A 218,236-nucleotide genomic window follows, 5' to 3' on the forward strand; every position below is an offset into this window, starting at 1 on the left:
AGTTCTAATACTGGATGCCTTCTGGCCAAAGAAAAAATGCAGCGTCACTTGCGTTCTTTTTTTGATCCTCATTACTCTGCAGGGTGGGTCTTATTTGTACTTGACAGAGGAAGAAACTGAGGTGCAGAGGTTCAGGGTACTTGGCAAAGCTCACACAGGAAAAGTGGAGAATGATGAACCATGCGTCAGGCTCCAAATTGGTGCTTACCTTGTCAAGAGCTTGGTTATGTTGCCAGGATATGTGGAGGTGGGTTAAGCACTTTACATCAAAAAATAAACCAATTACCTCTCAGAATTAATTTTCTGTACAAGAGGAGATTACTGTGTATTCACAGAACAGCAGCTACACAGGAAATGATTAAAATTCTAAGAAATGTCTCCCTCAGTCTCTAGCTTCAGACCTTTTACAATGCTTCCATCTTATGGTTAGGTGTGAAAATAGAAAATTAAGTCCTGGATTGCCTCCCGTTTGTAAACCCTCCGTCAGCGGCCCAAGGACATCCTGGCCTGGGTGAGGGGCATTGCAGGAACTGTCTCCCAACAGGATCACAAAAGTGATCTTCACAAATGTAAGGCTGGAACTTTCAAAGCTGATGTTTGTGGTGCTGATGGTTTTGCAGTTTTGATGGTCTGTTTGGACTCCATAACAAAACACCATATCATTTAGTTGCTGGTGAGCGATTCCTTTCTGGTTCACAGATGGCTATATTTTTCAGTCTTCACAGAAGAGAGAATTCTCTGTCCCTTCTTCTTATAAAGCCATTGATCTTACTGGATTAGGGCCCCACCCTTATGACCTTATCAGCTTTATCTCCTGAAAGCTCTATGTCCACCTTGAGTTTAGGGATTCAAAATATGAATTTTGCGAGGGATACAGTTCATAGCAGATGGATTCAGTAATTTCTAGGAAAGCAGCTTTGGAAAGATGCAAATAGACAGCTTCTCCTAATTGAAGACAGAAAGTTCTGTCTGAGAAGGTACCCTGCCAACCCTTAGGTGAAGGAATGGATGGTATACAGGGGCTTCCCCCATGGCTCAGCAAGTGAAGAAGCCGCCTGTAACACAAGAAACACAGGTTCGATCTCTGGGTTGGAAACATCCCCTGGAGGAGGAAATGGCTACCCACTCCAGTGTTCTTGCCTGGGAAATCCCATGGACACAGGAGCCTGGAGGGCTACAGTCTGAAGGGTCACAAAGGGTCAAACATGACTGAGTGACTAAGCATGCATGCTCGGATGGTGTATCAGGAAGTCAACTTGTGGGGCTACCAGCCCTCAGGCAGGAATCCTGAAAGATGCCTTGGCTACTGAATCCAGTTCCATAGTCTCCGAGGCAGAATTGTACGCAAATGTGTTTGAATATGTACATTCCTCCCGGAGGTGTGCTCTAGCCCCAATGGCTTCCCTGCTGGTTTTTGGACATTTGAGACAAGCTCTGGTCTTAGGGTTGTCTTAGGCCGGACTCCTTAGAAGCAGAGCGTGAGACTGGGCTTCTTGTGCCTGGCAATTTATTGACAAAATACTCTCACTCCAGGCAGCAGGACAGGCATTGAGGGAAGGGATAGATCAGGGGAAGAAGTTAGGCAGAACTTAGAGAAGTCTATCTTCAGTCTGTCCGTAGGGTGCTCCGGAACACACACTGCATCTCAGAGGCAAGGACACCGGGCACCTGTGCCCCCTCCCATAGGGCAGTCACTGACCACCTCTCAGGCATCTCATGGAGGGGAGACGGCTCTGGTCAGCCAAGGGCAGTCCTCCAGGGAAGGGGACAGCCTTCAGCTTAACACTCACTTCAGCACAGGGCAGAGTGCACTGGCTGTGGAGGGCCAGGTGGGCTCCTGATGCACCTGCTCCCGAGCCTGCTCTAGCTGAGCCCTCTGGCTGGCTGCTCTTCCCCCAGATGACCTCTTAACTGACTCCCTCTCCTCCTTCAGGTCTTTACTAAAACCTCACCTTCTCAATGAAGTCCGCCACGCTGGCCATCCTGGCCACGCCACTGATAGGCAAACTGCGCCCCTACCCCTCACCATCGCCCGCACTCTGCTCCACCCTCTCTTTTTGTCCATAGCTCTCATCACCCTCAGACATACATAACTTACTCCATTAGTATCTTCAGTTTTCACATCTCCCGTTAGAAAGGAAGCTCTTTAAGGGCAAAAATTACTGCTCTAGCCTTAGTCCCGAGAGTAGTGTTTCACACACACGAGGAACTTAATAAATGTTTGTTGAGTTCATTATTTAAGTCACAAAGGGATCCAGACCCAAAGAAGGAAAGAGGTCAAGACTCTAAAGAAAAGATAGTCTAAAAACCACACCAGCCAATCCAGTAGGTCCTACAGGAGAGGTACCACCACCTCCATCTTTGGGTCCAAATGAATGCAAAAGCAGCCACCACTGTGTCTTCTGTGGACCACTCAGAGCTGTCTGCCCAACACGGCTGCCACGGTGGAGGACTTAATAGACTACCGCATGTCCTTCTTAAATAGATGTGTCTAATTCTCCCTCAGAAGACCCCCCTGATAATAATATCTAGCAGAAATTTTCATGCAAAGATCCAGAAATGCTGTGCTGTGCTTAGTCGCTCAGTCTTGTCCAACTCTTTGCAACCTCCTCTGTCCATGGGGATTCTCCAGGCAAGAATACTGGAGTGGATTGCCATGCCCTCCTCCAGGGGATCTTCCCAACCCAGGGATCGAACCCGGGTCTTTTGCATTGCAGGAAGATTCTTTACCATCTGAGCCACCAGGGAAGCCCAAGAATACTGGAGTGGGTAGCCTATCCCTTCTCCGGGGAATCTTCCTGACTCAGGAATAGAACTGGGATCTCCTGCATTGCAGGTGGATTCTCTACCAGCTGAGCAACCAGGAAGCCCACAGAAATGCTAAGCTACGGAAACACTCAGATATGACAACACTTCCAGATAAAAACCAAAAACTCCAAGTGAGGAACTTTCACAACTTCCTTAGAAGATGCTTGCTAATGTGCACACTCTCATTAGTTCAGCAGCCAGTTTGACCACACTCTATCTGCCTTATAAAGAGGGGATCTTGGACAAATTGTGAAAAAAAATCTTTTTAATCATCTCTTCCTGTCCTTCCCCCCAAGTAATTCAGAGGAAATTGTCTATTTCTTGCCTAGACAAAATGAGCAGAAGATTTAGATAGAGATTACCCCAAAGAGAATGAATCTTAAATAAATAGATGGGAAAAGGTTCAATTTTACCAAATTAAAACAGTAGTCAGGTACAATTGTCATCTATCACATAGCAAAGATTTTTTTTTTTAATTGTACTACCAAAACTGGCAAAGAAGTGATTCTACACATGGATGGAAGTATAAAGTAAAAATGTATGGAAAGTTACATGGCCAGATGTATTTAGACTTCTCTGTTTTTATGATCTACTAGAGTCAGAACTTTGGTGGAACCCAATCCTACCAAAATGATCAGATATTCAAGGAGAGAAGAGCCTTTTAAAACCAGCCTTAGAGGGACTTCCCTGGTGGTCCAGTGGTTAAGACTTTGCCTTCTAATGCAGGGGGTGGGAGTTCGACCCCTGGTCAGGGAGCTAAAAACCTACACACATGGAGGCCAAAAAACCAAAACATAAAGCAGAAGCATATTGTAACAAATTCAATAGAAACTTTAAAGATGGTTCACATCAAAAATAAATAAATAAGTAAATGAAACCAGCCGTAAGTGTTTTCATCAGAACTAAAATACCAGCAAGAGAGAAGGAGAGAAGTCGACTACTTGGGTAAAGTGCTGATAGATTCCTTCAAAATTTCTCTTGGTTTAACCTTCCATCACTAGGACATATTTTTTAAAAAACAGATCTGTCAATAAAAGGTGCTGATCGCAAGTGTGTTTTCAGTTCCCTAAGACATTTTATAAATCCCCAGATAATTGTGCGATGAAAGGTCATTTGCTCTGTCAAAAATAAATTCTATTAACTCAGGCTGAAATGTCACTTGTTTGCATTTTCTACATTTAACTTGACTCTGCCCATGAGTTGGATAATGGATCTGAACCCAGCATGAGAATATGCAAATCACTCCCCTTGGGATACAGATGCCAAATACACAGAGACAGACTCCAGAAAACATCTTGTGTATGTGTGTGCGCGCTCAAGGACAGCTTTTGTCACATTTACCCTGTGGCCCAACAAATACACCACTGATACTTAGTTTCATAGTTGGATTTGCTGCTTTCATGTGCTCTTGACAGTTGCAGCACATTTCCAACAGTCCCCAAAACTTCCCCTGCATGTGACTCTTATTAACCTGGCGCCATGTTGATAAATTTTTGCAAAATTCAAAAATTCAGAATTCAAAACAGCCACTTAAAAAATTCTGAATTTTCTTGATATTTTCTCTTTGAACCTCACTCACTAAATATCAGCCAAAATTATAGAGTTTTTTTTTTTTTTTTAATCTCAACCAGAATAGGCTCAACAACAATGGATATTTTATCTTTCAGTAAAGGCACTTGTTTTTTGTTTGGTTGGTTTTTTTTTAAGTAGCATTAGCCCATAAAACAAGCACTCACCTACAATGTGATTTAAGTTTTTGTTTCTTAATTTTTAGCAGAAAAGCTGCTTGAAAGGTTGCTAACAGGTCCCGGTTTCTGGAGGTAGAACCTCTGTAGCAGAGGCATTCCCTGATTTGTTTCCTTTAAAAGATCTACCCAGACTGCATTTACTTTGGAAGAACTCAGAGAAATGGGCTATTTAGTTACCCAAAGGTAAAGCAGATTCACATCCATGGATCTTAGAGATGCTGTGACTCATGACAGATCGGAAGTGCAGGATTGCTGGGGAGGAGTAGAGAAGATCCCATTTGCCCCCTCCTTGCCCTGCAGGAGACCTGCCTTCTGAGCCCTGACATGAGAAGTCACCCTGGGGCCTGGCAGACAGGGTGGCAGGACCCCCCACAAGTGGCAGCATGAGGAGCTGTCACCTCCCCAATTATGAACCCGGACCTGAGAAAGGACACAGTGAGGCCATCCTCTCCTGGCTAGGAGCCCCCTATTCCAGACACAGGAGCTAAAGCTACACTTGGTTCATTTCCTCTGATCCTGGCAAAGGAAGGCAGGACAGGGAGGGAACTCCTTGCTTTGAGTCTCTGCCATAAAGCTATGTTTAAGGGGTTTTCCAGCTGTGAGGTTCTAAATTTCCATTTTAGTCAAGGCTCTCTGCTTATAAGGAAGAGAAATGAGCCACGGGTGGAGACGGGGCAGCGAGAGGCGAGGAAGTGCTGATGACTCGCAGGCTCCAGCATATGGCATGGAGCGCAGGGCTCCTCCCTGACCCCGGTCTTCCCTGGATTTTTCTTCTGCCTGTGTTCCTTGCTCCTGTTCACAGTCAGCTCCCCTCTCATTCCTGGTCTCTCTGGCTTTGCCCTGGCTCTGCCTAGCTGCTCCAACCCTAAAGTCCAGCTCCCCACGCCTGGACCCCTGGAGGAGGAATCTGGCCCATCTTGGGTCGAGTGTCCATGGCTGCTCCAAAGAGCAACGGGTCAGAAAGGTCTAGTCCTGCCTGTGATGGAAACATAGGCCCCTAGACCCATGATGTTGTTAGAGGGAAAGAGAATAGGCTTGCGGGGGCAGGACCCCCAAAATGTCTGTAGCAGGGCTGGCAGCTTCTTCCTCCCCCATCCTCCTGGTACTTGGGTTTCATCACCACCTCCTCTGCTTCCCTGAGAAGCACATGCCAAGGCAGGATTAGATGCAACAGATTTACACAGGGAGGGGGGATGGGAGTCACCGGATGAGGCTGGGGTAGCTGTCAGACCACACGCAGGCCAGATCCCAGGAGGGAGAGGGGGAGGAATGGAAGCTACAAAGGAAGGCTCTCAGCCTGCAACGAGTTCTAGTGATGTTTCAGAAACATGGCTGGGGCATCTGTCTTCATCGGCTCTGGCTGCTTTAAGAAGACACCACAGCCCGAGGGGTTAAATAAAGATATTTATTTTTCACAGTCTGGAAGCCAGGAAGTCCAAGATCTAGGTGTCAGAAGTTTCTATATCCAATGAGAGCCCTCTTTCTTGATCTGTCAGATGTCTCTTCCTATGGGGGCACTAATCCCATTCAGAGCACTAATCCCATTCAGTGGGGCTCCACCCTCACTTCCCAAAGGCCCCGACTCCTTGGTTTCCTGGCCATGCTCCGTCATGGTTGAACTTCCATCAGAAGCATATGTATGTATGTTAGTTGCTCAGTCATGTCCGATTCTTTGCAACCCCATGGACTATAGCCTGCCAGGCTCCTCTGTTCATGGAATTCTCTAGGCAAGAATATTGGAGTGGGTTGCCATTTCCTCCCCCAGGGGATCTTCCTGACCTAGGGATCGAACCAGGTCTCTCGCATTGCAGGCAGATTCTTTACCATCTGAGCCACCAGGGAAGCCCAAGGGAGGGAAGCCTAGGGAAGGCTTATTGCCCATGGTGGATTCAGAGAGAAGCATCAAGGGCTGTCGGTTAATTTGATTGCCTAGTAGGAGACCTGAGGGACATAAGCTCAAGGCCAACACTCAAGCCCTTCTTTATTTTAAAAATGCAAAAACTCTCCTTACTCTGAAGGCCACACAAAAGCAAACAGACTGACTTTGAGCTACTGGCTGTATTTTGCTAACCCCTGGTTTAAATTGCAAGTTAAAGATTTCTGTTTGCAGCTGAAATCCTCCTAACTTCCACAAGGGGTGAGTACTGCTGACATTAGGAATGCTGACTTCAGTCTGCTTGTCATTCTAATTCCCCTAGTAAATTAGTCCACCCACACTCAGACTCAGCGCATCTTACTTAAGTTCTTGCTTGAGTGAGATGATGAGTGATTTTTCTTTTTCTCCCGTCCACTCCTCACACCTCCTGAAGCAGGAAACGTTTGAGGTTTTGGTAACAGGTGTGGGGTAGGTGCAGGGTTTCCGTAACAGAAGTCAAGACCTGAGAGGAGAAAGATGATCTTAAGCTTTTTTTTTTTTTTTTTTTCATTTTGGCCATGATGCCTGACACATGGAATCTTAGTTCTCTGACCAGGGATCAAACCTGTGCCCCTTGCAGGGGTCCTAACCACTGGATTCCTAACCACTGGACTGCCAGGGAAGTCCCAATAAGCTTACAGTTTAATAAGGCACCAGAGAGCCACCAGCAGGAATCCAAGATCTGACTGTCTTCTAGATACATCCCTACCACCCTGCTTCCCAACCAGAGCAGAAAGGTCATTCACCCTTGCCTCCCTGGCTGGCCAGCTCCACTTCCCTTTCTCCTCATCTTCTGTGCAGGTTTTTAAAAATAGCTACACACTAACATTCTGGGAATGAGAGCAACATTTGGTAACTAAAAGAAGTTATCGGTTCTATATTGTTAGTATTTCTTGAGGCATATATTTAATTTTCCTAAACTCCCTTTAAACTTAATTTTATGTTTTGATTTCAGGTTGCAAACTTTAATATCTGCAGCAGCAAGTTCTCAGTTTTGCCAGTTCTTTTACTGTCATGTAATCAACTAACTTTGTCTATGGGTTTCAATGTGAAGTATGCATTTTACTTTATGTATATTTAATCATGAAATTTAATTTTGCACACTTATTTGTAATTTTTTTTTTAAACAAAAGGGACTAATTTTGTTGGAAACAAACACACATACAAATACACATACACACATACACACATATCCCTAACTGAGATGCATCAGAGAATAGCTGACAAACATAGGACTTCCCAGGTGGCACTAGTGATAAAGAACATACCTGCCAATGCAGGAGATGCAAAAGACGCAGGTTCCATCCCTGGGTAAGGAAGATCACCTGGAGGAAGGCATGGCTACCTACTCCAGCATTCTTGCCTGGAGAATTCCACGGACACAGGTGCCTGGCGGGCTGCAGTCAATAGGGTTGCAAAGAGTCAAACATGACTGAGGTGACTGAGCACATTCATGTGCGCTCCGGAAGGCGAAGTGTCTGGGCATCTGGATTTGTAGAGAGAGTCCAACACATTGCTGCCTCAGTTGTTGGCCTTTTAAAAGACAAAATGTCAACTTGTCACCTCGACAAAGAACCCCATCTCCTGATAGGCAATATTTATTTAGTTTGTTGTTTAATCAAAATCCTACTCCAAGGTTGTGTGCTTTACATATGGTTCTGCCACTGCGTGAGGACACAGTGGTGCTTAGACGCTCCGCGGAGCTATGAACATCCGGAGTCACGGAAACAGTGTGCCTTCACTTTCTGTTGAGATGGAAATGGCAACACAGTTCTAACATATAGCAACATTGTTTGCTAATACCTCCAGGCAGACTGGAATCACTTTGAGGTTATTAAAATTTTCTCTCACCAGCAAACACTATTATTCAGAGTTTCACTTGGAAGTTCATGAGACCTCAGATCCAGAAACTTTTCCCAAGAAATTTGGAAATGGGTTGCTGGTGAATAAAAAACACGCGTGGTGAGAAGAGTCGGTTGACCTTCTTGCTTTTGTCGAGATTTTAAAGTAGAAAACCCACCTGTGGGGGCACTACCGTTCTGTTTTCCCAGTCCTAGTATTTTCTTGAGGCTTCCCTGATAGTTCAGCTGGTAAAGAATCCGCCTGCCATGCAGGAGACCCCAGTTCGATTCCTGGCTCGGGAAGATGCACTGGAGAGGGATAGGCTTGAGCTTACCTGCTGTATTAATCAGGATTCTTGGGTGGCAAGAGAAAAGAAAAGCCTGGAGTAAAGCAGCCTTAGCGAAACACAGGGACATACCAGCTCGGGTAGTCGGACTGGGAAGATGGGCTGGGCTGCCCTCAGGAATGGTGGAACCCGGGACTCTAATGCCGTCAGATTCTTGGTTTCTCGTCTCCTCTTCTCCGCATGTGCTTGCTCCATTTTTTTCAGGTTAACCTTTCCATGAGATCTGGGAAGGGACATGGCCGCTAGCAGGTCCCCAAGCATAGCCTCACTTCCTAACCAAAGGAGAAAAAGGGCTCTCTCCCAGATCCAGTTTAAAACTTCCTGTGGAGGACAGTGATAAGCAAGGGATCCTGTGCTTACCCCTGGGACCAGTTTGTTGCAAGAAAGGGCAGGGGGAAAACAGGACTGTAGCCAGGAGCCTGTGTGCATGCTCAGTCGTGTCCAACTCTTTGTGGCCCCATGAACTGTATCTCGCCCGGCTTCTCTGTCCATGGGATTTTCCAGGTGTCATGGGAGTGTGTAATTTTCTCGGTTCTGTCTCATCTCAACAAAAATTTGAAGTGAAGAACCAACGTTAAAGCCCTTGGTCAGACCGTGTCACAGCTCTCGGACAGATCAGGGTCACAGCTCCGTGTTACAGCTCAGTTTTATTTAGAAAATAAAGGAAAATACACCCTTGAGGTGTGACGGCATGCCGACCCAAAAGGAAAATACACCCTTGAGGTGTGACGGCATGCCAACCCAAAAGATTACATGTTTTTTCTCCCCCTGGGCCTGCCCTATGTAAATTAGACTGGCCAGGAGTGCTGTTTGTTCTACCTGAGGTCCTCACTTCTGTCCTCAGACCTTCCTTTGTTCTATTTTTGCGGGCTTTTCCCTTCTTTGTCTTTTAGCTACTGCCATTCTGGACTCCTTTTTCCTGTTCTAAGTACCCAGCACAGGCAAGAATACTGGAGTGGGTTGCCATTTCTTCCTTCAGGGGATCTTCCCGACCCAGGCATCGAAACTGCATCTCCTGCATTGGCACATGGATTCTTTCACCACTGAGCCCCCTGGGATGCCCGTAGCCAGGAGGGTGGATTGTTAATAAAAGAATGGGGGTGAGGAGCTGGGCAGTCTGAACAGTTGTGTCCTATACTTCCCTTCTCCTGGGAAATGTCCCTTCCCTGCCATCCAGGGGGAAAACTGATCCTTCCTCTTTGCCACATGGATCATTGGGCACAGGCACCTTCAAGTCCAGCAGCCTCCTCTCCCAGGAATTTAGACCTGGGACTCGCAGATGCCAACTTGGTCTACTGCTTGCTTGTACTGTGGAGATGCTGGAGGAGCATTACCCCACTACCAGGGAAACAAAAAGAGCTGGACCACAAGATGAAGGATGCAGCAATTGACAGAGGGAGACAGAGGCAGGATCTGCAGCTGGGTTCCAGTCCCGACGCATCCTCCTGCCAGCCTGATGCTACACCCACACTTTCCCTTAAGGGAGCATGAATTGCATGGCTGTTGCCTGCAATCTAAAACATTCTCACTGATTCTCTATCTCATCCTGAAAAAACCCAGCCGGAACCCTGACACCCTGACACACAGCGCAGACACGTATGGTTAAACAGCTGGGTTCTGGCAGACAGCTTCCTCCACTGAATCCAAGCTCTGCCTCTTACGATGTGACATCTGTGTGTCAATTCCCTCACCTGTAAGAGGAAATAATGACAGTACCTACATGGTAGTGTTGTAAGAATTAAATAAGCTAATCCATGCACAACAAAGTGCCTGGCATGAAAAATCACTCAATTAGGTATTATTTACCTAATTTGCCAAACAATACTCAAGTCGGTATTATTTATATTGGGCTTCCCAGGTGGCTCAGATGTTACAGAATCTGTCTGCAACACGGGAGACCCAGGTTCAATCCAGTAGGAGAGGGCAGTAGTGTCTGGGAGAAATCTTATAATGTCTTCAAAGAGTAAAGAGGCAAACCAAGGGGGAAAATTCCCAGAGTCACACACCCTCTCTAGCCATTGTTCCAGCTGGGTAGATGTGCCATCTTGAATCCTCCAGCCATCATTCCAGACACTTGACTGTTAATTTATGGAAGAGATAACAAACATTTTCTCTTAAAAAGTTAAACTTTACTAGAATGCTTGTATTGGGCTATAGGGATAACACCCATGTCATTCATTTTTAAGATATGAAATCTACGTGCCAATATATATATATGGAGTGGATGAGGAGAACGGCATGGGGTTTAGTCCATGGGCACAGAGAGTCTTTATAATGAAAATGTCCTGTAGTATTTACTTGTATGTATGCAAACACAGTAACACTAAGAAAAGGGAAACCAGAAAAAGCCAAGGGGTAAAAATGTTGAGCGACACATGCCTGAAAGTGAACATCACTATCATTCAAAAAGCGACATTTGGAGGAATCATCAGCATGTCTGAAAACCCATGTCAGTCGGATTCTTGGCTATCCTCGGTTCATTCTAGCAATCACTAGGTTTACTAGGCTACAATAAACAGTTAACACAGGAACATGGTTAACTTATCTTGTGTTCGAGTATGCTAAGTTGCTTCAGCTGTGTCTGACTCTTTGCAACCCCATGGATGGTAGCCCACCAGGCTCCTCTGTCCATGGGATTCTCCAGGCAGGAATCCTGGAGTGGGATGCCATTTCCTTCTCCATTATTTGGCTTACTTTCAGTTTAAGTGATCTACTTTTGAGAAGACCTAAAAAGGAGTGGAAATAAAGAACAAAGATCAAGAGCCATATTTTTTTAAACCAGGAAATTATATTTTTAAAAAAGAATAAAAGAGAAAAAAAGAACAGAAGAGAATCAAAACCCCCCTGGGCACTGCCTTCCAGCTGGCTCTTTTTCACTTTGTAAGTCCTTACATTCATAAATAATCACATTCAGATCCTCCTTCTTGCACAGTGAGCTTCTTAAGGTCAGGATCCAAGCCTGGACCGTCTTTGTTTCCAGGCAGAGCTAACCCTATGCCTGATCCACACTAGGACTTGATTGTTTGACCATGTGCTGATTGAAAGTTAAAGGAAAGCAAGAGGACCAAACGGGAAAGGACTGGAGTCAATAGGACTATCCTTGGAAGGTTGGACTTTGAGTTCCTCAGAACCAGAGCATCATTTCACATTTATCTTACATCCATTCCAGACCATCAGAATCCATTTCATAGATACTGCTCTCCAGAGAAGCATGCTGAATCCTTTACACACTATTTACCAGAACAACAACACCACAAACCGCTCTTAAGATCCATAATTTGTCTCTGGAATATTCAGACAAGCCACTTCCTACTCTTTCCTATTACTCATCCCCCTCCAGCCATTCCCTCGGAGCCCTGGGAACACACCTGCTCCTCGCCAGGATACCCTCATTTTTGGGCACTGATTTCAAATCATTTCAAATTATTCTTGGTTTTAAGTATTCTGGAGCCAAACTGCAATGTCAGCAGACTCAGAGACTGCATAATGGAGTGCAGTAGTTTGGGCACAGAGGCTAGGGTAAAACTGCCTGCATTTGAACCCAGGCTTGCTCAGGCCAGTGACTTAACCCCTGCATGCCTCAGATTCTTCATATGTAAATGAGGCTAGAGATGCTAACAGTAGCCATGAACAACCTTACTGAGCATGATTGTTCAGAGGGTTAAAAGAATTACAATACATGACATTTTCAGAAGAGTGCAAGGCCGATAATACCTTCGTAGAAGGGTTCCTGCTTATTAGTCATCTCCAACAGAGCTGAAGAAATGACTTTACTAATAAATCTATATTCACTTCTGATGCTAGGAAAGACTGATGCTGGGAAAGATTGAGGGCAACAGAAGGGGGCGACAGAGGGTGAGCTGGTTGGATGGTATCACCGACTCAATGAACATGAGTTTGAGCAAACTCTGGGAGATAGTGAAGGACAGGGAAGCCTGGCGTGCCACAGTCCATGGGGTCGCAAAGAGTTGGACATGACTTGGCGACTGAACAACCACAATGTTTATTTCTAGAACTTTTTCTTGCATATTTAGTACATGTATGTTGTTCAGTCAATAAGTCATGTCCAACTCTCTGCAACCCCATGCAAAGGACAGGCTTCCCTGTCCTTCACTATCTCCCGGAGTTTGCTCAAGCTCATGTCCATTGAGTCAGTGATGCCATCCATCCAACCATCTCATCCTCTGCCACCCCTCTGTACATGTATAATAAACAACAATTAGGAAATGCATATAAAATATAGAAAATACATACAACAAAACAACACCAGCAATGCTACTGCCCAAATTTTTTTTATATTCCACTCATTGGTTTTGTTTTTTTTTTAACATTTTATTTATTTACTTGGCTGCACCAGTCTTAGTTGCAGCATGTGGAATCTTTCGTTGCAGCATGTGGGACCTAGTTCCCTGACCAGGGATCAAACCCAGGCTCTCTGCATTGCAAGCACAGAGTCTTAACCACTGGACTACTAGGGAAGTCCCCCACTCATTGTTTAAACATTTACTGAGCACTTAATCTATGAAAGGCTTCAAGGGAATTCCCTGGCAGTCCAACGGTTAGGACTCTGTTTTCACTGCCAAGGGTCCCAGTTTGATCCTTGGTGGGGGAGCTAAGATGCCATAAGCCATGCCGCAAGGCCAAGGTGGGAAAAAAAAAAGGCTTCACACTCTTACCGGAGATAAAGTGATGAACAAAGACAGACACGGCTCTGCCATGGAGGTTACAGTCTCGTGGGTGTGTGGGGGAGACATTAACCAATTAATGAATGATAAAATACATGTGAAGCTGCACTTGTGTTAAGTGCTAGAATGAAGAGGCACACATGTCATGGGGAGATCTGACCTAGCTGTGAAGGTCTGTTATTTGAAGGTTGTGAGGAAGAGAATACGGAGCTGAGAATTAACTCATAGGAATCAACTCAGAGAAGTCAGAAGGGAAGAGTTTGCCCAACAGAGGCACAGTAAATCCAAAGGTGATGCAGCAACAGGGAGCAGAAGAGGGAAGGCGCCGCCACGGAGGCTGCAGTGCGCACTAGACACAGCTGGCTGGTTAGGGAGAGGGCAGACCTGCAGAGCTTTATAACCTTAACTTAATCATTATATTCTCTATTCATTCAACAAACATTGCCTATGAGGATCCAGGGACATTTACCTCAATTAGATTTATACCACATACCATAAGTCCCCTATGTACAAACGAGTTCCATTCCAAGAGTGGGTTCGTGAGTCCAATTTGGTCGTAAGTCCAACAAAGTTATAATAACACTATAGGCTATATAGTACTGTACTGTAATAGGCTTATAATACATTTCACACAAATGGTACTTAAAAAACAAACACAAAAATAAAGAAAATATTTTTAATCTTACAGTATAGTAACATAAAAAGTACGGTAGTACAGTACAACAGCTGACATACAGGGGCTGGCATCGAGTGACCAGGCAAGAAGAGTTACTGACTGGAGGAGGGAAGATGGTAGAACTGAAGGATCACCAGCAGCAGGAGATGGAGGGCAGGCTGCAATGTCACTCACGCATGACGTTAATGGAACGCACATTTGCATCTTTGAAAGTTCTAAATGTGAAGGTTTGTATGTAGGGAACTTATTAATGCTTTTATTATAAACTTTTTTTGAACAATAAATATACACTAATTTAACTCTCATTGGTGGAAATTAGGACTTCCCTGGTGGCTCAGGTGGTAAAGCATCTGCTTACAATGCAGGAGACCTGGGTACAATCCCTGGGTTGGGAAGATTGCCTGGAGAAGGAAATGGCAACCCACTCCAGTACTCCTGCCTGAAAAATCCCATGGACTGAGGAGTGTGGTAGGCTACAGTCCATGGGGTTGCAAAGAGTTGGACACAACTGAGCGACTTCACTTTCTTTCTTTCTTTCTTTCTGGTAGAAATACAGGTTTTTTTCCCCCCAACTTTCCATTCTTATTAACAATGCTGATGGCTTCCTCTTTGTGGTCATTTGTCCAAGTATATGGTGGATATATTCCTGTAAGGGGAATTGCTGTTCCTGCAAATTCGTTAACTTGTTTTAATCAACACACAATCTTGTGTGTTGCGGGGGGAGGAGGGGTTGGAAATCAGCATACTCAGCTGTCTAGAGCTGAGGCTAGGCTCGGAGATTGGTACCACTATTACACATAGAGGCATTTTTGGTGACTTTCAGAACCTGCTTCTTCATTTGCTTCAGTGTTAGGAAGTCCCTGCTATTTCTGATCCCCATGGGTTTTTCCCACACATCCAGATAACTCAATACTGGCTGCCAACGAAATATCTTTGTGGCTCTAGAAGCTTAACTGCCCTACTCCTGAGCGTGACAGGAGATCAACGACTTTCTTATCTGCTTGTGAAGGATCTTACTCTGAACTTTAGACAGAGAAAGAGAAAGCAGTTTCTGACATTCCTTTCCTCTCCTCTGCCTCCTACTTCATCCAGTTCCAGTTCCAGGTAATAAATTCACTGACTTGTTAAAGGCAGATGGAGCTTAGATGATTCTACTACAGACTAGGTTTTCCATTCTACTTAGTTGACACATACTATTTTCTCCTGAGTCTTTCATCTCCCATTTTCGTCTACCTGCAAACTCCTTTTTTTTTTTCTTTCAAAATCCTGTTTGTATCCCCACCCTTATAATACCTTCTAAGGACCCACTTACTTTTAGGTGGTAGACAATTTCTAGGCTTCTAACGATTCACATAGCTAATATATTCACATTTTCTTTACCTGTTCTTTGTAATTCATTTCTTCATTGCAAAAAAAAAAAGTCTTTTCCAAGACTAATGGGATGCTCTTGCTAAGGCAACCAAACTTTGATTAGGACTCAGAAGCAAACGGAGTATCTAGGTAAAGTTAAGCTTACCATGCACAGATACAGTGTGAATTGCATTATATAGGCATTACTTTTAACCCTCATGGCAATCCTGTGAGGTAGGTATCGTTCCTTCCCTGTTTAGGGGCCCTCCCCATTTCACCTGGGCTTCCCCTGTGGCGCTAGTGGTAAAGAACCCGCCTGCCAATGAAGCAGATGTAAGAGATGCAGGTTTGATCCCCGGGTTGGAAGATGCTCTGGAGGTGGAAATGGCAACCCACTCCAGTATTCTTGCCTGGAGAATCCCACGGACAGAGGAGCCTGGCGGGCCATAGTCCATGCGGTCGCAGAGACTGGAACACAACTGAAGCGATTTAGAGCGCGTGCAATTTTACAGATTAGGAAGCTGAGGCTTAGCAAGGTTGTCACTTATCCTTGATCACACAGTTACCATGTGGGGAGTTTACTTCTGCTCAGTAAACTGATCTGAAGTAAACGGAGGTAGGCTAGGAAAGCAAAGGGGACAGCAGGTGGGCGAAAACCGCCCTTTCACCGTTTCCTTCCTCAACCCCCGGATCGAGGCTCCAACGTGGCCCGCACGCCTCCCAGCGGCCACATCGCTCCCAGGGCACTTCCGGTCTCGGGACGATGTCATCAGCCAGCGCCGCGAGTCGGCGCCGGACGCCGGCGTGCGCGTGGCGCGAGACGTCGGATGAGAAGGCGGGCTTTCCGGCTCGGTTCAAAGCCATTTCCTTCAGGAGCCGGAAGTCCGTCCTGGATGGCTTCGGGGGCGGCCTCTGCGTGGAGCTGATCGCAGGAGCCGCTGGCCTTCCCGCGCCCTCTGGTTCCCTCATGGTGCGGGCTGCGGCCGCCAGTCTGCGCTCGGATCGGTGGCGCTGAGGCGCCGGGGCAGCACGCGACATGTCGTCGGGCCTCCGCGCCGCCGTCTTCCCGCGTTGGAAGCGCCACATCTCGGAGGAGCTGAGGCGCCGGGACCGGCTGCAGAGGCAGGCGTTCGAGGAGATCATCCTGCAGTGTGAGCCGCGGGCTGGCCCTGGGGGCGGGCGGGCGGACCCAGCCGAGGCACGCGGAGCCGCCGGCAGGAAACCCCAGGCCGAGCCCCGGCGCCTCGCGCGCCTCGCTGCCGCCCCGGGTTCCTAACACCTGGCACAGCCCCATGCCTTTTTGTATCTTTCCCTCTTTTCCGTTTATCCTTGGGTGTGACTGTGGAAGGTTTCCCTGCGAGCCTTGGATTTCCTTCATGGGCAGGCGCCTTGCACGTTTGTATGTGTAAATCCCAGCTGCTCCGCGCACAATGCTTGTGTAATTAAATAGGCAGCTTCCAGAAACGGGCTGTTTCGGGCATCCTGTTACTGAAACGGGCACTGACTTGAAGCATTAACTCGCGGCATTAGCGTAGTGCTCTGAGTATCACGAAGTGTTTGCCTTTCATTTTTCAAGACCTGTCCTTACACTCCGCCTTGGTGTTCTTTGTGACACATCTTGAGTCTTAACTCACTTTTCAGTCGGGACATCGTAGGCTTTACTGTTATCGAAAACTTGGATGTGAAAGGGGTGGCCCACACCCACCGCCGCCGCAGCAATTTGAGTACAAAAATGTTTGTGCCCTTCAGTTCAGTCGCTCAGTCATGTCCGATTCTTTGTGACCCCATGGACTGCAGCAGGCCAGGCTTCTCTGTCCATCACCATCTCCTGGAGCTTGTTCAAACTCATGTCCATTGAGTGGGTGATGCCATCCAACCATCTCATCCTCTGTCGTCCCCCTCTCCTCCCGCCTTCAATCTTGCCCAGCATCAGGGTCTTTTCCAGTGAGTCAGTTCTTCACATCAGGTGGCCAGAGTATTGGAGTTTCAGCTTCAGCATCAGTACTTCCAATGAATATTCAGGACTGATTTCCTTTAGGATGAACTGGTTGGATTTGTGCCCTTACATGCCTTCTAATGAGCATTTCCTTACCTCGCCCCCATTTTACCTAACTGATGACACATTTAGGGGGAAGAAACGGACACTTTTGGAACCTCTGGTTCCAGGTCTGCCCCTTGAAGTATGCCTTTAGGTGTCAAATTCTGTTGATGATGAGATTCAATGTAATAGTAGTTAATACCCTTCATTGAATTCTGATCATGCTGAATTTGTGGTTCCTACACAAACCTGCAGGTTAGAATTAGGTGGGGATCTTTTAAAAAATTACAAAGTCCAGGCCATACCCCAGACCAACTAAATCACAGGAATGGGATGGGACACAGGGGTCAGTATTTCTTGGTGCTCCCCAAGTAATTCTAATGTATAGACAAGCTTGAGTGCTTCAGTATTTGGCATGTATTATTTCACTTTCTTTCTGAAAATTCCCTGAAACAGGTCCTGTTGCCCTTTATACAAATGAGGAATTTGAGACCGAGAGAGGTTAGGTAATTTCTCCAGGAAGCACAGCAGAGTAGATAGGGTCTGGATTTGGACCCAGACTTGATGGCTCCTTACTTTTTTGCATTTTTGCTTTCTCCCTGGGTTCCCTAAGAAATGGTCCTAGCTGAGCTCATCCTCTTAACTAAATGGAAGGAAAGGGAGATGATGGGTGTGCCACTGTTGCACTAATTCCTTACACTCTTAAGAGACTGGCAGCCCGGTGCTATTTCAGAAAGCCAGAAGCACAGGAAACTCCTTAGTCAAACATGACTCCTCGTGGGTTACATAAATTCAAGTCATCAGGTATTTCATCACATGCTTATTCTTTAAAAGCTGATACACACTGAAAGTCACATCGGGTTGGCGGTCTGACCACAGTCGCCTTACCAGCCTCACTTACCTGCATCTATAAAATCGGGATGAAGCTTGCCTTGCTTGCTTCATAAATACGGTGTTGGGCATATAAGTGCTTTGAAAGCCATCTACGTAATTGTCTATAAATGGAAGGTGCTTGCTTGTCATCGCGTTGACACAATTGAATGTTTTTCTGCACTTTGAAAATGGATATCTTGAATGGGGTGGAGGATGTCTAAGGCTAGTCAGAAAGACAGGTCAGTCCTGTCTTAAGAAGAGGGAACATGTCTTAAAACAGCCTAGTGAGGAGTACAAGCCCGGGGTGGGGGAGCGGCTGGAGAGGAGACCCGGGTGAGGAACAACAGGATGCAGCAACCCCGGCCTGTGCAGATCTTCAGTGTAGGCAGGGGTTGACATTTGGGAGATCACTTCTGCTTTGACTGTGGAACGGTCCCACTCTTCATTCCCCTGCTTCTCAAAGTAGTCAGCCAGAGTTTGCTGTCAGTCCTGCCTCTGGGCCTGAAGAGGAAGATGAGAAGAGGCTGTGGGGACTGCGGGTGGCTCCCCTCCCTCTCCATCTCTCTTGAGTGATAGGAGCTCTTAGGAAGGATCCCTCCTGTCTTTTGAAAGACCCAGGCATCCATGTGTAACATTTTTGAAGATCTTTATCAGGGCCCTTTGACATGGGTGAACATTCAAGGTTGAGCTAGTTTATTAAATTAATATAGATGGAGACAGTGTTTCTGTTTCTGCCCAGGCTTTTCATCTTCAGAGATCAAAAAAGTGGGGCTCAACTCTCTAAGAGGAAAGACAAGCCCTTCTGACAGGAATGGTCACTAGTGTAAACCCTGTTGTGTTTTTGTCATGAAGCAGCTGTCATCTCAGATGTGTGGGGTTAGTGAAAGCCCACATCAGATGTGTGTTTTCTATAAGTTTCCCAGGGTCATTTTCTTGTTCTGCTTAGTGCACCCCCTTCCATTTCTGATCTCACTGGCCCCCTGCATGCATGTCATTTCTAGCCCTGACTTGACTTTTGACTTCTTTTATTGTGTTCCCTGTCGCATTTATTATGGTTCGAGAACTCCTTTTTTTGAACTCTCTGCTCCTGTATCCTTCAGCATGTTAGGATCTTGCATCTAGTTGGTCAAGCAGGGAACCTCAGGATAACCTTTGACTTCTTACTGATTACTATCTGTTAATGTCACTTGTTGAGTCGCTAAGTCATGTCCGACTCTTTGCGACCCACCGACTACAGCACACCAGACTTTCCTGTCCTTCACTATCTCCTGGAGTTTGCTCAAGTTCATGTCCATTGAGTCAGTGATGCTATCCAACCATCTCATCCTCTGCCGCCCCTTTCTCCTTTTGCCGTCAATCTTTGCCAGCATCAGAGTCTTTTCCAATGAGTTGGCTCTTCACATCGGGTGGCCAAAGGATTGGAGTTTCAGCATCAGCATCAGTCCTTCCAGTGACTGCTTGCTTTTAAAGTCTGTTGTTTCACCGTTGCCAGTAAGAAGAGGTCTGAATTTTCTCATCCTGCCCTCTCATGTGTTGGAGTGACTTTTATTTCTAGCCACTTACTAGGCAGCTCTAGACCTTCTGCTTGGGCTGTGTCATCTTCACCTGTGAAACCATCTGAAAAAATGAGTAAAAACTCACTTTTTCTCTTCCTTTTTATACTTGACCTCCACCCCTCCCCACCCATATATGTTCTAGCTCCTTGTGGCCAGGGACTCTGGTTTGTATTTGTATCCCTAGTGCCCTGATCTGAATTTAAGGTAGAGTTTTCCTCTATTACTTAGTGGTGCATAGTACTTCATTTACCCGTTGTGTTTTGGTATGTTTGTTTCTTCTTCCCCAGGTAGGAAGCTGTGGGAGTGGAAAGAATGGAGAGGGGAATGTTTTTGGAGTGAATTTTCAGATTCCTTTGTCTGGCTGCCTGTGCTTAGGCCGGGAAGCATCTAAGGAGTGTACGCTCCTGGAGTTTGGACGACTGCTACAGTTGGTGACGGAGTGCAGGACCTAGTACTTTGACACCTCATAAAAGTGAAACCAGCCCCGTCATCTTCTGATTATTTTTTTTGGTCCAGATCTTTATAAGACATTAAGTAGTAATTAAGTGTATATAGGTTATATTAACTTTTTTTTTCTTCGATAGATAACAAGTTGCTGGAAAAGTCAGATCTTCATTCAGTGCTGGCCCATAAGCTACAAGCCGAAAAGCATGACATACCAAACAGGCATGAAATAAGGTATTTGGAAACTGTCCTCTGTTATTTATGTCCCCCTTTTAATTGAAATTTGTCTCAGTTCAGTTGTCACTTCTCTAATTGCGAAGCAAACCAAGTACTGTGTTTGTGCTCCAGTTTTGCTTGTGCCTCCCTTGTGGCTCACCCGGTAAAGAATCCGCCTGTAATGCGGGGGACCTGGGTTAGATCCCTGGGTTGAGAAGATTCCCTGGAGAAGGGAAGGGCTACCCACTCCAGTATTCTGGCCTGGACAATTCCATGGACTGTATAATCCATGGGGTCGGAAAGAGTCGGACACAACTGAGCAACTTTCAGTTTACAGTTTTTACAGTTTTTGTCAGTTCCTTTCAAATCAAAACTTCTGAAGCCACGTAGCTAAAATCTTTTTGAAGGTATGTAGGTACTTCCCCACCTAGAAGACTCATCATCAGTACAATGTGAGCTTGAGAAACTGCTTCAGACGAGGGGCCAGGCCAGCTTCTCTTTTAGCCTGCAAAGCCTCACTGTTTCTAAATAATAGGGTATAAGCGCTCTTGAACAGATTTACATAGATCTTGCTGGTACGGGATTGAAAGCCCTGTAAACATAAGCAATACAGGTCTGTTTAATCTTTTTTAGTTCAGTGTGTTGCAGCATATTTTAGTATGTGGTGATACCAGTGAGTTTCAAAAAGCCTTTTTTTTTAAAGAAAGACTAGGGGGAAATCTGCATTTTAATAGGAAGGGTAAGTATTGCTTCATTAAATGTGTGAGTGTATGTTCATGTTAGGGAGTTTGGTATGTTTACTTGGGTCATTCACTGTCTCTTTCTGAGGGTCCTAAGCAGCTTAAATGGAATCATTCTAGAGTCTTACTGTCTTCCTTTTCCATTTGTTCATCATGTTTGCCTGATAGCTCAGTGGGTGAAGACTCCAACTGCAGTGTGGGAGACACAGGTTCAGTCCCTGGATTGGGAAGATCCCCTGGAGGAAGTAATGGCACCCACTTCTTGCCTAAAAAATCCCATGTTCAGAGTAGCTTGGCGGGCTACAGTCCAAAGGGTTGCAAAGGGTCAGACATGCCTATGCATGCATACAACTTATGTGGTAACCGTACCCATTCTTGCTTTAAAATCTACATGTTTTTTGGTATGTCAGTTACATTTTACCCATTGTAAAAGCAAAGTTGATGGTAATTTGGGGTTTTAGAAGAAAAACAGAAATGCTTGGTGTAGCTTATTTCACTTATTCCTCTCGCCATATCTGCTCAGTACCTGCCATCCATGTTTCCTCATTGGCGAGATGGTCTCCAAAGAGACTGGAGTGGAGAAGGGACAGGTGGCCCAGCCTATGCTCCGTTTCTGCCTAAGCACAATTCAGGAGAGCGTGCCTAAGCTGTGGCCCTGGGAGGCCTTCTCAGTATTTAAAATAGTAGTTGCTGTTGTTCTGGTCAACTTAGGTGTAGAGAAGCCATGTGACCGTTTTTTCACCTACATTCAGTCAACTGAAATCCTGAAACATTTTATTTCTACTTGGTTAGACTCTTGGCTTCCCTGGTGGCTCAGATGGTAAAGCGTCTGCCTGCAATGTGGGAGACCTGGGTTTGATCCCTGGGTCGGGAAGATCCCCTGGAGAAGGAAATGGCAACCCACTCCAGTACTCTTGCCTGGAAAATCCCACGGACAGAGGAGCCTGGTAGGCTACAGTCCACGGGGTGACAAAGAGTTGGACACGACTGAGCAACTAAGCACAGCACTGGGGTGGTAATGTAAATGGAGGTCCTTGCTTTCCTGCAAACTTGTGTTCCTAACCAGGCCTCCTCCTGACTGCCTCTTTCCTATCCTTATTTTCCACAAGTCAGCTATGGTTCCTTTTTCCCTCAGTGTCCTGACCCCACCCCCCCCGCAGTCACCGGGCCAGTTGATTCTTTGCCTGCAGCGTCCTCTGCATCTGTCCCTTGGTTTGCACTTGTGTGCCGCCCCCTTCGTTGCTTACCTGTGCTTCCGTTCCTGGACTGTGGCAGGGGTCTCGTTCACTGAGACACCGTGTGACTACAATATGGGCCAGGCGCTGGGATACGAAGACGAACAAGCCAGAGTCCTTGTTCTCAAGGACCTGAGCCACATGGGGAAACCAACTCGAGGTATGTCCCAGCAGATGGGGTCTAATTGGTTGCTTTCTCTCTCTTCCCGGCTGTCCTTAAGTCCTGGCCTGCCCATCCCGTTCTAATTAATTCTAAAACACACTGTGCTTAAAAAGCTTTCTCTCATCGATTATCTGGCTCCCCTCTTCAGTGTTTTAATCCCTTTGCTAACAGAAGAGATTAAAGTGAAACTCTGTTCTGGGAAATAGTTGACTCCAACAGTTTTCTAAGTATGCTCACCAGACTGCAGCCTCAGAAATTTGTTAGAAATGCAGAATGTTGGACCTCACTCCAGACCTCCTGTTTCAGAAGCTCTCGGGGTGGGGCCCAGTAGTCTTGTTTCAGGAAGCCTTTCGGGTGACTCTGTGACCCTAACATTTAGGAACCACCACCTTGGTGGCTGCTCAGTCCTTGTGAGCCATCTGAAGGTCCCGAGAGCGTGTTGGAGACGCAGACTATCAACGCAGGTTATCAGCCCTTTTCTTGGACCTGATGAGTCTGTCTGGGATGAGGCCCAGGAATCTCTTAAAACCTGCTGTCTGGGTGATTTCTTTTTCTCTGCCTGGTGGAGCACTGGGCTTTCATAAGAAGTTTGACTCTTTTTGGTGAGTAAAATTGGAAGCAGTAAAAAGGCTCTGAGCGGAGGAATGAGTGCCCTGGGCCCTTGCCTTTGTCTCAGGGATCTTTTCTCTACAATGCCAGGTTCTTGGAAGAAGGGACTAGTTTGATGTTTTGCATATTTTGCTTTGCTTCGCATTAAAATGAGAATTTGATAGCAGTTATTTCTTATCTTCCTAATTCTCATAGAGAGTCAGCTATCCAGGCCTGTTGCTTTTATTGCCTCATTTAGGGTGGTTTCTTATAAGGCATGTACGGCTTTCTAGTCTCCAGACTTTGACCTCTTGGGCCAAGATTGAGGAAGCCCTGTGTTGCCTCAGAGAACGCAGCATTAGGGTGTCTTAGCACCTGTGATAAAAACGCTTTCAGAGATGGAGGGAGCATCAGTCTGCTCCCCTTTCCCTCTTTACCTCTTACTAGTCACTGGGAGGAGATGGTCCCCCCATCCCCACTTCAGGTGGTGGTACCCTAGGTTGCCAGCCGTCTTTCCCCAGGTGGTGGTTTCAGCTACTCACTACGGTCTGATGGTTTACATCTGTAACTCCAGCCAAGACCGGTCTCCTGAATCACCCATCCACAGTCTGTACACCTACGGCGGGTTCTGAGGTAGTGTGCACGCACCTGCAGACTTTCCCAAACCCCATCGACTCGCAGGGTGGCCTGAACTCAGTCCGTGGCTTCAGATGCGTTTGTCTGCTGACAGCGTCTCTGTGTCAGCCTCCAGCTTGGACCTCTTTACTTGAAGTCAGGCTCTAATAAATGTGCCGTTTCCACTCGGCGTGCCCCCATAGATGTCTGAGGTGACCTTGTTCTTCAGCCACCGCCCCCCCCACCTCCTTTCACAGTCCTCCTCCTGAGGTGGTAACGTCTGCCTTTGATCAGCCTCTCAGGCCAAAAGCCTTGCAGTCATCTCCGACTCCTGTCTTTCTGTCGTTCCCCACGTCCACTTCAGAGGCACGTCCTGTGGTCTCTCTCTGCAGTGGACCTGGCTCGGATCTGAATCATGTCTCACCACCTCCCCTGCCGCTGCCCTGCCCTGGTCTGCCCTTCCTCGAGTCTGGACTGTAAAATAACTTGCTAACTGATCTCCCTGTTTCTGCCCTTGCCCCCCTGCAGTCCGCTCTGCACCCAGCAGCTATAGTGATCCTTTGAAACGTAAGTCATTCCTCTGCTCAACACCCTCAGTGGCTTCCAGTCACGCAGAGGAAAAGCCACAGTCCTCAGGGGTCTGGGAGACTCTGCATGGCCTCCTTGCTCCTCCCTGACCCCCTGCACCCCTGCCCTGGGGGTGCAGGCACACTTGCCCCAGAGAACCCCGCCTCCAGCCTCTGCAGCACTTGCTGTTCCCTCCGCTCACACGGCCCCGGCCCCAGGCCCGCACGGCTAGTTCTTCACTTCCGTTGCGTCTCCAGTCTTGTGTTGCCTCTCGGGCTGCCGTTGGTCACTGCACGTGGAACAGGAGCCCTGTCGTTCTGGTCCCTTCTTTACTGACACTGCTGAGTTTCTCTTCACAGCACATCTGACCACCAGACTCCGTCCATCCTCTCGCCTGTGGTCTGTGCTCTTGGCCAGTCGCAGCGTCACGCGGGCAGAGCTTTGTGTCCCTGCCTTCTGCCCACTCCCAGAACAGCCCCGGCTCAGAGCTGGCTCTCAGATACTTGTTGACTGAGGGAACTGCGTTATCTCCTCCCTTTCACCTGAACTTCATTCCAGAAGCCATCCTTTATTCCTGACACGGCTGGTGGTTTGGATTATGTCTGGTTGGTTTTACCCGTGTCTCATGGCTCCTAATATCTACTTTGGGTTTGCAGTGACTTTTGACTCCACTGGCCTGGAGAACTGAACTGCTTGATTGGCTGTGTTGTACTAATGTACAGGCTTCAGATTCCAAAGTTACTGTTCCAGTGTCTGATTGAAGGGGTCTAGGGTCTGATTTTTTCTTTTTTTTTTCTCCCTCTTTTTTGCATGTTCTCTTCATCTGCCTGGGTGGGCCGTTTAGTCCCGGACATGATGGTTCATGGAATGATAGTCAGCTACAAGAAATGGCCCAGCTGAGAATTAAACACCAAGAAGAACTGACTGAATTGCACAAGAAACGTGGCGAGGTAAAGAAAGATAGCCCTTCTCATCTCTCTGTGAGGGTAGGGGCATGGGGGGCAGGCGCTTCCACTGGCATTTGCTGCCATCTGTGCTGCATACAGCATTGCCAGCTTTATCTGTGGGAATGAAACAACAGGAAAAGTGAGGACCCCCCCCCATCAGCAACCCTCGCGATAACTCCCGGGTAGCCAGGCTCTAGATGGCATGAAAGGTACAAGTGGAGAAAACGTAAAAAGAACCCTCCTCCTCAGCTGACTGAACGTTTTACTGATAACCATCATGAAGTGTGAACCCTGCAGTTTCAGAAAAATTCATTAGAACGAAGCACCTTATGGGCTCTGTTTACCCTGGATGGTGGTCTAATGGCAAGTTATAAAGATCTTCAGCTGAGTTGATGGTTTCATCAGCTAAGGTAGCCGGGGTGGAGGGGTAGACGGACGTTCTCAGCAGGAGCCCGGCAGTCAACCTAGAGCATCACAGGTCTGTCCCAGGCTGCCTGCAGCAGGGGAGGCAGACGCTGAGCTCACGAGCCTCCCTGTCGGCCCTTCTCTCTTCCACCCAGCTCGTTTCTTCTTCCGGCCTTGGCCCAAGCCCACAGGCACCTGTTTTTTTCTTTAAAATAAGTCACTGTTACTAATTTCCAACTGAGGTCCTAAACTCTCCTGTTAGTGATGAACGTGTTCTCTACCCCCCAGTTAGCTCAGTTGGTGATTGACCTGAATAACCAAATGCAGCAGAAGGACAAGGAGATGCAGATGAATGAAGCCAAGTGAGTATAGACACCGCCCTCCCTCATGACCGGGCCGGGGGTCACACTTGCTGTTCTGCCGCCCTCTTGGGCATGGGGGCCTCTTGGGCGTGGGGCCAGCAGCCCCCACACTGGACTCAGCACCAGTTTCATTGCTGTACATGCGTAGTACGGGGTTCTTTTCTGCCCTCTGAGGGTGTGAAAGGCAAGAACAGTGCCCTCAGGCCTCCAGGATCCCAGCACAGACACACACCCCCGAGAAGTAAGCTTGGCTCTGGGGAGCGAATGCGAGGCAGCCCGAGTTCTCCCCACGGCCACTGCCGCCTGTAGGAGCGGCGTCTCCTGTGGTGGGCACAGGACCGAGATGGGGCTCGGGAACAGGGATGAGCTTATGAGCAGGTTATTCTTTATCTGGGAGAAGCCTGCCAGACGAGATAAACAGAGCCTCCAGATCTGGGACCTTCGAGCTGGAGGGGAGCCTGGGTTTCCTCGGGGCCTGTTCTCTGAGTCTGCCACGAGGGCTCTCTGGAGGTTTAGAAAGAAAGGTGCGGTGCTTGCTCAGTCTCAGTGAGGGAGAGATTGGTCAGAATGCATGGATCCCTGGCCTCCTGCTAAGCTGCCATCACCACTCTTGTTCAGTATCAGAAGCTCTCTCTTCCTTCCCACCCTGCTTCTCTGAATGGTACCTTAGTTCGTCATTCACAGTCTGGTGAACTTTGCCTGAGGTGTTGCCTCTGCTAACGGGATTGTCCCTAAACCACCAGGGCTGGGCTTGGCCAGGTGAGGTGCCTGCGCTGGTGGCTGAGGTCACTGCAGGGCCCAGGCTCACGCAGCTCTTCTGTGGTGTCGTTCCTCTCCTTGTGCTTTCAGAATTGCAGAATACCTACAGACCATCTCTGACCTGGAGACCGAGTGCCAGGAGCTACGCACTAAGCTTCAGGACCTTGAAAGAGCCAACCAGACCCTGAAGGATGAATATGACGCCCTGCAGATCACGTTCACCGCCCTAGAGGAGAAGCTGCGGAAAACTTCCGAGGAGAACCAGGAGCTGGTCACCCGATGGATGGCCGAGAAAGCCCAGGAGGCCAACCGCCTAAATGCTGAGAATGAAAAGGACTCAAGGTGGGAGATGAACCCGCAGTCAGTGAGTCTCATCGCTGGTACAGTAGAAGCTAGAAAAGTGAGACACACTCCTGGCAGCTCTAACCACAGGGTGGGGGCATCAGGAAACACTGGCAGAAGGAGAAGGGGCAGTAGTGGGTATAAAAGAGACTTGCATTTATGAGAACACTTTTATAGCTGAGCAAAGGATTACCTCCCTGAAGGGCTTTGGTCCATTACTGTTTTTGCCAGTGAATTCTTTCCATGTTTCAAAAAGAAAAGCTAATTCTTGAACATTATAAATTAAACCAGAATTAGAAAAAGATTAAAATCCTCCCCCTCATTTTAAAAAATTGCTCCAACCAAAAATTCTGACCTTGCCAGTGTACAGAATGACTGTGGGCCAACGACACTAGTAATAAGAGTCTAAAAGATTTAGAACATTTGATTTTAAATCCCCACGTCAGTAGTTTAGAATTTGAAAAGATTATCGTAGTTAAAATCTAAAAGAACGAATACATGGAATAGGAAAGAACATTAATAGCGAAGAGCCCTAGTCCTACCAAATACTTTAGGCAGAAAGATTTTGAAATCTGTGTGAAAACAGAAAGCAAAAGGTAGAAGGAAAAAATGTTACTCTGTTGTTTTGTGAAAAGTTCCTAAATAGGAGTATTGGAAGACTTTATAAACATGAAAGGTAATGGTAATAAAAAATGGACTGTATAAAAATCGTAGGTTTCTTAACATTGAAGAACGCTGTAAGACAACCAACGAGGGTATGCAGCTATAAAATGCATGTCCTTAGTATAGAGTCTATTAAGAAACAGGTGAGCATTTAGACGGATGTAAAGCGTAGGTCGTAAAAGAAGTGGACGGGCTCAGTGAATTTGGTTAAAAGGGTTGTTGGCAGGAATGAAGGTGGGACATTTCTGATGGTGGGGCGGGCTGTTTCTCCAACCCCCTGGAGGGCTCTGGGGATGGCGGGCGCCTGCACAGCGTTCCTCTTGTTGGAATTCATCCTAAGTGAGTCAGGAGACTGGCTCAGAAATACAATTCCGTGATCGTCCATTATTCACAGAAGTGAAAAGTCAGACGGAGTATCTACCTTGGGAGGAAAAGGAACTGATATTTTCGTACAGTGGGATTTTAAGAAGTCATTTAAAAACAGACGTTGAAGTTAATAAGAAAAAGTGAGCTATCCTTTTCATATTCTTTCTGTCTCACATTTAAGTTAAATTGTGTGGCTTATAAGGGCTTCCCTGGTAGCTCAGCTGGTAAAGAATCCGCCTGCAATGCAGGAGATCCCGGTGTGATTCCTGGGTCAGGAAGATCTGCTGGAGAAGGGATAGGCTACCCACTCCAGTGTTCTTGGGCTTCCCTGTGTGGCTTATATGTGGAGCTCTTAGGCAGCTGGGGGTGGTGAGGACAGGGGGGTTTCCCTGGAAGTCGCTGAGGGTGGGAACCTGCCTGAAGGAGAAGCCGGCGTGCAGTTACACAGAGGAAGAGTGCTGGGATGTCACCATGGACAAGAACAGCCCAGGCTTTCTGGTGACAGCGGGGGCATGAGGCACGTGACACATCTGCCCTAGTTCCGTCCCATGAAATATTTTCCTGGGAATGTGCCCTTGCACGATTTACCCTCTGACTGCGCCTGTGGGGCCTGGGTGTTCTTTTCATCACGTGACTCAGCTAGTTCCTCCTTCTCAGAGGCCTCCCCCCCGCCCCCAGTTTCCCAGATTAGGTATCCTTCCTCTTCTGGCAGCTTCTGTTTACCTGTGTCACAGTGGAGCGCTGTTTTGAAATAGCTGCTGTGTGCTGTCTCCCTTGCTCGTCTGGGTGTGTCCCCGCACGCCGGCATAGTGGCCGCTGTATGGGACGCTCTGGGGGAAGCCGTCCGCCCTCAGAGGTTTCCTGTCGGCCTTTCTGATGAAAGCCGGGCTGTGGCCGTTTTCTTCTCCCTGTGCCTCAAGCTGTGTGCCTTACCTGCCCCTGCCAGGCAGCTGCCTTTCCTGTAGGGGAGTGTTACACACCCAACAGGAAGCCGAGACTCTGCTCTTCCCTGAGATAGTTTAAAGGTCACCTCTGGATTCCACCTACGAAAAATCTGTTAATTTGTGTTTTTTGTCACTTATCCTGTAAACTAAATTTGGCTTTTCATCTTCCAGGTCAGGCATGAGATTAGAGTGTAAAGGGTTTCTTTAAGCTACAGCCTTGTCCTGTCCCAGATTCTGCTGTGTCACGTGCAGGACCTGGCCGTTTTTGAAAGTTCTCACTATGGTAGAAGCTTTTTTTCCGGTAGAATTCTTGACCTGAGCTCAGGAGCAGGGCGGAGTAGTAGGTTGGGGGGGTCCCTCCACCTCAAAGGCAAAACCACAGATAGAAGTGAAATCGCCATGGAAAAGAGAGGGAGGCCAAGGCTTAAGAAGCTCCTGAATTTAGGACTTGGGAAGGAAAGCCAAAAATGGTTCTGAGAGGGAGAGAGTGGAAGCAACTGCGGACCATGTGAAACTTCTGCCACACCCAAGACTTGGGTGTTCAGCCCTAGTAAATTGAAGCTGCATACATTTTGACAGCTGAAGAATCTCACTATACCTCAGTTTCTGCGTCTGTAAAATGGGAATTGTAGTGTTCACCCTCAAAGCCTGCTGTAAGTGTTAAACGAGGTCAAACCTGTAAAGTAATGAAACCGCGTGAGTAATAGGTACATTTTTATAGTTATTCATGCTCTTGATATGTTAGTGTGAGACTGTTTACTGCAGAAAACTAAGTCTCCATCATGACTAACCCTGGATAAACCTGATGCACGTTTCTGTCCTGAGAGGCCCTGCGTCCCGATGGACAGGCTTCTCTGCTGGTTCATTGCTTTCTCTAATAACATAATCCTTCCTAGGGCTTTGTTCTGAAATCCACTATAATGGGACCCTTTCTGATGCTACAAGTGTGGGTTTGGGCCTCTGCGTATGTTTGCCCAGGGCAATAGTTACTTGAATATTCAGTGCACTTAAAATATGCAGTTAAAATATATTATTAGAGCTAGTAGTTTTTTGAGAGCCAAAACCCCTTGTTTGCTTTAAGTAGACATAAATAGTGGGCTTTTTTTTTTTTTAATTAGCCAAAACCCCTTGTTTGCTTTAAGTAGACATAAATAGTGGGCTTTTTTTTTTTTTAATTAGGAGGCGGCAAGCACGGCTGCAGAAGGAGCTCGCAGAAGCAGCGAAGGAGCCTCTGCCAGTTGAGCAGTGAGTAGAGAAATGCACATTAAAACTGTGCTGTTAGTCATTTGGTTTGCTCTTCTGAAATAGCTTTATAATGTTTTTTTTCTGTAAAACCGTGTTATAGATTGTAGAAAAAAAAGTGAAAGACTTAGGAGAGAAAATAAAAAACACTCATTACTTTCCAGGAAGTTGTTCGCTTCCGGGAAGGGTGAGTTCTGACTTCCTTCACCCTTAGCCAGCAGTAGCCTCGCTGTCTTCCTGTTGACACCCTGACCCATTTTCTCCCCCTAGTTGGAGTTGTTGCAGTGTGATGCTGGGCTCAGGTTCTGTCTCTTGCTCTCTGCTTGATTTGTGATTTCATGTGGAGTTTGGGCAAACCTTTGAAGCCTGAGTGAAAACTGGGATCTCCTGGAACACAAGGAATTGAATCAAGATGGAGTTTTTCCTAATCTGGAGTCAGGTGTAGGGTCTTCCCTGAGATTTGAGGCTTTGTTTTGAGAATGGTGGGTATTTCAGTGACTAAATTCCCTCTGCTTTGGTTCAAGATTTGTCCCCCCCCCCCGGAAATAGATGGTGAAATACAGAATTATAGTTATGATCCTCTCTTTTAAAATGTTGGTTGCTTCCTTATAAATGGAGGGGAGTGATTTCATCTCATCTAGGAGTCTTCGGCCAAAAGTCTTGATTTATAAGATAACAAATCTCATACCAAGCCTTTGCTTTGGATGTAGCGTGTATGTATTTTCTATCTTCCCCCATGGGGAAAGTGAATGTCAGGTATTTTTTCCCAGAGCTGCAAAGTAAATAAATAGTTGATCTAGAAATGAGATTTGGTTCTTCTTAAAAGTAACAGCTCATGAAAGCATCATTTGTCTGCCTGCTATTGGCCAGTGTGAACAAGTGAGTAGGTGTAGAAAAGTCAAGTGCCCTGCCCCAAACACACAGCAAGTGGCAGGGGCAGGCTGGAAACCTCAGGGTGTCTGACTGGAAAGTCCTGTGCTTCCCTAAGAGTAGGGTTTCCGGGTCAGAGAACGCTTTCATCTTTGAAGGGTTTTGATAAGTTACCAGATGCTTGTATTTTCTCATGGTCCTAGGTCTCTGTGCAGTTTCAAGTACCTGTAACTATACAGTTCTGTCTTAAACAAACCATTTACATAGGCTCAGCTCATGTTTGTCACTCTTGCCATCTCTGCTATTCTGTTGTTACCCTTGTATGAACACAAATGACTCTTCCCAAACCACCAGCGAGAGGAGAAGAAAGCCCAGCCTGTTCTCCGTCTTCAGGCCTGCCTTTGTTCTCTTCTCAGTCCTGGCCAAGATGGGGGTCAGTTACACGGGATCCTGGAATCAGTAGCCAAGGAAAATAAATTTACTTAACCTTGGTTTGACTTGCTTGGTAACAGGTTCTGAAGTATAGATTATAGTTATATAACCCAGATAATTAATCATGGGAAAATCTCTTCCAAGTTCCTGTGAATCCAAACATTTGGTAATAAAGTCTTGGGTTATTAGTTATTATCTGTTTACTTCTCCATGAAGATTGCAACTTGGTAGGAGGTCGTTAAGACCAAACTAATTACTTGCCTTTCCTCCAACCAGGAAGATGGGGAGGAAAGGGAATTCCAGAGGGGCTTTGCATCCAGTGGGATAAACAGCAGCAGAGGAGCACATTCTTGTAACTTATTTCACATGCAATGTGATGAACTCACCAAATGTCAGAAACACCAAGTACTTAAACATAAGTGTCAAACAGCCCGAGTCAAAGATGTAATGTGTTTAGATTCTGCTTTCCTGTCTTTTATTCTTAAAGTAATACTTAGACTCGGGTTGTTTACGTGCCCGTTGATCTCATTGCCCTTTTAGCAGTCCATTTTCGTATTGCCTTGGAGCGGCTCCTTGTCCTGGCGTTTTCTTATACACCATAGCTGCGCCTAGCTGTCCTCCGTGTGTTGCTCAGCCCGCCTCCTGGGAACAGTTCTTGCTGAGTGCTGTAGTCCGGTGGTTGGCATGCAGGAGACTTCTGATGAGGAAAATCTTCCTTGCTCCTGGTTATGTGGTTATAGACTTAATAAGCCATTATTTCGTTGCTTTTCAAGTGGGAGCTGTGTTTAGACCTGAAGAGATCCAAAGCTTCCTTCTCAGGGTATTTTCAGCTGGAGTTCTGGATCCGAGTTAGATTGTTTCTTTTCGCATTGCTCCAATGGCAGTTCCTTTTTCTCCAGAGAAGCTGAAACCGGCTCTGTCCCAGCCAAGTCTCCTGGCCGTGTGTGATTAGGAAGTGGTGTTGCCTGTTGACCTTAGCAGAGCAGGCTCATCACAGAGCTTCTGTTCAGCAGAAGCAAAGACTCGGCCTCTTGCCCTTCTTTCCAGGGATGATGACATTGAAGTCCTCGTGGATGAAACCTCTGAGCACCCTGAGGAGACCTCTCCCGTGCGAGCCATCAGCAGAGCGGCCACGTAAGTAGACGGGTTGTGCCAGGAATGGGGCGCTCGGGGGCACCCTAGCAGCCGCCGTGGGCAGGATCAGAGAGCAACGAGGGGCCCCTGGCTGGAGCGTGCAGATCCCCTCACTCGACTGTGGAGGGTATGGGCTCCATAGCATCCCCATCTTTCTCGGGTTGCCCCTCCTTAACTAGGAGGGAGCCATCCCTCAGTGGTGCCACCAGCCGTGAAGAGAAGCAGAAAGAAGTGTAGTGGCTTCCTGAAAGAAGGACCTTGTTAGGCTGGGGGATTGTTTAGAACGTACTGTTTATTTCTTACCAGGGCTCCAGGATTTTTTTTTTTTTTTAATTTGCCAAAGCAGGACCAAAAGAATGGGGTTTGTCCTTAACCATACTAGAAGTTCTTAGGTCAGTTAGACAGTTTATTGTCCACAGCATCATTTCCAGGGAAGTTAATTTAAGGCTAGGGAATCTTACTCCTTTTGAGATTTCGAGGCTGGGTGTTCCCTTTTACCTTCCCTCTGTTTTCTGGTGGTTCAGTCCTGGGAGGGTTTTCTCTGTTGGAGTTTGGGCACTTGGTGGGAATATACTCCCAGGAACTTATTTTTGTGGACTGTTTTTGATTGATTGTTTGGGCAGAATGTTTCTAAGGTTTAAACCTATCCTCCCCTCCTCTTTAGTAAGCGACTCTCGCAGCCTGCTGGAGGCCTTCTGGATTCTATCACTAATATCTTTGGGTAGGTTAGAAAACCTTCGCCTTTCCTTGTGTATATATATGTGTATAAATATACCTAAGTACATGTACATGATTTGTTAGTGTTTTTTAAACGTGCACCAGAATCTCAGTGCAGAGTATATGCAGATGCCTTAATTTCAGCTTTTCATTTAGCTTCTTCCTTTTTTCCCTCGACTTCCTTTCTCTTAATCCCGCTGCGTGCTGACCTCTGGCCTTACCCTTTAGTCTGTCCGAGTCTCCCCTTTTGGGACATCACTCTTCTGATGCTGCCAGGTGAAAACATTATCCTCTCCTAGCCCAGCATGCGAGTGTGGGTCGTTGATAACCACGTTCATCACCGCTTCACTGCCCCAGTCATCACGTGTCCGTGTGCCAATAACCAGGACGCTTTGCATGCGCCTAGGCACGCCGTCCGCCCTCTGAGCGGGGCAGATAGGTTGAGCTCTTTGTACAGTACCCAAGCTCTGGCCGCTCTTCCTTTTGGCATGTGTTCAGCTCCACCCTGACCACAAGTGTACCCCGAGGATGACGGTAACCAGGCATAGGAATCATCTTGAAATAGTTTTGTGAAAATACCCATGAGCCCCCTCGGAGCTCGCGTTCGCATTAAGTTGAGGACGTGTCTAGCGGTTTATTTGATGGGGGCGGCGGTTGTTCAGGCTTGCTTTTCAGTGTTGTGTTTTGGAGTCCGTGGGTTAGCGAGGAGAGCGAAGGTAAGTTCTGTCTTTGAGTTGTCACTGCGTCAGGGGGCTTCCGATTCGGGGGGCTTGTTCTGTGGTTTGGAGGGTCTCGAAGGGAAAGGAAGCTACTGATAAAAGGCGTCTTTGAGTCCCTGCTGAGAGGTGGGTGGACCGTAAGCCCGCGCAGTCCTAATACTGTCCTTTATGTTACTTCTTAGGAGGCGCTCTGTCTCTTCCTTTCCAGTTCCCCAGGATAACGTGGATCCTCATCCCGGTGCTAGTAAAGAAGTGAGGGTGCCGACGACTGCAGTGTCTGTCTTTGTAAGTGTGGTTTATCATCCCCAAGCTTCACGCGGAAACTCAGCCTGAGCATTAAAGGATCCTTTCTCCTGCTGCAGCTAAGCTTTCTATTCCTATTTCATTTATATGGAGCTTTTACACCTGTTGGCTCTCTGATAGAAAGGATTGATTATATTTTGATAAGCAAAGCAACATTGCTTTGATAAAATAAGCAAAATACATTAGTTTTGTTTGTCTTCAGAGAGCAGAATTGATTTCCAGCCACCCTCTGTGGTATATAGGACTGGCTGAGAGAGAGGATGGGAGGGGTGAGAGAGGGGAACACTAACTTGGGACAGTGAAACGTGAGAGAAGAACTCGCTCATTTGTTGTCACCGGTTGGCTCCAGTTTAGAGTTTCTAGTCAGCGATCTGTTCTGCAAAGTCGATTGGGCAGCTCTTGGCTTCATTAATTATGCCCATGCCCGTATGACTTCCAACCATCAGGAGCACCTGGTTAGAAGCAGGAGACAGGCCTGGGCAGAAGCTGCTGTGATGCCATGGCCAACACTGATGTGAGAAGCTGGGTCCTAGAACTAAAGGTTGATCCAGGTCCCTGCTGGTGTGATTGAGCAGACATGAGACCCGCCCGGGGAAGCATAGAGTCCCTGGCTCGGCTAGAAGAGGGGGTCGGGGGGTCAGTGGGGAGAGCAGAGCCCAGTTAGTTGGGCTGATGCTTGGGTTGCACAGGGAGAGCCAGCTTTGGGGGAGAGAAAGACTTGCTGTTAAAATGGGATGGAGTTTACATGGCAGGAGCTTTCAGTTCCAGGCATAAAGGGGAACTTTTAATAGTTACTTCTGTACAATGAACTGGCTGAGTGAGTGGCCACCTTGGTCATCGTAAAGAGAGCCCTTCTCTGGAGGAGGAGGTGGATGGGGAACCGTTACAGCCCATTTCCACTGTGCTCCTGTGATTCTCTAACGGGCCGGGCCCCTTGGAGGTCAATGATGATTGGTAAAAGGTCTGATTGCACGTAAGGTCACAGTCCCTGCCCTGCCCTCAGCTCCCAGCAGCGCATTCTTTTCCCTCCCCTCACATTGAAGTCATGTGTCTGGGGTAATGGCGCAGCTGATAACGTGGGATTCTGTCAGTGCGTGTTCCTGAGAGTCGACAGTGCACAGCTGACCAGTATCCAACAAAACCAGCTACACAGGAGCCTGAAGAGCGGCAGCCATGGGTGTGATGGTGCATGATCTCAAGTTTTCAATCTGAGACCTCCAAGGTAGAAAGGGAGCGCTGGAAAGGAAACGGAATTGTGTGGAGGTGGAAAGTTGGATCACCTGTCAGATGGCTTTTCAGACTGGGACTCGAGAGGATGGCGAGAATGCAAAGCAATCATGAGTGCTGTTTATATTCCAGTCAGCTCCTTTTTCAGTCCCAAGCAAAGGCGAAGATGAGATTTTTCTATTCCTAAAGTGACCTTTATAGGCAAGTGATTGACCTGTTTAATGATTTAATATTTATAATCCACATGTTACAGCCTTTCCCTCCCCCTGCCTTGTTATTATGAAAATTTTCAAATATAAGCAGAAATAGGATTAAAAACTGCTGTTGAGCAGCTTCAGTTAGTCATATTAGCCAATCGTACGACCACACACATACACAAACTTGCTGAAGCAATTTAAAGCAGATCTCATAGTGTTTTTACTCATGAATATTTTGAAATCCATGGTCTTTTCAGAGAGATGATAGTGATCTCCACTATTCTCTTACCCCATTTAGGCTGGGGAGCTTCCTGTCTGGTTTCCCTTCTCAGCTTGAACACAAATGCCATCTTTTCAGATGTGTCCAGTGTGGATGCCAGTCTCAAGACATTTCTCTGTGAAGAATTAAGTTCTCCCAAAATAACACCTGTTACTTTTATTGAAGGCCTAGTCATGGTCAGATGCAGTCTGAGCTTACAGGACGTGCAGAAGTTCTTATTTTATAGATGAGCAAACTGAGGCTTCAGGAAGTTAAGAAACTTGGTAGAGGTCCCACTGCTGATAATAGTACATATTAGTGCCGTATTGTTTTCCAAAATGAACTCCTGGAGGCCCCGCTAACACTGACTTGTGGCGGTAGGACTGGCATCTACATTTGTTAGGACTCTCTGTATTAGGGTGTACCCTCACTGGGACAACCAAAATGAAAGGCTTTTTTGAAAAGAAAAGAATTTTTTTCACTAATTTGATACATGGTTTAATATGTGTTATTAATGCAGTCTGGACCATAAGAGAGGCAGTTAATCACAGACTTACTTTTAAGCTGTGAAGATGATAGTAGAGATTGACATTACATTATTCTTAGAAGAAATAAAATTAACTCAGAGACAAACTTTAGGCAGTTAGTCTCTACAGGTTTTGAATGCTTTTTAAGAAGATTGCACAGTATTTAAATAAATGGAACAAAACTATAAGAGTTTAATGATAATAGAATCTTTGGTGACTCTGGGCTAGGAACCCAAGATTATGACCTTAATGACCAGTGTTTAATGTTTGGTTGAGCGTCCAGAGTGTTCATCTGTATTAGCCCCCTTCTTGGGAGTGACAGTTAACCCAGTTTGAAACTGGGCGTTTGTCTTGCAGGACGCGCATGATGGGGAGGTTAATGCTGTGCAGTTCAGCCCGGGTTCCCGGCTCCTGGCTACAGGAGGCATGGATCGGAGGGTGAAGCTCTGGGAAGTGTTTGGAGGTAAGGTCTCGCCGGAGTGGGGAACAGAAGGAAGCGTGTTGGTGATGTCTGGTTGGCAGTCTGACTTGTTCATCTTCTTGAAACGTGCGCTACTTTGTGTAAGGAATCATCTGACCAAAGCATTCTTATTCTCAGTTACCCTTTACAGCTGACACAGCCGAGTCTGTGTTTGCTCTGGGTTTCCGAGTAGTGACGAGAGAATGCTACTAAATCCCAGATACTTTAGCGTTTGTGTTTTCTCAAGTGTATACCAGTCAGAGCATCTTCTAAGATAGGGCAGGTTTTAGATTTGGAATTAAAAAGTCTTAGTCGTGGACTAGTAAAAACACATAAAAATTGGTAATAAGATTACACATCAAGCTGTGGTTTGTGCATTTAATAATGCCAATGGCCATCGCCTAGGGAAAAAATGACATTGTATCTAAGCTTGAGACTAAAGAGACGAGTATGGGACTTCCCTGGTTGTCCAGTGATTAAAGATCTTGCCAGTGCAGGTGACATAGGTTCGATCCTTGGTCCAGGAAGATCCCACAGGCCGAGGAGCAACTAAGCCCGTGCACTGCAACTACTGAAGCCTGCTCACCCTCGCGCCCGTGCTCCACAGCTAGGGAAAGCCCGAGCGCTGCACCGAAGACCCGGCACAACCGTGAATTAATTTAAAAGGAGGGGGTATCATCTTGTTGTTCAGTGGCTAAGTCTTGTCCGACTCTTTGCAACCCCATGGATTGCAGCACACCAGGCTCCTCTGTCCTTCACTGTCTCCCAGATTTTCCTCAAATTCATGTCTGTTGGAGTTGGTGATGCCGTCCAACCATCTCATCCTCTGCCGCCCTTTCTCCTTTTGCCTCCATCGGTGGTGGTGGTTTAGTCGCTAAGTCATGTCCAACTCTTGGGTCCCCATGGACTGTAGTCTGCCAGACTCCTCTCTCCATGGGATTCTCCAGGCAAGAAAACTGGAGTGGGTTGCCATTTCCTTCTCCAGCCTTCATCAGGGACTTTTCCAAATGAGCAGGCTCTTTGCATCAAGTGGCCAAAGTATTGAAGCTTCAGCATCAGTCCTCCCAGTGAATATTCAGAATTAATTTCCTTTAGGATGGACTGATTTGGTCTCTTTGCAGTCCAAGGGACTCTCAGGAGTCTTTTCCAGCACCACAATCAGAAAGCATCAATTCTTCAGTGCTCAGCCTTCTTTCTGGTCCAGCTTTCACATCTATACATGACTACTGGAAAAACCATAGTTTAGACCAGACAGACCTTTGTCAGCAAAGTGATGTCTCTGCTTTTAAATGTGCTGTCTAGGTTTGTCATAGTTTTCCTTCCAAGGAGTAAGTGTCTTAATTTCATGACTTCAGTCGCCATCCACAGTGATTTTGGAACCCAAGAAAATAAAATCTGTCACTGTTTCCACTTTTTCCCCCTTCTGTTTGCCAGGAAGTAATGGACTAGATGCCATGATCTTGGTTTTCTGAATGTTGATTTTTAAGCCAGGTTTTTCACTCTCCTCTTTCACCCTCATCAAGAGGCCCTTGTTCCTCTTCACCTTCTGCCATTAGAGTGGTGTCATCTGCATATTTGCGGTTGTTTATATTTCTCCCGGCCATCTTGATTTCAGCTTGTGATTCATCCAGCCTGGCATTTTGCACGATGCGCTTACTCTGCATAGAAGTTAAATAAACAAAGTGACAATATACAGGCTTGTATTACTCCTTTCCCAGTTTTGAACCAGTCAGTTGTTCCATGTCTGGTTCTAACTATTGCTTCTTGGCCTGCATTAAGATTTCTCAGGAGGCAGGTAAGGTGGCCTGGTATTCCCATCTCTTTAGAATTTTCCACAGTTTTTTGTGATCCACACAAAGGCTTTCACATAGTCGATGAAGCAGAAGTAGATGTTTCTCTGGAATTCCTTTGCTTTCTCTAGGATCCAGTGAATGTTGTCAGTTTGTTCTCTGGTTCCTCTGCCTTTTCTAAATCCACCTTGTACATCTGGAAATTCTTGGTTCACATACTGCTAAAACCAAATAGTTTGAAGGATTTTGAGCATTACCTTGCTAACATGTGAGATAAGTGCAAATGTTTGGTAGTTTGAGCATTCTTTAGCATTGTCCTTCTTTGGGATTGGAATGAAAACTGATCTTTTCCAATCCTGTGGCCACTGCTGAGTTTTCCATGTTTCCTGACATATTGAGTGCAGCACTTTAGTAGCATCAACTTTTAGGATTTGAAATAGCTCAGCTGGAATTCTATTACCTCCACTAGCTTTGTTTGTAAGGAATGCTTCCTAAGGCCCACTTGACTTCATGCTCCAGGATGTCTGCCTCTAGGTGAGTGACCACACCATCATGGTGTGGTCATTAAGACCTTTTTTGTATAGTGCTTTTGTGTATTCTTGCCATCTCCTCTTAATCTCTTCTGCTTCTGTTAGGTCCTTACTGTTTTTGTCCTTTATCATGCCCGTCTTCACACGAAATGTTCTCTCGATGTCTCCAGTTTTCTTGAAGAGATCTCTAGTCTTTCTCATTCTGTGATTTTCCTTTATTTCTTTGTGGTGTTCACTTAAGAAGGCCTTATGTCGCCTTGCTATTCTCTGGAACTTTGCATTCATTTGGGTATATCTTGCCTTTTCTCCCTTGCCTTTTGCTTCTCTTTCTTCATCTATTTATAAGGCCTTCTCAGACAACCACTGTGCCTTCTTGCATTTCTTTTTCTTTGAGATGATTTTGGTCACTGCCTTCTGTACAGTGTTACTAACCTCTGTCCATAGTTCTTCAGGCACTCTGTCTACCAGATGTAATCCCTTGAATCTATTCATCACCTCCACTGTAAATGCATAAGGAACTTGATTTAGGTCATATCTGAACATCCTAGTGGTTTTCTGTACTTTCTTCAGTTTAAGCCTGAGTTTTGCAATGAGGAGTTCATGATCTGAGCCACAGTCAGTCCAGGTCTTGCTTTGTTGACTGTATAGAGATTCTCTATCTTTGGCTGCAAAGAATATAGTCAGTCTGATTTTGGTGTTGACCATCTGGTAATGTCCATGTGTAGAATGTTCTCTTGTGTTGGAAGAGGATGTTTGCTATGACCAGTGCGTTCTCTTGGCAAAACTTGGGTAGTCTTTGACCTGCTTCATTCTGTACTCCAAGGCCAAACTTGCCTGTTACTCCAGGTATCTCTTGACTTCCTTCTTTTGCATTCCAGTCCCCTATGGTGGAAAGAACATCTTTTTTGGTGTTAGTTCTAGAAGATCTTGTAGGTCTTTGTAGAACCATTCAACTTCAGCTTCTTTGGCATTACGGTTGGGAGATAGACTTGGATTACTGTGATACTGAATGGTTTGCCTTGGAAATGAACTGAGTTCATTCTATTATTTTTGAGATTGCACCCAAGTACTGCATTTTGGACTCTTGTTGACTATCAGAGCTATAGCATTTCTTCTAAGGGATTCTTGCCCACAGTAGTAGATATAACAGTCATCTGAATTAAATTCTCCCATTCCCATCCATTTTAGTTCACTGTTTCATAAGATGTTGATGTTCACTCTTGCCATCTCCTGCTTGACCACTTCCAATTCACCTTGATGCATTGACTTGACATTCCAGGTTCCTATGCAATAATGTTCTTTAGAATGTCGGACTTTACTTTCACCACCAGACCCATCCAAAACTGAGCGTCATTACCACTTTGGCCCAGCCCTTTCCTTGTTTCTGGAGCTGTTGGTAATTGCTCTCTACCTCTTCACTTTTCCCTTTTATGCACTGGAGAAGGAAACGGCAACCCACTCCAGTATTCTTGCCTGGAGAATCCCAGGAACGGCGAAGCCTGGTGGGCTGCCGTCTGTGGGGTCGCACAGAGTCGGACACGACTGAAGCAACTTAGCAGCTTCCGCAGTAGCGTATTGGACACCTTCCTACCTGAGAGGCTCATTCCTCTAAGATCAAGACTGAGTCTCTTTGGTTATGGTTTATTTTAGGAATGACCTCAGAGTACTCAAAATGGGATGGCATTGAAACAGGAAAGGGGAGTTAGTGAAACCCTCTCCCAGATGTCTGAACTTAGGCATCGCCCACTTTCCACATTTTGATACTCAGTTAAATATACATGTATTTTTAACAAGACATGGTCAAAGAAGAGGCTGCAGGATTCTGTAGGAACCACTTTGTCAGGCTTCCTTAGTGGAGCACATGTGTGCTCACTGTCTAACAAGAGGTGGCACTGTCACGCCTTTGTCTGTTTTATTCCCTCTGAGCCTCACCGTAGCCCTGTGCTGTTAGACAGGTGGGTATCACCCCTGTTTGAGAGGTGAAAACTCAAAGACACTTCTTGATCTATGTGGGTGATTTATGTGGACAGAGGGGTGAAGTAGCACCTGAGCTTGGGTGAATTGCTGAAACTTAATAATAAAATGATAAGAATAGAAATTTGGTGATTAACAAAAATATCTACACAGATAGTCTGTTTCGATTGTACCTTGCAAATAAATACAAATAGCCCTAGAAATACTTTTGTTTTACTCCTTGGTCAGTAAAGATACCTATAAGAAAATTAGAGATACCAGCCACTAGTAGAAGGATTACCTTTATGCTGCCGAAGAGGAAGTGAACACTAATCAGAATTAATACTGACATGATTTGTGCCAGAGCATAAATTGTGTTAGTAAAATGAAGAGTTTCTGCTAAATCTACAGAAATAACATAGAGCATCTGGCAGGATTTTTTTTATAGTTTTCAGGAACAAGTATCAGTCATGTCCTAACTACTTATAGGACCTTTCCTTCACTGATGGCTTACTTGGTGTATAATTTCCCCCCCTTGCCTAATATTTACTGAATCTTGGAAGAGACCAAGTCCAAAAGGCCTTTCATGGAGTAAGAGGATCTTTGGTCTTCTGAACTCAGTCTCTTGTGTAGACTAGCGCTTGGTAGTCATTTCTGAGGTTTTGGCGCTTTGTCACCTTCCAGACAGAGCAGTGTTTTAGGCATGAGCCACAGAGATATTTTTTAGAATTTGCAGTGGTATTTTTGTATGTAAAGATCTACTCTAAATAAAGTCCTTAATTAGTAAGTGTTTACCTTTTTTTAGACTTGTGAAAATCTAATGAAAGCTAGGATCCAGGAAAAGGCATTAAATGTGGTATATTTTGCAAATTAATTCAGGGATTTACTCACCAGCTTAATAGTCCTGGCCATAAATGTATTTGACAGCTCCAAATCCATATTTATGTCATTTTTATTAGCATTCAGAAGTCCTGAAGGAAAAGGCTGTCCATTGAAATGTATACTATTCTGTGCTGCTGTCTTATGAATTTGATTTGAATGGTTCCCTAACTAGTTTCCTAGCTTGTCTGTCTAGGTTATCCTTAAGATACCCTTTAAAGAAGGAATTTAATCATAGCATCATTGAGATTTATACTTTTATCTGTAAAGTTGCCCTCAAGGTGGCCAGAGTCTGAAAGCAGAGTCCAGGGGTGAATGGTTGGGCCTGTCGATGACAGATTGGGGGTGAGGTGGGCTTCAGGGGAGCCCTGGCAGGCGATTGGTTCACCAGAACCTTAGGTTCACATAGGTACGGTGAATAGATAAATTTCAAAAACTCCAAACTAGCTTTACTGGAAATCTAATGACTAGCCAGTTTATGTAACTACAAGTAAAACTTTCTTTTTGTACTTGGGTTCTGAAATTTTCATGATCAGTTTCTATGAAAGTGATAATTAAGTTGACAAAAATGTGTTTATGTTAATTAAATAGCTAAATAAACTCTAGGTCAATGACATGTTTTAAAATTCCTGCACTTCTGTAAAGGGAATTGATGACACTAAATTTCTTAAAAACAGCAGTGTAAGAGCCAACAGGAAAGTGCTGGGCTCTGCACCCTCTGAGCATTCATTGCTTTGGGAACTGGTCAGCTGAAAATTTTGGTCTCATTATGCTGTTTGTCCTGCTACTTGATTCTGTAAAGATGCGGGAAAGTTGGTTTTGACCATGTAATTAGCTTCCATTGTGTTTCAGGTGCCTCATTTTAATTGGTATTTTGGCATCTTTGTTTTTATGCAGACAAATGTGAGTTCAAGGGCTCCCTGTCTGGCAGTAATGCAGGAATTACAAGCATTGAATTTGATAGTGCTGTAAGTACCTAATAGCCATGGAAATGGGGTGAGTTGAGAGGTGTTTAGAAACCATTTTTGACATCTGGTTCTTGAAATTGAAAAATAACCTACCTGGTTTCTCTGCCGTTTTCTATCTTAATGTTAGAGAAAAATGCCAATAGGTTAAAAATTCAGTGCTGATCGTGAGTAGGTTGAAGATGGGTAGGGGAGACAGGTCTGTGGTAACCCAGTCAGTCAGCATCTCGCCAGACTTGGTAAAGGCTCTGGTGTGGGCCGAGTCGGTGCAGGTGGAAAGGAGAGGGTCTACAGCCGGGGGACAGTTGGGAGGTGAGGCTGGGGAGTCGGCGCCTCTGGGCTCGTGGACTTGGGGGAGCTTAGAGAATTAGTACTTGCCCTTACCGAAGTGGGGTGGAAGTGAGCACAGGGGAGTGAGTTCCATTTTGAGCTGGAGGTGTAATATCTACAGCCTGCAGGCGAGGTTGAGCAGGCTCAGAAAAGAGGTCTGAAGTTAACGGGGATTGAGACGTTGACAGCATTCTGGTTAGAATGGTATTCAGATCAGGTATATAGCTTTAGTCATCTAAACATTCTTAAGTTTGATAGGAGGAATTTTGTATCATGTGAACTGAAGTTCTCTGTCTTGTCTTCTCCCCTTCTTTCCTGTAGGGATCTTACCTCTTAGCAGCTTCAAATGATTTTGCAAGCCGCATCTGGACCGTGGATGACTACCGGTTACGGGTAAGACCCAGTTGAGAAAGAAAGTACAGCCTCCAGACTTCTGTGGTTGGGTATCAGTCACAAAATGTAGGAAATGGCAGGGTGATGCGTTAGGAGAATTGTGTGTTGTCCTGACCATCAGACTTGAGTCCCCCTGCCCTTTCCTCCTTAGGAAAATTGATGTTTCTACTTCACGTTCTTTGTCCAATATTCAGCTCTGAAATATTCGCGATAGGAAACCATCACATTTCCATGAAGGACTTTGGATACTCCTGTTCATAAGAGCTAAGGTTTTTAGGTAGGTGTCAGTTTTAGCTTAACTTCAGCTATTTTAGCACCAGCGTGTTAAGCTGTGTTCCTTAAGGACCCCCAAGACTTAATCACCTCACAAAGTAGAGCTGGAAAGTAGGCTATGGAGGCGTTCTTGTGGGTGCAGTTATGATAGAGATGAAATAACTCACACGAAGCCAGGAGACAGGTGTACAGGAAAGCAAGAACTGTGGGCTCGGATGTTGAAGAAATCTGCAGTCTGAACCCACACTCGCCAAGCTTATTAAATAAAGGCTACTGAAAGATGAGGTGGAGGATTTACTTGACACTGATAAGCATTTTACCCCCCCAAAAAAACTTAGACACAAACCTGTGCGTCAACTCACATGAAAAACAGAGCATGTGATGTGAAGATGAACTTCCTAGAGATAATCTACAGGGATGTGGGGAGCTGCGATACAGTAGTCTGTGGGGTGATTCCCGGTGGCCTGAGGCTGGTGCAGGGACAGAAGAATGGCTAGAAACCCACCGCTCACTCACCACCGGGCTTTCCATTTCCTTCAAGGAACTGTGTGGGAAATAGCCAGTGTTAGGTGCTAGCTGGGAAGATCCCCTGGAAGAGGGCACGGCAGCCCACTCTGGTACTCTTGCCTGGAGGATCCCTATGGACAGAGGAGCCTGGTGGGCTACAGTCCATGGGGTCACAAAGAGTCGGACATGACCAAGCAACTAAAGCATGGCACAGCACAGGTGCTAGCTCATACATAAAGGGTTGTAATTCCTGATTCTTAGTTGAAAGACTATCCATGCGCAAAGCATGAGATGTCAAAGCATGAGATGTGAGGATGACACCTGAAGGGCCCGTTGCATGTTCTTCTTGGAGGAACAGGGAGGTGGACTGCTGGATGCCCATGGGCAGGGCTGGACACCTCTCAAGTCCCAGTTCACGTCTGTTCAGATGCTCGGATGAGTTTTCAATTGAGGCCCTATGGTCCTGCAGCCTCAGCCTGAAAGGTGGTCTAGCCTGTTCTGGCAGTGTGACAGTCTGCCCTGGGGCATGCCTTCTCTAGGTAACCATCAGTTACTCGTGGAAATTTGTGGTGGGATTGGATTACTTCTGCAGGCATTAACTTGCCTAAAGGAGAGGGGATTTACCTGGGTGCCTTCTGTGTGTTAGACCCAGTAGTCGAGTGTGTTATGTACACTGTTGTTATTGTTCAGTCGCCTAGTTGTGTCTGACTCTTTGCAACCCCCTGGACTGTAGCACACCAGGCCTCCCTGTCGCTCACCACCTCCCAGAGTCTGCCCAAGTTCATGTTCATTTCATCGGTTTTGCTGTCCAGCCATCTCATCCTCTGACACCCTCTTCTCCTTCTGCCCTCAGTCTTTCCCAGCATCGGGGACTTTTCCAGTGAGTCACTGTTCGCATCAGATGACCAAAATACTGGCGCTTCAGCTTCAGCATCAGTCCTTCCAGTGAATATTCAGGGTTGATTTCCCTTGAGATTGACTGGTTTGATCTCCTTGCTGTCCAAGGTACTCTCAAGGGTATGCTCCAGCAACACCGTTTGAAGGCATCAATTCTTTGGCATTCTGCCTTCTTTACGGTCCAGTTCTCACAACCATACGTGACCCCTGGGAAGACCATAGCCTTGACTATACAGACCTTTATCAACAGAGTAGTGTCTCTGCTTTTCAGCACATTGTCTAGGTCTGTCATCACTTTCCTGCCAAGAGGCAGTCTTCTGATTTCATGGCTGCAGTCACCGTCCTCGGTGATTTTGGGGCCTAAGAAGAGGAAATCTGTCACTACCTTTTCCCCTTCTATTTACCATGCAGTAATGGGACTGGATGCCATGATCTTAGTTTTTTTAATATTTAGTCTTAAGCCGGCTCTTCACTTTCCTCCTTCACCCTCATCAAGAGGCTCTTTAGTTCCTGTTCACTTCTGCCATTAGAGTGCTATCGTATGCATATCTGAGGTTGGTGTTTTTCCCGCCTGTCTTGATTCCAGCTTGTAACTCATCCAGCCCGGCGTTTCTCATGATGTGCTTAGCATATAGGTTAAACAAACAGGGTGGCAGCAGACAACCCTGTCCTACTCCTTTCTCGATCTTGAACCAGTCAGTTGTTCCATACAGGGTTCTAACGGTTGCTTCTTGACCCACATATGGGTTTCTCAGGAGACAGGTAAGATGGTCTGGTATTCCCATCTCTTTGAGAGCTTTCTATAGTTTGTCATGATCTACACAGTCAAAGGCTTTAGCGTAGTCAATGAAACAGATAGATGTTTTTCTGAAATTTCCTTGCTTTCTGTATAATCCAGCGAATGTTGACAATTTGATCTCTAGTTCCTGTTCCTTTTCTGAACCCAGCTTGGAGGTCTGGCTGAAGCCTAGCATGTAAGATTTTAAGTATGACCTTACTAGCATGGGAGGTGAGTGCAGTTGTCCAATGGTTAGCACATTCTTTGGGACTACCCTTCTTGGGAATTGGGTTGAGGATTGACCTTCTCCAGTCCTGTGGCCCCTGCTGGGTCTTCCAGATTTGCTGACATAATGAGTGCAAAACCTTGATGGCATCATCCTTTAGGGATTTGAATAATTCTGCTGGAATTTCATTGCATCCACTGGCTGTATTATGTTATGTACATTACTGCTTTTAATTCTCAGGAATCCAGGGGAGGTAGGTAGATGAGAAAACCAAGGCTCAGCTAAGCCCACAGAATTGCCTGGGGTCAGGCAGTGACCAGATGAAAAGATGGGACTGAGGCCTGGGCTGTTTCCTGTGTCCATTGGCCTGAATCATTTTCAACTGAGATACAGCAAAACTGTCCAAAGAGTGCAAAGGGACATACAGCCTTCCTTATGTTTTAGGCCCTTAGACGAATGAAGCAAGGAGTTGGGTGCGGGATGGTATTTGTAGCTGGTAGAAGAGTTCTGAACCAGGTAGGTGTCAGCTTTTGGGTCTGAAATTAGGAGGAGACCTGGAGGTAGAGTGAGCTGGTTTGCAGAGGTGGGTGAAGTCTTACTGGGGGAGCTGCTGGAGCCCTAAGCTGGGTGCTGATGAGCTGGGGGCTGGTGCCAGGGCTTGTAGCCTCCTGTGTTGGACCAGTGCCCTCTCACTTGGTAAACATGTGAAGGAGGTCAGAAGGCCTTTTTAGCAGGTTCCCATGCCCACAGAAACCACATGAAACCCTTACCAGGGCCCAGGAAGTGAGTAGGCTCCCTGTCCAGGAGGCTCTGGCTTCTTTAGTTTACAGAGGACGTTAGCAGGCTTGAATGGGCATCCATGTTCTGAAACACGAGATCCAAGCCCTGGTCAGTGTCTTCCTCAGCTCGTATGCTGAGGGGGCGGTGTCTGGCGAGACCAGAAGGCCGGAGCGGCTGGTCGAGTGCTTGCTTTAAGATCCTTTCAGGAAAGGTGTCCTAACAGCCTGGTGCTGAAAGGGGTCCCTTCCAGAGGACGCCTTTCAAGGTGGGGTGTTTTCAACTGCCTAAGAAATCTTAAAGTGAAGTCGCTCAGTCGTGTCCAACTCTTTGCCACCCCATGGACTGTAGCCTGGCAGGCTCCTCCGTCCATGGAATTTTCCAGGCAAGAATACTGAAGTGGGTTGCTATTTCCTACTCCAGGGGATCTTCCTAACCCAGGGATCAAACCCGGGTCTCCTGCATTGCAGGCAAATGCTTTACCATTTGAGCCACCAGGGAAGCCAAAAAAAACCCCAAAAAACAAAAACTCAAAGGTTAGTGTAAAACTGAGGAACCGGGTTGAAGAAGCTGCCCTGCCGACTTCTCTAACGCTGATGTGGAGAAGGGGCCTCAGTGTGGACTGGCTCTCAGATGATGGTTTTTATTTCAGAAACCTGAAGGTCTGTGTTTCTCTGAGGTCACCTGTCTTGGTTGCGGTTGATGGTTACTGCCTGCGTAGTGGGTGGCCCTGCAGCACGGGGAAGGCCCGTGCAGAGCCTGAGGGAAGAGAGCGCTCCGCTGGGAGACTCGGGCTGCCCTGACTTCAGGGCCCATGTAGACTCTGAAAGAGGAAGATAAAAACTTAAAGTAGTGTTAGAAGTTAAATGTTAACTTTTTTTTTGGCTGCTCCGGGTCTTCATTGCTTTGCTCGAGCTTTCTCCAGTTGCAGCGAGCAAAGGCTCCTCTTCCTTGGGGTGTGTGGGCTTCTCTTTGTGGTGGCTTCTCTTGTTGTGGAGCACAAGCTATAGGGTGTGTGGGCTCAGTAGTTGGGGCACACAGACTTAGCTGCTCTGCAGTATGCGGAATCTTCCCGAACCGAGGATCGAACCCACGTCCCCTGCATTGGCAGGTGGAGTCTTATCCAGTGTGCTACCAGGGAAGTTCCAGAAGTTAAATGTTAGATATTAATAAATATCAAAAATACTGAATGGGTAAAAGAATTTGAAATAAATCTGATCCACTTAAAATCACTTAAAAATCAATTTTTAAGTGAACCACTTCAGTTCAGTTCAGTTGCTCAGTTCTGTCCGACTCTTTGTGACCCCATGGACTTCAGCATGCCAGGCCTCCCTGTCCATCACCAACTCCCAGAGTTTACTCAGACTCATGTCCACTGAGTCGGTGATGCCATCCAACCATCTCATCCTCTGTCGTCCCCTTCTCCTCCCGCCTTCACTCTTTCCCAGCATCAAGGCCTTTTCAAAGGAGTCAGCTCTTCACATCAGGTGGCCAAAGTATTGGAGTTTCAGCTTCAACATCTAGTCCTTCCAATGAATATTCAGGACTTATTTCGTTTAGGATGGACTGGTTGGATCTCCTTGTAGGAGCTAAATTCCATACCATTGAGAGCATGGAGATGGAACTAGCTAGCTTCATTCACGTTTTGTATGACTGGCCAAGAACAAGATAAGCAGAAATCCAGAGTTTAGAAGTAACACATGTGAAGAGCTAGGAAATAAGTCACAAAGAAGCCTTACACTCATAGATGTCCATTGCAGTATCATTTCTGATTGTGAAGCTTTTAAAGGGATCTAGGTGTCTGCTGGCCAAGAAAGTTTCAATTAGATTATAATTTGATTACTTGAAGACTGTTTACCTATTATAGACTGTTTGCCTATATTAATTACATGACAAAAACTCTAGAGGGTCAGCTGTGTGCCATGTGCGTGGGTCACCCTTCTAAGCAGCATGAGGAAGAGATTAGTCTTTCACAGATTTAGAGACCCAGGGTATTCTGGCCAAACAGCGGGACCCCCAAACCATATATTTTCAGCTGTCACATGGAAAATTGCTTGTGCCGTGAAGTTAAAAGTGGATTCCCAAGCTATGCAGTTTTGAATGCAGTGGGTTACAAAACTAACACAACATTGTAAAGCAGTTATACTACAATTGGGTGAAAAAAATGTACAAAAACAAAAATGTAGTGGATAAATATGTAGGGATATTTCCGTATTAACACGCAGTCAGGGTCAGCACAATGAGTGCACTGGCGATGCCCACTTAATGAGCAGTGTCTTTTCCTCCCTGTGTGTGTGAAATGCGATTTTAATTTTTTGGTGAAATTCTTTTTTACTAACAGCTTACATAGCATAAGAAGTACCTGCATGAGTTTTTGTTCTCTCCCCAGGGTTTTTGCAGACTAGATGACTTCTACTGAGCATTGTTCAGTAGAACACGTTAAATAAACTGTATTTAACATAAGCTTTGTTGCTAGAGCTTTCTTGATCTTTTCAGAAGGATCAGTAGGGAGTTGTCACACAGCCTCAGCACGGCTGCCACCTGGCTGGCCACGATTGTAGGATGCTGTTCCAGCTTCAGAGAGGTTTAAACGTGAGAGGAAGGAGTCATGGAGTCCGCTGGGCAGACTTCCCTTTCTAAAAGGGGAAGTACATGCGGCCCTGAGCTTTCTGTTCCTGTGATAATGTGGAGTTGTTCTACTGGGCAGAGAGGGAAGATTGGTTTCTAAAATGTTAACTCTCAACTTTGAGGTCTCAGCTTAGGGATTTGGAGTGAAACCCAGGAAGTTAGCAGTTATAGTAAGTATATTAGGGTCTTTTAGAAGCTGCCTTTTAGGGTGGTGAGGATGGTATTCCCTGGCGAACCAGTGGCTACTATGCCACACTTTCACTGCCAAGGGCCCAGGTTCAGTTTCTGGTTGGGGAACTAAGATCCATCATCCCACAAGCCTCGAAATACAACCAAAAAAAAGCCCTTTTGGAAAAAAAAAAGTTATAAAAAACACTGGTGACTACCTGAATGCCCTCTGAGCCTCTGAGATTTCCACACGTAAATATGTTAATCCATATTGAAAAATAGGAAAGGGGCTGACTCCCCAAGTCCTTTCCTGGCATCCCTGCCACCCCCAGCCGCCTCTCCCCTTGGGCTCCAATAGTACAGTGATGGGCAGAGGGCAGCGACCCTCAGTTACGACCCAGTGTTGCCTTCCTTGGCCACCCAGGAGAGACACCATGGCTGGCATCCCACAGCTGGTCACAAAAAGATGTGATTGTTGGAAATGCTGGACTCTGTGGCTGTGGTCTGACGTTTCAAGCTGAGACCTCTGATTGAAAAACCCCTGGAAGTCTTAATTGTTTATTTAAAGAGTCCTGATGTTCCCTTTTATAAATTATGCATCCAGTGATCCTGCCTGTTCTGACTTTAAATAGGAAACTGACTTTTTATAATTCAGACTTCCAGAAAGTGGCAAGAATAATACAGACAGGTATCTGTAATAGCGCTTATTTCAAGAAGGTGATCATCCCCTTCCCCCTTTTTTAAGTTGTGTAATTAGCCTTGATAGAGGATGCAGATTCAGCAAGTTTCTACATGTGTTTTTTTTTTAACTCTTGGGAGAAGACAAACATCTTATTTTTCTGTAACACACAAGATTAAAGAGGCAGCATAAATCTAATAATATTAAATACCATTAGTATACGCATTGTTCTTTTCCATTTTGTTGGCTAATAAGACTAGATGCAGATATCCTATTTTTATTTGCTTTCAGTATGCTGTCTTTAGTAGAGCCTTTACTGAGTACTTCATTACACTTTTTTTATGCGTCCTTTTTTTTTTTAAATTGACCTACCACACTGTTAGTCCCAGATGCACAAAATAGTGGTTCATTATTCCTATACATTGCCAAATGATCATCACGATACATCCAGCTATCATCTGTCAGCGAAGTCATTGCAGTATTATTAACCGTACTCCCTGGCTGCAGATCCCATCCCTGTGAATCCTTTTGTAACTGGAAGTCTGTACTTCTTTCTCATCTTTTTTCTCATACCCCCCACTCTTCCCACAACCATCAGTATGTTCTCTATATCTGAGTCTGTTTCTGTTTTGTATGGTGTTAAATTTGGTTTTTAGATCCCACATATAAGTAAAATTGTATGGTATTCGTTTCCATCTGACTCATTTCACTTAGCATAATACCATCTAGGTTCCTCCATGTTGTCACAGATGGCAAAATTTCATTCTTTTTTTATGACTTGATACTCCATTGTATGTATTTACCATGTCTTTATCCATTTGTCTACCATCAGGCCCTTAGCTTGCTTCCATATCTTAACTGTTGGGATTAATGCTGCAGTGAAAATAGAGGTGCATATATCTTTTCAAATTAGTGGTTTTGTTTTCTTTGGAAAAAGTACCCAGAAGTAGAATTGGTGGATCATACGGGGGTTTCGGGTTTTTTTAATTTTTGGAGGGCTTTTTCATACAGTGTTCTTAGTCGCTACACCAGCTTACATTTCTCATGTATCTGTTAATGTGTGTTTTTTTGAAAAATGTGTGTTTGGCTCCTCTGCCTGCTCTTCACTTATTCTGAGGATGTGGTCATGTGAAGTTTTAGTGGATTTTTTATTTTTCTATTACCTTTTTTTTTTTTGTTTATGATGGGAGATTTACCCTCTTCCTCTTGATGCCTCACCCGTGGGAAGTGCCCAGAGACAGGCTCTCTGGGTGTTTCCCTGAGCCGCTCACTCTTTTGCCTCTGAGTTCTCCTGACTGGACCTCAGGGTGTTCGGAGGCACTGGCTTCCAGGCAGTTGGCCCCTGACTCCCAGCGTTGCACCCAGAGGCTCACCCTGGCTATGTTCTGTCTCCTAGCACACGCTCACGGGACACAGCGGCAAAGTGCTGTCTGCCAAGTTCCTGCTGGACAACGCGCGTATCGTTTCTGGAAGTCACGACCGGACCCTCAAACTCTGGGATCTACGCAGCAAAGTCTGTGAGGAAATTCAGTCTCTGTGTCTGTGAATGATTCAGTACTAACCGCGGAGCTGTTTGTTTCTGTGTTAAAGCCTGCATTAATGTGATACACTTTGAATTTCAAGTCTGGTCTCATGTTGGGTGGCGATGATGTAGGAACTGTTTTTCAAGTTTGAAGCTTCATTTAAATAAATAGTTCCAATGACTTAAGTGAGGGTGAGAGGGCAGCGGTGTTAGGTGCCCAGCCACGGAGGGGCCTCTGCTTGACTGCTCGTGTTTGGTTTTCTTTCAGGCATAAAGACGGTATTTGCGGGATCCAGCTGCAATGACATTGTCTGCACAGAGCAGTGTGTGATGAGTGGGCATTTTGACAAGAAAATTCGTTTCTGGGACATCCGGTAAAACACCCAGGAGCTTGGTGGGGAGGCAGATGAGAGGGCAGTAGAACTGTGATGGTGTCTTGTGTGTGGGTTGTGCTTCTGCCCTGGAAATGGCGGAAATGGGCTCCAGTTGACATTATCTTCCCTGTTGGGTACTCTTTACCCTGCAGTAGAATGTCACAGTTGTCACCTCTGAGCATGCCCTGTGTCCTCACTAGTCACTTTACCAGCTGCTAGGTAAAACAGTTGAACAACTAGGTTGTCAGGTAGATTCAAGTGTAACTGGGGAAACCGACATACAGGTCTGTGGGGTGTGCTGACCGACATACAGGTCTGCGGGGTGAGCCGACCGACATACAGGTCAGCGGGGTGTGCTGACCGACATACAGGTCTGCGGGGTGTGCTGAAGCAGGGCTAGGCACCGCTGTTCAAGGATGTTAAAGACTGTCTCTCAAGATGAGTCTGGACAAGAGCCAGCTTCATGTTGCAGAAGAGCCCCAGAGGGCAGCTGGCAGGGTGAGTCAGGCGAGGGCAGACGAGACTAACAGGGTGGGTGGGATCGGATTGCCGCAGGCTTTGGACACCATTGATGAATGACTTGATCTTATAAGCTGTCAGGTGTTTAGCAAGAGATTCCTTCACAAGAGTCTGGTAGATTACATTGGCAGTTTTAGAGGGTGTCTGAGGAGCAGGGAAGTCACTGAAGCCTTGAGGAGCTGAACTCAGGGCAGTAGAGGGCGATGTGGGGCTGGAGTTGGCTCCTGGGAGAGTTTGGACGGAGCTCGTTACAGGTTAGATGTGGAGGGTGAGGAAGGGGAGAAAGAAGTAAAGCAAGATGGAGAATAAATGACAGATTGAGGGAAAGGATGCAGTGAACATATTTAGAAAAGGGCATTAATTGGCAGCTTCTAACAGTATTTGGGAAAACAGCAGAATTTTTGAGAAGTTGGATGGGAGAAAAATTGAGACATCCTCACAGGAGGTCTTGGAAAACACGAGAGTGGATTCGTCACAGCTGATGTGTGAAGCGACAGGCGGGCAGCACTCAGGGAGCATCCGAGGAGGGCTGAGTGGCTGGACATGGAAAGAGAGCTGGGGGTCTCGGTGATGGGCCAGGTATGGGGAGTAAAGGGGGAGGCGTCTAGTCAGGATGAGCTTGGGTTGGTTAGAGGCAGGTAATTGGTGATGAGTTTCAGGTGTACTGGTGGCTGACAGTTGAAGTATGGAATTGTAGAGCTAAGCTGGATGTTAGAAGGCTCCTGGTCCATCCCCTATTTTAACAGATGAAGGCCCCGAGTCCCAGGAGGTGGAGTGACAGCAATAAACTCTCTTACTTCATTATGGTTTAGGATAGGAAATCTTTTCATTGAAAGTTTACAACAAAATGACCACAGAAGGGTTTGCAGCTTCTTTGGCTGTATCACCAGCAGGACCCAGTCCAGGATTGCTGTTCACAGACCTGGCGTGGACCGCGGCCCAGAGGAGAACTGGGGGAAGAAAAGGAAGAAGATGTGGCCAGGGTGTCTGGGCTCCATGTCTAGAGTTGCCAGGATGGGTTGGAGGGCCTGGGAGCTGAACTTTGTGTGGCAGGATCCCTGGGGGAGTCCACACTTGTCCGTAGAAGGCAGCCCAGAGCCGCTAAAGCAGATTTACATATCTTTGGACAAGCTGAAATGATAAAATTAAAGTAATACAAATTAAACATTAAACAGTAGCCCTGCTTAGTTAATACTGATCAGAAGCTCTGATTGGCAATTACTGTATTTCAGAAATGAGCAAGGAAATTAATTCTTACCAATTGTAGAGTTCTGATACTCAAAACTACTTAATAAAAGCCGAGGCTGAGGTTGTTTGTGGTGTGGGAGCGCTTTCGCTGTCCTTGAAGAGTAGTGCATTCTCGTTGAATTAACTACCCTTCCCGCTCCATGGCATGCCATCCTGCGTGGCATGGGGAAGTTCTGACCTTTCTGTTACATTTTCTCAGATTTTCCATCTTTTTCGTAGATCAGAGAGTATCGTCCGAGAGATGGAGCTCTTGGGAAAGATCACTGCCCTGGACCTAAACCCAGAAAGAACTGAACTCCTCAGCTGCTCTCGAGATGACCTGCTGAAGATTATTGACCTACGAATAAACGCTGTCAGGCAGACATTCAGGTAACTGAAGACACTCTGGTTGGGTTTCCAGGGGCCTGCCTGCGCTCTCACCCTGAGTGGCGTGGGCTCTAGGGTAATGGTGCCTTGTCGTCTTGTTTCAGTGCACCGGGCTTCAAGTGCGGCTCCGACTGGACGAGAGCTGTGTTCAGGTTAGTGGGGAGGGGCGCCTCCTGCCCCAGGCCGCCCACCCCAACACGGCTCATCTCAGGTTAGAGCAGGGGCCTTCTCCCACTGGAAAATGAGCCAAATCTGTACAGTGTCTCCACGCAAGCAAGTATCCAGGAGCGGACCTGCAAGTTCAGTCCTGGACGTTGCTGTCACTCCCTCTTTCTAAAGTGTCCCTTCTGTGACTGAGAATGTGTGCCATCCCGGAAGCTGCGGTGATTGACTGGTTTGTTCACCTCTGTGTACTCATTACAGAAGAGCTCTGAGAGCTTTTTGGGAAGGGTGGGGAGTCTCCTGGAACACAGTGGAATGGGCTCCCTCCCTTCCCTGTTCTCCCATCTTGAGTGTGGCCATTCTCGCAGACACACTGCCACGGTCAGGGCCAGTACTGTGGAGAAGGACCTCCACACGTCCTTCCTTTTCTTCTTTCACTGAACCGTGTGACCAGGCAGTCCACCAGCTGAGGGAAGCCCTTCACCGCTTGGGGTTGCCTTTGACCCCCCGTGTGCTAGAGATGACTGGGGACTTGCGTCCCCAGAAGTACTGCGGTGGCACCATTTCTCATTAGCTGGTGAGGCCAGATAACAGTCTATCAGCTTTCAGCCGAAATGGCTGTGGATAGCATCTTGGGGTTCCTGGGTACTCAGGAGTGGTCATGAGTTTGACTCATAAGCGAAGAGCAACTCTGACTTCCTGGGGAGAGGTCCATGAGGACGCTGACTTGAGAGTGGGTGACGGACACCGTTTCTCTTGTGTGTCCTCCAGCCCTGACGGCAGTTACGTGGCAGCAGGCTCGGCCGAGGGCTCGCTGTACATCTGGAACGTGCTGTCCGGGAAAGTGGAGAAGGTCCTCTCAAAGCATCACAGGTAAGACGGCAGCCCCTGTGAGGTGCTGAGCAGGCCTGTGGCTCCATCCCAGGGGCCGGTGCTCTCCCGGCGTGGACCCGGGTCGACCCCACGAGGGGTCTCTGCCACGAGCAAGGTCAGTGGAGAGAAGCTGAGGCCGTTCTCAGCGGACCGCAGACAGCCGGGTCCTGCTCATTTACGTTACAAAATGTCCCAGTAGGACGGCCACTGGGGAAAGGCTTGGAGCCCTGCATTCTGCCTCTTTGTCGTGTGCGCGCCCCTGCTTCCTCCCGCCCTTTCACTGCTCTCCTCTGCGGCCCCGTCTCCCTTCTAGTCCCTTTCCTCAGGGGGTTGACTGCTTGTGACCACTGGTTTTCGCATACTTGACACCAGGCGCCTTTCTCTCTCAGCTTCATCCTGTCCCCACAAGCTCAGCTGCTGCTGAGAACGCGGGCCCGGGGCCGCCGCTCACCGCCCCCACCGTGGTGGCACGTCTCCCGCCCCCCAGCCAGGCGCCCTGAGGTGCTCCTCAGAGGCTGCAGTGTGGCTCTTAATTCACTCAGAGCTACTCCCTGAGGGTAAATGTGTTAAGGCCTGGCTCCCTTCCTTCCTAAACTGCCTCCTAGAATCACGGCGGGCTTCCTCCCAAGTTCTTTGGCTCTGTAAGCGCCTGTCTGTGCATGGGGGGCCACACTGGCAAGTAAACTGGCTGTTGGGACAGGCCTGACTGACTCCCTGATGGCCAGAGAGCCTTGGAGGGAGCCTGGCGCTCGGCTCCCTGAGGTCTCACCTGTGTCCCCACCTCTCCCTTTGAAGCTCCTCCATCAACGCGGTGGCCTGGTCCCCTGCTGGCTCCCACGTGGTCACTGTGGACAAAGGAAGTAAGGCTGTGCTGTGGTCGGAGTATTGACAGCCCCTCGTCGGGAGAGAGCAGATCTGGAGCTGGAGAAGCAGGCGGGCCTCACAGCTCTGTCCTGGCAGTTGGCGTGTTGGGTGTGGCTTTGACCTCCCGAGAAGAGCTTGAGCCAGGGGCCCCGTGGCCTGCCTGCGAGCAGGGTTCCTGAGGGTCACGGCTGAGGCCCCTCCCAGCCTGAAAGAGTTAACACTGAAAACACTGACGCTGCGGTCCCTCAGCCAGGGGTTCGGGGTCTTGCCCTGATTCGAGGGGGAAAAAACAACACTACTGGCGCCTGCCTCGCATACCTCAGTGCGCTCCTCCTGGGCGGCAGTGCCAAAGACGCCCCCACACCGGGGCGTTGGTTCTCCCCCGTGCTTCCTCCCGTCCTCCGAGGTCGGTCCTGGCCTGATGCATGTCCTGTCACCTTGGGTCGTTTTCCCAGGGAACCTGCTTTAATCATTGGATCAACAGAAACCCAAACAGGACCCCCAGCCCTGCCCTCAGGTAGCCCGTGGGGGCTTCCCCGATCTCTGAGGAGACGTGGGCCTGGGGTTCTCCCTGCTGCTCTGGGTCTGTATTAGAGACTCTTAATTCTGGTCTCATCTGATCACTGTTGGAATTTCCCTAGCTCTCCCGAAGTGTTCTTGGAAAGCAACTGTTCTTCAAAACTGCCTCTCCCCACCCCTGCCGCCAACAGTTCTACATATCTATTTCTTGACTAAGAAATAAATCTGTTTCATTTAAAAAAAAAAATTGGGGGCGGGGGTAGGAGAGGAAGCACAAAACACTTTTTCCAGAAGAGCGGGTGTGCTGTCAGTCAGTGAAGACTGATTTCCCGAATCACCTGGAACTTCCAGCTGCCGGCCCGCCACCTTCTTCCCGCCGTGCTGGGGTGAGGGTGGCTGGTGGCTGGGATCCGAGGCCTCGGGTGTATTGTCCCTGAGCCAGCAGTTCCGGGTCGTGCCCCTTTGCCAGGCCTACGTGCAATACCCCCTCGGTGCTTTAGTGCAGGAAGCCCATTCCAGGAAGCATGGGAATGCCATCTTTAGATTTCGGGACGTGTGACTAGGCCAGGGAAAAACTGGCCTGTGCAGTTGAAAAAAAAAAAACATGTATCTTTACCATCTTACTTGTTTATAAAATTTTAGTTTCTTGAGTGGCTGAAACACCATTATTTTTTATCACTTACTCATTTGCACTTTATTTTTTTTCCTTCCATACTCGTTCTCCAGACAGTTGTTGGGGGTGAGTGCTAGGGCAGGGCGAGGGGGTGAGGTTCACATGCCCCGTTTCCCCTGCCCTTGCCTCCCTCATTTGCTGTCCAGAGGACTTGCATTGAGAGGAGTTGAAGTTCACAGGCCAGGGCACATCTTTTATTTATTTAATTATGTTGCCCAACAGAACTTGATTGTAAATAAAAGAAGAAATCTGTTGTATACTTTTCAAAACTTCATGCCTCTTGGTGGTTATTATTTTCTTCTTCATCCTAAGGGCAAAAAGTTGTGTCTTTCATTTACTTTCCGGGTACTCATTCATTTGTAAATAATGGTTAATACTTTGCCAAGTGCCTTTCCTCATTTTTCATTGTTACTGCTGTGTATAAACGTCAGTGTTCCAGTTTCACGTTATTCACAGATCTTAACTGAATCTAGAGAAGGCCCTCTTCGGGATTTTGGTAGCTGCGTGGTGTGCTCCATGCTGTGGCCGTAGGAGTCCTGGTCCCCACAGTGGAGACGCTATCCATAGGACAGATCATGAACTGTACCAGTCTCCCAGCCTCCAGGCCTCTTCTGTGCTGAAGGGGCATAAATTTCCTCACTGAGGAGTGATTTATTAAAAGCAACTCAAGATATCTAGAATCAGCCTTGTACCATAACAAATTAGGGTCTCCCTGGAGTGTTCCCCAGCTCCTGAGGACCTCTGTCTAGCCCATCACCACACAGTCGCCCAGCAACTCGAGTTGGGGTTCCATCATGATCTAAAGTCTCGGGGGTGGCCAGACAGTGGAAGGAGGGGAGCCCATGGCAGTCACCTTCAAGGAGATAAGTCATTCTTCAGAAAAGCTGAAAGCAAGCAAGCCAGTAGCCTGACTGCCCTGTTTTCCTTGACTTTGCAGGGGAGCACATCTGCTCTCTGCTTCTGGCAAGCTCTCTTCAGCTCACCCGACCGTCAAGGCTGGGGTACGGGGCGGGCTCCCACCGTGGTGGAACATGCTTCCATCCACCTCATGGTCTGTTCTCTGTCTCTCAGGTTCTCCGGGCCCCTCCCCCAGTGCTCCTGGTTCCATTGGTCAGGGTGGGAGTGGGCATGGGAGTTTTTAAAATTTGCCTGAGCGAATCCTGGCTGGTTGGAACTGGGATGGGCTTTGATCCAGACATTAGCCTGTCTCTGGTTGACAGTTCAAGACTTAAAATTTATATTCCCAGGAATTCCCTAGCAGTCCGGTAGTTAAGACTCAGCACTTCCTCTGCAAGGGGCATGGGTTCAATCCGCAGTCAGGGAACTAAGATCCTGTATGCCACCTGACACAGGCAAAAATAAAGTTTATATTCCCTCAGTCATTTCCCAGAATCATGTGATGTATGAAGTTCTGTATCTGTCTTGTAAAGCACACACTGTGCACACATTCACCTTTATCTGACAAACCTAATAAAGCCCTAATGTGTCTTCACATCATGGCACACAGGAAATTTCATGTGGACCCTGGGCAACGGAGTGGCCTGCCCCGACCCCGGGAGCATGTGTGCTGGGAAAGGCCACGTTTTGCAGGTGTGCCAAGCTCCTTGTGTGCCTTCACACCTGTGGCACGACCTCGGTCAACCGTGACTTTGGGGAACGAGACCACGGTTTGAAGCTCACGGCCTGGGCAGAGCCCTGGGAGAGGAAGGGGGCAGTGAGGAAACCTGCAAGTCATGCCTGTTTTCATAAGGAGTCTTGGATGGTAAGACGGAAGCTGTGGCTCTCGAATTCTGTCAGAGCTGAAGGGTCTCCTGTCACAATTGGGGGAGAGCTTCCTGGCTAAGCAAGAATCTGTTCCGGAGTCCTGGCCCCCAGGCGGGCACTGGTGCCCTGGGACATCCACCTCGCCCACCCACAGTGTAAGGCGGCAGAGGTGCCTCTTCAGGGGGCAAGCTGCCTAGGTTTGTCTGTACTACGTCCTTGTGTGTCTTACTAAAACCCCATTCACTAGAAATCCCCAGTTTCAAAGCCAGTAAACTTTGGAAATCTTGAGTAAAGTGAAGCATACCTTTATTCACATAGATTCTGTGGAAACACGTCGGACGTGTGGTGCGTGTCGGTGAGAGTGGACTTGGATCCAGAAGACGATTCTTGCCTCCCGGAGCTCTGGTTTCCACCTGTGCCTCTGAACTTCCCTGCGTCCCTTCCAGACGCTCCTCCGTCCTCTCAATGGTCTGGCCACGGTGGGGCCTTCAGCTGCTCCCAGCTCTCCTTCATGGATCCTGCTGGGGGCCAAGCTGCCCTCTTCCAACCCTGAGGGGAGGGCGTGATGGGAGCGTCCACGTCTGGAGGACCCAGAACCCACAGGGGTGGAGGAAACGCCAGTGTCCGAGCCCCCTTCCTGCCTCTCAGTAATTTTGCCAGAGTATTTTACAGCAAACCTCAAGTATGCCATTTCTCCCATAGATCAGCATGCAACCTAATAAGGACACCATGCCATAATTACACCTCAGAATTAACAGAGACCCAGTGTCGTCCACCACTGTGTCAGGAAGATCCCCTGGAGAAGGAAATGGCAACCCACTCCAGTATTATTGTTTGGAAAGTCCCATGGACAGAGGAGCCTGGCAGGCCACAGTCCATGAGGTCGCAAGAGTCGGACACGACTGAGCGACTTAACGACAACAACAGTGTCATCCACGATCCAGTCCATGTTCGAATTCTCCTGATGGTGCCAATGTTTCTTACCATCAGCTTGCTTAAGTCAAGATCCAGTTCGTTTTTGCTGCATAACAAAGTGCCATGACATGTAATGGTTTCAAACGAGCATCGTTTCTGGGAGCGGGCATAGACAGCTGGGTTCAGGGAGACTGGTAGAGGGCGGCCCCCTTCTTATCTGACCGTTAATTTGCCATCAGCAAGGGAAACAAGGATGGTGCAATAAGAAGGCAGGTATCTGGCACCATTTGTAGGTCTGCCTGGTCACCTTTGTTACCCACTGGTTGGAGCAGACGGCATGGGCAGCCCTGCCTGCCTCTGCGGGGCACTGCCCAGCAGCGTGGGGACACAGAGGACAATCTCCACAGCGGTTCTGGCACCTGAGGTCCCAGCTGGATTTGGTTGACTTTCCTCACATAAGTGATGTCTGTATCCCACATGGGAACATTGTAGGCTTCCCTGGTGGCTCAGTGGTAAAGAATCTGCCTGCAATGCAGGGGACCCAGGTTCAATCCCTGGGGCAGGTATATCCCCTGGAGAAGGAAATGGCAACCCACTCCAGTCTTCTTAGCTGGAAAATCTCATGGACAGAGGAGAGCCTCGTTGGCTACATAGTCCATGAAGTCACAAAGAGTGAGACACGATTGAGGCCCTAAACCACCACCACCGCCGCCGCTAGAAACATTCGCCCTGGAGGTTGCTGTGTGCCAGGCCCTGTGGATTTGCTCCCACCCTAGAAGCAGGGAAGAGAGCAGGGGAAGTCAGGCTTTGGGCTTTGTTTCTCCAGAGAAACGGACTTAAACAGTAGATAGGTATGCTTGTGAGCCAGGCCCGTAAGAAGATAGGCTGTACGCAGTCCAGTTTCTAAATAACCATACGAAGGACTTATATAGTGGTCCAGTGGCCAAGAGTCTGAGCTACCAATGCAAGGAGCCGAAGTTTGGTCCCTGACAGGGAACTAGATCCTGCAACTCAGTTCTCAAGCCACAACTCAAGATCCTACAGACTGCAGCTAAGACCCAGCACAGCCAAATTAAATGAAAACCACACGTTCTCTGCTCCCTGAAGGGGCAGCAGAGGTTCTAAGCGGTCGTAAGCCAGAAGTCTCAGAATCAACCATATCTTTGACTTTCAAGTAATGCTAAGCACATAGTGGGTACTCTATTAAATAAAGTTTCTATTTAATAGAATTGAATCAGCAAAAAAGAGACAGGCTTCCCTGGAGGTCCAGTGGTTAAGTCCGCCTTGAAATGCAGGAGATGGGATCGATCCCTGGTCTGTGAAGATCCCACATGCCACGGAGCAGCTAAGCATGCACGCCTAGAGCCTGTGCTCCATAACAGGAGAGTCCACTGCAATGAGAAGCCCATACACCGCAACTAGAGAAACCCCGAGTGTGGCAATGAAGACCCAGCACAGCCAAAATAAATCATTTCCTTCTCTAGGGGAGAAGGAAATGGCGACCCACTCCAGTATTCTTGCCTGGAAGATCCCGTAGACGGGAGCCTGGCGGGCTACAGTCCATAGGCTCGCAAAGAGTCGGACATCCCTGAAGTGACTTAGCATGCACACACGCACTGGGTCACAAGGTAAAAAATGAGTTTCTTTTTCTACTCTTCTTGATTGTATTGAGTTGAAATTAACATAAAATTAGTCATTTTAAACTGAACATTGGCATTTAGTGTATTCACAGTGTTGCACGAGCACCACATCAGTTGCAACAAGAAAGGCTATTTCTTAAGCTAGATGAGTGTCATTTTTTCTTGTTTCCTAAACTTCTGATCTCTCCATAGAGAAGCGTGGGCCCTTGTCTTTCTCAGCTTGGGCTGCAAGGGTGAAGTTCTGCACCCTGCGTGGCTTAAACAACAGAAGCGTCTCACACCCGGAGACCGGAGTCCTGGCCGAAGACACTGGCGGGTGTCCATCCTGAGGCCTCGCTGCCGCTGAGCTGTGTGCTCACAGAACTGTTTATGCAGGCAGAGTGGTGATCCTGTCAGATCAGGACCACGCTGATGACCTCGCTCAAAGGCCCACTTGTGAATACCATCACACGGGGGGTAAACGGGCCACAACACGGTGGTCTGGGGAGACGCGCCCTAACAGACCTCCCCAGAAGGCTCTACCTAGTTTAGCTCAGCTACAGGAGTAAGCATCTCAGTGTGTTGTTGTTGTTGTTCAATTGCTAAGTTGTGTCCAATTCTTTTGCAACCCCATGGACTGCAGCACGCCAGGCTTTCCTGTCCTTTGCCATCTCCCAGTGTTTGCTCGAATTCATGTCCATTGAGTCAGTGATGTCATCCAATCATCTCATCCTCTGCTGCCCCCTTCTTCTCTTGCCCTCTATCTTTTCCAATGAGTCAGCTCTTTGCATATCAGGTGGCCAAAATATTGGAGCTTCAGCTTCAGCTCAACTTCAAGAGGAAGCACCTCAATGGTGTCAACTCCAAACTCGTTACCACTGAAGCCCTCTCCAGCGTTGGGACCCATGTGGTAGGACCAGAAAGGAAGAAGCGCTCACCTCAGGGCTAAGGAAAGTGGATCAGGACCTTTTCAAGGTCTTCTCTGTACATTTGATGCCTTTCCTTGACTCCTAATGCAGATGGAGAGAAGAACACAGTGAGGCAGATCTAGTTTCTCAGGATCAGAGTGGACTCATCAGTGAGCCACGACAATCCAGGACTCTAGTCTGGGGCTGTTTGCACAACTTGCTTCCCACACACAGAAACCTTGAGTGTTAGGCACCCTTGTCAACGTGATGCCTCAGGATGGATATTTGACATCTGGCGGGAGGATCCCAGTGGTGAGAGAGTTTCAGTGCCCATGAGGATTGAGTGCCTGTATTCTGACAACAACAAACAACATTCTAATCAGGAAAGACTGACATGTGGAAGAGACTTGATTAACTTAGACCCATGCAGAGAGGTAGAAGGGAGGCTGATTTCCATCCTCAAAAAATTTCCTCACACCCCCCATTATTTCAAAGAAAACTGGTAGTGATCCCCCCGTCCCTGGAAGCATTCAACAACTTCCTATGGATATTGTAGAGGAGCTCAACACAAGGGAGGGCATGTAGACTAGATGTTTTTCAAGGATCTCTGCCCACGGGGTTCCACTTAGGATTTCAGACAGTAGCCAGCCCAATCCATAACAACAGCCCTCTATTCTTACGTCCAGTTGACTAAGAGGTACATGTTGGAATTAGGGTAGTTCTGGTTCCCTGGCACTCTTCATAAGTAACAGTAACCTCAAATTTGTCCAGTGCTCTCTGCTTCAGTAAAACTAAGGCAGTGAGGACACAGGTTTTCATTTTGTGGTTGATGGGTTAGCAGACTGAACCAGTCTCTCTCATGCATGTGCCCTAATCAGCCCCTAAGACGGTCACCCAGCCCCAAAGCCTCTAAGCTTCTTAGCTGCACATCCCACCCGCCACCCCCTCGAGCTGGCACTGCGTTTGATGTTGGGAAATTAAACGTGGGGCTTGTAGATGCTTCTCACTGGATCTGATGCAAGAAACAAGTAATGCACAGCCAGGGAGTGGTTCCTAGACTGAGAATTAATAGACCAGTAAATTTCCAGAAGAACTGTAGCAAGAGTTGGAAAACTTTTCATTTTGGCCAAGTAAGGATTTTTTTTTCTAAACTGCCATCTATGCTCATCTCTGTTTTATAAAAGGAAGAACACTTTGTCCCTATGCTTAGCAGCTGCATTCTGAAATATTTATGGGTAAAGTATGTGTCTGCAGCTTACTCTCAAATGATTCAAAAGGAAAAAAGCAATAGAGAGATGAACACATGTGGTGAAATGTTGAATCTCCGTGTTGACTTTGGAGGTGTTTATTATTATACTATTCCAGCTTTTATCTGTTTGTTTAAATTCATAATCAATTCTAGAAAATGCAAAGCAAATGACCGAAGGCAAATCAGTGGTTACCTGGGTTGAGGAGTTGACTGAAATGTATGCCAGGGAACCTTTAGGGGCAACGGAAATGTTGTGTCTTCATCAAACTGCACTTAAGAGGGGTAGATTTGGTTGCATGTGGAGTATGTATCTGTAAAGATTGGGAGGAAGAAGAAGGACGTTTATATTTAAAAATTTTAAAGTTCAAATAAGAAAAAAGAAAAATTTAGAACTACATAACCTTAGAATAAAGAACCATTCTTTATAATGAAAACATGAGTCTATGAAAAAACTGACAACAGTGCCCTTATTTTCCTCGATTCTTCACCAAGCGGAGAAAAATGCATTACAGACCAGGGACTGGGAATGACTACCAGAGCCTACGATTTCCAAAAAGAGTGAGGTCTGGTGTGCAGTGCACCCCAGATTCTCCTACCTGTCCCAGTGCTGACGGGTCAGTGACTGAGACCTCCACCCTGGGGACCTGGGGCTAACACAGCTGCAGGAGAACAGGGGTCGCAGGGGCACCCACGGCTCAGGGCAGCCCATCTGATGGAGACACTAGAAGGGCCCTGGTCATTTTTCTTCCTTTTATTTATTTATTGTTTAATCCTTTTTTTTTTTTTTAAACTGTACCTCACAGTTTGTGGGATCTTAGTTTCCCAACCAGGGATCATCCCAGGCCCTCGGCAGTGAGAGCTTGGAGCCTTAACCACTGGACCACCAGGAAATTCCCTTTTTTTCTTTTAAGGGAAAAGAGAAGATTTCTTAAAAATTAAAACCTAACATTCCCTTCACACAGATCACCAATGTCAGTTCCTTGGTTTCTATCCCTGAAGACTGCATATAATGTGTATGAAAACACACGTGTGCACATATATCCACACATAGACTTGTGCATTTGCAAAATGTGATCATACTACACATACCATCCTGTGACCTTTGTTCAGTCACAATCTCTACCTTCCCTGTCCAGTAATTTCCATGCTGCCTGTCAGAGGTCAAATAACAAACATATTCCAGGGGCTCTTCCCAACCCAGGAATTGAACCCAGGTCTCCTGTATTGCAGGCAGATTCTTTACCGTCTGCACCACTAGGGAAGCCCCAACAAACATATTACTGACACATTATTAGATTATATTCAGATTTTCCCAATGAGCCCAAAATGTCTATATATCCTGTTTATTCAATGGGGACCACACAATACATCTGGATGTTGAGTCCCTTAACTGTCTTTTAATCCAGTGCATCTCTTTTCTATGACATTGACTTATGAAAGATACCAGCCACTTTCTACAGTCATCTGGTAGCTTTCTTGTGGTCTCATATAGCTATTCTTTATATGTCCTACAAATGAGAAGTGATGTCTAAAGGCCTGATGGATTCCAGCTGTCTCAAGATGATACATCACAGTGGTAGACACTTTGAAGATGCTAAGATTGACTTCGGACCACGCCTGGTCCCCTGTTATGTGGTTGCAAAAGGCTTGCACCTGGTGAAGTCTTGATCCATATGGCATCACTTTGGTGTCACAGGAACTGACATTTCCCCTTCAAGTCTTCACATAATGGTTTTGACACAAGAAAAGAATCCTCATCTGAGTCAATAATGTCATCAGTGTTTTACAATGTTAAGTTTTACTGTTACTCAGCTCTGGTGAGATCAGTGGATCAGAAGACATTGTCATTGAAAAGATAGTTTATTACTTACAGTTCTTCAAAGTGGGGCAGGCCACCCATGGGAGCACCAGGGGCCGGTCAGGCAGTAGAAGGATCAAGGAGAAAACATGGGCAAGAGTTTTTTTGTGGTTTCCTTGAGAAAGAACTGGTGAGACAAGCAGACTTAAGATGGGTTCTTTACTTCAGCAGGCTCTGGAGTGCAGGGGCTGTCTCCAGTTGTCTGACACCTGGCCCCAGGATGACTGGCAGAGGCAGGGCAGTAATGGTTCAGAGTGTGAGACCCGCAGCAAAGCGGGAAAGACCTTTGGTGTGTTTACATCCTGGGTTGGCTGATGCGAATGTGAAAAACAGTCACTCTAGGAAAAAACTAGCCCTGGGATGGCAGTCTCTCCAGGGTCAGCAAAGCCGCAGATGTCAAAGCATCAAAATTACAGAAAATAAAAAGGCACAATTAATACAGTCAGAGTTTGTCAAGTGATGTTTTTCTAATTCTATCACTCTCTTTACACTTGTTAGCTGACATTTCTCCGTTAAAATTTCTAAAAGTTGAGACTTCCCTGGTGGTCCAAGGGCTAAGACTCCCTGCTCCCAGGGAATCCTGGTTCGATCTAAGAAAGTAGATCTATTTATAGATCTAGATATATTTTTAAATTTTATTCTCATAGAAATGAAATTTTTTCCTAACTTCAGCTGTTGCCAGCCAGCATACTGTTGCAATCCAGTGACTCATTGATTTTCTCCAAGCTTATTGAGGCCCCTATTTAGATACTGGAGATGGGAGAGGAACTAAACAGTCAAGAATCTCTTCAGTCCTGGAACCTACAATCTAACAGTGGTGGGGTGGGGGACAGACAATAAACAAGAAATTAATCAGTTCTCCTCTATGTCAGATGGTAGTAGGTGCTACAGAGGAAGGTAATGCTGAGGAGGAGGACAGAAGTGTTGGATGGAGGGGTACCCAGGTTACAGCTGGGTAGGGTGACAGTGACGTAAAGACTCAAAGGAATAAATGGAATGAGCCGAGTGACTATCTGGGAAAAGTGTTCCAGAAGCAGAAACAGTAAGTACAAAGGCCCTGAGGCAGGTTTGAAGAAAAGCAAAGAGGCCAGTTGACTGGAGCAAAGTGAACAAAGTTATGAAAAGGGGACCCAGATCATGCAGGGTTTAGGTAGGAAGACTTTGAGGTGTTTCAGTAGATACTAACACCCCAAACATCAGAACTGGCTTTCTGCTTAGACTGGCTTCACTTCCAGACACCAGGTCAAGTCCAAAACACACGCATGTTAGTGGCCACACCATCCCCTGCATTCATTCCCTGAATATTCTATTCCAGACACTGAAATATAAACATAAGGGAAACAAAACAGCATGGGCCCCTGACCTCATGGAGCCTGGGGTCAAGTATGAGACGAGAGGCCATAAAATCATCTTGCAGACAAGCATCAAATGCAGAAGAGCCTCCAACGTAGTCCGGACGTTAGGGAAGGCTCCCCCGAGGAAGTGACTCTTGAGCCGGAGTCTGAAGGGTGGAAAGAATCCAGGAGTGTGGGAAAAGAGGGTGGTTCCAGGCAGAAGCAATGATGGGTGTGCAGTGCAGGGAGATGGGGAAGGGTGGGCAGATGCTGGAGTGTGTGACTTTAAAGTTCTGTGCCTAGGACTCCCGTGGGGGTCCAGTGGCTAAGACTCTACCTCCCAATGCAGGGGGCCCAGGTTCGATCCCTGGTCAGGGAACTAGATCCCACATACCGCAATTAAGACTGAAATCCTCGCAACTAAGACCCAGTGCAGCCAAATAAATATTTTTCCAAAATAAAGTTCTGTGCCTGTAGCTGAGAGCAAGGTGAGATGCTGAGCGGGAGGGTGGCTGCTCAGGGCTTGGAAGTATGTAGTCAGACAGCAGGAGACATTATAGTCCGGGAAAGCCAAGGGGCTGGTGTGGACCCTGCAGGGGTGGGAGGACTAGACCTATTCGGAGGACACTGGGGGCAAAATTGACAGGACTCATGACCTAACGGATAGGACGCGGGGTAGAGGAGAAGGACAGCACCCGTTTGGCTTGCGTAACACCAGGATTCATCTTGAGGTTGACATTTCTCCTTGACCTTTTTGTCTCTATCCCCACCCCCAAGGTTGCATTAGCTGCCTGCTGAGTTTAATCAAGTTGGTTGAGCTCTGGAAAATCCTTTCTCCTGGTGATAGCGGGAGGAAGGGATAATCAGTCTATTTCCAGAACCCAAAGTGGGTTAAGATAGAAAGTAGCTTTGGTCTAGCTGTCATCCCTCCCCCCGCCACACTTTCCCGCTCAAGCCGGTTGGCTCCTGCGAGCCCACTGTGAGCCCCTCTGGAGGGAGACCAAGAGGCCCTTGCCTAATGCTGAGAACTGCTGAAGCTACCATTTCGCCCGCCTCAGCACTAATCCAGTTACCACTCTGCTCCTTCAGTGGGATTTGGCTTCTAGACACTGAGACGTGGGTGTGGGGCACCCTCTCCTAGTTCCCTACAAATCCCCCTGAGCGGTCAGCCAGGGCCCGTGTGGACTTGTCTGGGTAGACGGAGCAGGGGCTGGCTGCTCACCCCAGAGGGCACACACACACTCTCCCCACCTCTTGGACCCTCCCAGCTGGTCGCACGAGGTACGTGACCACCCTCCAGCAAAGCCTTTTCAGAATCTTGGGGCAGGCCAGGAAAGCCAGAACCGGGGAGACTGGCATCTTCGTGCAGTCAGTCTGACCCAGTTACTTTCCATGAACATTGCTTGTTAAGAAAACTCAGAAGGCGTTGAATTTCAGACAGCTCGGACGGCCTCTTTGTTGTGGGTAGAGCTGGGGATGGTGAGAGAGAACTCGGCTTAGTGTGAATTGCTGAGCAAAACTTTTAGGGGATTTAACGGATTTTTTAAATGATATTCATGAAGTGGTTAGGTTGTGGTTTGCAGGAACTTTCTCTACCTTAATTGCCATGATACATCGTCAAGATAGAATTTTAAAATCAATCTGGTTTACTGTGACCATACCAAGACTTAGTCTCAAAGTAAAACCTTCTCGTGGGAATCTATCTGAAGTGAGGTTTACTAAGAAATGAGGTTTGCTGGTGAGGCGTACTAAGAAGTGTTTGAGGCTTATCAAGAAAAAATAAATATCTTAAAAAAAAAAAAAAGCAGCTCACTGTAGTGAAATACAAACCAGACAAAGGCCTTGTTGAGTCAAACGTGGATATCGAGGTAGAAGGAAATGTCTAATGGATGCACAGCATCTCATGAGTAGGTTTTATTCTGAGAATGTTCTAGACATTATATTTAGGATGGCTTTACCTTTCCACAGCCCTCTAACACCTGGCATACACCCTAAAGTGGAAGAAACTGCCAGGGACAGTTAACACGGCAGCCAACATGCAGGCCAAGAAGCCCGCACCAAACCACGTTATCTTCAAGAAGATCTCCCGTGATAAATCGGTAAGTGGGGCAGATGTGAGGGGCTTGAGTGATGATTTTTTTTAAGGAGCTTTTTTGAATAGATGAGATCAGTATCAAAACCGTGTGAGGTCAATGGAAGCGATGTGTGTGTCATCCATCTCTGTCTGCTGGATGATAAATGAGATGTAAAGGGATGACTTACAGAAATAGTACTTCTCTTCAATCTCAACAAGACTTCAGCCCCAGGACCCTTCATTTTCGCCTGATCTCTCAGTGCCCAACCCCTCTCCTCCAATTTTACTTCTTTTTCTAGAAAGCCTTGAACCCTTGACTTACATTTCAGACATTGTTTTGGTAACGCCTATAATTTACTTGGGCATTTTTCTATCATATTGCCTACCTGCCTGGGGAGAACGCTGACGCTGGGTCACGCAATTCTCTACCTTCTGTCACCCACCCCAGGCGCCAAGCTCTCAAGCCCTAATGGGCCTCCAGGACCACTGGATAAGGGCACGTCTCCCAGTGCTCCACAGTGCTCATTGTGGCTGCATGGCCACCAATACCCTGGCACCTTGCGTACCTGGCAGAGGTGATGCCACTGTTGGCTCCATCAGGGGGACGGTAGGTGGTCTAGATGTGCCTGCGAACTTCCTGGCCTGAGAGACCCAACCGATGGCCCGCCCACAGCCTCTGTGGATGGTGTCTCCTTGCACAGCTCGATAGATTCTCAGGGGTTGACAGTCTAGTTCTGTGCCATCCGATGCAAGCTGCACTTCTAATTTTAAAAGTTTCTATTAGCCATGTTAAAATGGTAAGAAGAAACAGGGAATTCATTTTAATGCTACATTTTATTTAACCCAACATAACCAAAAAACTGTCATCTCAACATGTAAATGGTGTAAAAAGTATTGATACACTTGTTTGTTGTTTGTTCAGTCACCAAGTCATGTCTGACTCTTTGCAACCCCATGGACCGCAGCACGCCAGGCTTCCCTGTCCTCCACTATCTCCTGGAGTTTGCCCAATCTCATGTCCATTGAGTCAATGATGCCATCCAGTCATCTCATCCTCTGTCAACCCCTTTTCCTTTTGCCTTCAATCTTGCCCAGCATCAGGGTCTTTTCCAATGAGCTGGCTCTTTGCATCAGGTGGCCGAAGTAATGGAGCTTCAGCTTCAGCATTACTCCTTCCAATGAAGATTGATGACATTTGTTAAATTTATTTTCTAAGTTGCTGAGACATGATGTGTGTTCTACATTTACAGCACTTGGCGGTTTGGAGCGGCCATATTTCCAGTGTTGGTGGCTACCAGTAGATAAGTACTGGAGGATGTGGACCTAGGTCATCCTTCTAGTTGACTCTTGAAGCCTACACTGGGCCTGAAAGAAACTCTCCGAAGCTTCTCGGGCCTCATGGGCTCTGCACAGACACTCTCCCCTTCCCCTCTCCTCTCCTCCCTGTGGATCTCCATCACTTCCATCCAGTCCTCTGATTCTTGAGGGTGACAAGTCAGGTACCCCACAATCTTTCATCCTCCCAGCTCTCTTCCAGCTTGCGTCTTTCCAGTGAACTTTATCTTGACTTCTGGCAAAAGAAGAAAGAAACCACTCCTGCTGGGCATTATCACTTTCTCACTTTTTCCTTACTCCCACCTAGCTAGACCTCCTTTGACCTGGGAAACTTAGAATTTTTGTATTTAGGAGGAAAAAATAATTCATCCATGACTTTCTCTGTATTAGGATCATTCCCACGACAAATCTTTGTCTGGCGTCGGGCGTGGTGTGCCAGGGCCCTGAGTCAGTTTCTCTCCGAATCTCTCCACTCCTCCCGCTTCTGCAATCTTCATCCTCTGGCTGCTGGCAAGACGGCTGCCCCAGCTTCAGGGGACTCACCTTCACTTCCTTCCAGAAGAAGGATAAGGCTGTTAATTCCTGGGGTCTCTTAAGGGTGAGGAGGTATTTCTCCAGCAGACTTCTCTTTATCTCGTTGGTCAAAACTGATTACATGCCCACCTTCAGCCCATCCTGAGCCAAAAGAATGGGAGCAGGCCATTCAAGAATCATCCTTCATGATGGATGTTAGCTAAATTTATTGTGGCTATAGCTTTGTGATTTACACATACATCGTTATATTGTACACCTTAAACTTAAACAATATGTCAATTATATCTCAGTAAAATTGGGGGGAAAAGAACGATCCTCTGGGATGGCCTCCTTAACACAACCACTTGGGGATGGTGGGCCCTGGATGCGATGATTGGTGACTTTTATCCACGAAGATGGTGCACGTGGCTGTCAGATGGGTAAGCGGCAGACCAGCTGGAGCCTTGCCTCGTCCACCCCACTTTCTCCACCTGCTCCTGTCTCTTCCCCTTGCTTACAGTTGCAGCAGAAGATGTGCTGTTGCTTCCATTGAGGGTCACGCTACTTACAGCCTGGGTCATGGCCCACCACCTTCTTTGGGTCCTATCCCAAAGCCTCCTCCCTCCGGGGCTATCTCTCTTTCTCTACCAGTACGAGCCTGAGCATGACAACAAGGACCCACCTCGTGCATCTTAAACACAAGAACAAGAACAACAAATGCCCCTTGTCCCCGTCCCCTTTCTAGCTCTCCTTCCTTCACAGCCAAAGCTTGAAAAAGAAGACATTCTGTCCCCCTACCTTCTTCCCTCCCGTTACTCCTCAGTCCTCCTTTCCCCCTACTGCTTTCAGCAGCCTACCTGGCCTTCCTCTCACCAATCCTTTTTCCACTTTGCTGCCAATGCAACCAGAGCCTCAGTGTTCTCCTCCATAAAATGGGCTTAATTTCTAGGTCATAGAGTAGTTGTGAGGATTAAATGAAATGACGTACTCCGTGTACTTAGCTTTGTGCCTGGTACAGGACAAGCACCATGAACCCCTTAATTGCAGGCCTTTCATCCTGTTTCAAATGCTTCCACATCCTCCTGGAATCTTTAGGGTCTGGTCCTGTAAGAGCCTTTCTGGCCACTTGCATCCCCATTTGGTGGCTACGCACCTGCAGATGAAACCATAGGCAGTTCCAGAAGCATTCTCTTGGCACTGGGCTTTTTACACACTGAATTTTTTTTCACCCAGAAAGCATCCTTTTGCCATAACCCACCCCCATCACCTGATTATGATCAGCTTCTTCAACATCAATCACACAAATAACCTGGAAGCCACAGAGATCCACTCCTGGATAACCGCTATGAGGGAGCAGATATAGCAGATGATTTAATGCCAACAGAAACTATTTTGAGAGTCCAAGGAAATAGATATATGAATTTCAGAGGCTTGTGGAAGAGGGAGCTAGCCAGGATCCATGCATTCACTCATTGATGCACTTAGCAAATGTTGATTAAATTCCTGCCTGTACCAGACCCTGCACTAGACACGGTGATGGCTGAAAGATGCATGAAAAGAATTCTTACCACCATGGTCAGTGCCATGGCTTAAGGTGGTGAGTGGTGGTGAATGCAACTCACGCTCTCCCACAATAGGGGTTGGTAAAAAGACCTTTGCTGCCAGGGGCGTTGAAACAGACAGGACGAGGGCTGGGACATGGTTCTCACTCCCCAGCCAAGACTCCTTCCCCGCTTCTTCAGGTGTATCTGTATAGATGCTCACTTTATAGGATTTCGGGGACGCCAGAACATCTGCCACTTGCTGAATCCAGAAATTCTTCTAACAAGGAGGAGAAACCTTTCGATCACAGCTAGAAATGAAGGCTTAATGTGCAAACAGCTGACAGGAGCCTCATGCACATAAGCGTCACTTTCCACTAAAGTTATCAGCAATGAATCCACCAAGTTTGCCTGGTTGACAGCAGACCCAGGCTCGGTGGGAAAAGGCGGGGAGAACAGGGGCTTCCTGAAGAGACGGGAAGAATTCCTTGGAGCAGTTTCAGAGGCTGAGGGAAGACCACACCTTGCCCGCAGTCCATCGTCTCTGCCTACAGCCTTGCCTACAGCCAAGCAGGGAGAAAGGAGGACAGGGAGGTCGAGCAGCAGCGCCAGGCGCCTCCTCTTCTCCAAACGAGTGCAGATGTTTCCGTTGTTGCTGTTTTTCCCTTTTCGGTGGTTGCTGGTTTTTAATATGAATACCTTCGGGTCCTTTGACCATTGAGAACCCATCTCTGTTCTTCTCACAGGTGACCATCTACCTGGGGAAGAGAGATTACGTAGACCATGTTGAACGAGTAGAGCCTGTAGGTAAGTCGAGTTTGGGGTGAGAGTTTTTTAAATATATATATTTTTTTCACTTGCGCTGGGTCTTTGTTGCTTTGCACAGGCTCTCTGTAGCTGCCGCGAGCAGGACTCCTCTCCAGTTGCGGTGCGCGGGCGCCTCGTCTCGGTCCTTCTCTGGTTGTGGAGCACGGGCTCTAGGCACGTGGGCTTCAGTAGCTGCCGTTTTCGGGCTCAGTAGTTGTGGCACACGGGCCTTAGTTGCTCCCCGGCATGTGGGAATCTTCCCGGACCAGGGATCGAACCAGGGTCCCCTGCATTGGCAGGCAGATTCTTATCCACTGTACCACCAGGGAAGGTCTGGGGTGAGATTTTAATGCTGATTTTCCTTTAAGTCATCAGACACCTACTAGTTTTGTGGGTTTTTTTTTTTTTTAATTTGGCTTTGTTAATAATCTAATCAAAGAAATGCAAATTAAAACATCACCCAGGCACCACCGGCTGATTGGAGACGATTTTAAAGAGTGTGAGAGAAACAAAGGACTCATCTCTGGAGTGTATAAAGAAAGCTCAAAACTCACCAGTTTAAAGAGAAAACAAGATCCAATTAGGAAATAAACAAACAAAATGAAAAGACATTTCATTGAAGAAAATATATGAGTGGCACATGAGCACACAGAAAAATGTTCAACAACAAAAAAAGAAACATGTTCAACAACATTAGTCGTTAGGAAAATACAAATTAAAACCACAATAAAATATCATTATACGCCTGTCAGAATGGCTAAAATTGAAAACAGTGACAATACCAAATGCTGGCGAGGATGTGGAGACACTGGATCACTCGTGCATTGCTGGTGGGAGTGTAAAATGGGATAGCCACTCTGGAAAACAGTTTGGCAGTTACTTTAAAAGCTAAACATATGCTTATTATATGACCCAGCAGTTTGCATTCCTGGACATTTATCACAGAGAAATGAAAGATTATGTTCACACAAAAACCTGTATGTGATTGTTCACAGCGGCTTTATCTGTCATAGCTCCAAACTAGAAAGAGCCAAAATGTCTCTCAATAGGTGAATGAGGTTAAACACGCTGTGGCACGTCCAGGCCTTGGGATACCACTCGACAGCGAAAAAGAAGGAACTACCAGAGACTTCCCTGGTGGCCCAGCGGTTAAAACTCCAGGCTTCCACTGCAGGGAGCATGGTTTCGATCCCTGGTCGAGGAATTAAGAACCCACATGCCACAATGCATTGCCAATTTTTTAAAATCTTTAACTTAATTTAATTTTAAATTAAAAAAAAAAAATGAACTACCAGTCCCCGTGCTACAGCCTGTAAGTGTCAAGGGCACTGTGATGAGTGGAAAAGCCAATCTCAAGAGGCCGTACGCTTTATGATGCTATTTATATAACACCTACAATATGACAACATTATAGAAAAGGAAAACGGGATAGTGGTTTCAGGGGCCAAGGTTGGTGGGGGGAGGTAGTTGGGTGTGACTACAAAAGCACAGCCCTGGAGGGAGATCATTATGGTGAGGGAACAGTTCTGTGTCCGGATTGCCGTGGTGGTAACACAAAATCTCCATTTGATAAAACGACTTAGAACTATACATGCACTGTACCCATGTCGACTTCCTGGTTTTGAGATTGTATGCAATTACCTAAGATGTAACCATTGGAAGAAACTGGATAAAGGATACATGGGGGCCTCTCTGTACTATCTTTGCAGCTTCCTGTGAATCTATAATTACTTCAACTCAAATTGTTCTTAGTGTTGTTTTTTTTTAAAAAAAGAGTGTAAAAGACTGGCAATTTAGGCAGTAAATGAGCATGTCGTTCAGCAATGTCCTTTCTAGAAGGTCATTTGGCAGTTATGTTATCAAAAGCCACATTTAATTCTACCATGGGTAGGAATTTATCTATAAGGATGTTTATTGCAATTCAATTATAATGGGGAAAATCAGAAACATCCTAAATGCCATAACAAGAGAAGGTTGATTAAATAATTTATAATACATCTGTTCATTGGAGCAAATGTGTGGCCACTTGCTCCAATTTAAATGATTAATACATACTACGTGAGTGTGTGTGTATGTGTGTGTGAAGAGATGTTTGCAATATACAATTGAGTGAGGAGAGCAGTGAACTGAACAGTATAGTAGGATCTCATTTTTTTAGTAAAACCTTTTCCATAAATGCATCTAATCTGGAGAAATCGTTCTGCATCGATATCTCGACAACGGGTGTCTCTGGGTAGTGGAAGTGGGGTGACTTCTTTCCCTTTGTTTGCTTCCCTTTCTAAGGTTCCCCTCGCGAACATGGATTCCATGTGATGTGTACCCACATACACACACTTCAGGAAGCCTCCAGCCTCTTCCACGTCCTCCCCCCTCACTGTTCTCTCTCTCTCTTGGTTTAGATGGCGTCGTGCTGGTGGATCCTGAGCTCGTGAAGGGCAAGAGAGGTGAGGGGTGCTCCTCCATCCTCCAGGGAGCGGGGGTCTGGTCTCGGCTCGCTGCAGGAAGGGGGTGTGTGTATGTGCACAAGGAGAGGTGGGGAAGCCCTTGCACACTCATTCTCACTGCCAGGGCCCCGGGCCTCTCACCTGCACTCTCTCGTACGATCCTTGGGACATGGGCTCTGTTCGCACTCAGGGAAGCCGCTTGCTCGAGCCCACTGGATATGGGATGGCAGACGGAGCCCAGAGCCCAGGGCTGCCCTCTGCAGACTGCATGCTCACGCCCCTCTCCACCGTGTCCTGTGGTTCCATGTCTAGGCAGACTCAGGAGGGCTCCTTTCTGAGTTTTTCTGAAAAGCAAGGAATGGAGGCCGCTGGAAGGCAGAGTTTTTTTTTTATGCTTACTTGGGTGGTTCTTGGCTTCCCAGGTGGCACTCGTGGTGAAGAACCCGCCTGCCAGTGCAGGAGATGTCAGAGACCTGGGTTCCATCCCTGGATCCGGAAGATCCCCTGGAGGAGGGCATGGCAACCCACTCCAGTACCCTTGCCTGGAGAATCCCCATGGACAGAGGAGCCTGGGGGGCTACAGTCCATGGGGTCGCAAAGAGTTGGACTGAAGTGACTTAGCACACGCTGGTGGTTCTGGACCATGGCAGCACAGTACGCTCAGTCATCTCTGGCTGCTGTGAAGTATGTGGCAAGCAATGTGATGCTAATAACAGTTGTATAAATTAACTGTTTAACCCATCTGAGTTATCACTCAGTTCCATTCAAAATGTGCCTCTTAGAGTTGTTGCTGTTGACAACCCACAAGGAATTGTTCCTAACCCTGGATGTGCTCTGGAGTATGTCAGTTGTAGGGCCCTCAACATCCCGGGGACAGGGCAGAAACAGGCTGACAGCTGCCCCCCTCTGTTGTGTCTGGCTTTCTCTGGAGCGCCCTGCTCCTCTCTTACACCAGGAGGAGCCCAGTTCCAGCCCTGAAAGCCCACGCCCTTGGCCAGGAAAGCATTTTCTGGAGAGGCAGGCATAAATCCAGGTCATCTCTGGGCACCTTGTTCCTACAAACGTCAGCTGAGGGATAAGCAAGTGATCATCAGTGACTCTTCTGAGCTTAGTGCCGAGGGGCACTGACCCTTGAGGCGGACACAGACAAAATCCTCAACCCACGGCTCCTGAGGAGGTGGGTGGACGTGCTTTCCATTCAAGCACAGGGCACCTTGTGTGGTTTTACTTATCGCATTAACGACAGCTGTAAACAGTCCATCCTCAAAACCCGTGTCGTTGTTCAGTCGCCAGTCATGTCCGACTCTCTGCGACCCCATGGACTGCAGCATGCCAGGCCTCCTGTTCCTCACTATCTCCTGGGGTTTGCTCAAGTTCATGTTCATTGAATCAGTGGTAACATCCAGCCATCCCATCCTCTGTCGCCCTCTTCTCCTTCTCCTGCACAAGACATGTGTAGCCTCATATAATTCCTCTGGTCCACTGGGGGCACCATTTACATCCGTCTAACCACATTGAACTTTTTGAAGTGCCAATGATTTAGTTTAAGTTTCCGAGCCAAGTGAAAAGACGGATTTCCTCTGGGACTTGGTTTCCCCTCTCTATCTGGTCCCTGAGCCCTCGGCTCACTCCCCTCATGGCCACGTCCAGATCAGACATTCCTGAGTTGTCAGTTTTACTCCCTAGCGCTGCTTCCCCTCTGCTCATCTTCACTCTCAACTCTAGACAGACCTCCCGCCCTCAGAACCCGAGTGACCTCACCCTGTTGAAAAGCCTCCTGAGGTCCCTGAGCTGGTGGATCAAGAGGGACAGGGGGAAGATGCGGGAAACAGTGGAGTCAGGAGACAACACATGGTCCCTCCGAGGGGCCTCGCCGCCCTCCAACCCAGCCCTTTAGAGTAATTAACACAAGGCAGAGGGAGGGAAGGGCCAGCTGGGTGGTGAGGTCCCCAGGCCCCATCCCCTCGGGGTGCTGAATGCCGAGACCCGCAGGCAGGCGGTGTCAGCCCAGGCAGGGGCGCCAGGCCGACCAACCGACCCACCGGCCAAGCCCACCCTTCTCATCTCTTTCCCAGTGTACGTGTCTCTGACGTGTGCCTTCCGCTACGGCCAGGAAGACATCGACGTGATCGGCCTGAGCTTCCGCAGGGACCTCTACTTCTCCCAGGTCCAGGTGTTCCCTCCCATGGGCGCCTCGGGCACCACCACGAAGCTGCAGGACAGCCTGATCAAGAAGCTGGGGGCCAACACCTACCCCTTCCTGCTCACGGTGGGTGACGTCGCGGCCCCCCCCCCCGAACTGGTTCCTTCCACCCACAGCACCTTGTGATGTGACCGGCGGCCAAGGAACGGGGCCAGAGCGATGGCTTCACGTACGCGGGCCTTCAAATTGCACCCTTGGAGGAAATTCTAGATTGCCTGGGCTGTCATTGTCTTTTTTTTTTTTTAAGTCCTTGAAAATAGCCTGCTAGCCTTTGAAGGCACCGTTTCAACCTACAGTTTAAAAATATTTAAACTGCATCCGACCATCTAATTATACGTGCGTGTCACGCCTTCACTTGCTTGTCTATAAAAGGAAAGAAGTGCCCCTTGGTTGGCCCTGAGGAATTTCTAAGCAGGCAAGAATTCCCCATGAGCCAGGAGATCTTAGTGAAATGAGATCCTGTCTGTAGTCTTGAGCACAGCCTGAGGGGTCATGGGAGAGAAATCCCTCGGTCCCTGGTGGAACCTAGGGACCCTGGGGCCAGAGTTCCCGCCTCTGATGACTCCATCCTGGACTCGCTGTGGGGGCAGCTACCCTCTTCACTAGTGTGTTTATGGGTCATAAGATTACATATTCCTCAAAGTTATACGGTTCAGGCTTAAAACGGCAGGAGATTCTAACACAGGCTACGACAAGAATGAACCTTGAAAACGTGATGCTAGGTGAAAGAAACCAGTCGCCTAAGGACAAATGCTGTGTGATTCCACTTACGTGAGGGATCTGGAGGAGTTAAATTCGTGGAGACAGAAAGTAGAGGGGTGGTCTCCAGGGCATGGGGGAGGAGGGAATTGGGGAATTGATGTTTAATGGGTACAGAACTTCTGCTTGGAATGATGGAAAAGTTCTGGAAATGGATGGTGGGGACCATGGCAGAACAATGTGAATGTCCTTAATGCTGCTGAACTGTATGCTTAAAATAATAAGGTTTATGTTTTGTGTATATATATGTATTATATGTGTGTGTGTGTATATATATATATACACACACATTACATATATAAGACATACATATATATGTATATATGGGCTTCCTAGGTGGCACTAGTGGTAAAAAATCTGCCTGCCAATGCAGGAGACACAAGAGACTCAAATTCAAGCCCTAGGTCAGGAAGGTCCCCTGGAGGAGGAAACGGCAACCCACTCCAGTATTCTTGCCTGGAGAATCCCTTGTTCAGAAGAGTCTGGTGCACTGCTGTCCATGGCGTCACAAAGAGTCAGACACGACTGAGTGTGCATGCATGGTAGAATACATGTGGAATAACATTCTCTGAAAGAAATGGTCTGTTGTTTCTTTCCACAGTTTCCTGACTACTTGCCCTGTTCGGTGATGCTGCAGCCAGCTCCACAAGATGTGGGCAAGGTTGGTTTCAGAATGAATCCCAGGGATTCATTCATTCCTTCAAAGGACTTTTTAAAATAGCCTCTTTTTTTTTTTTTTAAGAGTCTGTTTTATTTATTTATTCTTTAATTTTAAACGTTTTATTTTGTGTTGAGGTATAGCCAATTAACAAGCAAGGTTGTGATACTTTAAGCCTTTTATTGTGGAAGAGTTCAGATATACCCAAAAGTAGAGAGAACGTATAGTGAGCCTATCACTTGCCTTGAGCATTTCCTAACCACGAGCAGCCCTGTGAATGAAACAGACGGTCTCTCTGCTCCCTGAGAAGGCTGGTGAGCTGGTCTAGGAGCACACACAGGAGCTGGTCAATATGAATAGAGAGAGAGAAGCGCCAAGCGTTTCACAAGGAAGGAACAGCACATGCCCCGGGTAGACAGGTGGGAGGGCTTGGCTTGTGCGGGAAGCGGCAGGGGGTGGGCGTGGAGGGGGCTGAGCAGCGTGGTGAGAACACAGGGCTAAGAACTCCAAGTGCTGGTGGGTACGGATGCGTATTTGTTTTCAAGCCAGGTTTTAGCGTTGTTGAGATTCCGCAGTTTCACAGGACCAGTAGGACTGTGACTTACGTGCTATTGTCAGCCTGCGGGAGCTAGCTGGTGGAGGGCCCCTCCCAACGCTTGGGCCCCCATCCCCGCCCCCTCGTGTTAACACAGGAGGGAAGGAGGTTTGCGGGGTGGGGGGTGGGGATCATGCTGGGTCCAGGTGGGGGGCGGGCAGAGGGGCCGGCAGATGCATTTGTTCCACCCGTGCAAGATTTTTTAATTTCGTTGATTTTAAAATTCAGGAGCCTTCACTCCAAGTTCCATTTCCAGCTTCTCTTCAGAAGTTGGGAGAGCTGCCAGCGCCAGGTCCCCTGGCAGCCTGGCCACGCTTGGCTGCAGCCGCAGAGCAGCTGCCCACCGGGGTCGGGCGTTGGAGCCCCAGCACGGGCGTCCGTGGACCCCCGTGGGCCCTGCGAGCACCGCACCTGTCCCCCGGCTGCAGGCAGTGGACCGTCAGTAACATACACGCATGGCCACTTCCGAGGACACCTGGACGAGGGGTGGGCTGGACGCCATGAGAGGTGGAGGGAGGCGAGGACCAATCAGGATGCCTGACTCACCCTCTGCAGCTGCTGGTGGGGCACATCCTGCAGGCTGGTGGCCTTCGCTGGGGCTTCGGGACCCGTGGCAGTGTCCTCGCACTAATGCCATTATTTCATCATGAGCACACTTCCAGATCTAGTCAATTTTTTTTTTTTTTTGATGTGGACCATTTTTAAAGTCTTTATTGAATCTGTTACAATAGTTTTAAAATTTTTATTTTTTTTTTTCGGCTGTACTGGGTCTTTATGGCCTGTGGCCTTAGTTGCCCCGTGGCATGTGGGATCCTAGCTCCACGACCAGGGATCGAACCCATACCCCCTGCAATGGAAGGCGAAGTCTTAACCACTGGACCACCAGGGATGTCCCCAGATCTAGTCTTACTGGGGCAGCTCTGAAAAGCAGACGGCTGATGTAGAAAAAGAAGGTGCCACGAAACATCCCCCCGAGGGGGCTGTGACCCCATCCAGCTCCGGAAGGGAGATGCAGACCGCAGCCCTCTTTTCTCTTGCCCCCTTGCAGAGCTGTGGGGTCGACTTCGAGATCAAAGCGTTCGCCACGCACAGTGCAGATGTGGAAGAGGACAAAATTCCAAAGAAGTAAGAGTGTGGCTGTGGGAATAGGTGAGGGGTCTGGGGTTAAGAGGTGGGGGTAAGAAACCGCCTGTCACTTTATGTTTGTGAGACGGACTCTTCCCACTAGGCTGGTGTGGTGGGTCATGGAGCCTCCCCAGGTTAGGACCATCAGAAAGGACCATCTACACATGGGGTGGGCGGCGGGGGCTGGCCATCTAGGGGGAAAGCAGAAGAAAATGACAGGAGCATTATCAACCTCAAGGGTTCATGTAAGCTCTTGAAAGCCTCCACAGTCCCTTGAGTTTTCTTCTTCTCTTGCATTTTGTTGTGGTGGTGGTAAAATATACATAACACAAAGTTGACCATTTTAACCATTTTCTAGTGTACAGCTCAGTGGTATTAAGCACAGTCATTACCTTGTATAACCACGTGTATACTGTCTGCTATCTGTATATAGCATTTGGGATATATATGATAATACATATGGGATATATATATAATGATGTATTATCCTGCATGGTATATAAATGATGATAGCATTTGGGAAATATCCCCAAACTATCTGTATCCCAAATGCCATCATCACCCCAAATAGAAACTCTGCCCGCTGAGCAGTGACTCCTGTCCTCCCAGGCCCTGGTGTTCATTTCTCTTGTTCCTGAATGACGTTCCCAACTGTGCCCTCAACACTTGCCTCCTCATACTCAGCATTCTGGAGAAGGCAACGGCACCCCACTCCAGTACTCTTGCCTGGAAAATCCCAGGGACGGGGGAGCCTGGTAGGCTGCAGTCCATGGGGTCGCTAGGAGTCGGACATGACTGAGCGACTTCAATTTCACTTTTCACTTTCATGCATTGGAGAAGGAAATGGCAACCCACTCCAGTGTTCTTGCCTGGAGAATCCCAGGGACGGGGGAGCCTGCTGGGCTGCTGTCTATGGGGTCACACAGAGTTGGACACGACTGAAGCGACTTAGCAGCAGAAACTCAGCATTCACACCCAAGGATGCCTGTACCGAATGGCAATGACAAGGCATCACATTTGTAGAGAACTCTGAAACATCATGTAGGCACACGTTCCCACCGCAGCTTCACCTGAGAGGAGCCCGAGTCGGGGTCCTCACAGAGGGTGAGAGGGACCCTTGGAGGGCAGACGGGTCCACACCACCTGCCAGGCCCTGGGCTCCAGACCTGACCTGGCTACCAGTCCTTCAGCATCCATCGGGAGTATCCCCGAGGGATCCCAGCCTGGGGATGAGGTGGGGGGCAGGGGGTGACCTGGTGGTCTGTCCTGAGGAGGCCCAGGTGCTGATCCCGGGACCGTCCGTGACGTCTCGTCCTCAGGAGCTCCGTACGTTTGCTGATCCGGAAGGTACAGCATGCGCCACGCCAGATGGGTCCCCAGCCCCGAGCCGAGGCCTCCTGGCAGTTCTTCATGTCAGACAAGCCCCTGCGCCTCGCCGTGTCGCTTAGCAAAGAGGTGACTGTGGAGTTGGCCTTTGGGGAGCCCGCCCCGGGCCCTCAGCTGGGGGTGGGCTGCGGGCAGTCTTGGGTGTAGTGGTAAACACCAACCTATGAGGGTGACTGGATGTTTTCATAACTTGGAGTCAGTGAAGGGGACCCTTAGAATAGGGCCAAACTGGCTTGCATTCTGCTCATCGTGGGTCCCAGCAATGTGGGGGAGGTTTGCCCCCCCATCCCCCCGTCTCTGCCCCAGGGGGCCTCTTAGTGCATCATCAATGGGTGTTACAAATTGTTTGCTTCCCTCAAACTGAAGTTGGGCAGTAACGGTAAGGGAGTGCCTGTGTCACGTGTGAATGTCATGGCCAAGAAAGGTGAAGAACCGCTGGCTAGGGCTGTCTCTGGTCCCTCTGGTCAACAAGAGTCACACACACATTGACAAAAGCCCAGCAGACCGTATGTGTGCATGTGCATGTGTGTGCGCATGCACATGTGTGTGCATGCATGTGTGCACGAATGTGTACATGTGTACACACGTGTGCGTCTATTCACGCATGTGTGTGCATGTGTGTGTGCACGTGCATGTGTGTGGAGTGTGTGTGCGCAACAACATGCCCATCTGGTATAACATGGAGTCATCACTGGACGAGCTCCAGCTCTACCTCCCACCATATTCTCCTCTCTTTTCACTCATTCTGCCCCAAATAACTTCATGATCCCGCTCAAGAGCCCCGGGCCAGCTCTGAGAGACTCTCAGGATTTGGGCGTTGTGGCTGGAGCCCATGTCATCACCTCAGCCTCCCACACACGGGGCAGAACCTGCTCCAGACACATCCCCACAGGAGCCATGATGCCCTCACCTTGTCTTCCTCGAAAGTGTGGGGATTCAGCCACTTTGCCTCCAGTTAAAGGACTGAGATAAATTTAGAAAGACATGACCAGGCTCTCTTCCCCTTTTCTGCCCCATCTGCTAACTTCTTCAGATCTATTACCACGGGGAACCCATTCCTGTGACCGTGACTGTGAACAACAGCACAGAGAAGACAGTGAAGAAGATTAAAGTGCTAGGTAGGACCTTCCACTCAAAGCTGGACAGCAGAGCCTTCCAAGTCCCCAGTGGTCAAGTTTCCCGGGGTCTCTCCTCTGGTCTCTCAGGCCCTCCTGGGTCCTTGGAACGTCCTGTTTGTCTCTGTTGTCAGGGCAGCAGGACCTTAGAGGAGGAGATCCCTTTAGTGTCCTCTCTGTAGCCTCCTGCCCAGCTTAGAGCCATCTTCCATCCTGGGACAACATCCCTCACTGGACGTCTTCCCGTCCTTCCTTGTCCTGCCTTCCTGGAGGGTCCAGGTCTGGGTGGGGGGGGGGAGGGGTTTCCTTTCTGCACAGAGTAGTAGGGGGTACCTGGCCTGGGAACCCCGGGGTCCCCTGTGGGCTTGTGCTGTGCACATCCTCCCAGAATCCAGCGGGCAGTCACAGCAGGGCTTCCTGGTCTACCTTCCCGGATTTTGTGATCTGTTGATCGAGCACACTGGACATGCTTTGTAAATGGTCATCCCCATTGTCACTGCTACTGTTGTGTTGCCGTGTAATGGCCTGGCCTCCCATACATTCGGGACAGGGGCCTCTGACTTTCTGGTCCCACTGGTCCAGCACACTGCCTCAGGTCAAAGGGCGTCAAAGTGAGGGGGGATGCTGTGAGATCTCGGTCTCATGTGGGCAAAGTAAAAAGACATGATAGAATGACCTGGAAGGGAGACCTGTCCATTCACTTCTCCCTTAGGCCCTTGATGACTGAGACAGAGTTAGAGTGACCAGCTGTCCTGGGTTAACCAGGACTAAGGACCAAGGACTTCCAGTGCTAAAATGGGCCAGTCCCAGGCAGACCGGGACAGCTGGTCACCTAAGTGTCATCCACCACGTTCCTCTCTCCCTCTTGTCCATCATAGATAAGGCTCAGGAATCGGATGCACTCGTACTAAAATATTCTAGATTTTTCTTAATGCTAATATACATGTTTACATTAAGGCTTTGTTTTTATGTGAGTTTAGTTTCTATGCCTTTAAGTCTCTGTAGGGCCTGGTGTTATTTATTTAGCATGTTGTATGTAGCGTTCCATACGGTATTTCACAAAGCAGCAGGACGAAGAAAGTATCATTTGATAATTATTTTTTAAGTTGTTTCTCAAAATTTTATGAATCCAAACATCCAAACCCCTAATGTTTGAAAGAAGCTGTTGAATTTCTAAAGCCAGATATTGAGAACTTTGTATAGGCCGAGCGCTGTGTTGACCAGTTCACACAAATTATTTCTTTTGATTCTCAAATTTGATTTTAATAGAAATTAAAAACCATCTTTTTGGGGGCTTCCTTGGTGGTCCAGGAAGCTCCATGCTTCCACTGCAGGAGGTGTGGGTTCAATCCCTGGTTGGAGAAGTTATTCATGCTACAAGGTGTGGCCAAAAAAAAAAACAAACTAAAAATCATTTTTTGAATCATCACAACAACTATATAAGTTAGATGCAATTATCACCCCCATTTTGCTGATGGGGAAATTGAGGCTCAGGGAAGCTCAGTAACTACCCCACCGCTGATGGCTAGGAGGGGATTTGAGCCCAGGTAGTCTGGTCCCAGAGCCCACCTTCCTATCCACCACACCACATCCACAAATCAGTCGTGTGCTGCCTCCTGACTGTTTCTAGCTTGGGCAGCCAGAAGTAGATGCTCAGTAAACAAGTGAGAGAAGGTTGGAAGGGGACACATCTAGGGAAAGAGAGCAGATGGTGAGTTGGGGACACTGCGAGCTTGTGTGCTTTGAAAGGATACCTGGCACGTGCTGTGAGCTCAGTGGAGCGGAGGGGTCTCCCAGGGGGTGCGGTTTTAGGAGAATGGCTCCTGGCTGGGAGTTGACACAGAGCAGGTTATCATCTGCTAAGTTGTTTCAGTCGTGTCTGATTCTTTGCAACCTTATGGACTGTAGCCCGCCAGTCTCCACTGTTCATGGGATTTCCCAGGCAAGAATACTGGAGTGGGTTGCCATGCCCTCCTCCAGGGGATCTTCCCGACCCAGGGATGGAACCTGCCTCTCTTATGTCTCCTGCATTGGCAGGCAGGTTCTTTACCACTAGCGTCACCTGGGAAGCCTGGCCTAAGGCCAGAACAGGACTCTCAGCCTTAAAGCTGAGCCTGAGAGGTGCACTCAAATGACCGTTAGAGAGGGAAGGCCAACCATGTGCCCCGGAAGGCAGCATGCAGGACCCCACACTGAGTCACCCTACCCTGTCCTCCCTTCGCAGTGGAACAAGTGGCCAACGTGGTTCTCTACTCGAGTGATTATTACATCAAGCCGGTGGCTGCAGAGGAAACACAGTGAGTAGTGGGTTGGGTTTCTATTTCCTGGGCGGTTCCGGCTTCTTTGTCAAGTTCCCCTTTTCGGTCATCGCTGAAGAAGGAAGTAGAGCGGTCAGCCAGCTCCCCAGCTTGCCACGTCCTTCCCCTCTTCTCACTTCAAGGGCTGCAAAGCAAGTTAGCCTCTTGATTCTGTGCTTGCTCACAAGAGTTCTGAGAGCTAGGTTGAGCTAGGAAATGATGGGGAGGAGAAAAATGAAGCCTGAACTGTCACAGCGGGAAGGGCTGGAGCTTTCTATTGATCCTTAAATAAGTGGGTAGGAATCTGATACTGTTTCTGACCCCCAGAGCAGATCATCAAATAACCTGTCAGCCCACATGAGGTTCTCTATCTTTTGATCTTCTCCACAATTTGAAAATCTGGTACCCATGACAAGGAGATTAGAAGGCTATCTCAGTACTCTGCCACTTGTCATGAGTGACTTTTCTCCTTCCATTAGAATAAAAATCAAATGGAAAACAAACAAACAATAAAACCCAAATGAGAATCCTGCGATGGCTTCTTCATGGTACAGCAAGAGACCTGACCGGTTTTGCTTTGTGCTAGGCACTCAGGTTCATTTAACACACACCCCCCACCCAGGAAGGATCATTCGGGAAGGTGTTTTCCTGTTTTCCAAGCCCCATTGTAAGACAAAAATACTCTCATCATTGGAGGAAGGCAGTGCGGTGAGGAAAGACAGCCGATTCAGCAAGAAAACATTACATAATATTTAAAAGGCCACTTTGGGATAAACTGTTACTTAAAGCAGAACCTGGCCTGAGTTTACATCTCAGGGGAGAGAGACAGGAAATGAACCACTAACTGCCTCCGCGGGGCCAGGCCTGGGGTCAGTTCTACCTTTCAGACTGCATCCTTGCCCATCCTGGTGCCCGGGAGTCTTCCTGGCTCACCTGTTGGCATGTGCCCAACGATAGGAGGAAATAGTCCCCAACTGAGGTTTCCCCTAATATACCCCATTATCTGGTCCTCTTTTCAGCTCATTTTGCATCAAAGAGTCCCAGAAAACTGGACACCATCCTCGGTCCCCTCAAAAATGTGGGAGTGAAAATGAGGCTTTGGGGGCTCTGGTGGGCAGGCCAACCTGGGAACCAGGTCAGCCCTGATGCCCAAGCTGTTACCCACCATCCAGTCACAGATCCCGAAGGTGCTGGGAAGTGGCCAGGTGGGGCTTTGGTCCAGGGTCTTGGCAGAGGCCGTCAGCCAGGGTGCAGCAGGACAGGCCATGGTCCAAGGGGAGCCTGGGGGCCCCTTCCTACTGTAGTTAACCTTGACAAGGTAATTTCTGCTTCTATCACTCTGCTGCCCAAACCAAGCTTATTAAGAGAAGATTCCCCCTAGTCCCAAAGGCAAGGATGTGGGCCACCTTGTCTCAAGCAGGATTCTGTAAGGGATGTGTGCCCAGGAGCCTCCTGTGTGCACTTGGAGGCCGGAAAAGCCATAGCCACCTTCAACTCCCCAGGGAGATTGAGGAGGGTGTCAGTGGGGCTCCCCATCTGTCTGGGGGCAGGCCATGGAAAGGGCCCGAGGCTGGCTCCTGGGCAGGGTTTCCAGGGCCCTGCCTTTTCCTGGCCAGACAGAAGGATGAAGGTTATGTCAGGAACATGGCTACAGCCCGCCTGGGCTCTGTGATCAGAGGCGGCGCAGTGGCTGTTGGCACAGGCTTGGGAGCAGCCCGTGGGCGAGCGGCAGAGCCAACTCTCCAGCTTCAGACGCTGCTCTGTGAGCCGGGGACGCTGCTCGACCTGGGGAAACCACGCTGCCGTGCCCCTCGCTGCACCCAGGCCCACTGTTTGGCAGGGGGTCCCTGTGTCTATTAGATGCTGGGGACACTCCTCCCGGCTGGTGATGGAGGCGATCTGGGGGAGAAAGAGCCTCTGCTGCTCTGAACCCCAAACCGCCCAGTCTGTCCAGCTCACGTGGAGGCTCCCTGGGTGCACATTGGTCCTCCTGACAGGGACGACGCCCAGCCTGGGCTCACTGCTGGCCCTGACCGGTCACCCTGAAGCCCATCACGTGCTTCACAGAGTCTCGGGAGGAAACTGGGTGTGGTCCCTGATCCTTGGGCCAGTCGGTCTCACTTCACCCCACAGAACATTCCAGAAATTCAGCCATGGGAGCAGGCTGAGAGATGCTCCAATGTTGCTGCCAGCCTGTTTTGAGACGTCACTCATGTTCTCCTCCTTCTCATAAGACATGCACACCACCTCCGGGCTGTCTTTCCCAGGAGTTGCGGGGAACATGGGTTCTGGGAACTGCGTGAGCGTAGACAAGGTCTCCTGGGGGCCATGGTGGCCTTAGGCCTGTAAGAACAACTGGCTAAATCCACCGTGTTTCTTCCTGCAGGGAAAAAGTGCCGCCAAACAGCTCACTGACCAAGACGCTGACGTTGGTGCCCTTGCTGGCCAACAACCGCGAGAGAAGGGGCATCGCCCTGGATGGGAAGATCAAGCATGAGGACACGAACCTGGCCTCCAGCACCATGTAAGCCCCCGAGACTCGGTGCTGGCGGAGTTGGGGGAAGGGGTCTGGGTCTTCTCGTCCCAGTCCTGGGCTCACGGCTGGCGCATGGCACGGTGGCCGGCGGTGCAAAGCCAATGCTCAGTGGCCCGAGCAGGGACCCTCTCACTCATGCCTGGTATGATGTAGCGACTGCAGCTCTGGGCTCTGGAGACAGCCTTGTGCCAAAGCCCCGCTCCCTTGCTGGTCATCTGGGCCACCCCATCAGCTGTCTGAGTGAGGAGCTCAGTTTCCCCATCCGTAGAGTATGAGAGCTGACATGGATTATGGGAGACAGGGCACATCAAATGTGGGGCCTGGCACACAGTAAGTGCTCCAGAAAAGTCAGCTAGTACCTCTAAGAAATAGCATCAGCTAGCATTGAACTGAGTACCTCACGAAGGATGGAAACATCATTTATTCATTTCCATCTGGAAAGGTAAGGAGCAGGAGGTCCTGAGGGCTACGGATGTCAGCTCAATTTAAATGAAACTAAGCACTGATCTGCTGACCCAGCTCAGAATGTTGGACTGAATTGAGCCAGTGCATCCAGTAAAAACTAGATCAAAGCTTCTAAGTCAAATACCCCTGCCACCCCTCACCGTCCTCTGAGGCTACCGTTCCTGGCAGCATGTGTGCTGATGAGCCCTGAGGATTGGGGGTAGGAGCTGTCACCAGGCTCGGGGCTCACTGCCAGCTCCCCATACCACCCCCCACCTCCATCCTGTGTGACCCACGGCCCCAGTGATTGCATCCAGGTGATGCTGTCAGGAAAAGCTCTGAGATGAACAGTTGGGGCAGTGAACACCAGGCAGAAAGCAGGATCATGGGAGTCAAAGGGTTTCTGAGGACGATTTGCCAGCTGATGTGTTAGATTCTAAGCACGTCTGTGATGCTCTGGGAGATGGGAAAACAGGGAGACAACATCCTAGATCCAGGAACTCAAGGGTGAAGGAATCACAAAGTTCAAAATGACATGTGTGTTTGTAAAGATTTTCCGTGGTTCGTGGAGTATTATATAAACATGCCTGTCTCTCCGTGCTTTCTTTGGTGAGAAAGTTGAATTTCTACTCATTTCATGGATGAGGAAATTGAGATTTTACCAGATGAGAGGCTCAGCCAAGGTCACTGGGTCAGTCAGTGATAGAGCAAAGCCCACCCCTAGTCCCTAGCCTCGAGTTGATGCTTTCAAATTGTGGTGCTGTGGAGAAGACTCTTGAGAGTCCCTTGGACCGCAAGGAGATCCAACCAGTCCATCCTAAAGGAGATAAGTCCTGGGTGTTCATTGGAAGGACTGATGCTGAAGCTCCAATACTTTGGCCACCCACTGAGAAGAGCTGACTCATTGGAAAAGACTCTGATGCTGGGAAAGATTGAGGGCAGGAGGAGAAGGGGGTGACAGACAATGAAATGGTTGGATGGCATCAATGACTCAACTGACAGTGAAAGTGAAAGTCGCTCAGTCATGTCTGACTCTTTGCGACCCTATGGACTATACAGTCCATGGAATTCTCCAGGCCAGAATACTAGCATGGGTAGCCTTTCCCGTCTTCAGGGGATCTTCCCAACCCAGGGATTGAACCCAGGTCTCCCACATTGCAGCGGATTCTTTACCAGCTGAGCCACCAGGGAAGCCTAAGAATACTGAAGTGGGTAGCCTATCCCTTCTTCCACAGATCTTCTCAACCCAGGAATAGAACAGGGTCTCCTGCATTGCAGGCAGATTCTTTACCAACTGAGCTTCCTGGGAAGTCCATGAGTTTGAGCAAACTCCAGGAGATAGTGAAGGACAGGGAAGCCTAGCATGCTGCAGTCCATGGGGTTGCAAAGAGTCGGATACAACTTAGTGACTGAATGATGACAAATCCTAAGCCCCCCATCCACCCAGCGTCAGGGCTGCCTTCCAGCGCCCCAGACAGTGAGGACACAGAAGAACACGGATGACCTGGTCTCTTGGAGAGGGTGGTCCCCCACCTGGGGAGCCTAGGGAGAAGGGTTGATCCATCCGGTCTCTGCTTCCTACTGCTCCTCTGCATTCTTCCGTTTTTCTTTTCTGTTTGAACAGCATAAAGGAGGGAATAGACAAGACCGTCATGGGGATCCTGGTGTCTTACCAGATCAAGGTGAAGCTCACAGTGTCAGGGTGAGTGTCCACGCCCCAACATGCCGCCTGCTCTGTCTGGCCATCAGCCATCTGAATGGTTTCGTTCCCGAGTGATTGGGAGACAGAAAGCAAGAAAGGTCCACAAATTCTACCAATTACATGGTAGGGTTTGAGAAAGACTATTGGTCTAGTTTCACAATTCTGCCTGATGTAACATTACAGAGACAAAGGTAGAAAAGCAGACTGCAAAACACGTACACTTGGGTACCACCTGGCAAGAATGGGTATGCATGTTGTCACCTGTTTAAGCTGATCTAGGAAAGGAGAGACAGTCTAGTCTTTGATGGTACTTCAGAAAAGCATCAGTTCAGTTCAGTTCAGTCACTCAGTCACATCTGACTCTGCGACCCCATGGACTGCAGCACGCCAGGCTTCCCTGTCCATCACCAACTCCCAGACCTTGCTCAAACTCATGTCCATTGAGTCAGTGATGCTATACCACCATCTCATCCTCTGTCATCCCCTTCTCCTCCCGCCTTCAATCTTTCCCAGTACCAGGGTCTTTTTCAATGAGTCAGTTCTTTGCATCAGGTGGCCAAAGTATTGGAGTTTCAGCTTCAACATCAGTCCTTCCAATGAATATTCAGGACTGATTTCCTTTAGGATTGACTGGTTGGATCTCCTTGCAGTCCAAGGGACTCTCAAGAGTCTTCTCCAACACCACAGTTCAAAATCATCAGTTCTTCAGTGCTCAGCTTTCTTCACAGTCCAACTCTCACATCCATACATGACCACTGGAAAAACCATAGCCTTGACTAGATGGACCTTTGTTGGCAAAGTAATGTCTCTGCTTCTTAATATGCTATCTAGGTTGGTCATAGCTTTTCTTCTAAGGAGCAAGTGTCTTTTAATTTCATGGCTGCAGTCACCATCTGCAGTGATTTTGGAACCCAAGAAAATAAAGTCTGTCACTGTTTCCATTGTTTCCCCTTCTATTTGCTATGGAGTGATGGGATCCGATGCCATGATCTTAGTTTCTTGAATGTTGAGTTTTAAGCCATCTTTTTCACTCTCCTCTTTCACTTTCATCCAGAGGCTCTTTAGTTCTTCTTCACTTTCTGCCATAAAGCTGGTGTCATTTGCATATCTGAGGTTATCGATATTTCTCCTGGAAATCTTGATTCCAGCTTGTGTTTCCTCCAGCCCAGCATTTCTCATGATGTACTCTGCATATAAGTTAAATAAGCAGGGTGACAGTTTTCAGCCGTGACATACTCCTTTCCCTGTTTGGAACCAGTCTGTTTTTCCATATCTGGTTCTAACTGTTGCTTCTCGACCTGCATACAGATTTCTCAAGAGGCAAGTCAGGTGGTCTGGTGTTCCCAACTCTTGAAGAATTTTCCACAGTTTGTTGTGATCTCCCCAGTCAAAGGGTTTGGTGTTATCAATAAAGCAGAAGTAGATGTTTTTCTGGAACTCTTGCTTTTTCTATGATCCAACGGATTTTGGCAATTTGATCTCTGGTTCCTTTGCCTTTTCTAAATCCAGCTTGAATATCTGGAAGTTCATGGTTCATGTACTGTTGAAGCCTGGCTTAGAGAATTTTGAGCATTACTTTGCTATCATGTGAGATGAGTACAATTGTGCAGTAGTTTGAAGATTCTTTGGCATTGCCCTTCTTTGGGATTGGAATGAAAACTGATTTTTCCAGTCCTGTGGCCACTGCTGAGTTTTCCAGATTTGCTAGCGTATTGAGTGCAGCACTTTCACAGCATCATCTTTTAGGATTTAAAATAGCTCAACTGGAGTTCCATGACCTCCACTAGCTTTGTTCGTAGTGATGCTTCCTGAGGCCCACTTGACTTCGCATTCCAGGATGTCTGGCTCTAGGTGAGTGATCACACCATCATGGTTATCTGGGTCATGAAGATCTTTTTTGTACAGTTCTTCTGTGTATTCTTGCCACCTCTTCTTAATATCTTCTGCTTCTGTTAGGCCCATGCCATTTCTGTCTTTTATTGTGCCCATCTTTGCATAAAATGTTCCCTTGGTATCTCTAATATTCTTGAAGAGATCTCTAGTTCTCTTCAGAAAAGCATGGTAGCTGGGAAATGAATTCACAATGCATCTCAGGAGGCTCCATCCATAATGGGGAGGCTTTCCCCGCCCCCCAAAAAATCATTACAGGACTGAGGAGTCTCCTTTTCACACTAGAGCACAGATATCTTATAGTTCTGAGGAAACGGTTTTCCATCTTTTTTTGAATTCAATTTCTTTCACTTTAAAAATCTCATCAAGGGACTTCCCTGTTGGTCCTGTGATTAAAACTGTGTGCTTCCAACTCAATGGGTGTGGTTCAATTCCTAGTTGGGGAACTAAGATCCCACATGCCATGTGGCATGGTAAAAAAAAAGAACGAAATCTCATCAAAAGGGAAAAACTCGACTTCTCATTTTCCTTTTCAAATTCCATCGCCAAAGGCTCTGGCCTTTTACCTTAATGAGTCCTGGGTAGTTCAGCCATCAAGGCAAATCTATGTGTATATTCCATAAGTCTCAGTGGACGAAGAGGTCCCCAAATTTTGGTTGAAACCACAAAGTAGACCATGGGTTGATTTTGCAGATTTCGTTAACACAGCATTGTAGTTGTCCTGTTTTACAAAGCGTATGGTGTTGAGACTTCCCTGGCAGTCCATTGGTTAAGCCTCTGTGCTTCCAACACCAGGGACGCAGGTTCAATTCCTGGTTACAGAATTAAGATCCCAAATGCCCAAGGCCAAGATATATATACAGATATATATGCATATATAGAAATAGTATCTACGTCTATATCTATAAAGTGTATAGTGCTTTCTTTCACTTGCTCTGAGAGGATCTAAACAGAGTCGAATGTAGCAGTCAAGGTAAGTGTTTAGCAGATGTTGCATGGTGACCTTTGTGGCCATGAGAGAAATTCTGGACCAGCGTTTATTCTTGAACTTTAGGGCTTAAACCTAAGTGATTTCTCTTTTAAACTAACCCGCTTGAGAAAGCCATGAAGCCAGAAGCAGAGAGGAATAGCAGAGTGCACTGTGAGGAACACAAAGGTCCTGAGAGTTGTGGGTGACGAGGGACCCGAGGGGGACGCATCCATCTCTGAATAACGGCGAGGAGGGTCGTGTTACCACCGCGGAAAGTCACCACAGCCCTATTTGTGTTTTTGTTTCCTAGCCTTCTGGGAGAGCTCACCTCCAGGTAAGCCTCGTCACCTTCCTTCTCTGCTTGATTCCAGGGTATGAAGGGGACAAACCTGGGGTTTAAAACAGGACAGTGTCCCGCTCCGTGATGATGGGAAATGTGCCCGCTCACACCGTGCAAACCTTGGCTGACAGGTGTGAGGCTGGGATCTTTCGTGGGGACTGTAGCTGGGTCTGCCCCTGGGTGAAGACACACGCATAGACACACCTTCAGAAAACAGGCATACTCCACGCAGTTGCCCCTGTGTGTATGCACGTGTGTTCAGGGGTAAAATACACATAACGTGAAGTCTGCCATTTTAACCATTTAAACCTGTGCAGTTCAGGAACTTCCTTGGTGGTCCAGTGGTTAAGATTCTGTGCTTCCCATGTAAACCCATGGCTGATTCATGTCAATGTATGGCAAAAACTACTACAATATTGTAAAGTAATTATCCTCCAACTAAAATAAATAAATTTATTAAAAAAAAAAAAAAGATTCTGTGCTTCCAATGTAGGGAGCACAGGTTCAATCCCTGGTGGGGAAGCTAAGACTCACATGCCGCTTGGTGCAGCCAAAAAAAAAAAAAAAAAAAAGCCAAACCAAACAATAGAGTTCAGTGGCGTCAAGGACACTCCCAGAGTGCGTGACTGTCGCCATTCTCCAGTTCTTGTACCCTGTGCCCATCCCCAAAGGAAACCGCATACCTCTTGAGCCATCTCTCCCACGCTCCCCACTCCTCAGCAACCGCTAATCTACCGTCTAACTCTGTACATTTGCCTCATCTGGACATTTTATATGAAGGGAATCAGGCAATATTTGTCCCTTTGTGACTGGCTTCCTCACTTGGCACGTTGGCAGTGTCCATGTTGTAACATGTCAGTACTTCTTTCCTGTTTATGGCTGAGATGCAGTCCATGGTATGAGTGGACCACATTTTGTTCATCCATTCATTGGTGGGTAGACATTTGGGTTGTTTCCACCTTTGGGCTTTTGTGAATAGCGACAGCAGCCTTTTAAATAAAGCACAAAGAGGCAGCAGGTAAGACATGTTTGAGGCAGGTGCTGACCTTATATATGCCGTCACTGACTCCTATCACCCCCCCTTCCGTGGAACCCAGGGCAACTTCTCTCCTAGACCCTGGCCACACGGGGATCCGCCAAGAGCACTTTATCAACACATGAGATTTGACCAAAGCAGTGACCCCAGGGTGGGAGGCGGTGGGTCCTGGGTGAAACAGGGAGTAATCCTTGTCCCCCCCGCCCCTCCCGACCCCTTTCCATTCTTCCTGTGTCCAGATTTTCCTTCTGCCCCTTCCTGACTCCCTGTCCTCCTTTTTCTGTATAAAATCCAAGCCTCCTCAAAGTCCTGTAGCTTCTGGAATTGGCTGGACTCTGCTCATCCCAAGGGACTGCTCTCCACAAGACCCAGGTCTCCAGCATTGCAGGCAGATTCTTTACCTTCTGAGCCACCAGGGGAGCCCAGGTGGTACTAGTGGTAAAGAACTCGTCTGCCAATGCAAGAGACGTACGTTCGATCCCTGAGTTGGGAAGATCCCCCTGGAGAAAGGCATGGCAACCCACTCCAGTATTCTTGCCTGGAGAAGCCCATGGACAGAGAACCTGGGGAGGCTGCAGTCCACAGGGTCTCAAAGAGTCAGACATAACTGAGTTGACTTAGCATGCACTACGTCCCTGGACATCCCACTACTTAGCATGTCCATGAAACTAATAACCAGGAGGAAAGGGAACCCCAAAATCCTGGGCTCCTCAGCCTCGTTCAAGTGGAGTTTCTGGACCACATTCCAGGGAATACATTTAAAAATTCCTTCCTGACCACTTCCTGATATCTGGTTTGTTTCGTTTTGGACCTTGCTGAGTCCTCCTTCAGCAGGGGCCTGGGAATCTTTCTCGAAGCTCTGCAGTCACAGCTCTCAGCTGTGCATTTACAACTATGCACATTCTGACCACTCTGCCTCTTTTGTTTCTAGTGAAGTGGCCACTGAGGTGCCATTCCGCCTCATGCACCCTCAGCCAGAGGACCCAGGTCAGTCACGCCTTGTCTTGGCTTTCTCTAGTCCTACACCACCCGCGGATTTCTTACTTAGTCACTGCTAGTTCTTCCTTGACTGCGTCTCTGGGCACGGAGGGGGACAGGCATCCGAGGTCACGGGCCACATTCAAGTGCCCTGGGCCCTCCCAGAAACCAGGGATCAGCGACTACATCAGAGGGCTCGTCCGGTGGTCCAGGCGGTTTGTCCAGCTCCAGTGAGGGCCTGGAGGATGTAGCATCCTTGCTTGGATATGGGCTATCTCGTTAGGTTTTGTTAGGAATGATTTAAAAGCAGACACTTTGCTGTGAATAAGCTTGGGTTGAGATTTAAAGAAAATTCGGGCGAAAGATAAATTTGACAGCCTGAGGCTTTTGCATTTCATTTGGGAGCATTAGTAGGAATTTAGAAGGTGAGTATTTCTGAGAGTGGCAGCTGTGATGAGAATACAGAAGTTACTAGAAATGAGAGTCAGGCTGGGATCCTAACGCCTGGGCTCCTTTGAATTGTCAGTCCATTGGCTCCTGTATGGATGTTAAAAACAAATGAAGCCATGATTGTGCAGCTCTGTGAGCAAGCTAAAAACCAGAGGGCTTTAGCTTGTAAAACTGTACATGTAAATAGGTGAATTGTATGATATGTGAATAGGACTTCTCCGGTGGCTCAGATGGTAAAGAATCTGCCTGCAATGCAGGAGACCCAGGTTTGATCCTTGGGTCGGGAAGGTCCCCTGGAGAAGGAAATGGCAACCCCCTCCAGTATTGTTGCCTGGGGAACTCCATGGACAGAGGAGCCTGGCGGGCTACAGTCCATGGGGTCACGAAGAGTCGGACACAACTGAGCGACTAACCACAGCACAACTCTTTTGAAAGGGGTAAATGAAGCAGCAAAATTAATGTGGATGCAATCTCAGAAATTCTGAGGAAAAATTCTCCATTGTGTGTTAAGGTGGCTTAGTTGGCAGGAAAGAAAAATGGACCTGTCTGGATGAGAACCCTCCAGAGTTATAGTAATTAAGAACATTTTAAGTAAAAGTGATGTAAACAAGCGGGGTTTATTTTTCTTATATTTTATAAAAAGCCTTTCTACACTGATAATGAGACAGCATTTAAACATCAGAATGTTCCCCCATATTCATTTTGGCTTTGTCTCAAAACTGTTTTGTCTCAAAGTATGTCTTCTAAATATTTTGGATTCAAATACTCAATGTGCTTTGCCAAAAACTTCCCTTGGGGGAAAAACACACAGCCTAACCATATTTTATTATTATTATTATTATTCATTTATGCTTGTGTCATTAAAACACTATTTTAAACTCTGTGAGATTGTGATGCATTCTGGTCCCTTTCAAGGACATTTTAAAAGGCCGTTTTAAAACTATGACCAGAGGAGATGTCATCGCTGGTGTCAGATCCTTTTCTGGCCCTGTGAACACTTTAGGACTTCTCTTGGGGGAAGTGGGGTTTTTCCTTTCCTGGGTATGACGTCTTCATGTCCCAGTCATTATGGCCCTTACACTGAACCTATTACAACATCAAGGCTAAGACAATGATCTTTCATACTGTCAGATTTCAGGGAGAAAGAACAAATCACCCCACGGACTAGGAGTTCTGATTCCCTGAGGTTTATGTGTCCCAAGTTTCATTTGCAGATGCATACTCATATCTCACTAGCCTGGTCCCTGACTCCCTGAGTCTAGATGAGGAGATGCTAAACAGAGAAAGCATAAACTAGAGTTAAGAAGCCCTGCCAGGGCTAGAGGCCAAGTGGTTTGTACGCAGTAAGTGCTAGAGAAATGCTACTGAGTTTTTATTGTCCTTTGTCTAGAGCATTCTTACAGAATTCAGGTTTTGACTCTCTTCAAGGCTGATGGTCGCACTTAGTATAATTCTATGCTCAGCACCGAGGAGGGGTTGTCCAGGATGGTTCTTGCCCAGTGTTGTTTTTGATGCATCAGCCTCTTGGTAGGTCCCTCACCCTAACAGCTGCTGGGGTGCACGTTCGGTGTCAAGTCCCAGGACTCACCCCTAGAGAGCGGGACGTGGAAGGTGGACCTGGTGTACTTCCACCGCATGGGAGGTGGCCCGTGAACAGCTTCCGGGGACTCTGATCTGGACAGGGTCCAAAGGACATGTCCTAGGGAGAAAGGCTTTGACAAGAGAAGCCCAGCCGCAGAAGGGATGAGGTTAAGCAGGGAGAGGGTCTAGAGGTGAGGCTGTGGCTGTTCCATCTGGGGAGGTGCAGGTTGAGGGGGCACCTTTCGGAGGAAGCGATGGTTAAAAACACAGGGAGAGGGGCTTCCCTGGTGGTCCAGTGGCTAAGACTCTGTGCTCTCAATGCAGGGGGCCCGTGTTCGATCCCTGGTCAGGGAACCATACCCCACATGCTGCAACTAAGACTCTGAGCAGCCAAATCAATAAATAACTATTTTAACAATAGAACAAAAATGCAGGGAAAAAGGCCCTCCGAGGGGGACCTGGCCAAGAAGCAGGAATGACATGCAATTCTCATAAAATGCGTGTTTCCGGGCATTTTATTGCTCCACGTGTAAAGTGACCTAATGACAGAAGAAGATTTCTGCTAGACAGGATGGATGCTAATAGATGTTTCTCCTCTCTTCCACGCTCACAGATACCGCCATGGAAAGGTGAGCACTGCCCGGCGTTAGCCCCGTTCTGTGACCTCCTCCTCCACAACCCTAGAGCGAGCCTTCACACTTGTGTGTGTTTTGTTTTTTCTTCTTCTTCTTCTTTTTTTTTTTAAAATGCAAGTGCCTGACTTAGGCTTTGATTGCCGAGGCATCCACTTCAAAGAGGCATCCACTTCAGCAATGGCTATCTTGAATAAACACATTGCCAGCCACAGGACTAGATCCCAGCCAGGCCGGCTGTCCCCACTGAAGCGCCTCTGTTTTAGAGATTTCGGTTGATTTCAGTAGCCGATCCTTCGAGCCACTTGTTCTTTGGTCCCGGTGCGCTTTAAATTCCCCGCTCTTCTGTTTTAAAACTCACCAATAAAGAGTGAGCCCTCGAAACTCTAGACACCCCCACCCCTCGACCCCAGTAAATGCAGAACACCCCAGGCCTGTGTCCCTGAGCTCTTTATCCGTGACTTTGCTGTGTGGCCCCGGGCGTGCTGTGTACCTCCCAGGTCCTGTAAGTAATAAACCTTTATTTTCTCAAAGTTTCCGGATGGTTATTGCTGAAGGGCATCTTGCAATCCTAACAGGAACCACGAGGGCCAGGCCAGCCACAGCAGTAGTTATTAATAGGCTAAGACCTGCACAAAACAAGCACAAACCAGTTTGTGGGGTGGGGGGTCTTTCTGTAGCCCTACTCTCTCAACACTGGTGCAAGCCCTGGCTTTCCCGTTGCTCCCTACTGTCAGGGCATGAACACATGTGGACACGCGCACACACGTACACACACAGTTATCCCAAGCATGTGTGTCTGCTCTGGGGGTTGCTTCGTTGTTTCACATTTTTGTTTGCTAAAGCGATTTTACGCGGAAAGCTGGGAGGAGGACGGCCTTGTCCCCCGTTGCATCAGTGGGAGAATCTTGACGGGTTCCTCTTGCAAAAGGAAGATCAAGGACCTTGTTTTTCCTCCGGATTTCATCGCAAGCTCCAAAGAACATGCCTTGATCAAAATGCTCTTTGTTTTTATTTTAGTTTTCAGGATGAAAATTTTGTTTTTGAGGAGTTTGCTCGCCAAAATCTGAAAGATGCAGGAGAATATAAGGAAGAGAAGACAGACCAGGAGGCGGCTATGGATGAATGAAGAGGCCGGCTCAGGACGCGGGATATGGGGTCGCTAGCCACGTGATAGCAGGGCTCCAGATAGCCCTTTAGTGACGCTAAATTCCAAAGTGTGGGTCTTTTTCACAGAAATAAAGTTTGTTCTGCCCTGGTTGTGAGTCAGGCTGACTTGTTGGGGCGGCTGAGTGAGTTAGAAACACGCAAGGGACAGCCTTGAATCTGGGGGTGCGGGGGCATGGGAGAGTGGCTTGGCGGGGAGAAGGACCCTTCAAGGTAAGAAGGCATCCTGAAATCATGTGCTCACCTGACGCGGGGCTAGTGTGTCCCAGGCTTTCTCCAGGGCCTCTGGGGTAGGCTGTTTCCCTGGAAACTTGGGGAAGGGGGCGGCGCGGGGCAGTGTGTCTAGTGACCTGAGCTATCCTAGCTCCAGGGCACCCACAGAGCCTCCCCAGAGAAACAGGGCAGTGGACGAATGTGGGCAAAACCACTCTTCATCTCTGATTCAACTTTGGTAAAGAATCCGCCTGCAATGCGGGAGACTTGGGTTCAATCCCTGGGTTGGGAAGATCCCCTGGAGAAGGGAAAGGCTACCCATTCCAGTATTCTGGCCTGGAGAATTCCATGGACTATACAGTCCATGGAGTCGCAAAGAGTCAGACACGACTGGGCGCCTTCACTTTCATTTTCACTTCACTTTGGATCCAAGTCCTGCTTGAGCTCTGGGTTGTTGGGTTGTTTCTATTGAATGCAAGCAGTGAAATTCGAGTTGTCTGGTGTAAAGGGGAAAAAAGGAATGTATTGGAAGGACTCAGAGTGGCTCAGAGAACTGACTTAAAGGAAGAATCTGAGCTGCCACACCTGAGGTGGGTGGAAATCAGAGAAGCCCCAGGGGTCATACCCCAGGAGCTCCAAGTCCTGCCCTCTGGGTTGGCCATTCACCCCTGGTGGCCTAGCACCAAATGCTCCTAGTCTCTGAGTCTCTGGTTCCTGTGTGCTATTTCTGGGAAGGAGAATCTGGCCCGACTTCGGTCAGGGGATCAATGCCTCGGGGCCAGCGATGGCAGAGCCCTGCCCTGGGAATGGGTTGTCCTAGAAGACGGGGTTCTCCGTGAGTCCCATGGGCTTCATGGTTAGACTGCCTTCACTGGGATTGGGCATTGAAGGGGTCAGAGAGAGGAAAGCTTGTGTCCAGGAGGAAAGTGAAGCTGAAGAAGGAGAAGATGTAACGGAGGTGATGCCAGGGCTCTGTCTTTGCAGAGTCCTCTTCTTGGCCTGTGCTACCCCAGCTTTGGGGTCTGCTGCTGATGGCAGAGAGACTGAATGGCTCTCTTGGTGCCCACGGAGGGCCTGGGGGAATGTGTTGACGGCCTCCTGGTCCGTGCCTCAAGGGGATACAATGAAAGGGGGTTGGAGAGTTCTACACAGTTTAACCCACTCACAGGAGGCATGAGGGTGGATGGGAGAGGGCCAGTGTCGGCTGGACACTCAGGGTCAGGTCTCCAGGACCAAGAGCAGTGGCAGAGGACCAGAGCAGGAAGGCCCCACACCTGGGTTTGTTCGGCACAATTCCAGGCTGTCTGTGTCCTGGGGACTGAGATTTAGATTGGAGGCTCCCCTCGGGAACCTAGGACAGGATCCCATACTCACAAATCGAAGTCTGAACTCGAGTGTTGAATAGGAGGCCTTCCGATATTGATAGCAATGAGGATTCATTTCTGGAGAAGAGCTAATTATAATTCAGGCATAAAACTGGGCCTTTGGCCTGTGGGTGAGCAGGGTTGGACATAACCTTCCTTTTTTTCTGCCGTGCTAAGGGAACAGCAAGCAGGCTTCCACTCCAGCCACGCCCCTGTCTCAGGACACTCAGGGTTGGAGGCACACTCCTCTGGGGATCCGAGCCCTTCTGCTGCCTATCCACTGCCCAAGCCCACAGGTCAGCTGTGGTTGGCTCCTGCCGGAGATCCTGGGCAAGACGGGGACCTGGGACTGTGCCCAGCGGGCCTGGTGAGAGAATCAGTCACTCGGTTCCTGCATTGCTCGACCCCAGGATATCCTAAGTCAGGGTGGACAGTAATAGGCCGGACCTTTGAAAGCATGTGGGTGTGAGAGCCAGAGAGGAAGGCCAATCCCCGGAGAACAAAGGTCAGGACAGCCCTGGCCCTCCAGGTTATTTTGGTAACAAAACGCCTGACTTTCGCGTGCTGGCTAGTTTACCATCTGCGGCTGGCCACCCCCGTGAGAGCTCTGGGGTGGGAGCAGGAAGTGAGCCACTGCTGCCTGACCAGGATAAGGAATCTCGCCTGGCCGAGCCTGTGCACCAGAGATGTGTCTGCTTGGCGTGCAGACCCCTGGCATCGAGAGGCAGGAAGTCCGTGTGCAGGTTGGATGGGCGGCCCAGGGCTTTCTAGGTACGTGTGGTGGGAGACACAGGGTGCCAAGGAGCTGAGGGTGCTGCAGGGAGAAAGTGGTGTCTGACAACTTGGGGCAAAGTTCTGCAACCTGCAACCAAAGGGCTGGAGAAGTAGGGATCGCTACTGATTTTTGGGTATCTACACCATGCTTGGGAAGTACCAACCGTGCCTTCCATTCGTTAGATGAGAAAACTGCAGTTCAGAGAGGTTATGTCCCTTACCCAAGGTCACACAGCTAGTGAGAGTTGGAGTCAAGACTTAAACTCTGGTTTCCCAGAGTCGATAAGAATCAGAACTCTGCTCACAACATTTTTTTCTTTTTTGGCCGCACCACATGGCATATGAGATTTTAGCTCCCCAACCAGGGATCCAACCTGTGACCCTACGGTGGAAGTGTAGAGTCCTAACCACCAGACCACCAGGCAGCTCCCTTTCGCTCACCTTTTGATGCTGAATCTGTATATGAGAGTGTGGGGTGGGGGGGAAGGGGAAGATTGGGATTTATGATTCAACAATGGCTGCCCTTAAGCTTTTTTAAGTTGAAAATATTAATATTATTGAGGTAGTTATAGGTTCACATGCAGTAGTAGGAGATAATACGGAGGGATTCCCCAAAGGTAACATCTTGCAAAACTATAGCAGATACCATGATCAGGAAATTGACATTCATACAGTCCACCAATCTTTTTCATACTTCCTCCATTTTAGTTTTTACTTGCATTCGTGTGTGTGTGTGTGTCTTTTATCATGTGTAGATACCTTCTTTTTAGAGCGTCTGTTTTCCTATTCCTCTAGCATTTTTCACTGCTTGCCTCCCAACCTAACCTCACAGCTCTAAGGGTCTCGTTTACTGATTCTCGGCAGGTGGGCAGGGAGGGGGCTGGAGGTGGGCACATTTGGAAATGTATAGGGGGCAGCATTTGGTGACACAGGTCCCCGGGCGCTAGGGAAACTTTACGTCCGACACAGCAAAGAAACGTCCTGCTCCAGATGTCAGTCATCACCCTAGTTCAGGGTAAAATAATTCCTGTGTTTTCAAGTGCACCGTTTTATCTACTCTAACGTGAAGCGGTTCTTTCTGACAGGAGGTGCACTTCTGCACTGACAGGTCGAGAAAAGAAAGATTAGGTTGGATGTGAAGTGTGTTATTACTGCCACCTCGAATATGCCCTTAAGGTGGGGTAGACTCGGGGAGCAGAGAGCATTGTTAGCGGTGATTCACAGCGTGACTCACTCCATCAGGAGGTGCCCGGTGACTGTGCGCTTACAGGCACCACCTCGGGGGAGGTCTCCAAGGGAACAGCTCAGCAGCCACCCGAGAACACAAAGGCTTCTTCGATCATCAGAAAAAATATGCCAGTTATGTGCCTCCGATTGCAGAACATAATACAGTTCTTACTAAGCCTAATACTCTTTTTAAAAATATACTTTATTTTCAAATAGTTTTAGATGTACAGAAAAGTGGCAAAGTACAGTGAGTCCCTCCACACCCCGCGTCTCCTAAATTATTAACATTACTAGTGTAAGATAGTACATTGGCCACACTGAATGCATCAACATGTGTGTGTGTGTGTGTGTGTGTGAGTTGCTCAGTTGTGTCCAATTCTTTGCGAACCCATGGACTGTAGCCCACCAGGGTCCTCTGTCCGTGGAATTCTCCAGGCAAGAATACTGGAACAGGTAACCATTCCCTGCTCTAGGGATCTTCCCGACCTAGGGATTGAAGCCAGGTCTCCTGCAATGCAGGCATATTCTTTACCATCTGAGTCACTGGGGAAGCCCAAGAATGCATCAATATTGACACATTATTATTAAGCCGAAAGTACACTCTTTATTCAGATTCCCTTAGCTTTTAACCTAATGTCCTTTTTCTGTGCTCCAAGATCCCACTCAACATTTGGTGGTCACGTTTCCTAAGGCTCCTCTTGGCTGTGACAATTTCTAGGACTTTTTCATTATTGCAAATAGACTCCTCTCCAGCCAGCTTCCACCTCCCAACTCTCTCTTGAGTTCACGTCTATGCCCTTGGCTTTTCACCTCTAAAATGATAGATTCTGGATCCCAGGTACCCCGTGAGCATCCAAAAGGTATAGGCAACAGCACTGTCCCTCCCCCCAACACCCCTAGGTTTTTGCACTTATCACACTACACGGTTATTGTCTTCCCAAGTAGTGCTGCTGCTGCTGCTACTACTAAGTCACTTCAGTCGTGTCCGACTCTGTGCGACCCCATAGACGGCAGCCCACCCGGCTCCCCTGTCCCTGGGATTCTCCAGGCAAGAACACTGGAGTGGGTTGCCATTTCCTTCTCCAATGCATGAAAGTGAAAAGTGAAAGTGAAGTCGCTCAGTTGTCCAACTCTTAGCGACCCCATGGACTGCAGCCTACCAGGCTCCTCCGTCCATGGGATTTTCCAGGCAAGAGTACTGGAGTGGGGTGCCATTGCCTTCTCCCAAGTAGTGCTAATGGTAAAAAATAACCCATCTCCCAATGCAGGAGACTTAAGAGATGCGGGTTTGATCCCTGGGTCAGCAAGAACCCCTGGAGAAGGAAACAGCAACCCACTCCAGAATTCCTGCCTAGAGATTCCCAGGGACAGAGGATCCTGGTGGGCTATAATTTATGGGGTTGCAAAAGGTTGGACACGACTGAAGCGTCTTAGTGTGGCCATGTTGCAATTAATTGACATAAAATCACTAGTCTTTGTGGAGAGGCAGGACAGCTTCCCCTTTGTGCCCTTATCAGTCAGCTCCTTGCTGTCATAACAAGGTACCACAGACCTGGGGGCCTAAGCAACAGGATTTATTTTCTCAGGATTCTGGAGGCCAGAAGCCTGAGGTCAAGGTGTGGTCAGATTCTTCTGAGGCCTCTCTCCTTGGCTTGCAGATGACTTCTCTGTGTGTCTTCACGTGGTCTTCCCTTGGGCCCTGCCTGCGTCCACATTTCTTCTTACAAGGACACCAGCTGTACTGGGTTAGGACCATCGCAATGGTCTCATTTTAACTTAATTGCCTCCTTAAAGACCCTGTCTGCACACACAGTCACATTCCAAGGTTCTAGGGGATTAGGGCTTCAATGTATGGCTGTTGGGGGACACAAGTCAGCCCCTAACAAGACCTTTCTCTGCTCCTTCTTTGAGTCGCAGTTTCCTAGGGGGCCTAGCCCTAGAGGGTCAAGGACTTGGGAATCACATGGTCCAAGTTCAAGTTCTGCCTCTCTTGCCTTCCTTGGGAGAGGCGTCTGAACCTCAGGTCTTCATCTATAGAACGAGACCATCGAGCTTGCTGTGGGGTACTTGTGTGCAGACTAGAATTGCTGGTCAAGTGTTTGGCATGTGCCCGCTGGTCAGTCAATGGGACTCATGCACTCCTGCATTGGGGAACTTTCTGCCACCAAGGAAATGTTCTATCCTGTGTGGCCCTGGGTGGTAGCAGCTAAACCGCATTTACCTACTGAGCAGTTGAAATGTGGCCAGTGTGGCCGAGGAATTGAAAATTAATTTTAATTAACTGAAATAGAATTGGAAGTAGCCACATGTGGCTAGTGGGTACAGCAGTGGGCAGTGTAGCTGGGTAGGCCAGAGGCCCCCAGCCTGTCCCCACAGAGTTCCTGCATCAGGCCCTGCCATACCTTGTCCTGGCGGTGTCCCCCTACTAGAGGCTACTTTGTGGCCCCCAGAGGTGGTGGGTCTCACTTATTTTGCTTCTGGAAAGCAACGCCTAGTGCAGTGGGGGCCAGAGCATGCTGACCAGCAGGCTGGACATGAGCCACTGTGTCCCTAGTAGCAGCCCTTTGAAAGGGCAAGGGGACAATTGCATAGCTCCATAGTACCGCAAGGACCCGACTTAGCAGCTGAATGACAACAGTACCTCAGAATGTACTGCATTTGGAGGTACAGTCTTCAAAGGGGATTTGTCCCTCTGTTCAGTTCAGTTGCTCAGTCCTGTCTGACTCATGGACCGCAGCACGCCAGGCTTCCCTGTCCATCACCAACTCCGGTAGTTTACCCAGACTCATGTTCATCGAGTCAGTAACGCCATCCAACCATCTCATCCTCTGTAGTCCCCTTCTCCTCCCGCCTTCAATCTTTCCCAGCATCAGGGTCTTTTCGGGACTCAACCTAAAAAGCCCAAGCCCCCTATCAAGTTAACAAAGCCGTGTCTGACCTGTCCGCCCCCAGGTTCATCTCTTCAAGTGTTTTCTTTCCTTTAGGCTACAGTTTCCCTTTTTCCTAGAATGTGTTCTTTCTTGCCTCCAGGCCATTGCATCATCTCATCTCTTGCCCACCCCCCCACCCCCACCCGAACAGGGTTCTCCGGTTAGGGATAACCCCTGCTCACATTTTCCGTCTCACGTTCAACATTTCTGCAGGAAGCCTTCTCAGATGGAACCGGGTATCTGTGTTCCGGTATCCCAGAGGCCCGCGCTAGTATTTTCTTCCTGGCATTCGTGCAGACACACACGCACCCACTCGCCATGCAACTAAGTGCCGGGCGCAGCTTTAGATGCTGGCGACACAAGGCAGGATAAGAAAGAAACGGTCCCGGGCCGCCTGCATGTCACTTCCATTCTTGAAGGGAAGATTAAAGCTTTAAAACAGTGAAGACAGAAACAAACAAACAAACAAAACACACAATTTGTGTCCCAGGAAGAACAAGCAGACGCTAAATTCTGGGAATCCGACACTACAGGTGGGGGCGAATGGGCACGGGAGCCGGGCGCGATCCCTCTCCGGGCGCACGCGCGCGCGGCCGGCAGAGGGCGCGGAGGGGGCGGAGCTGGAGACCGCGCGGCCCGGCCCCGCCCCCGCCCACTAGCCCCGCCCCCGTGAGACCCCGCCCCCGCCCGGCCCGGCCCCCCGCCCCGCCCCCGCCCGCTGTGCGCGCGCTGGCCGGGCAGCATGGCGGCGGCGGCGGGCGCCCCTCAGCCGGGTCCGCCGCAGCCGCCTCCGCCGCCGCCGCCCGAGGAGTCGTCGGACAGCGAGCCCGAGGCGGAGCCCGGCTCCCCGCAGAAGCTCATCCGCAAGGTGTCCACGTCGGGCCAGATCCGCCAGAAGGTGAGCCCGCGGCGGTAGCGGCGGCGGCGGCCCGGGCGCGCGCCCCTCAACGCCGCGGCAGCCCCGTGAGGCCCGCAGCCCGGCCCGAGCGGCTGCTCAGGCCCAGCCCGGCCCCGGCCTAGGGTCCCGCCGGGTGCCGCTGCCCACACGGGGCGCGCTCCGTCGGGTAACGGGGCTGGGCGCCCGGGCTGACCGCGTTCACCCCCGACCACGGGCGGGGCGGCGGCGGCGGGGTCCCCGGGGCCGGGGGGCGCAGGTGGGCGCCGCGCGGGGGCCGGGCGGGCGGGGCGCTCGGCTGGGCGGGCCGCGAGCACCCGGAGGGCAGGCCTTACAGGCTGAAGGGGCGAGCGCATCAGAAATGGGGGCTCCTGCCTGCGCCCCGCCGGCGAGCGCAGCCCGACCCCGGCTTCTGCACGAAATTTCTGAGCACCGAGGGGGCTCGTTCCCGCTGGGAGCTCTGCGCTCACCTGTGTGATCCCCCGCCCCCCCCTCCGAGAAACGCGGTTCGAACCGGTTGTGGGGGTCTTTCCTCCCCTCCCCTCGCGCGGCTTTTCTTGCGGGAAAGGGCCAGGGATGCACGTCCTCTGACCGTCTTCCTCTCCCTCCCCGGGAAAGCTGGGGACCAGGGGCTTGTCCCTGCCTGCGCACCCCTCTTGGCACCTCGCTCTGCACGGAGAACTCCGGGCGCGGAGTGTTAGCTGCAGAAAGACGCATTTCCTTTCCGCAGGAGTAAAGTTGCACCCTTTGTTTTCCCGTCGCGGTTTCCGTTGGCTACTGCTTGAGGGGTTTTGCTACAACAGGTGAGCCCTGTTGTGGTAGCGCACGGCTTCCTCGGACAGGTGGTTGGACAGGTGGCTGAGGGCAGGCGGGGTCCGTGGGCAGCCCCGGGCTGGCAGGCTTGCTCATCCCGCTGCGGTGCGCTTTTCCTCCGCCGCCAGCGAGTTCAGCTGGTACTTTACCGTGGTGGGAGCCATTTCTGGCTTAATCATCTTCTCTCGGCCTCTGATACTTGTGTGTATCTTGGGAGTGGGGGTGGGGGGGCGCGTAATCTTCTGTCCTAACGTTACAAACACGTTTATTGTGAAGTGCTCCAGTTATTCAGCACGTAGGTACTGCACACCTCCTTTGTTCCAGGTGTAACAGTCGGAGTGATAATTATAGTGGTAGTCATTCCCCAGTGCTTACTACGTGCCAGGCAACTTTTCTTGGGTTAACTTGACAGCACTTGACATGGGTTAACTCATTTAGCACCCATTGTGTTGGGTGTTATCTGTCATCCCCTTCTCTCTCTTTTTTTTAAAATTTTATTTTAAACTTTTTATTTTGTGTTAGGTTATAGCCGATTAACAGTGTCATGATAGTTACAGGGGAACAAGGAAGGCACTCAGCCATGCATATACATGTATCCATTCTCCTTCAAACTCCGCTCCCATCCAGGCTGCCATGTAACACGGAGCAGAGTTCCCTGTGCTACACGGTAGGTCCTTGTTGGTTATCCATTTAAAATAGAGCAGTGTGTGCAATTCCGTCCCAAACTCCTAACTGTCCCTCCCCGCTCCCCCCTCCCCCCGCAACCACAAGTTCGTTTTCTAAGTGTCATTCCCTTCTTACACAATTGGAGGCGGAGAGGGTAAGTGAGTTGCCCAGGGTGTCCCTGATAGTAACTGTAGGTCTGGATCTGAACTAGGGTCAGGAACCCGAGATGGAAGGCGGTTTCTCCATTTGGCGGTTCCCAGGCTGTACAAGATGGACACTTGTCCACATGACAGGATGATGTAGTAATGCTGTCGGAACGCCGAGGACAGAGAATCCAACTACCCCAGGAGGCAGGATCTTGAGAGAACGAGTTTGTCAGGAATTAAGGAAAAGAAGGACTTTCCATGTAGTTGAATGGCTCCAGGGGGCTCAATAATGAAGAATCCGCCTGCCAGCGCAGGAGACACAGGTTCAATCTCTGGGTCAGGAAGATCCCCCGGAGAAGGAAATGGCAACCCACTCCAGGATTCTTGCCTGGGGAATCCCATGGACGGAGGAGCCTGGCGGGCTACAGTCCATGGGGTAACAAAAGTTCAGACACGACTTTAGTGACTGAACAACAACATCTACAGGTTTAGGGACACCTGGGAATGGTCAAAGGTGAGTGCATCAGATTGAGAGGCTGGAAAGGCAGATCAGGCTGGATTTTGAAAGGATAGCCCTGGAGCTGGGTTTTTGGCCTTAGGCAAGAGGGAGCCACTGAGGGTCATTCAGAGCGTGAGAGGAATGGGTCACATGTGCTTCTGGAAAGATCTCCAAGTAGAGCCGTCAGTGGGACTGATGGGAGTGGTTCTCTCCTGCTGCTTGGTCCTTGGGCATGGCGTGTGCCCGGTATGGAGTCGATCATTTATAGCTTAGATTTATAGCTATAGATTTATATCTATAAGCTATAGATTTATAGCTTAGTAAGATTTGAGCTCTCAGAGATTCCACTGTTTGTCTAGCATTCTGTGCTTCAGGAGGCTTCCCATCCCCCCTCTTAAAACAATAGCTGTTATACCAGCTGTCTGGTTGAGGAGGAGTGATGGGTAGAGTGTTAAAAATACACCCCGAGGACTTGGGTTTCTGAATACAGCCATATCTGCTGTACAAACAGCTTAAGGCTGAGTTTTCTTTTGCGTTGTTAGAGATTGATGGAATGTGAGGTTTGCTGTGCGTGCAGTGTGTCTCCCAACCTCCAGATCAGCCATTCAGAAAATTCCTCTGCTATACGTAGTGCACAGAAGAAATATCCAGAACGCTATGGGGTGTCATTCTGAATTCAAAACAGGATCCACCCACTTTAAGGATGTGAAGCAGAGGGAGTTCGTTCAGTGTAGGGAGTGGCTGCACAGGTGGTGAAGAACTGAGGACGCAAACCGTGGGCGGTGAGGCAACCCTACCACGGGGCAGGAAACGGGAAACCACTGCCACCCTGGAGCCAGAGGACCGGGGAGGAGGCCGCGTTTCAGACTCGAGGAGCACCTACCCCTCGCCAGGGGCTGGGACCAACGTGGGTCATCTCACTGCCGCCCCACCCCTGCATGGGAACCTAGCCTGCGGGGATTCAGCCCCTCTGCAGTTTGGAATAGACCAGAAGAGTGAGGCGTGGAACCAAGGACAAGCTGGCCCAGGACCAGAGCTGTATGTGTGTCGTTTTTGCACTGAAATATTAGTCCTGTTGCAAGCTAGAGCTGTCTTAATGGAAAAAGAAAAGGCAGTATCTTACAACAGTGCATCTCAAATTTTCATGTGCAGATCGGTTCCCTGGGGATCTTGATAAAATGCAGTAGGTCTGTAGTGGGGGTTGAGATTCTGCATTTATCACTTCTCAGGTGATGTTGCTGCTGGTTCATGGACCAGACTTTGAGAAACAAGACCTTAATGACATATGTGTAATGTGTTAGTCGTGTCTGATTCTTTGCGACCCCATGGATGGTAGCCCTCTGTCTGTGGAGTTCTTTGGGCAAGAAGACTGGAGTGGGTAACCATTCCCTTCTCCATGGGATCTTCCTGACCCAGAGATTAAACCTGTGTCTCCTGTGTTGCAGGCAGATTCTTTACCAACTGAGCCACCAGGGAAGCCCTAAAGAGAAACCTTACCAAGCGCCAAATAAATCTTTATTTGCGAGGTTCTTTTCAAACTTTCCCCGTAGTCTTTTAGCATACTGAATACATGACGTGTGTAGATTTGGGTTGTGTTAGTTGCTCAGCTGTGTACAACTTTTTGAAACCCCACAGACTGTAGCCCATGAGGCTCCTCTGTCTATGGGATTCTCCAGGCAAGAGTACTGGAGTGGATTGCCATTTCCTTCTCCAGAGGATCTTCCTGACCCAGGGATTGAACCTTCGTCTCCTGCATTGCAGGCAGATTCTTGACCATTTAAGCTACAGGGAAGTCCCTTTACCGTCTGAAGTGAAGAAGTGAAGTGAAGTCGCTCAGTCGTGTCCAACTCTTTGCGACCCCATGGACTGTAGCCCACCAGGCTCCTCCGTCCATGGGATTCTCCAGGCAAGAGTACTGGAGTGTGTTCCCGTTTCCCTCTCCAGGGGAGCCTCCTGACCCAGGGATTGAACCCGGGTCTCCCGCATGGTGGGCAGACGCTTTACCTTCTGAGCCACCAGGGAACTACCGTTTGAGCTACGGGAAATTGAGATTTGGGATGGTCATTTATTAGTTTACCGTTTCATGGATGTCTCACATTTTCATACATTCTAACTGTCCCCAGCAAACACATTGCTTCTTTTCATTTCCTACCATAGTACACAGTATTTTCTAGGACCACGTAGCTAGCGTGGAAAATAGAAAACGGAGCTCATACTCTGGTAAATTTACTAATACATTGTCAGGTGTTCTGAAATTTGAGTAGGTAACTGTGATTCTGTGAAGCCTTTAACAGTTCAAATAGGGCTTAATTTAAAAGTTTTTTTTTAAAAAGTTAGCATTTTTGGCTTTGTGCATTAAATATTCCTGATTTCAAATTTAAAAACAGAGTATTTCTTCCATTGTGAAATAAAGACTAGTAGAGATTAAAGTGTTCAAGTTGTAAAACATTAAAAAAAAAAACAGCTTTACTAAGATAAAATTCACATACCATACAGCTCACTCATTTAAAGTGTACAGTTCAGTGGTTTTTAGTATATTCACGGTTGTGTAATCATCACCGCAGTTAATTTTAGAACATTTTCATCACCCCCAAAAGAAGCCCATAACCATTAGCATTCACTCCCCATTTCCTCCCAACTTTCTCAACCTTAGGCGACTGCTAGTCTGCTTTCTATTTTGTGGATTTGCTGATTCTGTATAAATGTAGTATGTGGTATGTACGCTTTGTGCCTGGCTTCTTTCACTTAGTATAATGTTTTCAAAATTTATCCATGTTATGGGCCATGCCAGTACCTCTTTTTCTTCTATTGCTGAATAATATGCCATTGTATGGATATGCTACATTTTCTTTACATTCATCAGTTGATGGACATTAGGGTTATTTCCACTTTTTGGCTATTCCAGTTGCTGCTGCTATGAACATTCATGGACATACTTCTGTGTGGACATATGTTTCTCTCTGGTTTTATAGACCTGAGAGTGGATTTCCTGGGTCGAGTGGTAATTCTGTGCTTAGTCGTTGAGAAACTGCCAGACTGTTGCCCAAAGTGGCTGCACCATTTTCCATTTTCACCAGCAAGGTATGAGGGTTCCAGTTTTTCCATATCCTCAATTGTTTTATCTTTTTGATTACAGCTGTCCTAGTGGGTGTGAACGGAGAAGGCAATGGCACCCCACTCCAGTACTCTTGCCTGGAAAATCCCATGGACGGAGGAGCCTGGTAGGCTGCAGTCCATGGGGTCGCTAAGAGTCGGACACGACTGAGCGACTTCACTTTCACTTTTCCCTTTCATGCACTGGAGAAGGAAATGGCAACCCACTCCAGTATTCTTGCCTGGAGAATAATAGGGACGGCGGAGCCTGGTGAGCTGCCGTCTATGGGGTCGCACAGAGTCGGACACGACTGAAGCAACTTAGCAGCAGCAGCAGCAGCGGGTGTGAAGTGGAGTGGAAGGGTTTTTAAAGCTAGTGTGTAGCAGTTCAGTTCAGTTGCTCAGTCATGTCCTTCTCTTTGCCACCCCATGAACCGCAGCACGCCAGGCCTCCCTGTCCATCACCAACTCCCTGAGTCCACCCAAACCCATGTCCATTGAGTCAGTGATGCCATCCAGCCATCTCATCCTCTGTCGTCCCCTTTTCCTCCTGCCCTCAATCTTTCCCAGCATTAGGGTCTTTTCCAATGAGTCAGCTGTTCGTATCACGTAGGCAAAGTATTGGAGTTTCAGCTTCAACATCAGTCCTTCCAATGAACACCCAGGACTGATCTCCTTTAGGATGAACTGGTTGGATCTCCTTGCAGTCCAAGGGACTCTCAAGAGTCTTCTCCAACACCACAGTTCAAAAGCATCAATTCTTTAGCACTCAGCTTTCTTTAGAGTCCAAGTCTCACATCCATACATGACCACTGGAAAAACCATAGCCTTGACTAGACGGACCTTTGTTGGCAAAGTAATGTTTCTGCTTTTTAATATGCTGTCGAGGTTGGTCACAACTTTCCTTCCAAAGAGTAAGCGTCTTTTAATTTCATTGCTGCAATCACCATCTGCAGTGATTTTGGAGCCCAGAAAAATAAAGTCAGCCGCTGTTTCCACTGTTTCCCCGTCTATCTGCCATGAAGTGATGGGACCGGATGCCGTGATCTTAGTTTTCTGAATGTTGAGCTTTAAGCCAACTTTTTCACTCTCCTCTTTCACTTTCATCAAGAGGCTCTTTAGTTCTTCACTTTCTGCCATAAGGGTGGTGTCATCCGCATATCTGAGGTTATTGATGTTTCTTCCGGCAATCTTAATTTCAGCTTGTGCTTCTTCCAGCCCAGCGTTTCTCATGATGTACTCTGCATATAAGTTAAATAAGCAGGGTGACAATATACAGCCTTGACGTACTCCTTTTCTTATTTGAGTCTAAACTGTGGTGTCAAATGGAGTTGATTCACATCCTGCTTGCCTCTGTATGAGTCACGTGATCACAATCAAGTCTCTAAACCTCTTAAGACCTGGCTTCTTCATCTGTGAATGGGGAAATACTAGTTGTTGGGTAAGCAGTGGTGACAGTCAACGTCAGGTGTGTGTTCCTGAGCCTCCGTTTCCATATCTGCAAAGTAGCAATGATAATAATAGTTCTCAGGTCCGTGAAATAGAAATGATAACTCATAGAATCAAATGGAATAGTCTTTGTGCAGTATCGATCTAGTATCGTGCCTGCACATTATGAGTATTCAGTAAGTGGTTGCTGTTATGATTATTTCTGTCTTTATGATTGTTCACTTTTTATATCTTTAATAGTAGCCATCTCCTGGAATCCCTCCTCCCCCAGCTCAGGCTGACCTGGGTGTGTCTTCATCTCTCACACCCAGAATAGCAAATAAAAACAAATCTGATGGACAATTAACAATGAATATCTTTTTAAAACATTGTTAACTTACTGAATCCTAGTGGGCATACCACAGGCTAGGTGGTATTTTCCTTATTTCGCAGATTCAGTTTAGCTCAGTCAATGGTAGACACTTGAACTTTGTTCAGTGTGCCGAGCACTGGGGGTACCTTCCTGAACGGCAGGAAACACTCCTAGAGCTGATAGTCTGAGATGTTAATAGAGTAACCGCATAGTGACTAGGGCTCTTTAGGTGATGAGTGGACTCTAAATCAAATATCTGTTCACTCTGTAAAAGAAAGAGGAGGAAGATTTGGACACAAAGGAGCATCCAGGGAAATGGCCATGTGAAAACAGAGCTCACGATTTCGAGCTGTGCTCTCACAAATCAGGGACCAGGTGGAGTCGTTAGAAGAGGTCATATTAATAGATGCACTCCCTCCTGGATCCTTAGAGGGAGTGTGGCCCTGCTGACAGCTTGCCTCCGGACGTCCAGCCTCCTGCCCTGTGTTTAAGCCTCCCAGGCTGGGGTCTTGGTTATGGGGTAGCCCCAGGAGACTGACAGAGGGCATATACCGACTCTGAAGGGCTCGCGGAGGGGGCAGAGCTCTGGGAGGCAGTCAGACACGTCTTGGGTGCTGAGGAATTGAGATCTGTCAAGAGGCGGCAGTGGCAGGTGAACTTCCTTCACTTTGTCTGGGATCTCGAAAAGCCACTTGCTAGGAGTGAGGAGGATTAGAATTAGGACTTCCACGGGGCTGCAGCCCGGGTCCACATCATGTCAGGTCAGGTCGCTGACATGAAGATCATGCCAGAGTGCTGCTGTCTTCAGCAGAAGCAACTTCAGTCCTCCCTAAAGGGCGATGACACCCAGTCTTCCAGTTATTTTCACAAGCCGTCTGTAAATTCACTGTTCTGTGTTCAGTGAAGAACAGACACACGGGAGGTAAGGCCACATGAATTAAAACCAACAGAAACAGCAGACTATTAAGACAGATTAACAGGGGCTCTAGACATCACAGATTTTAAAAATAACTGTGCTTACTATGTTTAAGGAGATAAAGGCCAGATTGAGAATTTTGGCAGAGAATTGGAAACTTAGAAGGAACCAAATGAAAATTCTAAAACTGGAAAATGTAACAATCGGAGTTCAATTCTCAAAGGAAGGGTAGAATAGACATGGCTGAAGGAGGAATTTAGTGGCCCAGAAGACAGCACAAAAGAAAATACCCACTAGAAATCCTGGAGACATTTAAAAAAAAAAATGGAGAAATTAACAGATAGGGCAGGAGTCAGAGATAACAGTGAAAAGGTCTTATGTGAAAAAATTGGGGAGAAACAATACTTGTAAAGATAATGCCTGAGAACTTCCTGAAACTATTAAAATACACCACCCACAGATTCACTAGCCCTGTGAACACAAAGAAAACCACACCTATCACTTCATAATAAAACTGCTGAAAACCACAGATGAAGAGGAGACTTGAAAGCGACTAGAGACAGATTATTCTCAGAAGAGCAGCAGTTAGGTTGACAGCTGTGTTCTTAACAGAAACCATGGAAGCAGGAGTCAACTGAAATTTAAGTGCTGAAAGAAACTTACTGCTAACCCGAATTCTTCCTCAGTCAAAAGATCCTTCAGAAAATGAAGCGAAATAAAGACATCTTCAAGTAAACAGAATCAGTTTTTTTTGTGCGCAGACCCGTAATGAAGGAAACGTCAAGTGGTGTTTTTGTTTGTGTCTGGCCAAAGGGAGATGGTCCTTGGTGAAAGGTTAGTGTTTCAGCAAGGGATGACGAGACAAAGAGGGCACCTGTGTGGGAAACACTGAATGATCACCTGTTAAAATTAATGATATCTTTGGGTTTAAAATATATGTAGAATTAAAATACATAGCAGTGGCATGCAAGTCAGAAAAGAGGTACATGGAATAAAACTGTTTAAAGTTTTCCTTGCATTTTTAGGAAAAAGAAAAAAGAGCCAATTAATATTAGACAAGTCAGGAATACATATTGTAATCGGTGCAGCAGTCACTAAATTGTGAAGGGTGATGTGCTATCTAAGCAGAAAAGCAAGAAAAAATGAATAAAAGAAATTCCAAATCTGAAAGAAGGCAGGAAAGGAGACAAAAGGGAGAGGGAAAGATTGGGAATTTGGGGTTTGCTGTTGCAAAGTACTGGGGATAAACAACAAGGTCCTGTTGTATAGCACAGGAATATGCCATGATAAACCATAATGAAAAAGAATATGTATATGTATAACAGAGTCACTTTGCTGTATGGCAGAAATTAACACTACAAATCAACTATAATTCAGTAATTTTTTTTTAAAGGGGGGAAGAGAAAAAGGAACATTGAATAAGCGGAACAAAGAGAAAGCAAATAGTAAATGGATAGGCTTAAATCCCAGTATATCAGTAATCACGTTAAATGTAAATGAACTTGATTGCTTCAGTTAAAAGTCAGATTGTCAGGTAAGAAAGCAAAAGCAGACTAGGTTATTTAGAAGAAACATATTTAAAACAGAAGGATATAAAAAGATTGAGAGCCAAAGGATGGGAAAAAAATACTGTGCACACACCAACCAAAAGAAAGTTGCTACAGTGTTTTAATGTCAGACAAAATAGTCTTTGAAGGAAGAATTTATTATTAGAGATAAAGATGTAATACTGATAAAAGATAAAAGGTTTATTTCAGATATGATAATTTAAAATCTGTATATACCTAGTTTAATTTAAAAATTTTTAGAAGAAAAATTAATACCGTGTTACGGAAGTAAAAGCAATCTGTGATCATAGTGGGTTTTGTTTTTTTTTAATTCAGCTGTGTCCTGTCTTGGCTGTGTGGCTGTGGCACGTGGGATCCTTCGTTGTGGCCCACGGACTCTCTATGGCGCACGGGCTTAGCTGCTCTGTGGCACGTGAGAGCTTAGTGCCCGGGCCAGGGATCAAACCTGAGTCCCCTGTGCTGCAAGGCCGATTCTTAACCACTGGGCCACCAGGGAAGTCCCCACAGTGGAATATTTTAAACACACCTATTTCGGATGGTTATGGTAAGCAGACAAAAATTTGTAAAAATACAGAAAAATTGAGCAACAGAGTACTAAACTTAACAAATGTGTATAGAACACTACCGAGCAATTAATTGCAGAATCGAAATTCTTTTTTAAAAAAACCGAAGACGTATTGGTCAGAGTTCACTATGTTCTAGCCACAAGGCAGTTCTCAACAACTTTCAAAGGACTGAAATCATACAGACTGTGTTGTTCTCTAACAACGGTGGAATTAAGCTAGAAATCAATAAAATGAAAACTCCCTGTGTATCTGGAAATTTAGAAATTTGTTTCTAAATAACATTATGAGTCAAAGCTAGAAAATATTTTTAGTTGAATGATAGCAAAAATATATCAATGTAACTAATTGGATACAGCTGAAGTCATGTTTAGAGGAAGGTTTATAGCTTTAAATGTACTTATGTTAGCAGAAGAAGACTGCTGAAAATCCACGAGCCAGGCTGTGTATCAGGTGGTTAGGAGAGAAGTAGCAACATGTTAAACTCAAAATGAAGGCAGTAATGAAGAGCAGAATTAAAGGAAATGAAAAGCATTCACTAGAAAGGATCAACAGAGGCAAAAATTGATTCTTTGGTAGGGAAAAAAATCGGATGAAATTGACAAACCCCAGCAGGATCAAGGAAAAATAAAGGCAAATGAGCAATGTTAGGAATGAAAAAGGGACATCACTGAAAATCTTACAGATATTAAAAAGAATAGGCAGGTATTATAAACAACTTTATACAAGCAAATTTGAAAATTTAGATGAAATGGACAAGTTGCTAGAAAAACACATCTCAAAACTGACACAGAATTAGAAGTGTTAATTGTTTTTATAACTATTAAAGATATTTAATCCACACTTTGAAATTTTCCAACAAGGAAAACTCCAGGCCCAAATGACTTTACCAGTGAATTCTAACCATTTAAGGAAGAAATGATACCAATAATAAAATCTTCCAGGAAATAGAAAAAGAGGGAACGCACCATGTTTCTTTTTATGCTGCTGCAGCTGCTAAGTCGTGTCAGTCGTGTCCGACTCTGTGCGTCCCCATAGACGGCAGCCCACCAGGCTCCGCCGTCCCTGGGATTCTCCAGGCAAGAATACTGGAGTGGGTTGAGACCAGCAAAATTTCAAAATTATGAAACGTGATTAAGTTCCTTGAAAGAAAAGAAGATGGCAGTCCAATATTACTAATGAACATAGGTGAAAAATTCCTAAACAAATTGTATGATCATCTCAATAGATGTGTTACTAGTATGGGCTGAGACCCATGTGAGTATAGGAGGGTCTCGATAGAAGGGAGGGAATTGAGTAAAGAGAGGGAGGAATATTCATGACTTCTCTGAGAATAGTGGTGTGGTTGGGACCAGGCACTGAGGCAACACTGTTAATTTTTTTTAGTCCTTTATGGGCTTTTCTGGTTGTTGTCATGGCTTTCCTCAGCTTTCCAAAATTCCAAAAGCTTTTGTCATGGCTTTTGTTAGAGCTGGTGGGTGTGTCACAAAGGGGCTTCCCGCCATCTTTGGCCTGCCCTGTTCTAACCAGTTCTGGTGGCCTCGCATGTTTTTCTCTTCTGGTGGTTTCCTGTAAGGCAGGGATAACACTTCTCAGCTATGTTCCCTCAAGGGAAGGGGAGGATTAGAGCCCGAGGCTAATACCTATGGTAGCAAATGCAGGAAAAACATCTTGATAAAACTCAGCATTCATTTGTACTCAAATTGGAAAGGGGAGAGAGAGATGTCAACAAGCTTTCCCTAAAGGGCCACATAGAAAGTATTTAAGGCTTTGTGGTCATATACCCTTTCTGTGGCAGCTACTCAGCTCTGCATTGTAGAGTAAAAGCCATGACGTGGGCATGGCTGTGTTCTTTACAAAAATAGGTGCTGGGCTGGATTTGCTCACGAGCAACCTTGGAATCCCTGGGTCAGGAAAGATCCTGAATTTATTTATTTACACCTGAATTTATGCTGATAAGGTGACTCAGGATGGGGCTTGGTCCTCAGAAAGACCAGATAAGTTAGACAAGACCTTTCAGTCTTACCATCCAACTTCCCAGGACCAAGTGGGACTGAAGATTTTGAGTTGGAAAAACTTGTTTTAACAAGGCGATTTGGGGAGATTCTGGGTTGGCGAATGCATTAATATGCCAGGAGGGTGGTACACCCAGAGAAGGCATGGATGCGCCCCCCCCCCAATACCTTGCCCTGTATATATTTCCCATATGGTGTCGCTTCCAGGTGTTAGGAAGGATCTTGGGAAGGGAAGGTCATGTACTGTTGGTGGGAATATTAAGTTGGTAGCACCACTTTAGAAGATAGTTTAGCAGTGTCTTTTAAAGTTGGCTTTAAAAGTTGGTCTTCCCTCATAGTTCAGTTGGTAAAGAATCTGCCTGCAATGCAGGAGATCCTGGTTCGATTCCTGGGTCAGGAAGATCCGCTGGAGAAGGGATAGGCTACCCTCTCCAGTATTCTTGGGCTTCCCTTGTGGCTCAGCTGGTAAAGAATCTGCCTGCCATGCAGGAGACCTGGGTTTGATCCCTGGGTTGGGAAGATCCCCTGGAGAAGGGAACGGCCACCCACTCCAGTACTCTGGCCTGGAGAATTGTATGGACTGTATAGCCCATGGGGTCGCAAAGAGTGGGACACAACTTTCACTTCACTCACTTTTAAAGTTGAAGACATGCATATCCTATGTTTCAGCAGTTCCACTTCTGGATATATATCTAATAGCTTATGTAAGCACTTGTACTCCAAGAGGCATGTGCAAGAATATTCCTAGTGTATCATTTATACTGGTTTCCCTGGTGGCTCAGACGGTAAGGACTCTGCCTGCAATGCCGGAGACCCAGGATCCATCCCTGGGTCAGGAAGATCCCCTGGAGAAGGGAATGGCAACCCACTCCAGCATTCCTGCCTGAAAAATTCCATGGACAGAGGAGTTTGGTGGGCTGCAGTCCATGGGGTCACAAAGAGTCAGACACGACTGAAGTGACTTAGCACACAGCACTCACGCACGTTATTTGTGCCAGCTCAAAAGTGGAAGCCGCCCAAGTGGCTGTCAGCAGTAGAACTGGTAAATGATAGTGTGTTCTTCCCAGACAGTGCTGTCCATCAGTGAAAATGAACTGCTGCTACCTGCTGATTTAAGGATTAATCACAGTGTTAATACTGTCTGGCCAAAAAATCCAGACATCAAGTAGTGCATTCTGTATGATTCCATTTACATTCGGTTCAGAACAGATACAATAGAAAGGTGTTTAGGCTGCCCATTTAGCTGCTTCCCAGAGAAGTCTGGGCAGAGGTAGGGTAGGAAGAGATGAGTGGTGACTGCATGGTCCTTGAGAGAAGGGAGCGTCCCCAGGGCCAATAGTGGTGTTTCTTGACTTAGGTGGTGGTTAGTTGGGTTCTCAGTTTGTGATAATTTGTACATTTTTGGACTTTATTTGTGCTATTTTGTAATGAAAAATATTTTTAATAATTTTTTTTTTTTTTTGGCAGAGCTACATGTAGAATCTTAGTTCCCTGACCGGGGATTGAACTCTCGCCCCCTGCATTGGAAGTGCAGAGACTTAATCACTGGACCCCATGGAAGTCCCCAAATTATTTTTAAATTGAAGTATAGTTGATCTACAGTATTATATTAGTTTCTGATGTATGACATGGTGATTCAGTGTTTTTATAGATTATACTCCATTTAACAGTTTCCCTGATGGCTCAGTTGGTAAAGAATCCGCCTGCAATGCAGGAGACCCTGGTTTGATTCCTGGGTTTGGAAGATCCCCTGGAGAAGGGATAGGCTACCCATTCTAGTATTCTTGGGCTTCCCTGGTGGCTTAGCTGTTAAAGAATCCGCCTGCAATGTGGGAGACCTGGGTTTTGATCCTTGGGTTGGGAAAATCCCCTGGAGAAGGGAAAGGCTGCTGCTGCTGCTAAGTTGCTATAGTCGTGTCCGACTCTGTGCGACCCCATAGAAGGCAGCCCACCAGGCTCCACCATCCCTGGGATTCTCCAGGCAAGAATACTGGAGTGGGTTGCCATTGCCTTCTCCAGTGCATGAAAGGGAAAAGTGAAAGTGAAGTTGCTCAGTCGTGTCCGACTCTTAGTGACCCCATGGACTGTAGCCTACCAGGCTCTTCCATCCATGGGATTTTCCAGGCAAGAGTACTGGAGTGGGGTGCCATTGCCTTCTCCGAGGGAAAGGCTACCCACTCCAGTATTCTGGCCTGGAAAATTCTCTCTGGCCTAGAGAATTCCATAGTCACAAAGAGCTGGACATGACTGAGCGACTTTCACATACTCCATTTAAAGTTATTATGTAATATTGACTATATTCTCTGTGCTGTACTGAAAAAGATTTAAAAAAAAAATGATAAAGAATGAGGACAAGGCAGTTGGCCAGAGAGTTATGCAGAGGCCCTGTAGCCAGAAGGAGCTTGGGGAAATCAAGAGGCTGATAGAAAGCTGGCGTGGGTAGCGTTAGCAAGGGTCATGGAGCCCTTGATCCTGCTGTGAGGTTAGGAGCTGGGTGGGAGGCCACGAGGGGAGCTCTGGAATTCTGGGACACTGTTGCTGTGAAATCTTGGAGTGAGCTGTCTGACCCCGGTTGGAAAGGTGGCTCTGGTTGTGTTGTGGCTGCCTCCGTGGATGCGGGTGACCCCTGTGGTGCAAGATGATGGTCACCTGGGCCAGGGGCAGGGTAGTGGTGATGAGAGAACTTGGCTGGCTTTGACAGTGAGAACTCGGTGATGGCTCGGTGGGTTCTGGGGAGGAGGAGGCTTGTGGCGCACGTGACTGGAGAATGGAGCCGCATCTCTGTGATGAGGAGCTGTGGTTGAGGACCAGTGAGGACCAGCTCTGGGGACTCCGCCGCCGCTGAGCCCTGCTGGGGTGGCATCCAGGATCCCGTGATTCTCCTCTCTGCCAGTTTCACAGATGCGGGACACAGCAGTTGGGCGGGTGTGCCGTGAGGCCGCCTGGGTCCCCTGGGTTCCGCATCGCACCTCTTCCTACCAAGTTCCCTCCAGCCCTCCAGCAGTCGTGCGGAAAGGAAGCCTGAGAGGGGGAATGGTGGGGAGAGGAAGGGGGCCCGGCAGGTCTGGGGGTGAGTGGAGGAGGAGGGCCCGTCAGAGACAGAAGTGGGAGAGCTGGGGACGAGCCGGGTGGGGGGCGAGGGGGAAAGTCAGTCAGTGCTTTCAGCACCCGGGGGGCCACCAGCACCAGCTTTATGGTCACTTTGTTAATTTCCTTCTGAACTGTTTTTCTGGATACGTTTAATTTACTTGAGATGAAACTATGTGTAAATGTTCATTTAATGTTATAAGCATTTACCCATGCTATTAAAATCTCTTTTCTCTTATCCTTTGTAATGGTTGTACCCTGTATTCTGTGAAGAATACCTTTGTAAAGAAAGCTCTTCAGTTTTTTAATTGGGAAAAATTAAAAGGGATAGCAGGACAGCATATACTTGATATACTTAGTGTCAAGATTCAGTAATTGGTAACATTGCCAAATATGCTTTATCTGTGTGTATTAAATATAAATAAATGATTTACTAAACCATTTGTAGGCATCCTGACAGTGTACCCCTAAATAGTTCAGTGTGTATCTTCTAAAAATGACATTTCATTTCCTATGTGGTCCATTATTACACCTCAGTTCAGTTCAGTCAGTTCAGTTGCTCAGTCGTGTTCGACTCTTTGTGACCCCATGGTCTGTAGCATAGGCCTCCCTGTCCATCACCATCTCCCAGAGTTTACTCAACACATGTCCATTGAGTTGGTGACGCCATCCGACCATCTCATCTTCTGTCGTCCCCTTCTTCTCCTGCCCTCAGTCTTTCCCAGCATCAGGGTCTTTTTAAATGAGTCAGCTCTTCACATCAGGTGGCCAAAGTATTGGAGTTTCAGCTTCAGAATCAGTCCTTCCAATGAATATTCAGGACTGATCTCTTTTAGGATGGACTGGTTGGATCTCCTTGCAATCCAAGGGACCCTCAAGAGTCTTCTCCAACATCACAGTTGAAAAGCATCAGTTCTTTGGCACTCAGGTTTCTTTAGAGTCCAACTGACATCCATACATGACTACTGGAAAATAGCTTTGATTAGACGGGCCTTTGTTGGCAAAGTAATGTCTCTGCTTTTTAATATACTGTGTAGATTGATCATAACTTTTCTTCCAAGGAGCAAGCATCTTTTAATATCATCATCTGCAGTGATTTTGGAGCCCCCCAAAATAAAGTCTGTCACTGATTATTACACCTAATCTCCTACTAATAAGGACTCCTAAAAATAAGGACATTTTCCTATATACCATTATTTCCCCTAAGATATTAATTGTAATTTTCTGATATCTATATCTTTTTAGATTTCCCCACTTGAACCAAAAGTGTCCTTTATAGTCTCCCTTTTGGGAACCAGGTGCCAATCAGAATTCATGAATTACATTTAGTAGCTGTATCTCTTTATTCTGTTAATCTCGAACAGCTGCCCTCAGCAACCCCTCCCCTCCACAACATTGACTTTTGGAAGAGACAAGGGCAGTTGTCTTGTAAAGTCTGTTTCTGGATTTGTCTGATTGTTTCCTCATGGGTTTTTTTTGTGTCATTCTTTTATGCTCTGTATTTGCTGAAAGACTCAGTTTGAAGACTCAGTCATATTTGGGTTGACATTTTGAACAGATAACCTAGGTGTGGAATGCTCCGCGTCCTGACCGGCGGGCAGTCTCCTCTGCTGTGTCTTTGGTTTCTGTGGAGATGCTGGATCTGTCTACCGGAAATGCGAATTTCCTTCTTTGTGGTTAGGAGGTATCTGTGAGGTGATTCCTGGACACTGCAAATAATCCTTTTATTCAAAAACTTTTTGCCAAATGATTTTCAGCATTTTTGCATAATAACTTGCCTGGATCAGTTTTATTAAGAGAGTTTGAAAAATGGACCTGTCGCCATCCTTCAGCTTTCTGTGGTCTCTTCCACAGTTATCTGTTGGTTATTCTGTAAATTCTTCCAGCTTTGGCTGGGGAACAACTACAATTCTTCCTGCCAAAGCAGGGTAATTGCTGGATTCTCTCTGTTTAATGACTAATTTTCAAAGTAAGGATTTGGTAGGATAGTCATCCCTAATGGAGGCAAATGAGTTTTTTCCCCCTTTTCTCTCTCTCTCTGCTTTGGGAGGGGGAGTTGCCACTGTGGATTCATGACTTTTTATCCAGTTTTATAATCAGGTATAGTCCCCATTTCCCTGGGAGAGCTCCTTCCAGCTGGCCCTTTGGTCTCTGAGTGCTTGCTTGCTGGGTCAGGACCTGTCTTTGGATCTTCAGGCCAGAGCCCAGAGGTGGGGTTGCAGGCAGAGGGAACGGCCCCCGTGCGATGCTGTCCTTCCCCCTGTGTCCGGGACGGGCATTCCCTGGTGACTGCAGCGCATCAGACAGGCAGCTCTTTGCTTTCCGTTTGGGGGCAGTATTAATAAACAAGGGGGGAAGCTTTTGTCTTCTCTACCTCTGATGATTGCATTTCCATTTACTTGGTGTTCCTTCTGGGTGTTCTTACTATCTGTAGGTAAGACAGTCTGCCCCTTCACCACACTGTCCATGCGGATTTCTCCTTTCCACCACACCCACAGCCTTCTCTGGGCATCTCCGTCTCAGTTCTGTCCTGTGCACCCTCAGGACACAGGGTGCTTTTCAGCAGCATACATTTCCCCTGTAGCCCCTTCCATGTGAATTTTAATTCTGCTATGTGTGATTATGTTTGCTCCCTGTCCTGATCAGGCCTTTATCTTAGCTTGTTATCTTTTAATTTCATTCTGTTCTCCTTGGTGCTCCCTGTTCTTTAAAAATTTTTCAGTAGAGGCCGTGTCTTCTTGTAATCGTTTTACAGGAAGTGTCTATTTTCTAAAATGGTCCTCTGTTTTCTGTAATAATTCATTTCAGTTTTATGTATATGCTGTAGGGTATATCTTCAAACCCCTGCCTCCATTTTGTTTTGTTTTGGTTTTGATGTAATGATCTTGACTGTTGTTTGCCCGTCTTTGGGTTGGAACTGCTGTTAGCCGTCTGCTTGGCCCTGGGAGAAATGTGAGTCCCATTGAGACTGGCTCCACGTCCGTGACATGCCCCGGCCGCCTCGGTCTGAGCGGTGGGATGTTTTGGCTCACCTGCCATCACCCTGATCAGGCTGGCTCTGCTCTTACGCGTCTGAAGGTGAAGGGCCCTTGGGCTGGGGTAGTTTTCCAGAGCCTGGCTCCCTGACTTCACCATGGCGAGGCGCACGTCAGCCTCCAGGATGAACAGTGCTTTTGTTTGTCCTGGGGGCAAGATGGGAGACGGACCCTCTCTTTTGTTTTCCTTCTTTTTTAAAAAATTTGTTATTTTAGATGTATACTTCATTGGTGTTAAGTATATTAACAGTCACCACTTTCAGTTCTAGGACTTCCTTTTCCCACATTGGAACGCCTTCCCCATTAAGAAGTCATTCCCCATTCCCCTTCTTCCTCAGCCTCTGGCATCCACTAACCTGCCTTCCATCTCAGGGGTGTGCCTATTCTGGATATTTCATATAAATGGAATCATAAAATATGTGTGTGACCTTTTGTGTTTGGCACCTTTCCCTTGGCATAATGTTTCAAGGCTCCCCATGTTGTAGCTTGTGTGAGTACTTCATTCCTCTTTATGCCCGAGTAATATTCATTGTTATGAAATGATATCCCATTTGTTTTATCTGTTTGTCTGTTGATGTCTGTTTGAATTGTTGGCTATGGTGAGGAGAGCTGCTATGAGTGATTCTGTTTGAATGTCTGTTTTCAGGTCTTTTGGGTGTATACCTTGGGAGTGGAATTGCTGGCTAGTTCGGTGTTCTTATTTAGGAATCTCCAAACTTTTTCACAACGGCTGCAGCATTTTATATTTCCAACAGCAATGTTTTAGGGTTCCAGTTTCTCCATGCTTGTCTACACTTGTTATTTTCTGCCCTTCCTTCCTCTCTCTCTCGCTTTCTTAAAAAATTTGTCTTTGGTTATGGCCATCCTGAAAGGTGTGGAGTGGTGTCTCATAGTATTGGCTTGCATTTCCTTAATTATTGATGATGTTGAGCATCTTTTCATGTGCTTGTTGGCTGTTTGCTTATCTTATTTGGAGAAATGTCTATTCCAGTCTTTTGCCCATTTTAAAATTGGGTTGTCTTTTTGTTGTTGAGTTGTAAGAATTCTTTATATATTTTGGATAATAGATCCTTATCAGGTACATGATTTGCAAATATTCTCTCCCTTTCTGTGGGTTGTCTTTTCACTCTTTTTATTTTTTAAATTTTTGTTGAAGTATAGTTGATTTATAACGTGGTGTTAGTTTCTGGTATACAGCAAACTCATATATGTGTGTGTGTGTGTGTGTGTGTGTATGTATTTAAGCTGTGCTTAGCTGCTTAGTCATGTCCAACTCTTTGCGACCTCATGGACTGTGTAGCCCATTAGGCTCCTCTGTCCATGGGAATTCTCCAGGCAGGAGTATTGGAGTGGGTTGCCATGCCCTCCTCCAGAGGATCTTCCCACTCAGGGATCGAACCCAACTCTCCTGCATTGTAGTCGGATTCTTTACCGTCTGAGCCACCAGGGAAGCCCAAGAATACTGGAGCTATATATGTATGTATATACACACCACTTTTTTGGATTCTTTTCCATTATAGGTCATTACAAGCTATTAAATATAGTTCCTTGTGCTATGCAGTAGTAAGTCCTTGTTTATTTTATATATAGTAGTGTGTATCCGTTAATCCCAAGCTCCTAATTTATCCCTCTCCCCTTTCCCTTTGGTAAGCATAGTCTGTTTTCTATGTCTGTGAGTCTGTTTCTGTTTTGTAAATTCATTTGTATCATTTTTTTAGATTCCACATGCAAGTGATATTGTGTGATATTGATCTTTCTTTCTGATTTACTTCACTTAGTATAATAATCTCTAGACCCACCCCTGTTGCTGCAAGTGACATTTCATTCCTTTTTATGGCTGAGTAATATTCCAGTATGTGTGTGTGTGTGTGTGTGTGTGTACACACATTTTTGTCCATTCATCTTTTGATGGACACTTGGGTTGCTTGCATGTCTTGGCTATTGTAAATAGTGCTGCTGTGAACATTGGGGTGCATTTATCTTTTTCAATTATAGTTTCCTCTGGTTATATGCAGGAGTGGGATTGCTGGATCACATGGTAACTCTGTTTTCAGTCTTTTAGGGAACTTCTATACTGTGCTCCATAATGGCTGTACCAGTTTGCATTCCCACCAATAGTGTAGGAGGATTCCCTTTTCTCCACACCCTCTCCAGCATTATTGACTTTTTGAAGATGGCCATTCTGATTGGGATGAGATGGTACTTCATTTTAGCTTTGTTTGCATTTCTTTAATATAACGATGTTTTATTTTATTTTTTCCTTGACCACACTACATCACTTGTGGGATCTTAGTTCCCTGACCAGGGATTGAACCTGGGCTCTTGGCAGTGAAAATGTGGATTCCTTTCTGATATTTCATTGTTAGTGTAAAGAAATGCAACAGATTTATGTGTATTAATCATGTATCCTGCTGCCTGGCTAAATTCATTTATCAGTTCTAATAGGTTTTGTGTGAACTCTTTTGGATTTTCTATACGTATTATCATGTCATCTGTAAATGATGACGGTTTTACCTCTTCCCCTTCCAATATAGACGCTTTTTATTTCTTTTTCTTCTCTGATTGCTGTGGTTAGGACTTCCATTGCTGTGTTCAGTATAAGTGGTAAGAGGGGGCATCCTTGTCTTGTTCCAGATTTTAGTGGGAAGACTTCAAGTTTTCACCATTGAGTATTATGTTGGCAGTGGGTTTACTGTAAATGGCTTTTTTTTATGTTGAGTTATGTTCCCTCTGTATCTACTTTAGTGAGAGTTTTTTTTTTTTTAATTGTAATGGATGTTGAAATTTATCAAATGCTTTTCTGCCTTTTGAGATGATCACGTGGTTTTTGTCTTTCCCTTGGTTGGTGTTGGTACAGTCACATTGATTGACGTTTGTATATTGAACCATCCTTGTGAACCTGAGATGAATCCAACTTGATCATGATGTAGGATCCTTTTTATGTGCTGTGGGTTCAGTTGCTACTGTTTTATTTAGAATTTTGTCTTTTCATTCTTGATGGTGTCTTTTTATGCATAAAAGTTGAATTTTGATGAAGTCTAGTTTTTCTTATTTTACTGGTGCTTCTGGTATCATATTTAAGAAACCGTTGCCAAATCCGAGGTCAAGAAGATTTATGTTCAAGTTTTCTTCTGTAAGTTTTCTAGTTTTAGCTCTTATGTTTAGTCTTTGATCCATTTTGAGTTAATTTTTGCATGAGGTGTGAGATAGGGGTCCACCTTCATTCTTTTGCCTGTGAGGATCCAATTATCCTAGCACCACTGGTTGAATAGGGCTTCTTTTTTTTCAACTGGATTCTGCTTCTCAAGCTCTATACCTTGTAATACTTAAAACCAGCTAATGCGCTTTTGCAAGTTGGTTGGTTATCTCGACCATTTTGGACTGGTCTCAGTAGTGATTGTTTTCTGTTTTTTTTTTTTAAGAAATTTTAAATTTATCTTTAATTTTCAAAATTTTGGCTGTGCTGCATCTTTGTTGCAGCACGTGGGCTTTTCCTGTTGCAGAACGTGGGCTCTGGAACGCGTGGGCTCAGTAGTTACCGCGCATGGCCTCGGTAGTTACCTAGTGCATGGGCTCCGTAGTTACTTAGTATGTGGGCTCAGTAGTTACCATGTTTGGGCTTCGTTGCTGCATGGCATGTGGGATCTTGGTTCCCAAACCAGGGCTTGAACTGCATCCCCTGCATTGGAAAGTGGATTCTTAACCACTGGACCACCAGGGAAGTCCCAAAATGATTCTTGTTTTTGTTATGGATTATTTTTACGGATGATTATAATACATTTACACAGGAAATATTTGCATCTCAGAATTTTTGCTGCCATAAAACTCTTCTACATTTCACAGTTGAGAGTGAATTCGGTTCTTTCTATGGTTTGGAAAACTTTGAAATAAATTTCTGTGTTTGAAGCTGAGTGAGAAGGAAGACTGGGAAACAGCTCTTTATCTCGCTTTTCTATTGGCTCAGAGTTTTCATGTACTGTATGAGGACCGACATTTGTCAAGACTGAGGTGTGGGTCTATAAATAAAATATCACCTGAGTGTTTTTCTTTTTTAACAGTCTGCTAGTCATATGTTCGCTTTCACTCTTCACTTTCATGCATTGGAGAGGGAAATGGCAACCCACTCCAGTATTCTTGCCTGGAGAATCCCAGGGACAGCGGAGCCTGGTGGGCTGCCGTCTGTGGGGTCGCACAGAGTCGGACACGACTGAAGCGACTTAGCAGCAGCAGCAGCAGTCATATGTTCTGTGTCTTTTTGTATTTAACCAGTATTGTGTATGAGCCGGGATCTTGCTGTTTATAGAAACCCTGTAGCTGCTTTGCCCTCTGGCAGCACATGTGGGTAGAAGCGATTTGGTGACGTGTGTGAGAAATCCCAAGAAACGGCACACTCTTGCCCCAGTAATTCCACTGATGGGACCTTGCCTCGAGGAACTAATCTTAAACGTGAGAAAAGCTTCATGGACAACACGTTTATCGCACCATTAAATACAAAACGTGGCAGGCCCGGAAGCATTTTCGGTTTAATTCAGGGAGTTAATGACATTGGCTGACACCTGTTTGGCGCTGGTCCTCCCTGCCCGGTGCCCGGGTTGTTTCGCCTCGGCTTCACAGCTGCAGGGAGGTTGCCACAAGGGGGCTGAGGAGCCCAGCAACACCAGGAAGTGGGAAAGCGAGGACCCCTCTTGGCCTCATCACTCACTTGGGTGATGGCAGAGAGCGTTCCTTCGGGCAGTACTTGGCGACACTGGGAGAAGCAGATAGCCTGTGTGTGTAGACATTCAGCTGCGTGCAAAGTTGAGAGCTTCCAAACCCACATCAGGGGTCACGCTGGCTGGTGCAGTCTGGATTACTTTTATTTCTTTTCTGCATTTTCTCAAGTGATCATTATTATTTTGTGCTAAAGAAACAGAAAAGCATAACACGTTCCCCTTCAATCGAAGGTTCCTTCCGCTGAGAGCGTCCGTCTTGCTGTGGTGGCTGCTGTGTGCTGGGAGCAGGAGGTGAAGACGAGTCTGCCCTCAGTTGCTTCTCTGGCCTGTCCTGAGACACAGCTGCACAGCTCGAAATGTTGGGCTAAAACAGATTAAATGTAAGGAGCCAGACATACAAAAGGGCATGATTTGTGAAAACACAGGATTTAAGTTTCACAGAAGCCCAGTGGGTATGTTATATGGAACATTTTAGTTATGTTTCTGTTCATTTAAACTTTTAACTTCTCTGTTGAAAATAAAAAAACTTAACATAAGCAGAGAGTTCAAGGTCTCGGGATAAATAAGGTACAGTTTAGCTTGACATGGAGACTGATGTATGAAACACCGTCAGTTTCTTAGATATGTTCATAATTATGTCAGCGTCCTTAAGCATCTGAGTAAATGAAGTCAAAGTAGGTTGTGGAGAAACAAAATGGAAAATAAAAGCAGATCAGGTCACTATGTATTGTTTGGAAAAGCAGATTATTAGTAAATAATCTGTGTATCATATAATCCCACTTTTCTGTTTTATTTATATCCTGAAAGCACTGGAAGGATATTGTCTCAGGATGCTAACACTGGCAGGTGTTAGCAGTGGCTGGACTCTGAGTGCCCTCAAGTAAAGTGAAAGTAACTTTCAGACAGCCCGTCAGCCTGAGCTGGACTGTTTAATTGCTGGACTTGATTTCCACCTGAGGTCTGAAAATGGGCCAGGGGGCAGTGGGTTGAGCATGTGCCCAGGGAAGAGGAAGCTGAGTAATGATGGTTAGGATACTGTTCTCACGTCTGCGTAGCACTTGGCAGTGTCTGAGCTGTTTCCTCAGACGTCTTCTGCTCTGAGTAGCACCTTCTTGCGGGGGATCCGGCCCATCAGGAGACTGGAACGAGGGCCGTGGCTGCTTCTGACCCAGGTGGCAGCAGCTTCGGGCCTTGTGCTCCAGCCTCTGTTGTGCTTCCTTCACATCTGAGCTTCCAGGGTACCCTGTCTGTACCCCTGTAATGGAAATTTCCAAACGTACGCAAGAGTAGGGAGAAGAGTTGAAGTCATCACCAGTCCAAATGTTTGTCAGCGTTGTCTCTTTCTTGTGTCATCTAGTCCCACCCCTGAGCCCTTCTGTTTTCTGAGTATTTAACACAGATTCTTAGGGTACCTTTTACTTTATAGGATTATCTCTCTACCAGCGTGCAGCTTCCTTAAAGATCAAGGGTCCTGTCTTTTTTCATCATTGTATTCCTAGCAGTGCTTTCACTAAGTGTTCAATAAATATTTGTTGGAACAAGAAGTGCATTTCATTCCACAGGTCCTGAGGAGAGGGAGTTTCCTCTCTTAGGTGCCCAGAGGCGGGCTGAGGCTTTGGTGCCTTCAGTGAGCCCCAGCGTGTGTTTGGAGGCCGACCTTGTGGGTCGTGGAGGAGGTTGTGCCTTGAGACGCGCATGTCTGCCCATGTGTCTAGCCTGGAAGAGTGCCTTCTTTTCACCCGAAATCAGGCAGACCTGGGTGTGAACCCCGCCTCTGTCCCTCCTGTATGGATATAGGTCCTCTCGGGGCCTCAGTTTCTTCATCAGTGGAAGGGGATAGTGACTCTTCACAGGGTGGTGAAGATTGAGTGAGACAGTGATGAGCACTCAGGTCCTGGTGGGGAGTGGGCAACGGCACGGATCCCGGCGCCGTCCCTCCTCCTTGCCCGTTTCTGTGGAGCGGGGATGTCCGCATGGCCTCCCTTAGAAGGTGGCCATGTAGATGGAGTGGGACCATCAGAGCAGGCTGTGGACATGGGCTCCCTGAGGGGCTGCTGCCCTGCAGACGCTGCCCTTCTGGGCGAGTGCTTTTAGATGATGTGCCTTCCGGGAGGCCTGGCTTCCTCCCTGGTCTGGTCTACCCTGTTCTCTTCGCCCTTACGTAACCATTTTTATTATTTTATGATTTTGGTTTATTCTTCCATTGTTCCCATTTGAAAATTTAAAAATAATATTTGCATGTTTGCTTTTAAGTTTTATTTCTGTTTGCATGCATGCACACACACACACACACACACACACATACACACATCCTTTTGACACATAGGTAGCATACTCCATACTTGCTCTGAGCCTTCTTTCACTTACTATAATCTGGAGATCATTCCATAGTGGTATAAAGACCACCCTCATCCCTGTTCCCGGAGAAGGCACTGGCACCCCACTCCAGTGCTCCTGCCTGGAAAATCCCATGGACGGAGGAGCCTGGTGGGCTGCAGTCCATGGGGTCGCTAGGAGTTGGACACGACTGATCGACTTCACTTTCACTTTTCACTTTCATGCACTGGAGAAGGAAATGGCAACTCACTCCAGTGTTCTTGCCTGGAGAATCCCAGGGACGGGGGAGCCTGGTGGGCTGCCGTCTATGGGGTCGCACAGAGTCGGACCTGACTGGAGTGACTTAGCAGCAGCAGCAGCAGCAGCATCCCTCTTCCAGTGGGGTAGTATTCTGTTTCCTGAATGTGTCATAGTTTATTCAACCACTTGGATTATTTTCTGTCTTTTGCTATAATATTTTGCAGCATATATCCTTGTACAGACCTCATGCTGTAGTTTTGCTGGAGTGTCTGTGAGGGTAGGTTCCTTGGAGTGGGCTTGCTGGATCCGAGGGCAGGTGCACATCTGATTTGCTGGGTTTTGCCGGATTCCCCTCCTCAGGGCTCATTTCATCCTGGAGTTGAACCAGCCTGTTTTCTTCACAGTCTCGCCCATAGAATGTGTTGCCTTTTTTCAGTTTTCTTTTTGTCTATTTTTTGTCTTGTCTTTTGTCTTATCTGTTCGTTGGTGAGAATAGTATTTTAGCTGAGTTTTGTTTTTCTCTTGTTATGAGCTAGGTTGAACATATTTTCTTGTGTCTGAGGGCCATTCAGTTTCTTTTAATTTTTTTGTGAAGTGGCTGTTCATATTTTTTTGCCCGTTTTCCAATCAGGTGATTCTCAGTGCTGGGCACTGGGTGACTCAGGTGAATGAAAGCAGTAAGGCAGCCATAGCCTTGGGACTCTCTTGATCTGGTGCGGGAGACAGCCTCATGATGGAGGGTCATAGACTTGCTAACAGATGTTTTTAGCCAGGCTGCCTAGGTTCTGGGTTTGAATTTCAGGTCCTCTGTTTACTGGCCACGTGGCCTTGAGTGAGTTGCTTAATTTCTCTGACCCTTGGTTTCCTAGTCTATAAAATATATGGGAATATTACTCCATGCCTCCAAAATTGGTGTGAGGATTAAAAGGTAAAAATTATGTGTATGTGGTAGATACAGTGGACACTCACTCAGTAAGCATTTAAAATAACCTGTTGACCTTTGCATATGTTGTCCATGCCTGTGCTTTGTGAACAGATTATTTTCTGGTGGTTTCCTGTTTATTATGGTATTTCTAAACCCTAGAAGAAGGTTTGAGATTAGAGTGAGGAGGCCTGACATTTCTTTTGTGGTCTGTCATTGGCTGTTTAACCTTGGACAGATTACTTGGTCCCTTAGTGACCCGGTGTCTTATTTGTCACTCAGAATATTAGTGTCTGTCTCATAGACCTTAAGTGTTTGTTCTATTAAGAAGGCAAATAGATATATAAAAATGCTCATGAAAATTTCAAGTGATGTGCAAATTTAAAGTAACACATTTTACTAGCTTCTTTCCATGGAAACATTTTTATTTTATTTTTATTTATTTATGCTTTTGGCCAGACTGCGTGGCTTGTGAAATCTCAGTTGCCCCGGCAGTGAGAACACACGCAGAGTCCTGACCGCTGGACCGACAGGGAAGTCCCAAAAACTTTTTTTTTTAAGGAAGCCATTTAAAAGTTAAAAAAACTTTTTTGGCTGCGCTGGGTCTTTGCTGCTGCGCACGGGCTTTCTCTAGTTGCGGTGAATGAGGCTCCTCTTCGTTGTGGTGGCTTCTCTGTCGTGGAGCACAGACTAGGCGTGCGGGCGTCAGTGGCTGCAGCGTGCGGGCTCGGGAGTTGTGGCTTCATTGCTCCACGGCATGTGGAATCCAGACCAGAGGTCGAACCCATGTTTCCTGCACTGGCAGAAGGATTCCTGTCCACTGCGCCACCAGAGAAGTCCCCAGAGACATTTTAATAGTTCTACTGCATATTAACTTTTTATGTTAGTATCCCCACTTTTGTTTTGGACTTTGAATTTTGGATGGTGTTGCCTAACGTACGTTTGTGTAATTTTTTTTTCTGGGGGGAGGATGAAGAAGGTTGAAGGACAATAGATGGCTGAAGTGAACATGTGGCTAGTGACTAGTTTTTCAGTCCTTTCATCTTTTATTTTACCCTTCTCACCCTTTCGTTCCTTGCCTGCTGGCAGCCCTCTGCCTCAGGCAGGGTGGTCAGGAAACTGCGAAAATTCTCACACTGACAACACACAACAGCATCAACAAAGCTCGGCTCGAGATCTCACTCCCACCCTTTTATTGGCCTGTTTGTCCCTTGCTCTTTGCTCACCACATGAATGTATGCTGTGATGCGAGTGGTGACGCGTGTGCATGACCCCCCCCCCCACGGTAGGGCACTCGGATGACCCCTCCTGGGGTCTCTTCTGTCCAGCCTCCTGCAGTGCAGCATCTTTTAGTCATCATCTGACTTACCATCACCACGGTTCACACTTTGTGCCGCTTTTCCGTTTGGTAGCCTCTCTTTGCTGTCCTTTTGCAGGGCTGCCTAGAATGTTCTGGACGTCCTCTCTGGCTGTGTACTTCATGTATCTTCTCCCCGATGTGGTTTCTCTCTTATGCTTCTTTATAAGGTGTCTGATGACCAGAGGTTCTCGGTGGGAATGAAGTTTGGTTTTAGAGACCTTATACTTTATGTTTAGTATTTAAAATTCTATTTGAGAAATTTTTTTCCAATCCTAAGGTCCTAGAGAAATGATCTTGTGTTGTCTGCTGAAGCTTTTCATGTTTCACTTTCTGCACCGATTCTGTGCTGACTTCTGTGTGATGTGTGAGGTGTGGGCCCATGGCATCCTTCCCCTTAGATGACCTGTGCCCGTCCACTGACTAGTGTCTCCCCTCCGCCCCCCGCCACCTGTGGTCACCTGTCATGCCTTCAACCCTGTGAGTGTCTGAGCTTTGACCCCCAAGTTCTCCTTCTGGTTCTTGGTTCTAAGGAGTAGCTGAGGACATGTGCAGATATTCCACTTGCGGCAGTAGTCTTTGAAACCTTGTTGTCGGTGCCGAGCAGGAAGTGTTCTAAACCTTCGAGTCGTGGGAGTATGTTGAACGATTTACAGTCATCACTATAGTGAAAAACTCTGTTGCAGACAGAGATGCATTTACTAATATGGAAGGCTGTTGATAACACATGATGACAGAATAGGAAGCTCAAGCACGGTATGTACAGTATGATTCCACGTTCGTAAAAAGTTAAGAAATGTGCAAATTAAAAAAAAACAAACCAGCCTGCCATCTTTGCTTCCTCCCGTCCGGGTGGCAGTCGCGGCGCATTGATCTGGCATCCCCCGGTCGGATCCTGCGCCTGCCCTGGCAGGTCCGCAGTGACTCCCGGTTGGCCGCTGCCTCGGGCTCCTCCTGGCCCCTGCACCCCCCTCAGCTGGCATCCCCGCGGCCCTCTGGGTGCTTTGTCTCGTCTGCTCCTCGGTTTCGTGCCACTTCCTCCTTGTCCTCGTTTCTGGACCCCCAGCTCCTCCCTGCACCCGAAGTCGGTGTCCTGGGCCTCTCAGTGCCCTGGGCCTCTTCTCCTCCGTTCCCGAAAGGGACGCCATCGAGGCGTCTCCTGTTGAACCTTCTCATGCGCCCCCGTCACACCGTCTGCGGCCGGCCCTCCGCGCAGTGTCCAAGACGAAGCCCACATCTTCTTCCAGGAGACCCCTGGGCTCAGCCCCATCGCCCCGTCTGTGGTGTGTCCTCTGAGCACTCTCACACTCGTGACCGTGACTCCTTCCTCCCAGACGCTCCTCACTGCCTGCTGCCATCCTGTAAGCGTGTCTGGAGGGCCCTGCCTGCCTCCTGGTTTCACTCTCACCTCCTGCCCTCCACACTGTGGCCATGATTGTCCTTCTAAACTGTGCAGCCTGAGAAACCACCCCCCTGATCTGGGGCCCCTGTGACTGACAGGTGTGGCCTCTGGGAGCTGGTGGGGCCCCGGTCACCTCACCAGCCCTCCCGGGCTCTGTCTGCAGCGCTCTGCGGGCTGTGGACCCCTCTGCCCCGCCCGCTCCGACCCTGCTCATCCTCTCAGACTGCCTCTGGGACTCCCGCCCTGGCGAGGGAGGTGCTCCCTTCCCCGCGCCCTGTATGCTCTGTCCTGGGGTCTGAGCTGTTCCTGGAGCCTGCGGAGCTGTGGCCGCTGCTTGTCTGGGGAGGGTGTTGGGGTGGTGAGGGAAGGCGTTCCCACTGCCTTTGCAGAGGGGTCGTCCTCCCTGGGACTGGGGGCACCCAGCCCCGCAGTCAGGCCTGCCCTCGTCGTCTCCGCCTGCTGGTTGGTGCATTTGGAGGGCATTTCCAGAGCTGCCTTATCAGCTCTTGGCTCCTGAGCAGGATGACGGCAGACTCGAGCCTTCCCTGTGGCAGGTGCCTAGGCCGTCTCACCTGTGGGTTGGGTGCCTCTCTGGGGGTTAGCAGATGGCTGTGGCACCCAGGGCCACGCTTTGGCACAGGCTGAATACCCTGCCAAGTTCTGCCCCTCCCCCTGCCCCCCCAGAGCCTAGCCAGGACTGGCATCCTCCCTTTGGAGCGGGGCCCAGTGCTCCCCTTCCGCTGGCCGCTCGGATCCTCAGCGCCCGTGTGTGCTGCAGCTCAGTCCTTCCTCTCCCTGAGGGTGAAGGGGATGCCCTGGACGGCTCGAAGGACAGAGCCGGCCCTGTTGCTTGTGCAGAGAACTTGGCAAAGCGATGCTGAGAGCCTGGCCGACCACCATGAGGGACCCAGTGCACTCGGGTCTGGGTTTGGACTCCTGGTCCTCCGCTCTGGTGGGTGTGCGGAGCCCTGCGAGCTGAGCTGTTTCCTGTGGGTGCCGCTTACCGGTTGCCAAATGCAAAGCACAGCTGATTAGTCAGGGGTTTGCTTTTCTTGACCACTTTTATTTAGTTCATTGCTTTTGACTGAGTGTTAAAAATATTCTGCAGCATATCTATAGTCCTCATGAGCAGCAAATGTGAGAAGAAATGCAGTTTCTGAGAAAGCTTCAAAGAAATACTGGTCTTTATCTTTTCCCCAGCCCTTCCGCTGAAACCCACCAGAGTCTTTTTCTGAGCACTCTTGTTCTATAAATAGAACGACAGCTCTCCTTGGGTAGCCCGAGATCGCAGCTCTCATCCGCTCTCTGAAAGATGTGTGTGTGTGTGTGTGTTGGAGTGTATTTGTTTTAATTTTGCTTTTCTTTCATGTGTGGCATGTGTAGCGGGAGATGCAAGAAAAATACTCTAGCATTTATCCTTTAAAAAGAACTTCATTTAACTTTTCTGGGTCTCGGCCTGTGATTTTGTTGTCTTTTAAAATTTTTTTCCTTTTTGTTTTTGCATTTGGGAAAGAGATGGAGGCGATTGCTTCCCCTGCAGAGGTAAGGAAGATGTTTGGGGGCGAGGAGAGGTGCCTTGGTCCGTGAGCGGGGTCTGTGGGGTCCCAGCCAGGCAGAGGCTCGCCTTGGGGAAGGGCGGTGCGGGCGCCGTGGGTCTACACCGCCGGGCACGGACGCAGCAGCCTGTCTTTGAAGAGCATATTGAAATAGCATCCACGCGTGCACTTGGGTCTGAAAAGAATCCTTGGACGCAACCTGGCAGTCCTCCCATAGTGCAGGCCCGTTTCTACCTGAAGCTCCTCGGTCAGGAGGCTTTCTCTCCGCCGTGGGCTGGCACATGTCTCCCGGATCGTTGGGTCATGCTGTGTTCGTCTCTCCTCCTCAGTGACCTGGAAGAGCGGTGGGTGACTTCCTCAGAGGTAACAATGAGGGGTCCTGCCCCAGGATAAGTGCGGCTATTCCTCACTGGCTTTCCGCAGAGTTGATCCTCTCGGACGCTGGAGAGGGTTGCTGTTTGTACTGCCGGGCCAGCCCCAAGGGACCCAGCGTGGGGTCTCGAGCCCGCCGTGTAGCTCCCCTGCCCCGGGAGCTCCGAGAGGGCGTCCTGCGGTGGGGATCGGGAGGAGCAGCTGGACACGGGCGTGGGGCTCTCGAGTGGACCTGTGCACGGCCAGGCGCTGTGGGGTGTGTGAGTGTGTGTGTGTGTGCACGCGTGCCCAGGGTGGAGGGGCTGTCTCCAGCATTCACCTGTGGGGAGCAGCAGTGTCTCCCGGGTCCCACTCCCTCCCCCGTTAGGAGCTGGCTGACGGAGGGACAGACAGACAGCAGTGACCAGATCTCGCCTCTGATGTGTTCGGGTGATGTCGGGTTTCTGTGTCTCGTTTCATCTTACGTCGTCTTCAGCGGCCACAGGCGCCCAGGTGCTTCGTACAGCCACTTAAAAGTGACCTCAAGTGCAGAGCTGCACGGGGTCAGGTGATGAGGCGAGAAGCTTCCCTGGACTAGTGTCCTTGTCCTCGAGCAGCATTTCTGCGCGCTCTGCCTCCGCCGCACAGGGAGATGCTGGGTAGAGCGCTCGTTGGGAGCCCGGCTCCGGTGTCAGGGCACCTTGCTGCTTAGTTGGGACTGTTGGCGGCTCCGAGTGGTCCAGCACGTCTAGTGACCAGGCAGGACCCTGAGCACTTCGCTAGTAAGTGGTGCGGCCACGGGCTCAGCGTCCAGGATGCAGCTCCAGGGGAAGTCCTGCCCTGTTCTGGGCTGTGTGCGCCGAGCCGAGCGGACTGCCCTTCACCCCATAGTTCTCTCTGCACTCCTGTCTCGGTGGCAGGCTGGTCAGATTCGGGAGTGGAGGCATCTCAGTGACGTTGCTGGTGGCACCTCTCTCTGTCGCAGTGTGGGTAGACACACAGGCCCGGCCCATGAACAGGGCCGAGGGCCGAGGCGAGGCAGGCCTGGGCTGCGCCGAGCCGCGTAGCAACCTACGTCGACAGTTTTGGCAACCGGCTCCTGAGAAATGGCAGGAGGCCAGAGAGCACGGAGACCGGGCCAAGAACAGCTGGAAATTACCAAGCGCTGAGGCTGGAGAGCACGGGCCTGGCCCCTGACAGTGGTCCTGCGTGCCCTCGCCCCTTTGCACTGACCCCCACCCTGGGGCATGCGCCGCACACCTGGGCCAGTGGCCCCTCCTCCCTGCCCCCGCTGCTCAGGCAGGCCATCGCCCCCCTGGAGGGTCGGGTCAGCCTCCCCCTGCTGCCCACTCAGCCTGTCCATAGGTCAGGGTTTGCGGAGAGGGTGAGAAATAGTTCTGTTAGGCCGTCGGCCCGTTAGACACACAGATGCTCTGGGCCGTCAGTGGACAAGCACAGGGCGCCGTGGAAGCACGCGCTCATGAATCGCTTTCTGTGCTTCCAGACCGTCCTCAAAGAGGGGATGCTGACCAAACAGAACAACTCATTCCAGCGATCAAAACGAAGATACTTCAAGCTTCGAGGGCGGACACTGTACTATGCAAAAACTGCCAAGGTGAGACTCAGTGGAGAACAGTTGACAGAGGAAACCTCCCGAGAAGCTGCAGGGAGAGCTGGGTTCCGGGTCCTCATCTGGGGAAAGACCTTCGATTCTAGATCTGATATTCTGAGCGCGTTTTGTAAGCCTCTGGGGTGCTGGGTCTTATGTCTTGTGAACGTTGATTTTTTAAATTCATTTTCTTTTTCTTTAATGTCACATGTCACCAGTGGAGAGATATGGGGAGAAAAGGTCACAGAAGTAACTGGGTTACAAGTAGACATCTTTCTTTTGGAAAGATTGGGGAATCACTGGCTTAAAAACCCTCTTATTTTGGCCTAAATATCTTTTTTTTTTTTAAGTTTTCCGTATGTTTTTTTAATCATTTAAAAAATTGATGATGATTATTATTATTTGCATTCGGCCTCGCTGGTCTTTGTTGCTTTTTCTGATTGCAGTGATTGGGGGCTACTCTTCGTTGCGGTGTTTGGGCTTCTCATTGCAGGAGCACAGGCTTTAGGCCCTCGGGCTTCATTAGTTGCAGCACACAGGCTCAGTATTTGTGGTCTGTGGGCTTAGTTGCCCCATGGCATGTGGAATCTTCCCAGACCAGGGATCGAACCCATGTCCCCCATATTTGCAGGTAACTTCTTATCCACTGCACCACCAGGGAAGTCCTTTTTTTAAAAAACACTTTTATAAACACTGTATAGAAACAATGTGTGCAACTTGGTGAGTTTGGAGATAAGTATATATACCTGCGAAGCTAACTAAAAATATGCTTAAAGTGTGTTGGGCTTTTTGGCGTGTGAACAGAAGCTGTCTCTGGGCTTTCTAGCCATGATCCTTACCCCCGTGTGTCATCTTTGTAGGATTTATAGCTGGAATCACCAGGCCGACGCCAGTGACAGAGGAGAAGCCGTTGAGAGTCCCTGAATCACTGCCTGGCTTAGGCGGCTGTGGTGGCGCACACTTCAGACACTAGTGTGTCTACAAACCTAGTTTTTCGTGTTCTGAACACCAGTCTTTGTGTTCAGATGCTAATGTTTTAGTATTATTAATAAAAAACCTGAAATCTGAATAATTTGTATTTTGAGATGTGTCCCTAGTGAGTTAGTGTGTTAAAATTTGAAACTGTGCAGAGTAACTTGTTTGGAAGGATTCTGACCACATCCTTCATTAAAAAAAAGACAGACTCATATAGTTCCTTTAGTTCAAGGGGTGGGGGGAGTTACTTAAAAGGCTGAGTCTCTTCTAAGTTGCTAGTGTTTCTTCCAGAGGGGACAGTAAGGCAAACAGGAGCTGGCGGCTATGACGGGGGACTTGGCGGGGAGAGGAGAGGGAAACGGGGCGGGGGTAGTCCCAGGCCTGCTTCTAGACCCTTCTTTCTCTCCGGGACTAGACTGTCTCTGCCGTGCCTCTTTGCTTTCTTTCATGGCCGGGTCCCTTCTGTTTGGGTCAGTCTCTCCTCCCCTAGAGTCGTTTATTTTAGCCAATACCTTTCTCCCCAAGTGCGCAAGGTGGAGAAGGTAGAGCCGGAAGGACAGAGGGCCCTCCACTCCGGGCCCTGCTCTCCGGTGGGCTCCTGGGAGAACCTAGTTTGACGTCACTGGTCATGTCACTAGGGAGCTCCCTGGACTTAGAAAAGGTCTCGAGCTACCCGTGAGCCCTGCGCTCTGTCAGAAGTGGGTCGGGTGAAGTCACTCAGTGTCCATGTAGTTCTCACACGCTTGGCTGGGGTCGAGGGAGGGCGTGCCTTCGCCTCTCTGACTGCGGCCCCTGTGTTTTTCCAGTCTATCATATTTGATGAGGTGGACCTGACCGACGCCAGTGTGGCTGAATCCAGCACCAAGAACGTCAACAACAGCTTTACGGTGAGTCTGTGGATGCACACCTCTCTTGATTCCTCCTTCACCTTTGCTTTTCCTGTTTAATTTGAACGGATGTGTGTGAGCAGTTCAGACTTTTCATCCTTTGCCCTCTGATTGGAGCAGTTCCTGATAAATTTTGAGTTCAAGGTTCGAAATAGTACAGCAGCTGGAGAAAAACTGAGAATTTGGCACATGTAAGCACAAAAGAATGAGAGGGTCCAAATGAATTGTTTAAACACGTTGTAGTTTGTATTTCTTTAACAGTTGTACACAGATTGATTTTTCATGATCCTTGTTGAAAATTTGGAAATACAGAAAAGAATGTGGAAGCCAATTAGAAAATAACTGTAATTTAGCCACCTCAAAATAGAATGTTGATATTTTAGTATATTTTTATTTTTAAAACTTAACCCTCCCATCCCCATATATAGAAATTATGTTGTTCTTTGTGCGAAAGTTCTAAATGCATAAAATCATGTGGCCTCAGAGCCCGGGGGTACCCAGCTGCTCACTTTAGAGTGATTATCTTTACGTCTAAATATCTGTCTCTTTAGCAGCATATAGCATGAGATCATAGTGATCCTTTTGTTTTACACCTGTTTGATTTTTTTTTTCTCTTGACAATTTATGGTAATCACTTCCCATGTTGATTGGTCTAAATGTTCATCATATTTTTTAATGTCTATACAGCATTTCTTGTATGACTTTACAATTTTGGCTTCAGGGGATGACTTTAGAACCTACTGTGTAAGGTATGACTCTAATAACAGGAATAGAGTATTTTAAAATATTTTTGTTCATGTTATTAAGTAATGTCATCTAGAAATATAGTATGCTTCCCAATTTTTAAAAATTCTTTTGTAACTCAGTCAAGGTGGGTAATTTTCTTCGTGTTTAGGATCCAACATTTGGGTTAGTGTTAGTTTCAGCTGCTTTCAGGTTTTTATTTATTTGTTTATGGATTGATTAAGTTATTGCTCCAAATGGAATATTCCTTCCTCCATTTAAACTTCTACTTATTTTATTTTGGTGTAATTAACTGCTCTTGGTTTTACTTTGTGGCTTATTGAACTAGTCAGACTTGCCTGATGGCCTCTTTTATTTTAGTCCTCGTTTTATTTGGTCCATTTTTACTTTTCCTGCATTAGTTTATTGTTTACTTACTGGCTGGGGAGAGACATTTTAAACTATGTAAATGAATTATTCTTTGATTTGTGGCTTTTAGAGTGTTTAATAGGAATAGGTGTTGAATTTCACTGCAGTGTTTTGAACATATAGATGATCGATTTGGTTTTCAGTATTTGTACACTTCTTTCAGTTTTGTTTTTTTTTTTTTTTTGGCTGTGCTGGGTCTTAGTTGTGGCATGTGGGATCTAGTTCCCTGAGCAAGGATAGAACCCGGGCCCCCTGCATTGGGAGCACCAGGGAAGCCCCTTTGTACAGTTCTTAATAGTAAATTGTTCCTGATGATGTTGAATAGTACAACCTAAATTTGGATTTAGAATTTTATGAAAGCGTATGTGTGCTTTTCTTTGGATAGGAGGTATCCTTTGTTGTGTTTTGATTTCAGAGTGCAAATAGCCCCATAGAATTCATTTAGTAACTTTCCATGATTTTTTGTGCTCTGGAACATTTTTATAGCTTTAGAATTTCTTGAAAATTTGAGAGAACTTAGTTTTCAGGGAGATAATAAGACTGAATAAACCTAAAAGATTTATTTTTGATCATAGGAACTTTTTAACTTCTTGAGTCCATTTTTGTAATTTACTTTCCGACTTACTCCACACCTTTTGATTTAGTAATATGTATTTGCACTTTAAACATCAATGTCTCTGGTTGGATCCCCTTTCACATTTCTTTTTTAAAAAAATTTATTTTTGTTTGAAAGATAATTGCTTTACAATGTTATGTTGGTTCCCTTTCACACTTCTAATTTTACTTGCTTAGCTTTTGTTTTTTTGTCATAATTCTCTTTAAAAAAAATTGTATTGGAGTAAAGTTGATTTATAATATTGTGTTCATTTTTTCTATACAGCAGAGTGATTCAGTTATACATATATATATGTTTTTCATATTCTTTTACATTATGGTTTATCACAGGATATTGAATATAGTTTCCTGTGCTATATATAATGGGACCTTGTTGTTCATTCATTTTATATATAGTAGTTTGCATCTACTTGCTGATCCCAACTCCTAATCCATCCCTCTTCCACCATCCCTGCCCCTTGGCACCCACAAGTCTGGTCTCTATGTCTGTGAGTCTGTGTTCTGTAGGTATGGTCATTTATGTCGTATTTTAGATTCTACATATAAGCAGTATCATATTATATTTGTCTTTCTCTTTCTGACTTACTTCACTTATATGATAATCACTAGGTCCATCCACGATGCTGCAAATGGCATTATTTCAATTTCTTTGGCTAAGTAATAGTCCATTGTGTGTTTTTATATATATATACGTAAACACACACTTCAGCTTCTGTATCCATTCACCTGTCAGACATTTAGGTTGCTTCTTTGTCTTGGCTGTTGTAAATAGTGCTGCTTCGAACATTGGGGTGCATATTTCTTTTCAAATTAGAGTTTTTTATTCTTTTCCAGATTGATGCCCAGTAGTGGGATTGCCAGATTGTATGGAAACTCTACTTTCAGTTTTTAAGGAACCTTCATACCGTTCTCCATAGTGGCCGCATCAGTTTACATTGCTACTGGCAGTGTGGGAGGATTCCCTTTTCTTCACAGCCTCTCCACCATTTGTCATTTGTGGACCTTTTGATGCTGGCCATCCTGACTAGTGTGAGGTGGTACCTTATTGTAGTTATGATTTGCATTTCTCTAGTAATTAGTGATTTTGAGCATCTTTTCATGTGCCTGTTGACCATCTGTGTGTCTTCTGGGAGAAATGTCAATTTAGGTCTTCTAACCATTTTTCAATTGGGTTGCTTGTTTTTTGTTACTGAGTTGTATGAGCTGTTTGTATATTTTGGAGATTAAGCCCCTGTCAGTTGTATCATTTGCAGATATTTTCTTCTAGTCTATAGGTTGTGTTTTCATTTTGTTTATGATTTTCTTTGCTGTGAAAAATCTTGTAGGTTTAGGTTTGATTGGGTCCCATTTTTTACTTTTTGCTTTTAAGAGAACTGGTTCTTAGATTATTCAACAATTCCATTTTTTACTACCTAATTCTGTATTTATACTTACTGTCTTTTCTGCTTTTCACTTTTTAAAATAACTTATTAATTGATTCTTCTTACTTTCATATATATCAAAAATTAAAAAACATTTGGGACTCTGCATTTAACTCTGAATGTATTTCTGTTCACATTCCAATAGTCCAAAAGTTGTTTTTTCTTTTAGTAGAAAAATGTTATTAAAGATTAATTGCTTTTTTGGTCAAGTTATTGAAGAAAATTTTTAAGTGTATAAATAACATAGGAAGTTTAAACCATCTATGTTCCTATTACCCAAAGATACCTAATAATATATATTAATTGGTGTCATTCCCACCAACTGGGTTTTAGTTTTTAACCTACTTTCTTCATTTAATAATGAGCTTTTCTTATAATACCCTTCAAAATCTTGCTTATTAATGTTGCATAGTATTCCATCTTATTTAAATGTGTAAGTTGAACCAGTCCCTATATTGCATTTTTTTCCTATTAAATAGCATTTTAATGTACACTTATACACAGATCCTTTTGTATATTTCTGTTTTTTTCCATAGCTTAAGTTCTTAAAAGTGGAATCCTGTTTGAAGTGGAAAAAGTGTGAACTTTTAAAAGGCTTTTGAAAAGTAAATAAGATACCGATACATGTTACAGGTTGGATGGGCCTTGAAAATATACTGAAGAAAAGCCAGACACAAAAGACCACATAATTTATGATCCTACTTACATGAAATGCACAATAGTCAAATCTGTAGAGACAGTTGGTTAGTGGTGGCCAGGGGCTGCTGGACGGGAGAGTGCTAGTGGGCACCGGATTTTAGCTGGGGGGGTGTGGCAGAATGTTCTAAAATTAGATAGTGGTGATAGTTGCACAACTTTATGAATATGCTGAAAACCACTGAGCTGTATACTGTAAAAGGGTGAATGGTACAGGAATTATGTCTCCATAAAAATAGTATGGCACTGTGCTCTGGTACTGTGTGAATTACTATGGAACTTTGTCAGCCTGGTTGGAGAATGAACCGTGATTTATACCCTGTCTCTATGGGAAAACGTGTTCAGGGTGCCGAATAGTTGACTTCCAGATGTCGAGCTCATTCCTGTGGGAGCAGTCGTGGATGATTCCCCGCCCTCGGGGCAGAGGCACTGATTCTTTCACATTTACTTTAGATTTTGTTAGTGCTGTAAAAACTGGCTTTTCATCTGAGCATGTGCTGAAAGGCCATTAAAGCTTAATAGTGAGGCTCCCCAGAAATACTCCAAGATAAGGGGAATCCCCCCTTTAGCAACCCGTGAGGGCATTTGGAATTTGGGGATACATGGTGGAATGTTTGGAGCCAGTTGACTGGTGCCCAGTTCCCCGAGGCATGCTTCCATAGAGAGTTGGTAGGTTCTGGGCATTCCCTGACTTCTGACTTCCTGCAGTGTCTGCTGTCTGAACTCTGAACCTGTCCCATCCCATACAGCACCCTGTAGGAATCTGCGTGCAGGTCCTAGAAGGCAGGGCTTGGCCTTGGACTTTGCCAGTGCCTGGTGCATGTGCTCGCGGAAGTGAGTGCAAAACGAATGAATGTATTTGCCCAGAAGCTGCTTCAGTTCCTGGAATATCTCATTTGGTTTTCCAGCTATTCCAGTAGTTGTGTCCAAATTCCACAATTCCTACTAAAATTGCATGCCTGATACAAACAACCTGGCAGTGAAAGTTGCTGTTATTATGAATCAGCCAACAGATGGGAACCTTTTATATCTGGCAAAGAATGAGTAAATTTTGCTCCACATTAACAAAAGCTCCATTTTAATTTTTCCCTAAAATGGCTAAAGACTTGTCTCATAAAGACATAAGGACCTGAGGGACAAGAGTCTTCCAGGGGAGATGGAAGGAAATATTTGGGGGAGAGTAGAGAGTTTTCTTTCCTGGTAGTTCAGTGGTAGAGAACCTACCTGCCAATGCAGGAGGCGGGGCGGAGGGTGGTGTCGATCTCTGGGTTGGGAAGATCCCCTGGAGAAGGAAATGGCAAACCCCTCCAGTACTCTTGCCTGGGAAATCCTATGGACCGAGGAGCCTGGCGGGCTACAGTCTACGGGGTCACACAGAGTCGGACATGACTTAGCAATTAAACAACAACAGAGATTTTTATACAGGTTTGATGGACGAAATGGTAGCAAGGAGACTTTTGCATCTGGAAAGGGGTCTGCCTTCTGTTTGAGAACTAAGTGAAGTTGGGATGCAGCTAGAGACACAGCTGTGCCCTTAGGTTCTTGATAAGGTGGGGCTGTGGCCACAGGAAGTCTCAGAGGGCGGGCAGTAGACAGAGTCCTCTGCGTTCTCACCCTCAAGTGGGATCACCCCTTAGAAGGCCGGATTGCATAATGGCAGCATGAAGAGAGAAAGGGGATTTGCCAGCCTCATGTCCCAGCCTCTGCAGTAGCACGAAATGTTTTTGATAATTAAACATGTTAATATTAATCTATGAAAACTAAAAGGCTTTCGGTATATTATTGCCAAATGGCCTTTAGGACTTGTATGAGTCAAACTTCATGAAGTAGTTTCTATTCTTTCACGAATGCCATTTGTTAAAATTTTATAACATCGATGCCACTTTGATAAAAATGGTAATTTGTTTTATTTCTTTGATTATCAAAGTGAGGTCGAACGTTCCTCACAGTCTTTGGTCATTTGTATTAATTTCTTTATGAGCTGATTCTGTATGTGCTTTTGGATAGTCAGCTCTGTATTTGGGGGGGTTCAAAATTACCCGTCCCTTTCTCTAAGTTTGCCCTCATTGGCTGTGCTTGTTTTAGTGGTTCCTTCCTACTCTCCTTCCTCCTTTTTTTAAAACTAGGTTTCATACACCTAGTAATAGGCAAAAGTTGTCAGGGAAAAATCTTTCTCATTTTCCCCTTATATTTCTTTTCTTTCCACTATCTAACATGGGATAATTTATAAATTATTTCCAGCCTTATCACAAAATTTAGTGTCAAAGGTATATTTTAACTATTTTAATTCTTCAAAGGAGTTTGTCAAAGCAGCATTTCTACTTTACTGAGTTTGTATATTGTAAATAATTTTAAAAACTGAAATATGACTTTCCAGTGGAAAGTGCACACGTGAATGGGCAGAGCTTCATGTGTAACCACTACCCAGATTCAGTGGTAGAGTATGTCTAGGCCCCGGGAAGCTCCCCTAAGTGATCTTGCCCAGCTGTCCACCGAGCCCCCCTCCAGAGGAACCACCGTCCTACATCTGATAGTCCTACATCTGATACGCTAGATTTGTGTCGACTGTTTTAGATGTTTGATGTAAATGAACTCACATTCTTTTGTGTCTGCTTCTGACCTGTGTGTTTCCACAAATGTTCCATGTGCATTGGAACAGAATTTGCACTCAGTAGTTCTTGTACGTTGGTTAGGACAAAAATTTAATCATTTTCCTCAAATCTTTTATAACCTTCTGTCTTGCTTTTCTGCTTGTCCTTGAGTTACTGAGTGAGATTTATTAAAATCTTCTGCTATGATTGTAGACTTACCTGGTTTTTGCTTTCATCCTGTTAATTTTTGCTTTATATATTTGAAGGCTTGTTATTAAATGCGTACAAATTTAAGATTATTTTATATTCTTACTAGGTTGACCCCTTTATTATGAGATAAACTTTTTGTTTAATGTTTTTTGCCTTAAAGTTTACTTTGATGTTGCTTTAGCTACAATACCTTTATTTTGGTTAGTAATTGTATTGTAAGTAATGGTATAGAATTTTCCATCTTTTTAGTTTAAACTTTTTTGTTTATATTTAAGGTTGTAAGCAGCATATAGTTGTGTGGTTTTTAAAATTGCCTGTTGGATTATTTAATTGGGTGATGTCTTCCATTGGTTTTTGTTTAATCTATACTTAGATACTCTTGTATTTGGGTACAAATCCAATGTATTATTACTTGTTTTCTCTTTGTCTCACATTTTATATCTTTTGTATCTTTCTTTCTAAAATAGATGAATTGTTTCATTTTCTCCCCTCTCTTATTTCATATGCATATTTTAGTGATATTATTTTACAGATTGTAAAACATGTCCTTGACTTATTAATTTCCCGTACAGATTAGTGCTTCTCAGACAATGCAGGGATCTTAGAGCTTTTGAACTCTATACTCTTCATTAAGGGAAGCTGGTGGCTTAGAGGTAAAGAATCTGCCTGCAATGCCGGAGACGCAAGAGATGCCGGTTTGATCCCTGGGTCTGGAAGATCCCCTGGAGAAGAAAATGGCAACCCACTCTAGTATTCTTGCCTGGGGAATCCCATAGACAGAGGAGCCTGGCGGGCCACAGTCCGTAGAGTCGCAAAGAGTTGGACGGGACTGAGCAACTAAACACACATACTCTTCTTTGCTCTTGAAATTTAAATTAGTTTCTGGTACTTGAAAAGGAAGCTTCTCTGTAGTTGCCTCTCACCTTTCTGCAGTTTGTTATATATCTTAATTTTACATATATTTGAAACTTCATAGGACATTATTGTACAGTCAACAGTCACTTAGGTTTGCAGTGAACATTGCGTTTTCTGTTGCCCTTCATTTCTTTCTGTATTTCTGTGATCCATATGGGGTAATATTCCTTCTGTGAAAAATTCTCTTTAATATTCCTTTCGTATTGGTGTCTGTTTTTGTTTTGTTTATTTCATCTTTCTGAAGGGTGTTTTTGCTTGTTATGCAGTTCTAGCATGGCAGTCATTCTCTTTCAGTGTCTAAAAATGTCATTCCGTTGCATTGTAGCTTCTATTATTTTTAGTTAAAGTAATAACTTGTCAGTCCTATTGTTTTCCTTGCATGATAATCTACCTCCTCCCCTCCCCCTCCGACTATTTTTAAGATTTTTCTTTTCCTTTGGCATTGTGCTGTTTTACTATGATTTTTCCAGGCATGGTTCTCTGTATTTATCTTGCTTAGTGTTCCTGGCAGTTCTGAAATCTGTAGCTGTGTGCCCCTTCTCTTGTCAGTTTTGGGGAAGTCTTGGTTATTAACTCTTCAAGTGTTGCTTCTACCCATTATTTTTTCCTCTTATAATGGGACTTTTTTGTTACATCTTTCCACTGACTTCCATGTTTCTTGTACTCTTTAAAAAATATTTTCTGTTTTCTTCATTCTAGATGTTTTATTATCTTTCTTCTGTGTTCTTAGGTGTTTCTTGTCTGTTGTTAAATCTGTCTGTTGAATTTTTAATTCTACTTATTTTTTTTCAGCTCTAGAATTTTCAGTTGAGTTTTTAAAAAGGGGCTCAAGTTCCATGCCAAAACCCTCTCCTTGATCTTGTCTTTTATTTCATCAAAAATATTAAGCATATTTCAAAGTCCGTGCCTGAAAATTCAAAACGTCTGGTTCTACTCTGGGTCTTGTTTTATTGCCTGGCTCTTTTCTTGCTTTTGTCCCTTTAGTGTCAATCTTGGTTGACAGACATTGTCTGAAAAGTGAAGACAGGTTTAGGCTCAGGATGGTGGTCTCTTCCCAAAGAGAGGGTTTGTTAATCCTCTGCTTCTGGCCAGTGGGCACAGGAGCAGCAGATCATCTTAAATCCAGTTTGTGGTCGATCGGGTTTGAAGGTGGGCTTCACTTTTTCTGACTGACTGATCAGTCTTCACTTGCTGTGCTTCTGTGGGTTAGTCCCTAGGAGTCTTGGCATTTGTTCGTTCTCCGTTGGTCTCTGAATTCCATCGTCTCTGCTAGCCCTGTGGTGGTGTTCAGAAGCTCTGTTCAGCTTCTCAGCCTCTTTGGCTTCCTCTTTTGAATCGGCACTTGTCACTAGTTTGTTTTTTTCTGTATCTTGTCACTGCATGATATTTATAAGTATCTGATGTTAAGATCACTCACTGTATACAAACAACACAAGGTGTATAGCCAATATTTTATAATAACTATAAATGGAATATAACCTTTAAAAGTTGTGAATCACTGTGTTGTATACCTGATACTTATGTAATATTGTACATCAGCTATACTTCAATTAAAAAGGAAAAGATCACTCATTATGAAATGTGAGAAATGTTAGATCCCATTTACTTGAAAGGTAATGTATTTACTATAGGGAATAAAATTTGGTCTTTATCGCAACTTAGGAAATTTGTTGCTCAGTCTTCTTGCTGCTGCTAAGTCGCTTCAGTCGTGTCCGACTCTGTGCGACCCCAGAGACGGCAGCCCACCAGGCTCTGCCGTCCCTGGGATTCTCCAGGCAATAACACTGGAGTGGAGTGCCATTTCCTTCTCCAGTGCATGAAAGTGAAAAGTGAAAGGGAAGTTGCTCAGTCGTGTCCGACTCTTAGCGACCCCATGGACCGCAGCCTACCAGGCTCCTCCGTCCATGGGATTCTCCAGGCAAGAGGACTGGAGTGGGGTGCCATTGCCTTCTCCAGCTCAGTCTTCTTTAGGACCTTACTTTTATCACTTGATCTCCCACAGACTGATAATGAGGAGTTAATCTCTTTCAGGACAATAAATTCATCCTTTTATTCTCGTATTTCTAACAGTTCTCACCTGCTCTATTTTTGAAGTTTTTTTAAGCATGTAAGTAAATGTTAATACCCTCATTACTGAGTAATCATCTATTAATAAAGTCTTATCTTTTTTTAATACTGATTAGTCTTTGCCATGACCTGTTCTCTGTCTGATATTAATATTGCCATACTTTCTTCCCTTTGTGTACAATTTAATTGACATACTTACTTCCCTCTTCCACCCTTACCGTTATCTTTATTTTTCCTTGTTATTTTAGATTTAATCCTTGCAAACAGTAGATTGTTAGAATTTGTGTTAGTTCAGTATGGAACAATCTGCTAGTAGTAGTGAACATCAGGCATTTTCTGCTTGTCAGGATTTTTACATGTCTGACTGCTGGGTTTTCGTGCCTGACTGTATTGTGAGTTATGCTTTCTTGGTACCGCTCTTCTGTTTTGCATTTTTGTGAGTGGTATGTGCACCGTTTACCTTTGTTTTTGATAATGATTTGTGTTGAAGTTTTCCTTTTTATTTTTTACATTCACAGCGCACAGATTTTCTCATGATGTCTCTGCTTAGAGATAGCCCACAATGGTGACATCATTTTTTAGTCAAGCTTTGTATCAGACAGAGTGTTTAGCCACATAGCACCTGCTACTCAGTGCTTCGTTTCACCAGTTACTCAGTTGTTCCTTTCAAACTAAGAAATTGAGAAAGGACTGAAGAACAAGGAAATAAAATAATGGAAAATGTTCTGCTTTCCACCAAGGAACCAAAACATGGTATTTTTCACCAGATGCCTCCAACAGCACACTGTTTTCTGTTGCTGGTGTTGCAGGGGAGGTGTTGAAAACTAGCCTTCATGTTGTTACCATCTTTGAAGATATCTGTACGTTTCTGTTTCAAATCTTGTAGGATTCTCTTTTTGTCTTGAGCAATATTGCTTTTTGCTCACAAATTTGTCTGATGTGTGGAACCTGCTGGCTTCCAGGCTTGTTTTTTTGGTTTTCCATCTTTGAAAAATGGTCTTTTCTCTGTAATTCTGGTTCATGTGCTTTGTCTTGTTCTTTGGGAGTTCTGCACATTCATTCATTCATTGTTTCAACATCTTTCTATGCAGGGTCTCTGGGATCACATACCATGCTCAGTGATAAATTTCAGTGGTGAGCAGAAATGGAGAAGGGCTTTTTGTCATCGAGCTTGTATTCAAGGGGGCTCAGTGACTCATAGCGAGGTCTAATTACAGGCTGAGACTGGCAATATGTATGGAAGTAAGGCTGCGTGGGAAGTATACTAAGCCGGATCCCCACTGGTCTGATGGAGGGGTGGGAAAGACTGCCCCTGAGGAGGTGATGTTTTAACTGAGACTTGAAGAGTGATTAGTAGAAAGTCAGCTGAACGGAGTGTGTGAGTTTGTGCATGCATGTCACACTTGGTTCTTTGGAATGGGTTAGGTCCAGGGCCTAGCATGTGCAGAAGGTTGTGCAGTGGGGGCTGTGGTTCAGACTGTACGGAGAGGTGAAGGAAGGGCCGTGCGGCCTGCTGAGGCCAGAGGGAGAGAGACACAGGTGCAGAAAGGGTTTGGGACGTAGTCCTTCAGCCTGTCCATGGAATAGTTCCATTTGGCAAGGGTCCCAGATTTACAGTGTTGGGATGATTTGCTCTGGCTGCTGTGTGGCGGGTGAAGAGGAGGACGAAGGAAAGGCCTGTGGTTCAGGGTATAGGGGGTGGAGAGTGGGCAGCGACACGGGTGCCCTCAGCTTGGCCCAGGGCAAGATGGACGAGGTGTCAAGTGCTCCGCCTCCGAGCAGCAGGCTGGTTAAATGAGTTGCAGGGTCCAGCAGGGTCCAGCAGGGACCAGGGGCCTCGGGATCGTGCAGGGGTGTGTGTGTGCGTACGTGCACGTGCATGCGTGCTTCATCTTCCATGTCTGTCATACTTTTCTCCATTGTTTTAATTTGTTTTCTCTAATTCTGTTTATCAAATTGTATAATTTGATACAAATTTAATTGCATTTCTTAGCGCTTCCACGTGTGATTTTCACCCCTGTTCCAGCATAGCTTTCCTGTTCTTTTTACTTTTTTTTTTATCTTGACTTATTCTCGTTTGATAAAGTATTTTAAAAACACTTTCTGTTTAACCTCATCATTGTCATGCCTCAGGGGGAGATTGTCCTTTGAGCACCTGCATTTGCTTTTGGGTATCCAGATGTTTTCATTGACTTCAGATGTTCCCCCCTCCCCGATCTAGCCATCTCGGATCTCTCTTTAGTGATTTTAGCTGTCTTCTTCGAGTCCTGGCTGGCTTCTTTTATAACCTTCCTGCAGCAGCCTGGAGCTGTGGAGCGTTCTGGGAGTTGTGGGGCAGTTAAGAGTTTAGTGCTTTAGTTTCCTTTTTTCTTCAAGTCAGTGTTCCATCATTTTAAACCTGTGTTCTATTTTAATAAACATTTGATGGAATGTCACCACCTCCTTTAAAGTCATTTGAAGTTTTGGAACCGCTGGGGCTCAGCGAGACTCCGGCCTCCCCCCACCCCCACCGTCCCCCCAGGGAGTCGCACTCTGAGTCCAGGTGCTTTGGTTTCTGTTGTTAAAAGCTGTAACATAACGCCACTTGCAGCAAGGGATTTTTGCCTGGTTTGTCCACTGCTGACACACAGTAGGTACCCATAGTTACACATTAGAGTGACCCGCTCCAGGGTGGTCTGCCCTGTTGGCTCTCTGATTCATCCGCAGAGCCCTGCCTGGACAGGCGCTGGTATCAGTGAAAGAGCTTCCTTCACGCTCCGAACAGTCCCGGGTGAGTGGCAGGTGCTGAGCAGTCAGGAGCAGAGGCCAAGAGGGAAATAGCTCGGGCTGCAGCTGGTGTCAGGGGAGGCCTTCCTGTGGTTGGAGCACGGCTGGGGTGATGTGGGAAGGTCCGAGGCTGAGAGGGGCCGTGGCCGGCAGCATCAGGGGTCTGGGGTCAGAGCGGTTCCTGCCAGAGGGAGCTGAGCCTGTGAGGGTGGTGAGGCGGGCAGAGGGCAGAGGTGAAGTGCGTTCCAGGCCGTGGTGGACCTTTTGCCATGTGTATTGCGAGCCAGTAAGATCTTTAAAGCCAGTGAGTTTTGTCACGGCTGCTGCAGGGGAGGGGTGGGCAGGGTCGGCATGAGAAGGTCAGACGGGCGCCTCCTCTGTGGCCGGTGAGGGAGGTGGATGCGGCCCTGGGCTTGGCAGGCAGAGGAGTTTGACGCTGGTCTCCTTGTTGCCAGTGCGGCTCTTGGTCCCGCACGATTTAGGAACAGTACTGAAGGAAGACGGGCACTGAGCCATCAGTGATGGATGCTTGCTAGCGAGCACCCTGCCCAGGCCTCACGGTCACACATGACATGTGCCCTGCCTGCAGCCTCTCCATGCCCTCGCTGCTCGCCAGGGCCGTGTGGCCACTTCCATCCTTGGGATCGTCACCTCGTACACCGACTTCATGGTGCTTGGTGTCAGAGGCCCTGGCCCTCTGAGGGAAGCAGAGTCAGAGCCGAATTCAGTTTAGCGATGACTTTCTCAGTGCAGTAGGACAGAGGGATGTCGTCTGAGGTGGACACAGGTGCCACTGTGGACGCGGGGGCAGGTGGACGGCCGACCGCAGCGGGGGCATGCGGGCATCCCGGGCTCCCCGCCTGGCTTCCCCCTCGGAGAGGGCGGCATCTCCCTGCACTCACACCTCCGTCCTGGCTGCCCGCCCACCTGCCCTGACACCGGCACCACCCGCGTCTCTCTGGTTTGGCCGAGCGGTGCCCCGAGTCCCAGGGCTGGTGGGTGGGGGTCCGGGTGCCCCCACAGTCCGCGCTTGGCAGGGGTGGAGGCTGCTCGCAGGGAGAGCCAGGCCCCGCGCTGCAGGGAGGGCACCCAGGGCGTCTGCCTGTGTGTGCACTGTGACGTGGGCAGTTACGGTTTGCTCCATTCACAGGGAGATTGAGTGCCATGTGGGATTTCCCAACTCTGGGGTCCCAGAGGAGGCGGGGACTCTAAATGTCTGGGCTCTGTGTTTCTCCCCCAGGTGTGAGACCCTGGACAGCAGGGCTGCGTTCAGTCCTTGCTTTATCTCCGAAAGCACCCGCAGCGGGCCTGGCGTGGGAGACGGGCTCCCAGGGAGGACCGGGGAGCAGGGCACCATTGCCCGCTCAGCCTCTCACCTGCCGGCTGACCTTGGGCAGATCACACTCGGCTCCGTGCCTGGGGGTCCTCATCTGAGGAGTAGGGGCAATAGCAGAACCTGCTTGGGGGCGTCGGCAGGGTCAGACGAGCTAACACAACGTGGTGAAAGTGGTTGCTGCTATTGACGATATGGCTGTAGAGAGTTTTGTTGGGTTTGGTGTCCTTGTGTTTCTCAAATGGAGCGTCACTGCGCTGACTCCACATCTCGCTGGCCAGGACACTGGACAGTCTGTTCATTCCCACCAGGATCACAGCAGCGGCCGCAGCAGAGGTGAACCTTGGAGAGAAAAGACGAGTTTTACTGGAATATACGTGAATACAGAGCCATTAAAAAGAGGCATCTCCTGCCTGTTTTTGAAAACACTGTGAGCCCTCTCGTGCCTCCTCGCTTCTTATCTGTCGAGTCCAGGGGACCTGGCAGTCCCCGCCCTTCCCGGCCTCGCCCCAGCATGGACCTGCCCCTTGTGGGCAGCTAACACCCTGTGCACGGTCGCCTGCCAGCCCTGGTGTCTCTGGGGCCCCTCTGCCAGCGGCCCTCTCCCCGAACTCCCCCGGCAGACCCGGCGCACCCCTCAGAAGGTAGGGCGTGGGCACCCTCTTCCACGAGACCTTCCTGTTCACGTTGTGGTCAGAGGGAGCACGTAGCTGCCTCCGCTCCCTCGGGGCGGCGGTTCCCAGCCTCGGCTCTGCCCGAGCACCCTTTAGAACTTCAGAAAAGGTTTGGGCACCTTCCCCGGAGAGTCTGCTGCGGACTTACAAGTAGGTGATTTTTTCCCAAGCTTTGCTCGACTTTGCGGGGCAGCCAGATTTGGGATGCGCAGTCCTGTGACGGCGAGTGGAGCACAGGCTCCTCGGTGGTCATGGCCTCTGCGTCTCGACCCCAGGCCGGGGCTGCCTTTCACAGCTTGCTGTCCCTGTGCGAGGAGCCAGAGCCGGGAAGGCAGCTCTCTTGGTCCTTTCTGCTCAGAGAGGATGTTGAATTGTTTCTTCTTTGCACTCTCCCCGCTGCCCTGTGCGCCAGAACAGATGTCTGCAGATGCTCCTGTGGGCCAGCCCCCTTTTGGTCCCGTTACCCGCTTACAGAGAAGTGGGAGCGACAGGCCCTAGGGGCTCCCGGAGCTGGGGCTTTTGGACTCTGCTTGGTGAGCAGCTTTAGGAGCGGCCGGCTGCCTTTTCCGTGTGGGCATTTCCAGGTTTGACAGCTTGAAAACTTCTTATTTACCCCTGCAGAATATAGAAATAATTGGACAAGTCAGGCTTTACCCTGGCAACCTGATTTCTGAAATCAAATAGAAATCAATTGGAAAAGGCGCATTTTTTCAGAAAGGCTTGTCTTCCCTTCTTTCAGCAGTCCTTGTGGCAAACTGCTGGGTGTCTGAGGGTGGACAGAGGTGGAAACACGCATTCCCTGTGCTTAGAGCCAGCTTACAGGCTGTTGGATGTGAACAGACTCGTGATTGTGCCCTGTGACAGGTGTCACATAGAGAAGGGTGCCCAGGACAACGCGAGAGGAGAAAGAAACAGCTCAGGCACCTGCCTGGGGAGTGGGAGCTTCTACTGAGAAGGGGCTGTATGAGCAGGCCTGGGGGCGGGGCCGCTTAAAGGATTGATTATTTTTTAAAAATATTCTTTCAATCTTTCTATCTGTGCCGGGTCTTAGTTGCAGCATGTGAACTCTTCGTTGTGGCCTATGGGATCTAGTTCCCTAACCAGGGATCGAGCCCAGGCCCCTTGCATTGGGAGCACCGAGTCTTAGCCACTGCCCGCCAGGGACGTCCGTCTTAAAGGTGTTTGAATTGCACTGATGGTTTTAAAGGGAATTTGAAGTGGAGAGAAAAGATCCCGCAGCAGCTCAGCAGCAGCTCTCTCCTCTCGCGTCTCCTTCAGGCCTCGTCACGAGTAGACGCTGCATCGTGCATATCTTCTCTCGCGTCTCCTTCAGACCTCTTCGCGGGTAGACGCTGCATCGTGCATATCTCCTCTCGCGTCTCCTTCAGACCTCGTCACGGGTAGACGCTGCATCGTGCATATCTCCTCTCGCGTCTCCTTCAGACCTCGTCACGAGTAGACGCTGCATCGTGCATATCTTCTCTCGCGTCTCCTTCAGACCTCTTCACGGGTAGACGCTGCATCGTGCATATCTCCTCTCGCGTCTCCTTCAGACCTCGTCACGGGTAGACACTGCATCGTGCATATCTCCTCTCGCCTCTCCTTCAGACTCCTTCACGGGTAGACGCTGTATCGTGCATATCTCCTCTCGCGTCTCCTTCAGACTCCTTCACGGGTAGACGCTGCATCGTGCATATCTTCTCTCGCGTCCCCTTCAGACCTCTTCACTGGTAGACGTTGCATCTTGCGTATCTTCTCGCGTCTCCTTCAAACTTCTTCACGGATAGACGCTGCATCTTGCATATGTTATACACACATCAGCATGTGTGTGATTTTATAGTTTGGCTTCCGTTATTACTTCATCAGAGAAACGTTTCCACGTGGTGAGCATCTCTGATGACCACCTCTCTAGCTGTGGGTGTTTCATCGTGTAGACGAGTCATGGTTGATCAGTTTTATTTACTCCTGCAGTTTTAGGGACGTAGAGCAGTTTTGGTTTCTCCTGGTATGGATAATCTTAGTGCGGGCGTCTTCGGTCACGGGAGGTACCTTTGGGGAAAATGAGCATGGTCTGCCTTGTGGAGCAGCTTTGTGCTGAGCGCCCATGCCCAGGAGAAGGGGCAGGTATTTCTGAAGGCGGCCTGCGCTCCGCTGTGTGGCCTTTCTCACCGCCGTTGCCTGACCTGAGGCTGAGGAGATAAAACTTCCTCTGCTCTGTGTGATTCTGGTGTGGTTCGGGTTTACAGGTTCATTTTTGAACAAGAGGACTTCTGTATTTCAACTTCTGCTTACCTGACCTTATTTTAGATGGCTCATCTCTGAAACTTCCACGTACTCCGAACCCGCAGAGTCTCCGTGAGCGTGCCATGTGCCTGTAGTGAAGGAAAGGAGGAGACCGGGCTCGATTTGATGACGAGGAAGCAGACAGACTGGGGGAACCCTGGTGTCAGAGACTGGGCTGGTGGAGGAGGAAACGAGAGCCGAAAGTTGGGACCGTGAGCTCTGCAGGTGGCACAGCCTGGAGAAGGGCAGTGGAGAAGTTGAGAACATGCGGGTGTGAAGGGTGAGGGACGGTTGGAGGAAGCAGACGGAGCTTGGGCAGAAGACAGGAAGGAAGAAGGGAATGCTTGTTAGCATGATCTAGGAACAGAGTGAAGGGAAGGACATGCTCTCGATTTATTCTTAAATTTCAGGAAGATGGATTGGCCCAATAATGGAGATGGAAAATAAAGAGAGTTTTCAGTATAAGCTGAATGAGAATTAAATTTAGGATACATGTGTTTAGAGGGCTGTTTCTGCATAATGCCATATACAGCACTACATACATGAAGGGGCGTGTATGTTTAATTCTTAGTATTTAATGTTTAGGAAATCATAAAGATACATTTATTAGAAGTAGGTTTGGCTGCTCTGTTAATTTCCTGGGGCTGCCATGACAAATTGCCACATGGCTTAGAACAACAGAAATTTATGCTGTCATATTTCTGGAGGCCAGAAGTCTGAGATCGAGGTGTTGGAGGGGCCGTGCTCCCTACCATGGTCTTGGGGAGACTCTGTTCCCTGCCTCGTCCAGCTTCCAGTGGCTCCGGGTGTCCCTTGGCTGGTGAGGCATCACCCCCATCTCTCCCTTCATCTTTGTAGGACTCTCTCCGCCTTCCACTGTGTCCTGCCTTCTGTCTCTTGGGAGGACAGTTGTCACTGGAGTTAGGACCACCCAGATAACCCAGGGTGATTCCACTCTAAGATCCCTAATAATGTTTACAAAGACTCTTTTTTCCAAGTTAGCTCACAGTCACAGGTTCTGGGGATTAGAACATGGACATATTCTTTTGGAGGCCACTATTCAACCTCCTCCATCCACTTGTTAAAAGAGAAGTTGTCAAAGTAAGAATGATGTGAACGTGTGAAGCTTCATTCTCCTGCACAAAGTAAGAATGGTGTGAGCGTGTGAAGTTTTATTTTCCTGCACAAGAGGAGGCAGGCCTTGATCAGCATATGGTTGCACAGCGTCACCTGGGTCCCTCCAGAAATCGATACTCCTGGTCCAAGATGACTGCCGGAGAGCATTCACCCCCAGAACTCCTTTTGGGAGAGGGAGGAGAGAAGAAAGTATGCTGCTGGGAGAGGTTCTTTTACCTTGGTTCATTGACCTTGCTCCCCACAAGGGGTCTGTGGATTTGACTGTGTTTGATTAAAGCTGATTTTCATTGCAATGGTATTTCATTTTCTACATCCAGAGACATTCTGAGAAGTCTCCATAGGCTTCTCCAGACTGCCAAAAGGGGTCCATGGGACAAAAAAGACATTCCAGGTTTCAGTATAATTTCAGTAGAAATTGAATGAAAATTGCATTTAGGATATACATGTTTAAGAGGGCTGCTGCTCTGCAAAATACCATGTTGAGATTTCATGTGATTTCTGAAAAGTATGACCTGGCCCTTCTGTTTAGTCATATGGCTACAGCATATGGCTGTTGGCACAGGGATCCAGCGGGCTTCACTCACAGCGTCATCCTGCCTGAAATGACCATGCCAGAGTTACCACATCATACATAGGGAGGAGTGATTTTACATGTCTGTATTTATAGCTTCCTTCCCCCACAGTACTCTCGGTGAAATGTTTCATGGTATTTTGTGAGGTGTATTATGAAGGTGTTCTCCTTTTTTAGCTCTATGACTTAAGGCAAGATACTTCTGAGACTCAGTTTTCTCATCTGTGAAATGGGGGTAATGGTATAATAGAATCCATGTCATTGGGATGGCAAAAAAGTGTTCTCTAAGTGTTTCCTAGTTTGTATCTCCACCACCATTCATCACTACTAGTAGGAAAGTAATAGGGTTCAACTTGCTAACACTTAGCAGCTATTTTGATTTATTCAAATCCCAAAGAATTTCAGTTCAGTTCAGTCGCTCAGTCGTGTCCGTCTCTCTGCGACCCCGTGAATCGCAGCACGCCAGGCCTCCTTGTCCATCACCAACTCCCGGAGTCTACCCAAACTCATGTCCATCGAGTCGGTGATGCCATCCAGCCATCTCATCCTCTGTCGTCCCCTTCTCCTCCTGCCCCCAATCCTTCCCAGCATTAGGGTCTTTTCCAATGAGTCAGCTCTTCACATGAGGTGGCCAAAGTATTGGAGTTTCAGCTTCAACATCAGTCCTTCCAATGAACACCCAGGACTGATCTCCTTTAGGATGGACTGGTTGGATCTCCTTGCAGTCCAAGGGACTCTCAAGAGTCTTCTCCAGCACCACAGTTCAAAAGCATCAATTCTTCGGCTCTCAGCTTTCTTCACCATCCAACTTTCACATCCATACATGACCACTGGAAAAACCATAGCCTTGATGAGACGGACCTTTGTTGGCAAAATAATGTCTCTGCTTTTAAATATGCTATCTTGGTTGGTCATAACCTTCCTCCCAAGGAGTAAGCGTCTTAATTTCATGGCTGCAATCACCATCAGCAGTGATTTTGGAGCCCCAAAAAATAAAGTCTGACACTGTTTCCACTGTTTCAGATGAGGTTAATTTTATAGGCAGTGTTAAAAATAGCATCTGCAACTGAAGGTAGGTATCAGGAAAGAATTATCCTTAAGATTATCAGGCAAATAACTAATAAAAACAGGAAAGATAGAATGTAAAGAGAAGGCAAATGTAATTAAAGCTGTAAGCTTTATGTTGTTGTTATTGAGTCATCCAGTCATGTCTGACGCTTTGCAGCCCCATGGACTGCAGCATGCCAGGCCTCCCTGTCCCTCACCATCTCCTGGAGTTTGGCCAAGTTCTTGTCCATTGCGTTGGTGATGCCATTCAGCCATCAGTTCAGTTCAGTTCAGTCGCTCAGTCGTGTCTGACTTTGCGACCCCATGAACCACAGCACGCTAGGCCTCCCTGTCCATCACCAACTCCCTGAGTCCACCCAAACCCATGTCCATCGAGTCAGTGATGCCATCCAGCCATCTCATCCTCTGTTGTCCCCTTCTCCTCCTGCCCTCAATCTTGCCCAGCATCAGAGTCTTTTCCAGTGAGTCAGCTGTTCGCATCAGATAGCCAAAGTATTGGAGTTTCAGCTTCAACATCAGTCCTTCCACTGAACACCCAGGACTGATCTGCTTTAGGATGGACTGGTTGGATCTCCTTGCAGTCCAAGGGACTCTCAAGAGTCTTCTCCAACACCACAGTTCAAAAGCATCAATGCTTCAGCGCTCAGCTTTCTTTATAGTCCAACTCTCACATCCATACATGACTACTGGAAAAACCATAGCCTTGACTAGACGGACCTTTGTTGGCAAAGTAATGTTTCTGCTTTTTAATATGCTGTTTAGGTTGGTCATAACTTTCCTTCCAAGGAGTAAGTGTCTTTTAATTTCATGGCTGCAGTCACCATCTGCAGTGATTTTGGAGCCCAGAAAAATAAAGTCAGCCACTGTTTCCACTGTTTCCCCATCTATCTGCCATGAAGTGATGGGACCAGATGCCATACCTATGTTTAATTATCTTATTTTACATTAACATATGGTTTTCTTTTATACTTTTCTTTTCATATTTTAATTAGTTACAACCTGGTAACCCTATAACCAGCTGGTGCTGATGGTAAAGAACCCACCTACCAATGCAGGAGACATAAGAGACACGGGTTAGATCCCTAGGTCAGGAAGATCCCCTGAAGGAGAGCATGGCAATCCACTCCAGTATTCTCTCCTGGAGAATCCCAAGGACAGAGGAGCCTGGTGGGCTACTGTCTGTAGGGTCGTACAGAGTCAGATGTGACTGAAGCAACCTAGCACGCACACACAGTAACCCTAAATAAAAGAGAAGCTATATAATGGATTTATCTAGTATTTTTAGTTGTTTTAAATCTTGTTTATTCTGCTTTCGAGTCTGTTGAATGAACAGGAGTCCGTTTGTAGGCCTGCCGGACCGGAGTCTCTCAGCTGTTCCCACCAGATGTCAGCCTGTGGGGTGGTCAGGCGCTGCTCCTTTGGTGAGCAACCATGACCTTTATCCGGATTTCAACATCAGTTTTCCTTTCCAGCTTGTTTGGAGCTCAGATATTTCCTGGGCAAAACCCCTACACCAGTCACTTTGGCTTAGAGAGAGGAAAAGCTATATATATAATTGGCAGATTTCCTCGCATGGAAAAGCTCTTCCCAATTTCTGTGACTGCTGGCCTGGATCTGGGGTGGGAAGGTTGTGCTTGTGGGCTGGGGCTGTCCCATAAGTCCCGCAGAAGCCCTGCCAGACGGGAAGGCCCGTGTGAGGACAGCGGCTCTTGCCGTCTGAGTGCACTGCCCTGCTCCCCGCCGTTACACGGAGCTCAGGAGACCCAGTCACCCCGCCCTGGCTGTGCAATCCCAGCTTCTCACAGCTGTAGCCTTGCTCTCCCATTGGAAAAGCAGGGGCAGTTCAGTCACACACCTGGGAGGGGGCCAGCACCTGGCACGTAGTGGGTGCTTGGTGAATAAAGTGCTCGGGCGGTGGAGAGGGCTAGGAGAGCAGCTGCGGCGGAGGCCACTCCAGTGAGCCCCGTGCTTTATAATCCGCTCTGGGTTCTCAGTTTGAAGAAGCAGGAAGAAGCGGCTTTGAGCCAAATTGGTGGCTGTGTGTTTGCTAAGTGTGGGGTTTTGCTGAAGGCAGCACCTGCTCTGTGACACCAATGGTCCAAAGAGCTGGGTACTCCACGTGAGGGCTTAGCGCTTGGTTCTTACAGCTGCTCCAAGCAGGCACAGAGAAAGAACACTGTCTTCTGGCAGCCTGGCTGGTGAGCGGTGGAACTAATTGTGGTGTCTGTTAAGTATATTTAGAATTGAGGGTGGGAGCGGACGCTGTTACTTGCCTGGGCTGTGTGTTATTATTGAGTAGGAGTTGCGTTTATGGAATTTAAGCCGTTTTCACAATACTGTTGGGGTGTGTGTGTGTGTATGTGTGGTATGTGTGCATGTGTGTATAGGTGTGTGTTCTTTGTTAACACTTCTGATTGTCTTTATTTACAAGTGACAGAGGAAACAAAAGACAGTTGAGAGACTGTAGTTTGACTCTAGTACTTTTGCAAAGAGTTCTTTGAGAAAAATAGTGGAGAGGGTAACATAGATTGACTGAATTTTTCTTAGGTTGTCCAGGAAATTAATAATTTTAGTCATTCTTTACCCAGTATTCTTTAGTAAATGTTCAGGTAAATGTCTAGGTTTTGTAAATATTTGGTAAATGTCCAAGGATATGATCAAGCTGAGTCCTGTATGTCTTTTTTTTTTCTTGAAAGTTAGGAAAATGGTACATTCTGTAGGGCATAATGTTTTTTTTTTTTTAATATCCTTTTCTGTTCCAGAATAATCTGTTGTTTCAGACCACATAGAGTAGTGGGATCTTTTTATTTTCTTGAAACAACTTTTTATCAAGTTAAGAGAATTCCCTGCTTGGTGGTGGGGAGGCGGTGCTGGTTTTTGACTCAATAACCCTTCCTCCTCCACAGACGAAGCACCTGGTTTGAAATGTAAACTGAAAAGAAACACGTGATCCCTAACTGCTGTCCCAGTTCTTATGGGACATTTAGCTAAACCTCAAGACGCAGCCAGGAGCAGAGGGGCTTGGGCAAGACTGGGAGCGTCCCCTTCGCTGAGCCACTCCGGGGCACGCGGGCTCACCTCCACCCCGGCTGCAGCTGCGTTAGAGAAGCTGGCGGGTGTCTGGGCGCTGGCTGCTCTGTTTCTGAATTGTGCTGCCTGCAAAGGCCTAATGATGGCAACTCAGATTGGACCTTTGGAAAACAGGAGCAGAGGTGGCTCCCTCCTCACCTTTGGAGGGATTGAAGGGACACTGACTGTGAGGCAGGAGCCTTGGCATCTGTCTTGTCCCTGACACTGAAAAAACCAGGACCGCTTCCTCGACTGGAAAGTAAGGGTCCGGGAGAGCTGACCCTTGAGGCTGTCGCCAGCTTGGTGCTCTGTCCTCTGAGGAGTGAGCTTTATAGGTTACTGTATGCACGAGGTTATCTAATCACACCAAGGAGTAGATTGGGTATTTGTTGTTCCCAAAGCGGTCCCTGTCACTGCCAGTTGACACACCTGGTTGTAGATGATTTAACAGTCCTTAATTATTTTTCGCACCCACTTTGATTTGCAGAAAATTTCCTGGCTTGGATGATGAACTCTGTGGTCATCTAATCATTCAGAGAAAGGTTCACCCTGTCAAGTGCCCCGAGATATATCAACATTAAAACTTTTTATAGCTTAGTTGAGGCTTAATTGCTGTTCAATGAACTGCACTGTTTAAAGGGTACAGCTTGATAAGTTTGTTTCTTACGCACATGCACACAGCGCACTCCCCCCCACCCCCCGTTGAAAGTGGCACCACAGGATAACAAACATTTCCATCCCCCTGAAAATTTCCTTAATTGAATAATGGCATATTATATATATATATGTATACGTGTATATATATATGTATATGTGTATATATATATATATGTATATGTGTATATATATATGTATATATTTTTCCCTTACTGCTGGCTTCTTTGGCTTGGTTAACATAACAGTTTTGAAGTTTTCCATGTTGGGTGTATCATAATTTGTGGGGGCCCCCCCCATTTGTTGATCCATTTACCTGTGGTGGCCATTGGAGCAGTCTCCAGCTTGGAGGTATTGCGGTCTGAGCTGCCACGAGCATTAATATACGAGTCTTTGGTTGGACTTGTGTTTTCATTTTTCCTGGGTAAATGCCTAAGTATCAGAATTGCTGGGTCATATAGTAGGTGTTATGTTTAACTTTTCAAGAGACTGCTCAGATGTTTTCCTGAGTGCTTAGAATTTCACACTCTCACCAACAGTGCCTGAGAGTTCCAGTTGCTCCACACCCTCACCAGCACTGGGTGTGCTTGGCCTTTTTGTTTTACATGTACTAATAGATATATAGTAGTATCTCACTGTGGTTTTAGCTTGTCTTCCCCTGATGACAGATGATGTCAGCATCTTTTCATGTGCTTATAGACTATTTGTATGTCTTTTTGTGAAATGTATAGTAGAATCATCTGTCCATTTTTGCATTGACTTGTCTCATTATTGAGTTGTAAGAGCTCTTTATATATTCTGGATATTAGTTTGTGATATATGTGTTGTGAATGTTTTTCCTGGTCATACTACCTTTTTCTCATAGCATCTTTAGAAGAGTGGAGTCTTTTTGGTGACATTGAGTTGATCAATTTTTTTCTTTATGGTTCATTCTCATGTCCTATTCAAGAAACCATTTTCTACCTTGGCATTGCAAAGATTTTCTTCTGGAAGTTTTGCAGTTTTAGATTTTACAGTTAGGATTTATGGTTAAATTTTAATGTATAATGTGAGGTAAAGAGTTGATGTTCATTTTTCGCCCATATGGATGTTCAGTTGTTCCAACTGCATTTGTTAAAGAGACTTTCCTTTCCACACTGAATTACCTTCACACCTTTGCCAAGTCAGTTGACTATATATTTATAAATTTATCTCCAGATTATCTGTTCTATTCCATTGATCTATGTCTGCCCCATCCTAATTCCATACTTTATTTTATTACTGTTACTTTACAGTAAGTGTTGAAATCAGGGCAAGCCCTCTTAACTCTCTTTCTTTCTTAAAATTGCTTTGGTTATTATAAAACCTTTGAATTTTTAACGTAAGTAAAAATTAACTGGTCATTTTCTATTTAAAAAGGGCCTGCTGGAATCTTGACTGAGATTGCATTGAATCTATAAGTTCAGTTTGGAGAGAGTTGATGTCTTAATAACATGGAGTTTACCCATGAATGTGGTGTGTCTTGGTATTTATCTAGATCTTTAATTTCTCCCAGCAAAATTTTATAGTTTTCGTTGTAGATACCTTTAATATCTTTTCTTAGATTAATTCCTATGTAGTCTTTTTTTTTTTTTTTTTGGTGCCTATTAAATGAAATAGAAATATTTTCCAGTTGTTTGCTGCAAACAGTGGGTCTCGTGATCTTGGAAAATAACTTAAGAGTTCTAGTAGTTGTTTTGTAGATTCCCCAGAAGTCTCTGTATAAATAGTCATATCATCTGCAGAGTGGGACAGCTTGACTTCTTTCTAATCCAGGTGCCTTATATTTCTTTTTCTTGTCTCATTGCAGAAGTGTAGACTGCTAGTATAATGTTGAATAAAAGTAGTGAAAGTAGAAATCCTTTCATTTCTTCCAGTATTAGCAGCAGTTTAGCTTTTCAGTGTTGTATGTTAGCTGTAGACTTTTTGTAGGTAACCTTTATCAGCATGAGGATTTTCTTGTTTGTTGAGGATTTTTATTATGAATGGGTGCTGAATTTTTGTCAGATGCTTTTTAGGTATCTGTTGAAGTGATCATATGAATCTTCTTTTTTGTTTTGTTAAAAAGACAAATGAAATTGATTTTCAAATGTTAAACCAACCTTGCAATCCTGGCATAAACCCTATTTCCTCATGATATATTATCCTTTTACTTATGATTGGATTCAGTTTGCTGTTACATTGTTAGGGAATTCTGGATCTAGGATATCCATGAGAGATCCTGATCTGTAACTTTTTTTTTTTTTTTGGTCAAGTTTTGGCACTTAGAGTAAGCTGGTTTTATAAAACATTTTAGCTCGTATTATCAAACAGTAGGGATCATTGTTCCTCCCTCTTTTTCTGATCCAGTTTGGTGTTAGTGAAGTCACTCTGTCATGTCTGACTCTTTGTGTCCCCATGGACTGCTACGAGCCTCCTCCGTCCGTGTGATTTTCCAGGCAAGAGTACTGGAGTGGGTTGTCATTTCCTTCTCCAGGGGATCTTCCCAGCCCAGGGATCGAACCCGGGTCTCCCACATTACAGGCAGACGCTTTACCGTCTGAGCCACCAGGGAAGCCCCCTTCTTCTTTAATTTTTTGCTGGAATTCACCAGTGAAACTCAGTATGGATTTTTCCATTTGGGAAGGTTTTTGATTAGTAACTTTTGAAAATTTTGATAATAAATTTTTAAATGGACACAGGCTCTTCAGACTTTTATGTTTCTTGTCTACATCGACAGCTTCCTCACTCCTTCCGCCTAGGGTTTTCTCTGTGTTGATGGGAGGGGTGTAAACTTCTTGAGAGAAGGGGATGTCCTGGGCTTCCCGACTCCTCTCCATTCCGGCACCCTGAGTCATGCTGGCACCAAGTAGGTGTTCCAGAAATATCTGTTGGGTTGATCCGTTTGTTGTTGGCCATGTCTCCATCCCTCGACATCTCTGGGAACCTCCTCTCTCCTCCGTCCGCGTGGGACCGTGTCACAGCTGTGTCATGACAGAGGGAGGTGGCTCCTGAGTCATGCCAGCTGGCCTTGGCCGACCCTCATGCCTTGCCCTCCCGCCACGGCTATCCACTGCACCGGTAGGCAGACACTCTGAGTCAGGGCTTGCCGAGAGAAGAAATATCTTCAACCTTTTTTTGTCTTTTTTTTTTTTTTTAATGTTAAATCCTGCAGTTGGGATTACGTCTTTCTTTTTTTTTTTTTTGGAATATACTTGAAATACCAGAGGAAAGCTTGGCCAGAGGAAAGGAGGAAACTGTTAAAGCTAGGAGGGGGAGTGATTATTGGTGAGGGGCATTATCCCAAAAGCCACTTTCCCTGTGACTTACCTGCCCAACTGGGATGGGCCCGAGATGCCCTTTCCTGGACTGCCTCCCAGCAAGAGCCCCGGACCCAGTAGTCAGGGCGTGTGAGAAGGCAGGGGATTGGCCTGGGCCTCTCTGAGAGGGCATGTGTCCTCCATTCAGGTCCCTGGCATCCAGGAGGGGGGCTGGTACCCACAGTCGCTTGCATCATTGTGGCTGGGTCTCTGTGCACCTGCAGAGCTGGGTGTGGGAGCCAGGGCTCCCTTGGCAGAGCTGGGAGCTGAGAACAGCAGCTGTGCTTCTCAGGGGCCTGTCTCCTTCCTGGGTGCAGGCCGGACGGAAGCAGCCTCCCGTGTTAATTAGAGTGCCAGGTCCACGTGCCAGCACACAGATCCCCCAGGCCCCGAGGTCAGGCGGGCCCTACTTCCCTCCAGGAGGGCGCTCCATGGGCCACGATTGCCCTGGACACAGTGTGTGGCCATCTGTCTTCTGTGTATGTCTTAACTGGCCCTGGCTCGCCTCCTACTAGCTGTGTGGCCCTGGGGAGCCACCTGCTCCCTCTGGACAGCCGTCCCTCACGTGAGACATGGGGGTGAGAACTGACGGCTGTCCAGTCGCGGGCACCCCACCTTTTGGCCGAACCCAAGCAGGACCACGTGACGACGGAGCTGCGGGCACAGCAGCTCAGATCCAGCCATCCTCATCTTGTCCCCTCTTCCCTCTAGCCTTGCTTCACACCTTCACACCTGAAACCTTCACATGGTGGCTTCGCTTCTTTAGCTCAGTGTTAGCGTGTCTGAGGGTGTTTGCCGTAGACCCAGTTTTGAGGGGAGGAGTTACCACCCCTTTCGTTGCCTGGGGGGTAGTGGTGAGGCCCTCTCCCCGCCCGGGGTAGGGGAGTTGGGGAGGTGCTGGAAGGATTCTGCCCTTGCTAGCCTAGTGCTTTGCAGGGAGCAAGACCGGAGAGCACCCTCATGCACACGGCAGTGTGACCTCAGCGTGAGATGTGGTCTTTTCCCCAGGCTCTTCAGCCCCCAGACTGAGTCTTGGTGAGGTTGGAGAGCCTGGGGGTCCTCAGGCCACAGTGGGGACTGCATTGAGAGAGTCCACGTGGGGCCGGGGAGGGTGCGTTGGAGGAGTCATGTGGACGTATATATTGCTTTTTTGTTCCAATTTCTTTGTTAAAGATTTATTTATTTATAATTATCTGTTTTCGGCTGTGCTGGGTCTTTGTTGTTGCGCGCAGGCCTTCCCCACTTGGGGCACGCAGGGCTGCCCTCGAGTTGCGGTGTGCGGGCTTCTTCTTGCAGAGCAGCTGGACAGCCATCTGTTCCAACCCTGTATCACATGTAGGGGTGGCTGCCCAGGGCCACACCGCCTGTAGGACGCAGAGCCAGGCTCGAGGGCTTCAGTCGGTGCGGCGTGTGGGCGCCGTCATTGTGGCCCACAGGCTTACTTGCTCTGCCGCATGTGGGGTCTTCCTGGCCCAGGGATCGAACCCGTGTTCCCTGCCTTGACAGGCGGATTCGGCACCACCAGGGAAGCCCTGCAGAAGTATGTAGTGTTGTGGTGGTTTTTGCTTTGTCAAGTTTTTCATTTTAAAGTGCTTGGTAAATTTGGGCGTACGTACAGTTTTCAGAGCTGGCCCTTCACGTTTGGGGAAGTGTCCCATTCTGTCATTGTCTGTTGGGTGAACACTACCCGCCAGGCTCTCTGGGATTCCTCTGGGAACAGAGCCAAGACACTCCCTTAAGGAACCAGGGTCAGAAAAGGGACAAGGTGAAAATTCCATCTTTTATGCAGCAAATTGCATTTGACACCTCCACACCAAATTCTTTTTTTTTTTTAACCTGAAGTATAGTTGATTTATAATGTTTTGTTAGTTTCAGGTGTACAGCAAAAATGATTCGTTTATGCATATATACATATTCATTCTTTTTCAGATCTTTTATAGGTTATTACAAGATACTGAATATAGTTCCCTGAGCTATATAGTTTGCCCTTGTTGTTCATCTTTATATTTATTGAGTTCTCTTCATGTTCCTCCTAAGTTGTATGGAATGACGTATATTGGAGGTTAGCAGCAAATTTCTCTGAAGGGCCTAGGTCTTTAGGCCTTGCCGGCTGTTGGGTCTCTGTGGCTGTCTGCAGCAGCCTGAGGCGTAAAGAGCAAGTGTGGCTGTGTTTTAATAAAACTTTATTTGAAGAACAGGAGGCAGGCCACGGTCTGCCTAGCCCCAGTTGACGTCTCAGGTTTGATCTGTTAAATCACGCCTGCCGGGTGCTGCTGCTGATTGAGTGGAGAGTCTTCAGTTCTTAACGAAGTAAATCAGGTTCTTTACCTGGAGTATGAAGAAGGCTTAGTCCCTGGGCCTAGTTTTCTTCTCTGTGTGATGATGGATATGCCGTCTTCATTCGGATTAGGTTTGGGGTGTTTAACTGAAAACCTAGGGGACAGTGGTTTAAATAAGGCAGAGGTTTGTTTGCCTCGTTTTGAAAAGCACAGTCAGCAAGGTCTCAGGGCCCCTCCCTGGGGCCAGGCACCTGTGCAGGGGCCACAGGGAGCAGGCGGGCAGAGGCTGCCACTGGGTCATCCCCAAGAGCCTTCCCGGAGGCTCCCCCAGCACGTCAGCTTGTGCCTCTGCTGTGTCCCCAGCTCGGGGGGGCTGGGCGGATGCACTCTGTTTGCAAGGAGCCGTCGTCGGGAGCTGCTCAGTCCATTTGTGAGGAAGAACAGAAAATGCTAGTTGTGTAGGCAGCTGGTAATTTTTGTCCCAGAAGTTGATTTTGTAGGAAAAAAAGAAGCATAGATAATTTACAAAATACCCCTTTACTGTAGACACTTTGGAAAATAACAGAAGGAAAAGGAAAAAAACCTGAAATGTCAACTTCCAATTTTCCGGGCTGTGTGTGTGTCCTGCCCTTTAAATGTGTACTTTTTTTTTTTTTCTTTAACACAGAAGTGTAATACAAATATGCCCTTTTATAAATTTTTTGGAAACCTTGTTTTTTTCCTTTGGTGTTTTGTCTGTTTTCTGGCTGCGTGGCATGCTGCCTGGTAGCTGGTCCGCAGTTTACTTAACGAACAGACAGCCTGAAATCAGCTTATCAGTAAAGGTGCGCACAAGACTTTGTCCCAAGGTCAGACCCCTGGTGACTCAGCAGATGCAGGTGGTCTGACCTCAGGCCACTTTGCTCTCAGAAGTCTGATGGCCTGACTAGCTTGACCTTCGGTGATCAGAGAAGTGCTGCAGGCAGACCTTGGCCTGTAGAGGTTGCTTATGAGTCCCCTCCACTCCCCTCCACTCCCCACCCCTCCCCACAGTAGTTGCTAACTGTAAGCTTACTGTGAAAGCATCTGAGTATATGCAGATTTATCATCAAATAATCCCAGAGGATGAGATGGTTGGATGGCATCACCGACTCAGTGGACATGAATTTGAGCCAACTTCAGGAAATAGTGAAGGACAGGGAAGCCTGGCGTGCTGCAGTGCGTGGGGTCACAAAGAGTCTGACACCACTTAGCTCCTGAACAACAGCAGTCCCAGAGGAAACAGATAAATTGTGGCAGCATGCTGGCTGCCAGGTTAGACTGCCCAGGCGTTCCCATCCTACTCCCTCCATCTGCACAGCCTCTCAGGAACTGTTGCCAGGAGTGCTTTGGCTTAGAGTTCATTATCACTTGGATGATAGTTTTCTAGGTGTTTGGACTAATAACTTTTGAGCTAATTGTTCCTCCTGTGCGGTGGCCAAGAGGGAGATGCAGTCGCAGTCCTTTCTGCTGTGGGGAGTTTCTCTAACAAACCGTGTATTGACCCAGCAGCAGAAAGCACAGGTCACTGGCAGCAGGACTCGGCCAGCCGGGCAGGCGCATGGCCCTGCGGATGAGGCCTGCAGCCACTGCTGCAAGTTGCGTATCAAATCTTGGCCTCTGTGCATCGTGCCTGGCTCCGTGACTCAGCTGCAGCAACTTGCCTGCATGAAGCGTCTTCATTTTTTTTGAAACACCAAGTTCTGTGTTTACTGTCGTGCGTCCTCCTGTGCTTTACAGTCGGTACAGGACCGTTTGCTGTGCTCTTAGTGCTAGGCTGCAGCACCACGCAGGTTCTGAGCGCTCCACCCCCAGCTCATCCTTTCCCAGGAGACTTACTGTTTCTATTGTGCACTTTTGCACAATATGAGAGTTTTCTGCAACTCAAATTTTGCATTATAGAAAAAATACCTGCAATGCTTTACCAATGCTGTGATCGTTCTTTTACTCAGTTTTTTATGCAAATAACCCATTCTTTATAAATAAGTACACATAACCAAAACAAACAAAAAGCACTCAGTAGTCTTCTCACTGAGATCGTAGATGCAGACACTGTTGTGGAGACCTGTGGTTCTCAGACACGGGAGGATTCAGGAGTGGGCGGAGAGATTTGCCCACAGAAGGACATTCGGCAGTTGGAGCCATTTGGGCTCGTGACAGCGAGGAGTGGGGGCAGTTGTTGAGGGCGCACCACCGGCGTGCCCGTGAATGCTCGTCAACACCCTGCAGTGCTGTGGGGTCTGTCCCTGCAACAAAGAATCATTGGGCCCAGGATGTGCTGAGGTTCAGAGACCCTGATACAGACATAGATTTTAGGCATTTTCCTATGACTATCAGTATGTACACTTTTGGGGCTTCCCTGGTGGCTCAGTGGTAAAGAATCTGCCTGCCAATGCAGGAGACACAGGTTGGATCCGTGGGTCAGGAAGATTCCCTTGGAGAAGGAAATGACAGCCCAGTCCAGTATCCTTGCCTGGGAAATCCCATGGACAGAAGAGCCTGGGGGGGGTAAAACGTTGGACACAACTTAGTGACGTAACAACAACAACAGCATATACTTTAGTTTTACAAAACGTGGAATCAGTTATGCCTATTAATTTGTAACCTGCTTTTAAAATTTGTTATATTATGAACATATCTGTTCATAACCTAATACATAAATATACCTTCTCACAGTCCCTTTCTGTTTGTTTGTTTAGTATTTAATCGTCCTTTTAAAAATTGGCTGAGTGGTGTTCCATTGTACAAAGCATCCTGATTTATGTATTTCACCACTTCCCAGTTTTTGGAGTTTTAGGCTGTTTCTAATGTTCTGCTATTGGAAGCATGTTAGATCTTGTTTTGTCTTTTGGTTTCTGCCCGCCAGTCTCCCGTTTCCTGCCTCTGGCGCTCTACCCCCACCCCTGGGTGCCCTCCATGGGTGATGGTACCCCTCCCCCTGGCAGCTCTCTGCCTCTGCCACCCTGCTCAGGGCTGCCGCTACTCACAGCCAGTGAGGCACTGCTGAAATACGGAGTAGATGAGTAACGAAATGCTTTCATCACATTTCAGTTTTAGGTATAACTTTTACATCTTGCTTCCCTGTACTTTTTGTTTCTTTTGAAAACTCAGCCTTCTGATAGATGCCCTGTGCCTTGGCTCTGTGGCCCACTTGGCTTTGCTGCCTGCCTGGGCGTCCCGTTTGGTTCTCAACGTCATTGTCCTCAACAACCGTCCCCTGGCCAGTGTCCCCAGGAGGGCCGGGAGGTGGGCCTGGCAGAAGGTGCTGGCTCTCAGTGGATGCCACGGGCCCCTGGGCAGGTCGAGTGGCAGTGGTGGTAAGGACCCCTCTGTGCCCCCCAAGGCTGTCCTGAGGCAGCTGCCCTGCACCTGCAAGGCAAGGTGCCGCTTCGGAGAGGAAGGGGTCCCGTCAGCGTCGTGGCCAGTTTCTCTGCGGGGGCAGCGTGTGGGTGGGCACCTTGGGGGTCTGGGCTGGTGTCCCCACTGCTTTCCCTCAGCGGCCCCCCCCCCCCCCGGCCCAGGAGCTTGTTTGCGCCACGGTGTCTATTTTTGTGTTTCGTACAACACTGTGTGAGGAAGTCCGTTGTCTACGCACATCCCAGCTGTTGTGAATGGCCTGTGTCTCCGGGGGCTTCCAGGTGGGGATGTGTGTGGTGAGCCCAGCGTTTCGGGTAACATCGGAACAGCAGGACATGAGTAACAGGAAGTGACAGAAACGACCGCGCGCCCAGATGCTTATTCTCGGCCACCTTTCCCAGCCCTGCGGCCTGGGGAGCTATATTTAGCTGAGTATTTCCAGGTTCCTAATCCCGTGGACACGGCTCCTCTCTCCTCTTTCCTCTGGCTGAATTGCGTCGTGCTGACGGCCGCTCCCCGTCTCTGGTCTCCTTCAGTGACCCGCAGGTTCTTTCCCATCGGCTTTAGAACCTGAGTTTTGTTTTTTTGCCGAGCCACTTCAATTCTGCCCCAGTCTGAGCAGTTGGCAAACGTTCTGAAAGTTGGAAGAGCAGCAGGTGAGAGTTCCCAGGCCGTGGGAAGCTGTGTGGGGAAGAAGTTAGAATTAGAAGGATTTAAAGTGAAGTGGGATGAATCGTAGGTTGTTGTCAGTACCTCTAAAGGGCTGGTTTGTGTCTTCTGTTTCTTAGAAGCGGAAGGCTGGGGTTTTAAAAGCCCTGGGCTTGGTGGTGTGACTTCACCCATAGGTTAGCAGCACTCTTTGGTCACCCCCTGGCCAGCTTAGAAAGCCCACAGATCAGATGAGCCTCTTGGGGATGAGTTTCCATTGTCGGAGCTTTGTCAGAGGAGAAACTTCACGCAGGTCCCCAAGCACCGTGGAGCCTCAGGCAGTCTGCCCAGGGGGAGCGCCCAGGGGTCTGCCCTGACTGTGCCGTCCTGTCGGGGGCGCGGCCGGGGAGCCAGCCTTTCATGCTCATAGTTGCGTCAGCCGCCCTGATCTTTGCTGGCCTTGGGGCCAGTCCTTCCTGCCGGAGGACCGCAGGAGACAGCTCCGGGTGCTGACAGCAGTCACGGCCCGGCCCCTTCACCGGGGGTGACCCTGAGGCTGGGAAGTTGAGGCCTGTGGGGGACAGTGGCCCTCGGGTGTCTCGGTCTGTCGTGACTGCCCTGCCCTGCGGCCCTCCATCCACACCTCTCGCTCTGTTCTGAGCTGAGGGAGCTGGCTTGTCCTTTGAGCAGCAGGACGAGCACCTCTATGGCTCTGAGAACGCTCCCAAAGGAAGGTTCTGGGTCTGATGGGAGCTCCCGGTGGTTGGCACGGGGTGTGCTGGGAGAGAAGTCTCTCTGCTGGGCTCTGAAAGCTTCCTTCTGAGCGGCCCCGCCAGCGCCTCCCCCGTTCTCCCTTCATAAAGCATCAACTTTATTTTCACACACTCAGCTGGCTCTTTTAGGACTCGGAAATCTACTCTGGGATGAGAGATTTGAGAGGCAAATTAGGAACAGTTGTGTCTGCCTGAGATGCATGGCAGGCGCAGAGGCGCGGGCGTGTGACTGCCACACGCGCCGAGCGAAGGAGCGCGTGCCTGCCAAGCTCGGGCTCCCAGAGGTGCCCAGGTTTCACCAGCAGAGTCTGTCTGCAGGCGTGGTTTCAGGCTGACCCATTCCCTTCTGTAAGGCCAAGCTATAACCCGCACGGCAAACTGTGAGTTTCTTCTATAAACTATAAGGACAGTAGATTATACACACTGTGTAAGTGTAACTGCTGCTGCTGCTGCTGCGGCTAAGTCGCTTCAGTCGTGTCCGACTCTGTGCGACCCCATAGACGGCAGCCCACCAGGCTCCCCCGTCCCTGGGATTCTCCAGGCAAGAACACTGGAGTGGGCTGCCATTTCCTTCTGCAGTGCATGAAAGGGAAAAGTGAAAGTGAAGTCGCCCAGTCGTGTCTGACTCTTAGCGACCCCATGGGCTGTAGCCCACCAGGCTCCTCCGTCCACGGGATTTTCCAGGCAAGAGCACTGGAGTGGGGCGCCATTGCTATATAGATACAAAACACAGTGTGTATCTCCAGTCCTGGCCTGCATATTTGAGCATACTTTTGTGCCAAGAGATGGAACATTTTAAAAAATTGTTGAATATTCAGGCATTCAGAAAGTAAGTTGATGAACAGCTCTGTCCACTTCCCAGCCCAAGAAAGAGACACTGAGTGTCCTTGGAGTCTTTTGTATCCCCTTTGTTATCCTGTTCCCTTCCTTGCCTCCCGCCCCTGAGGTCGGTCACCATCCCCCATCATTTGTTTTTGTGTTTTTGATACTTTCTCTACCTTAGTGCTGATATAAACAATACATAGTATAGTTTAGCCAGTTTAAACATTTTTAATAAATGGTATCGCACTACACATCTGCAACTTGCTTTTCCTCACTCACCATTGTGGTTCCTAGTTTTATCCACGTGGACTCACTCACCTTTAGTTAAGTGGTTCAAGGTTTAAAATGACAGATTCCTGATCTTTAGAATTAAACCAGAATTTCCAGGGGGTGGGACGTGAGCCTCAGAACTTTTCACAAGTACAGTGAATTGAGGCTCCCAGTGCTCCAGGGTTAGTTTTGTGGTGGACGTTGGGGCTCGGTGGATGACGTATCCCACTGTTGATCTGTTTTCCCAGATTTCAGCATTATAGGCAGTGCTGCCGGGAACAGTCTTCTGCTTGTCTTCCTGGGCACACGGCACGCGTTTCTCTAGAATATGCTTCTAAGGGCAGAACTGCCAAGTGTGTGTGCCTTTAGCTTGATGAGGTATTGTCAAACTGTTCTTCAAAACTTTAATTTTTTTAAGCAACTCACCATTTTTTTTTTTCTTTCAATGTAGCCAGGCTGATGGCAAGGTGACGAAGCCTCATGGGTGAGATAAGATTCTGGGCATGGTCAAGATTTTGATAGACACCCGAACCCCAGCATGTCCAGAAATGGACTTCTGTCCCTCCCCTGCCAGCTGCAGAGCCAGCCTGCAGCCTTCCCCACCCCAGGCTGGCAGCTCTTCTCCCCGGCTGCTCCGGGGATCCCTGCTGGCTCCTCTGTGTACACTCTGTCAGAGCCTCAGGCTGGGTGAGAGACCAGCTGCTGCCTGCCCCTGGATGGGGTTGCTGAGCACCTTCCCACAGGCCTCCCTGACTTCTGCCCTGCCTCCTATGCCCAGTTTTCAGTACAGCAACCGGAATGGTGCTTTCAAACCCAAGTCATATGCCAGCCTTCTGCTCATAAGCTCTGTGCAGCCCCTGTTTCACTGGGAGCAAAAGCCAGAACTCTTAAACAGGCGCCCACAGGGCACTCGGGAGCCCGGGGTCTCTCCCCAGCTCACTGGCTGCAGCCTCCAGCCATGCTCCTGCTTCAAGGTGCTTCTCCCCCACATCCTTCCCGTCTTTCCCAGCGAGGCCCACCTCAGTCCCCTCCCCTGACCTCCTTTTTCTGGTCGGTCTCCTTTTCCCATAGATTCACCACCAGTACTGCACTCTGTGTTAGGTAATTTACTTCTTTATCCCAGTATTGGTTTCCCGTCTGAATTTGAATGTAAGCTCCAGGGAACAAGGATCTTGTCTGTTCACATGGAAGACTGTATTTATTTCTCAGAGGAAAGGAAGAATTTGGAGCCTGGAGGTGAGGGTTGGGTGTGGGAGGGGAGGGGAGGCTGAGGTCTCGGGTTGGGGGGGTAGTGGGGGGCAGTTGGCGAGAGGAAGTGTCTTGGTGTGTGCGTGGACCTGTCGGTGGGCACTGGGCCCTGTGAGTCTGGAGCTGGGGGGCAGCTTGTTGGGGTGATATTTCTGGTTGCTCTGAGCACACCTGCTGTTGGAGAGGCGCTGGGGCCAGTGCCCCAGGAAGTGCAGCGCCGTCTGTGGGCAGGACCTGAGGTTCACGGTTGACATAAGCCAGGGCTTCACTGAGCTCTCGAGCCCTGGTGTGCACAGGAGCGGGTCCTGCCACTTCCGGGGCCCCGGCTCGTGCAGGTGTGACTGCCAGGCTGCGTGTCACACCCAGAAAAGGGCACGCCCTGTGACCCTCCTGTCACGTGGGGAGGACCCACTTTGGCGTTCTCAGAGATGGTGTACCCAGGGTGTGTCCACGTAATATTTCCTTGGCATGTCAGGTTGAATCTCATGAGTCCTGCAAATACAGGACTTCAGCAAGATAAGAGTATCCTTTTAATCTTTGCTGAGTCCACAGTATGCTCCTGTTCTTAAGAAACACAGCATTGTTCTGAATGTTTGACATTTCATTTAAACATGTTAGTTACTAGGAAATGTTGATTGTGGTTACTTATTTTTAATTAAGTCTTTGGAGATGTTTGCAGATTCACATGGAAGTGAAATAATGCAGAGATCCATTGTTTTATCCATTCCATTCATTGGTAACATCTTGCAAAACTGTAGCAAAACGTCACAGCCAGGAAGCTGATGATGGTGGGTCAAGAGCCAGGCCTCCATCTCCACAGAGATCCCTGGTGGTCCTCTTATAGCCACGCCCACTGCCTGCCTTCACCCCTGGTGACCTCCAGGCTGTTGTTCATGTCAGTGATTTTGTTATCTCAAGAGTGTTCTATGAATGGGATCGGGTAGCACATAACCTTTCAGGGTTGGGTTTTCTCACCCAGCAGAGCTCCTTGGAGATGCCCCCAGGTTGGTTGTGTGATAGGTTCGTTTTAGATGGAGTGGTGTTCCATGGAATGGGCATACCACTGTGAGTTTAATCATTTACCCCTCAAGGGCATCTGGCTTGTTTCCAGGTTTGGGTGGTTATGAATAAAGCTGCTGTAAACATTCATGGACAGGTTTTTGTGTGAACACAGGTCTTCATGTCTTGGGATAAATGCCCAAGTGTAATCGCTGGGTTGTCTTGTAGCTTCATGTTTGGTTTTTAAAGAAACTGTCAGATTGTTTCAGAGTGCTCATGTATTCCCACCAACAGCATGGGTCCGTTTCTCCACATCTTCTCCAGCATTTGGTGTTGTCACTTTTAAACTTTGTCCATTCTGGTAGGTGTATAGTCACGCTGTGGTTTTGATCAGCATTTCTGGAACGGCTGTTGATGCTGGGTACTTTTTCTGTGCTTATTTGCCTGCTTGGTCTTCTCTGGACAGCGCGTGGCAGGTGCTAGAGCCTTAATTAGCACTGCTTGAGGAGGTGGGCGTGAGTGCCACAGTTTCCGTTTGGCTGGAGTCCAGCGGTGGTTGGCTGCTCTCCTACTGTTGATTCTGCCTAGTTAGGCTCCTTTTCCCTGGAGCCATGGCTGGAGAGGGTGGGCTGCTGGTGAGCTTTAGATTCTTTCTGTCCTCATCGGTGTTTCTGGCTGGGCTTCCTCAGTGCCCTGTCTAGGATGTCAGGGGCAAACAGAGACCCCAGAGAACTCAGTGCCTTGTCATCCCTCAGGCCCTCTTCTCTCCACCCTTTGCAAAATTTTTTATACCTAAGTCCAGGATTTTAGCTGTACTTAGCCAGAGGAGAAGGGGGTGACAGAGCGTGAGATGGTTGGATGGCATCACTGACTCAATGGACATGAGTTTGAGCAAACTCCAGGAGATAGTGAAGGACAGGAAAGCCTGGCATGCTGCAGTCCTTGGAGTTGCAAAGAGTCAGATACGACTTAGCGACTGAACAACAACAAGAAACCAGAGGGATAAGGAAAAGTAGGTCTAGCCATCTTCCCGGAATCAGAGGTCTGCTGGTCACTGTGATTGTTTTTGGGTCCGTGAGATCTGACGACCCAGCCTGCGTGTCCGTCCTGGCGGCCGGCCCTGCGTGTCATGGCCTTTGGCCCGTCCCAGGCTCAGGGCCGCACGTTGGTTACTGCTGAGGGTGTTTGGTTTAGCCTTAATTACAGCATGACAGAGCACGCAGGATCGTGGTCTTTTTGTCATTTGAGGTCTCAGTTATGGATGAGAGGCACATCCAGGCCTGCAGTTACAGACTGCTGGACAGGCCTTTGCTGGTGAATCACGAGCTGCCTGTCATCGCCCTCCAGATTGCATTTCTCCACCCTCGGCTTTGAACCCTTGGGAGACCTGGTTGGAGTGGGAGGGGCCACGGCCAGGTGACTCAGGGAAACGTCCGCATGATCCTTGGGCTGACCCTCCTGGCCAGCGTTCCTGCCAGAAAGGAAGCGCAATGCGCCAGACACGGCCCATTCCCAGTGAGCCGAGCAGAACTCATGGCGACTGCCAGCTCCTTCCCCATATTCAGCTTCTCTGTTCCTGGCATCGCTCATGAGGCAGTCTTGCCTGGAATCCAAGTGTGGAGCCACTGACTGTTGGGGTTGGGACCTGGCCTGAACCAGCCTGCCTGGGGACCTGGCCCCCTGCCTCATTACCTGTGGGACTTGGGGCCTGCCTCATTTTCCCCTCCTGGTATCTCCTGCAGCCTGTGGTGGGCACGCTGGAGCAGGCAGACACCTGTCAACACCTGGCAGGTTTCCCAGCACTGCCGAGTGCTTGGCCAGGGGAGTTGCCACTGACATCCTCTAGGTTACCTCCCTGTCCTGTCCGCTCCCATGTGTGTGACTCAGTGTCCACCTTCTCCACTGAGACATCCTGTCTGTGTGTTTCCAGCAGGTCTCCTTTTTCTCCATGATTTCTCAGTGCTCATGTCTGGGGTTTAGGAGTCCTCAGATAATTCTCCCCAGGGCACTGGAAGGTATTTGCCTGGCTTGGGTGTCTTAGACTCATTTAGAGTATCTAGTATTTTCTCATATTTCCAGGAGGATCATTTGTCTGAAAGGATGGAAACAAAAATTAATAAGGGAAAAAACAAAAAGTAGGTTTTTTTTTTGGTCTATCGTATATTATTGAGCTTGGTCGCTCAGTTGTATCCGACTCTCTGCAGCCCCGTGGACTCTTGCCTGCCAAGCTCCTGTGTTCTTGGGATTCTCCAGGCAAGAATACTGGCGTGGGTTACCATTTCCTTCTCCAGGGGATCTTCCCAACCCAGGGATTGAACCCACACGTCTTGCGTCTCCTGCATTGGTAGGCGGGTTCTTTATCACTAGCACCACCTGGGAATCCTACCATACATTATTAATGTAAACTTAAGGCTTTATTTTAAAAATAATTACAGTTAGCACATGCACATGGTATAGAGATCAAAACGATGAAAAGGTATAAAGTGAGTTTCTCGGCCCTTCAGAGGCGCCCTCCCAGAGGTGACTAGGTTACTTTTTCCTCTACACCCATGTTATGCCTGCCATTTGCTTTGATCGCTTAAGTGTATCTTAGAGGTTGTTCCCTGTAAGTATGTGAAGAGTGAGTAGCTTCAGTCTGTTTGGGGCTGGGTGGTCTCCGCTATATGAAGGTGCCAGCTTCCCACCAGTCATGCCTTGATCACTATTGGAGTTGTTCCTTTTGTCTTTACAGTGAACTTCCATGAATAACTTTGTATGTATTGTGTGTCAGGCTCATGAACACATCTCTTTAGGAGTACTTTTTCTACAACAAAGATGTGTATATACTTCAAAGTTTGCTAGATTTCACCACATGTTCCCCATGTGTGTGCTAAGTCGTTTCAGTCAGCATTCTGTGTGCTCAGTTGCTGAGTCACGTCTGAGTCTGTGTGACCTCATGGACTGTAGCCCGCCAGGCTCTGCTGTGCATGGGATTCTCCAGGCAAGAATGCTGGAGTGGGTTGCCATGCCCTCCTCCAGGGGATCTTCCTGACGCAGGGATGGAACCCACGTCTCTTATGTCTACTGCATTGGCAGAAGGGTTCTTTACCACTAGCGCCACCTGGGAAGTCCCCATAGGAGTTGTTTATTTACACCTCAGTGAATGAGACATGTTATCAAACTTGGGATCTCTGTGAATCTTGTAGGTAAAAAAGTAAGTATCTTATGATTGTAATTTTTAATTTATCTTATGAGCAAGGCTGACCATTTTTTCCCATGTTTAAGATCCGTCCACTGTTTTAATACAGTTCTGCCAGTGTCTCATATTTATTTGCACCTTTCATCTTCTGCCTCCCTCTTGTACATTTAGTTTTCTAAACAGACTGTCCAGGGTCTGGGTAGCCATGCCATTTTTCTTTTGATTCACTTACGCAGTTAACTTTATTTCAAGTTTTGTACTCTTCTTACCAAACCATAGCCTTCATATGGAAAAATGCCCCGATCACAGCATACAGCTTCATCTTCTCTTGTTTCCTGTTGGCCATGCCTCGCAGCTCGTGGGATCTTAGCTCCCCAGCCGGGGATCAGACCTGTGCCCCCTGCAGTGTAAGTGTGGAGTCCTAACCACTGCACTGCCAGGGAGGTCCCCAGCATGGAGCTTGGTGAGTGTTCCAGATCAAGGAGCAGAACATCAGCAGCCCCCAGGGGCTCTCTTTTGTGCCCTTCTCCCCAAGCAGCTACCTTCTGACCCTACAGGTTAGTCTCACTTAAAAAAAAAAAGCTTTGTATATGCATAATGAAATTATAGGAATGGTATATATGTTTTTGCTATGTGGCTTCTTTCAGCATTGTAAAGCGGTTATTTCATACGGCTACAGGTGGATCGTTCCCCTTGCTCTGCAGTATTCCATTGTACTAGTAGACTAAGGTTTATTTATCCACTTTACCCAGGCAGGGAGGGCACTTGGGTCGTGTCCAGGGCAGGCCTGTTACGAGTACAGTGGTGGAGTGTTTACGTATGAGGCCTCCCACCCCACACCCCACAACAGTGCTAGGACGTGACAGCATCTTTAATGGCCTCTGTGTTCAGATGAGCAAGTGGAGACAGAGAGGGGGTGGCAGTTGCTCTAAGTCACACATCTTGCAGGGCTTCAGACCAGGGCACGTCCTCAATACCACGTGTCGGGCCCCCTGCTGGGTCCCGGGCACATGTGGCCTTGTTGGCTTCCCTGATAGCTCAGCTGGTGAAGAATCCTCTTGCAATGCAGGAGACCCTGGTTCGATTCCTGGGTCGGGAGGATCCCCTGGCGCAGGGATAGGCTACCCCCTCAGTATTCTTGGGCTTCCCTGGTGACTCAGATGGTAAAGAGGTCACCTGCAATGCGAGAGACCTGGGTTCCATCCCTGGGTTGGGAAGATCCCCTGGAGAAGGGAAAGGCTACCCACTTCATTATTCTTGCCTGGAGAATCCCCATGGACAGAGGAGCCTGGTGGGTTTCAGTCTATGGGGTCATAAAGAGTCAGACACGACTGAGCAACTAAGTACAGTCCCTTGACAACACTGGCAGGTGGCTTCTGGCATCTCCCCTTTTCCAGAGGAAACATTTCCCAAATAGTCAGTGGTCAGGTGGGGTTCTGTCTGAGGCATCTTCAAACAGACTCAAGAGTTTAAAGAAAAAAAAAAAGCGGGTTGAAAACCAGATGCTTGGACGTTCATCTGTTTGTCAAGCCCTAAAATAGAATGGGTATAAAAAAACTCATGTTCTCTTCTGAAAGTATCGTAGTAACTCCTAATATAACCCCTGAGTCATACAAAATAAAGGTATTATCTTTTTGTAACCGTACTTTCTATTCTGCTCATAAAAAGTGCAAGTATGAAAGGTCACTCTGGAGTGAATAATAACGAAGTGTTTGCTGAGGTTTCATAGGCAGATGCTTACTGGTGGAAATTCCTTATGCAGTGACCCCAGGCCATCAGCCGTCACCAGGCTGCCGTGACCTTCCCGGACAGCCCGTCCAGAACACCCACCAGCCCCCTTGCACGCGGTCACTTCCTTTTTCATGGCGCTCTCAGCGTCTGACGCTCTTCTCTGGTTTGTCTGTCTCTCCGCTGGTGCAGGTTCGGGCTCAGTAGGCACCTTGCCTGTCCTGGCCTTGGGAGCCTCCCCCGCCCCGCCGTCTAGAGCAGACACTGGGCTGGCGTCTGCTGGGAGGGGGGACAGGCTGCCCACTGAGCCTCCAGGAAAGAGAGAGGCTCCCACTGCCTCAGCCCATTAGAGCCTGCTGCTCTGGGCCTCAGTGTCTGTCTTTCCATCTTCCCTACCCTCTCCTGGGCTTGACTTCTTCCACCCGCCTGGTCCCTACGAGGTGTCGTCGTGGTTACCCTGGCCGTGAAAGAATGAACAGCACCGTGCATTGGTGACCCAGTTCTAATTACACCCTGCTGTGATTATGCTGTGCAGGTCGTTTATGGAAATCAGCGAAGAGATAATCTATAAAATACTGTTTCTAAATGTTCTGGGCCAGAAACATGATCATCTAATAACGTAAGCTGGGTGTTCCTAAATTAGATCTTTCTAATATAAATTAAAGCTCTAATATGGGCAGACGTCCAGAAGTTAAATAACAGATTTTATTGGTGAATCCACGAGGAAGCAGCCATTTCCCCAGCTCTGCTGGTGGGAAGGCAAAATGGTACAACCCCCACGGAGGGAAATTTGGCAACAGCAGCAAAATTACACATGCATTTATTCTTTGTTAGGGTGGTTCTACTTCTTGGAATTTATTCCAGGAATACCCCAGCAAAAATATGAGAAGATCTGCGTAAAGGCTGTTAGTTGTGGTGCCGATTGAAATAGAAAAGAATTTTCAGTATCAGAGACTTGCCGTGAGTAGGGGCTGGTTGAGCAGACTTGGGTATTTCAGTGTGGTGGAGTGCCTGCTGTGCAGCTGGGGAGACAGTCAAGTCAGGAGTCCGGGGCTGGTACTGCGGAGTGCTGGCCCGGATGCCCGCAGCTGACCTTTGGCAAACAGTGCAGAGGTCAGGGGCACTGACCCTCCGTGCAGCTGGAAATCCACGTGTCATTTATAGTCGACCCTCCTTGACCCTGGTTCTTCCCTTGCCAAAGTTCACAGCCCTGCATTCAGTCAGCCACTGATCATGGAGTATTTTCGGTGTTGAAAGAAAAAAACCCTGCGTATGAGTGGAGATTTGCAGTTCAAACCTGTGCTGTTCATGGGCCAATTGTGATTAAATCAAAAAGGCAGAGTAAACAAACATGTCTGTGGTGTGCTACTGTTTTGAAAAGAGAATATCAAATATATACGTATATTTGCAGGAAATGGGAGGATAAACCATACCTTATTTATTTTTAAAGCTGCCTTTGGGGGAAGAAGGGAAGCAAGATGAGGGAACACACACAATCTGCACCTTATTTTGTCAACTCGACTTTGGGACTATGTATATATTAAATAGCAATGTAAAAAGTTAGGTTAAAGGTTTTGACTTTCCAGATTTTGATAGACATTGTCAACATTTTCTCCAAAAGGTGTATACTCTGTGTGCACTCTTTCTCTCACACCTTTTCCAACAACTGAATTAGCGTCTCTAACAGCCGTGCCAGTCGGTTAGAAAGAGTGTGCTGTTTTCATTTGTGTTCCCCGGTGACTAGAGTGATTAAGCATCTTTTCATCCCTTTATTAGCCATTTTGTATCTCTTCAGCAAAATGCAAGTTCATAGCTTTTTTTCTGTTTATTTATTAAGTCTCTATATGTTATAGATTTACTTTTCTTTTGTTGATAGCTATTAGGTTCGTGACCTCATTTCCCGTTAAAATGATCAGGCCTGACTGTGGTAGCTAATTGTTGTTCTGTGGTCACATGTTAAAGGGTTTTTACAGGCACTTTATTTTTGGCTGCTCTGGGTCTTTGTGGCTACATGGGCTCTTCTGTGGTGGTGGCGAGCGGGGGCTCCTCTATAGCTGCTGTGTGCGGGCTATTCTTTGCGGCGGCTTCTCTTGGTGCATAGCGGGGGCTGGAGGGTGCGTGGGCTTCAGTAGTTGTGGCTGCAGGGCTCAGGACACAGGTTCGATAGTTGTGGCGCACGGCTTAACTGGTCTGCGGCAGGTGGGATCTTCCGAACCCGAGTCTCCTGCACTGACAGGTGGATTCTTTACCACTGGGAAGTCCCAACAAGTTTTTTTTTTAAAGGACATTTATGTATGATATGTTTGAAATGCACAGGAAATTCCTATAGTAACTGTGGGTCAGATTTCCCGAAACTGTTCAAGTGCTGGGTGATCAGCTCCTGAGCTCCTTGGTGCAATGGAAACTTGATTTTCTTTTCCTTTGGAAAAAACTTGCCTATGGCTGATTATCCATGTCTAAGTAGTAAATAGCTGGTAAATGTTCACTTATGTTGATCTTTGGTGAATATGTATCTAAATTTGATTGTCCTTCTGATTTGAGATTGTTATTGACTTTTAATGACCAAGGATAATCTTTTTATGTTCTGGTCGGTTGACTACCCGAATGAAACAGTACTTTCTCATGAAAAAGAAAGGATACAGTGAAAGTTTTGAAACTTTTCAAAACTTTTTGAAAAGTTTTCATCGCTGCTAGCACCTGTCGTCTGCTTATGGACATGTTGCATGTTTCCTGTCTCTTTCTCCAGGTCATTACTCCATGTAGGAAGCTCATCCTGTGTGCCGATAACAGGAAGGAGATGGAAGACTGGATTGCAGCCCTGAAGACGGTGCAGAGCAGGGAGCACTTTGAGGTGAGAGGAGAGCCCCCCCTTCTCTCCCTCCCCCTCGAGTTCACAGTCCCAGCCTCCCCCACGCGGGGCTGCCTGGTCTGCGGCTTGCTCTCTCAGATGCTCCTTGCAGGTTAAGCTCACGGCTCTACTGTGGGCCGTCAGCTGGTGACCCCGTCTGATTTCTTGTTGAGCCTCATCCAAGTTACCACGTTCAGGAAAGTCAGAGGGGTGCCTCACATTTGCTGTCTTTGTCCCCGTTCCTGCAGCCCACCCAGTACAGCATGGACCACTTCTCAGGGACGCACAACTGGTACGCCTGCTCGCATGCGAGGCCCACATACTGCAACGTGTGCCGCGAGGCCCTGTCCGGGGTCACGTCCCACGGACTGTCCTGTGAAGGTACGGGCGGTGTGTTCATCTCCGGGAGAGGCGACTCAGGGTTTGACGTGAGAGGCCTTCGGGGTCCAAGTGTAGTCACTTGCGGTCGGGCAGACGTAGACAGACTTGTGTGAGGCCAGCCTTGTTTACTTTGCCCACGCAGGAGTCTTGGATAAATGATTTTTTGCAGTGACGGAACAAGGTGAAAAGAAGGAAATTGGTAGCATCGAGACACAAAGAGGAAGCATGGAGGACGTAGAGGGAAAAGAGATTTAACCGTCTTGTGGCTGCAGTGTAGTTGCATGGACATGTCTTCCAGCCCAGAGGGCAGGGGCGCAGGGCTCGGGCGGGAGAGGGAGAGGAGAGCCGTGGCCCAGGCCCAGTGCCCACCTGCTGCCTGATCGCATACGGCTGGTGACCTTAAGAAAGGTTTTCACAACTTTAAAAGGTTGAAAAATACAGAAAGAAGGCAACTGTTGTGTGACACAGAAAAATCACGTGACCCTTACGTGTCCGTGTCTGTGCATGAAGTGTGGCCACGTGGATCCTCATGCTGTGGGGGCCACGAAGCCCGAGCTGCTCACTCTTGGGCCCTGCCCAGAGAGCCTGCTGATGCTGGGCAGGCTGGCCACCTGGTCTCCCCGTGAGCAGTCTGCATGCAGGCTGGTGGCTGCTCTTAGAAGGGAACTAAGCATGCACGCTATGCCCACATTTGCCAGGAGAGCAGGGCAGCTCACCCCAGACCACGGCCACAGTGCCCAGACTGACGCGTTGGTTCTCTCCCAGTATGTAAGTTCAAGGCCCACAAACGCTGCGCCGTGCGTGCAACCAGTAATTGCAAGTGGACCACGCTGGCCTCCATCGGGAAGGACATCATTGAGGACGAGGACGGGGTATGCCCAGGGGACCCTGAGTGGCCCCTCTAGTGCTGCGCTCAGTTCTCTTCCTCCGGGGGAAGGGGTCAGGGTTCCCTCTGAGTTGGTCACCCTGGCCTCTGGGTACCCCGAGCCCTGTCCGGTCCCTGGGAGTTGCGGGTGCCCGGTGGGGCAGGCTCCACCCCACCTCCACGTGGGGCAGAATGACTTGGCCGAGTCCATTTTGGAGCGCTGTTGCCTGAGGAGGAACCTTGGCCCGCGTGGAGGTTGCGGGGATGCCCTAGGCCCCCTCCACCCCCCAGCGCATGTCTGTGTGGCTCGCAGATCGCCATGCCTCACCAGTGGCTGGAGGGGAACCTGCCCGTGAGTGCCAAGTGCACGGTGTGTGACAAGACGTGCGGCAGCGTGCTGCGTCTGCAGGACTGGCGCTGCCTCTGGTGCAAGGCCATGGTGAGCACGCCTGCCGGTGGGGACGCTGGCTGCTGCGGGGCTGGGCAGGGTCCTGGGGGGCAGGAGAGGGGCCGGCGCCCCCTGTGACGAGCAGGCCCGCGTTGCAGGTGCACACGGCGTGTAAAGACTCCCTGGTGACCAAATGCCCCCTGGGCCTGTGCAAAGTGTCAGTCATCCCTCCCACTGCGCTCAACAGCATCGATTCCGACGGTGGGTACCGAGCTCTCCCGTCTCAGCCGTCTCCTCGGATTGCCTTCTCTGGGCCCTCTCTCGCCCGCTCTGGAATTGGTTATGTTGGTGGTCTGCTGGGCACCTTGAACTCACGGCCCAGATTCCTTACCCAGAGGTGGTGGGTCCGTTGGCTACTGAGTAGGCACCACGTCTGGGACCCCTTTCTCCATCTGGATGTGAACCGCTTGTCAGCTGGTCTCTGTCTAGTAGCTGACACCAGTCACGTGCTCTCTCACCCCCGCACTGCCTGTCCAGGTGGTCCGTGGTGGTCCGTAGTGACATGTGCTGGTAGGAGCGGGGCGCGTGTCAGGAAGTCAGCCTGCCAGGTTGAGAGCCGCGTCGGGCATTTCGAGTCCTGTAGAGGTGGGGCTGGGCGCATGGAGACCGGCTCCCCGTACACGGGGACGAGGTGGGCGCCTGTGGGTTAATCTCTTGCTGGTTTCCCAGGTGTGTACATGCAGGTTCTGCGTCCCACGGGGGTGTCTGCTTGGCACGCGATTGAGAACGCCCTGGTGTCTTCTGTGGCACTCAGATCTGCTCCTGTCCTTCTCCCTCCTCACACCCAGGCTTCTGGAAGGCCACGTGTCCTCCGTCCTGCACGAGTCCGTTGTTGGTCTTTGTCAATTCAAAGAGTGGGGACAACCAGGGGGTGAAGTTCCTCCGAAGATTCAAGCAGCTGCTGAACCCTGCCCAGGTCTTTGACCTCATGAATGGAGGACCACACCTTGGGTAGGAAGCCTGTAAAATATATGTTGGAGTTTAAAAACTGTGTGAAGAGAATGTATGCTTAGTTAAAGATGCAAAGATACGGGAAATTTTAAATGGGACCTAAAACTTATCCTCCCCAAATCCCACTGGCAGAGGTGCCCACTCTGAATGGTTCACAGTTGCGTGTCCTTCCAGCTTTCCAGGGCGTGTGTCAGGTGTGAGCACCCCAGGCAGGTAGGGCCTCTGTTCCCTACCATTGTTCAGCATTTTGTACGGTGTCAGCTGGCAGCAGTGTGTCCGTATTCTGACGTCGGGAGTTACAGGTCGGCCTCGTTCTCTTGAATGACTGCTTACTATCGAGGGTTTCCCTGCTGGCTCAGATGGTAAAGAATCCACCTGCAATGCAGGAGACCTGGGTTCGATCCCTGAGAGTCAGGAAGATCCCCTGGAGGAGGACATGGCTACCCACTCCAGTATTCTTGCCTGGGAATCTCATGGACAGAGGAGCCTGGTGGGCTGCAGTCCAGGGGGTCTTGTTCTGGGAAGATGGTGCCAGCAGCAGGAGCAGAGGCGTCTTGAAGGAGCTCTGAGTCCCCTGGGGCATTCCAGGAGACACCCTGGCAGCCTGCGCTGAGGAGGGCGGTGCCTGGCCTTTCTCTGAGGAAGGAGACGTGGGTGGGGAGGCTCAACCATGTGATGCTCAAGTGGTAGATTCTGGTGGACAAGAGTGGTCTTTCAGCAGAGCCGAGGGGTCAGCATTAGGGCCGTTCGGGGCCATCAGCCTCTGTGTGGTCCCTGAAGCCAGAATGCGGATAAGCCACCCAGCAAGAGGCGGGGGAGTGAGCACAGGCCGCAGGGTCCTGGGGGGGGCGCTGCCAATGAGGGGCAGGGGGACCCAGAGGGGCACCAGAATTAGAGGGGCACAGGGTGGCCCAGGGGACAGGTCACGTGTGGGCAGCGTGCTGCAGCCTGGGGCTCCTGAGTGACACGGGAGTGCCGGCTGAGAGGGGCGGGGGTGAGGCTGGGAGGCCTTCTTTCTCAGGTGCCCGTGGCCCCCAGTGGGTGCAGCGTGAGAGCAGCGGGGCTCTGATCCCCCGCAGGCTGTTTCAGTGTCTGCTGCGAGGAGCGCAGGAGGGCGCCTGGCCCAGGACTGACTGGCTGTCGTCTGTCCCTGAGAACGGACCTCACGTCCTTGACATTCTGTTTCCTCGGCAGCTTGCGTTTGTTCCAGAAGTTTGATACGTTCCGGATTCTGGTCTGTGGTGGAGATGGCAGCGTTGGTTGGGTCCTCTCTGAAATCGACAGCCTCAATCTTCACAAACAGGTACTGGATGTGGAGGGCCCGGCCCCAGGGGACAGCGAAGTCACCTGACAGAGGCTGGGTCACCTCGGGTAATGCTGCCTGCCCCCCTGGGGTGGTCTCGGAGAGGGGTGGCAGGGAGCCTGATGGCATCATGGGGCCCCTGGGCTGGACAAAAAGAACGCTCCGGTCCAGGAAGGTCCTGGGTGCAGCTCCTTACTGGGTAGTGATGGCATCTGCTCAGTGCCTCTTGGTGCTGAGCCGGCCGGGGTCAGAAGAATACTTGGACTTCAGGTCAGAGTTAGGGCCGTGTTTTAACTGTTGATTGATTTTCTACGCCGGCTCCCTCACCCCCTCCCCCTCCCAATAATTAACCACTGCTAGCATTTCAGTAGAGTTTTTCAGGTGACTCAGGTGGTAAAGGACTCTCCTGCCAATGCAGGAGACACAGGTTCGATTCCCTGGTGGAAGAAATGGCAGCCCTCTCCAGTATTCTTGCCTGGAGAATCCCACGGACGGGAGCGTGGAGGGCTGCAGTGCGTGGGGACGCAGAGAGTCGGACAGGACTGAGCACGTACATACACGCACACACAACATCTCAGTCACTGTGCTTCAGACCTCTATCAAAATGTACATAGTACAGTGTGTGATGGAGTTTAAATGGACTCGCAGCACCCATGCAGTGTACCGTGTAGTAATGTTGTGTGTTTTAAATCAACACACCGTGAGTACCTCTCTGTCCACCGGTGAATGGAGGTCTGTGGCGGTTTTCCGCAGCGGACGGAGGTGGGCGGCTGCACCAGCCCTGGGCTAGTTCATCTCCCTGCACTTACGGACACTTAGGTTGCTTCCTAAAGACCGTACTGGTAAAAACCACGTGTGCGCTTTCCCAGTTATGTTCTGTTTTGAAGAGCACCCAAACTGAAGTGTTGGTGATACTGCCAGACTGCTCTGCATCAGGGCTGTCCAGTGTATGCGCCTGTCGCTCATAAAACTTCCCATGTGCTGTTGCTGTCCATTGTACATCTTACAGCTTTTGTCCCAACTTAGTAGACAAAAAAATGGTTGTTTCATTTTTACTTCTTCATATTGGTGAAGTCAAACATATCCTCAATTAACTATGAATTTTAAGATGAATCACCTGTTCATATTTTTTTAACCTACCCTACTTTTCTGTTGGGGTTATTTATTTACCTTTTAAAAAATTGATTCCTGAAGATTATTGTTTTATCAGGGATATATAACAACAGCTCCTGGTTGGCCGTGTTTTCCCTCATTTGTCACTTGCCTTTTACCGTGCTGGTGGTCTTCGTAAGTGGGCTGAAGCTTTTGCTGCTGGTGTTTAGCTCCTGGAATGATGTTAGAGAGGGGACCGCCCGCTGGTGTCCGAGTCACTGCTCAGCTCCAGGGAGGCCCGCTGCTCCGGAGAGCGAGTACTGCCCCCTGGTGGTGACGTTCGAGCAGTACGCTTAGGTCCAGTTTTAAGATTCCTTCCCTTTCAGAATTGTAACTGAGCTTTACTGTCACAAGTCAGGAAGGTAGGTTCTCACTTCCTGAGTTCAGAGAGCGCTCGTCTCCTTTGGCGTCTCTGTGGCCCTTGATGGTCCGGTCCCCCTGACCCCCTCGGTGCTCCTCACCTTCTGGCCGCCCCTCCCATCCCCGCTCCGGATCCCTCTCGGGTCCGCTCAGCACCCGCGGGCCTCCCGTGCCACTTCGACCCTGGAGCCCCAGGGCCGCGTCCCCGCCGCCCCACCCTCCCTGGATGCTCAGAGCTGGCATTCCCAGCCCTGCCCGCCCCCTTCCATGCCTTTCCTTGGAGTCTGCACATTCACCTGCCCACCGTCCGCCGTCCGAGCCGGAGAGCCGACGGGTTCTCGAGCCCTCCCTTGTTGTCTCTGGTTCTCCTGCTGCCCCGGAGCGTCCAGCCGTGTGTGCTGCTGCGGTGTCGTCCCGGCTCCCGGCGCCGTCTGTCCACTGCTCTTGGGGGCCTTGCCTCGGGCAGCTCCGCTGAGCCCCTCCCTGAGCCTCTCACGTCCGCCCCTCTCCCCCCGCCCCCCTCACTCGGGCCGCTCTGCTCCTGGCTTTGGTTAAGGTCCAGACTCGTCGTGTGGTTCAGCAGCCCCAGCTGGGCGCCTTCTTCCTCCTCTGCTTCTCTGACTTCCTCTCTTCTTGCTGCCCCCTCATCGGAGCTCTGGCGTGGCAGGGAGTGGGGTGGTCACCACTCCCGGACCCCTGGACCTGGGCTCTGCTGGGCTGTCACTGTACTGCCTGCCCTTTCCTTTAAGGGTCCCGAAGCCGGCTCCAGCCCTGTCTGACCAGGGCTGGGCATCCTTGGCCACCTGCTCTGACCAGCGTGCGGCCTCCCTCATGGCCAGGGCAGGTGACCGTGGGCTGCGTCGCGTGTAGGGAGGACCGGCGACCCTCCCCACATGCGTGTCGTGCTCGGTGGTCGAAGGCTGTTGGGCAGCCTGTGTCTCGGGAGCCTCCTGACCCCTGAGCTTGCGAGGGGGGCTTGTGCAGGGGGCTCTGGGTGGGAATTCCAGGTGGACGGCAGGGCCTGAGTGGGGCGTGGGGGGTCCCCGGGGAGTGGCAGGCAGAGGGGTGTAGGCTGAGTGGCAGCAGTGCTGGTTTGAGGGCCACAGTGGGTGTCCTGGGGCCTGTCTGGACGGGACTTACAGCCATGGCAGGTGCTGTCAGGGGCAAGGAGGTGAGCTCGGCGTTGGGGATGTGCTGTCGTGGGTGGGGGAGCAGATGAAGGCGTCACAGCCCGATTCTTGGGGGCTCAGAAATCGCCACTCAGGGCAGGACCGTGGTCATCGCTGTGAAGGTGGGAGGTGACAGAGGGCTGATGGTCAGGTGTGTTGCCAGGTGGGGAGAGGAGCTTTCTGTCAGGTTAAGGAGACCCCTGTCTGCCCCTGGCTCTCCTGGAACGTGTGAGCGCCGCTCTGTCTGAGCTCAGCCCTCACACGCTCGCTGGACAGGGGGCCGCTGACGCCGCGTCCCCGCACCCTGTCTCAGTGCCAGCTCGGGGTGCTGCCGCTCGGCACGGGAAACGACCTGGCTCGCGTGCTGGGCTGGGGCTCGGCCTGCGATGACGACACCCAGCTCCCGCAGATCCTGGAGAAGCTGGAGAGAGCCAGCACCAAGATGCTGGACAGGTGAGTGGACGCGCGGCCCCTCGGCCCGCTGTGCTCAGCCAGGGCCCTGGGAAACCACAGGCCTTCTGCAGTTATTTGTTAAAAAAAATTTCCACCTACCTGAGCAAGACTCCTTTCTTCTGATGGGCTTTATCTGGTGATCAGACTAGGGAAGCGCTGACGAGCAGAAGGGGTTGGGACTGTGCCCTCCAGTGGCCCGGTCTCAGCAGCCAGGCCCGGTCCTCTGCCCCTCAGAGCGGGAGGCGGCCCCGTCCCCTGCAGTTACCCGTCCTCCTCGTCGCAGAGTTGAGCCGTGCCGTGTTCCCAGAAGCATCAGAGTTTGGGGTTACTGTCCTCCGCATATTGAGAAATACTTGGGCATCCTTTCTGAGCAAGCTGCTCTGAGCTCTGAGCTCCTGTGTGAACCCCCGGACCATGGCCCGCGGGACTTGCGGAGACGCCCTTGTTGTCTCAGAGGGTTCCGCACTGCTGTGCTCGGCCGCTTCCGCTATTCCTGCCCCCTGCCTCTGGAGGCTTTGAAATGCCCGGAGCACAGAGAGCCGGCCGCCGGCCGAGTGGCTCAGCTGTGCAGAGGGGACACCCGTGCAGCGGGTTGTGACGTTTGTTCTCAGCTAAGCGAGTTAGTTTGTTAGTTTGTTCTCAGCTCAGCCGGCTCGAGGCCCCTCGGGGGGATCGATACAGGCTGACAGGCACAGAGCTGTCCTAGGATCTTGCTCCCCCCGCCGGCCGGCCGTGAGACGGGGAGGTGGGGAGGCCTGGGGCCGGAGCCGACTTGCTGCGCACCCCTCTGTGCAGATGGAGCGTCATGGCCTACGAGACCAAACTACCCCGGCCGGTCTCCTCCTCCACCGTCACCGAAGACCTGAGCGAGGGCTCTGAGGTATCGCCACGCTCTCGCCCTGGGCCCTCCCTGCTTTGCCTCCCCCCGGCCCCCGCCACAAATGCCTTGCCCCAGGTTAGCCCCTTGCCTGCAGCGCAGGGCCCCCTGAGGTGGGGCCGGGGCCCATGGATGCTGCCCTGTAGGACTCGGGGTCGTCTGGGGGCTTCCGGGGTTTTCCGCAGACTTTGGGGTCCTTGGTGACGATGGTGGTCTCCTAGGGCTTCCTGCCCTCCCAGTTCAAGGCTGCACCCTGCCACCTGTGCTGCGCCCACCCAGGGTCCCGCTCTGGCCCCCTCCTCCGCGTCCCGCCCTTGCAGTCGGTTTGTGCTAGATCGGTGCTGAGCTCTTCTTTCACTTTGTGGTGGGTTTCGGGAGTTAGAGGTTCCTTCAGGGCCCGGACTCTGCCGAGACTGGGCAGCTCGGGTGCACAACTGTGCTGAGGCCTCCGGGCGAGCCGCTGGCTGAGCAGGCAGGGGCGCTGTGCCAGGGGCCATCTGCCCACCCTGAGGGTCAGGGGCAGCAGCAGGCCAAGTCTGGTTTCTGCCTGGGCTGCCGGGACCTGTCCTGTGAGCAGAGAACGTACAGTTAAGAGCAGGCGCGTATGTGGGCAAGGCCTAAAGATTGACCCTCTGGTCAATAGTAAAGGCCTCGAGAGAGGGCGCGACAGGCAGGGGGACAGCCTCGCCTCTGCAGGCGGGGGTGGGTGGTGAGGAGGGTGATTGACATCGAGACATGAGGGGGCCCTGGGCCAGGTTCCCACCCGACAGAAACGTGGGGAGCCTGGGCCACAGGCCTGCGCTGCTCGGGAGGAGCTGGGGTGCAGGAGCGCAGCCCCGAGCAGTGTTGAGATCCTTGGCCCACAGCTGGACGCAGCTGTGAGGTCTGTCAGCTGTGTGTGAGGGGAGCCGGGCTGGGCTGCAGGCAGGGATGGCACTCGCGGCCCGAGACTGAGGGCCTCCTGCCCGCCCCCCGGGCTGACGGCAGGTGCAGCAGATCCTCTTCTATGAGGACTCGGTCGCGGCCCACCTCTCCAAAATCCTGACCTCTGACCAGCACTCCGTGGTGATCTCGTCGGCCAAGTGAGTGCCTGCGGCCCTGGGGAGCCGGGGGTCCCAGCGGGATGGCCCCTCTAGAAGCCTCCATCTCCTCCCACAGAGTGCTCTGCGAGACCGTGAAGGACTTCGTGGCGCGGGTGGGGAAGGCCTACGAGAAGGCCACCGAGAGCTCGGAGGAGTCGGAGGTCATGGCCAAGAAGGTGGGTCCTGGGCACCTGGGGGTGGGGGGCGTCGGGGCGGGCCGGCATGCCTCCACTCCTTCCTGTGTTCCCTGCCCAGTGCTCCGTGCTCAAGGAGAAGCTGGACTCCCTGCTCAAGACCCTGGACGACGAGTCCCAGGCCTCGTCCTCCCTGCCCACGCCGCCCCCCACCATTGCCGAGGAGGCAGAGGACGGGGACGGAGCGGCCAGCGGCTGCAGCTCCGGCTCTACGGGGGCCCGTGCCGTGAGCTCGGCATGCCCCGCCCGGCCCCAGATATTCCGGCCTCGTGAACAGCTCATGCTGAGGGCCAACAGCCTGAAGAAGGCGATCCGCCAGATCATAGAGCACACAGAGAAAGGTAGCCGGGCGCTGGTCATGGTCGTGGGGGGCGGGGGGCAGGCACTCCCGGTGAGAGACTGGAGGGGACCCGCCATGCAGGCCAGAGCCCTCCGGACCGCCTGACGCGGGCCAGCACCCCCTTCCTCGAGGCCTCTCCCGGGGCCGGGACAGGCGGTTGGCCCTGGTGTGCAGGCCGCGCTGATGACTGCCCGCGACTGGGTGGTGCGGGGAGAGACGCACCTGCCCGAGATTAGAGGCTCTCAGGATGCCTCGCTCCTTTTCTCTGACTGCGTTTGCTAAGCTTCAAAGAGAAGGCTGTAAAACCACCTTGACCTGTAGACCTCACCCCGACCCTGAGGTCCCTCCCAGCAAGTTTTCCCCTGTCTTCTGTCTGTCTCTCCTCTCATCACCCTCAGAAGCCATCTTGCACCTTTTCTGCTCTCACCAGACCCGTCTCACTGAGCAGATGAGCCTGCTCCTTGTGGTGAGACTGGTAAGGTCGTGACCTCGCACCCTGCTCCGACGTGTGGGCACGGCTCCCTCCTCCCAGCCCCTTGGGCCACATGGGCCCTCACTTGTCACTCTCTCCCCCACCCCCCGTCTCTTCCAGCCTTGGCTCTCCTCCCCAGCCTGTTGGCACGAGTGCCCAGGTGCCCCTGTGTACCCCCGTGTGCTAGGGCTGGGGAGACAGTGGGTTGGGTTGGAGCTTTGGGTCTGAGCCTTCAGCCGAGGCCAGGATGAGGGCGATGAGGCTGGTCCCTGTGCCGCTTGGCGGCAGCTGTGGGTTAACCTCCATGCACTCAGCCGCCACCACCTTGCCTTGCGCAGCTGTGGACGAGCAGAACGCCCAAACCCAGGAGCAGGAGGGCTTCATCCTTGGCCTCTCCGAGTCGGAGAAGAAGGACCTGAAGTTGGACGACAGAGCAGGCCACGGCGAGGGCCACGGCACCACGGCCAAGGGCAGGAGCCTCCGCAGAGGTACAGGGCCCTCTCGTTTGGGATGCCTGGAAGCGTGAGGGCCTTTCTCATGGTTGCCATGGCCATGTGGAGGTATAAAGAGTCTCGAACTCGCCACCTGTTTCACGAACCACCTGATGTGCGCAGTTTACCTGCTGTAGGCCCGGCAGGACCCTGGGCCGGGAGGGGCCTTCTCTCCAAACCTCCCTGCACGCCTGGCCCAGCGGGTCCTAACCCAGGGCTCAGGGCCTCCAGGCGGCAGCCGGCCACCCAGCCACACAGGCTGCCACCTGAGGACCCTTAGCCACCGTGGAACAGCCCCGCCTCTGTGACCCCCCAGCGCACAGCCTTACGAGCCGCCAGGAGAGCCTGCCCTGGAGTTTCCCCACCACCATTCCCGTGCGGAATTGCCCTCTGCTGGGGCACAGACCCTGGCCTGACCACGGTCGGGGCTGGCCCCTCTGCCCCCGCTGGGGCCCGTGTCTCTGGGGGTGTCCGGACCCAGCAGCTCTCTCCTCGGGTGACCGCTGCGTGTGACCGCTGCTCACCTGCCTCGGCCCCTCTGCGGGCCCCCTCCCTGACAAAGCCTGCCAGTAGCTCAGTGGCCTGTCTTCTGTCCTCTCTGACAGTGTCCAAGTCCCCCTGTGAGAAGCTGATAAGCAAAGGGAGCTTGTCGCCAGGTGGTTCTGCGTCTCTTCCTCCGCAGTCGGGAAGCCGGGATGGCCTGCCAGCACTGAACACGAAGATCTTGTTCCCGAGTGAGTGTCCCCCCGGGCGGGCCAGGCTCCCCGGCCCTTCACAGCAGCCCGCGTGTCTGGGGTGGGGGTTGGGGGGCGCAGGCAGGGCGCTAACCTGCCACCAGCTGTCACTCTGTCTGGCGTGGGTCTGAGCGCTCAGCAAGACCAGGTCCCTGCGCTCCAGGAGTTCACAGGTCTGTGGGAAGGACAGGCAGAGTTCAGAGTTCTGTTGCGGCTCTGTGAAAAGCGCCCTGGTGTATGTATTACACAGGGCAGATGGCTCCCAGGTCACCAGCTGGGGTTCCGGGCAGATGTCACTGAGGAGGTGATGCTCGAGCTGGGTGCTGAGGGATAAATAGGAGCTGGGCTGAGTGAAAAGGGAGGGCTTGCAGGGGGTGGTGGAGAGCCAGTGGTCACCCCGTTGTTCCCACCATTGTTCCCAGCTTGATTCACAGCTGGCCACCAGAAGGGTCGTGCCTACCCGCTGCCTGCATTGTGCCCAGGATCACATCGTCATGTTGATGCAGCCCCTGCTGCTGCTTCTCGGAGCGGGAGGCAGGGGATGTGGTAACACTTTGTGTCCTCGGTAGGAGGGAGTGATCCGAGGGGTTGAAAGCGACGAGAGGACTCCTGTGACTCGCTTCCGGTAGCTTCCTGGGCCTCTTGGGCCAGGCTGAGCACACGCTGCTCATAGAAGTGGTTTGGCAGTTTTTAGGTGACTCTCGGCTGAATAGAAAGAAAATTCCAGAAGTTCTGGGGAGAAGAGGATGAGACAGATTTGGTTGATAAGCAGCAAAGACGTTACTGGACAGGATGGTCCGGCAGAATGTTCAAAAGCAGGGCTCTGTCTCAGCCTTATTGTTCATGATGTAAACTTAAAAAGATTGGTGCAGGTATCCGAGGGCTCTGGTCACCTGGAGGATTCTTTGATGTACAACTTTTCCTCATGGATTTACCCTTAAAAGTTGTGTGACTGGCCCAACCCTAAGATGAGTTGGAGTGGAGATCATTTTGGTGGAGTCTCTTGGCTTTAGTGACAGCCGTCTTTATAAACTCTTTTCTGATGTGTCATAGGTTACCACCCATTGTGTATTTTTGTTCTGCTAGTGTGGATTTAGGAGAGTGTTTTTTGATCTGAGACTATTAATTGTCAAAGTGTGGACATCTTTACGTGGTATTTTAGAAGCATCTTATATATGATAGTAATCTTTGAAGAACACATGATCATCATCCTCTTGAATCAAGGGCCCCCAGGCAGTGCGGTCTCCTCCTGTTCTCTCCCTGACAGATGTTCGTGCTGGGATGTCTGGTACCCTGCCTGGAAGCTCAGTCATCAGTCGACTACTAATTAACGCTGATCCCTTTAACTCTGAACCGGAAAACCTGTGAGTATGGGGTAAACCAAGTGGGCATGTTGTTAGCTAAATGCTGGTGCATAGAAATCTGACTTGGAAATAACTTGAGAAATTCTTGAGCAGTTAACCGGGTGATCGTTTTCCAGCTGCTGTCGGCCAGTAAGGAAAACCCAGAAAGGGTGAGGCTGCAGGGGCGGAGGCTGGCTGGAACTTCTGGGAAGGGAGGTGGCCGTGCTCATGCGTCTCTGGCTTCTGAACATGCTGGCGTGCTGAGGCTTCGGCAGGTTCAGAGACTGAGGTTCAGAGACCAAGACCAGCTGTGCCATGTTCTTGGTCGTCCTCTCTGGGGTCCTGGCCAGCCCCACGTGGGCACCACCTCCTGATTGCGTCGCCTTCCTTGTGGGTCTGCCGCTCCATCAGTGCGGATCCCAGGCTGGACGCCCCTCCTCGTTCTCCCTGGGAGATGCTGTCCTGGGTTTGGACTCTGCCCACCACGTGCTGTGTCCTCTGCCCAGCGTCTAAAGGCAGCACGGGCTTTCGTGCAGCTTGTCCTTGTGTGTATAGAGGCCGTTGTGGGACACATGGCATTTTGAAAGCCCTAGATTTCCCTTTCTGCCAGCTGATAGCAAGTTCTGGGCAGCCAGTGCCTGGTGCAGGTGACTGAAAGGCGCCCACCGCGTGTGTCTGGTGTGGTGAGGAGAGTCAACAGTATGGCCTCTGTTAGGAGAGTCAGGCGTGGCCCAGCGGGTCCCTTCCTGGGGTGACTCCCAGGAAAAACGAAACAGAAGCACACATGCCACGCCAAGGCGTGGGTACGAGTGTCCACAAGTCAGGGCTCAAAAGTGAAACAGCCCGAACGTCCCACAGCCAGGGAGCGGCCGGCCGGATGGAGCGCGTCCTGTGAGGGTCCCTGTCGGGCCATAGCCGGCTGAGGCACTGCGCTGGACGAGCCCGGTGCGCGTGGTGTGGAGGCGCGCTCAGTGACGGGGGCAGACACAGAGGCCGCACGCCTGTCAGCCCGTTTCTAGGAGCCCTCCAGAACTGCGGTGCCACAGGCACAGAAAGCCGATGGGGGCTTCCGGGGCCGATGGCTGACGGGTGTGGACTTCGTTTTGGGGGATGAGCTGTTCTGATGTCGGTTGTAGTGATTCTGTGAATACATGAAAGTCCTTATTGGGTTGGGCCTTTTAAGCAGGTAGATTTTATGGTATGTGAATTGCATCTTGGTCACACTGTCCCCTATCCTCCAAAAGCTAAGTTTTGTCCTCAGGAAAATACACTCAGAGACCAGTCCGCAGGGCTGTTCTAATCAGCCTGAACCCCTCCTTTGCAGAGAGTGTTACACGGAGAAGTGTGTCATGAACAATTACTTTGGCATCGGCCTGGACGCGAAGATCTCCCTGGACTTCAACAACAAGCGTGACGAGCACCCGGAGAAGTGCAGGTGGGTGTCGGCCCCCGCGCACGCCGGTCCTGACGCGGGGTCTGCTTCCTCCCCCCCCGGTCCTGGGTTATTCCTGGAGCGCGGAGCACTTAGGCAGAGCCCGAGCACCTCGCCGGAAGGCAGGTGCGTCCGTGTGTCGTGGCCACAGCAGCGGGCAGCCCGGGTCGCCTGCAGGAGGGGTCAGGGCTCGCCCCCTTCTCGGGCTCTCGAGCAGGGGCCGCCCCAAGGGCTTTCCCTGGGGGTGTTCAGGTTCTCCCCCTAAATCTCCATGTGCTTGCTCCCCCCCCAGCCCAGGGAGGAGGGCGGTTGATGTCTCCCACCCCACAGTGGCTGTCACCTGGCGGGGGACCGTTCAGCTGGGACAGTCCAGAACTAGAGACGGAGAGGAGCTGGTGTGGAGTTTGGGGGAGAACAGCCATCGAAGCAGGTGGAGGGGCCCCTTCCTAGAAAAACAGAACCAGAGTCACGAGAACTTCAAAACCCTGGGAGCCCTGGGGCTCGAGTGTCGGAAAAAGGCTCAGACGTCCCTAGGGGCATCCCCATCATCCAGTACATAACAGAGCCCCGATCACATGAAAACACCCTCGTCAGTCCAAACAACCTGAAAGGCGTTATTAGAACGCATGTCATTTACAGAACAGAGCAGGTGTAGGAGCAGGGCCGCATGCAGCATGGTTTTTAGCAGCTTGGAATCCTGGTGTAACCTTGCCTGAGTTTGCATCTTTGAGAAGACCTACTGAGAAAATGCCATTTCGACAAATCTAGCTTGAAGAAGTAGGAAACTTCGGCAAAGGGGCATTTGATCAAGGGCCCCAGCCGGGCGCGTTACAAAGCCTGGGAGTGCAGGCGGGCAGTGGAGGCCCGTTGGAGGTACTGATCCAGTGACTGCTGGTGGGAGGAGCCCTGATGTGGCCATTCGTGCTCAGGACCCGGGGTGGCCCCTCCCCGTGGGGCGAAGTGCAGGTTCCCAGCGTTTCAGCTGTAAGTCGACTTCCTGGAAAGGACTGAGAACATGCTGGAGCGCTTCTCATCGGTGCTGACACGTGGGGAGTACGCGTGCGCCTCGGTGCTTTCCTGCACTCCCCAAGTCCGAATCATTGGGAAAAACCCTGGTGCTGGGAAAGACTGAGGGCAGGAGGAGGAGGGGCGACAGAGGATGAGATGGGGGTTGGCATCACCGACCCGATGGACATGGGTTTGTGCAAACTCTGCGAGATGGTGAAGGACTGGGAAGCCTGGCATGCTGCAGTCCCTGGGGTCGCAAAGAGTCGGACACAACTGAGCGACTGAACAACAAGTATAATTTTATAGCTGGAAAAAGTTGTGATTTGCATGTTTTTTGTGAGGCTCTGTGATGTCTTACCATTCAGGAGACGCTTACTTCTTGGGGGCATTACTTTTGAAAAGTAGAATTTCATGTCGGTGAACGTTTCTCTTGCGTGTCTCACACGGACGTGTCACAGGCACATCCCTCCTCGCCTCACCGTGTCACTGCTGGGCACACATGCCCGGTGTGACCGGCTGTGAGGAGGTGACTGCCGGCCGGCCATGTGCTCTCCACCCCAGGAGTCGAACCAAGAACATGATGTGGTACGGAGTCCTGGGCACCAGAGAGCTGCTGCACAGGACCTACAAGAACCTGGAGCAGAAGGTCCTCCTGGAGGTGAGGGGGCAGCCCCCCAGCCCCGCTCCTGACCAGCGAGACCCCTGGCGGGTGCCCAGGAGGACACCCTGCCTGACTCCGGCTCTCTCTTCTCTTCTCTCTTCTCCTCTCCCCCCCCGCCCCCCCCCTCCCCCCGCACAGTGCGACGGGCGCCCCATCCCCCTCCCCAGTCTGCAGGGAATCGCAGTCCTCAACATCCCCAGCTACGCCGGAGGGACCAACTTCTGGGGGGGCACCAAGGAGGACGACGTACGTACGGGGGTGCCAGGCGGTGTGGGCCTGGGCGGGTGAGGACAGAGCGGCCAGAGAAGCGGCCCCTCCGGGAGCCGAGGTGGAGCCTCCTGCTCTGGGGTGCTCTGTGGGCGGGCCAAGGGCCAGATGGGGGAGCGCCCTCAGGAAAGGGACGCCAGGCCAGACAGGTGTGGTCACAGGTGTGGCCTGGAGTCTGGGCCCAGACCTGCCTTGGGGGTCATCTGGGAGGGCGTCTAGCGGGAGGGGACATCGGCACGGAGGCCTGAGGGTGACTTGGGAGGCCTGAGGGTGACTTGGGGTTCGACAGGTCAGGTCAGTGTGGGGGAGGGAGCATGTTCTCCGATGGCACGCACCCTGGGCGGAGCGCAGAGAGGTCAGAGCTCCCGTGGGGCTGCGTGAGCCAGGGAGGAGTTTGGAATTTATGCTGTGGGGGCACGGATGGGTGTTAGCCAGGGCCGACTTCCTTAGTACACGGCAGCTGATAAGGACAGTTAATGTAGACCGCACTCGTAGCCCGTGCTGGTCCCTCTTATCAGCACGGTGCCCGAGTTCAGAGCCCTTGTGAGACCCTGGAGAAATGCACCGGTGTGAGCCCCGTTTTACAGAAGCGGGAACCCAGGAGGAGAGGCAGTCACGTGCCCAAGGCCCTGCGTGTATGAGGAGCAGGCAGGCCTGCCACTTGATCCGGGCCGCTGCCTTCTGGGTCTGGAGTGGAGACCCCTCCGCAGTGTCCCCTGAGCTGCTGCCTGTCGTGGGCCTGTCTGGCTTTTACTGCAGCAGTGCCCCAGAGAGAGGTGGCTGTGCGTGGGGGCGTGTGCAGGGAGGCCAGGAGCAGAGGTCAGCTCTGACGCCGGCCCCTGCAGACCTTCACAGCCCCGTCGTTCGATGACAAGATCTTGGAGGTGGTTGCGGTGTTTGGCAGCATGCAGATGGCTGTCTCCCGGGTCATAAAGCTGCAGCATCACCGGATCGCCCAGGTACTGGCCACGGTCCTGGAGGCAAGAGGGGCCTGGGTGCTGGGGGGAGAGGCAGGCCTGGCCCAGAACCATGCTTCTGAGACAGGCGGGCACCTGGGTGCAGAGCCCCGGACAGTGGGCCACCCGGCCGCCTCCTGGTCCAGAGCCCGTTCTCGCCTGCCATTTTCGACCTCTGAAAAATGCTTTCCAAACCAGAGCTGGCTTGCAGCCCAGAGCGGCCTCCCTGACCCTCTCTGTGGGCTCCTCCTTCTGAGGTGGGGTGAGCTGAGGTGGGCCTGGCTGCCTGCGGTCCAGCCCTGCAGCTCTCGGGAGCCTCAGCCTGAGTCCAGGAGCAGAGGCCGAGTGTATGTCCTCACCTGGCTGCTCTGAGGCCCAGCTCGGGGGGAGACGGGGCGGGTCCCCCTTGGGAGCTTCTGGTGACTCCTGGGAAGGGTCTGTCTGTCTGGGCGGTGGGGAGGGCCATGTTCTCACGCACAGAGACGGGTGCTCATGCTGCCCTGAGCCCCAGTCCCTTCTGTCCCCACCATGGGCTGTGTGGCTGTCACGGTGTTAATGCTTCGGCAACGCTTGCTGTCGAAAAGAGGAGCCCTTGGTGGGTGTTGGCCCCGTCCCGGGCATGTCCCCACCTGCCTAGGGACCCAGCGGCTCTTGGTGGTTGCATGTCCCCGCCTGAGGCCTGGTGCTGGTTCCCCACAGGGTGGCGGTCACGGACGCGGGGTGCCCCGGGGGCGGCGGGGTGGGGCGGGGCTGGCCCCAGGTTCCAGGAGCTGTGCCCCAGGCGGGTATGCCCTGAGCCCAGCTGAGGGTGTGGCGTCGCCCCAGAGGTCAGCCGGCGTGGGGCGGGGTGTGGGGCAGGGCGGTGGCGCCAGGTGGGTCGTGGTCAGCTCGCTCGAGCGAGGGCGGTGGTGTTCACAGTGTCGCACGGTGAAGATCTCCATCCTGGGCGACGAAGGCGTGCCTGTGCAGGTGGATGGAGAGGCCTGGGTCCAGCCCCCGGGGTACATCCGGATCGTCCACAAGAACCGGGCGCAGACCCTCACCAGGGATCGGGTAAGACGGCCACCTGTCTCGGGGAGCACCTGGTGCCTTAACATTCGCTTCCAGGAATTGCCGTATTTCTCCCCCAGATTAAGTGAACGGGGCTGTGATTCCTAGGACCGTGCCCTCTCCCCCAGAGTAAGCAGGCATGTGCATCCCCGTCCGGGGGTTGTTCCACGAGTGTCCGGCAGCGTTGGCTGTTGGACGTGCGCTCGCGGGAGCATGTGTAACCCTGGCCCCCTGTCCTAGGCCTTCGAGAACACTCTCAAGTCCTGGGAGGACAAGCAGAAGTGCGAGCTGCCCCGGGCCCCTTCTTTCTCCTTGCACCCGGAGATCTTGTCCGAAGAGGAGGCCACCCAGATGGACCAGTTCGGGCGGGCAGCGGGAGCCCTCATCCACAGGTGGGCGCCCCCTCCTTCCATGGCCCCAGGTCTGTGCGAGGCTGCAGGCATTGAAACGCTCCTCCTACAAATTCCGTGCCGTCTCCTCCATCACGGGACCGGCCGGGCTCTGCTCGCCCTGCCCTTTGTGGTTGTCACTGATGCTCTTGTAGACATTACCTGGGGCTTAAAGACATGGAAGCCTCAAACCCACAGGCGTTTTCAGGGCCAGCTACTTGGACTGTAAAGCTGTCCTGGATTCCTAAGACCAGTCCACTAACGGCCTCCTTCACTTCACTCTGAAGAGCAGGCGTGCTGTTTGGAAGCAAACCTTGTAGATATTAAAAAAAAAAAAGAACAGCCGTAGGTGCTTCCTTCCCCTCTCAGCCCCCAGAGCCACTGTGGCCCTTCCCGCATGGTGGTCACCATTCTGCCCGCTGCCCAGCCCCTGCCATGTCCACCCTTCTCACTCAGGCATGGTTGCAGCAGCCTGGTGACCTGTGCCCGCAGCTGCCACATCCCCTGACCCCCTCGGCTCTTTGGACCCTGTTCCCCTCCCCGCCCCACCTCCCTCTGGGGCTGCGTGCAGGCCTGGCGCTCCTCCCCCCGCCACGGGCATCTCTGGTCCCTTCCTGGCTTTCTCCTCCTCTGCTTCCTGCTCTGGATGTTTCACAAGGCCTCAGTGTCCTTTTGGGGCACTCACCTCCTTGGGTGAGTCTCCGCAAAAGCTTGGGAGTTTGTCGTCAGATCTCCCGGTTAAGGCCTCCCCCGCCGTCGTGTCACTGCACCAGGACAGCTGGGAATTGCTGTCGAGAATGACCCTCGACGACTGGGCACAAGTTGCCCTCGGAAACACGATGGTCAGGAGGCGAGTGGGCTGGTGTTCAGCGAGGTGACCGGCCTGCCGCCGTGTCTGTCTCTGCAGCATCCGGGAGCTCGCGCAGTCCCACCGGGACGTGGAGCAGGAGCTTGCCCACGCCGTCAACGCCAGCTCCAAGTCCATGGACCGAGTGTACGGCAAGCCCAGAGCCACAGAGGTGCCTGCGCCCTCCCCGCCCCCCTCGCCCCCTACGCCCCCCAGCCCTCGGGCTGTCTCCATGGTTCTGTTCTGGTTCCTCTCAGGGGCTTAGCTGCAGCCTCGTCCTGGAGATGGTGAATAATGTCCGAGCCCTGCGCAGCGAGACGGAGCTGCTACTTGCGGGCAGGCTGGCCCTGGTAAGCTGGGGGGCGGCCCGCGGCGAGCACACAGGTGGCGCGGCTCCGTCCAGGGCTCCCGACCGTGGGGGTTCCTCAGAGGGCCCTGCCCTGGCCCTGCGTGAGGCTCAGACCCTCTGGCCTGACTCGCCACAGCCCCTCCAGGGTGTCAGGGCCCCGTTGTGTCATGCACAGCACTCTGTCCACAGGCCCCATGGGTGTGCGGCCGCTTCCAGCCTTGTCCCCGGCACGCAGACCCGGCCGCCCCTCCTCACTCAGCCCTGGGGAGGCAGCAAGCTGGACTTCTGTCGAATCGCAGAAGCTACCACAGGGCAGACCTCAGAGTGCCCAGCCAGCCTTCTTGTTGTAGAAAATGAAGGTGTGGCAGGTCAAGGAGGTGAAGTCACTGCAGAATCGCCCCAAGTCCAGTCCATACTCGCTACTCTCATTCCAAGCTTCCACACTATCCTGATGTTCCTGCGGCTGCCTCTGCGCCCCACACGCTTTCTGCGCTCCGGTGCAGGCGGGCTGGTCCCCCCTTCAGAGAGAGGGTCCCCAGGAAGCTGAGGCAGGTGACCTGTGAGCCCTGCTGATGCGATTTTCAGGCAAGCTTGGTTTGCCCCATTGCTTATGAGAGGAGAGTTTAATTCTCTCACTTGGCACTACTTACAAGCGGAGGTTCAGAGTCTGGCCCTCAGGAGTGCCCTGTGACTCCGTTTCCTGGCAGCTTTTAGAAGAGCTCTCAGAGTGGCCCGGGCTTCCTGTCTGCTGGTAACCACTGTGTCTCCTTCCTCCCTCCGTCCCTCTGTCCCTGGAGCAGCAGTTGGATCCCCCTCAGAAGGAGCGGCTCACGGCTGCCCTCGCCGAGATGGACCAGCAGCTCAGGAAGCTGGCGGACACGCCCTGGCTGTGCCAGCCCATGGAGCCTGGTGACGACGAGGTATGTGGGTCTGGGGCTTCAGCACAGCGTCCCTGGACACGGGGCTGTCCCTTCCATGCCTGAGTCCCTGTGTGCTTCAGGCTGAAGATGGTGTTGGTCCTGCAGCCCCTGATCTGGCCCCCGGTAAACATGCCTCTCTGTTAAAATGCCTTCAGGGCATGGAGACCCACTGGCAGGTAGGAGGGAGCTGGGAATGGCTTTCGAGAATGACCCTCTAGGACTGGGGCACTGTTGCCCTCGGACACGGAACTACGGGACGGGCCAGGGGGCAGGTGGAGAGAAGGCTGAGCCCGGCCCACTGTGCGCCCCCAGTGTGCGGGCACGCGGCCAGGCTGAGCTGCAGGTTCCTGGGAGTGTCGGCAGGGTCGGGGCGCCGTGGTCCGCGCGCAGTCGCACGTGTCTGTTACGTGTGTTGAGGGAGCCCAGCTCGCGCAGGCCTCACAGCTGGGACATCGGGACCCTGGGCGCGTGCCCCGGGGCAGTGCCTCCTGCAGCAGGCGAGGCGCCCTCAGGCCTGGAGAGGTGTTTGGTGGGGGTGGTTTTGGGGGCAGCACCTGCATGCAGGCCAACCCGAGAGGCCGTCCTCTCAAGGGTAGAGCAGGGGTAGCCGGGAGAAAGTCCACCTGGTGAAGGACTGCTGGGCACTGAACACTGGACCCCCCTGTTGCTGGCTTCGCTTGTTAGGACCCTGGGCCAGGGGATGGGCCAGCAGTGCAGAGCTCCTCACGCACATGCAGGCGTTCGTTGACAAACGCAGGCCCCGCGTGGAGAACTGACAGGCCTCTCAGCTGAGAAACACAACTCAGCAGCTTAAGGATGAGGACTCTGTGGTTTAGAAGGCCCGGCCAGCCTCATCAAAATTTGTTAAATAGTTAGCTGTAAATATGATAAAAGTTTCAAAGAAAATTACTAAAAATAATATTAAATTTTTTAACGAATGTAGCCACAGCCTAGCCTGTGATTCGTGCAGTGTGGGCAGTGGCGGGGAAGGAAGGGAAGCAGGGAAGGAGGCAGGAAGGGAAGTGGCGGGAAACAGTGGAGGAGGACTTGGACAGAGGCGTTGAGTGAGCTTTAAATTCCTTCTGCTCTGGTGGAAGGAGGTGAAAGACGCTCTTGACGTTAAGAATTAGAGGAAGGGAATCAGTTATGTTTTAAAAACTTAAAAATACTTTTAAAGGGGTGTGTGTGTGTGTATGTTAGTCGCTCAGTCATGTCTGACTCTTTGCGACCCCATGGACTATAGCCCGCCAGGCTCCTCTGTCCATGGGATTCTCCAGGCAAGAAGTACTGGAGTGGGTAGCCATTCTCTTCTCCCAAGTTTTAAAGGTAGTTTCTAGTAAAATTGAAAAGGTTTATATCTTTCTGAATCACTGCTGCTGCTAAGTCGCTTCAATCGTGTCCGACTCTGTGCGACCCCATGGACTATAGCCTGCCAGGCTCCCCCGTCCCTGGGATTCTCCAGGCAAGAATACTGGAGTGGGTTGCCTTTTCCTTCTCCAGTGCATGAAAGGGAAAAGTGAAAGTGAAGTCGCTCAGTCGTGTCCGCTCCTAGCGACCCCATGGACTATAGCCTACCAGGCTCCTCCGTCCATGGGATTTTCCAGGCAAGAAATACTGGAGTGGGGTGCCATTGCCTTCTCTGACTCTGAATTACTACAAAAGATAAAAACAAAATATTGTCTGTATTGTAAAAAGAAATAAAGGCACTAGTAAAGATGGAGCTAACAGCATAAAAATTAGGAAATAATTTATCTTCTCCTTTTAAAAGCAAATTATTCTTAAGGTTGTGTTAAAAAAAAAATCTTACCAAGTACTGATCACAGGAGCACAGTTTTCTCTTCTATACACTCAATGAAAAATTATGACCCAGAAAGAGTGAAAATAAAGCAGTCTCAAGAAAACGATAAAAAATGCAAAGTAACTATTAATATAAAAATAGAATTGCATACCTAAGGCAATAAGTGATAGAGGATCACTTTATTTTGGTAAAAACTAATAATCATATTGTTATATACCATACAATTCTGAAATAAACTTATGATTAAAGTAATGATAAAATATGCTAATAGAGCATTTAAATTATTTGCCAATGGATGAAATTTTTTTTCTAATACTTTTTTTTTTGTTATTTTTAACTTAATTTCACTGTGTTCAGAGGCAGTTGTTTGTATATAACCAGTCCTTTGAAAATTTATTGACACTAACTTTATGGCCCCATAGATGGTTGGTTTTTATAAATGTTCCTTGTATGCAGTTGTATTTTTTACATCGTTAAGTCCTCACTGAGGTATTTTCGTTTGTTTTTTTCTCTTTTGTGTTTGGTTTTGTGTCTTCTTGCTCTGTCACTGTTGAACACTCTGGCCATGAATGCAGGTATCTTGATTTTTTGTATGTGGTTTTGTGTATTTTTTGCCTTATGCATTTTGAGGCTATGTTATTGGGTGCATTTAGGGTTTTATCATTGTAACAAGACCTTTACTAACAAGCCTACTTGTTTGACATATTTTTTTTCATACTTTACTCTCAAGCTTTATTTGGAATGTCTTTCTTAAGACAGCATTGCTAAATTTGGGTTTTTATTCAATATTGTACTGTTTTAATACGCGAGTTCAGTCTGTTTACATTTACTGTGATTACCATGTTTAGACGCATTTTTACCATCTTTTCTGCTGTTTGTCCCCCTTTTTGTTTCATTTCTCCTTTTTGATTGATGAGTCTCTCCTTCCCACAGTTCTGTTTATCTCGTGTACTAGTTTGGAAATATGTGCTCTTCTGCATGTTTTTTTAAAGTGATTACCCCCAAAATTTTAATCTTAATTTATGTACATAAAATGTGTCAAGCTAAAACTTCTTGAAATAATAAGAAATGTCAGAAACCCAATTTTATAGTGTGACCTCTCACTATCAGTCCATGATTAATCATGGTGAAACTAACCACGTCACAACTTCTGAACAAAGAAAGTTGATAGAATATGTGTATGTAGAATTTATATACAAATATGTGTTGTGCTTCTCTATAGAGAAGATTTTATGCTCTGTAAAGGGGGACTCTGCTCTCCTGTTATGCATAGGACATTTTAACAATCTGATCGTATTCCAGACTGGCTCATCCCACCCATGCAGGGGGCAACGAGGTGAAGTATGAGGGGCAAAGGGAACCGTGAATGGGGAGCTACCATAATTCTACTGACGTAAAGATAGGAAAATCATTTATCTGAAAAGGAAAAACAGTGATAGATCTTGGAGTTGGTTCTTTGAAATGAAAGCAAAACAAACTACCCTCTGGCAGATGTAATCTGGGGGGAAAAGGAGCAAAAGGCAGTGGGAAGGGGACTAGAACAGCAGGTATGAAAGGGCGTCAGCTCACAGCGACCATGAAAGGGACGCCAGCGAGGCTCAGCGTCCTGATACGCCTTTATTTTTCAGAAAAAAAATGTAAATTACACAAATTTAAATCTCAAGATATTTTAAAAAGAATAGCCACAGAACAACTTGAAAAAGTAAATTTTATTTCCAAAGGAAAAATTTGTCAAGGAATATGTAATTTCCGTATACAAAAAAGTGTCAAAGCTAGAAAAAGATGGACGTTATCTCAGTTCATTTTTTTAAATTGTGGTAAAAAAGACATATGCAACTTACCATCTTTATCATTTTAAGTGTACAATTCAAGTAGTGTTGAGTATATTCACGTTAGGAAACAGATCTCCAGAACTTTCAAACATTTTCCTTTTTTAAAAACCAGCACATTGGGTTCCAAACGTGAATATTATCAGTAGATCCATAAAAATTCTTTCTTAAAATTGCTGATGAAAGAAATTCTCTGTAAAAGAATTCTAGCCGGAATGTGTGGGGTTAAAGGGCTGTTTTGCGTCAGGAGGCGGCCAGGGAGACATCCTGTCCTCCAGGCAGATGCCTGGTTTCTCTGCAGATGGAGGGACAGGAGATGCGGAGCAGGAGCTGGGTGTCCCCTGTGCGCCCTGCTAGGGCCCCGATTGAGACAGACCCACCATGAAGATGAACCTTTGGAGCAGTTAGGGAGATGGGATATAAATGAATTCATTAGAGCTAAGTGAATGGTGTCAGGTGTGATAATGGTGCCATGATTACGTTTTAAAAAGAGTAGCGTCATCTTTTACAGTTGTGTACTGAAGTATTTATGAGTAGAATAATTTGATGTTTGAAATTTGCTTTTAAAAGGTGGAGATTAAATAACAGGTGGATAATCAGCCTCATTCTACTAGTCTCCCTGTCTTACCAATGGAAGAAAATATCCATGTTTTTAAAAGTTGGAAGTAAATTTAATAAAACCCATGTTTGCCTTAAAAACAAGACATTACAGAGTCAGGAATAGGATTTTGTTTGGATTGTGGAAAATAGCTGCCTCCCATTTGTCCTGCAGGAAGCCGCTGAGGCGCAAGGGGACACTTATCTGGGGACAGGAGAGCCCATGGCTATGGCAGTCCCCTGGGGCTGGAGGTCCTCCGTGGGGCGGCTGTGTTAGAGTGGATACGGGATCATTTTGCCAAGTATGAGAAATGTGTAGAAATAAGTTTCTTGAATAACTCACAATCGTTGACTAGAAAATGTCATTGTAAGAGGTCACTTTCCTAGTAGAAACCTTATAAAATACAAAGTTTGTGTGAAATAAAGAACATGACACACCTTTGGTAAAAAGCCCACAAAGATGACCACGCAGGGGTGTGGTGAAGCTGCAGGGTCCTGGCAGACCGGGTGTGAAGGTGTCCAGCTCTAGCCAGCGTGGGTGCGATTCCAGGGAAAAGCCTCATGGGCAATTTTCAGTGTGACCAGGTGTCCCCATCAGATCTGCGAGTGCGTCCTAGAGTTGCGCAGTCTCACCACGTCGGGCACTGCGGGGATGTTGGTAGATGCTGTGGGGATGCAGATAGACGCTGGGGATGCAGGTAGATGCTGGGGACGCAGGTGGGTGCTGCGGGGATGCAGGTAGATGCTGGGGACACAGGTAGGCACTGCGGGGACGCAGGTAGGCGCTGCGGGGATGCATGTAGACGCGAGGATGCAGGTAGGCACTGCGGGGACGCAGGTAGGCGCTTTGGGGATGCAGGTAGACGCAAGGACGCAGGTAGGCGCTGCAGGGATGCAGGTAGATGCTGGGGACACAGGCACTGCGAGGACGCAGGTAGGCGCTGCGGGGATGCAGGTAGATGCTGGGGACGCAGGTGGGTGCTGCGGGGATGCAGGTAGATGCTGGGGACACAGGTAGGCACTGCGGGGACGCAGGTAGGCGCTGCGGGGATGCAGGTAGATGCGAGGATGCAGGTGGGCCCTGGGGACGCAGGTAGCCACCGTGGGGATGCAGGTAGACGCTGTGGGGATGTAGGTAGACGTGAGGATGCAGGTAGGCACTGCGGGGACACAGGTAGGCCCTGGGGATGCAGGTAGTCGCTGCGGGGACGCAGGTAGGCGCTGCGGGGATGCAGGTAGATGCTGGGGACGCAGGTAGGCACTGCGGGGACACAGGTAGACGCTGGGGACGCAGGTAGACACTGCGGGGACGCAGGTAGACACTGCGGGGACGCAGGTAGACGCTGGGGACGCAGGTAGGTGCTCTGGGATGCAGGTAGATGCTGGGAACACAGGTAGATGCTGTGGGGATGCAGGTAGACGCTGGGGACGCAGGTAGGCACTGCGGGGACGCAGCTAGACAGGGCCCTGAGGCAGAATCCAGGCCAGCAGGGCCAGGAAGAAATTGGCACACCTGAAAAACAAGGAAATTTCTTTTATCTGTGAATACGTTTATACAAATGACCGACAGAGGTATGTGTCTGTGAGTGTACAGAACTCATTACTGGTGGAGACCCAGGCCGTAGCTTCTGTGAGAACCAACAGAGGCCGTCCACAGACCCGGAGGGAAAGGGCCGCGATGGCTCCACCGTGACCCGGACTGTGCTGTAGGGAGGTGGCCACCGAGCCGGCACCCTGTCTCCTGTCCCTCTGACTCCCCTCCCTTCTTGATTCTGTCTCCGGGAGTGGATGGTGAGGAAAGAGTGCAGGAAAAGCTTCCTTTAGAAGGATACTTGTGACCCTGACAGACTAGCCTGCTGGCGCAACACTGCGAAGTCAGCAATAACTTATGCGTCTTGATGTTAATAGTCTTGATATTTAAGTGATACGTACAAAGCTGTTCAATCACAGGATGAATGAACATTATAAAATGAAAAAAAAAAAACAGAATATGAAAATGGATGCTTCTCTCTGCAAAACTGCTTTTAAAAGGCATTAGAAATGAGCGATCAGTCCAAGACTGAAAGTCAAGGAAAAAGACGACAGGCCTTTTCGCGGCTCCCGCGCCCGTCTGCAGCAGGGGGCAAGGCATGGGTAGACGGGGGTCTGACGCGCTCTGTTTCTGCCCTCCCCCACAGAACGCGATGCTGGATCTTTCCAAGCGCAGCCGCAGCGGTAAATTCCGCCTGGTGACCAAGTTCAAGAAGGAGAAGAACAACAAGAACAGAGAAGCTCGCTGCAGCCTGGGTGCCCCGGGTACCTGCCCCTCCCTGCCCCCAGTCACCGCGGCGCCCTGGCCTGCACCGCCGTGCCTGTGGCTGCAGAACCGCACCCCGGCTCTCCCGCCGCACAAGGCGGGGCGACCCGTGTCACTCCCTGCCCTGACCCTGCTCCTGGTGTGGATTCCGGGGGACAGGCCCCAAGCCGCCTGCCTGTGCTCGATGGGGGTGTTAGGTGGGGAGGAGACAGCAGAGGTGACAGGACACTCAGAGACACACGCTGGACCCTGTGCCTGCTTCCCTGAGGGGCTGCCTGGCCCGTTAATCAGTTCGTTGATCATGGCCCCTTCCCCGGGAGCCTGGGCCCTCACCGTCTCAGGCTAGGAAATCAATAGAAGATGACCCTAAACGATGTTTCTCCTTGGGTCACTGAATCGGGGCTTAGAGTCTCCATGCAAAGTGTTGGCCCCGAGCACGGCCCAGGCTCCCAGGTGCTAGGCAGCCCCAAGCCCGGATTCGAGGGGGGGCATTTGCTGCCACTAAGGGTAGCGCCCTTTGATTTTTCTTCTTCGCGTATTGGTCCAGAAATTGGGTTCTTTGAATCATGGTGGCTCTGACTCCATGGAATCTCTGCGAGTCTCCGTTCTTGCTGCGGGCCAGAAGCGCCAAGATCCCTCTCGAAGGGCGAGGGGCTCTGGCCTCAGCTGCCAGGAGGCCCACCCGTCCCTCCTGGGGCGAGGCTGCCGGACCCCCAGCAGGAACAGACGCCAGCTGCGGCCTCGCTCACGCTCCTCCAAGGGTGGTGGCCCATCTCCTCTTTCTGCACTGGCTTGGGACAGCGCCTGGGCCCGGGTGGTGGGGGCCTGCTGCTGGGGCTGCTTGGGGTGCTTGTGGCCGGGGGATGTTGGGGTGCCTGCTGCTGGGGCTGCTTGGGGTGCTTGTGGCCTGGGTGTCTGGGGTGCTGGCCGCTGCCTGCCTGACACTGGGCTCCGGGCACTCACTGCGCCCGTGCCTTTCCGTCTCTGACAGTGCACCTCTGGGGCACAGAGGAGGTGGCTGCCTGGTTGGAGCACCTCAGTCTCTGTGAGTATAAGGAGATCTTCACGCGGCATGACATCCGGGGCTCCGAGCTCCTGCACCTGGAGCGGAGGGACCTCAAGGTACTTCCACGCGCCTCCTGGGCAGGCGCGCCTGTGCTCCCTGCGGCCCTGGGGTCCCCCTCTGCCCTGGCCGCGCCCCAGCGCCAGCAGTCTCCTCACCGTTCTTCTCAGGCCACAGGGCAACGACTAGGGGGTGACAGATGTGGCCCTGGGCCGTGGTGTCTCAGCCGCCACAGCCAGAGCCAGGGCAGATGCCATGGGGAGCCGTGCTCGCAGCACGGTGAACCACGTTAACCCTTGGGGGCACCGTGAACCCCCTGGGGGGTGCAGCCTGCTGGTTGTCCAGCTCGAGTTCTGTGATGACAGCCGTCGGGGTGAAGGGGGACCCGGTGTCCGGGATTCCCTTCCCAGCTGCCCGCTGGCCGGCATGGAGCGCCTGGCCCCAGCTCGGGGAGGGCAGGTGCGGGCCCCCAGGCTGGCTCGCCTTGCGGGCGCCTCCGGGTGCACCCCAGGAGGCTGTGAGGCCGCCGAGGGCACCTGGACGGGGCCGCGCAGCTGGCCTGCTTCCAGGCACCGCCAGGGTGCCCTGGACTCAATTCAGGGACTCAGGCGAGGCGGGCGCCCGCTGGTAGTGGTTTGCGGGCATGAGTCATCATGACCCCTCCCTCGGTGGGGCCGTGGGGCGCCCGGGCCTGAGCGCCGCTCTCTCCCTGCAGGACCTCGGCGTGACCAAGGTGGGCCACATGAAACGGATCCTGTGCGGCATCAAGGAGCTGAGCCGCGGCGTCCCCGCCGCCGCCGCCGCCGCCGCCGAGGCGTAGCCTCCGCCTTCTCGGCCTGCGTCCCTCGCGACCCCCGCGACTGAGCCGGCTCGGCGGCCCCTCATGGTGCTACTCCCGCCGCTCGGCCCGGCCCAGCGTCCCGGGCCGGATCCACAACACAGCTACCTGCCGCCCGCGCCGCCCCTCCCGGGCCCGCTCCCCGCCCGCGCCGGCCCCGCCGGGCTCCCCGCGTCTCCGAGCCCCCGGCCTGGGCACCGCCCACCCCTCCGTCAGCCGGGGAGCCCTGGTTCCTGGGCCGCGGGCGCGGGGTCCCCGCCGTCCCCAGGACGCCTGGCCTGTCGTGCCCCTGCGCACCGAGGCGGGCCCGTGTTTCTGTGTGGAGGGGGCGACCCGGGGTATCGGGGCTGCCGAGCTGGGAGCGCTTCCCCGGGCGGCACCCCGCCCTTACCGCCTTGGCCGCTTTCTCGCTTTCCCCGCCCGCGGGGCACCGTCTCCGGACCGGCCGGCTGGCGCGCGCCCTGCCGGCGGCTCCTCCGCGCGGGGGCTCCCCCCTGCCGGTAGCCCCGGGCGCTGAGCTCGGCCCGCGCTCCGGCCCTCGGAGGTGAGCCCGGGTGGCGGTGTCTCCTTCCCGCCGCGAGGGGTCCCGCGCCTCGGAAACGCTGTGCTGGGAGGAGGGAGGCGGCGAGAACCCGGGCGCCAGAAGGCACCGGTTTCCGAGGGGTGGGTGCCTGGGGGTCTGAGGTTCTCAGGACTCAACCGCACGGGCGGGGACCCACCCCAGCCCTCCGCGTCCTCTCGTGGGAAAGCCATCAGTTTAGGTGAAGCGTGGTGTTTAAAAGTAATGTCCGTGATTAGAGCAACACTGTTTACCTAAAACCGTTTTCTGAGTGTAGTGAGTGCGAGTGAGCGGAGTAAACATGAGCGTTGCATGAAGCCTGTCTGCGGGGCAGCGTCCCTGCCGCCGCCGCCGCCTCGTGTCTCTCTCGCTGCACGTGGGGCTGGCTGCCCTTCTGTCCCTGTCCCCACCCCTGCTGTGCGGCTGTCCCTGGGGGTCCCTGGGGTCTCCTGGTCCTGTCAGTGTAGAGGGAGGTAGGAAGGCTCCCTGGTGACTTGGAGAAAAGGTTTTGTGCGCTCCGGTGGAGCTTCCCCTCGTATTTATGATCCTAATTTATACATTGCCCACCGTGGAAGCAAATGCCTCCTGTATTGCTATGTACATATCCACATCTGGGGTTGTAAATACAGTTGTTCTGTGTATAAATAAAACAAGCCTGTTTTTGATCTTCCATCGTCAGATTTATCATTCTTTTGTGCTTTCATGTAAAATATCAGTTGCCAAAAAATCTTTCCAAACTGGATTCAGAATTATGTTTTTCAGCCACTCTAAACACAAGTTGAATTAGTGGTGGCTGAGAAGCAAAGTGGAATGAATGCCATTGTATTGTTCAGGGCGTGGTTTCTAGGATCTGTTGAATTAGTTCAGCAAGGTGGCGGGGCTGGGAAGCACTGAGGTTCTGCACTGAGGTTCTCGGGCTTAATCACATGTAGCTTCAGTCCAGCCTCCTGAGGTCGTCTTAGCTAATGTTCTATCCTCCTAAGTCTTTTATATAAAACTGCAAACTGGAGCTCTCCTACTCACCTCTCTCTTTAATCCTAGCACCTTTATTACAAGGGACCTGCCTCTTCAAGCTCAAGCTCACTTTGTGACCCCTGTTTCCTGGGTGAGGGATGGGGGCTGGCATCGTGGAGTTGAAAACTGGGCTGGCAGGATACCATAGGGCTGTGTGGGCTCTGAATGTGTAGTTGCCTCCCCAGAAGCTTTCTTCTCTCTCATTTTATGGTTAGTAGAACTCGTTTTGTCCTGCACGCTCCTCCCACATGGCCAGCCCTGGATCAGGCCTCATGGTTACAAAAATAGCTGCCACTATTCCAGGTATCACATCCGATTGTGACCGTGTCCAGGCTAAAGTGTGGGTGAACAGGTGGGTTGGCTCCTGCCTCTTTTTAAGGGAAAAGAAAACTTGTTGGAAATTCTGGCATCCACTGACCTCCCCTTGAGGTCTCATTGTCTAGAATTGGACCACACACTCATGACTAGAGCAGTGGGTGCAAAAGGAACGGAGCTGTGCCATTGGTGGCCGATCACGATGCTGCTGGCCGACACATTTGTTATTTTATGCTGAGTGCTAGCATACACATCATGCATGTTAATTCACCTGTCACTCTTTGCAGTCCTGCGAGGCGGGTATCTACATTTTACAGAGCAGGACACAGGATCAGAGAGGTCACAGCTTGTCCCAGCAGCACGTGGCCGGGACAG

The 218,236-nt window shown here is 49.1% G+C and overlaps 3 protein-coding genes, 1 long non-coding RNA gene and 2 other non-coding genes across 14 annotated transcripts; 5 read left to right on the forward strand and 1 right to left on the reverse strand.

Moving 5' to 3' along the window:
- Positions 1-16,261: 16,261 nt before the first annotated feature.
- On the forward strand, positions 16,262-60,986 carry ATG16L1 (autophagy related 16 like 1). Of its 5 annotated transcripts, XM_081491018.1 has the most exons (19): positions 16,262-16,521; positions 20,422-20,515; positions 25,250-25,355; positions 26,046-26,119; positions 26,969-27,220; positions 30,373-30,438; positions 32,785-32,871; positions 33,536-33,592; positions 33,817-33,864; positions 34,490-34,592; positions 37,178-37,283; positions 43,330-43,400; positions 44,049-44,120; positions 52,450-52,570; positions 52,844-52,949; positions 54,936-55,085; positions 55,187-55,234; positions 56,016-56,117; positions 56,913-58,442. In XM_081491018.1, exons 1-19 carry the CDS (start codon positions 16,407-16,409, stop codon positions 57,004-57,006), a joined length of 1,872 nt encoding a protein of 623 aa, XP_081347144.1. In that variant the 5' UTR covers positions 16,262-16,406; the 3' UTR covers positions 57,007-58,442. The 5 variants fall into 5 exon arrangements, with proteins under 5 accessions (XP_081347144.1, XP_081347145.1, XP_081347143.1 ...); XM_081491019.1 differs by lacking the exon at positions 33,817-33,864; XM_081491017.1 differs by lacking the exons at positions 33,536-33,592; positions 33,817-33,864; positions 56,913-58,442 and adding an exon at positions 60,256-60,986.
- Positions 35,550-35,826, forward strand: LOC145508137 (small Cajal body-specific RNA 6). Its single transcript, XR_014055396.1, has one exon.
- On the forward strand, positions 50,638-50,899 carry LOC145508138 (small Cajal body-specific RNA 6). Its single transcript, XR_014055397.1, has one exon.
- Positions 60,987-69,667: 8,681 nt separating the features above from the next.
- On the forward strand, positions 69,668-100,489 carry SAG (S-antigen visual arrestin). Of its 2 annotated transcripts, XM_081491022.1 has the most exons (15): positions 69,789-69,919; positions 74,030-74,090; positions 76,490-76,534; positions 78,610-78,803; positions 80,098-80,157; positions 81,798-81,874; positions 83,194-83,329; positions 84,294-84,378; positions 86,600-86,672; positions 89,059-89,196; positions 91,277-91,354; positions 94,525-94,548; positions 96,522-96,577; positions 99,213-99,228; positions 100,252-100,489. In XM_081491022.1, the coding sequence occupies exons 1-15, from the start codon at positions 69,857-69,859 to the stop codon at positions 100,358-100,360; spliced, it is 1,215 nt and encodes a 404-aa protein (XP_081347148.1). In that variant the 5' UTR covers positions 69,789-69,856; the 3' UTR covers positions 100,361-100,489. The 2 variants fall into 2 exon arrangements, with proteins under 2 accessions (XP_081347149.1, XP_081347148.1); XM_081491023.1 differs by lacking the exon at positions 99,213-99,228 and having other exon boundaries at positions 69,668-69,919; positions 96,522-96,591.
- Positions 100,490-107,630: 7,141 nt separating this feature from the next.
- Positions 107,631-217,202, forward strand: DGKD (diacylglycerol kinase delta). Of its 4 annotated transcripts, none has more exons than XR_014053887.1 (30): positions 107,631-107,804; positions 140,385-140,495; positions 142,271-142,351; positions 186,957-187,061; positions 187,307-187,439; positions 188,205-188,311; positions 188,618-188,743; positions 188,851-188,953; positions 189,541-189,703; positions 190,898-191,006; positions 194,001-194,140; positions 194,936-195,020; positions 196,005-196,099; positions 196,176-196,275; positions 196,355-196,634; positions 197,444-197,593; positions 198,202-198,330; positions 199,598-199,694; positions 200,998-201,108; positions 202,675-202,771; positions 202,913-203,020; positions 203,887-204,000; positions 204,916-205,050; positions 205,288-205,439; positions 206,344-206,455; positions 206,541-206,633; positions 207,433-207,552; positions 213,954-214,833; positions 215,064-215,194; positions 215,851-217,202. XR_014053887.1 is itself a non-coding variant. In XM_081491024.1 (30 exons), exons 1-30 carry the CDS (start codon positions 107,649-107,651, stop codon positions 215,953-215,955), a joined length of 3,666 nt encoding a protein of 1,221 aa, XP_081347150.1. In that variant the 5' UTR covers positions 107,631-107,648; the 3' UTR covers positions 215,956-217,202. The 4 variants fall into 4 exon arrangements, 2 of the variants coding, with proteins under 2 accessions (XP_081347150.1, XP_081347151.1); XM_081491024.1 differs by having other exon boundaries at positions 213,954-214,071; XR_014053889.1 differs by lacking the exon at positions 107,631-107,804 and adding an exon at positions 108,962-109,281.
- Positions 186,070-190,880, reverse strand: LOC145506419 (uncharacterized). The gene is made up of 2 exons (XR_014053890.1): positions 190,166-190,880; positions 186,070-190,078 (listed from the first exon to the last, which is right to left on the reverse strand). It is a non-coding gene; the product is annotated as an uncharacterized LOC145506419 (long non-coding RNA).
- Positions 217,203-218,236: the final 1,034 nt, after the last annotated feature.

This window comes from Giraffa tippelskirchi, chromosome 5 (genome assembly GCF_054371585.1).
Source record: "Giraffa tippelskirchi isolate mGirTip1 chromosome 5, T2T-mGirTip1v1.2.pri, whole genome shotgun sequence".
Classification (NCBI taxonomy): domain Eukaryota; kingdom Metazoa; phylum Chordata; class Mammalia; order Artiodactyla; family Giraffidae; genus Giraffa; species Giraffa tippelskirchi.

Bases quoted from the DNA above. Each gene is read 5' to 3' on its own strand.
- ATG16L1 (XM_081491017.1), top strand. From the start codon at position 16,407: ATGTCGTCGGGCCTCCGCGCCGCCGTCTTCCCGCGTTGGAAGCGCCAC. The intron at 16,522-20,421 runs GTGAGCCGCGGG...TTTCTTCGATAG, and splicing joins CGAGGAGATCATCCTGCAGT to ATAACAAGTTGCTGGAAAAG. The intron at 44,121-52,449 runs GTAAGACCCAGT...TCTGTCTCCTAG, and splicing joins TGGATGACTACCGGTTACGG to CACACGCTCACGGGACACAG.
- SAG (XM_081491022.1), top strand. From the start codon at position 69,857: ATGCAGGCCAAGAAGCCCGCACCAAACCACGTTATCTTCAAGAAGATC. The intron at 74,091-76,489 runs GTAAGTCGAGTT...CTCTTGGTTTAG, and splicing joins TGAACGAGTAGAGCCTGTAG to ATGGCGTCGTGCTGGTGGAT. The intron at 94,549-96,521 runs GTAAGCCTCGTC...TTTTGTTTCTAG, and splicing joins CTGGGAGAGCTCACCTCCAG to TGAAGTGGCCACTGAGGTGC.
- DGKD (XM_081491024.1), top strand. From the start codon at position 107,649: ATGGCGGCGGCGGCGGGCGCCCCTCAGCCGGGTCCGCCGCAGCCGCCT. The intron at 140,496-142,270 runs GTGAGACTCAGT...GTGTTTTTCCAG, and splicing joins ACTATGCAAAAACTGCCAAG to TCTATCATATTTGATGAGGT. The intron at 195,021-196,004 runs GTATCGCCACGC...GGCTGACGGCAG, and splicing joins ACCTGAGCGAGGGCTCTGAG to GTGCAGCAGATCCTCTTCTA.